This window comes from Sus scrofa, chromosome 1 (genome assembly GCF_000003025.6).
Source record: "Sus scrofa isolate TJ Tabasco breed Duroc chromosome 1, Sscrofa11.1, whole genome shotgun sequence".
NCBI classification, from domain to species: Eukaryota; Metazoa; Chordata; class Mammalia; order Artiodactyla; family Suidae; genus Sus; species Sus scrofa.
The window spans coordinates 7937505-8225862 of NC_010443.5; the positions used below are offsets into that span (position 1 = coordinate 7937505).

General features: G+C 48.2%; 2 protein-coding genes, 3 long non-coding RNA genes, 1 other non-coding gene and 1 pseudogene across 6 annotated transcripts; 3 read left to right on the plus strand and 4 right to left on the minus strand.

Moving 5' to 3' along the window:
* Positions 69816–169371, minus strand: FNDC1 (fibronectin type III domain containing 1). The gene is given in 28 exon segments (XM_005659118.3): positions 69816–70605; positions 72979–73101; positions 74558–74719; positions 75513–75542; positions 78899–78978; positions 83957–84065; positions 89293–89523; positions 91521–91679; positions 93690–93758; positions 101957–102040; positions 102043–102172; positions 102175–102222; positions 102224–102387; positions 103451–103562; positions 106971–107071; positions 108039–108300; positions 108303–110281; positions 110284–110682; positions 112565–112753; positions 115677–115784; positions 116494–116681; positions 117869–117986; positions 119462–119560; positions 123030–123236; positions 141004–141072; positions 141477–141563; positions 143887–144081; positions 169120–169371. Coding segments are annotated over 28 exon segments (5712 nt in total). The 5' UTR covers positions 169214–169371; the 3' UTR covers positions 69816–70489.
* Positions 96077–101323, minus strand: LOC110259896. Its single transcript, XR_002342321.1, has 2 exons — positions 100319–101323; positions 96077–96731 (listed from the first exon to the last, which is right to left on the minus strand). It is a non-coding gene; the product is annotated as an uncharacterized LOC110259896 (long non-coding RNA).
* Positions 182786–196421, minus strand: LOC102158235. The gene is made up of 2 exons (XR_001305860.2): positions 196076–196421; positions 182786–183154 (listed from the first exon to the last, which is right to left on the minus strand). It is a non-coding gene; the product is annotated as an uncharacterized LOC102158235 (long non-coding RNA).
* LOC106508799 lies at positions 225734–251099 on the plus strand. Its single transcript, XR_001305857.2, has 3 exons — positions 225734–225909; positions 226456–226626; positions 250453–251099. It is a non-coding gene; the product is annotated as an uncharacterized LOC106508799 (transcript).
* Positions 236080–240806, minus strand: LOC106508800. Its single transcript, XR_001305858.2, has 3 exons — positions 240549–240806; positions 239799–240043; positions 236080–239604 (listed from the first exon to the last, which is right to left on the minus strand). It is a non-coding gene; the product is annotated as an uncharacterized LOC106508800 (long non-coding RNA).
* On the plus strand, positions 271794–280489 carry TAGAP (T-cell activation RhoGTPase activating protein). The gene is given in 10 exon segments (NM_001243543.1): positions 271794–271904; positions 272505–272589; positions 272677–272730; positions 273037–273103; positions 274719–274885; positions 275544–275705; positions 276192–276301; positions 277700–277895; positions 278449–278563; positions 279201–280489. Coding segments are annotated over 9 exon segments (2103 nt in total). The 5' UTR covers positions 271794–271904; positions 272505–272562; the 3' UTR covers positions 280406–280489.
* Positions 283882–287833, plus strand: LOC102158869 (annotated as a pseudogene).

The following is a 288358-nucleotide window of genomic DNA, read 5'->3' on the forward strand; positions in this document are numbered from 1 at the left end:
TGACTCATTTTGGTATAGCAGGCAGCTTCTAAAACGGCCCACGGGAGTTCCCATTGTGGCTCGGTGGGTTAAGAACCTGACTAGTGATGTGAGTTTGATCCCTGGCCTTGCTCAGTAGGTTAAGGATCCTGAGTTGCTGTGGCTGTGGTGTAGGCCAGCAGCTATAGCTCCAATTCAACCCCTAGCCTAGGAACTTCTCTATGCCACAGGTAGGGCATAAAACTTTTTAAAAAATAAATAAATAAATAAAATGGCCCACAATGATGCTACTCCAGCATTTGCACCCATGTAATCAACCCCCTTGGGTGTAAGCAGAACCTGTGACTTGCTTCTAACCAAGAGAGTATGGCAAAGGTTAGGGTGTTTCTTCTTTGATCAGGTTACATGCGATTGTGACGTCTGTCTTGCTGGCAGACTCTCTTGCATTCTTGATTTGCCCTCAAGAAGCCATGCCGGAGAGCCCAGGAGGCAAGAAACTTAGGGTGGCCTCTGGCCAACAATCAGCAAGGGACTGAATCTTCCAGCAATCACTTGAACTTGAGTTTGGATCTTTCCCCAATGAAGATTTCAGATGCGACCCCAGCCCCTACAATTTAATTGCAGCCCATGGGAGACCCTGAAGCAGAGGACACAATTAAACCATGCTCAGATTCTGGACTCCTGGGAAACTGTAAACTAATGTGTGTCGTTTTAAGCCACTACTTTGTGATTATTTGTTATGCAACAAGGGATAACCAACGTAAGTAGTACCTTAAAAACCTGCTAAAAAATATCTGGGAAGACATACTTGGGGGATGCTATTACTGGCAATTAAGGCACTAAGGAATCTTTACTATAAAAATATTTTAAAAGGAAGACAAATTTATTTTAGAGTCACAGGTTGATGCGGTTAGAAAAGACTGGTTATTAGATCGGTCGCTTGTGAATTAATTATTTTCTAAAACTACGTCTCGCTTTAGTCTAGGGTTCTTTTACCAGGTGTGATCTTTGGTATCTGTTCACGACTGGTGGCAGCTCCAGGTGAGACTCTGGGGGAGTCTGGAGAAAGCTCAGGGGAACTCTGTCATCCAGGAAGTTACTACTTCCTGTCCCTCTACACGTCTCCTTTCTGTCCTGTCCCAGGAAGATTAAGACCTCATTTCTCATGTGTTTCACTGATCGGAACTCAGTTGAGGTGGAGAATTTGGAAATTTCAAAGTTCGAATTTGGACTTGTATCATCTTTATTCTTTATCAGCCTTTTAACTTAGCTTCTCAGACATGGTACCTGATGCGAAAGCCCATTTAAGTTGTTTTATTATTATTATTATTTTATTACAGTTGATTCACTATGGTGCGCCAATTTTGGCTGTACAGCAAAATGACCCATTCATAATACATACACATCCTTTTTCTCATAGTATCTTCCATCATGGTCTATCCCAAGAAATTGGCTATACTTCCCTGAGCTATACAGCAGGACCTCATCGCTTATCCATTCTAAATGTGATAGTTTCTATCCACTAACCCCAAACTCCCAGCCCCTCCCTCCTCCTTCCCCCTTGTTCTCTATGTCTGTGTGTCTGTTTTGTAGATAGAATCATTTGTGCCATATTTTAGATACCACATATAAGTGATATGTATGGTATTTGTCTTTCTGACTTACTTCACTTAGTATAAGAATCTCTATTTGCATCCATGTTGCTGCAAATGGCATTATTTTGTCTTTTTCATGGCAGAATAATATTCCATTGTATACTTGTACCATGTCTTCTTAATCCATTCATCTGTCGATGGACATTTAGGTGGTTTCCATGCCTTGGCTGTTGTGAATAGGGCTGCATGTATATTTTTGAGTGAGAGTTTTGTCTGGATATATGCCCAGGAGTGGGATCACTGGATCATATGGTAGTTCTATATTTAGTTTTCTGAGGAATCTCCACAGTTTTCCACAGTGGTTGTACAAATTTATATTCCCAGCATGATGTTGCAAGTTCTGCTCGCACACTTTCAAGGTCTGATGAAACCCTGGCACACATCTCTGCAATGAACAAAAGGCTGTGTTTGGGAAATTACCTACATTTTGTGGTTTAAATTTTCTACTTAATTTGCTTTATATCAAAGTGTCTGGATTAAGTTTGTTTTAAACATAAATTGTTTAGAAGGTTCTCTTTCCTACTCCAGTCATTTGTGCCTTCTCATTCTGAAAGCCCATGGAGATATGTCGCCACCAAGAAATGCAGAACAATGAAAGGATCCATGTGTGTGACCACATTTTCACACTTGACCTTCATACAGATGTTCCTAGACAAAACGAAAGTCAGATGGTGAGGCCTGCAGAGTGAATAATCTCTTGCAAGTTTGTACACGTGGCATTTTTGGTCTTGGGAAGCTGGTTGATTTTAGACCAGGAGGGAGCTTAGCTGGGTGAACCAGGGTTAACAAAACTGGATGCTACAGGGTGCTGGGGATGTCATAGCTTCAGGCTTAGCAATGGGCCTGATATCTCCCAACTCCTCTATCCTGACAAACGTGGCTGCCAAACCGTGTGGTCACACCACCAGTGGGAGGCAAGTCAGAGAAATTCCATGGAGTAGGGGCAAGAGCTTGGATGTGCTTATCTGGGGCCACATGAATGTTCAGACTGGAGGAAACAGCAAAACTGGACCATGTGTGCGCCACCTTCTTCCTTGGCAGGGGGCTCCAGGGATCTGGCCTTGGCCTGGGCTCTGGGAGCTGGTCAAGCATGGAAAAAAGATGGGGCTGGAGCCCCAGAGCCCCAGATCAACATTTTGAATCAAATAGATAGAGATGGACAACTATGAAGAGCCTGGGTAGAAAGTTTGCAGCAATGCAACTGCAGTCAGGGACCCCAACATGAGCACAGTCAAGGCACAGAGAAGCAAGAGGAGGCAGGGACCCAGGAGGGTCTGTGAGGTACAGGGACCTCCATAAGGCCCGTGATCTTGTTTCTGGGTGGAGAGGGAGCAGGAAGGCTGACTCTACACAGCAAAAGCAACTTCCCAAGCCAGGATTGGAGTCTGAAGAGACGCCAAGATGGAAGGGAGGCCAGGAGCTGATGTCAGAGCCACGGGCTAGAGTTAGCAGGGCAGGACTAAGTTCACACAAGGCCCAGTAGCAGGTGAGATGGGCCGGGGAGAGGGAACGCTTCGGCCTGGACAGGAAGCCCATTTCTCTTCTGCTTGCGTGATGGAATCAAATAGGCAAGAGTGACAGGTGGATCAGGTATGTTCTCGCCTGACCTGGGCTGGAAGAGATACTCTGTGCTTAACACGGACACAGCCACTGATGGAGAAGAAGGTCAAGGCTCAGGGCAATTTCATCCTCGTGGTGGGAAAAAGAAACACAAGTCACAAGGTCCCGAGACCTTGGGCCCCCACTTGGTCATGGAGGACAGTTCTGTCCAGGGGATGAACCATCTTTTGGGGGACTACAAGGCAGAGGCTGGGATTCATCATCTGGCCTGGCGATCCAGGGGTCTTCTTGCAAGGGGAGAAGGCAGGTTCCGAATTAGGACATTGATGGACATTTTCTAGAAGCCCATTTAGTGCCTGTCATCCAGGGTGGATCCTGAGGATGCCATTGATGCTAAAAGGAAAACTGCTGAGGACGAAGGATGCAGACCCAGAGGCTAGAGTATTCATTTTCCTTTGCTGAATTTTAGCCATTTTCAGATTTTCCTGCTTCAGTTATTTTGCTGTTAGGATTTTTTTTTTTACCTTATTTTTTTCCCCTTCTTTGCCAGTAGGAAAATGTGTGTCTCACATTTCTCTTGAATGTCATCCCCTCTTTCACCCAAGGGCAGGGGTGGATCTGGTTTTGTGGGGCCTGAAGCTTACACAATTTGGGAGTGGTCCTTTTAAAGAAGAAGAATATAAAAATTTTAACAGGAAATTAGATACAATAGTGAAAATATGAATTTGGAATGAGAAAATAGGCCATGATACAGTACAAATTTTAAAAAGCCGTCAAATAAAAGAAAGCACAAGAACTAGAAAAATATCACTATTTTTTATTAATCAGCTGCGTGACTGTAGTACCCATTTCTTACATTTTTGGCTGCATATTCTGATCACCTCTTCTTATGGCAACAATTTTATACTATTTTTTAGAGAAAATCCAAAGCTACTTCAATCTTCTTTTGAGCTCGGTTAGTCGCCTCACCATTTGATAGTTTAAAAGGTTTCCTTTAGGAGTTCCCATTGGGGCTCAGTGGGTTAAGAGCCCAATACAGTCTTCGTGAGAATGCAGGTTCTATCCCTGGTCTCACTCAGCGGGTTCAGGATCTGGCATTGCCACAAGCTGCAGTGTAGGTCACAGGTTTGGCCATTAAACAATGACAAAAATGTCTCCTTTAGCTTCTCAACTCGCTTTTTATTTTCTTTCTTTTTAGGGCTATACTTGCGACATATGGACGTTCCCAGGCTGGGGGTCAAATCGGAGCTGTAGCTGCCGTCCTACCCCACAGCTGCAGCAACGCAGGATCCGTGCTGCATCTGGAACCTACACCATAGTTCACGGCAACACCAGATCCTTAACCACGGAGCAAGGCCAGGGATCAAACTCACATCCTCATGGATACCAGCTGGATTCGTTTCCACTGCGCCACAGAGGGAACTCCTTCTGAATTCTTTTTTGATGATGTTGTGTAAAGTTTTTGGATCATGGGGAAATCTCCATTAATCATCCTTCTCCTAGGGGCTCTTAGGGACACACTCACCTTTTAGCCGCAAGGCCGTGCCCTCCAAACACGGGGATTCTGGTAAATTCTAGTCTGTGTTATTTCCAGCAAAGAAAAACAAAGCTGCGCAACACATATTTATAATTCCATACACTGCCTCATGGAGTATATTCCTGGGAGAAGTTTACTTTTGAGTAGGTACCAAAGAGAATGAAATCCTCTGTTTCCCATGTTTGTGCCTGATGCTGGAGGAACTTCCATGGAGTAACTTCTGATTCTATGTATTTGAATCTTGTTTCCTTTCCACCGCCCACAGGCGTCCAGGGTCAGGCGCTGGAGTGCATGTTCCTGCTGCAGGAATTCCTGAGTCCTGGTACCTCTGGGTCTGACCTGAGGAGTCAGCAGGTGGGAGAGAGGAGACTTCCTGGAAGCTGCTCCTGTATCAGTTGGCAATGACTTAACTCTGCGTGGAAATGGAACCACATGTGTGTGTGTGTGTGTGTGTGAGATACACATGTATGCATCCCTTAAGCGCAATTCAACTTCTCTTTGGACGGATCCCCCGAAGGCGTTCTGACTCTCCGGTGCCGCCTGACATGGGGGAGGTGTGACAAAGGGGAAGTTGAAGGGCAGAGAGACAGTGGTCTTGGCCACGAGCAGCCAAAACATCCTAGTTGCCTGCACTCAACCAAAAACGTGTGATCCTGTGACTGCCTTGCTGGGGTCCACCCAAAGTTTTCGAAGGAGCTTAATAAATGCAGAGCCAGGGTTGATGTCCTGGAAACTGGAAAATCAAATCTTTTCTCAAAGAGACTCCGATATCCTGTTTTCAAGTTCCTGGATTTCATTTTCATTCCTAGAGAGACTGTTTTTAATTCCTTCTCCTCTCTGCCCAATTTTTTTCTTCCTCCCTGGTTTTCATGGTAGGCGTTTTAGCTGGCTTCCCATTTGCTGCTGTAAAGGCCTTAGGATTTTTGATTTATGTTTATGGTGGTGGTTTGAAAAGGGCAGAGTCTTCAAATACAAAAATGGTTCCGATTAGCACAGTATGGAAACGCCAAGGAGCCAGTAGCTCAGGTTTGGGCGCGCAGCTTCCTCTCACGATTCGGGACGGTCTGTAAACGTGAAGGTGCTGCCGGGCTCAGAAAAGTTTAACTCTGGGACTTAACACTGCAGTCGTTACCTTGGAAATTACCAGATTGAAGGAAAAAACTGAAGAATTTAAAGCTCCAGTATTTCTAAAATATTGCATATGTTAAAAAAAAAAATTAGGATGCCAGCAAGCGTAGGCTTCTTAACTCCAGCTGTTCCCACCTGTATCCAGTGACTCAGGGTGCAGGTGGGCAGAAGTCTGCTTTGCACCACAGCCTTCAGAGCCTGGGTTCAAGCCCAGCCAAGCACTGCCTGGGGACACCTGGCCTCTTATGGACCATGACATGAAGTCACTTCCTCCACGATGCAGCCTGGCTGGGAGGCATGTCCTCCAGGTTGAGCGGGCCCCAGGTAAATGTCAGGCCTCATTTTAAAATTACGTTCCAAGGAGTTCCCCCTATGGCACAGTGGGTTAAGGAGCTCCTGTTGCAGCTGCAGCGAGGATTCAATCCTTCGCCCTGGTGTGGCCATAATAATAATAATAACAAAAATTTATGTTCCAGTATTTTAGTCTCAACTTGTTAAAAAACTTTTGGCACAAAATACACAAAGAAGCTTCGGGAACTCCTTTTGCTCCAAGAAAGGATGTGTCCTACAGCATTTGTCTGAAAGGAGACGGGTCTTGGGAGGCAAAGTAGCTGGTTCTTCACTCCCTTTCAGGGCAGGACCACAACTTAGACACCAGAAAAAATATTTCCCATTTAAGAACCCTCGAACAAGAAGGTTCTAGAACACGTTCATTCGTTTAGTCACTTAACAATCACCTCCTTAGCATCTTTGGTGCCTCGAATGAGAGTTGGGGGATGGGAAGATGTGGGGGCCGGTCTGGGCAGCCCCCTCCGCTGGTGAGGGAAAGCGGCTGGATTAGGCACAGTTCCATGGAAGACGGAGGGGGCAAGACGATGGCCCACGGGCGGTCTGCGCGCCAGCTCTGGCTCCCCACATGTTTTGTTTGGCTTGAACAGTGTTGTGCTAGCTTCGTTTTTAAAATTATGAAATAGTTGCCAACATTTAAGTTTTTGGAAAATTCATGCACATGCATGGACACTCACTCTCCACACACATTTTCAACCCAGATGTCCAAAGTCTTTTCACAAGCTCAGGACACCTAGAGAGGGTTGGCCCCAGGCTACTGCCTCACTATGGGCACCTACTTGGGTTCTGCATGGTCCCCACCACCGTCTTCTGACGCCCCAGAAGCGCCACCTGTGTTACCAGCCAGACCACCAGCTAGAGCTGCGCTAATAGAAAGAAAATGCATCCTCAGATGCAAACAATAGGTGCAATGTACATTTTCTAAGGGCTACATTTTTTTTAAAGGAGACTCAAACAGGTTAATTTTAGTAACATATTTAACCCAACTTGTCAAAAATGTGATGCCACCAACATAAAATTATTGCGACATTTACATGTTTTATTCATAGGCAATCTTCAAAATCTAGTGTTACTGTCACAATACACCGGATTCAGACTCGCTCCATCCCAGTGGGGCAGATGTGTGTAGACAGGACCTCAGAGGGTTCCAGCACGGTACATGGTGTCCGCCCAACGGTGGAAGGCTGGGTGGAGACAGAGCAGGACCTCAGATCATGAGTGGCCTTAAAGGGGTTGTTTTTGTGCTTCCTTTTATCCACAATTAGAAGCCACCGGAATTCTCTTTAGGGGCTTCAGCCCAAAGCTCTGAAGATCCTTTATTGTAGCTAATGTTCCTCTTCCCCCATTTTAAATCCACTTATTCTTGGACTGCCTTGAAAGTATATGGCCAACAGCTGTGCATGAGCTTCTAGAAGGTTCCATACTATTTCCTATATAAAGCTGGGGATTCCATGTTGGGGCCTCAGAAGGATGGGGGTTGGGAGAGCTGGATGTCAGGGGGCCCAGCCCGGCATCCAGGGGGAGGAGCTTCGACAGCTTCACACATTGCGGGCAGGTGCGAGATTTTATTTATAGGAAAAGCTCTACTGTTTTTGTTTTTTTTCTGTTCGAAAAACCCTCATTTCTGATATAATCTTCCAGAACATATAAAGTAGGCTCCTTCATGTTAGCTGTTTTAGGACTTGTGTTTCCCATTCCCTTCATATGTTTTTTATGGCTCCTTTATTCACTTTAAATCCCTTTATCCTGGCTATCCTAATATAAATCGGGTACCAGGAATGGTCTTATTACACAAAAAGAGACCTTTTTAAAAATATAGTCCTATAGAATGCCTAAAAAAAACCGTAACGGGGTTGTTTGGTTACCACGTACCTTCAAAAATCTCATGTAATGAGTAATTATGGATCTGACTGTATAATTCTAAGAGTTTTTAAAAATAACTGTTAAACGTCATGTTTTTATTAAATAAATCGGTAACATATTATCAGAAACAGAAACAGATTTCCTACAAAGACGAAGTGGGGTATAAAGAAAGAATTGGCTTCTAAACCTTCTAACCAAACTGACCAAGCTCGCCCACTCCCTTCCACCAAACCATCGTACGTTGATCTCTTAGCAAAAGAAAGAAAAAAGGCTTTCCATTTTTGTGACTTACAGGGCGTAAGAAACACGACCCGCCTCTAGACTGGGGCCATTGCTGACTTCACTGTGATCTGGGGCTCTTTCTCTCCGTGAGGAAGGAGCTGCTGGGTGGCCGGGGACCAGCTTCTTGGGAGAGTTTGTCCACCTCCATGGCTGACTTGTCTCTCTCCCTTCTTCCTCTTCTCATAGGTTTAAAAGATCATTCTTTACCTGAAACACTTTGTGATGGTCCCAAACACTCCTTCACAGTAGCAGGCTGATGAATCCGAGGTGTCCAAGCAAATCCTGTGGTTGAAACCTACCCAAACCCAAAAATGTTTGCAAAGGAGTCCCCTCAGATGTGTTCAGTTAAAGGGCTTCTCGTAACCTCCTTCATATCCCCACTGTCTTCTGAAATGGCACAAGAGACTGTAGTGGAATGGCTAATTACATTACAATGACTAATGGAACAAGGGCTGGGGTGGGGAAGGTGTGCTGGGAGCTTTAGGGGGACAGAGGCTGTGCCTTAACCTTCGGTCGTTCTTTCCACAAAGTGTATTGAGTAAAAAGCTCAGTAATCCAGTGATGGGCACACGAGGCTTCTTCCCAAAAGTGAATTCAAGGCTGGAGCGTCCATTCCAGGGAGAAGTCTGGGGCGGACACGAGACGGTGTTCTCCTGTGAGTCATACCCACGAGCAAGTCCCAGCTAGAGGCTCTCACTCCGCCCCCTCACTCTTGCACAAGCAAGTGTAGAATGAAAGAGAGTGATGCTATTATATGCATATATTTGAATCAGTTCTAACTTACATAAAAAAAAAAAAACAAATCAGGAGTTCCTGCTGTGGCTCAGAGGTAACGAACCTGACTAGGATCCATGAGCACATGGGTTTGATCCCTGGCCCCGCTCAGTGGGTTAAGGATCTGGTGTTGCCATGAGCTATGGCATAGGTTGCAGACATAGCTCAGATCCCACATTGCTGTGGCTGTGACATAGGCTGGTAGCTGCAGCTCCAGTTGGACCCCTAGCCTGACACCTTCTATATGCCACAGGTGCAGCCCTAAAAAGCAAACAAAACAAAACAAAACAAAACAAAACAAAACAAAACCCACCAACCAACCAAACAAAAAAAGTGAATCATTTGCAAACTTTAGTACTTGAATATGAACCTATCACATTCCTTAGAAATGATCACAGGATATCACTTATATGTGAAAATCTAATAAAAATGGTACCAATGAACTTATTTACAAAACAGAAACAGATGCACAAATCTTAAAATCAAACTTACGGTTGCCAAAGGGAAAATATGGGGGAGGGAATAAATTAGGAGTTTGGGATTAATACCTATATGCTACTATGTATAAAATAGATAATGAACTATATGGGAAAGAATCTGACAAAGAATGGAGATTTATATATATATATAAACTGGTTCACTTCGCTATACACTTGAAAGTAACACAACATTGTAAATCAACAATACTCTGCTAAAAATATGTATAAGAAAAAGAAACGACCCCAACAATCTATGTCTTTCAGCCACAAGTTCAAGGACAAAGCAGACTCCAAGCATCCCAGCAGGAAAAGATCACACTTTAAATGGGGATAATTAAGAAAGCTTAAGAAATCATCACAGAACAATGAAGCACAGCAGGACCAGCTCCAGCAAGGAGACTTTATCCCTCTGGTCCTGAAGGGGGAAGGGTAGAAATGCTTACCAGATTCCTGAGAGGGAACGAGCGTCCCCTGGTGGAAGGTACAGGCTTTGGGGAAGCCACTGACATTCGCTGAGCTCCTGCTTGTAAATGCCCCTGTAAGCAGAGGGCAAGGGAAAATGTTGAAGCAGCTCAAAGGGCCCAGCCTCCCTGGGCACAGAACAATTTGGATAGTAGTTCAGAAGATCGAACGACACACAAAAATTAATGTATTTAGCTGTACATTCCAGCCCCAGACTTGTGAGATTACTAAATGATGAGCGCCTTTATTACAAGAAACATTTTTTTTCTCATCACAAGAGGACATAAAAAAAGATCGCATCTTGTCTCTAAAGCTCTCTGTAAACACGAAGTGTCAAAGCAGCAGCTGTCTGGTCTGCCTCCGCATGGGGAGATTTCAGCTGTTTTGCTGATAAGAAGGCTGGCTCTGATGTAAAATCAATTATTCATGAGAATCTGTCAGCAAAAGAAAATTTATAGGAAACTGTGCTTTATCTCAGGAACAAGACTCCAGTTTCTAAAAGACACGCTGGCCCCCAGTTAAAGAAACCACCCTCCCTGGTAGTCAGGCTCTGTCTTCTCTCTGGTCCGTCTCCAAACCCAGCTTTGCCTCCTCCATCCCCCCAAACCATCTGCCCTCTGGGTGGCTCCTGGGGTGCAGTCCTCCTAGAAGACACCCATTCCCCCGCCAGCCTCCGTGCACTCCCTGCCACACTCAGGACAGGTGGCAGTTCTTTACAGGTGACCAGATCCACTTCAACTGTTGTGTGTGTGTTGGGTGTTGCCATTTCTTTGCAGAGGCTGGAGGTGCTGTGGGAGAACAGCACTGGCCTCCATCTACACTGTGGCTCCAGCTCTGGGACAAGACCCCGCTGCCGGGGGCCAGCTCCTCCCAGTCCCCAGCCGGGCCTCCAAGGCAGCTGCCTCCATCCCCAGACGTGAGTTCACGTGGTCCCTTCCATCCAAGGAGAAAAGGGGCTTGCTGAGGGGTCCGTGGGGTGGACATCAGAGGTGTGTCCCCTGGTAAGCACAAAACAGTGTATCTAGCAAACAATATGACACACACAGCTCCAGGCACCTCTTAACCATCCAAAAATGACCAGTTGCTTCTATGGCAAACTGCCAAGGACAGATTTGTACTTTAGCTGTTGTTTTACTTGTATTTTTGTTGGTTGGCTTATATATTACATTGACTGATGCAAATGTATATTCCTATCGTCTTTGAAGTTCCATAAAAGATATTGGCCTAAATGAGCGGTAATTACAAGGACCCAAAGGGGACCAGGAGCCACATGGGATGTCCTTCCAAGCTGTGTGGTCTCCCTGACTCCCAGTGCTTCCCAGCTGGGGATCGTAGGAAGCTCCTCGGAAAACCAGAGTTGCAGCTGAGGGTTCCTGGGAGACAGGGCAATAGTCCTAGGTGTGCATTAGGCCTCAGCCACACCAAGGAAGACGGTCTGAATGAGCTGCCTGGCCATCTCTCAGCTGCATCCAAAGCCACCTCGTGTCCTTCTTGAATCCTCATTGTCCTCGGCTTGTGCACCTGCAGGTACCCATGGCACTGTGTGACAAGAACCACCAGGCACAGATTCCCTGCTCGAGGGCTTTCCCCAGAAGGGAACGTGGTCTGGCAGCCACAGGCATTTAATGGGACCTTCCAGTCTAGGGCTTTACGTACTTTCGATTCCCTTCATTCTCACAGCAAACATAAAAGCCAAATATTATTATGGAAATTTTAAATATGAAAGAGCAGCAGCCTGCAGGATATCAGGTCAGTTGCAGGGCATCTGGGATTTGAACCTGCCTTGGGTTTGCCCCACAGCAGGGACGACGGCTCCTCAGGCTGGCCGGTGGCATCCTAGTTGTCCGCACACTGTCACTCAGTCTTGTAAATCCCCAAGGAGTGGACCAACTTGCTTTTGCCGTGCAGGAACTAATTTTCACAGTTGCAAGCCAGAGTGGGTAAAATTTAATGTAATTTTTCATAATTGGAGTAATTAAATAAATATCTGGCTCTGTGCCCTATTCGGTTAGAAACTAAACATATCCAGACAAGATTTTCTTTTAGTCCTGCCTGGGGAATTCAGTCCAATGTAGAGATTTCTTTGCAGTTGTGGGTGTAAAGCCCAGTCTTAGCCTCACTGTCTTTGTCCCTTTCCTCCTCTGGGTGACATCAGGGTGAGCCTGTAATGAAGCTAGTGCCGTGTGGGGGCTCCTAGGCACACAAGACTTTCTGTGTCCCACATTTCTTATTTTTAGGGAGTGAGCCTCAATCTCCATGACCTGCCCTGAGTTCCAAAGGGCAGTTGCTCATCAGGGAAGGGAGAGGATGCAGAGACCAGGGAGGAGCCGTCAAGAGACAAGAGTGCACCCTGGGGCAGGTCCTGGTTCCTCCTCCAGGAATATGCAGAGCAATAGCTTTGAGCTCTTCTGCAGAACTAAAACCCCCAGCAAATGGAAGAACTACTTGATGAAGCATTCTTCAGTCCTGGAAGAAGGAGGACCACCAGAACCAGACAATGCAAGCTTGCCTCTATCCTGAGCCTTCTCTGCAGCCCTATTTTCCACTCCCCAAACTATAAAACCACCTCTGAATCCCTTCCAAAGGAGGCACAGTCTTTAAGGCATTAGCCTGCTGTGGCCCCCTTTGCTTGGCAAAGCAATAAAGCTATCTTTTTTTTTTTTCTCCTTCACCCAAAACTCTGTCTCTGTTTTTGGCAACTGCAGACAGAGGCCGAGTTTTGGCAACAGCCCAGCAGGTGGGGGATGGGAACATCCCCCATCTCAGTCTCTGTCTGCTTCTGGGTGTGAGTGCAGATGTAGCCCACCCTGTCTGGACCTGTGGTCAGGATGGGCTCTGCCAGCTGTGGGGCTCCTTCCTGAGAGGACTGGGCGAGCTGTCAGCACAGACCCCTTTGCCGAGTCCCTTATGCTGCTGAGCTGCATCTCCTCATTCAGACCAGTGACCACGCGCTTGCTCACTTCCCTCTCTCCCTCTCTCCTCCCTCCCAACCATTCGATTCTCATGCTCCACTTGGGGCCATGGAAACTTTCAGATGCTCTTTTCCAACATCCTCTGGAGGCACAGACATCCCTGATTGTCTCTGGTCTCCGGAGCCTGCTGGAGCTGCTCTGACAAGGCTGGGATAGACATTGAGCTTGAAGGCTCTGAAGGCTGCCACTGGGGACACAGAACTGCTCCTTGACACCCCCAGTTTGGGTGCCCCAGTTTCAAGGAAGGATTCCATCAGGTGGTCCCCACCCCACATTCCTGCTCCTGCATGCCCACTGGAAGAGTACTTGGCCTGGACTCCCTGCTTTCATACTGTCACCCTGCTTCATCCTCCAGTCTCTGACCCCTCCCCCTTTCCATCTTAAGGAATTGTGAACAAATCTGGATGCCAGGAGGGAAGGCAGGGGACACAATCATGCCAGATTGATGCCAGAAGGATGTTACAGGAATCCGGGTTCTTGTTCATGGAGCCCAAGAATGGACTTGGTGAACACACAGGCAGCAAGCAAGCAAAGTCTTTATTACAGGAAAGCAAACAGCTCCCAGGACAGGCTGGGAGCGGGGAGAAGAGCCCCGACTCTCTATTGTCCTATAGGGGTTTTAACCCCTTAAGAATGGAGGGTACCAATGTGGGGTCCAGAAAGATGTGGTTTTCTGCCATTGGCCTCGCCCCGTTACCAGTATCAGTCCTTGTCCAATGGGGTCTCGGGGTGCAACTGCCCTGTTAGTCTCATGGTTTCTTTGCCCTTCTCTTCCTGTAGACTGAGTCCCATTCCTTTCTATCAGTTGAGATTAATGCCCACCTGGACATAAAACAGGTACCCTCCCGGTAGCAAACAAGGCCTGTGGGGGTGATATTCCTTGGAGAAATGTTCATCAATGGCCACATCAAAGAATGCATCGAATCCCACGCTCCTGCACCAACCACCTGAGTTATTATTCTGCCTCAAGCTGCTCTCCAATCCCTTTCTGTCCCATGCCTGGCTCGGTGGCTTTTAAAGTCCATGGTGAATCATGTTCCATTTTTGGTTTCTGGCCCCAGGAGCTGTGGGGCATCTTAAGCTGAGCTATGTGGGCTGTAGAATGAAGCAGAATGAGGCCATATTAGGAAACCCTAGGGTAGGGGCAGGGCAAGGGGCAGGAGGGCCAAACAGCCATGGCTTCTGTGTTTTCCTCGAGTTTCTGTTTACATGGCTGCTCATCAGAGCCTTACCTTGACTAACCCATTACAAAAACACATCACTGCCAACCATTGCACTTTTCCCTCGAGCACTAGTTTAGTTTATTTTTCTTCACAGCAGGTATGGGCCGCTCACGTAAACATTTATTTACCTGTTCATTATCTATATTCCACTAGCCCCTCCCCGCCACACATACTGAGATAGAATCTCCTTGAGGAATGGACTTTCTTCCTTCTTTTTTTTCCCTTTTTTAATTCTCTCTTTAACACAATATTACATCCACTTCAGGTGTATAACGAATCTGAACCACTTTTTTGTACACCTGAAATGAACATGAGAACATAATACCTTTTTGTCCACCTATATCTGTATAGCTATACAGATCATATCTATACAGCTATAGATAGACAAATAGATATTCTCTTTTCGTATTCTTTTCCATTATAGTTTATCACAGGATATGGATAAACTATGCTATCAGTGCTATCCTGCGAATCCTTGTTATTTACCTATTTTTATATACGGCAGAGTGCATCTGTTAATCCCATACACCCAGCTGAGGGGAAGACTTTCTTATGGTGACTGCTGAATCTCTAGCACCTAAAGCATACCAAGCATGATCTCAACTCTCAAAAAGTATTTATTTATTTATTTGTTTATTTATTTAGTCTTTTTGCCATCTCTTGGGCCGCTCCCGTGGCACATGGAGCTTCCCAGGCTAGGGGTCGAATCAGAGCTGTCGCCGCTGGCCTACGCCAGAGCCACAGCAATGCGGGATCTGAGCCTTGTCTGCGACCTACACCTCAGCTCATGGCAATGCCGGATCCTTAACCCACTGAGTGAGGCCAGGGATTGAACCTGCAACTTCATGGTTCCTAGTCGGATTCTTTAACCACTGAGCCATGACAGGAACTCCTCAAAAAGTATTTCTTGAATGAATTAATAACTCAAACTCCATAAACTCTCTCACTTAAATTGGGTTTCCTGTTACCATGTTAGAAATGTGATATTATATGCCTCATGGCCCCTGAATCCATGTGTTGTTTCCTGTACGGCATGTGAGCCGTCTGACATAAAGTCTTGGCAGTGAAAGGAGGTAAGCGTTTCCTTTCTTTTCCCCTCATGGCCCATCAGACTTCAGGGCCACCTTGCCTCTCCACCCCGTTGAAATAAAAGAAACAAACAGATATTGTGCAAATTGTAAGTTCATTTGAAACAGACTCATAGACTTTGAAAACAAACTTATGGTTACCAAAGGGGACGGTTGGGGGGAGGGATGAATGAGTGGGTTGGAACTGGCATATGCCCACTGTGGTATATGGAGTGATTGGCCAACAAAGACCTGCTGTATAGCACAGAGAACTCTACCCAACATTCTGTGATAATCTGTATGGGAAAAGAATCTGAAAAAGAATGGATGTGTGTGTGTATGCATAACTGAATCACTTTGCTATACAGCAGTAATTATCATAGCACTGTAAATCAACTATGTTTCAATGAAACTTTAAAAAATGGAAAAAAAGAGAAAAGAAACCAATGGATAAGGGCAGTCATGACCTACACATTTCCACGGACTTGCAGTATCTCGAGGACTTTATGGAGTCAGTGGCAGTGATTAAAGTTAGGATAAAGCATAGAAACTCCTGGAGGGGGGCTGGGAAATAGATAAAAATCTAGTTGGAAATTTGAACAAGGAGAGCAAGGTTCATTTCCCATTTGTTGGCCAAATGTTCTTTTCCATGATAGAAACCATATCTCCAAGCCGGTACTGGTGTCAACATGTTACCCAAGGATTGTCTATCCATCCATTTCCATGGTGAATACTGTAAATAGGGGAAAACAAAGCATTCCACTTTGAATAATAAGATTAACTTTGCTCTGTTGATAATATTTTGCATAGTTTTAAACATAATGGAATAAGGGATTGACCACACAAAACTGCAAACATTATGTAACCATAGTTGCCAAAGACCCAGTATTTCAGGTCTACAAGCACTGAAGAGTAGCTAGGTACAAATGGCCGTGTTTGCAACATCAAGAGCAGCATTTTACCAAAGACGTGCTCTCTGTTGGTGTTTGGTTGGACTGCATGGATTTCTGGTTACTTCCATTGATCCTTCCAGTTTTCAGCTTAGCACAGATTAACTGGATCTTCATATTTTCTTGGCTACTGGCTTCTACCATCCTGTCACTCAACAACTTGGCTTGTCCCCTTGACTCTTATAGTCAATTCTGCCTTTGACTTTCCACTGATGCTTCTCTGATTTGGATTTTATGATGCTCCATAACTAGTTATGGGCACTAACTAGTATCATCGAGTGAGGGGTCATCCATGCTCCCCTTGTCCTCAGTCTTTCATTTATTTATTTATTAAATACTCATGTATTTCGCTTTTTAGGGCCGCACCCACGGGATATGGAAGTTTCCAGGCTAGGGGTTGAATCGAAACTGCAGATGCTGGCCTATGCCGCAGCCATAGCCACAAGGGATCCGAGGTGGATCTGCAACCTACACCACAGCTCAGGGGAACACCGGGTCCCTGACCCACTGAGTGAGGCCAGGGAGCAAACCCAAATCATCATGGATATGAGGTTCATTTCCGCTGCGCCACAACGGGAACTCCAGACCTCATTCTTTTAAACTGTTCTAAACAAGTATAAGCCCTGTTATATTGGACAATACGTCTTTGGGGCTGTGTGGGAATAGCCATATAATGCAAGAAGCCAGCAGCATACTCAGCATCCATTAAGCGTTTCATTTTCAACCATTTAAAATTTTTACCAAAGAAAACATTGGAGACACGTGCAATTGCTTCCATGCCATCTTTACCTGACGTTAATGTTAACTCCAAGCTGGCGGTAAAATATTAGCAATGTCTTCATACTGTCAGCCGACAGAAAGAGTGAATCTGGGCAGAGGAGGTAATTCTAGTCTCTGGCAAATACGAGCTTCCTAAACAATGGGGGGGGGGTGCCTTCTCAGCAGGAGGGAGGAGAGGAGAGGGGAGGGAGGGAAGGGTCCAAAGACCAGAGCCCTTTGGACCTGGGTCGCTGACTTCTTAGGAAACAGGTGTGTTCTGAATGTGCTGCCCTCTGTTGGCGGTGAGACGAGATACGTTTCAGGGGATGAGATGGAAGGGGCTTAAAAATTGTGCAGTATTGAGAGGGAGGGAGTGGGAGGGATCGGAGCGTGGGGTTATCAGATGCAAACTATTGCTCTTGGAACGGATTTACAATGAGTTCCTGCTGGGTAGCGTTGATACCATGTCTAGATACATCACAACAGAACAAAGGGAGGAAAAAAGTGTATACATGTAAGTGTAACTTGGTCCCCATACTGTACAGTGGAAAAAATAAATAAAATAAAATAAATAATAAAAAATAAAAATAACCACTATTTTTATTTTGGGAGTTCTCGTTGTGGCACAGTGGAAATGAATCTGACTAGTATCCCTGAGGACGTAGGTTTGATTCCTGGCCTCGCTCACTGGGTTAAGGATCTGGCATAGCTGTGAGCTGCAGTGTAGTTTGCAGATGCAGCTCGGATCCCTCGTTCCTGCGGCTGTGGCACAGGCTGGCAGCTGTAGCTCTGATTTGACTCCTAGCCTGGGAACTTCCATACGCCTCAGGTGCAGCCTAAAAAGTTAAAAATAGGGAGTTCCTGGCATGGCTCAGTGGTTAACGAATCCGACTAGGAACCATGAGGTTGCGGGTTTGATCCCTGGCCTCACCCAATGGGTTAAGGACATGGCGTTGCAGTGAGCTGTGGTGTAGGTCGCAGAGGTGGCTCAGATCTGGCGTTTCTGTGGCTGTGGCGTAGGCTGGCATCTACAGCTCTGATTCGTTCCCTAGCCTGGGAGCCTCCATATGCTGTGGGTGCAGCCCTAGAAAAGAAAAAATAATAATAATAATAATAACCATTCCACACACAACTACTGTATATAAAATAGGTAAACAATAAGGACCTACTGTATAGCACAGGGAACTATATTCAATATCCTACAATAATCTATAATGGAAAAGAATCTGAAAAAGACTATGTATCTCTATATATGTATAACTGAATCACTTTGCTGAACAGCTGAAATGAATACAACATTGTAAATCAACTATACTTGAATTAAAAAAAAATACACCAAATCTTTGTTTTCAGAATGTGGAGCCCTGGATCAAACTTGCGTCCCTGCTTCCTCCATGATTCTGGAGGAAAGACGGAGCGTTGTTGCCCTTAGGTTCCCTTCAGGGGAGGGAGAACATCCACGCCCGTTTTCCAACATTGGCAGAAGCTGCTGCCACCTGAGAACAAGGGGGCCCTGACATCAGCTTCTGCCCCTCAAATCCTCAGTGCAGAAGGTGAGTGAAAAATGAGACGACAGGTGTCAGACATACCGATGCATGAACTTATCATATCTGAGTTCTCAGACTCAGACCTCTCAACACGCATGGCTTGTCTCCTGTTTCAAGAGGAGAAATAAAATTGTTACCTAATTAACTCATTAGACACCTGCTCCCTCAGGCAAGGTCTCTGGCGGTTATCCTTACGCCACAGGCATGGCTTGATTAGCTAATGGAATTGCAGCTGAATATAATTGTAATTTAATTTTGAGCTAAATTAAATATGTGCTTGGAACTGAGGCTACCAAAGAAAGTGAGAATTATCAGTAAAAGAAAACTTAGTGTGCATAAGCACGTCTGTGGCACTGGAGTGAAATCCAATCAACTTGAATGAACGCTAGTATAGACCTGCTCCACTTCATTCCTCTTGACTTTATAATCATCCCTTGTAAATCATGCTGACTGCTCCGGGAAGGATTTCTGCCCCCGGGTCCCACTGGGTGAAAAGCAAGGCTCCTCTTTAAGCGGCTGAAACAGACAGAATGCATCTCTCTCATGAGGTTACGCAGCAAAAGACAGCCTGGGATCAGAAGCCCTTCAACTCTCAAAGCAGCCGGAGGAGGAGACAAGGGCTCTTATGATGGGTTGAATTGTGTCCCCCTCCCCAAAAGTTATCTGGTGAAGTCCTAGCCTGTGGTACCTCAGAATGGACCTTACCTTGAAACAAGGTCATGGCAGGCGTCGTTCAGTTAAATTGAGGTCATACTGGAGCAGGTGGCCTCCTAGTCCAATGACTAGTGTCTTTATGAAAGGAACGCCATCCGTAGAGAATGAGGTGCACACAGGGGTGGGGAGAAGGTGTGAGGACACAGGGAGAACACCACCTACCAACCGAGGCACCCCGGAAGCTAGAAGGGAGGCATGGAACAAAGCTTCCCTCACAGCCCTCAGCGAGAACCCACCCTGCTGTGTCCCCTTGATCTTGGATGTCTGGCCTCCAAAACTCTGAGGCAATGCACTTCTGCTGTTTAAGCCACTCAGTCTGCGCTCCTTCATTACAGCAGCCCTGCAAATTGTACAAGGTCCATGAGAAAAGGCATTGAGGCAGCCACATCCTTCGTGGACTTGATCAGACTACTTTCCTGATCAGAGAGCATTCGGCCTGGGGTTAGAGTTTGAGTGAGTGCTGAAAGGAGCAAAAGCAGTTGGAAACAAGGGTATTTGAGGTGTTTCCTGAGATTCTTTCCTCTGTCATTCTTGGTACCCATGACTTTCCCCACCATTGATGGCATGGATGGCATCTTTCATACAGAAATCTCGGGGGAAGCGATGATTAGGGTAGCATCAAATTCTTGGCTGAGTTTCTGGAGCGGAGAGAGTGGTATTGAAAGCCAGGACTTTGAACCACGAGATCTGGAAGCTTGGAGGAGAAGTGTCACTCAAGGCTCACAAGCTTGACTTTGACTCTAAGGAGAAGGCTCTGGGCACAGGATCTGTGTAAGCAGAGCGGGGAAGAGCACGGAATGCCTTAGGGGTGGTTTTCCCACGTGAGAGAAGATAGGAACTTACCAGCGGTTGGAATCAAAGCACCAGATGTGGCTTGGTTTGAACTTAGATGCTAGTGTTCTGGAGGAGAGCTCTGCTCTGCTTCAGGTCAAGCCTCTGATGGTGGGAGAATGCAGGGACTCTCAGGTAGGTGGCGGGGAGGACGGAGAGGTGGGGCTCTGGCTTTGCCTCTGAGGGCTGGGTGGGCAGCAGCCCTGGGGGGGAAGACCCCTGCTCAACAAGGAGCTGCTTCAGAAGCAAAGAAAGAGCCGTGTGGAGCAGCGAGGTGCCCCCCAACCCCCGCCAAGTCTCCCATGCACCCACCATGGAGAGGACACAGCTCGCCCTGTCCCCTGAGAATGGTGCAGAGACGCCAGGTGAGAGGGGCCGGGGGGGGGGGGTGGGCATTTGCAACACACCTGCAGGGGTAGGTCTAGCATCGCCTGCGTGACCTGGAGAGGAGGGGAGGAGAGTGCAGGGCAGATGCTTTAATCAGGATGCAGCAAGAAAAGGGGACAATCGTGGCAAAAATCTCTGTTGGAAATTAGAGTGAAGGGGCGGCTGAGGTTGCCTTGTAATTGCCTTGTAGTGCCTGAGTATACTATTCTATGATTCAGCCTGTGAGTGTGAAAGAGACCCATGGATGTGGAGGGAAGGAGGGGAGACACGAAACGGAGAACCAGAGAGGGGACGTTTGAAGGGCCACTGCCCCCCTTCCTGGGCTGGGTGCCACAGGCCTCACTCCTCGTCTGGGTCCTCGCCCCCCCTCACGCGCAAGTCCATGTTCTGCTGGCCCAGGTCGGGTAAGGAGGTGAGCTGGGCCAGGGAGGCATCTCATCTGAGCTGGTTCTGCTGTGATGCTCACGAAGAACCAGGCCGCAGGCTCCATCAGGAACCGGGCTTGGAGCCACAGTGGACGCAGGCGTGAACAGCCTTCCCCTCTCTCCCTCTCTCTCTCCCTCCCTCCCTCCCTCCCTCTCTCTCTCTGGGGTCTGTGAATCGCCAACGAGGTCTCAAGAAAATAAATCTCTCTTTCTGCTTTCCCAAATTATGAAGGATTGTTTATTATGAACCTTCTTATGCTCAAGTAAATTCACAGGAACATAATAAGTGGCAAAATATCCTCTAAATTAAAAAAAAAAAGAAAAGAAATCCCTCTAGTCCATGGCTTGTGTACCTACCCTTTGTCCAAGATTCTCTTTTTCCTCTTATCACCAGGAATCACTGTGAGATATGTGTGCACATTTTTTTTTTTTCGGTCTTTTTGGGCCGCACCCATGGAACTTGGAAGTTCCCAGACTAGGGGTCAAATTGGAGCTGTAGCTGCCAGCCTACACCACAGCCACAATAAGGTGGGATCCGAACTGCACCTGTGACCTACACCACAGTTCACGGCAATGCTGGACCTTAACCCACTAAGCGGGGCCAGGGATCGAACCAGCATCATCATGGAGACGAGTCGGGTTCATTACCCCGGAGTCGCAACAGGAACCATTTGTGTGCTTTGAACATGAGATGCAGATCTTATACAGTTAAATATGCTTTGAAGATCCGGTTCACAGAAACTGGACTGGACACCAAATAAAATTGGTAGCTAATGAGTATTTAAGAGCTCACGAGGTTGTTCCTGCAGGTGTGCTGCAGATTCTTTTGTGTCTTGAAGTCTTGAAGTCTTGAAGTCTTTAATCACATGTGTTGGACATTATGGGCAGAACCATAAAGACTAAAGTAAGCATTTGTCTGGAAACGTGAGTACGTTTTCTTCGGCAAGGCCGTTCACATGAGTCCACCTAGTTAGGGACTAACTAGGGATGTTTTGGGGATTTTGTTGCTGTTGATAACTTCAGTCACAACTTTCTCTTGTGCTCAGGATGCAATGTTTAGGTTCTGTATCATTTTTCTCAGTGTCTGTGATTTGTCATCAGCTTTAAAACTATCCCTGTGTTGGAGTTCCCATCGTGGGTCAGTGGTTAATGACCCCGACTGGTAACCAGGAGGTGTTGGTTTGATCTCTGGCCTCACTCAGTGGGTTAAGGGTCCGGTGTTGCTGTGAGCTGTGGTGTAGGTCGCAGATGCAGCCTGGATCCTGTGTTGCTGTGGCTGTGGTGTAGGCAGGCAGCTGTAACTCCAATTCGACCCCTAGCCTGGGAACTTCCATACGCCACGGGTGAAGCCCTAAAAAGACAAAAGACAAAAAAACCCCACAACACCCTATCCCTGTACTACGCCATCCCTAGAGATGGAGAGTTCTTGCTTGTTATCCTGTGCTTGCTGCACTGCTGGGGGCAAGCAGTGTTCTCTGTTGCTGAGATTAGCCTCTGCCTTAGAAAGACACTGTGTTTCTGGACCTTGTGGTGACACTTTCCCAGTGTCCCTATCCCTCTCCCACTCATCTTGATAGCCAAACTTTGCCGTGTATCTGGGGCAGATATTGATCAAGAGTATCTTCTGACCTTCAGCCAGAAGCAGGGAACCTCCGACTCGATTGGTGTAGAATCCCAGGCCCTGAACTCTTTCCTCCCCATCCCCAGGGATAAAGGGTTTCGTTTTGCTTTGGTCTTGGTTCTAGCTTTCCCATATCAGCAATGACTCTTAACCTGTGCCCCGAGATGACAAGGTCGCTTTGCTTCTCTGAGATGCTCAAGATGTTTATTCTGTGAGAGAAAACCCCCAGGCACAGGGCAAGGCTTCAAGCCTTTTTCAGAGTGGCAGCTGCTCTACCTCCCAACATCGGCACCACTGGCGGGGGTGGGGGTGGGGTCTTTCTATCTCTTCTCCTGTCCCTTGAGCTTCCTTGTGAGCACCCAGTAGAAAAGTCTGTGGAGAAGATCCTGGGAGTCAGAGCAAACTCTCCTCAAGTCTGTGACTCCCATGCATTTTATATCATCATGTTATCCCGCTGCGGGCCTTTAGAAATTCTTTTAAAATCTAGCTCACTTCTTCTTACCCATTTAAGTGGCAGCTTCTCCTTCTTCCATGTTCTTTCACAGGGGAGCTGGTTTGTGCGTCCTGACTTTCCTGGGGAAGCCCAGCCCTCCTTGGATTTTGTGCTACTTGATGGTCCTGCGAGGTCAGTTCTTTGATGGATTCTTCTGTAATGTTACATTTTTTCTAGATTTTTCTTATTATTATCGTGGGTCAACACTCTTTCAGCTTTCTCCCTCCTAGGGCGAAGCAGAACCCCAAGGAGATTTTTAAAACTTAAAATGTTCTCATCAGAACTGTGCTTTTGAAGGTAGAGTATAAAGTTACGATTAATCATATAATTACATGGAAGGGATTTTTAAACCTATGACAAAAAGGAGTACCAGATAACAAGAAGAAGTAAGCCTTGGTTTCAACCAACCATCATATTTACAAATATAGCCCAAAGCTTTTGTACCTGTAACAAACAAAGCATATCTAAATTTTTACAATATTAGCATTCCAAGCTTCTGTTCCCCCCAAATTCCTATGTTAAAATCCTAACCCCCAAGAGTTCCCGTTGTGGCGCAGTGGTTAACGAATCCGACTAGGAACCATGAGGTTGCGGGTTCGATCCCTGCCCTTGCTTAGCGGGTTAAGGATCTGGTGTTGCCGTGAGCTGTGGTGTGGGTCGCGGACGCAGCTCGGATCCTGAGTTGCTGTGGCTCTGGCGTTGGCTGGTGGCTACAGCTCCGATCAGACCCCTAGCCTGGGAACCTCCATATGCCGCGGGAGAGGCCCAAGAAATAGCAAAAAGACAAACAAACAAAAAACCCTAACCCCCAAAGGGATAGTATTTGGAGACAAGGTGATAGGTCATGACGGTGGAGCTCTCCTGAATGGAATTAGCACCCTTATAAAAGGGATTACAGAAAATTCTTTCGCCCCTTCCGCTATGTAAGGACACAGCGAAAAGATGGCCTAGGATGTCTGGTGAAGAAGGAGCCCTTACTAGACACCAACTATGTCACCATCTTGTTGTTGGACTGCCATGCCTCCAGAATGTGAGAAATAACTGCAAGTTTAAACCACCCACTCTATGCTATTTTTGTTCTAGAGCCCAAACTGGCTCTAGAACAAAAGAGGAAGAAGAAGAGGCTCTAGAACAAAAGAAAAAGAAGAAAGAAGCCTTGTATGCCAAAATCTTCTAACACAGACTAATACTGTAAAGGTACATACACACCGATGTGTGAGCGTATAAACAATGACTGGTTGCTAATCTTTGGAAAGCACTATGTTTTTGTTCATTTTATTTTTAATCGATGTGTAATATCGACTTAGCAGTGCCCTCAAGTGTAAATCTCAACGAGACTATTTTGAAGCATCTCTAACTTCCAAATATATCCTTGTATTATTAGAAGTTGATCGTCATTTTCCATGTGAAAGACTCAGCTCCCACAACACTAAGTAACAAAAGAGAGTGGAAATAACCATTTTGTGAATTGAGCTGAATCTGTAGTTTTGTATGACATCTTCTATTTCTCAACATATTTTTCCAAGTCCCAAAACTTTTTGGGTCAAGCCAAAACTTCTTGAGTATCTTTTGCCAAAAACCGAATGAGACTAGGAGTTGCTATATTTAGATACAAGGGCTTGAATGAACTTCTCACAAACAGAAAAAAAATGCCCCTTTGGTTGGAACTGGGGGACATCGACTCATCTCCTGTCACCTGGCTGGTGAGTGGGTTATGGAAAATGAGGAATTCTGCTCCCCACTGGAGAGAAAAGAACCTCTTTGGACTGGCTCATCTTCTTCCTCTGGGAACCAAGTTCACCCTGGGAAGCCTCTTCTTTGGAAAAGGATATGGGATCTCCTGATGCTGGGAGAGGACTGGCTTTCTTTATGGAACCTGAGCTCCTCTGGCTGGCTTTGACCCTTCGGGTGTGCGGCTGATTTGGCTGAAATAAGAGCCCTCAGTCCCCATTCTTCGCTGAGCCACTACTCTCCTTAAGCACTTCCTGGGAATCTAAGTCCCCTGGAAACACACGACTGCCTGCTTCTAAGGTTTCATCTCTCAGATCCCTGAGCCTGTCCTGTCCTTTGTGATGTGATTCCCATCAGGCCATCAAGAAACATCAGCAGAAAGTTGGACTCGTTTTGTCCCTGCTCTCCAATAACAGCAGAAGAGTTTTTTGGATTCATATGGTCCTTCAGAGAATTAGTCTGTTTTTCTATTAATTCACTCTTGGTGGATCCATCCGGTATTTCACTTTCTCCTCTAACACCTTAAAGAAATTGTCCCTGGTTTTTGTTCTCCACCAGGGTACTCATTCCCAAATAGGTAAACCAAAGGAAAGATTTAAGGAGTTCCCCTTGTGGCTCAGCAGTTAACAAACCCCATTAGTATCCATGAGGATGTGGGTTTGATCCTTGATCTGGTGTTTCTGTGAGCTGTGGTATAGGTCACAGACAAGGTTCAGATCTGTCATTGCTGTGGCTGTGGTGTAGGCTGGCAGCTTCAGCTCCGATTGGATTTCTAGCCTGGGAACCTCTATATGCTGTGGGTGGGGCCCTAAAAAGACAAAAAAAAGAAAAAAGATTTGAGGTCAGCTTCATCCTGGGGTCTGGGATCTGGTTGTACTAGTAGGTAGAAAGGGCCAAGATCTGGTTTAACTGCTTGATTCTCCTGCTAGAAGCATCAAGCCAAACCATGCCTTGCCTCCCTGACGGAGTGGGTCTGGAAGACCTCGGATTCCTACTGCGGTTTTAGGTAGACTGAGTCAAGGATGAGGATTTCTGTATGTAGAGGTGACAGACAACTTGTCATGCACCTGATCTTCTTTAAGCCTGGAATCTGAACTCTCCAGGGAGAAGCAAGCCCAGGTATCTGGGCAGTTATCTGTGGGCTTTAGTAATTCTCTCTTCATGCACAGAAATTGAACATCTGATAATGAGAACTCACTCCTCTTGGGAGACCCAGCGTGGCCTTGACTGCCTTTGACAGGGTCAGCTCTCCAAGGAGGATCGAAGAGCCCCGACCGAAACCTTGGATCAAAGGCTCCACAATAAATCTGATCCCAACTAGGGATCTTTCTTAAGACAACTGTTCTTAAGACCCTGGGCTTCTCACTTTTGAGAGGCTTACTGTCCATACTCTGCCCCTTTGGTTGGTCAGGTTGGCATCTCTACCCCAGATCTATCAACCTTGCCTTCACACAGTGTCCTCTGTGGACAAGCTCAACCCAGGAATGCTCTGGCTGGTCTGATCTGCTCTTCCAGACACGTTCACACTGACAGCTTCCAAAGAGGGCTGAGCCCCGCTGAACTGGAAGTGTCATTGAATCCACCAAAATAAAGAGCTAAAAATTCATCTTTTTCTGTAAGATCACTCTTAAGGTTATGGACACTGGTTTTTCTATCAATTAAAATATTTTTGGGAGAAGTTCCTTCTGTGGCGCAGTAGGTCACTGCGTAGGCACAGATTCAATCCCCCACCCGGAGCAGTGGGTTAAGGATCCAGCATTGCCATGACGGTGGCATAGGTTGGAAATTATTGGGTAAAGATATGCCAAATTGGAAGGGTTTCCATAACTTCCTCTTCAATTCCTTCTCTGGGTAGCTTTGGACTCACTCTGCTGAAGCCCTGAGAGCTCAACCCCAAGAAAACACTTGCGCAGGGGCTGTTGATGTCTTTGAAAATGAAATTTATCTTGAGATTGTTCTTCTGCATAAGTACAGTCATCCATGGAGTACAGAACTTTCTTCTAACAAGTTTCCATTTAGCGAGTGAGGGAAGAAAAAAAAAAAAAGATTGGGCATTTGATAGTTGCTAATGTCATTCCCAGGACGTCTGAGCCCACAAACTAAGTGTCCTTTTGGGCTGACATGGTCTCTTCTGCAGTGTCATCCTAAAATAAAGATACATGTGAATGAACTTCCAATCCTGGGAAAGTTCCATGAATAATGGAACGTAGCTTGGCTTTGGCTCACATGTTCGTAAGTAACTCAGAAGCGCTCTTATTCGTGAAGCCCTGGGGTGATGCTGAGGAAGACAGCCCCCAGTTACCCCGTGAGGAGGTCTGATGACCCCTCTGCGACAGATGAGGAAGCTGAGAGGCTCAGAGGGATCACTAAATCCTCCATGGAAAGCTGAGACGTGGCTGCCAAGTCGGTGCCAGACCCCAAAGCTTCTGTCCTTATGTCTCTTCCAGGTTTCAGCCGTCACTCCTCGCAAGTAACCAAGAGGCACCCCTCCAAGCTCCCTAGCCTCCACTGTCACATGAACAGGGATTGGCCCTGAGGCTGAAGTTTGCCCGGCCCAATGGCCCAGCTCTCAAGAATGAATATTCCTGTTTGCAGCCCGATGTGGTTGACAGATGGGCCTGGTTATTCAGGCTGCTCCTGAGTTTACAGGTGGCACAGGTCCCTTCAATTGTGGCCGCAATTGAGGGGTTTGTCCCGTTCCAAACCCCTGTTAAGTGAAAAGTTTGTTCCCTCCCTCCCACCCCACCTACCCTCATCTCCACGGCCTCCCTTGCTTTTTGGCTCCTTGGCGGAGGACACCGCTGCAGGAACCCATGGCCTCCCAACAAAGCAGGGCATCTTGTGTGTGTTCAGCTGTGGAGAGAGGCCTGGGCCACACGAGAGCAGAATGGGGATGCGGGAACTTGCTCTGCTGAGTCTGTGACTCTGCTGGCTTCTCCACCCCGTTCCAGACCCTGACCTCTCTTTCCTGGGATGCTCAGTTTACACAAGGACTGCGTGTTGTTTAGCTTGAAATGTAAACATGAAAACAAAGTTGCTTTAAGCCAACTGGGCTCTGCTTTGTAGCTCAGTACGAAGAGAAAAATCTATTAGACTCCAGGTGAGAATGTTCCTGGAGGCTCAAGTGCACTTTCCCCAGGAGATGTTATAGGGATTTGCTTGTGCTTTTTTGTTTTTTTTGGCTAAACCTTGCTTTGCTTTAAATATTGTCCACTTTTTGAAATTTCAGACACACACACACAGAGCCCACCTCATTTTTTTCAAGGCTTAACTGTCACTTCCCCCAAATGCTGATTCCCATGCACGCTCCAGCTTAAACTTCTTTCATCTGAATTTGGGGTCCTTTTGAAACTGCTCTTTCCCTTATCGTGGTGCCCAAAACTGAGCACATCATGGCAGGCAGAGAAGAACCTGTATTAAAATTGTAAAAAGGAAAGACAATCTGACCTTTTCAAAATCTCAACTGTGGCTTTGCCTTTGTTTGTTTTTAAGAATATTCTTGTTACGGCTGTCAAGTTAAGGTCAAATCAAAATTGGTCCATTTCCTTATCCACTCCCTCAAGCATGTACTAAGCATGTCAATCTACATGCTGTGTTCCAAGGATAACACGGATACACGTGTCATGGGCTGGCACTGAGAAGGGAACACATATACACATAGATGAGGAAGGCGTGCAGAACAAACAAGTGTAATAAGCGCTGCAAAACTGCAAAAAGAGCACCGTGGTAAACTGTCTGCAGGACTGGTACTGTCCCCCTCCCGTGCCTCTGTGCAGCCCCTCGCATCAAGAGGTGGACTCATTTCCCTACTTTGAACCTGGGCTGCCAGAAGATGTGTTAGACCAACACGATGAGGCCAAAGTGGTGAGATGCTGCCGAGGAGCCTGGTCCTCAAAGGCCTCTGGGCTTCATCCTCTTTGAAACCAGCCGCCATGTTGGAAACTCAGGCTGGACCCCCGAATGAGGAGACGTCACGGGGAAGGAGAGAGGCCACGTGGGTGAGAACTGAGCCACCCACTGACCCTGTGTGAGCAAAGATGAACCATCTCTTCTAAGTCCCGCCCAATTCCTGAAGCACAGGCTCCCAGGCAGCAAGACGGCGGTGGTATGAAGCATCTAAGTTTGGGGTGGTCTGTTATAGAGCAATAGATAACTAGAGCAACTAGCAACAGATAACTAGAGCAACAGTGATGGCTACCTATACAATGTGGAATAAAAACAGTAGTTCTACCTGAACCAAATAGGAATGCGTCAAGAGGCCATAATGTAGATGAAAACAGAGAAACACTTTATCAAAAGTTACTGTTACTGAGCTTCCAACTCAGAACCTGATTCGCATGTAGCAGTGAAACATCGCGGTGATGCTTAGTCCATGGCTGGTGACGTGTGCTTCACGCTCATTAACTCATTCAGGCCTCACCACGAACTTCTGAGACAAGCATGCTGTTATCATGACCCTCATTTGACCAGTGGGAAAACGGAGGCTCAGAGAGGTAATGGAACCTGTCCAAAGTCACACAGGTAGTAAGTGATTTGCCGGGGGAGTCAGCGCCAGGCCCTGCAGTACCAGTGTAGGCTTTTAGCTTCCTTGTGTTATTCTGCCTGAAACCAGAGTTTGGGAAGGACCCCTTCAAACCCCCCATGCCCAAACACACAAACAGAGAGAGAGAGAGAGAAATTCCCTTGAAGGGAGGATTCTGTTGATGAAGCCCCGTTTGAGAGCCAGGGTCCTAAAAGCGCACCAAGGCTCTGGGATTCTACAATTTGATTGGCTGCACGTTCAGACCCGCCCACCTCACTGACCATTGGATAAGCAGTGCACGTGACCTCCCTTCTCTTCCGGGCCCTCTCACCCCGCGTGAGTCTGGTTCTTTCCGCAAGCTGCAAGGGCCTGTGACACAGGGTTTGTGTGTGAAACTCACTCAGGGCAGGAGTTCAGAGGAGGCGAGGATCCCTTCCAGCGATGAGGTCCTTACCTTCATGCACCAAACCAGAAAACAACTTTGTCTAGAATGTCGTCTGTAAGTTAGTATTTCGAAGTCTTACTGAGATTTTTCTAGGAAAAGGCACTTCTATATAAAATGTCATTTAAAATTGTGTGACATATTTAAAAGTTTATTATTTGGGAACCATATCAGTAATGATCTATCAAATATGATACAGTCTGAGGATCATACTGAGTCCGTGGAGTGAGGACTACCCCACCAAGTGTGTGTTATCTACACCTTATAGCCACTGGAGGCCCTGACTTAGCTTCAGTGCAATGGGCTTATAAAGCTGTAGTTTCCTCCTGCGGGCAGTTGCAAGCAGTCCTGCCCCCATGGTGACTAAGGGTTAGAGGCCCAGGCTTGTCTCACGCAGTGTCTGGGGTGGCGGAAACAGCCCTTATGGCTGCCCTGAGGTCAGGCCTGCTCTGGGGTCGCTGTCCCCTTCCTTTTCCACTCCATCCGTCCACCCTGATTCCCTCCTGGTCTCCATCCGTTACCCTGAGAGCCTCTGCCTTGGATCTTCGCAAACACCTGGATGGAGAATCAGAAAAAACCGACCTCTTGATGGATGCTGGCGTCACCACGTCTCTAGGCTTAACTCTGATTCACCGTTTGCTAAACGGCTGCCTTCCCTGGGGCAGGCAGGGGAGGGGGAGGAAGGTCAAGAGCCCGTCATGGTCACGTGTGCTGGGATGGCCTGAGGGAAGCCTGCCTCCCCGCAGGTAGATCCAATCCAGGACCAGACAGAGGTGAACCTGACTCCTTTTTGCGCTGAGACTCCATGGTCTTGTGGCTTTAGGCAGGTCTCTTTACAAGGCCAAGGGAATCCAACCTGCTCTGTTGACCTCACACAATAATTACCAGGATTAAATGAGAGGAGGCAGAAGTAAACACCGCGTATGTCGTGTACAATGTCATTGTCATCTTAAATGATAATCGTGTGTTACAGAGAGAATTCGCTTCTCTCGTGACGTCAGGGCCTCTTTTGTTTTCTGTTAGTGTTATATTTTGGGGAAGAGATGAAGCAGGAAGGTTTAAATGTTTTAATCTTACTCCAGCCTTTTATTTTTTCCCTAGTACACTCCTAATAAAAGCCAAGTTCAAAATTCGTTTGCGGCACAGATGGGAAGCAATATATTTGACATTGTCCTTTTAAAACAAAATTCAGTCTCTGTTGATTCTCCTCTTTTTTCAGCAAATCGCTGTTTGCCAGGTGTCAATCTCACCCGTTGGTGAGATATTCAAAGATCCAAAGGGATCCCAGAGAAAGCCCCCCAGCCCAGTGCAGGCGGCCGAGCAAGAGGCTGCTGTAGAGGGGACTGTGTTTTATGCAGAAAAAGGTGGCCTCCACCCCCCCACCCCCCGGGGAGGGGGTAGGGACAGGGCAACGCTGATTTAACAAGCAAGTCAGAAAGCTTCTGCCCTTCGCATCCTGCGTGATTTTGCTGGAGAAGGAGGAGCAGGATGGCGAGGCCTGCATCTGCAGATGCTCGTCTGGGAGAAGACAGAGCTGAGGAAGTTTGCGTTGGAAGCTGGAATCGGGACACGTGTTTCTTGGCTTCGAGACGCGCCGGCAGAAGGGCGGTTACCTTAACCACAGTCCTGTGGGAGCAGCAAAAGCTGGAACCAAAGCCTGCTGCTTTGAGCTTCACCCCCCCCCCCACAGAAACCTGGTTTCCTAGGGTGAGCAGAGCCTTCAAGGGTCCTGGGGTCGGCAGGAAGGTGGCTTACCTGCTCCCATCGCTGCTGTCTTGAGAGACCAGCAGCGGAGGAGGCCTGACCCTCTCCCCTGGATCCAGGGCAAGTTTCAGGAGAGGCTGGCAGGTAGCTGGGGGCCCAGGAGTGGAACCCAGAAGCCACGTGGCTTCCTTCAAAGGTAGACGTTTATTCTTCTCCCCCGCAGGGCAGATGGCAGAGCCCAGAGGTCTTCTAGAACAGTTTTAATCTTCCTGAGTTCCTGGATCCTGAAGCTTTTCTGTCTCTAGCCCGAGCTCTGACTTGCTTTGCCATTTTCCCAGGCGACGCCTATGGAAAGTTCAGGACAGCCCTCCCCTGTTCGCTTGGCTGCCTCTGGGCACCTGGTGGCCGCTCTGAGGGAGCTGCTGTCCTGGGAAGGAATGTCCCCAAGTGGGGCAGGGATGCAGAAACACAGTGTGGGGTCGGCATTCATAAAAGAGAACAGCCATGTTACCCTTTAATTCCTGCCTTTTTTTTGCCCATTTCCTCAACCCATCTTGGCATTTAAGAACTTTGTAAACGTTGCCTCAGATGGCACAACGCCCTTAATGAGAAGTTCTGGCTTGATGTTAAGTTGGGGGGTTGATTAGTTTAGAGGCTCTTCTCTCTAAAAAATGAAACAGATGCCGTCCACACAGCCGAATACCATTCCCGCTTGCAGCTGGCCGGCTTTTGGCCTGGTTGCCATGGGGGCAGTTTCCATGAGACATCATGAGTTTCCATAGGACTCATCAGCCCAGTGAGGCTTTGGAAGGGAGCCAGCCGCTGAGCGGCACCGGAGCCGCTGGGATGAAGAGGAAGCCCCTGCCCTGTGTTTGCTTCAAGGCAGCTGCTGGAAATGATGTGTTGTGGTCCACACACACTTCTGTGGCCTTACTGCGGGGCAGGCATTGCGGCTGAGGGCTTTCCGAAGACTCAGTTCTTAAAGCAACCCATGAGGCGGGTACTCTTGTTATCCCTATTTTATTTTTTTTTAATTTGAAAATTTTGTTGATTTATTTATTTATTTTTAGGTTTTTTTTTTTTTTTTTTGGCCAGCATGTGCAGCGGCTTGATGTGGGATCTCTGTTCTCAGACCAGGGATTGAGCCCAGGCCACGGCAGTGAAAGCACTGAGGCCTAACCACCAGACCACCAGGGAACTCCCTATCCCTATTTAATTAATTTAATTTAATGAATTTATTTATTTATTTTTGTCTTTTTAGGGCTGCACCAGCTGTTTGTGGAGGTTCCCAAGCTAGGGGTCCAATCAGAGCTGCACCCGCCAGCCTACACCACAGCCACAGCAACACAGAATGTGAGCTTCGTCTGTGAACTCAACCACAGCTCACGACAACACCGGATCCCTAACCCACTGAGTAAGGCCAGGGATTGAACCTGCATCCTCATGGATACTAGTCAGTTCCACTGAGCCATGATGGGAACTCCCACATCGCCCTTTTAGAGGAGGAAACCCAGACCAGCTGAGGCTGGAAATCTTGCCCAAGGCTATTATGTATCATTGTGTAATGTATCATTATTTAATGTATCAAATTATGTGTCATTAGCTATGACCTCCCAGTCACCGTCCCAGGGGCCACCATCCAGAGACAAGTGTCAGGTGACCAGCGAAGCCAGGAGTAGGGAGAGTAAATCTTTTGGGGAGAGCAGCCACAGGTCTCTAACTCTTTTTCAAGTAAAAGAAGGAAAGAGAATTGGCACAGCAGAGCCAGGGAAGGTTAGTCTTTTTAAATTTATGTTTTTTTCAATGAAATTAGAGTTGATTTATGATGATGGGCTAATTTCCGCTGTACAGCAAAGTGACCCACTCATACATACACATACATTCTTTTTCTCCTCTCTTCCATCACGGTCTATCCCAAGAGATTGGATAGAGTTCCCTGTGCTGTACAGTAGGACCTCATTGCTTATCCGTTGTAGGTGTAATTTTTTTTTTTAATCTTCTGAATCCTCTGTTGAAAGGGCTTCCACAGTTGCTTTTGCTGTCTCTTTGGCTGTTATTTTGTTGTTGTTATTTAGTTTTCCCTGGGGGACAAAAGCCTATACCTGGGGACTTGGTGTAAGCTCTAACTGCCCTTCTCATCTGGGCACCTTCCCCCCTGTCCCCCTTGTCCTGATGATCCCGGATGGTGACACTTCCTGGGCTTTTCCAAAGCGGAGATGTCCCTGGGAAACAGAGGGCTCTGGAGGGAGTCACCTGCAGGCGTGTCGGGAACCAGGGCATTCTGGCAACCAGGCACCTTCAGTGATGAACCCAGGGAAGTTCTGGGCAAAAACTGGGTGGGCTCTAGACTGTCCTCAGATGCAACAGAAAAGGATTTATAGCCATGAATAGCTCCTCTAACTCACCTGCAACAAATATGGTCTCTTTGCAAATCACCAGGTTGACCGCGAGGAAAAACCTATTGGAGGAACCCCCAGCCAATGCTGGGGTCAGCTCAGATCCAGCCAGGCTCCTGGTGACTTGAGGGAAAGTTCTGTGTTGAAATGGGGGCAGGTAGGGAGGGGCTCCTGCAGGGAAGGTTCTAGTCTACCTCCACCCCCACCCCCACATAGCACACCCTGCTCCGTAGCTGAACATGAGGCACCAGATAAATGAAGTGCTTTGAAAGAGCACCTTCACCTTTGGCTTCTGACCCCTGATACTAAGCTTCGCTAACTCTCTCCTCAGCCCAGTCATTCCCTCTGTGAGAGGGCACACTCGCCGCTCTGCTCTGCGAGTCCTGCGGGATAGAAACACTAGAAGTAACTTGGGCTAATATTCAAACAACTATTTATAAAATCATGGAATAGTGCAATGGCTATTATTATCACTAATGCTTTGGGCTGTTTTCTTTCTGAAATGTGTGCAAATATTTAGCAGACTTGGGGCAGCATCTTAGTACCAGTCTTTAGCCTTCTGCACAGTGTTCAATTTTTGAAGCAATTGTATTGAGGTCTACTTGACATGCAGTCAACTTAATTGTATTAAGTTGATTATATTAAATATGATTATATGAATATGATATAGAATTACATATTATAGGATTATATTGTCTATAAATATATACTCATTATAATATTAATATATCATATTAATTATATTACATATAATGCGGTGAGTTTTAACAGATGTCTAAACCCATGAAACCATTGCTGACTTTTAACTGCATGGAAAGTTAGCACCTCTGACCCCCATGTCATTCAATGGACCACTGTAATGTATTTGTGTCTTTACATGTAAAGTGCTTATCTTATGGGCAGTACATGGTCCAGCCTTGCTATTTTATCAGTGTGACAGCCTCTGCTTTTTAATGGAGGCAAGACTCTACCTGAAGCCCCAGAATAAGGGACTTTGCCAGTCTGGCTGGTATCTCAGGACCATTACTCATCCTGTGTCAACTCCAGTACTGTTTTCTTTTTTTTTTTTAACATGCTGTATTTTTTTTTTTTTTTCACGTGCTTGAGTTGACCTACTCTGCTGAGCCGTGGAGCAGGCTCTGCAGAGCACCCGGCTGCTCGCTGGGTGAGGCCGCCCCCTCTGTAGCCCTGGGAGCTCTCACCCGGTCTCTCTGGATTTTCGTTCCAACCTCTTTCCTCAGGCTGTTCGCCAAGCTCCACCTGGGTCTCCCCTCCGATCCTTCACCCTGAAAACTCCCAGGGCAGTAAGAATGGGGGCAAGCATGGGCCTTATGTCATTTGTTTCCTGTTTCTCAAGGATCACTGTCTTGCTTGGTGCCCCAGGCCTTGAAAACGATTGTTTCATATAGTTTGTCTGTTATTTTAGTTGTTTGAGCTGGGAGGGTAAATCCCTGTTACTCCATCTTTATTTATTTTTCTATTTTTGTTTGTTTTTGCTTTTCAGGTCCTCCCTGCACCTGGAGATTCCCAGGCTAGGAGTCAAATCAGAGCTATAGCCACCAGCCTATACCATAGCCACAGCAACATGGGATCCAAGCCACGTCTGGGACCTACACCACAGCTCACGGCAATGCTGGATCCCTAACCCACTGAGCAAGGCTGGGGATCCAACCCACATCCTCATGGATGCTAGTTGGGTTTGTAACCCATTGAGTCACAGCGGGAACTTCCTTGGTACTCCGTCTTGGTTGGAAACAGACATCATCAAGTTGGGAAGGGCCCACTACTCTGGGGTGAGCAGAGGCAGAGCCCAGAGGACAGAGGTTGAAACTCTGAGATGAAAGGAATTTGATGAGTTTCCCGCTATGAAGTTTTGAGGAACAGCATGCTATTATTTTTAAAGCAAGTCTAAAGTTTTTATACATTGAATTAGGCCACTTAGCTATAAGCTATTTCCATCTCTTCTTAAACTTTGCACCTTCTGTATTTCCTATGGATTTTTCCTTTGCACCCTATGTATTTTCTAGTTTTCTATGGAACTTAAAGAGGACATTGTAGAGGCCAGGTCTGGGCAGATATGGAGCAGAGTTCTGGAAGGAGGATTTACTTTTAAATCTTTTTTTAATCCAAGTCTAGTTGGTTAATGATGTTGTATTCATTTCGGGTGTACAACAGAGTGATTCAACTTTACACACACACACACACACACACACACACACACACACACACACACATATATAGATCTATTCTTTTCAGATTCTTTTCCATTGTAGGTTGTTACAAGATATTAAATATAGTTCCCGGCGCCATAGAGTACATCCTTGCTGGTTATATATTCTATGTATACGGTCGTGTGTATCTGTTAATCCCAAACTCCTGATTTATTCCTCCCCCTCCGTTCCCCTTTGGTAACCGTAAGTTTGTTTTCTATGTCTGTGAGTCTGTTTCTGTTTTGTAAATAAGTTCTTTTTGTAGCATTTTTGAAAAAGGACTCCACGTATAAGCAACATCATGTGATATTTGTCTTCCTCTTTCTGACTTCTTTGCTTAATACGATCATTTCCAGGTTGATGCAAATGGCATTATCTCATTCCTTGTTTTAGCTAAGTAATGTTTTTTTTGCGTATATTTACCCCATCCTCCTTATCCATTCATCTGTTGATGGACATTTTACCTTTAAATCTTAAAAAAAAAATGCATATGACGTTAACAAGGAATAAAAAAGGGTTTGTTTGGAGTAGAGTTTGGATGGCATTCACCTCCTAGAAAAGTCTATCTCCATATTGCCTGGAAGATAGACTGGGCCCAGCAGTGTGTGTTTCCCTTTGCCTCTGCTTTTGCAGCTGGTGACCTCGAGCTGCTCTACACCGTGACGCTGGGAAGCCTTCCAGACGCACCACGTCAGGGCTCAGCTCCCACCTCGTCTCCTCCATCCTGCTTTTGCTCCTGAAGGCCTATGTTTGCGAAAGTGGTCAACGCACAGGTTGAAGCATATCCAGCCCACAGTAGTGGCGCCACCAGAGGCTCCCAGCAGAAGTGGCTCTCCAGCACCTCGCGGTGAACTCTGGGCCAGTCATGTCTATCAGTTTAAATAATTTAGCTCATTTAATTGGGCAATGCTGAATGGGTATCACTAGGTGGAACCGTACTCTGAGATGCCTCATAACTCATTTTTTCCCCTGACACCAGTTCATAAGGCACGTCACCACCAACACAGCAGTTACTTCTTTGAAAAGCCCAGAGATTTCCTGAGGTGGTTGACAGGAGAAAGCATAAATCAGCATCCAGTAAAATCACACCTCGTAGAAAGGTCGTAAAAAGTCACCCTTGGGGTGAAACAGGAGACACATTGAGGTTTTGCGTATTTTCAAAAGTACCCTGAAAACAAGTAGGACCCAATTTGGGATACGTTCCCACTATAGTGAGTTATGCCAAAGGAGAGAATTCACAAGTTCTAATTTAGTAATAAACACCTAGAGGAGTGGGCAATTTGATTTAAAGACCTGAAGGAAAAGCTTTACCTGATGGGATTCCCAACGTTGCCACCTAAAACTTATTTCAGGAAAAAGCTTTCCTCCCCACATACTCCTTGATACAGTCTTGGTATCTGTTGAGTCAGAAATGGCCAAGTCAGAAAGCAACATTTTAAAACTACTTTATATTTACTCATTCTAACAGCATCTACACACATGGACAATATTGTACGCAGTATGTATTGCCCAGATGGGTTTATGGCTCTCTTGCCCTCTTCTCACTAAGGAGCCATTGCCCAGAGTTTGGGGACCCCTGCTCTATCTGATGCACAAACAATGGTACCACAAGATTGATTCCGGGAGGAAGTGAAGCCTTTGAGATTCACATAGCTATTGTTTCTGTAATCAGTGCTCTGCTGACTTAGGTTAATTTCAAGAGAAAATGACTCCTAGAGAGTCAGGCTATCTTGGTTGGTGTTGACCTGGGAGTCCTAAAAACATCCTTCCTCTTGAATCAAAGATGGCAAAGGCTCCTCTTTTCTTTGAGGTGTGAATAAGTAGCAACTTAGTTTCTGAACAAAATATGAGTGGAAGTTACATTTTTAGAAGGACTCTTCTTATTCCAAACCTGAGCAGTTCCAAGTCTCTATTTTCTAGGCCCTTTTATAAGGACTGCCATCCATATTTCTACATGTGAATTACTCTTATGAAATAGACTTTGACAATTATTTAAGTGTCCTTTTAAAGTTAAGACATTTGTTTCACCCGTAATATTTCAGAGTCTCATAGTTCAGTAAAAATATTTCACATAAAGTAGCATTATTCAGGAGTTCCCTTTGTGGCTCAGTGATTAAGGAATCTGACTAGCATCCATGAGGACGCAAGTTCCATCCCTGGCCTTGCTCAGCGGATTAAGGATCTGGCGTTGCCGTGAGCTGTGATGTAGGTCACAGACACAGCTTGGATCCTGTGTTGCTATGGCTGTGGTGTAGGCTGGCAGCTACAGCTCTGATTGGAGCTCTGGCCTGGGAGGCTCCTAATGCTGCGGGTGCGGCCCTAAAAAGCAAAAAAAAAAAAAAAAAAAAAAAAAAAAAAGCATTATTCAAAGGCCTGAACATAGATATTGACACAAAAGTCACAGCACATCTTTTGTCCCTTTATTTTGACTCTTAAAGAACCGACTAAAAATGGCTGGTGTTTGCAATAAATTTCTCCAGACGCTGTGGATAGATAAGATATTAGCAGCAGGAAACCTCCCTCAGAGCCCAGGGCAGGAGTTAGGGAGCTGCTGCATTTGATGGTAAAGCTGTATTCACACTGTCAGGCCACTGGGATTAAAGACTCCACTAAGGAGCTCCCGTTGTGGCTCAGTGGGTTAAAGACCTAATGTTGTCTCTGTGAGGATGTAGGCTGGATCCCTGGCCTCGCTCAGTGGGTTAAGGACCAAGTGTTGCCACCAGCAATGGTGCAGGTCAAAGACGCAGCTCCCATCCAGCGTTGCCAGGCCTGTGACCTAGGCCGAAGCTGCAGCTCCAATTTGACCCCAAGCTCGGGAGCCTCTATAGGCAGCAGGTGCAGCCCTAAGAAGAAAAAAAAAAAGAAAAGAAACGAGACCACCATAATAAACATTTTAAAAAAACTTTTAAATGAAAAGAAATTTTTAAAAAAGATAACAGGAGTTCCCATCGTGGTTCAGTGGTTAATGAATCTCACTAGGAACCAGGGGGTTGCAGGTTTGATCCCTGGCGTCGGTCCGTGGGTTAAGGATCTGGCGTTGCCATGAGCTGTGGGGTAGGTTGCAGACGTGGCTCAGATCCTGCATTGCTGTGGCTCTGGCGCAGGCCAGTGGCTGCAGCTCTGATTGGAGCCTTATGCCGCAGGTGTGGCCCTGGAAAAGACGAAAAGACCAAAAAAAAAAGATCTTTTTTTTTTTTCCTTCCAAATCACGGGATATGGTTTCCACCTCTTTTACATAAGGGGGCCCGGATCTGCTAGTCTGACAAAGCCTCTAGGCATGAATACTGCTCAGTCACCACATATGCGGACGGGAAAATCACAGGGCAGTGTTTTCTCTTTTCGGAGAAGACCCTAGCAGGGCTGCTTTATAAGTCTTTGGAGGTTCCCGGCAGTGCGGGGTTGCTGTTCTTCCACGCAGGAAAGCCGTTAGGGGAATGGATTTTCTTCTCTCCTCTGTGACCAGGCAGGAGATTGTCTCTGCTTACGAACCCATCTCTGCCACTTGGAAGCTCATCAGTGATTTAGGGCCTTCTTTCCTTCCCGTCCCCGTGTCGTGCACGTGTCTTCACCTTTCCTGGTGAAACGTCCTCCTCCGGTGGGTTTCCCAGCGGCCGGCTGAGCCGCAGCCTCCTGCATTTGGACTTGAGCTCTAGGCTTCCCTTCTCCGTGTCTCCGTCAGCCAGCAGCCAGCAAGGCAATCTAGCGAACCGGGCAATGGAAATTCAGCTGACGGGTGGAGGCGTTCCAGTATAAATTTCCCCTTTCTCACCACAATTTTATAGAACATTGCAAAGATGCACATCAGCACTTTTGCAAGTCCAGCTTTCCTCTGAAAAGAACCAAGCCCATCCAAGCTCTCAATGTTTACGCTGTTATTTTTAATGGTTTGATCAATTACCCAGCATGTGAGGTTGCATAACCCTATCCTGTGCCATCAGAAGTGGGTTCAAACACCAGGGTCTCAGGCAAGTCTGTGCCCCGTCAGCCAGCGTTTTATGTAACCCAGCTCCTGCTCAAGGATTGGCTGAGTACATTTTCTCTTGTATTCTCAGATACTGATCTCTTTCTTTTATCCTGACATCACATGACTTTTTTTTTTTTTTAAGGATATGGGGGAACATTTGAGTTCTGACATATACAAAGCAGCGTTTCCATAAAACATCTCTCTAGCTTCTGTGGACAAGTGATTGTCCAGCAGCGAAGGCTGGCTTGCTCCGACTGTCTTTAACCCTACGGGGTAAGACCGAAGCGGGAAAGAGATCTCCACAAAGTAACAGCCCTCAGCAAGTTCTAGCAGATTCCAAAGGTATTTTATAGGCTCTTGAGTTCATTACGCCCTCGTTGGTAAAGAAAGCTTACCCTACAGTTATTCAACTTTTCTATACTTCTTGGACGAAAACCCTGAGCTTTCAAGTGGGAAAATCAACGTCACAGGCTGGCCCTTAACCCTTCAAAGTGAGTGAAACGATGACAAATATCCAGAACACACTTCAGAGCTGATACTCTAAGTGTCCTTAATGTATAATGTTTTCTCACTTCTGGACCAAAACAAGAACCGCACAAGAGGAGCGATTTTGATTTCGAGGTATGACTAGTCTCATATAATAAGAGCTCTTTGAGGGCAAAACTGATGTGTAATTATCTTTTTTTTTTTTTCTGAAAACCTCCCAAAGCAGTTTTTATAGGAGTTCCCATGCGGCTCAGTGGGTTAAGAACCCAACATTGTCTCTCTGAGGATGTGGGTTTGATCCCTGGCCTCACTCAGTGGGTTAAGGACCTTGTTGCTAAAAGCCAAATCATAGGTCACAGATGCAGCCCAGATCCGGAGTTGCTGTGGCGGTGGTGTAGGCTGGCAGCTGCAGCTCTGATTCAATCCCTAGCCTGGGAACTTCCACGTGCTGCAGGTGTGGCCATAAAAGGGAAAAAAAAAAAAAAAAAAAAGGTAGTTTTAAATAACGGAATGGAACCCAAGCCCAAGAGCTGGACAGTCTCCCAGACCCTAGGAGGTCACAGCATTCCTTATCCTTGGTCCTGGCTTGTCCCCAGTCCTGGCTTGTCCCTGCACCTCCCACTCATCCGCCAGAACAAAACAACACACCTGCTTATCTTTCAAGACCCAGTTTGTCCAGGAAGGCTTCACTGAGCCCATTCCAATCCTCTCTCCCACCCCCCGCCCACCATGATAGAACTCGTTGTCCTGTCCATCAAACCCCCACTGTACCCTGTGCAAAGCTGAGGCCACTGCACACCCAACACCTTATTGCACTTACAGCTTTTTGAATGAAGCCACTGCCTTAATCGGGTTTCCTAGCCTCTGTGTTATTGACATTTGTGAGCCAGATCACATTTGCTGTGGGACTGTCCTGTGCATTGCAGCAGAATTAGCATCACTCCTGGCCTCAGCCCACTAGATGAAGCTACTAGCATCTCCCACCACTGCTCCAATAGAGACAACCAAAACTGTCATCAGACAAATGTCCCCTGGGAGGCAAAATCATCCTACTTGAGACCCACTGTTCTGGACTGTGAGATCAAGCGTGATGGCCACGTTTTGTTTACCTTTAAATTTCTAGCAGCTGGTATGTTCCCTGTGGTAGAGTGGGAATTTAGTAAATATTTATTGAATCTTGAGATTCCAGTGAATGAATACATGTTAACAAAGTATTAATATTCAATAAATTAAGTATTTCACTCTGATTATCTGCAACTATTGCCACATCTCTGCTGGAGGTACTGATGGTGATTCCCAGTTTCTAACTTTAGGGTGAAGATTAACTGTGGGGTATAGATACCCAGCATCTGTGCTGTGCACTATTTGTTTTTTTTTTTGGTTGTTGTTGTTGTTGTTATTATTGTTGTTGTTGTTGTTGTTGCTATTTCTTGGGCTGCTCCCGCGGCATATGGAGGTTCCCAGGCTAGGGGTTGAATCGGAGCTGTAGCTGCCAGCCTACACCAGGGCCACAGCAACATGGGATCCGAGCCGCATCTGCGACCTACACCACAGCTCACGGCAACACTGGATCCTTAACCCACTGAGCAAGGGCAGGGACCGAACCCGCAACCTCATGGTTCCTAGTCGGATTCGTTAACCACTGCGCCACGACGGGAACTCCGCACTATTTGTTGATTCTGAACTTGGGCCAGCCTCTGAGCTGGGTCATGACCACTGGAACTCTGGCTAAAACACTAGACTCCTGCCCACAGGTTCGTCCCAAGTCCCTGGTGGTCCTGGCTTCGGGACCCTGTCTTGGGTGTCAAGGTTAGCTGCTAGAGCTTCTTTCTGACTTTTGACTCACCCGTCCTGACTACCCTGACCTCTAGAGAGGATGCGCTCCTTACCTGCTGTCAACCTGAACCACAACCTGTTCCTTCCTGTCTCAGCCACATCTGTTGAGTTAGCCTACGTCCCAGAGGGACTGGCTTTGCCATTTTCTGGGCACTGGGATTAGGCTATTTGCCAATTGTGTAGACCCTGCAAGAACTTAAACCTTCATCCTGGTTCTGGGTGTACCATACCAAAGAGAGCCAGTTCTGTTCGACAGTTGAGTTTGGGGTGCAAAAGAACGTGGTATTTTTAGTTTCTGACTACTCCGGTGTTGTGTGAACATTGTTCACGACAGAGTTCAGTAAATAATAAATAATCAAAAACAGGTTTCCGCTGGGCCCAGGGTAACATCAGAAAGACAATGAGTTCGGCTTGCAGCTTGGGGCAAGAGCAGTCTCCTCAGGCCATCTGTTGCCCTGATGTCGTGGAAAGGCGACAAAATGATCCCTATGCAGAGGAATAAACATTGACAAAAGTTGATGTCATTTATATTTTTATCCGTCTTGCAAATTTCACTCCTAATTCTCATTTCCCCTTCCCCCAATAATCATAACCACATACACCCCATAATAAGGAGTGTGATGTTTGCAGAGATGAGAAAAGCTCACCTGTGAACAGGACTTTCACCCCAATAGCATTTCCCTTAACCCTTCCATTCATTCAGCCACCTAGTTACCTCTTCATTTATTTGTTCATTCAACACATGTTTATACAGTGGCTGTGATGTGCCTGCTAAGCTGTCTTGAGCTGCGCTAAGACCTGGCATTCAGTGGTGAGTGGGGATGACACAGTCTGTGCTCTCGAGTTTTGGTTGAGTCGGGAAGACAGAGAATAACAAATAATCTAACAAATAAATGTACAGCCAGCCCTGCAGCCAGTGTTACACCAAAGTCGGGGAAGGCTTCCTCGAGGAAGCAATGCTTAAGATTTGCTTTAAAAACCTAATGTATTTCTAGGAGCCACCTTCAGAAATTTTATCTCAGAGGTTTGAGGTGGGCCCAGAAGGTGTATTTCCTAAGAGCAGAATGAGAACTGGCCATGCTGGAAGCCCTTACAGGAAGGGAGGCCATGCCCTCTGAGGGCTTGGTCCCTTGAGAAGGTGATAAACAGGTGGCTGCGGAGACCAGGTGAAGAAGATGCAGGTGAGAACGAATCTGAAACCGCCTCCAGCTCCAAACCCCTCTTCCTAACACATTCTGATTCTTTTCCACACTCCCCCTTTTAAAGACAGTTCCATTTATAAAATCTTTCTGATGCTCATCTCCTCCAGCTCAAGGTTTGATGGCAGCTTCCAGTCCTGTTAAATGTTGCCCCAGCTTCTTTCTCCTTACGTTCTTTTTTGCTACTAGTGAGTGTCTGTGTGGGGCCCTGGGTCCCCTATGAGAGTGCCCATTTCTTCAGAACCCTAGAGCTTAGAATATTTGTCATAAAACTTTATCCCAGAAGAAATGTTCCAGCGTTCTCTTTGGTTACTAGTCAAAAAGCAAGATTGTGCTAAGTGGTTTCATTTAATTTATATTTGTCTTGTAGGATTCCAACTTCCAACTCAGCAGGACTGAATCCATGAATGGTCTGATGTTACCAACCTGTAAACCACCCATAACCACCTCTCCTGCCCTCCAGCCATCAAGGCCAAGGAAACTGTAGACCCCAGAATGCAAGAGCCAAGTTACCAGACACCTGGTAGAGAGCAAAGATTCTGCTTCTCGGTTATACCTTTCTTTCTTTCTTTTTTTAAAATACGCTTTTGTATACCCGATTTAAGGAAGTGGTAGCCAAACAGGAAATTTCAGAGGCTCTAATTCTGACCTTGTTGTCTCAGGGATATGTGGAATTCCATGAGTCTGTATTTATGATAAAGGCAGCCCTTGGAAAGGCTTTTCATGTGCTGTTGAACTGGTGTCAAGGGGAAAATGTCAAAATACTAAAAATAGACGAGCGTTGAAAGTCTGGCCTCCAAGTCCACTAGAAGTTTATTCCTGTGTCTCATTTTATATACACAGAGGTAATCGCACCCCGCCACGTGGTAGAGGGAACAAAGTCATAGGAAAACAATCAGATGGGCTGCCCAGCAGTTCCCAAACCAGGACCTGGTGAGGGAGGGGCCCTAAATGGCACAAAGGATCGGCTCCATCTGCTCAGATTTTTCCCTCGATACAAATGATTTCCAGAGTTGGTTCTCCGTAGCAAGGCCATCACAACTGTACTGAGTCAGATCTAGCTGATTAACACTCGTGAATATGTGTCGAGCGGGAAGAATATCTAAAGAAACTCTTGTCTAGGAGTCTTTAAATTGCATTCCTCAAATTGCCAGCCTTCCCTGCAGACACTTCGGGGGCTTGGTAAGTTTGAGGTGGAGACTAAAGGGCAAGATAACGGGGTGGGGGAGGGAGTCGGGGTGATCAGAACTCAGGCTCCAAGCCTCAGCTTCAACCAGGAATGTTGCCTTTTTACCTGTTATTTATCTTAGGATGCTGAATTCAGATCATGTTGGGGAAAAAAATGCTTTCAAAATGTTATGCTTCCCAACCTCATCATAAAGCTCAAATGTGCTGGACGGTTGATAATTCCCCAAGATCACACACTGGACTAGTGGCAAAGTACAGTGGAAACTTATTCTTCTGGGCCTCACTACAGTTTGCCGATTTTGAAATTTCCATCTCAATTTCAGATTTCAAAACCCTCTGATTAGTCCCTCAAAGGCTTCTTTGCGAATCTGTATAAATTCATGCTGTGAGTCGACTGGGAAAAATGCAGCAAAGACTCATGTTGTTTTAATTCATTCCTGCAAACCAATCCTTGTAATTACTGAGCTACTTTATTTTCTTAAGCAAAAAGCTTTCATGTACAAACCCAAATGAAATTCTCCAATTTGGAATTCAGCTAAGCATTTATATAATTTATTCCAGGGGTGGCTAAGAGGCTTAGTTAGCATACCAATATGGATCAATTGATAATGACTGACTGAGAAAAATCTTGAGGTCGCCCCTGGCCACAAAGATAACATGGCAATGATTAGCAATGTCTGCCATGGACAAGGGAGGAAAGTGTGGCATGACTGTTTCATTTCTGCCAGCCTTGGCTTCTCCTGATCACTATGCTTTGGCTTACAAATTATCTGGGATTAGTTCCCTTTCCTAATGACATAATGAATTTTCCAATTTAGGGACCATGGCTGAAATGCCTGGCAAATTGCTATACATGAATGTAGGTGCTGATAAATATTAATAAGAGCAATGGGATCAAGCTGAGTTGAACTGAATAAAATCAAGCCGAATTAAATGGTTCATTTCCAAAGGAACATCAAAGTAAATATTCAGCGGGGAGTGCCCATCTACTCAGAGGCCAAAAATATTTCCAGCAATACTTAAACATAAAAACATTCTAGATTTCACTGGAGACGAATTCTTCATGAGTTAATGTAAATTGACACTTGGTTTCCAAAAATTTGTTGTCTCTAGGGGATCAAAACGTAGGGTCTTAGAACCAAATTAAATCTGAGCACAATTAAATGTATTTTGTACTTGTGCTGTCCTTGCCTGCCGGGTTATCGGTCATCGGTCTCCATGCAGATAATAGAGCTCATGGAAAATTGGTTCATGACCATTTCTAGAAGGACCATTGGAAACAGGAATGGATTCGAGCACGGAAAGAATGCAGCTCCACGGACATCTGCAAACATCACGAGCCTGGAGGCTGTCTTTCCCTAAGGTTATTTCTGAGTGAACTGTTCCTTCCAGAGACCTTTGGTCTCAGCTCTCTCACCCATTCCCATTCTCAGCACAAAGCTGAAAATAGAGTAAAAGTGTCTGAATCACAGTGACAGAAACCATAGCCTGGGCGACATAAACACTAGACATTTCTGGAGGTTGAAGGTACCAGATCAGGGAGTTCCAGTTGTGGTGCAGCAGAAATGAATCAGACTAGTATCCATGAGGATGCGGGTTCGATCCCTGGCCTCACTCAGGGGGTTGGGGATCCGGCGTTGCCATGAGCTGTGATGTAGGTTGCGGACGCAGCTTGAATCCTTGGTTGCTGTGGCTGTGGTATAGGTTGGCAGCTACAGCTCCAATTTGACCCCTAGCCTGGGAACTTCCATATGTCATGGGTGTGGGCCTAAAAAGCAAAAAAAAGAAAGAAAGAAAGTACCGGATCAGGAGGCCTGCGTGTTTGGTTTCGAGTGAGCTCTTTCAGACGTCGGTCCTCCAGCAAGCTTGCTGGTTCTCTTCCTACATGGGCTCCACCTTCATGACCTAATCTCCTCCTGTCGCCACCATATGCTTGGGTTAGGGCTTCTGCATACAAATCCTGGGGAGACACAGTCATTCCACTGCAGGGTTGAGAAGAGAGGTGGGTGTGGGGCTGACCCTGGGGAAATCTGTCCTTTCCCGGCTTCTCTGAAGAGGGGACATCAGCGAGGACAGAAGAGGTGAGGCCACCGAGATGGAAGAGGGGCGAGGCATGATGTCACAGAGCAAAAGGGACACAGCACGTGCCCCTCCTCCCCGCAGTGGAGCTGACAGGCTGCGCTTTGATGGCTTCTTTTTACTTGCAGATGCGTTAACATTTGCTTTGCGGGTCTTCCGTATGGGTTTCGAGGACAGGCTGTCTCCAGGAAGAAATCTTATGTGTGCCTAATGGTTATAAATCTTCGTCCACTCTGTGACCAAAAATGTGCCTTTGATTTTGAGCCTCACTGCTCTGATCCCCCTGGGTGGCAAGAATGGAATCTCAGGTCACTGGCTGCCCCTCCCCTTGCTCTGGGGCTGTGCTTAGGTCTGCAGGGCAGGCATTGAACCAAGCCAAGTGCTCGTGGGAGGGAGCCAGGGGACAGCTTTGCTCAGTGTTGTCTGTCCAAGCAGGTATCTGCCGAGATCTCCCTCTGCCCGTAGAGCCTGTGGTTATCAACCTGTGCAGCTCCTGTCCATTGGCCTCTTGCAGACCTAGGGGCTCAGCCATTAACTTCTTTCTGTCCCACAACCTGGGGTACAGGGGTAGCTCCTGGCTTGGGAACCTTGATGAGATGTGCCCTGTCTGCCTGGGTTTGCTGTTTCCTCTACAAGGTCCAGCCACTTGGGCAGGGCTCTTGGGGGGGTCCCACATTCTTCTAGTCTTACCCAGGCTTTGCTGCCATGCCAGAATATGGGCTGCAGGGCCGCTGTCCGGGGGAAGGAGGAAGAAGAGCAGCTATATTCTTCTCAAGTCTCTGCCACCCAATAGTCTGTTGATACTTGAACTCCCCAAGTCCCAGGGGAGATGCTGGAGGTGCAAAGCCAGGAGGGAGCATGGACTCTGTCATTCCCAGCTGATCTTCACAACCGATCCATGCCAGGCATGAAGCTCCATAAGTAATTATGAAGTGAGTTAATACCTGAATAAATGAAGGAGTATCTGCTCTTCCCACCAGCAGAGACAACAAACAGAAGCACCAGCCCTGACTTGAAGGAGGGGAAGAGGGAAGAAAGAAATCTTATCTTTCCAAAATATGACCCCATCACATGTCCTTTGACCTGAATTTGTAAAGAATTCAAAGACAAACCTCTGCCATTTAAGATCTACGCTTTCAAAAGGGATTAAACTTCACCTAGAAAGTAGGTCTCCGTTGACTAGGCTTTACAGTTGGTTGAATGGGTGCAAACCCTCCACGAATTAAATGCGTTCAGTTTGGGGATTGCGTGAAAAGGCCTTTCCTCCTAAACAGCTCTGTGAGCTCGCTGGGCCCCAGATTCCTCATCTGTAAGTAAGAGAGTTGGACCCTTCCTTTGTCCATTCAACATCTGTTGGTTGACCCCTTCGAGGTCCAGGCACTGGGTTGGGTGCAGGGATTTTAGAAGTTAAACTAACCCCTACTTACGAAATAAGCTGGGTGTGATGATGTCCTGAGGACGATGAGGAAGTCGTTCCCTCTGGGCTCCAGCATCCCACGATTCCATAGTAATTTCTGTTGTTTCTGGCCCTGGGGCATCTGCGTTCTCACAGGGGGCTCTTTATAGGGAGCTATAGGCACCGCTAGAGGCATAAGAAGATACTGGGGCTAAGTGTCCTGCTGGGATTCCGTGAAAGGCACATCTAAGGAAGTCAGCTCGTCCAGTTCTTTCTCTCAGGAAAGGAAGAAGGAAGCCAGTTGCATTTCAGATACTTTTGGGCATGAGAATGCAGCATTTCTTAAAAGAACTTTTCACTACTAAATTCTTCCTTTGCTCTAGTCCAAATCTTTCTAGTTTCATCCTCAGCCCATCTGCTGCTCAAGATGGAGACAGCTGCCTGACAGCTGGTCACCACCCTCAAGGCGCTTAAGGCCAGTCTGTGTGTCACCCCGCCACCTTCTCCTGGGGAGAGAAACACCCATTTCCATGGAAGTCTCTTCATGGGTATTCCTGCCTCTTCTTTTAAACATTTCCCCACCTCCCAGGTCCCCCCAAGTCTCCTCCAAAGGGTGAGAACAGAACAAGACCCAATCCTTTGGAAAGGTTCTCACCAACGATAAAAAGAGCATTAACTCAACGTTTTCAACTTTGGGCCATAAGCATTTCTTGATGATACGAGACTTCAAATAAAATTTACTCTCGTTAGATTATCATTCATTCACTCACATGGAACCTCTTAAACCTGCGCAACACATTCCTGAACTTCAAAATAACCTATTATAACAGTAATAACCACAAGCCCATCAGCTGCAGTGGTGTTGGCCTGGTGAGCTTTGACCAGGCCTATGTTACATTTCTGAAGCGATCAGCCCATAGATCATGGCGTGTCTGTCCTACTAACTAAAATTTGGCCCCCAGTAATTCATCTCTATCAGTTAAGACAACAAAAAGCAAGGGACCTTTGTACAACATAGATAATGTCACCAAGTACAGCATTTAGTTTTTCCGAAAGGGGTCGCTGGATAAAACAGAATTGTTTTAAATTTGTCTTTAAAATAAAACTACACTCAAAACTTGAATATTTCCATAGTCTCATATTAGTCCTTTCCTAATACAACTTCATCGTTTTTCCAAGAATATCAATGCTGGGCAAAAAATAGACTTTGTAGGGATTTCCGAAGAATACTCACGTCAAAACAAATGTTATAAAGAGTGGAATTAAAATTGAGAGGAAGAAAATATTCCACTTTAAACAGCTGCACAAACTATCACCCAAACAAATGTGTAAACCTGGAGTCCTATATGGCCCAGAAACAGAGCCATATCAGGTTTAAGGAATTCAGTGTAAAAGACACATGCAATTAAAAAGGCCTCCCATTCTTTTTTTTTTTTTAATTTTTAAAAATTAAAAAAATTGAAGTATAGTTGATTTGCAATGTTAGGTTAGTTTCAGGTTATAGCAAAGCAATTCAGTTATACATATATATCTATTCTTTTTCAGATCCTTTTCCCTTATAGTTTTTTACAAAGTATTGAGTATAGTTTCCGGTGCTGTACGGTAGATCCTTGTTGGTTATCTATTTTATACACAGCAGGACTTCCATTCTTGTACATCTCTTGAAGGACATTAAAGATCTAAATATGGGGTCTTAAGACTCTAGAATCATCCACTAAATCTTCTGCCCTCTCTCAGTCACCTCCCTCTCCACTCAGCGGCCCCAGCACCTCTCCCTTAACTCACACAGCCCATGGTTGACTCATTCCAACCCCATGTCACTCAACTCTTCTTGTCGAAATCTGCTTAAGCTCTCTCAATTCTTAGGAATTACTTAGGCAGAGTCTGAGATGCGGAAGTCTGCAAATTACTATTCATCATTCATCTTCTTCCCGAGTGTATTAGGGTTGTTTCAGTTTCAAGTCTCTGAACCCCAATTCAAATTAATGTAGGTACAAAAGCTAACCTGTTGACTTCTTTAACTGTGACATTACAGAGTTTATTCTTTCAGGTGTAGCTGGATCCAGGTGCTCAAATCATGTCTCCAGGGAGCCATTTCTCTTATCTCTTGGCCCTGTGTTTTGTGTCAGCTTCAGTGTGTGTCAAGCTCTTTCCAGCTGGTGGTGAGATGGCCACTAGCAGCCTTAGACTCATGCCCTAGCAGCCTGACAACTCAAGTAGAGAGAAAACATCTCTTCACAAATGTCAAGGAGGAGTCCTGGTTTGATGTTCATCAACCTCCTGGAATCAGGGACATCCCAAATTTTTTTTTTTTTTTTTTTTTTTTTTTTTTTTTTGTCTATTTAGGGCTGCACCTGCAGCACATGGAAGTTCCCCGGCTAAGGGTTGAATTGGAGCTGCAGCTGCCGGCCTATGCCACAGCCACGCCAGATCCTTAACCCACTGAGTGAGGCCAGGGATCATGGATACTAGTTGGGTTCATTACCACTGAGCCATGCCGGCTACTCCCATCCTGAATTTTAAAGGGCGAAGCACTCATGTGTGCCAGGCTCTTCTCATTTATCCATCCCTGGAGCTGGAAGATGGGGCATGTCTGCCCCGATCACCCTGATGGAAAAGGGAGAAGCCAAAACAGCAGATGGCAGTCAGGATAAGCCAGGTTGGTCTATGGTAACAAATAACCCCCAGATCACAGAAGAAACACAGCAAGCTTTGATCCTTGGCTCTTGCTGCACGTACAGTAGGAGGTGACAGGAAGCCTTGCTCACTGTGGTCACCCAGAATTCGGGACGGTCAAAGACCCATGGCAGCACTTGCCTTCATGATCTTCAAATCGGGACAAGGGAGTGTCTCCCACAGGAAATGCAGTGTTTCTGCCTGGAGGTGATACACATCACTGCTGCTGGAAGCACAGGGAATTGCCGTCCTACCTCGTGCTTGGAAAAAGGAGAATAGAATATTCGGGAAGACCCGTAATGACAACCACTGCCCACTTCAATAAGGACAATAGTGTCCATAACAGGAAGAGCCTCGGACCCTATGGGCACCCTTCTGAGACGGTGACTCCAACCGTAACATCCTGCCCACTTGACCAGGTCAACTTCTACAGCCACAGACCCAACTCAGAGGAAACAAAAACATCTCAGCAGCCAGGACCCTCCTCCTCACCCTCTTTCCTCCCCTTTTTGTTTGTTTGTTTGTTTTAATCAGCAGCCTCCCATGTCTCTACAAACAATCTCAATGTTTTATGATATCTGAATTTTCCCGTTGCTCAGAGAGGGAAGAGACTTGGGAGTGGATGAGGGATTTTTCCTTGCATTGCCTCCCTTTGGAAGGTCCCATGCCCCACTTACCTCCGTGGCTGGCGGGGCCCTGGCCTGTGGTCAGCAGAAAAGACATAGCATATGGTGGTCCTGGGGCATTTGAGTAACTTGGTACATTAAATAAGCAAAGAACTTTGCATCTTCTCCTGTAAGTGGAAGTTAACAGATCAATTTCATTTCACATTTGGCAACAGGTTTTGATTATTTGAAATGTGGGGAAACTAAGAGAAAGCAGAGACTGAGTTCCTAAAAATCCTCTCTTTAAATAGGCCTTCCCACATTCTTGCTCAGTGTGCAGCCTATAGGTTGGTACATGTTTGATTATATGTCCATATGTTCTGCAACAGTTTTTACAGACACCCTAAGTGGGCATCATTAAGCATAAGAGCCCAGGAAATTCTCCCAGTGCCCAGACCTGGCTATGTCCTGGGTTTAAAGGCTGAAAAAGTTATACAAGCAGTACTGTACCTACAGAGGGCTTTCCTCCAAAAGATGCAACGAATAACTCGATTTTTCTGTAGAAGCAGATAGGCATAACTTCATAATTCCTATCTTATACATTTTATTTTCATGTTTAAGAAATTTAAGAACTCATTCTATGACAGTGGCAAAATTCAGGTGGTTTTCTTTAAGGAGGTTCTATTTACAATATTTGTAAGACACTGGAAAGACCTTAGAGGGTCTTAATGGCTTTGGGCTGGGAATGGATGTAGAGGTGTCTGCTTTACAGCAGACGCCAAGGAAGATGAACTCTAAGTGTGAATCTTTTATAAGCCGAGGGCTGCCCTCTCAGCCCAGATCAGAAGCCACTAAAAATTAGTGAGGTTAGGATTTCAGACTGAATTAAGATTTTTGTTATTTCCCACTTGCAAAAATGTGACTTTGGCTTTTTTCACAAGAAAAAGACAGTCTTCTCGGCTCCCACCAAATATAATTTTAATCGTGAGATATCCGTGGATTATCAATTTGGGGGTCCATCTGCTGTTACGAGGTGGATGGCATTCACAATTGCAGAAAGAGGCTGCGCAAATGCGTTTGGGGTTTTAATCCAACCAAAGCATATAACAGCGGTTCTGGGCAATTAATGAGCCCATAACAATTTTGGCGTTTCATCCATCAAAACATGGTAACAGGAGTTCCCTTCGTGGCTCAGCAGTAATGAACCGGACTAGTATCCATGAGGACACTGGTTCGATCCCTGGCCTCACTCAGTTGGTTAAGGATCTGGCATTGCCATGAGCTGTGGTGTAGGTTGCAGGCACGGCTCAGATCTGGTGTTGCTGTGGCTGTGATGGGCAGCTACAGCTCCTATTCAACCCCTAGCCTGGGAACTTCCATATGCTGTGGGAGTGGCCCTAAAAAGACAAAAACAAAACCCCAAAAAAGCACACACACATACAAAAAATCTGGTAACAGACACAGGAAACAGCATGCATTTAGGAGGTGTGTTTAGCTCTTAGAAAGCAGAGAACTAAGGGCAAACTGTTTATCAGAGAATAGTTGCACTTTTTTTTTTTTTTTTTTTTTTTTGTCTTTTTAGGGCCTCACCCGAGGCACATAGAGATTCCCAGGCTAGGGGTCCAATTGGAGTTGTAGCCGCTGGTCTACGCCACAGTCATAGCAACACGGGATCCGAGCCACATCTGCTACCTACACCATAGCTCATGGCAACGTCAGATCCTTAACCCACTGAGCGAGGCCTGGAATTGAACCCAAAACCTCATGGTTACTAGTCGGGTTCATTATCCACCGAGCCACGATGGGAACTCCTAGTTGCACTTTTTATTCTCTCTCATGAGCATAGCTGTAAGATGGCTCAAGAAAAACACTAGAAAATTGAAGTTAACAATATATTAAAATAAAATAATAATAATACATCATGGCCAAATGGGGTTTATGGCCAGAATGTAAGACTGGTTGTATATTTGCAAATCTACTGATATAATTCACTATATCAACAGAATAAATTATAAAAACTATCGCAGTAGATGACAGAAAATATTTTGACAAACTTCAACATCCATTAATGATGATAATTCAAAGGAAACTGGGGGTTGAAGGGAGTAAGCACAAGGTAAAAGGAATCTACAAGCTAACATCACACACTAAGTGTGATGGAGGAAGGCAGAGATGTCTTCTTTCACCATTCCTATTCCACATCAGAGTGGACGTCCTCGCTGGAGTGATGGGCAAGAAAAAGAAATAAGGGGCATCAATATTGGAAAGGGAGAAATAAACCTGTCTCCATTCACAAATGATACGGTTGCCTAGGCAGCAAGTCCCAAGACGTCAACGACAACAAAAAAATCCTGCAATTACTAAGGGAGTTTAGTACGATTGAGGTCATGGGGTCAACATGCAAAATAAGCTGTAATTCTATGTACTAGCAATAAGCAATTGGAAATAAAATTTTAAATAGTACTATTTACAGTAGCTCCCCCCAAAAAAGCCAACAACTTCAGCATAAGTCCAACACAGCATATGCGGGATTTGTGCCCTGGAAACTAAAAACACTGGTGATAGAAATCAAGTAAGAACTCCAAATGAAAAGGTAAACTCGTGGATTGGGAAACTCAATATTGTCATGACAGGAATGATTCCCACATTTATCATAGATTTAATGTAATGCCAATCAAAATCCCACAATAGATTTTTGGTAGGAGTTGACAAGCTGGTTCCAAAATTTCTGTGGAAAAACAAGGGGACTTGAATAGCTAAAATAATTTTGCAAAATAAGTGCAAAGTTGAATAACTGTATTACCTGATTTCAAGACTTATTACAAAGCTATTTATTTAACAGGTGTTTGTTTGTTTGTTTGTTTTCCTTCTCTTTAGGGCTGCACACGTGGCATATGGAGATCCCCAGGCTAGGGGTTGAATCAGAGCTGTAGCCACCACCCTATGCCACAGCCACAGCAACATGGGATCTGAGCCGTATCTGTGACCTACACCATAGCTCAGGGCAATGCCAGATCCCCGACCCACTGAGCAAGGCCAGGGATCAAACTTTCGTCCTCATGGATACTAGTCAGATTCGTTTCTGCTGAGCCATGACAGGAACTCCTACAAAGCAATTTTTAAAAAGACTATGGTATTGATGTAAAAATAAACCAGCGGAACAGAACATAGAGTCTATAAATAGTCTCACACGTATATGGTCAATGGATTTTCAACAAAGGCAATTGAATGGAGAAAAGCCAATCTTTTCAACACACAGTGTTGGAACATCACTGTATAATGCAGGAAAAAAAGAACTTCAGCCCATACCTCAAACTTTACACAAAAGTTAACTCACAATAAATTACAGACCTACAAGGAAGAGCTAAAAGTATAAACCTTCTAGAAGAAAACGTAGGAAGAAATCTTCACAATTTCTCAACTACTTCACTAGAATCACAGTTTATAAAAGCTATCCAGCCTTACAAAAGAAGGAAATCCTGCCATTTGTGCCAACATGGTTGACCCCAGAGGACATTATGTTATGTGAAATAAGCCAGTCAAGAAAGGGCATATTCTGACACGTCCACTTGGGTGAGGAATCTATAAAATAGTCAAACTTATAGACGCAGGGAGTAGAATGGTGGCTGCCAGGGGCTGGGGGAGAGTAAAGAGAAAAGCAGTAGTCAGAGAGTACAAAGTCTCGATTATATGCAGGAGGAACATCATGAGATCCACTCTCTATAATATGTCAGTATTACGTACCGAAATTTTTGCAAGAAGGGTAGATCTTGTGTTCGTCTCCCACACAAGAATAATAATAAATATAGAGAGAAGGAAGAAACTTTTGAAGGTGACAGCTATGTTGTCTGTATCGTAAACATAGACAGACATAGATTGTGACAAGTGGCATAGATTGTGGTGGTGGATTCATGAGTGTAATCTCCAAACCCATCAAGTTTTACATATTAATGATATACAGCTTTTTGTATGCTAACTATAACTCAATAAAAGGGTTGAAAGACAAAAAATAAAGACAAAGAATGACTCTGTAGTTGGAAAGGTCTCTGGAACTTATGAAGGACTTATTACAGTTGGCTATTACAGATGTATGGATGGATGCATGCATGCTATTCACTTTGTATTTGAACTATGAACCAGGTTGCAAGATATTTCTGAACTCAGTAATTACAGATTAACTCAGAAATAGCCTGACTACAGACAAAGCCCTACATTTATACCAAGAAGTTCTTCTGGACTGGTCAACAAGCTTTGTCCCTCTCAGACCACCATTTGTTTCTCATTGACTGGAGCATCCCCAAGGAGAGGCCACATTTTCCGACTCAGCACCAAGAACAGAATGGAACAATGGTCACTAAATAAATATTTCCTATAGTATGAGGCAGCCCAGAAATGTTGGAAATGGAACTTAAAGAGTCTCAAAGCAGCTGTGCTTCACACGGACATAGAACGACAGAGATGACAGCACACGGAGAAACAAAAAACAGCCATCACTTAGATGGCGTTTCCCCAAGCTTTTTTTAAAAAGTCCAGCTTTTCAGGTATTTTTTTAGGGTGGCCTGGGAACTCTGAGATGAGTATGAATTATATGTGTGTATCATTCATTCATAGCCCCTGGCACATGTTGTCATTGAAAGTTTGTTGAATTAAAGAAAGGATGGATAAATGCCAAAAAATGAGAAAAGCCTGACATTGTTTCTATTCATCACCATGTGCTGAGGACATGAGTCAGGCTGCACCCACTCTCCTGTCATGGCCCCAGGTCTGAAGTTGGGTCCCACAAGGTCCTGGGCCGAGGTGAGCACAGAGCACCTGCCACACGCATCCTTTCCTGAAGGAGCCTCAGTTTACTGGAGCAGGATCAGCTCTCACGCAGAGCTTTTCAGATCCATCCGTAAATTCCCCCACTTTTTCATCCTGAGGCAAATCCATAAATCTTCCAGCCTGCCAAGGAGGTGATAGTGGGTGGGGCTTATTCCGCTTGGTTAGGGTGGCAAGTGGTATGGAAGCCATGCCTCCATAGGGCCAGGTGGGACAGGTTCACCCTTCACAGGGACGGGGGAGAAAGCAGGGGGCTCCTGAGTGGTGGGTCACAGGAGGAGGCTGGGGGGAGTAACCCCAAGTCGGCCCAGCAGGAGGAAGAGGCATTTCCCTTGCATTTGACTAAACCTTTGAGGCAACAACCTCCCCTTAGCCTCAGCAGCTGCCAGCACAGGGTTGAGGACCTCAAGGGTTAACAAACCCTTATTAAGTTGAACTAAATGAGAAGCTAGTGCTGAAAGAAGCCAAACTTGTCAACTAAAGCAAAACCTGGGTCCGAAGGGGTCAAAACACTGATTTAATTCAAACTATTGTATCTCCTCAATTCTAATCACATAATGGGTTAACCCAATGTTGGGTTTTCGTCAGGAATCAAAACTAAGAGTCACTTACAGGCATGAGCCAGTGCAGCATGGGGTGGCGAGCAGGTTTGAACTTGCCTGCTGGCGCTGTTCAACAGAGAGCACTGCTGAGATGTCAGAGGCTTCTGTGCGAGAAACTCCTTGATTGATTAGCAATGTCTGCATGGGTCAGGGAACTAGGAGTGGTGGCCAGCCTCCTTGTCACCTGGCTTCCAGGTGGGTGTAGGTAACAGGACACTGGCAGGAAGTAGGAGGGAAGGGGAGGGGAAGGGGAAGGAGAAAAGAAGGGAGGAGAGTGAGAAGGAGGAAGCAGGGGTTTGCTCCTTGCAGTGTCACTTGGCCCCTCAAGTGAGGTATGGCTTCCGTGAAGCTGGACTTGACCGTCAGACTCTTCTGGCTTCTGCCAGGGCCCCTCCCTCCAGCCTTCAAGGCCTGGGGTAGTAACAGCCCGTGATGCCGCGTTCCTCACGGTCCCTACCTGCACCACAAAAACAGTCACTTTCTTACACCTTCTTTCATTATCCTAATTTGAAGGTGGCATCTGTTTACTTGGTGGGGTGCTGGTCCCTCATCGCAGGGTCTTCTACAAGTTGGTAAATAACAAATGTTTGCTTCGTTAACGAAATATGTGTAAAGTCTATATCTGCTCAGATGGCTGTATTGTCTTTGAGGAAATGGGACAGATGTTGCAGACAGCACGGGTAGAGAAGGGGCATGGAGCAGAAACCAAGGTTTTTGACTGAGAGCAAACACCTGGACCAAACAGAAGGATGCAGTGCCTGCAGAGCAGCGTGGCTCTTCTGGCCTCTCTCTTGCTCTCTAAGCCTCTCTCTTGGCATCACTGATGAAAATCTTGACAGTTTTATTCTCCCCTATCTATCTATCTATCTATCTATCTATCTATCTATCTATCATCTCTCATCTTTTTTCTTTCTATCTTTTTGTCATTCTTTCTATCTGTTACTCTTTCTTTTTTCTTTCTGTCTTTCCAACTATCTATCCATCCATCTTTGTTTCTGTCTGTCTGTTTCTTTCTTCCTATCTATCTCTTTCTATCAATCTATAGATATACCAATATACTTATCATCTTCCTAAGGGAATCTGATGGATGCATCTAAATGGTCCCTAGAGTCACCGTCTAGTGCCAGCACCATTCTTGTCTGATGAGGCTTGGACAGTGTAGCCAAATTTGCTCTTTCACATAGCAGATTTTCTCAGAAAGGGACAGTGGGTGGAAGCAAAACTTGCAGGTGCTTTGAGGGGCCCTGACCTGTCCAGTACTGAGTGGTTTGCAAAGACATGAAAGACAGACCAGGGAGGAGAAGGATGGCAAGAAACCAAGATAGAGATCCGTTTTAGAATCCTATCTCACAACCCCTTTCCTAGCCTGAGAGCCAGCTCCCTCCCAGGTGGGGAAGTGGATGGAGGGGAAATGGATGGAAAGGAGTGGATGGAGGGAGTGGATGGAGGGGAGTGGATGGAGGGGAAGTAGATGGAGGGGAAGTGGATGGAGGGAGTGGATGGAGGGAGTGGATGGAGGGAGTGGATGGAGGGAGTGGATGGAGGGGAGTGGATGGAGGGGAAGTGGATGGAGGGGAAGTGGATGGAAAGGAGTGGATGGAGGGGAGTGGAGGGAGGGAGTGGATGGAGGGGAGTGGAGGGAGGGAGTGGATGGAGGGGAGTGGATGGAGGGAGTGGATGGAGGGGAGTGGATGGAGGGAGTGGATGGAGGGAGTGGATGGAGGGAGTGGATGGAGGGAGTGGAGGGAGGGAGTGGATGGAGGGAGTGGAGGGAGGGAGTGGAGGGAGGGGAGTGGATGGAGGGAGTGGAGGGAGGGAGTGGAGGGAGGGAGTGGATGGAGGGGAGTGGATGGAGGGGAAGTAGATGGAGGGGAGTGGATGGAGGGAGTGGAGGGAGGGAGTGGATGGAGGGGAGTGGATGGAGGGGAAGTGGATGGAAAGGAGTGGATGGAGGGGAGTGGAGGGAGGGAGTAGATGGAGGGGAGTGGAGGGAGGGAGTGGATGGAGGGGAGTGGATGGAGGGAGTGGATGGAGGGAGTGGAGGGAGGGAGTGGATGGAGGGAGTGGATGGAGGGGAGTGGAGGGAGGGAGTGGATGGAGGGGAGTGGATGGAGGGGAGTGGATGGAGGGAGTGGATGGAGGGGAGTGGATGGAGGGAGTGGATGGAGGGAGTGGATGGAGGGAGTGGAGGGAGGGAGTGGAGGGAGGGAGTGGAGGGAGGGGAGTGGATGGAGGGAGTGGAGGGAGGGAGTGGAGGGAGGGAGTGGATGGAGGGGAGTGGATGGAGGGAGTGGATGGAGGGGAGTGGATGGAGGGAGTGGAGGGAGGGAGTGGAGGGAGGGAGTGGAGGGAGGGAGTGGAGGGAGGGGAGTGGAGGGAGGGAGTAGATGGAGGGGAAGTGGATGGAGGGAGTGGATGGAGGGAGTGGATGGAGGGAGTGGATGGAGGGAGTGGATGGAGGGAGTGGATGGAGGGGAAGTGGATGGAGGGGAAGTGGATGGAGGGGAAGTGGATGGAAAGGAGTGGATGGAGGGGAGTGGAGGGAGGGAGTGGATGGAGGGGAGTGGAGGGAGGGAGTGGATGGAGGGGAGTGGATGGAGGGAGTGGATGGAGGGGAGTGGATGGAGGGAGTGGATGGAGGGAGTGGATGGAGGGAGTGGAGGGAGGGAGTGGAGGGAGGGAGTGGAGGGAGGGGAGTGGATGGAGGGAGTGGAGGGAGGGAGTGGATGGAGGGAGTGGATGGAGGGGAGTGGATGGAGGGGAGTGGATGGAGGGGAGTGGAGGGAGGGGAGTGGATGGAGGGAGTGGAGGGAGGGAGTGGAGGGAGGGAGTGGATGGAGGGGAAGTAGATGGAGGGGAGTGGATGGAGGGAGTGGAGGGAGGGAGTGGATGGAGGGGAGTGGATGGAGGGGAGTGGATGGAGGGAGTGGAGGGAGGGAGTGGATGGAGGGAGTGGAGGGAGGGAGTGGAGGGAGGGAGTGGATGGAGGGAGTGGAGGAGGGAGTGGAGGGAGGGAGTGGATGGAGGGGAGTGGATGGAGGGAGTGGAGGGAGGGAGTGGAGGGAGGGAGTGGATGGAGGGAGTGGAGGGAGGGAGTGGAGGGAGGGAGTGGATGGAGGGAGTGGATGGAGGGGGAGTGGATGGAGGGGAAGTGGATGGAGGGGAAGTGGATGGAAAGGGAGTGGATGGAGGGGAGTGGAGGGAGGGAGTGGATGGAGGGGAGTGGAGGGAGGGAGTGGATGGAGGGGAGTGGATGGAGGGGAGTGGAGGGAGGGAGTGGAGGGAGGGAGTGGATGGAGGGAGTGGAGGGAGGGGAGTGGATGGAGGGAGTGGATGGAGGGGAGTGGAGGGAGGGAGTGGAGGGAGGGAGTGGAGGGAGGGAGTGGATGGAGGGGAGTGGATGGAGGGAGTGGATGGAGGGAGTGGAGGGAGGGAGTGGATGGAGGGAGTGGAGGGAGGGAGTGGAGGGAGGGAGTGGAGGGAGGGAGTGGAGGGGAGGGGAGTGGAGGGAGGGAGTGGAGGGAGGGAGTGGAGGGAGGGAGTGGAGGGAGGGGAGTGGATGGAGGGAGTGGATGGAGGGGAGTGGAGGGAGGGAGTGGAGGGAGGGAGTGGAGGGAGGGAGTGGAGGGAGGGAGTGGAGGGAGGGAGTGGATGGAGGGGAGTGGATGGAGGGGAGTGGAGGGAGGGAGTGGAGGAGGGGAGTGGATGGAGGGAGTGGAGGGAGGGAGTGGAGGGAGGGAGTGGATGGAGGGGAGTGGATGGAGGGGAAGTAGATGGAGGGGAGTGGATGGAGGGGAGTGGATGGAGGGAGTGGATGGAGGGAGTGGATGGAGGGAGTGGATGGAGGGAGTGGATGGAGGGAGTGGATGGAGGGAGTGGAGGGAGGGAGTGGATGGAGGGAGTGGAGGGAGGGAGTGGAGGGAGGGAGTGGAGGAGGGAGTGGAGGGAGGGAGTGGAGGGAGGGAGTGGGATGGAGGGGAGTGGATGGAGGGGAAGTAGATGGAGGGGAGTGGATGGAGGGAGTGGAGGGAGGGAGTGGAGGGAGGGAGTGGAGGGAGGGGAGTGGATGGAGGGAGTGGAGGGAGGGAGTGGAGGGAGGGAGTGGATGGAGGGGAGTGGATGGAGGGAGTGGATGGAGGGAGTGGATGGAGGGGAGTGGATGGAGGGAGTGGAGGGAGGGAGTGGAGGGAGGGAGTGGAGGGGAGGGAGTGGAGGGAGGGGAGTGGAGGGAGGGAGTGGAGGGAGGGAGTGGAGGGAGGGAGTGGAGGGAGGGAGTGGATGGAGGGAGTGGAGGGAGGGAGTGGATGGAGGGGAGTGGATGGAGGGAGTGGAGGGAGGGAGTGGATGGAGGGAGTGGAGGGAGGGAGTGGAGGGAGGGGAGTGGATGGAGGGAGTGGAGGGAGGGAGTGGAGGGAGGGAGTGGAGGGAGGGAGTGGAGGGAGGGAGTGGAGGGAGGGAGTGGAGGGAGGGGAGTGGATGGAGGGAGTGGAGGGAGGGAGTGGAGGGAGGGGGAGTGGATGGAGGGAGTGGAGGGAGGGAGTGGAGGGAGGGAGTGGATGGAGGGAGTGGAGGGAGGGAGTGGAGGGGAGGGAGTGGATGGAGGGAGTGGATGGAGGGAGTGGATGGAGGGGAGTGGAGGGAGGGGGAGTGGATGGAGGGAGTGGAGGGAGGGAGTGGAGGGAGGGGAGTGGATGGAGGGAGTGGAGGGAGGGAGTGGAGGGAGGGAGTGGAGGGAGGGAGTGGATGGAGGGAGTGGAGGGAGGGAGTGGGAGGGAGGGGAGTGGATGGAGGGAGTGGAGGGAGGGAGTGGAGGGAGGGGAGTGGATGGAGGGAGTGGAGGGAGGGAGTGGAGGGAGGGAGTGGAGGGAGGGAGTGGATGGAGGGAGTGGAGGGAGGGAGTGGATGGAGGGGAGTGGATGGAGGGGAGTGGAGGGAGGGAGTGGAGGGAGGGAGTGGATGGAGGGGAGTGGAGGGAGGGGAGTGGAGGGAGGGAGTGGAGGGAGGGAGTGGATGGAGGGGGAGTGGATGGAGGGAGTGGAGGGAGGGAGTGGAGGGAGGGGAGTGGATGGAGGGAGTGGAGGGAGGGAGTGGAGGGAGGGGAGTGGATGGAGGGAGTGGAGGGAGGGAGTGGAGGGAGGGAGTGGAGGGAGGGAGTGGATGGAGGGAGTGGAGGGAGGGAGTGGAGGGAGGGGAGTGGATGGAGGAGTGGAGGGAGGGAGTGGAGGGAGGGGAGTGGATGGAGGGAGTGGAGGGAGGGAGTGGAGGGAGGGAGTGGAGGGAGGGAGTGGATGGAGGGAGTGGAGGGGGAGGGAGTGGATGGAGGGGAGTGGAGGGAGGGAGTGGAGGGAGGGAGTGGATGGAGGGGAGTGGAGGGAGGGAGTGGAGGGAGGGAGTGGAGGGAGGGAGTGGAGGGAGGGAGTGGATGGAGGGGAGTGGATGGAGGGGAGTGGAGGGAGGGAGTGGAGGGAGGGAGTGGATGGAGGGAGTGGATGGAGGGGGAGTGGATGGAGGGAGTGGATGGAGGGGAGTGGATGGAGGGAGTGGATGGAGGGGAGTGGAGGGAGGGAGTGGAGGGAGGGAGTGGATGGAGGGAGTGGATGGAGGGGAGTGGATGGAGGGAGTGGATGGAGGGAGTGGAGGGAGGGAGTGGAGGGAGGGAGTGGATGGAGGGAGTGGATGGAGGGAGTGGATGGAGGGAGTGGATGGAGGGAGTGGATGGAGGGGAGTGGATGGAGGGAGTGGATGGAGGGGAGTGGAGGGAGGGAGTGGATGGAGGGGAGTGGATGGAGGGAGTGGATGGAGGGAGTGGAGGGAGGGGAGTGGAGGGAGGGGAGTGGAGGGAGGGAGTGGATGGAGGGGAGTGGATGGGAGGGGAGTGGATGGAGGGAGTGGATGGAGGGGAGTGGATGGAGGGAGTGGATGGAGGGGAGTGGAGGGAGGGAGTGGAGGGAGGGAGTGGATGGAGGGGAGTGGAGTGGAGGGGAGTGGATGGAGGGGAGTGGATGGAGGGGAGTGGAGGGAGGGAGTGGATGGAGGGGAGTGGATGGAGGGGAGTGGAGGGAGGGAGTGGATGGAGGGGAGTGGAGGAGGGGAGTGGAGGGAGGGAGTGGAGGGAGGGAGTGGATGGAGGGGAGTGGATGGAGGGAGTGGAGGGAGGGAGTGGAGGGAGGGGAGTGGATGGAGGGAGTGGAGGGAGGGAGTGGAGGGAGGGGAGTGGATGGAGGGAGTGGAGGGAGGGAGTGGAGGGAGGGAGTGGAGGGAGGGAGTGGATGGAGGGAGTGGGAGGGAGGGGAGTGGATGGAGGGAGTGGAGGGAGGGAGTGGAGGGAGGGGAGTGGATGGAGGGAGTGGAGGGAGGGAGTGGAGGGAGGGAGTGGAGGGAGGGAGTGGATGGAGGGAGTGGAGGGAGGGAGTGGATGGAGGGGAGTGGATGGAGGGGAGTGGAGGGAGGGAGTGGAGGGAGGGAGTGGATGGAGGGGAGTGGAGGGAGGGGAGTGGAGGGAGGGAGTGGAGGGAGGGAAGTGGAGGGAGGGAGTGGATGGAGGGGAGTGGATGGAGGGAGTGGATGGAGGGGAGTGGAGGGAGGGAGTGGAGGGAGGGAGTGGATGGAGGGAGTGGATGGAGGGGAGTGGATGGAGGGAGTGGATGGAGGGGAGTGGATGGAGGGAGTGGATGGAGGGAGTGGATGGAGGGGAGTGGAGGGAGGGAGTGGGAGGGAGGGAGTGGAGGGAGGGAGTGGATGGAGGGGAGTGGATGGAGGGAGTGGAGGGAGGGAGTGGAGGGAGGGAGTGGATGGAGGGAGTGGATGGAGGGAGTGGATGGAGGGAGTGGATGGAGGGGAGTGGATGGAGGGAGTGGATGGAGGGGAGTGGAGGGAGGGAGTGGATGGAGGGGAGTGGATGGAGGGAGTGGATGGAGGGGAGTGGAGGGAGGGGAGTGGAGGGAGGGAGTGGAGGGAGGGAGTGGATGGAGGGGAGTGGATGGAGGGGAGTGGATGGAGGGAGTGGATGGAGGGGAGTGGAGGGAGGGAGTGGATGGAGGGGAGTGGATGGAGGGGAGTGGAGGGAGGGAGTGGATGGAGGGAGTGGATGGAGGGGAGTGGATGGAGGGAGTGGATGGAGGGAGTGGAGGGAGGGAGTGGAGGGAGGGAGTGGAGGGAGGGAGTGGAGGGAGGGAGTGGATGGAGGGAGTGGATGGAGGGAGTGGATGGAGGGAGTGGATGGAGGGGGGAGGATGGCGGGGAGTGGAGTGAGGACCATGGGGACGGCTTATGAACTGTAATGAGGAACCTCAGGGAGCTGACAGGGAATCAGACAGCTTGGGGGGCTGGGGGATGGGAGTGGGGGGGCACATTTTTCTCGTTGATAATCTGAGATTGAAGGACATTCCTTCTTACATTCCTACCTAGATACTTAGCTGTACAGTTACCCACTTGACTAACACTTACTGTGGGCCTGCTCTGTGCGGCTCTGTGACAACCAGGAGCTGGTGGCAGGGATGCTAGTGTGTGTGCGTGTGTGTGCGTGTGTGTGTGTGTTGGGGTGGTGACCAGATCATGGAGGGGCTTGGAGACCACATGTCACCCTGAGGAACCTGGGCCCCTGGGAGCTCCCAAAGAATTGCATCCCCAGTTGCTCCAAAGACTTCCCTCCTCCCCACTGTGACATTCAGGGCCTGTCACTTGCCAGGGTTTCAAGAATTTTCCTTTGCTGCCTAGCCCATTGTATCTTAAGGAAGCTTATTCTAGTATTGGTTATTCATTTCAGAGACCTGTGGAAAGACTTTGTGTATTTGATCTGCTTTTTATTTCAGTTCAAAAATCAGAGCTTTCTTGGACCATCTCAGATGATAGAAAGGAATGCATTTTTCTTTAAAAAGAGGTGTGGTACTATTTTACCCATTTATTTTGAAGGCTGATTTGAAAAGATACTCCAGCCTGCTTTCTTGTTTCTATAATGATGTGTATTGTCTTTAGTTCATGTGTATTTTTGTCCTTCAAAGTTTTTAGGCTGTTAAGCTATTGAATTTTACATTCAACCTTCTGTTGCACTATATTTGTTCTTTGTAGAGTGTTTTGGGACTCTGAGCAGAAGAATGACATAAGACTGTAGGTACCTCGAAAAACAAAACACCATCAAACAGGTGAACAGGGCAAGAATGAATCTTGCCCATAATTTAATGATAAATATTTGGAAGAGTTCTTGAATTTTTCTTCATTTAAGAAGGACGCCTACTCCAATGGCGCTAGAAAGACTAGAGCATAGAAAATAGAAGACCCTGTGGTGAACAAACATGAAACCCACAGTATGTCCTAAGTGAAACCATATTAAAATTATCAGTCACCTAATAAAACGATTCATTTTCCTATTTTTGAAAAATTTTTATTATCATTTTCCTGTTTTATTTCTCCTCTGAGTATTATCCTAGAAATGCCAATCATTTCCTCCTTCTGAAAGGGAGCACGAACCTATGCTCTCTCCCCTCTCCATGTCCTCTGCCTGCATTTTGTCTGTAGAAAAACTCTGGGCAAAGAATAAGTTTAATCAGAGAAGTGAAAAAACACAGGAGCAAAGGAAAACAGTTAAATGAGACCAAATAGTAAGTTTAGTCATTAAGTAAAATCAAGAACCTTTGGTTCCTTCTCAGGGGCTATAGATAATATTCTGAGCCATATCCTGTGAGCTGTGTTACAGACACTGAAACTTCCAGCAGTCAACTACGTGATGACCAGACTGTGGCCATGCCATAAGCTGCCACGATTCCGAGAACTGGCCTCAAGGAAATGGGAATAAATCGCCCCGGTACTAAAGATGAACTGAACTTAACACAATCAAGATGATGCTGGTCAGACCACTGCTTGACCAATTTCAAGATGCCTGTCAGCGCTGACTGTGCTGTTTCTGCATGTAGCCCCTCCCTCTGCCTATAAAAGCTCTTTCCCACTGATTGTCAGTGTCCGTCTTTGGCTAGGAGTCCGCCCCATCCCCTTCCTTGGTTGCTGGCATCCAAAATAAAACAAACTTCCCTTTCCACCACCCTCATCTCTTTATGGCTTTAGAGCAGCAAGCAACCAGACCCCACCTTCAGAAACACTTCTACATGCAAACAGCCCCTGCTCATAGGGCCGGCATAGGTAGCCATGTTTCTACCAGGTAACACCCTCACGTAGGAACAGCTGATTGGCTCAAGGCATAGACACCTGACCCAAGGTATCCAATCAGAGCCGGGTCCCAGTTCCGTGGATCTGGATGCTGAGAGGCTTGGAGAGAAGCTGAGTTACAATATCTGGTAGACAGATAATTGCATACAGTTGTGCCGGCTGAACACTGCCCAGTTGTACACGGCAGCCCTTGTGGGAAGTCTAGGGGCTGGTGGCCATTCAGGCCACATGTGCTCAGAGAAAGCCAGCCTGCAAGGAGGAGGGTGGAGCCACGTACAGAGAGCAGGAGAAAGGGAAGGGGGAAGAGCATGGGGAAAGGGAGGCTAGAACAGCCGCTACTAAGGTCCAGACCCAGCAGTGCGTCCCGCAAGCAAGTTACCTCCTGTCCCGGGATCACGTGCTCCAACCTCCTGTAAACTCTTTCCAGAACGCTCCAAGGCCTTTCTACTCTTGGCCAACAAACAACCTCTGCTTGAGAGAGAAAACTGCTTTCCCAGTTTGGACCAAGAAATTTTTTGTGAGTTAATTTATCAGCACCCATTTCTATTTAATTTTATTTCACTTTTATCATAAATCCTTATGTGCTTGGCTCTCATTATGATCTTTTACATTTGTACACTGATAATTTTATAATTAATATTTGAAGCTAGATCACCATTCATGATAAGGACGCTTTGTGTTTTCACACAGATCTCCTGATTCAGCCTCATCTGAGAAGTGGGACATGGGATGAACGGGGACAGGTTTTGCTTTTTAAACTTGACTCTCATCATCAGTCGCACAGTAGTTACAACTTGGGAGCTGAATTTCAGGCATCTACAACTGTTGCAGACGTGGGCTGATTCTGTTGGTGGAACTGTTTTATAATTATGCGTAGCGACTAAGACCTGTGTTCCTGTGCGACTTGAAGAAGTCAAAAGCGGAAAGGAATAAGTCAAAACTCACCCAGTAAAGGCTGGGAAGTGTTATATTAAAAATGCATTAAGCCTCCTAAAGAGCCTAATACTTCCCAAGACAGCAGAACAGACAGACGGCTTGACCAGCAGGAACCCGGGGGACGTGGATCAACCGCTCAGTGCAGAGTTCAGGTTTGATAGTCAGACAATTAATATATCTCAAGTCAGAGAAAAGCCAAAGGACATCTCTTAAGTAGTGTGTGCTAGTTTGTAAAGTTGAACTCTGCTAAAACCTTCCCAAACCCATGAAAACTCTAATCCACGGCTACATAGACTTCATCTCAGAGGGTAAATATTTTAGGCCTTGAAACCATCTATGGTCTCTGTTGCACATTATTGATTATTGGTGGTTTTACTTGGTCCATTTGATGCTTTTGTTCATAACCCTTTACATGTGTAGAGAAGCCACTCTTGGCTCACAGGCTGAGGGCCTCGAATCCCGAGTTTAGACGTTTCCAGTTGTAATTAAGGTTTTTCAGGGATGAACTTCTCAGTATTTTCCAACAAGGCTCATTTGATAACTGCATTCCTCCAAAATTCTTCCAGAATTCTAAATATTGTTGAGCCAGCTTTTCTTTTCCTTTAATTCCCACTTGTGTCAAGTCTGACCTCCAGAATTGAGAAACTCTTTTCCCTCAGAACCTTGGGAATAGCTGAAGTCTTTAGGAAAACAGTCCCATGAATTTTACCCTAACTTGGGAGTTCCCATTGTGGCGCCTCGCAAATGAAACTGATTAGCATCCATGAGGATGCAGGTTTGATCCGTATCCCTGCTCAGCGGGTAAAGGACCCGGCATTGCCATGAGCTGTGGTGTAGCTCACAGATGCGGCTTGGATCCTGCATTGCTGTGGCTGTGGTGTCGGCCACAGGTGTGACCATAAAAAAAAAAAAAAAAAAAAAAAAAAAATTGTATCGTAACTTGACATGAAATGGTTTCCAGATGTTCTGCTATCTCGAATGCCCCCTTCTTGGCATCCCGCTGCCAATGGCGTTCCTAAAATGTCTCCTCCAGGACCACAAGGCACTAGGAACTTGCAGTGACTGCTGTGGACTCATTTGAACTGTTGTGTAACTTAAGTTGGAGAGAATATTAAGAATATATACCAGTGTATAAATTCAGTGTTTTTTTTCATTTTGGCTGCTCTATCCTCTGGGGTCCATCGTAATTGCAAGTGCCTCTTTGTAATAATTCAGATTTCTTTCTTTCTTTTTTTTTTTTAATGGCCACACCCAAGGCATATGGTCATTCTCGGGCCAGGGACTGAATCTGAGCCACAGTTGTGACAACACTGGATCCTTTTAACCCACTGCCCCGGGCTGGGAATGGAAGCCACACTTCCTCAGCCACCTGCGTCACTGTGGTTGGGATTCTTAACCCATTGTGCCACAGGGGGAACTCCAATAGTCCAGATTTCTATAATCGAACAGTCTTGAGTTTCCAGGTGGGGGTCAGGAACCATTGCATGAGCAAATGCCAGTGAACTGTTTGTGTTTATACGAAGTAAGCATAAATCCTTCGGAGGGGAACGTGTCCTGCTGTCCATGAAATGAACGTAACACCCTCTGAGGTGAGGCTGACAGGAAACACGCCTGCAGTGCATGAAAGTGTGAATCGCAAAGGAGGGGGCCTGTCTCTCTAGGTCGGCCCAATCCCCACCTCTTCCGCAGGAGGCTTACTGGGAAAATTCACTTATATTTAAAAGTCACATCTCTGGCTTGGCATTGTGGAGCATGTTTGAATGTGAGTGCAAAAAAGTGTTGCTTAGACTTCCTTTATGTTTGTTTGGGGTTTTTTTTTTTTGCCTTTTTTTTTAGAGCCACACCTGCGGCATACGGAGGTTCCCAGGCTAGGGGTCGAATCGGAGCGGTAGCCACTAGCCTACACCACAGCCACAGCAACGCCAGATCCGAGCCGCATCTGCGACCTACACCACAGCTCACAGCAATGCCAGGTCCTTAACCCACTGAGCGAGGCCAGGGACGGAACCTGAATCCTCAGAGACAACATGGGGTTCTTAACCCACTAGCCATAGTGGGAACTCTGAAATGAGCTTTTTTAAACTGGGTTTTAAAATCACCTGGGGATTTTATCTGGTGGCCTAGTGGTTAAGGATCTGGTATTGTCACTGCTGTCATGAGGGTTCAATCCCTGGCCCAGGAACTTCAGCATTTTGTGGGAGCAGCCAAAAAAATAGATAATGATAATAGAAATAGTAAAATAAAATAAAATAAAATAAAACAAAACAAAATAAATCTGGGACCTGAAATCCTAATTAATCTGGAAACATAATGGATATGCCCTCACAGAGACCACCAGCCCACGCGGGCACGGAGGCAGAAGTCACTCAGTTCGCCACTGGCTCTCGGCTAGGATCACAGCCTCCCAATCATTCCCACAGCTCAGCAGCATTTGCAGAAAGAACAAATGCCTTTCCACTCTTGTCGTGTTATGTAGAGCACATACTCTTTTTTTTTTTTTTTTTTTTTTTTTTTTTTTTTTTTTTTAATGGCTGCTCCTAGGGTGTGTGGAATTTCCCAGGCCAGGGATTGAATCTGAGCCACAGCTGCAACCTATGCCACAGCATCGGCCATGCCACATCCTTTCAACCACCTGCACCCGGCTGGGGATTGAACCTGTGCTTCCACAGTGACCTGAGCCACTGCAGTTGGACTCTTAACCCACTGCCTCACAGCAGGAACTCCCCTAAAGTACATAGTCTTTGGAACCTTCAAAAAAGATGTTAAGAGCAGCATCTCTGCTCCAAAAAGTCCCCCACACATTTATCTAGTGAACAAGTACAAATTCAGCAGTTTTAATCAACGTCCTTACAGACAAGTGTGGATATGTATATGCATATATACATATATATATATCAAAACTGAGAATTTACAAATGAGATTTGATACATTGGGCGCCTAGCCGTGGATAAATCCACAGAATAAATCTTAAGTAGGCTACATTTCCTTTGGTGGCATTTTTAGTAATTCAGTTCTACAGCATAGGAAGAGATCCAAAGCTTACATTTAGCTACGTTTGGAGGAGTTCAGCGAGGAAAAAGTTTTTTAAAAAGCAAGCAGGTGGCATCCCGTGAAGCAAGCCCAGCGTGTTTATGCTGATCCCGGGAGACAGCGAAGCATCTGAACTGTGTGCATAAAAAGTATGAAAATCGTATTGCATCGGTGGGCATCCGGGAGCCGTGCGTTCCTGGTGTCTCCGGGACGCGCCTTCGCAGGCAAGATGTGGAGAAGCAAAGGTACCAGCAACGCTGAATCCCGCGTGTGGTCCAGCCAAGAAGTAGGACTGAGCTCCAGACTGAGGATGCCTGAGGTGTCCCAGGTCCATGGACTGTCACCAGGGACAGTGGGCTCAGACACCGTCTCTCTCCCCTGCTCACAGCCCCTAGTGTAAGTCAGTCGAGGGGGCCGGGCAGGGCGAGCTCCTGGTGCCATCGTCCCGCAGTTACCACTTCCCTGGGATGGTGACCCCACACTCGTACCAGCCCACGTAGTAGTACGGGGTCCCAAAGCCGATGCTGCCAAAGCTGACTGGCTCCTGGCGATACTGGCGATAGTAGCCTGGATGGGATGGGAAAGGGAGGGAAGGAAAACGCATCTGAGATTCTGCGGTTTATCACAGGAGCCACCTCTTTGACCGTCAGCCCCTTTCCTGGCACGGAGCTCTTGGAACCCTTGGCACTTCCTAAGAGATAAGAGTACTCACTAAAGGTGTCTAGAAACGAACAATAAACCCTTCCAACCACGGTGACTTTATGTTGATGAGGTGACGTCTGGACAGCACTAGAATGAGGGCTGGTCGCCAAGGACACCAACCTGGTGATCAGAGAGCTGGCACTTTCAGTCCCGGCCCCAGCCTCCGGGGAGAAGAGAGAGGCTGGAAGGTGAGTTCAGTTACCAATGGCCAGAGAGTCCACCCACCCTGCCTGCGCCACACTGGCTTGAAGACCTTGCCGGTTGGTGAATACGTGGAGATGCAGGGAGAGCAGCGCCTGCAGAGGCGGGGAGGCCCCCCCGCCACATACCTTGCCCGATGCCTCTCCCACCTGGCTGTTCCTGAGTGATATCCTTTTATAATAAACCAGTAATCTTTTTTCTTTTTTTTTTTAAGAACAGCTACCATCCTATCCCTTAGAGGTGAGTCTCACATTTGAATGGATTCTCCTTACCTGCCTTAACCTCCCTCTACCCCTCTTTTTTTCCAAATTTTCGTTATTGAAGTAGAGTTGATGGACAATGTTGTATTAGTCTCAAGCAGACAACAAAGTGGTTCAGTTATACATATACAAAGATCCATTCTTTTCCAAATTCTTTTCCCATTTGGGTTATTACAGAATACTGAATGGAGGTCCCGCCATGGCACAGTGGAAATGAATCTGACTAGGAACCATGAGGTCATGGATTCCATCCCTGGCCTTGCTCAGAGGGCTGGGGATCCGGCGTTGCCGTGAGCTGTGGTGTAGGTCACAGACTCAGCTTGGATCTGATGTGGCCGCGGCTGTGGTATAGGCCGGCAGCTATAGCTCCGATTAGACCCCTAGCCTGGGAACCTCTACATGTGGCTTTTTAGGTGCGGCCCTAAAAAGCAATCAATCAATCAATTATTGAGTAAAGTTCCCTGTGCTATACAGTAGGTACTTGTTGCTTATTTTGCTAAGTGTTGGTGAAGTATGGTTAAGTTACAAGGCTGTGATCACTTCTGCTGTCCAACCAAGGGACCCAGCCATGCATACACACACACATCCATTCTCCCTCAGACGCTTTTCCCACTAGAACACTGGTCGAGTTCTCTCTGCTGTGCAGCAGGTCCCCGTTGGCCAATCTTTCCATGTCCCTCACGGGGCACGTGCCAGTCCCCAGACCCCAGCCCATCCCTCCCCATCCCCCACTCGTCCCCTTTGGTGGAAGTCTGCGAGTCCGTTTTCCGTTGTGCAAATAGGTTCATTTGTATCCTTTCTCTTCTCAGTCCCACATATAGGTGAGATCGTATGATGTCTTTCACTGTCTGACTCCCTTCCCTTGGGAGGACAGATAAACCAGTCATCTAGGGAAGGGGACACGGGCACCTGGGATTTACGGGTGACCACCTGGACCTGCGATGGCCATGTAAGGTGGATTTATTTTTATTTATTTTTTAATTTTTACTTGTTATTTCTTAGGACCACACCTGCGGTACATGGAAGTTGCCCAGCTAGGGGTCAAACTAGAGCCGCAGCTGCCAGCCTACACCGCAGCCACAGCCACAGCAGCACTGGATCCAAGCCACATCTGCAACCTACATGGCAGCTTGCGGCAATGCCAGAGCCTTGACCCATTGAGTGAGGCCAGGGATTGAACCCACATCCTCACAGACGCTAGTAGGGTTCCTAAGCCACTGAGCCACGACAGGGACTCTGTTTAGTTTTCCTTCCTCTGTACTTCTGTTCACACCATCTTCCACCCAGAAGGTCCTCCGATTTTGCATGTATTTTTATGACTCAGCCCGAGTCAGCCTCTTCTGAAAGCCCTCCCTGACGGCTTCAAGTGGTCCCCCCTCCCTTGAACTCAGACAGTGACTACAACCTGCACAATTGCCTGACCGTGGGACGATCATGTGACATACTCTTGCCGTCGTTTGTACTTTACGTTGGTTGCTCTTAGTTACCTTTCTCTCTGACCACACGCCCTGAGAGCAGGAGTAAGAGCTTACGTTCCTTTGTTATGCTGAGAGCCACGCGGGAAGCCCGGGGGCTTCTAGTCCTTTGTATCCCTACCTCCCAGGCCCATCCCAAGCCCAGGAGTATTGTGCCAATTCCTTATTTTTAGGATCCAAAATGCTGCAAACATCCACCTTCAAATGGTAAAGCACACTCAGAGCTAGAGTGAATCTTCTCCTTCGAATAGCCCTCCTCGCCCACTCCGCAGTGTAATACGCTGGGCCTTTGTTTGCCTTACCTTGAATGGTAGGGAGGGCTTCTATGTAGGACTGAGGCCCTGTTCTTCCATCGAGGTGCGAATCCACAAACTGACAGTGGTCTTCCCCTCGTCCCCAGCTGTCCCCGATGCTGTAGAATGTATCTGCACCAAGGAATAACCATGGGTCATTGACGGGTCAAAAAATAGCACAGCTGGTTTAGGCATTTGCACAGGCTTTAGACGTGGGCGCATTACCTAAACTCTTCGTGTTACATAAGTCTGAAAGATGGCGCTAGTGACGTCAATTTCCAACTGTTGTAAGGACTCAGCAAGATAATGTATGTTAAATATTTAAGTGTTCATTACAAGGCAAGTACTAATGTCATGAGCATTTTCAGTCTGTCCGTGATAGACCTTTCTACTCTTTGGTTTTAAAAAAGGAGGAAACTCTGATAGCCAGACAATACATTATGAAATAACCATGAAAAGCTTGAGTATCTGTAAAAATGTAAGACCCTGTTTTCATACATAACTAGAAGAAGTGGGTCTGGAGCATGAGGCGCTGTCCTTGGTCCTGAACCACAGAAGCACAGTAGGACAAACTTGTTTCTCTCAACCCTAGGAGACCAGACAGGGCTATGCAACCTCTCCCAGGAATTCTGAAGCAGGGGAGGAAAAGCGCAGTGTGGGAGAGGAAAAAAAAAAAAAAAAAAAAAAAAAGAGCAGAGAGAAACAAATACCCAATGGCTGCTGAGAGAGGCAGAAACACTGAGAAATTGCCAGAGTCGGAGATGGTTGGGGAGAGGTTGACATTATCTTGAAATGATGACCACTAGCAAGAAACAAACGAAACAAAACAAAACAAACCTAACCCGTGACAAAATACAAACCAGCTGAGGGAAGGGTTTTAGAAAATATAGGTACTAAAAAGTTAATAGGCAGGCAAATTTTGAAATAAAAAAACAATTTTGTGTAGGTGGATGAGTCAAAATCAGCTGAATAGAAATAGCATTTTGGAATGTTAGTAGTTCAAACGATTATGTTACTCTTTATTTTAATCCCCTACCATGATGAAAACAATGTAATTAATTTTGGTCACACCCTGGGCATGCAGAAGTTCCCGTGCCAGGGATTGAACCCTAGCCTCAGCAGTGACAACTCTGAACACTCAATCTCTAGGCCACCAAGGAACTCTGGTGTATTCAGACAGAAGAAATATTACTGCTCATGTGTTTCACTGCCTACATTTGTTTTTTCTCTGTCAAGTTGTGCCAATGGCAACAATGTAGAGGGTTCTTTTCCTCGATAACTCCAGCTTACACTCCTACCTACTCTTACAGAATTAACAACAAAGAAAAATGGCCTTTAAGTTACTAATAGAATTTTGGACATCATTCCTAAAAAGCAGTAGATTTAAAACATATGTATTTCTGGGTATCGATGGAAAAACCAGTCACTCTGAATTCAAGCCTGTAAACCTTGTTTGCATTTGAGCCAGAGTGAGAGATAGTAGGTCTATAGCTTAAATGCATTTTGATGCACCTGCCATGTCAAGTTAGTATCTGATAAAATAAAACCTTCCACACCTTCCCACAGCTCACCATCCCCAAAGACCTACCTTTCAGGTTGTCACTGAGGTAGATCTTATACCGCAGTGAATTGCAAAGAATCACTCCCACAAACTTTCTGTACCACGTCCGCTTCACATACTGCCGGCCGTGGCAGTCCGTGTAGCTAGGGTCATGTTTGAAAGCAAATGGGATCCAGATGGGCTCACCGCCTACACAACACAAAGCACCTCTTAAACATCTCCTGAGTCATGGCGTTTGGCAGTGTTTACTCTTGCACAAAGTACCAGACAATTCGACTTATTCGCTGGGCTTCCCTCTCCCCTCAGGGCCTCTCTGAGCCGTTTTCCCACCTCAGGGGGCACTCTTTCTCTCTTTTCTCTTCTTTCTTAGTTCTCAGGCACAACTGGGGAGTTCCCTGTACCTGAACGTAGCTAATGTGTTTGTGTTTCTATAAAGGATGCTCAGAGTAAGAAAAAGCCTTTAAGCCTCAAGAAATATAAGCAATAATGGCCAATTTGACCTTGTGGGGCAGCAGGCATTGGGGGGGGGGACTGCCACCCTACCTCCCCCACCAAAGTTCCTCAGCATAGGTGCCTACTGTTTTTGTCACTCATAAGCTCAGTCGTGACTTTAAGCAATAGGTCTTTCTCTGTTTATTTGAAAAATAAAGTAAAATTTTATTGAACACATAATGCATTTGCTATCTTTTCACCAACTGAAACTATTCAAAGGAGTTATGAGAATAAAATTATCTATTTTCATAGATATTGGCCACCCATAATGGTTTTTATAGATATTGGCTGCTATGGCCCTATTTAAAAATTTCCAGAGCAGTCTTTTCCCTAGATTAGGATGACAGGTGCAAAGATACCACAGAAGTTTCCAGAAAATTATAATACAAAAATGGTCTGGCATTTCTACCTGTGAGTAAGCATAACAAGCTCATGTTCAATAGTCAACTTGATTACTGGAGTGTCAAGTTTATCAAGAAGAGAAACGTACCTGGCGGCCTCACAACAAGCAGAGGATTGTCTGTAGAATGAAAAAGAAATAAGTGACTTCACTATTATGTTTCACAGCCATGCAATTGTTGAACATTTTTTATAACAGAAAGAATTAACCAAACTGAAATAGGAGTATAAGGTTCATTTGACAGTCACCAAGATTTTATTTGCTCAGCATTTCCTTTCGAGAAATAGTCTTTTCTATTTCTATTGCTTTGTTATTTACATAGAAGCCGAAGGTGCCTGAAGATAATATTTTCACGTTGGGCACTACACAGTAATTCCACACCGATTACGTTTTCAAGTGCCTTGGGAAAACACTTCGGTGGTTTCCTAAAAAGGTAAAAACATAGGGAACCACGCAATGCACCCATTCTGCGCGAAGATGTATCCAAGAGAAATTAAAGCGTATGTTCATATAAGCACTTGCACGTGAATGCTCATGGCATATTTATTTGCAACAGCCAAAAAACAGAAACAACCCAAGGTCTCGTAACAGGTGAATAGACAGATTGTGGCATAGACACACAATGGAATACTGCTAAGTAATAAAAAAAGAATGAACCACTGATAAATACGGCAATATGGATGGATTGCAAAAAAGATGCTGAGTGAAAGAAACCAGACAAAAGAACTCATACTGTATGACTCCGTTTACGCCAAATTCTAGAAAGTGCTAATGAATCTACAGAGGATAGAAAGCAGATGAGTGACTGTCTGAGAACAGGAGAGAAGCTGGGCACATGGGGAGGGCGGGGGGCCGGACTGAACAGCTGCAGGAGGAAATGCTGGGTGATGGGGTGTTTACCATCACGACCTGGGGATGGCTCCAAGGATATAAATATACCTCGAAACCTACTCAGGTGCACATTTTGAAGATGGACAGTTTACTGTACACTGTTTACTCCTCAAAAAAGCTTTTTTTTTTCCTTTTTAGGGCAACACCTGCAGCATATGGAAGTTCCCAGGCTAAGGGTTGAATCAGAGCTGCACCTGCTGGCCTACGCCACAGCCACAGCAATGTGGGATCTGAGCCGCATTTGCGACCTACACCTCAGCTCATGGTAACACCAGATCCTTAACCCACAGAGAGGCCAGGGATTGAACCTGCATCCTCATGGATACTGGTCAGGTTCTTAACCCACTGAGGCATGACAGGAACTGAAGCTGTTTTTAAAGCATGTCTTTATCTTAGCCCAAATAATGCCACTTAATAGGAAACTACCTTTTAAGGAATCCTGCTTTCAAAGAAGTTCATTTTTATAAAATACCACAGGCCAGGTAACCATGGGCTGTCCTTTTTTAAAAAAATTATTGTAGAGTCAAATTCCTTTTTTAAACATCCTATGAATTTTTCACACACGAATAGACTCATGGAGCTCCGCCACTACCACACAGAGCTTTCCATCCCCCCAAACGGCCTCTGAGCTGCCCCTCTGACCTCATCTACGATCCACAAAATAAAGTGACATACCTGCTCTTAAGTTTTAAAAGTGCGCTGAAAAACACTCAAATACTCCGAGGTGGCGTCCAGGGGAACAATTCAAAACAACGTCACAAACAACAAAAACGTATTTACCCCCAAGGTGCAGCCTGTGTTACACACACACATTTGTTGACTGTTACATTTGGCCAATATCATAATTGGCCAAGGTCATAATTCATTACTTGATAATTGTCCTGTTAATCCCCTAACAAGTTCCAGCAAGGAAGACAAATGGAGAGACCGGAACAGAATGAATAAAGTGGAGGTGGCCGGGCGAGATCACCGCCTGATCTCCTGGGGACTGTCTGAGAGTGAGGTACTGTGTCTTCCCCAAGCCAGTATTGTTCAGAAGTTGGGGTGAGCCCTAGATACCCCCCCAGGATAGGACAGGCTGGGAGCATGGTGGGACTTGTCTTGGGAAAGGGCTAGTGGAGTTTGACAAAGTTTTCCATAGTTGTTGTTTTTTTTTCTTTGTCTTTTTGCCTTTTCTAGGGCTGCTCCCGCAGCATATGGAGATTCCCAGGCTAGGGGTCGAATCGGAGCTGTAGTCACCAGCCTATGCCAGAGCCACAGCAACTCGGGATCCGAGCCGCGTCTGCAACCTACACCACAGCTCACGGCAATGCTGGATCCCTAACCCACTGAGCAAGGCCAGGGACCCAACCCGCAACCTATGGTTCCTAGTCGGATTCGTTAACCACTGAGCCAAGATGGGAACTCCGAAAGTTTTACAAAGTTTTACCCTGCAGTCTCAGAAATCACATTTAGATGTCTCTACTCTTCAATTTCAGACTTCAGTTTCTTGACAGCTGTTTAGATCTGAATTATCTGGGTTATTTTTCCCTACAGACCCTTTATCATGTTAATTCTGATAACTGCCAAAAGTTCATGTTATTTTTAGGAAACACAATCATCAACACAGACACAGTCCTTACTTTCGCAAGTTAATGGTTTTCTCTACTCTTAATTACTCCTGAGAAATACACTTAGATGAAACAGGTAAAAACACTTCTGTGAGGTCCCCTGCCTAAATGTTCAGTATAAGGTGCAATCTCACAAAAGGTTTTCTTTTTTTCCCCAAATGTTTTGATTCCATCGATCTAAAGCATCACACTTAAAAAAATATCCTCCAGTGGCAAATGTTCTGGGGTCAAGCTACCCCAGAAATAATCTAACCAAATGGAAGCTAGAGTCCCTCTCGTGCAGAGCTGACCCAGCTGGGCTTCTGGAGGTGCCTAGGTACCAACCCTCCTGCTCGTTCTCCTATACAGAAAGGCTGCCAACCCAGGAAGGGCCACCGTGGGCCAGCGCCGTGTGTGCTGCCTCTTCCCATGACCACAGGGATGTTTCACTGATGGGATGCTGCATACCAGCATCGCAAAGCAGAGACAGCCTCTGAGTGATATTCTTGCAAGATGACAGCCTCTTAATTAAACCGTCCACATTACGGAGAGATATCTCTGTCTCCTAGGACAGAGAGCATCTTAGAGATGTGACCAACCAAAAGAGTCCACTGCCCCTCAGGACACATGCCACTTCTCTTCAGCTGTTTGCAATTAAAAAATAATAATAAAAGGAATTATCTCTGCAACTAAGACTTTACAGATAGCGTCAAACTTATCTTTTCCACATGATTCAAAACTATATTTTTCCCCTTTTCATTGGAATTTGACCTTTTCACTTCCCAGGCTGTTCCAATAAGGACTACTTTGAATTTTATTATCCAAGTTTTAACTTCGCAGAAAGAAAAATCATGTTTATCTTAGAATGAACTGATTAAACAGGAAAGAATTTTGCTTCTTCTATTTTTTATTCTATTGCAGGCATTATTTCAGATTATTTGTTTTTAAGAAAAAAAAAAAAAAATCCCACCCACGAGAACATGAAGTCACCCGTACCTGATTCTGTAATGAATGAGACCGAAGGGCTGACAGGTCCATAGCCGTGAGGATTTTTGGCCTGAACTTTAAAATAATACCTGAAATTAGAAGAAAACATTTTTGAAAGAGAACCTTGTTTAATTTTCATGTAATGAGGCAAACACTCAAAGGGTCCTATATTCACAAACGATACACCATTTGTATGCCGCACCCTAAAAAAAGGTTCCCAGGCTGCACCTAAAAAAAAGTTCCCAGGCTAGGGGTCAAATCAGAGCTGCAGCTGCCATTCTACACCACAGCAATGCAGGATCCAAGCCCTATCTGCAACCAGCCTCACCGAAGCTCACAGCAACCCCAGATCTTAACCAACTGAGCGAGGCCAGGGATCGAACCCACATCCTCCTAGATACTAGTTGAGTTCGTAACCCGCTAAGCTACAATGAAAACTCCCACACTGCTATTTATTCATGCTATTTCTGAACTTTCTCATTTTCAGATAGTTTTCAAAATAATACAGTTAACAGCACAGACATGTGACCAAGGGGAACAGACGAGGCATCCTGGGCGTCTGAAGGCCCCTTAGATTTTGTGTTTTCCTTAGAGCATCAGGGGTCGGCCAGACCCCCAAAGGCCTGTCCCTGGATGGAATGATCATCTCTCATCCGGCTCTTGTCCCATCTTGAGTTCCGCCAACTGCTGAGAGGAAGGAGCTGGAGCAGTGAAACACCTACCAAGCAGAATTCCAGTTTTAACCTAATTCTAATCACTGGACTTTGTGTGAAAAAGCAGGATGTTTGACTGGTGACGACGATGCAACCCATTGCTGGCAGGGAGAGGGCGAACCAGGCCAGAGGCTGGCCTCCTGGCTGGAACTAATCTGACAACATTGTGCTGGGCGCAGGACAAGTGCTATGCTTGGCTCTGGAGCTTTAAAGCCACGGAGTTTCGAGCTTCTGTGCCTCAAGGCAAGAGAAGCGAGTCTGGGAAGGGAAAGTGGGAAAGGCCAGAAGAGGCTGTGCTGGGGATTCGTCTCGGGACAAAGAATGCGCTAGAAAGCACACTGTCGGAATCAGCCTGTTGCCTGTTGATCTAGAGGGGGACTATCAGCCAGGTGGGTTGGGAGTCCCAGAGCATCTCATTTTGTACTCGGATGAGCTACTGGACCACAGGTGGTGATAAGAAAATACTGGACACCAACCAGTTGAGACCCACTCTATCTGCTGTTGATCTGCCAGGGATCAAACCCGCAACCGCATAGTTCCTAGTCAGGTTCTTAACTGCTGAGCCATGAAGGGAACTCCCAAGGCATTACTTTTTAAAAGGAAAACTGTGTACATTCAGGGAGCAAAGACATGTGTTTGTTGCATCCTTGCCCTGACGCCAAGCCTTCTGGGCTTCGGAAATCCCAGCTGGAGCCTCTGGCCTCACAGTTGCGCAGAGATACCTGACTTTGGCTTTGGCTAAACAGAGAGCAGAGAGAAGCCCACTTGGTAGAATCAGTTTTCCTTTAAGCTTTTCAAGAAAGTCATTCACATCTCACTCAGGACAGAATCCCTCAAATTTCGTTTTTTTAAAAAGATATGCACCATGAAGGACAGATGAGTCTCCAAATCTCAATTCACTCGGCACGTTGTGTTTTCCCAGTCGTGCATACTTTTAACTCGCGGTTGTGGAGTCATTTACGGCAAACTCCACCACTGGCAGTGCAGGCCGTGGCTTCGGCGTACATCCGTGATCACGGTCAAACTTTACGGATACTTTTTTTTCCCTTAAAAAATAGGAATTCGAAACCCAGGGAGTGACATTTCTTTTCAGAGGCCAGAGGGGACTTTTCTGCTGAGTATTTTTCAAGCCACCCCTGGAGGCCTCCTGGTACCTCTGCCCCGGCTCCCCAGAGGGAAGGGCGGCTGAGGCTGACCACTGGCTGAGCAACACTATTCCAATTTCTGTGTTGTAGCCACTGCCTTTTACCCTGAAACACAAGTATTCTCCAAATCTACCCTCCTGTCCACACAGCCATTTCCGTCTTCCGCAAAGCCCCCAGGGCCCGATTCGAAAGGGGCTTTTCCATTTCAACAGCACCTAACTTGGGTCAAGATTCAGTTTAAATAGGCTGAGCTGAAAAGCAACACAGAGTTCCGGGAAAAAAAAAAAAAAAAAGTAAATTCCTCTCTTCAAAAACCACGTGAAACTTCTACAGGTTAAAATGTCTATCTTATACCCTGAATAGTTTTTGTCCTGCCCTAGTAACAAAAGCAATCCATGCCTTCCATTTTCCTTCCTCGTCTTCCCTTTTTTTTTTTTTTTTTTTTTTTTTGTCTTTTTAGAACTGCACCTGCAGCATATGGAGGTTCCCAGGGTCAAATCAGAGCTGCACCTGCTGGCCTGTGCCACCGCAAAGACCATAGCAACGCGTGGATCCGAGCCGTGTCTGCAACCTACACCACAGCTCATGGCAACACTGGATCCTTAACCCCCTGAGCAAGGCTGGGGATCAAATACGCATCCTCATGGATACTAGTTGGGTTCGTTACCACTGAGCCATGACGGGAACTCCACCTTGACTTCTGATTTAAGCTTTGGGCACCTTTTTCTGAATAGCCTCCATGGTGACAAATCTTTGTACTTTAGGTATGGACTTTTAAAATATGAAGATTCCAGAAAGTGATTTGGGGCTGAGTTGGGGGAAATAAGGTGTAGGTGGTTTATAAACGCATAAACCTCCCCGGCTGTGCTATGATGTATGATGAGGGAGCAGTGGAAATGACTCCGACTAGGATCCTTGAGGATGCGGCTTCAACCCTGGTTTCCCTCAGTGGGTTAAAGATCCGGTGTTGCCGTGAGCTGTGGTGTAGGCCACAGACAAGTCTTGGATCCCATGATTCGATCCCAGCTCCGATCCAACCCCTAGCCTGGCAATCTCTATAGGCTGTGGGTGCAATCCTAAAAAAAGCAAAAATAAAAATAAAAAATAAAAAAAATAAACCATTGGTCTCCACTAGGTTGTGAGCTTCTTGGGAGGCCATGGGGTATTTTACACACACACACCCCCCACTGCTCTATCCTCTGTGTAACCTGTCACCTGGCCCAGAGCACGCACCTCGTAAGCAATTACTGGATGCATCGCGGGGCCCCGCATTCATACCTATTGACAGAATGGATCAAGCACCGCCCTGCATACCCCTGTCCTGACATTATTCAAAACTCAGTATCACTTTGGTAGCAAAAGATGTCAAAAGAATACTGGACTGTGGGGGACAGTGGCAGGAGACTGGGATTTGCAAGTAGCTATGAGGCAAAACCGCTCTGAGGCCTCTCTCTGCTTCCTGAGACCGCTGTCACAGTGGTTACTCCGCACATGACAAAAGAGCGGAGTGTTGGCTTTGTTGGCATTGGTTTTGCTTTTGTTTTCATTAACCCACTTTCATCACCATCAGGCAAGAATTAAGCAAAGCACTTCTTCAGTTTCCTGTTTGGCTACTTGTTTTTTAGTTGCTGAATCCTGATGTTTATAATCATTTATGAAAGCTCTGTTCAAGTGAGCCCAGGACTTTAAGAGGCCCCGAGGAAAGTTCTCGGCTAGTTTAGAAGTTTCTCGGTGCCCAAGGCTATTGTCTAGTTCCTATCCCTTTCAACACATTTCTGTTTAAGGAGAGTATTTTGCTTCTCTCTCCTCTGTGTGCCTCTGGCTGTATAAGAAATGGGAGACCTCAGGCCTGGGTCACATCACACTCAGAAAACTTTGCTATGGAAATACGGTGGCTTGACAAGACAGTGGTTCAGAGAGCCAATGGTCAAATATTCGGAACTTTCACAGGCCCACGCTGGCTTGAAATTGGCCACAATGAGAGAAAAGAAACTAGCAGACTCCATAAACCAGTTGTTGTTTGGTTTTGTTCTCCCAGAGAGCCAGTCTACAAGCACGTCATGGCGAGCAAACCCAGACGGTATAAAAGAGGAAACACAGGGAGTTGCCGTCGTGGCTCAGTGGTTAACGAACCTGACTAGGAGCCATGAGGTTGCGGGTTCAATCCCTGGCCTCGCTCAGCAGGTTAAGGATCCAGTGTAGCTGTGAGCTGTGGTGTAGGTCACAGATGCGGCTCAGATCCTGCATTGTTGTGGCTGTGGTATAGGCCAGCAGCTACAGCTCTGATTAGACCCCTAGCCTGGAAACTTCCATATGCCGTGGAAGAGGCCCTAGAAAAGGCAAAAAGACAAAAAAAAAAGAGGAAACACACACACACACACACGCTTTTTGAACGTGTTTTGGGACCCTTGAAACAAGTGCTGCACGTTTCACACTAAGGGCTATAAACTCTCTCCCAGATGGCCCGCTGGCTAGAGAGCCACTGCCCCGTTAGGAAGACATGCTTCTTGTGACCGTTATTCACGTGTAAAATACGTCTTTTGCAGTATTCAATGATCTGAGCGTGCACAGCATAGAGTTTGAGCACCAGGGGTTAACATGCTTAGCAACTGCTGCTCTGCTAACATCACATTCGAAACTGGTGCTGCCTGAAGCCCCCACGTGGTGACTACAAATAGACTGATTCCTTTTCAACACAAAGAACTACCTTTCCTTCCCCAGGGATAGGTAGTTCTAGTCTCTGGAAAATAGGGAAAAAATATAAACACAATAACCTAACAATTACAGAGCATATAGTAATTTCTCCTAGGAAAAAGATTGGACAAGTGGTAAACACTCATTAATAGTCTATGAGAACTAAACAGCAAATTCAAAAGAAATCGTAAAAATATTTTTGGGAGTTCCCGTCATGGCTCAGCGGTAACGAACCTGACTAGTATCCATGAGGATAAGGGTTCGATCGCTGGCCTCGATCAGTGGGTTAAGGATCCAGCAGGCATTGCTGTGAGCTGTGGTGTAGGTTCCAGATGTGGCCGGCAGATGCAGCTCCAATTCGACTCCTAGCTTGGGAACTTTCATGTGCTGCGGGTGCAGTCCTAAAAAGACAAAAAAAATTTGTTTTGATTAATCCCTTCCTTTTCAACCTAAGGATATCTGCGACCATGCCCACAGGTCTCTCTCTCTTTTGATAAATGACAGACACATTGTACCTTGTGTTTGGCTTCAGGTTCTCAATGGGCAAGTGAGTTACTGACGAAGCTTGGGTGGACCACTTGTTCCTGATGAAGTCTTCATAGGATGCGCTGTAAACCAAGTAACCTGCGGGCGGAACGGAGGCAGGGACCAATGAGCATCAAGGCACCGCATCACCGGGAGGTTTAACCCAGGGGAGGGGGTGCGGAGGAGGCAGGGCTGAGGGAGAGGTACAAGATGGGGAGCAAGCAGTGTGTTGGCTCAGGAGCGGGGAGGACGCTGGTCCCCACTGGTGACTCCAGGTGCAGATAACAAAATTAGACACCTCCTGATGATGAGCTGGTTCCCCACTTTTCTTCCTTCTCCTTATTTCCCACTTCTCCTCGGAACTAATCCCACCCAACCACGAATGCACAGCAGAAGAAAAGAGCGGTGACACCCACACAAGTACTGATGACACTCCTAGTAGAGGTATGTAGAGTTGTCCTTCCATGAAATGAAGAAACCGTCAATGGCGAATTCTGTGTGTGGCCGAAAGACCCCAGCCTCACGGTGGGTGGTCTCCTCACCCACTGTGAAAGGTTCTCCTTGGTTTCTAGCTGGTGAACATTTGTGCCTGCCCTTGACCTCAACATCAAATGACAACAGAGGCAGCTCTTTTCTCTGCCTTATCTGCTATTAGTGGACCTCAGCAGGCACGTCCTCAGCCCTGACCCCTGCCCGGCCTTCGAGGCCACCTCAGGAGGCCAGGGGAAGTTCATGTCATGGCTTCACACATCCTTTTTATTTTTAATTTTTTAATTAATTTTTTTTCTTTTTTGGCTGCAATGGCAGCTTATGAAAGTTTCCGGGCCAGGGATCAAACTCAGGCTGCAGCGGTGACCTACTCCCTAGCTGTGGCCACACCTGATCCTTAACCTACTATGCCACGGTGGGAACTCCTCTGATCCCTGTATCCATCCAATCTTAGCACATGTGCTGCCGAAGTGACCACCTCATCCTTTACGTTGAGTCTCCTACCCTGGAAGCAAACACTTGTCAGGTACTCCCTCTGCGCCAAACATCCTGCCAAATACTGTGGATTAAGTTTTGCTTTAAGCCTCCTGATCCTGGTACACAGGTTTCACGGCCTCCACTGTGGACACACGAGGCGACTGAGTCCTAGCCAGGGCTTAAGTATCTGGTCCACGTTCACGTTCATTAATCTGTTCCACAACTACCTACTGCGTGCCTACTACTTGTCAGACACTAAGTGCTGGGGAACAAGCGGAGACACATTTCATTTGTAACTCCAGGAGCAGCCGGACAGGCAGACAGACAGAATGATGCTGCTGTGATATGAAGGAACAGTCCCTGAGCCGGGGGTGGGGGGGGTGTCTTGGAGTTCCGCCGGGGTGGGGAATGGGGCCGCTAACTGAAGGGTGGGAAGCAGTTACGGTGCGTGGCAGGGGGTGGGGAGGATTCTGGGTGAGGGCAAACCTGGGCAAAGATGCCGAAGAGGGAGGAACCAGGAGGAGGCGGAGACTCAGAGGGGCAGGGTGGGGATGCGGGCGGCAGGAAATGAAGCGGAAGAAGCACAGAGCGGAAAAAGCAGGCGAGGTTCTTTGGACAGGTGGGCTTTTGCTTTTCATTCTAGAAGAAAGAGAAGACATTTAGGGGGCGACTCTACAAGACTCTCGATGCTCCTCTCCGGGGCCAAGCAGAGAGCCCCGCGGGTGGGTGTGGGATGTGAACAGGGCGGTCTAGCTATGGTGACATCCAGGTGAGACAAGGTGACAGCTCAGGTCCTAGGGTAATGGATGGAGAAAAATGGATGAGTTCAGAAGAACTCTGAAAGGAAAAGGTGACAGGATTTAGTCATGAATATGGAGGAGAAATAAAAGGAGGAGACTTGAAGAGGACTCCATGCTTCAGGCTTGCAAAAATGGGTGCAAAGTGAGGGCTGCTCTGCGACAGAAAACCCAGCTGAGCAGGCATGGGGCTCAGAAGGGTCGTGAGTTTGATTTTGGACACGCTGGCTGAGTCTGAGATGCTTTGGAGACCTCTGGGTGACCATGCCAAGTGGACACGATTTTACTGTTTGAGGCTCAGAGGAGAGTTGGGCTGGGCCTGGAGCTCTAAACCAATGACTCATCTCCAAGATGAATTAAAATTATGTGCGCAGGTAAAACCCTGGAGGGAGAGAAGGGGACCTAGGACCAAGCTTCGAGCAACCTCAACTTTTAATGCTGTTGGGTCAAAGAGGGTGAGCCTGTGACGGAGGTTCAGGATGAAAGAACAGGGTCCCATGTCAAGAAGGAGACGACGAGAGCATCAAACCCACCTAAGAGGCAGGCGACTTCAGCAGCAAGCCGTTCTCACCCATCACCTCCAAAGGGCCATTGTGGTGAAGGAAAAACAGTGGATTTGAGTCACGTGGCCCACAGCAGGGAGCTGGAGCAGACCACGGGGCTCTGAAGCCTCTTCCTCACGACTTTCCAGAGGAATTCAGTCTCTTTTTGCGCCAGATGCTGCTTGGGACTCGGGAAGGGTTGCTGCTCCCTCAGCATTCCCGTGTCAAGGACAGCAACGCCAAGCCGCACGCGCTGATGGAGCCGCAGACAGGTTCTCACGTGCACCCAGGGGCCCTGGCTTGGATGGGCCGGCCGGGCTCATCCTCTTTGATCTCTGCTTCCATCAGAACCTGGGCCTCTCCCCATGCTTCTCGGCTTAACCTCACCTCTGGATTTTTACCACGTGCTTGCTGAACACGTGTAACTCCCGCTCTTTCTATTTTTCTCAAAACCGGTCCGGAGGGACGGCCAAGTTCACCCTGAAAAACCTGGACACCATCACGTGGGTGATTTCCCACCAAATCAGTTCTTTTTTTTTTTTTTTTTTTGCCTTTTCTAGGGCCGCTCCCATGGCATATGGAGGTCCCCAGGCTAGGGGTCTAATTGGAGCTGTTGCTGCCAGTCTACACCACAGCCACAACAACATGGGATCCGAGCCACCTCTGTGACCTATACCACAGCTCACAGCAACGCTGGATCCTTAGCTCACTGAGCGAGGCCAGGGATCGAACCCACAACCTCATGGTTCCTGGTCGGATTCATTAACCACTGCACCATGACGGGAACTCCCGAATCAGTTCTGATGGTGGCACTGCTTCATTCACAGGGTCCGACTGGGGAAGGCAACGGGTCACAGACAGATTTACTCGGCAGGGGTCTCCCCTGGTGCGGGTACCACCTGGCTTCTTCACTGCTTGTGCACGAGGGGATGGCTGGTGGAGGTCAGAGCGCTCCACACCTCAGGCGCTACCAGAGCCCGAATGCCCTGCCGTGAGCCCGGATGTGTGATGTTCCATTTGGCCTCAGGAGGCATCTGTGTATGCATTTCGCCTCGCTGTTCCACAGCTAAACGAGCTGGTCCTGGACTCATCTGCTGATGAAGAGCTCCCATTATTCTCTCTTTTGGCCTCTCGGGTCTAAGATGCTTTTGCTGCATATCGCAGGGCCGTGGTGCCCTGACAAGTTCCATGGGGATACTTTTTTCTCGGCAGGAGCTGGCACACCTTTCTAGTGGGAGTGCCCGAATCCCTATAAACACCTCATTCTTATTACCATTTATGCTAGTGGCATGAGTACTTGTGATTAGCACCCTGAGGTTTGCTTTGGGGTTAGGTATAGGGTGTGCAATGATGACATGACCCCAGAGTCTCCAGGGAGATCTGGGAAGCTTGGGATGCAAAGGTAACAAGAGCGTGTGTTCAGAAGCACGACCTCTACAGGCTGATACAGGAACTGCGTGGGAATTAAGTCCTGCCACGTGTTCTGGGTGTCTTCTGAAGGCTTCCGCCTTCAAGGCACGTCTAACGTGGCTGGCACTGTCACCCTGCATCCACCCTTCTGTTTCTCAGAAGCCACATGGCTCAGGGCACAGTGGTATGTTTATGTTAAGTAACATCTGTCATGCAAGAGATCAAAAGCTAAATAGATTTTTTCCACAATTTTTTTCTGTATGCTTGTTTGCTTTTCAAAACTGCCATTCATAAAACCGTATTCAGTTAATAAAAGGGTTTTCTGGCTGTTCTGACTACAAGCTTTCCTCCTTCCACTGATTTATTTGCTTTCTATTAGGAACAGGCTGGACTTCACCAAAGCCGGTTGCAGCAGCCCAAGCAGCTTGCAGGCTGGAGGGAGAGGCATTTTCAGTTCCACCAAGACTCTGGACTTCCCGTGTGGCTGGTGGCATAACTACTCAGTTATACCCAGACTCTGACCCCTTGATCTGCACCCTCGCTCTCCCCGGTCCTACCACCCCACCTGGCACAACACCCAGGCACCCTTTCCTGCGTCCCTTACCCTGGCTTTGGGGCTGCTGAGCAAACTCCATAGGAAAAGTATTTCTTTGGATGTTCCCAGATGCTATTTTCTTATTTTAAGAGATAATAACGGGGGCATAAAGCAAAAGCACTAAAAATGTTGAATTCGATGGTCTACACGAGCGCTGTAGTGACAGTTAACACACCAAACTCGGGCTTATCCCACCATCCACAGCCCCGAGACACACACGCATATGCCTTCCTCCAGCATCACTCACTGGCCCAGAAGGAATCATTTTGAAAAGAAGCATCTATCCAAAGAGAACACAGATTCTTTTCTGTAAGCACTTATCTCAGCAAATCCATCCTCGAATATTTCCTTGGCAGAATCAAATCATCTCATGAACACCTCACAGGCCAGGACCTAGGAGGCTCAAGATCCCCAGGTATTTTTCCATCACATCCAGTTCCCACCTGAGGAATTCAGGGGCACCCGGAAGGGCAGAGAAGCGCCCAGAAGACACAGAGGGAAGGGGGGAGGCTGAGTCACCATTCCGGGGCTGACTGTGACTCGGGGTGGCCCAAAGTAGGAGCTTTTCCAGCACGCATGCTGCAGGATCTAGCCTTCCAAGTGGCTCCGTGGGCTCCCCGGCTATTTGCAGGATTGGCATGTGTAAGAGAGGTAATGATTATTTTGTACAGGAGGAAACAAGGTCCAGGGAGATGAGGAAGGTAGTCCCGGGCCATGCAAACCCATCTGGAACTAGAATTCAGGGATTCTACTTTCCCTCTAATGCATTTCATACTACCCCACAAGGCTTCCCTTACTGCCTCTATTTCGTCCTTTTATAATAAGACATCTGCATTCATGCATCGGTTCATTTATGCCTCCATCTATTTGACCTATCCATCCATCCTTGCATCCGTCCATCATTCACTTATCCAGCCCATCCATCCTTGCATCCGTCCATCATCCATCCATCCTTTATCGTCTGTATCTCCCACCCACAGGTCCACAGGACCTCTAAGCATCTACCCGGGACACACCTGTTATCATATCTCCCGGGGCGGCTTTGTCCCAGTCCACAATGACGAATGAGTGGCAGCCTTCCACAGCGACCACGGTGATGTTGCGGGGGACATGTTGGGGAGGCAGGTCGCTCTTCTTCAGGTCATTTGGAATGATTTCGTCCAGGCTCTCCACTTGGAAGTGATCCAAAGCATCGGTCAGAGAGCACGGGGCGGAGGGGTCCTTATTTAGGTATGTCACGTAAGGAGCTGGAAAAGAACAGACGCCCAGTCGCACTGCTGAAGAGGTCTGCTCCATGGACTAGACCCACCATCCAGTCTCCTCCTGCTCATTTCCAGAGTACCATCAGCACTGATGCCTAACCCAGACACATCCCTGGCTCTTCTGAACGGACCCGTGTACTTACATCTTTCAATCTGCTGGTTTCGGAAGACCCTACTGCCCCCTCAGCATTGACCATGATGCCTCCATAGTGGTGCTGAACCCTCTCCCAAGTATAATTTAATGTACAGTCTGCAGCACCCTGCCATTCCTGTGTCCAAACACGCAGAAGACTGAATCAGCCCAACTGCATTCTCTCAACACGGTCCACTCCCTAGACTGCGCTGGGACCACAAAAACAACATACACCGATCAAGATGTACAGCCTCCAGGCTCAGTCCCAGGTGGCCTTTCCTGGGGACTTCAGGGACTCCCACAAGCGTCTGGAATATCCGCACAGGCCAGGCCCAAACAGCCAGAACAGCACCACTCAGCACAACAATAGTGGTTCACATTTACAGAGAGGATCCAGCTTTTTCTACATACGTGATCTCAAGAGGCACAAGGGCCCCGGGATTAAGGCAGGACAGGAACTGATAAGCCATGTCCCAGCTGAGCCTACAGATGCTCAGCCTGGTCAAACAGGAGCCTCCCCTCCAGCCCACAGCTCTTCCTCCTACGTACGCGCTCTCGGTCCAGAAAGCCAAGGAACTGGGTTTCAGCTTTATACTGGGCTCAAGACCGTCGAGTGCTCCCACGTGGCAACTTCTAGCACTTTCTAAACGTTCCATTGTATCTTTTCACTCGGATGCTCAGAATTCTCAGTGTGTGAGGACTGAAGGCAGTTTCTAGTCCCTCCATTTTCCAATAATCTGTATAAAAGGAGGCCTTTCAAGCTTGTTTACAGATCTTATCAGGAAGTTAGGGGAGTGGTCTACTATGCTTTAGAGACTTACAGGCAGTTGAAAATAGCTAGACAACAGTAAGCCTTTCGGACTTAGAAGAGTGCTTTGGAACAGCTAATAATAGCTCTGAAAGTATTTCAATTTCTGTCATGGAACTTCAGAGAGAAAGATCAGAACATTTGGTGAACGGAGCCAAGCTGCTGCATATGCCATGGGCCCGCGTTCGCATCTGCCTCAGGAATCCTTCCACTGAATATCCTGGGGCTGCAAGTACGTGTGGTTCAGACACTCAACACTACAGCTTGGCTGGAAAGTGCTGTTCTCTGCTTATGGCAGAACATTTGTTTTGGAAACAGAAAGTGTGATATTAGTTTAAGCTGTTGCCTGTCTCCACTCAGTAATATATTTTTTTTCCACTTAGTAATATGTTAATGTCTCGTTAGCAAAGTTCATGAAGGGCATGGGAAAAGAAGCCTCCCAAAGGGAATGAAACACAGTTTAGTGAAAGAGAATTTCCTCCTGAAATTGTTTTCATGACCAAGAAAGAAGGATAGACTCAATTTCTAGACCCCAAGCCCTTGAGGCGCATGAAACCTACGGGAAATAAATGGAAGGAAAAGAGCTTCAACTCTTTGAAACTCGAAGATGAACTAGTAGCTCAGTTCAGTAAACTGTGCATCTTTTAGGAAGAATTTAACAAACAACGTGCAGGCAAGGTCTAGTGGAAGTCTCAGTTCAGGAAGGTTGGCTGCAATAAAATATACTCATATTTCCTGGACATAAGGATCATTAAGAGTGATGCTGACTCTGCCTCTGCACAAGGCAGCCTCTCTAAACTCTGCTCTGCCAGATACCCAAGGTTTTCCTGCACGCACCCCTCCCCCGACGTCTGCAGAAAGCAAGCTCGTGTGCATTGAAACAGGACCGACTCCCTGGATCACCCCAGATGGAAACTTCACTCTGGGAAAGCCTCTGCTCCAAATGTGCTGCCGAGGCCAAGCCAAGAGATTAGTTCTGCTCTTCTTCAAAACACCGACGTCTAAAACTCATGTTTCCCTGATTAAGGACGTTCAATTTACCAACAAAGCGTTTCTTTCCAGCCAGATCGAATTCTTCTTCGGGATAGGAACTGATAGAGCCTTCTGGGGGGATGACGGCGGGCGTGGTAGCAGTGGTGGCCGGCCTGGTGGTGGAGGGCTGGGTGGTGGCTGGTGGCTTGGAGGTCTCAAATTCATAATCTGAAAGGATACGAGGGTTTTGTAACCGGGCGCTTCCAGAAAAGGGGCAACTGTTGGCCATCAAAAGACACCTCCTTGAGACTGAGCTCTGCACTAAGACGTGCTCATGCATGCCCCCTGGAATAAACGCTCTGCCTCGACTGGCATAGGCACACTGAGGTCTATGCAATGACTGGCCCACGGGGACCTGCTGTCTAGCACAGAGAACTCCACCCAGTATTCGGTGCTAATCTATGTGGGAGAAGAATCTGAAAGAGAATGGATGTGTGCACGTGTGTAACTGAATCACTCTGAGGTACAGCAGAAAAGACTGCTAGCTTGTAAATCAACTGTACTCACTACAACTTTTAAAAGATTAAAAAATAAATAAATGCTACGCCTAAATGGATTTCGTTGCAAACAAAACAGTATTTCCCCCCATGTCAGTCCTTTCAGAGAAGCAGCTGCAGGTAAAAGAAAGGAAGGGGAAAAAAAAGGAAACACCAACGACCAGAAAAATGAGAACTTAGAATCAATGCTAGACAGAACCTTACGACTTATCTAGTTTAACATGCTCTTGTTACTGGCCCGAGATCATTTTCTGCCTCAATAATGTTCCCTTTTAGAGCCATAAAAGATTCACATGAGAAAATCAACTTGGTTTTTAAAAAATGAGGGGGCTTTTTTTCTGGGGAGGGGGTGAGATTCATCCTATTCAGAGAACGAACCCGGCAACAAAAAAGAAAACTCCGCTCCCTTTTCAACAGCCCAAAAGCATAAAAAAGGGGTTCAGAATGGTCAAAGGTGTGAAGCAAACGTCCTTTGTTTTCTCACGTCTTCTGTATTGCTGCTAAGTCCGTTTTTGTTTGAAAATGGTAGGATTGGACCACTGCTTGAACGCTCGTGATTCCCGCATTCAGGATTTAAGAGCCCTGGAACTGCAGACAGACAGCAGGCAGGCGAAGCACAAGTGGAGAGAGACATCTGGGGGTCAAAGGTCAGCACAGAGAGTGGGACAGGATCTCCAGGGAATCTCTTCAATTGTGGAGGCAACTCATAAAACACGCAGACCAGTTACAGGGTCGGCGGTCTCATTCCAGCGTTGGTTGTGATGCAGCATCTGTTCCAGGTGCCGTTCAGGGCGTGCGAATTCTCCATCTTAGAAACTTACCTTCACCTGAAAACATTCTATGATGAAAAAAAAATCAGCGCATCTACAGTATGGCCTTTCATGTAATTAGAAAAGCAGAGAAAGGAAAGATGAGAAGTCAAAGGGCCGAGAAGGGGAAGCTGACACTTGGCTAAACCAAGACATCTCACTAATAGTGGGGATGGTGGGGGGGGGGCAGAGGAGGAAGGGAGGTCCCAACTGAAGAATCTACAGAATTTCTAGAAGAAGGAGGGGGTGAGAGGGAGGGAAAGGGGGACTCAGGGGACTTGTCTGAGAGCTTCATCTTCGTATCAAGCCCACTGTTTTCCTCCGGGTCCAGTCTGTATCGGGGGGGCTAACTTGGAAACGGGGGGTGCTACAACCCCCCCCGTCCCTAAATGTTGCCACCTAGCACTGGGTTCTGAAAGCAATGGAAATTGAGAGCATCCACTTCGTATATCACTTACGTGCGGAATCTAAAATGTGGCACAAATGAACCTATCTACGAAACAGGAACAGACTCGCAGACATAGAGAACAGATGCACAGACACAGAGACATCACAGACCTCTGATTGCCAAGGGGGAGGGGGAGGGAGAGGGATGGACTGGGAGTTTGGGGTGAGTAGATGCAAACTATTAGATTTCGAAGGAATAAGCAAGGAGGTCCTGCTGGACAGCACAGGCAACCACGTCCAATCTCCTGAGATAAACTATAATGGAAAGGAACATGAAAAAGATGATGCGTCTCCGTGGATAACTACGTCACTTTACTACACAACTGCACAATCAGCTCCACATTGTAAATCACCTACACTTTTACTTTAAAAACATTTTTTAAATAAGAACGGGGTCCAAATGATGCACTGAAAATCCCCGGTACCTTCATCGTAGATAACGTAGGCTTCCTCCGTGGGCACTTCGGTGTCCGTCTCCAATCCCGAGAACTCATCTAGTGAGGGAGGCGGGGAGAAAGGGTCATCAAAGCCCCCCGGGCTGCGTCTCAGCATCGTTCCCAGGGCACAGAGATCCCGCCCACCCCACAACAGTTTCAATGGGAATGAGCCTCCCCTGCCAGGGCCTCCTCAGCGGCCTCAGAAGGAAGCGCGTTAGAAGAAGGGGAAGGGACCCCGATCAGGAACAGGCACCGGGGAGGCCCTCGGATCAGAACAGCCTCAGCAGCGTTCCCCACCCTCAGGCCTGGGCGGCCCGTCCTGAGCTCCCTGCCGCCTGCCCAGGCAGCTCTCAGCTCCAGCCCTGGCCCGCAGGTCGCATGTCTGAGAATAGGCATGCCCGGAGAGTGGCGGCTGGTACCCAGGATGGAGACAAAAATCCTTCCGGGAGCTCCCTTGTACACGGCATTCTCATGCTCTCCATCCCCTGGATCTGGTGGCTCACGTGTCCTGGAGGACTTCCTGCGGCTCCTCCTTTCAGTCTGGCCAGCCTCCCCTCAGAGTTCTCAGGCTCCCGCCCTCTCTCACCGACTCTGGAGATTAGCCCATGCTAATCAGACCTCTTAACTGGCATTTGAAATTTCAAAATCGTGTTCCAATGATGACAAACTGGTCTTTATACATGGGCTGGGTTTTACTTACAAAAACCACTAAGTCTATCACGACCACAGAACTACCCTTTGTAGACTTTCACGTGTGATTTCTTGATGTCTTCCAGGAACCTCAGCAGAAGAACTGTTGTCACAACGACTACTGCTAATGACTGAACTGATACGAGTGTGGATGACAATCCGGGTAAGAAAAGTGAGTGACTTAAAACACAAAACTCATTTTCGCTTCCACGACTGGGGCACTTCAAGCAGAAGCTTTTTTTGAGAAGATGCCAGGAAACCAATATATTTTTTTCTCTCCTTGGGGGACCGAGATGCAGCTGAAAAAAGCAGAATGTTTCTCTGCAGTGGAGAAGATCTCGAGACAAAGGATTTCCTAACTTGAAAAAATTCAGAGAAATTCCTTCCCTCCTTTTGACCTGAAGCCACAGCAATTACAAAGAACTGGATGAGGAGCCCTTAAAAGGGGGGTGGGGGTGACTGGCTGGGAGAGGAGGAAACTAGCTGGTAAAGAGGGTTTCCCTCTGGGCATCAGGCATTGTCATGTATATACTGTTTGAGTTAATCCTCTGATAAAACTAGATGGGGTTTATTATACCCATGTCTCAGCTAAGGACACCAAGGATTTAGAACACACCTGGAGGCACATGCTGCAAAAGGACAGAGGGAAAACAGAATTGACCCTTTCCTAACGTTCCTAAAAACGCGGCCCTCTTCCACTGGTTTTATAAGAAAGCGCCTGGACTAGCCAGTCGTATCACTAGCAAACCTTAAGGTGATTTGTAAGAATTGGCATTTGACAGCAAGATGAAGGGGGAAATGAAGTAGAAAGTATATAAACCTTCACTAAAACAAAAAAAAAATCAGATGCCCCGATTTTGAATCTTTTACCCTTAGGAAATCGCTGATCTTTCCCCAGAAATATGCCAATATCATCATTCCGCTAGCCTTTTTCTGAGCCTGCTTTAAATAGCCTCATGAACGTGACGCTGCCAAAACCAACTGGGCCAGTGGAGGACAACGGCAGCCTCGCCTTGCCTGTCTGGCCCTTCTGTGATGGTGGTAAAAGGCCTGAGACACCAGAGGGCTGGGGGGATGCCCCCCACCTGCCTCATCATGGAGGTGGTGACGCCAGGTGTCTTCCTGGTGACACCAGGTGTGTTCTGATGGGGCCAACAAACGTCAACAAGAGAGAAGCTGTGAACTGTCCACCCTTCGGGATGGGCATTTCAAGGAAAACAATGAGACCTCATTCTTTTGAGGTCATTGTAACGTCAGTATGTCTGGGTCAAGAGGAATTACTTCTGAGCTGGTTCAAAGCAGATCCTTTTCAAGTCCACACCACCTGACGTTTGGGGTTATCTTGCTGTTGTTTCCCAAAATAACATTTTCTCTCCCTTGTCAATTTAACTTTTGCGTTTTTCCTTCTAATCAGCTCAGATTCGTCTCTTTTCAACATTATTTTTGGTCGGGTCCAAATAACTAAACGGTACAATTTTACATCCTAGACAAAAAGGACAAAGGACAGGGCTTCCTTCGCGGAGCCCTGGTAAGAAGTGCAATTCCTTGAGGAGCTGGAACATTCTGGTCCAGGACCAGGCCACAGAAACGATGCCTTTAACCTTGCAAACCTGGATCACTTGTCAAGATGAGTGACAGTCGTTAAACCTCTGGCAAAAGAAACATCCTCCTGAATGATTTAGTGCTTTTTTTTTTTTTTTTTTTTTTCTGTTGTTTTAGGACCAAATAAAGTCAGGCATGATTTTTTGCTAAAATAGCGCCACCTGATTCCAAGGAAAAGAACCTTCCAGACGTCATGAAATGGACTTATACTTGTTTTGGAAAAGCTGACCCTCAGGGTTCGCTTTGTCCGAGTGCCACTCTGAAGCACCTGGAACTACATACAACGGGGCGTTTCATGCGTCAGCCCAGCACCAACATCAAAAACTTCCACCTCTTCAGCTGCCAGCCACCAAGCATGTGATTCAGTTTATCTTCTTGAGTGGTTTCTCCAAATGAAAAAATGAGTGTAAAATGTTTGGGCCTTAGCTCCAGAGATATTTTTTTAAACTATAGAAAAGATTCTCATTAGACGCTTAGAGAGAAGGTAAATTATAGCCATTTGAAACCCCAGGATATCTGCAAATTATCTGGTTGGTCCAGCTCAAGTGAGTTTTCAATTATTCCCTTTGCATCTTCTGTCTTGCGAGTGAGCTGTGCCTGGATGGAACTGTTTTCCATAATGACTGATGTTCTTCTAAAGCACAGCCCAAGGTCATGTTACAAACTGCAGGAGATGTTCAGCTGGCTGGTAACATTTCCAGACACATGATATCATCAGACCCACTGCCGCAATGGAACCTGAAAAACAAGGATCACTGGTAAAAGACGTCTCAGTTAGAAAACGGAGCATGCCTATGGCTCAGGGAATGGTTTAGATACCCTCAAATGCATAATGAAGTACGATGAGGACTCCGAGGTGAAGCCAAAGACATTATCTCTGTCCTGAGGAGTTTATTATTTAATACAGCAGTCACAGCAAGCAAAAAAGTGTGTGTGTGTGTGTGTGTGTGTGTGTGTGCGTGTGTGCGTAAAGAGATACAAAGAACACCAACACACTGCCAAGTATATAATATATAATAAGCATCTACGCTTACAGGAATCTGCCTACCATGTGGCATCTATAACAAATGAGGAAGGACATAAACACTGCTTAATTTAGTGGAATGATTTAGTGACACAAGGTTTTTCCCAGAACACAGCTGTAAAGCAGTGTTTCAAAGGAAAAGAGGGCATGATGTAACCAGGGGAGCCCAGACTAAGAGATCTGACAAAATGGTTTTAAAAGGGGAGGGCCAGAAACAAAATTTGAGGACGTTGCCAATGGAAGGTAATGACAAATGGTTGGCTGGATCGGGGTCGGAGAGGGGAGTCTGGGAAGGGCCGGTATCCCCGCGATCACCGCACGGCTCCTAAACCATAATCACCGCAATAACAGCTTTAGGTTACTAGGCTGCCGAGGGCCATGGCCAAAATTTGCTTGGTAAACAAATACTGGTTGTGCACACATGGACCGCCGGCATCTGTGCGTGTACATTATAGACTAAACCACAGCTGTCCCTCAATATACACAGGGAACTGGCCCAGGAGCCCCCTCGAATACCAAAATCTTGGATGCTCAAGTCCTTATATGAAATAGTGTAGTACAAGGAATACCGCAGGCCCTCCCTCAGGTTTTACATCTGCAAATTCAATCATCTCAGTTTGACTGAACCCGAGGATGCAAAACCGGTAAGGAGGGCCCACTGTATATACTTCCTGCAGCAACAAGAAGGACTTGAGAGAAAACACAAACAGGAGAGCAGAGCAAGAGGCAGGGAGAGGTGGTTCGTATGGGTGGCTCGGCAGGTTAGGTGTGAGGAGAAGTGGGACATCAGCTTCTCCTCTAAGCGTCATCACTGCATTTACAGAACGCGCTCTTGCATGTCAAGCCCACCGCAACGTGTGCAGCCACGAAACGGCAAACGCTACCTGTATTTAAAAGACAACGCGTCGGATTTTCATGAACAATCTTGACTGTGATTTTGGAGCTAGAAGCTGTCTTTAGAAGCTAAGTGCTCACTAAGATGCTCGCTTTGACCGATCCCTGTCTTTAGGACTGGGCCTGCCAGTCGCACTCCAGTGATGGATGAAGCGGGAACGATGCTTGGTGTTCCCACGGCAAGCCAGTGCCTGGGGTCAGAGCAACGCTGAAGGAACAGGTGTCGAGGTGGCCTCTGGGTAGGAAGCTGGTGCAAGGATGTGCACTGAGGAGGACGGATTTGAGGGCTGAGCCAATAGGACCAGCCTCCCAAGGGAGGCATGAAGTCTAAGAAATGGGAGGGGGGTAGAATCGGAACTGACCTGCCCACAGAGATGAAAGAACAAAAGAAGACAGGCGGAAGCTTCGGGCCTGGGAAAAGGATTTTTGTCTCGTCTTGCTCTATCATAAAGAACAACAGTTTGGTTTTTTAACAAGAGGGAGCTGTTTCTAGCAACGTCATCTCAGGTAGATCGTGAGTGAGACGGTGAAGGTTCAGAGGCACAGCCATGTCACCTGCTTCTCTGTGTCTCCCAGAACCTGATGCGTGTGGAGCAGGTGCTTTGTGATCGTTTGCTGATCATATTTTCTAAAAGGATGAATGAAACCAGGAAGGTGAAAACAAGCGCTTAGTCCAGCCTCTTTGAATTACCATGTGGGTTTTCTCATAGTGAAATTACTGGCGCAATGATAAAGAAACACTTATCAAATAAATTCACTACATCAGGGTTTATCTAGACACAAAAGTCATGCTCACTTCCAATTTCAGAACCTATGAACAGAAAGTATTAAAAATAGCTACGTCAACATCTTTCGTTATTAAGGAACTGTGATCTAAACCACGAGATGTCGCCTCACACTCACCGCGACCGCTAAAAGATAGTAACAAGCGTTGGTGAAGAAGGGGAGAAATTGGAAGTCTCACGTATTACTGATGAGAAGGAAAATGTGCAGCTGCTACAGGAAACAGTCTGATTGGTCCCTCAAAAAGTAAAACACAGAGTCACCACTCGACACAGCAAGTCTACACAAGAGAGCTCAGAAACAAGGATTCAAAAGAAAAAAGAACAAACCTTTGACAGTTCTCAGAGGCACGAGTCATAACAGACAAAAGGTGGAAACAACCCAAACGTCCATCAGCTGATGCGTGGATAACATGCGGTCTCTGACACTGTGGAATGTTCCTCCGCAATCAAAGGAATGAAGAACAGAGATATCCTACAACGGGGATGAAACGGGAGAACGAACTACGCCAAGTGGAAGAAGCCAGCGGCAAAAGGACCCATTTCCTCGGATGCCGTTTACAGGAAATGTCCCAAGAGGCAAAAAGGAAGGGACAGAACGTGGATCTGAGTTGGGAGGAGCAGGGAGCGTAGACTGACTACTCGACTGACTACTCAGGAGTACGGGGTTTCTTCTGGGGCGGATGAAAATGTTCTGGAATCTGATAGCGGGGACGGCTGCACAACTAAAAATGGTACACTGGAAAAGTGAACTCTATGGCATGTTATTTTTATCTCGCTACAGCTGTGATTTTAAATGTTTTAAATAAAAATAGCTATGACTGGAAATAATACTGGGAAGAAAAGGTTTAGTGACGTTTTTAAGGGAGCAGAAAAGGTACTCTATTACATTTAGAATGGATAAGCCATGGGGTCCTGCTGTACAGCACAGGCAACGATGTCCTGTCTCCTGGGTTAGGACATGATGGAAGAAGGTATGAGAAAAAGAATGTATATATATGCATGACTGCTCACTACGCGGTCCAGCAGAAATTGACACAACACTGCAAATCAACTCTGCTCCACTAAAAAAAATAAAGGAAGGTCTGCCATACCGAAGTATTTTTTAAATAATAAATGAGAGGACATTATAATATTGTTTGAGGATGATATGTTGCTTTCCCCAGATTTAATTTGTTTTCCAAGACTCAGTCCTTATTTTCAAATTATTACTACACTAATTTGGCTTGGGTTAGTCCATCAGATAAATGCACAGGAGCGAAGTAAAAAAATATACGGCCCTATCATGATTTGCAAAGAAAAGAAGAAACAAAAACACCAAGAAAAATATGGGCTTTCGTGGCAAATAAAAGTCCGCAATTACAAAGTAAATGAAAAGAAATGCAATAAGGGCTACATAAAAGCAGACTCAAGAAAATGTAGAGTATAAATAATAGCAGCAGATTAGAACCAAATCCAAAATGCCCCTCTTTTGTTTACAATCAATTATTAAGTAAATATCTGTTCTAACTATACTTATATATATTAAAAAAACCACATGAATGTATATGCAGAAGTAAGGGGTCAAGGAAAGAACGCAACATTTTCACACTGCAAATCCAAAGGTAAATTCAGTTCGTACTCACGGGTAAACTGAGTGCGTGAGACTCTTTTTCCACCACGGTCCTCTTCCTCTTGGGTAGCTTCCTTGCTCTTCGGGGTGAATTTTTCAGATACGTCTCATGTTGATTTGGAATTTTCCCACGGAATGATTGACTTCAAGCAGAATTCCCAACTTGGAGACAGCAGCCACGTTCACAGGGATTGGGTTTAGCGGGTCAACGATTGGGTAAGAATTCAGGGCAATCAATTGATTCCTGAAACGAGGGGCCTCCACTCTGCGTTAGCTTAAAACCACAGAAGCTTTCCAGCCTGCCCTGAGATTCACTTCAACCTGAGGGAGAGAAGATGCATCTGCCGTCTCCAAGCCTGAAGCAAAGACAGGATGGCCCCTTCCGAAGCCGCTCGACCGGGGGCTGAGCAGAGAAGACGATGGCGTCTCAGCTCCCATGTGATGCGACCGAAAGTGCCCCAGCTCCCGTTCTTCAGGGAGAAGCGCTGGAGGGAGGGGGCTGGCAGGGGGAAGACAGGGCAGGTGGCAGGACAGCCCTGCCGGGGTCCAGGCTCAGTCTGACCCAGTGGACTGACCCCACTGGGTTAGCCTTTCCCAAAGGGAGAGCTGAGCAAAGCTGCTTGGGAAATACTACTTTTCTTGGAAATTCCAGATAAGACTCTTTCATGATGCTAGTCCAACAGTAGGAAATGCATTTCACCTAGTCTCAATCACAGAGCGAATCACAGAATCCATATATATATAAAACTAATCTGCTTTATATATACATATCTGCTTTATATATATATAAAACTAATCTGCTAACAGCCAGTGGGACATACTTTGGGAAACGCTAGTCCAAACTAATCATGTCTCATGTTTCAGCTAAATTTTTTTTTTTTTGTCTTTTTGTCTTTTTAGGGCCGCACCTGCAGCATATGGAGGTTCCCAGGCTAGGGGTCCAATGGGAGCTGTTGCTGCCGGCCTACACCACAGCCACAGCAATGCCAGATCCGAGCCACATCTGCGACCTACACCACAGCTCATGGCAATGCCAGATCCTTAACCCACTGAGCAAAGCCAGGGATTGAACCTGCAATCTCATGGTTCCTAGTCAGATTCGCTTCTGCTGCGCGCCACGACGGGAACTCCTCAGCTAAATATTTGATTTGAGTTGTGACAAGTGTTGCCAGATAAAACACAGGTCACCCACTGAGATCTGGATTTAGATAATTTTTCATATATGTGTGTCCCACGTGTGTGTTCTCTCTCTCTATACACACACACACACACACACATATATATTTTTCATTTTTGACCACCCCCTGGCATATGCAGTCCCCAGGCCAGGGCTCACATCTGAGCCTCAGTTTCAACCTACAGCAGCTCTGGATCCTTCATCCACTGCGCATGGCCGGGAATGGAACCTGTGAACCAGTGCTCCCCAGATGCTGCCGATCCTGTTGCACCCCAGCGGGAACTCCCCATGGGATATTTTTACTTGCCAAATTGGACCACCTTAGTTGGGACATGACACTCTCAACAAACCTTGTCAGTTAGAAACGCCCCGAGCTGCTGCTCCTCTGTGCACCCCGCTCGCCCTGCCTGAAGCCTCTGTGCTCCTGCTCCGAAGTGCAGTCCCGGGAGTTACCGTTAGAACGAAGATGGTTACCTTCCTCGGGGTCGCACTCCGGGACCCCGCTTGAGCCCATCACGAGGTTGCCGTCTTCATCATGCCGTTCCAGGGTCCCCGGGGGCAGGTGGGGGCGGGGGTGGTGGGCTCTGGGGTCGTGGTTGTGGTGGGTCGCGTGGTGGACTGCGTAGTGGTTCTGGTGGTCGTTGGGCGCGAGGTGGGCCGAGGGGTGGTGGTGGGCCGGGGGGTCGTGGTGTGGTGGGCCGCGTGGTGGTGGTGGTGGTGGGGGTGGTGGTGGGGTGGTGGGGTGGGGGCCTGGGTGGTGGTTTTGATGACCTCCAAGCCCACCAGCGGCTTCCCTCCGAGACTCAAAATGGGCTTATCCTGGGCACTGGCCAAGGGTTTGCTATGTCGCCCCTGCCCGAAGAGGGGGAGGCCGTCAGGGCTCACGACTGGGGTCCCTCCCAGATCTGAAACAAAAGCAAAAGAAAGCTGTGTAACAGGGGAAGTGAAAAAGCACGTGGAAAGTGCGCTGTCAAAGTGATGGAGGCTTATATTTCAATCAGTAACAGGCAAAGGGATAATTAAGAGGCTATCTGCTGAGGAAACAGTATCTGCTGCTTTCCAGAAATTTCTGTTTTTTTCTAATGTCCATTACTACCTTATATACATGCATAAATATTGCTCTGATGTGTCTCATTACATGCAATAACTCTAGGCCTGTACTAAAGAAAATAAACCATTCCTCCCCCTAAGGATTTAAATGTTACTTTGGACCCGTGATGGCAACGTATTCTGTAAAGGGCCAGAGAGGAAATATTTTATGCTTTATGTCGCCCCTACTCAACTTTGCCCTTGCAGGGCAAAAAAGCCATAGACCGTCTGCCAACAGATGCACGCGTCTCTGCTCCAGAACACTGTGAGTGGATAGTGAACTGTGACTTTAATGTAACAGTCACATCAGAGGCGTGATTTTTCTATGAGTTTTTGCAATCATTCAAAATGTAACAACCATTTATGGTATAGCTCACAGGCTATACCATAACAGGAGCAGACCGGGTTTGGTTTCAGAAGCTGCTGTGCTGACTCCTGCTCTCAGCTGCCCAATCTCAAGAACGACAGCAAGGGCCACCTTTTCTGGACCAGGGGAAGAGCTGAGTTCTGCCTTTCCTTGAGGCCCTTCTTTCCACACGGCCAAAAGTACCTGGACCAGGGACCTCCAACAACGAGGAGGGAGTTCCCATCGTGGTGCAGCAGAAATGAATCCGACTGGGAACCATGAGGCTGCGGGTTCGACCCCTGGCCTCGCTCAGGGGGTTAAGGATCTGGCGTTGCTGTGAGCTGCAGTGTAGGTCGCAGACGCGGCTCGGATTAGACCCCTAGCCTGGGAACCTCCATATGCCGCGGGTGGGGCCCTAAAAGGAAAAACAAACAAAAAAAACCAAACAAAAATGAGGAGGAGGAAGGAAAGAGAAGCGGTTCCTTTACCGCTAACTGAGGACAGGGCTGTTCTTAAAAATCACTCTCGCTTACCCACAATGGTTCGACCGTCTCCTCCTAGTTTAATCCGAAGAGGATTTCCTTGTGAATCTTGGAGGTATCTTCCTTCGGCGTTCAAGACTAGCCCACGATCCAGATCCACGACCTACAGCAGATTACAGGGCGTACTGGACATTTCACAGTGTTCACATTAATCCAACAACATGAACACATGGGAGTAGGAACCGCGTTATTCAGAAGGTTTATTCTCAAGAGTAAAGTACAAGACTGTCGTATTTCACATTATACTTGTTTTAACATATAAAGGGCTTTAAATTTCTCGAACATTCCAAGATGTTCAAAACACTTTGACCATTTAGCATGTTGTGTGTAATATGCTAAAAAGCAGGGAACGACCCAAGAGTTCATCCAGGGAGGAAGGAGATTAGATAAATTATGGCCCATCCAATAGTGAAATACTCTGCAGCCAATGTAGAGGATTTAGAAATTCTGTTCTTACTAACGTATCCTGATGCAGACTTAGATTATAGGGCTGATTTTTTTTTTTTTTTTTTTTTTTTTTTTTGTCTTTTTGCTATTTCTTGGGCCGCTCCCGAGGCATATGGAGGTTCCCAGGCCAGGGGTTGAATCGGAGCTGTAGCCACCGGCCTACGCCAGAGCCACAGCAACCGGATCCGAGCCGCCTCTGCAACCTACACTACAGCTCACGGCAACGCCGGTTCGTTAACCCACTGAGCAAGGGCAGGGACCGAACCCACAACCTCATGGTTCCTAGTCAGATTTGTTAACCACTGCGCCACGACCGGAACTCCATAGAGCTGATTATTAATAATCAGCAATATTAAAATAATATTAATATTTGCAATATTAAAATATATTATTTGTGTACATAGGCTTAAAATTGCAAAGAAAAAAATCTGGACATATATATTCCAAGCTGTTAACAGTGGTTTTTTCTTTCTTTAAAAAAAAAAAAACAGGAGTTCCCATCATGGCGCAGTGGTTAACGAATCCGACTAGGAACCATGAGGTTGCAGGTTCGGTCCCTGCCCTTGCTCAGTGGATTAAGGATCCAGCGTTGCCGTGAGCTGTGGTGTAGGTCGCAGACGCGGCTTGGATCCCGCGTTGCTGTGGCTCTGGCATAGGCCGGAGGTTACAGCTCCGATTCGACCCCTTGCCTGGGAACCTCCATATGCCGCGAGAGCGGCCCAAGAAATGGCAAAAAAAAAGACAAAAAAAAAAAAAAAAAAACAGCCTTGGAGCTCCCGCTGTGGCACAATGGTACTGGCAGCATCTTGGGAGCTCTGGGACAGGAGCTCTAGAATGTAGGTTCGATCCCTGGCCCTGCACAGTAGGTTAAGGATCTGGCATTGATACAGCAGTTTCAGCTTAGCTCATGACTGGGGCTTGGATCTGATCCCTGGCCTAGGAGTTCCATATGCCATGGGGTGGACAAAAACGAAAATAAAAAACAGACTTTATTTGTGTATTTATTTATTTATTCCTTTTTATGGCCACACCTGTGGCATATGGAAATTCTTGGGCTAGGGGTTGAATTGGAGCTGCAGCTGCCCGCCTATGCCACAGCCACAGCAACACTGGATCTGAGCCACATCTTCGACCTCTGCCACAGCTTGCAGCAACACTAGCTCCTTAACCCATGGAGCAGGGCCAAGGATTGAACCCACATCCTCACCAAGACTATGTCAGGTTCTTAACCTGCTGAGCCACAATGGGAACTCCCAACAGTGGTTATTTCTGAGAAATGGTTTGGGATGCTTGTTATCTTTCTCATACATTTCTGAATTTTTTTAACTTCTTGCCTTGAACACGGTATGTTTCCATTCTGCCATTAATGTTAAAAAACAAAGCTGTTACACCCCAAACAACTTAATTTGTAATGCCAATGCCTAATGTAGCATGCATGCAAAATTTTCATATTCTAAGGAATTACAGAACTTGAAAAAAAGGTATTACTATCTTTGTTAAGAAGCCACTCATGCTGTTATACTGGTCGTTCTTGAAGTGTGGTCCTGGACCAGTTGCTTCAACCTGAGAATTTATCAGATGTGAGAATTACTTGGCCCTACCCAGACTGTACTGGCAAGCACCCCAGTGATTCTGATGCTCCAGAATGTTTGAAAACCATGCCTCTGCCCAATTGGGCCACTGGAGGAATCCCTGTAAGCAGGCCACCTCGTTGGGTGCAGTCTCAGTAATTAAAATAAAACTTATTTCTATAAACCCTGCTTTTGAAGTCTATTCCATATCATTTTAATTCAAAATTGTTTACACTTTGCTTCAATATGCGGTCTTCCTTCAATATATGTCTGTTCCTTTGAGAAATGATAAAATATACCTTTAGATCATCTGAGACTGAAAATTCTTTGAAATTCTTCAATGTGTTGTCCTAAACCTTACTGTTATAAATGGGAAGTTTGGACCAGGAATTCGACTCTGAATACTTTTTTGATTATTTGAAAAAATATTTTAAAACTCTGAGCACCGTAGTGTTCTGACCATCTTCCTAAACCTCTCAAAAACTCCTAAGCATTTATCTTAACCCCGGGAATTCAACGTCAGCTAGCTTAAACACACATAAAGTAATAATACTTATTTTTTTATTTTAGTCAAACAATAATTGTTAGAGGAGTCAAAAGGTGATCTGATACAAACTGCCTATTTGATTCAGGGATCTTTTTGTTTGTTTGATGTTTTGTTTTGTTTTTTCCCCGCTTCCTTTTACAAAGGATTTGAGATAATTTACAGAAAATATGTATGCTATTTCACTGTACAATAGACAAAAAATAAAATAAAGCTATCTGGAGTGGGAAAATGGAAGTTCACTCTCTATAAAAATGGGATCATACATTTGTGTGATCTTCCTAACTAGTCGTGGCCAAGGGGAACAGAGACCACTGTCTGATCTTACGATCTAGGAGAAGAGAGCAAACTAATTATGCAGGAGAGTCAAAGATTTTTCTGAGCACAGGAAGAAACAATATAGGATATTGACATAAAAGTGGTTAAAACCTAGAGACTCTTACACTGAGTGAAGTAAGTCAGAAAGAGAAAGACAAATACCATATGATATCACTTATATCTGGGATCTAATGTAAGGCACAAATGAACTTTTCCGCAGAAAAGAAACTCATGGACTCGGAGAACAGACTGTGGTTGCCAAGGAGGAGGGGGAGGGAGTGGGATGGACTGGGAGCTTGGGGTTAATAGATGCAAACCACAGCCTCTGGAATGGATGAGCAATGAGATCCTGCTGTGCAGCAGTGGGAACTATGTCTAGTCACTTACGATGGCGCATGATCATGTGTGAAAATAGACTGTGTACATGTATGTGTAACTGGGTTACCGTGCTGCACAGTAGGAAAAAAATGCATTGGGGAAATGACTATTAAAAAAATTAAAATGAAAAAAAAAAGTGGTTAAAAAGATGGGGGAAAAAAAAAGCCGCTTCATTTACTGTTACACAAGGTCCATTATTCTTCTCTTCCCAAGAGCATGAAAACACGAGTACGTGTAAAGAAGGTTACCCTACCCACTTTGTTCCTTGAGGGCCATTGATAATTCTTTGTCCACTCGGATGCCCGTTACTACCAGGAAGTACTTTCCCTTCTCCGTTCGATCTGCCGTTGTAACCTACACAGTGCAGAAAACAACAGAACCTGCTAAATTCGACTGTCCTTGAAGGCGGGCTTCACATCAAACTCTACGTAGTAAGGCATCATTTCAAGCAGAAACACTCAACAGAATTCTAAACGAATAGCTCAAATATGTTAGATAATGAGAGTTTTAAAAAATTGTGACTTCTCCAGGGCAAGGTTCAGCATAAGCAAGTTTTCCAGATAAAGCTCCAGACAGTAGCAGCTGTAGTTTTACGTTAGCCAGTGGGGGTGGGGAGGGGGGAGTTGGAAGGACGGAGAAAATTCTCTCCAAAGTGTACTAGTGTCACACATCCTCTGTGTGGCAACTGTCTTCAACGTGCCTTTCTGGAGGTTTTCAACAGCATTCACTGATTGCAATGTCCAAGCGATTCGCATCTAAGACATGAGCGTTTGTCCTGCGGTGTGTTCAGTTGAAGGGTTTTTATAGGAGGAATCACACACGGGCTACACAAGTAGCTAATGCCTTCCTGTGGATTCCTCAATACACCCTGGCCCAGGAACAATTACAAATAACCTAGAGTATAGGAACTGGAGCTTGGCATCATGGCGGTGACACATTTGCACAGATTTAGAGCGGATGCTAAGGAACTCAGAGAGGCAGTAGGGGGTGGTGGAATGGCAGAGGGCTGTGGAATTAATTTTGGGCACTGGAATTATAGCTCAGCAACCCCCCCCCCTTTTTTTTACAGCTCAGCCACTTTCTATCTAACCTCCAACAAACCACTCAGATCCCCAAGCCTCCTTCCTCGTCTCAAAACCAGGAGAGGCGAGGCAAACGCTAGGAAACGGTCAAGAGGAAGAGATGATGGTCCATCCGCCAAGCTCCTAACACAACCCCCTGCACAGAGCAGATGCTGGATAAAAAGGATTAAAGCCTCTTGGGAACTGCGGCCAACACTGCTGAGCAGCGCATGAAAGATGCTAAGTTAAACACAAATTACCTTGTCTGGAAGGGGGTCTCACCGGCGCTCGAGAGAGAGGGTTCCGGAATCTGGCGTTCATCATGCGCTGGCGCAGGGAGAGCATAGGGGTGGTAGAGGAGTAGGTGGCAGGGGCGCGCGTGGTGAACCGCGGCGGGGCGGGGGTGCCCACCGTGGGACTTGGGGTGGCAGGGCTGCGAGGCGGCTGTCTGGGCGGGAGGTGCGAGGCTCTCGGGGAGCTGCCAGGACGTGGAGGAGGAGGAGGACGCTTCACCGGGGTGGCGTTCTCGTCCCACGGGAGCTCGCTCTGGGGGCCGCCGGCACGACGACGGCGGGTTCTGCGTCTCCCTTCGCGATGCTCCTGTCCGCATGTTTGCTGCCCCTGGGGATGAAGGAGGAGGGCCACTTTGGGGCCGAGGAAGAGAGAGAGTCCTTGTCCTTTCCTCCTTTAAAAAACATCACGTCTTCATCCTCCTCCTCGGCCGAGACCGACTGCTGCGATTTAGCCCGCAGGGGTTCCCTTTTGGATGCTGCGGCCGGAGACGCAACGTCCTTCTTCCCCACCGTCTGGGTCCCTGCTCTTCCGGGGACCCTGGTGCGGGCGTAGGGATGGGGGCTGCCGGCCCTGGCTGGGGGTCTGCGGAGGTGACCGTCGCCCGGAGCCCCCACCTGGCGGTGCTTGGGAAGGGCCGGGGAGGCGTCCTTGGCACCCGCCGCCCGGGGTGCTGCTTCTGCGCTGTCGTCGTGGTTTCCGCTTTCAGAATCCTCGTTCGGATTCTGGGGCGACTTGGAGAGCACCTCCCGGGAGCTCGCCGTGAGGGAGGGCTGTTTCCCTCTGGACGAGTAAGGATCCGAGAAGGAGGCGCTTTCCTGCGACGTGGGCTGGCGATCCCCCGTCTGGGGGAGCGCATGCTGGGACTTGGAAGGCAGACGCCCCACGTCCTTGCTGCGAGGGCCGTGCGTCTGTGGATGGGACGGAGAGACCGCGGAAGAAGGCTGCTTTTCGGGACCGGCGGACCCGGCACCCAGCCTTTTGGTCACGCTGGACGCCGGGTGGTGCTGTGACCTTGCTGTGGGTGGCCGAGCGGGGACCATTTGCGTTTTGGGAGAACCGCCCTCCGCGCCCGCGTCTGTGCTCTGGTGAGCATCCTGCGCCTTAGAGGATGGGGATTTGGCCTGAGGATGCGCCCCTGCCCAAGTCCCGGCGGATTTGGGGTTCTCTGCGAGGGGCTCCTTCCGCTGCAGGCTCTGCCCTCTCTGAGGACCTCTTCTCAGGTGGTCCGCCACGCGGGAGGTGGGCTGCCTGGAGGAGGAAGGCATGGGCTCATTCACCACGGTGGAGGGAAGTGGCTTCTCATCTTCGGCCTCCCTCTCTTCGCTGTCCTCATGGACAGTGGAGCCTGGCCTACGGTCGGAAGCTGGATGAGAACTCACCCTCGAGTGCCCGCGGGGAGACAGGGTGGACGGCGGGGAGCTGGAGGGCTGTAACCGGGGTCCTCGGCCGCTGCCAAATCCGTGTGGGTATCTCCCGTGGGCGGCAAAGGGCCTGCTTCTGAGCAAACTAAAGTGTCCAGAGACAGGTGAGCCTGCGGGCAGCCGGGCCCGAAATGTTGGGGCCGTGGCCTCCGCCTGCCTCCCTTTTTCCTCTGCCTCATTGTCACCGTCCTCATCAGAGTCTTCTGCTTCCTCAGTGACCTGTGTCCTGGAGGTGAGACGAGAAGACGCCGAGGAAGGCTTAGTAGACCGGGATGGCGCGTTGGACTTGACGGCCGGGGCCTCGTGACCATCCTTCCAGCCCCAGGAGAGCGGAGGAGACCCCGGGTGGGGTTGGGTGGGCAGCAGCCGAGACGACCCCCCATGGGCTGGAGAAAGTCTCGAGGATGGGGCTGAAGCCCTCGAATTTCCCTCCCCAGCCTCAGAATGGGGCGCCCTCCGAGCAGGCAAGGCTGGTTTTGCGCCCTCGCGCAGGGCGTTCCAGGGGGGCTGGCGGCTGGGCGACACCGCGGGCCGGGCGACGGCTGCGCTCTTGGGCGGTGGCTGCTGGGAGGCTGCGTCCTTGGGATGGGGGGAGCCTGCGGCTGGCTCTTCCTCCCCCTGGCCCACTGAGTCATTGTCAGTAGAGCTGGAAGGCACGTTGGAAGAGGGACGCCCAAAAAGGCGGTGAGCGCTTCCCTGGGAGGGTGTGGCGGGGGCAGACGCTGTCGAGGGGGGCGGCCCTGGACGGGGGTGGGAGGCCGGCGGGGAGCCACGCCTGTCCGTGCCTCCCTTCGAGGCAGTACTGGTGTTCGGGCTCTCAGCGGAGTCCTGCCAGGAGCGAGGACCGGATGGAGAGACCTACTTGGCGGTCTCTGCTGGGGCTTCTGTTCTTGGGTCTCTGAGGGCGACGTGGGTGGGTCCCCTCGGGAATCCAGCTCTTCCTCATCGGTGATTTCTGTCGACTGAAGATCCAAGCCCTCGGTCTTTCTAGGGGGAAGCTGGGGTTTTCTGGGCAGCCCACCATTAGCCAATATTTTGTTCTTCAGGTCAAGAAGGGCATTCTTGACATTTCTCCCTTGGGGAGAAACAGACAAGAGAGTGTCTTTCGAGGAGGAAGGCTCAGGCTTTTCAGGTTTCTCATCGTCTTCTGCGTCTTCTTTCTGCGAAACATCAGGCTCGCTGGTAGGACCTGTCATAGATTTTAAAGAATTTGGCGTCAAAGAAGAAATGTGAAAATGCACAGCAGAAAATTGAGAATTTCAGATGCAGTACGAAAGTTTAACATTAGTAATTATAACTGATAAGTTCTCCTTCTTAAGACATTGGACCCTTACTTTCCCAATGGTAGCAATCTCTTTTAAATTCCATTTTGCTTTCTGTAATACAGTCCTAAAAAATACATGTGCATTGAATTTCTGTAAGTTGAATCAGGCTATGTCACAGCTTATTGAAGGATTTCTGAAATGAGGACCTTGAAGAAATCCATTAATTCTGTAAGTATAAAATCTTATGTAGGACTTTCTTAATATAACTGTCAAGATAGTACAAATAACTTACGACTGTTCTTTAGAGCAGAGGCAAGAAATACATATCAGCCTGGCACATTATGTTGAATGATCTATGCTCAAAACTCCATGGAGATGTGCTGTGTGTAATTTGCAAATGACTGGGGTGAGCTAGAAATTTGTAATTTTTGAGGCATTACAAAGTGTTCCCTCTTCTGCCTAAGATGTATTTACTTGCTTTTTTTCTTCTGGCTTAAAATCCCTTTAATAATAGTTACATTTGTAATCCCACAATAAAGCCTAAAATTAAAAGATCCCTGGGGTAGGCAAAACATTATATTATGTATATCCTACAATTCTCCCTTTCTTTTCTTTTTCTTTCCTTTTTTTTTTTTTTTTTTTTTTTTTTTTTGTCTTTTTGTCTTTTATTGCCACCCCCGTGGCATATGGAAGTTCCCAGGCTAGGGGTCGAATCGGAGCTATAGATCCAAGCTGTGTCTGCGACCTACACCACAGCTCACGGTAACACCAGATCCTTAACCCACTGAGTAAGGCCAGGGATCAAACCCGCATCCTCATGGATGCTAGTTGGATTCACTAACCACTAAGCCATGATGGGAACTCCAAATTCTCCCTTTCTTGAAAGCAGGGGCCAGTGTGGGAAGGGATGCTACAAGAGAAGGATTTATGTAGCAGTAGGTGATGCAGAGGGGCAAACTCCATCTATTTCAGTTGTTCTAGGGCAGAAGTGTTAAATATTGCGCTATACTGTGGATCTTCACAGAATATGATGGAGGCGAGAGCTACCAATATCTGGTGTAAATACAGGAAAGCAGGAAAGAAAACACAGTCCAGAAACACCCCATTCCAACTGTGGACTTTATTAACCTGCTGGCTTTTGAAACTGAGCAGATAAACATGGTAACTGAAATCTTTCTGAGTAAAGCTGCATTCACAAATAAGGGACTACAAACTATAAAAAGTTTATGTGCTATTTAGTCTCTGAAACGAGCTAACAACTAAAAATGTCACGTTACACCTGTAAAAAATATTCTTTCCCCAACTAGTCATAAAGTAGATAAATAACAAGACTCTACTGTATAGCATAGAACTGTGCAATATTTTGTGATAATCTGTATGGGAAAATAATCTGAAAACTATATATATGTAATTACATATATATATAAAACTATATGTATATATCTGAATCACTTTGCTGTACACCTGAAACTAATGCAACATTGTAAATCAATTACACTGCAATTGTTAAAAAAGCCAAGAAATAAATTATTCCCTGTCATCATAAACCCCAACTAACACAAACAGATTAATCATTCATGTTATTGTAATACTGTAATAGCAATGAATGTTATTAGCAACCAATAACATTTTCGTGTGTGGGGAGACCAATCTTTAACAGGAGCAGAAAAATCTTTCAGAAATCAATTAACCCCCACATTCACCAGCAGAGCAGTTCTAACCCCAAGAGCATGATTCAAAGTAACAGGGCACAGTGAGCAGTAATGAAGAGGGAGGGAAAGACAGCCACGAACACACAATGCTTACTTGCTGGCATGGCGACAACGAAGGCTTTGGAATGAGGCCCCAGTCCTCTTCTGTTTGCGGCCCGGATTTTGAAAAGATAGCGTTCCCCAGGCTGCAGACCATCCACGAGGGCAGAGGTTGTCTCTCCAGGATAGGTGAGGGACTTTGCTCCGAAGGGTTTGAGAGCCGGGGCGTATGAAAGAATGTATTCTGAAATGATTTGGCAGATTGTTGGAAGGAGGAAACTGAAAACAGTCCTGAGTCCAGCAGACAGACTGTATGGGCAGGATGAATTAGAACGTGCATTACTAAAATTCATACTCTAGCGATGCCCGCCAAGTCAGCAGCTGGAGCATAAAGACACAGCAGGAGGTGAGCGAGCAGCTCGGGCTACCAGACAGGCCTGCGGAGTTGATTCGCTGGCAAGTTTCCATTCACAGCGAACGAAGCATATGGACCCCAGGAGGCCAGGCTTGATATAATTTACCAAAAATATTTACACTGTGTTTGGGTTTTTTCTTCCTTCTGCTTACTTACTAATTTACGACGACAGACTATATCCAGAAGAGAAGAAACCACAGGATACGAGAATGGCAGCTTCTAGGAACAGATGCTGTAGAGCTGCCGACACCTGTGTGAGTTTCATTTTAATTATCTGGATTATTGGTATCTGTACATGAAGCCAGATCAATTCCATATGGGGAACACACTTTCACTTCTGGAGGAATTATAGAAGTTCTAGAGATATTCAGAGGAGGATTTTTCACAGCACTTAAAACTGGGAGAAAAAGTTGCTGAGTCGTAGATTAATGTGATGTCTGAGGTTCCCATCCATGATTGGCTAGAGCTACACACAGAGAATGCCCTGGACCTTTGAAAATCACAGCAAATTCAGTCCGACGAACGAATATATCTCTATGCTAGAAATACTGCAACAGAAGGAAGCCACATTTTAAAGCAAACCTTCACCCTCAACTAAAAACCATCATGCCAATTTTCCTGCCAGTGAACTCAAGATTTGCAAAACTTATCAAATTAATATCAGTAGGCATTAACCAAAAAAAAATAAGCTGAATGACAGAAGGACCAAGTAATTATCATATTTCCTAGGGGAGCATGGTTCTTTTCCCTAAGATCCCAATCTTTTGTTTGGGTTTGGTTTGTTTCTCCTAAGAGCTAATCTTTAAAAAGCACATTAATTAAAAAACTTTCAACCAAAAATGCTTTTGCAGCATTTTCTGAAGAAAAAACAAAAAAAACCCTAACCCCAGCATTCTTTTCCTGTTGCAAATGAACAAACTAGTCATTTGTGGTGGTCAAAAGTAAGAATTAGAAGAACCCACTTTCTATAAAATTTGGTAATGCAGATTTTTTTTTATGGATTCGATGCATCTGGAAAAAATTTAACCATGTCAAAGTATATTCTTCTATAATGTTTTATATTTCTCAGACGTAAAAAGATGCCCCAGGAGATCTGTGAATTTGCAATCCCACTGTGACAGCTTTAGGTTAGTGAGGAATGTGAGTTCTTCCAGACGTAAAAGCTCAGTAGCTGTTACTACCTCTGGCAACATGTAACTGACTACCAGGAGTTTCTTTTGCCCAAAAATTATAAATAGAAACAAAGATGTGAGAGAGGAAAAGAAAAAGTAGCATAGTTACAAGGTCACTAAAGGAGCAATAATTGACTTTTTTATATAACTAAAAAGATAGTCAGCTAAAACATCTTTATTCAATTTTCAGAAGCCTTTTCAGCATCATGACAATAAAAGAGAAGCCAATGTTCAAACTGTCATAGGAAGAAGGACTAAAAGGGGCCAACTATTTCTTCTCTTCATTTGTTTCTGATTTATTCCCCTGAAAAAAATCAGCAAGGATAGTACAGGATATTCTTTTAAAATCTGGGGAATGAGAAAGCATTACATTTAGCAAATATTATAAGTTCTACTGTTCCGTGAAAAGAGATTCTTATAGGTCAGCAAATATGACTTCCACGGTTGAACACAAAAGAGAACCATTCCATTTTTTTCACTTAAGAAATTCTCAAGGGAGATTAGTCATAATTTTCTGAATTTCCTTAAGCTTACACAAACTTTTCATATTAAGCTTAAAGTTTTCTTCCAAAAGTCAAGCACCAATAAAAAAAAAGTGTCCTTAGAATACATATGGAAGTTCCCAGGCTAGGGGATGAATCAGAGACGTAGCTGAAGGCCTGCACCACAGCCACAGCAACGCTGGCTCCAAGCCTCATCTGTGACCTATGCAACAGCTTGCAACAAAGCTGGATCCTTATCCCTCTGAGTGAGGCCAGGGATTGAACCTGCGTCCTCACAGAGACTATGTTAGGTTCTTAACCTGCTGAGCCACAACAGGAACTCCTAGAATACAGCTGTGTAGGCAATGTTGAGAGAAAAACAACACCATCCTTTTCAATATCTCCAAATAGACTTCTGAAAGGTTCTTGAATATTTTTGCATTAAAGAGAACTTACTTGTGCTTTTATTTTATATCCTCAACAGACTATTTTAAAATGTGACTAGTTGTGAATAGTTTATTCTATTTAGATTTTTTTTAATCTACACTGTTTTTTCTATTTAAAGGTCATATTTTCCTCAACCCCCAAAAAAAAAATTTAATTGTTCAAAATGCTGACACATGGGAAAAAAACCTATTTAAAATTTGATTTTTATTACTTGACTTTCAAGCCTATTAAATATGTATAGTTCCCCATTCAAGACATTTACAGTCTCATGGGGTTCCCGCTCACTCCTACCGGCCCAATGAAAAGACCCATAGCATGAAAAACAAGGTGTCATTTAGGTGGGTTGGCGGCTATTATCTCACACCCATCCGATGAAAAACATTCCTCCTGCCAGCAGCAGCAAAATCCCCGCATGCAAGCAAGATGAAAAAAAGTCATCTTCATGACTGCCTGGATCTGACAATGAAAACCCTGCATGAAATATGCTACTCCGTTGGGTTAGCACCCCTTATACGTATGTTGCTTCCCTGTTGCTTTTACAGTGACCAAGCCTGTGATGAGAACTGGAGTGTATCAGGGTCAATGTCCACGGCTCTCTTTGGGGTATTTCACTCCCACACGCACCTTATCTTTACGTAACAAGGTTCCTACCTTTCACTTTCCCCTCGGTCTCAGGCAGTGCATCCCAAGCTACAGTGACAGCTGTCGGTTTGCCATTGACTGGCCAGACCTTTAAGTTTTCAGGAGCTGTGGTGGGAGCTACAAAGGACAAGGATCCAAGGTTTAAAAATGCCCTTATGGATATTCTAAAAGCAAACAACATATGGTCCCCCATGCACATTTTTCACGGAAGAGCTACTGTATTCCTTTTTATCACACACGAGAGAATCTTCCCCACTTGTTCTCTGGGTATAGAGTGATTTCTGTCAGTTTTACCAACTCACAGAGTGAGGTTGGACATATCTAGGCACAGGCTTTTAGGAATTCAGACTCTCGCTTGTTGCTGAATAGTGAAATGTACAAAGGAGGTTAGAATCCAGTTGCAACTCCTTTGGAACAAAGTTTTAAAAGACACAGTTTAAAAGAAAACAACTGCAGCCTTGCATATCGTCCCTGTTTCTCCTCCAGACTCAAATACAACCTCAGCCTTGAGAAAGAAGGGTCTCTCCTGTGCAAGGGAGCCATGGACATGCACAGCGGGAGATTATGGAGGTGCCCCATGGTTTTAATGTGCTCCGCATGTCAGAATAACATGCTCACAAAAACAGCCAGTGGGGGATAGAACATGGACCCAAGGAAACTTCTTTGTGTTCATACACAGAAGAATACTTCTGAGATGTAGGGTTAACATTGCTTTAAAAAATGCCTCTGCTGGCCTTTACCACTACTGGCTTCTTAAACGGTCTTTAAATCTTCTTCTAGGGCTAATTCCCAGGGTGAAAGTCCAAAGGCCATTTGGAATACAGACCAGATTCGGGTGTTCTCTGGAAGACAGATGTACTCCATTTGCCATCCCTTTCGCCCTGCGAAATGCGCACTGCAAACTCATACATGGTGTCCGGGATCAGGCTCTCGACCAGCACGCGTCTGTTGGAGATCTGCTTGTAGTCCCACCGCGCCGACTCCCCCTTCTCTCGGTAGCGCACTGTGTACTGTCTGGAAGAAAAACACAAGGCCACAACACACCTCGCTGACCGACCACTTCTCTGCGGCCGGACGCTGGATTCCTTGGTGCTTTCCCCTTCCCCGTGATGACTTTCGGGGCTAAGAGGAGAAAATTCCAGGCTTTGGATTTCGTTATTGGTTCAAAGAATCTACTTAAGTTCCAAGAAGAGGGACCTAAAGTAGCCCAGAAAAGATGGAGCTTGGTATCTTGTCGACACCAAAAGGTTTTCTTGTTTAAAAGATCAAGCAAAGATGAAAAGGAAGGGCTAGAAGGGAGACCGTTGCCTTATTTTGTTTTGTTTTTGTCTTTTTAGGGCCACATCCGTGGCATATGGAGGATCCCAGGCTAGAGGTCGAACTGGATCTGTAGCTGCCAGCTGACACCACAGCCACAGCAATGCCAGATCCGATCACTTTCTAAAATATATTCACTTCTCCTGGTTGCAAATAGATTCAAAAATTAACACGCAATGACTAGACCACCCAATCTTTGGCTTCCTCTTGGCTGTATACACTACTTAGTCGTTTAACACACAACATTTTTATGACTGTATTAATCTCCCTCTAACTAGAAAGGGCATCCGCCAGTGGCCTTTTTAGCACAAAAATTACTTTAACCTTAGGACTGGTTTTTCTTTTGTTGCTGTTGCAAATGAATGCAGAAACCAAACTGGCATAAAGTCACAGCTCCTTAAAATACAGCACCTGTTGTTCTGCACAGATGAGCTGGACAGGAAGCAATTCAGTGTTTGAAGACTGTGTGCAGGGCCTTAGACAAACGCCCGCCCCTCTCTATAGGCCCCTCCTGCTGCCACTTGTCCCAGGTAACAGGAAGATACTAAGACTCCCCCCAGGAGTGAACACATCCTCTGGGAATGAACAGAACATTCGTTCGATAAAGCAAAACAGAAATGGGGGCAAAAAAAAAAGATAACACAATCCAGGAAAATTCCAGGCACAAGACAAGACTTCAGACCAATGAGACGTGTGTCTCGCACGAGAGGCCAATGTGTGGGCAACAGGCAGCGAGGTGGTCACAGAGTGGTCTACGCATCAGCTGCAAAACCACTCACATACGTCGGCAAACGCAATCATGCAAATAAATACACGGCTCTTCGGGGCCAGGAAAACTACATCTCTCATACATAAAATAAAGCCAAAGAAGGAAGGAAAAGTACCTGGATGCAACAACTTTCTTTTGTTTTTCCAAAGCAGGGTCCACCCAGGCCACCAGCACAGACTGTGACGACATAACTCGGACGTTGATGTCCTCGGGCACGCCCAGGTCATCCTCTTCTGCAATGACAAGAGTGCACGTGGCAACACCCTCCCCAACCACAGGCTCTGCCCTGGGACCCACTGGTCCCCAGAGTTTATGTTTTAAATTGCTTGTGCTCGATGTAGATGAAATGAAGTGAACAGAAAGTCCAGTGGTTATCTGATTGGTCAATGCAGAAAAACACAAATCTCTACTCTTCCTCTTCTTAAGCACGCTCTAAGCGGCCCAACCCAGTCGATCTAAGCACAGTAGCACAAAAGGAGGTGATGTGCCTTGGTCAGAGATACTCCAAATCTTTCAGCATTTTCTTAATGTACACTGCAAGTTTCTGGAAAGTGATACAATTTTTACAGGAAGCAAAAGTTTAGGGGAAGCAAAGCTCAATTCAGAGCATTTTCTAGGCAATTCGGGCATGAAATAAGAATTCTGGTTCAACAACTGCACAAGTCACATGGAGTCCTATGTCCTCCCAACTTAGAATATGTGATTCCAAGAATAAAATTAATATTCAGATAGAAAAGAGAATTTAGTTTGTCAGTTTCCAATGGAACACATGAAAGTCACAAAGCTTAGAGTTTTTGTGCAGCCCCTAACACTGAGAGTCACAAGATGTCTTCAGTTTTGCTTTTTAGTCTCCTAGAGGTTTTTGCTTTTTGTTTTGTTGTTGTTGTTGTTGTTGTTTTTCTTTTCACCTATCAGGGACGATGTTTCAAAAGCAAGTGGCTTTCACTACAAGCAGGAGAAGGTAGAAATATGAAGCCTGTTAGGAAAATGATACAAGGACTTTTGGAGCAGCAATTAATGAATAATAAGAGAAACATCATAGATGTGGGACTTATAATAATAATTATCAATGTAAAAGTATCATATAGGTAAATGTATATAATAACATAAATAATATATAATTCGAATTGTGAATTCATGAAAATAACTATGCTATAGGTTGCCTCTTTAAATTAAGGCACCTGATCCAGAGAAGGTATATGTCTTTGTCACTGTAGGATTGATATAAAACATATCTGTGAATGGATGTGGAAAAAAGTATCCCTTAGGAAGTGGCCAATGATGAGGCTATCAGCAAGCCACTATTACATCTTTTCTCGCTCTTCTCAATGCCATTTTTAGGCAATTTTAGTAAAGTTTGCCTGCATACCCTGTCTGCTGCCCCCTCCATACCTACCCTTCTTTGTCTCTCCTTGTTCCCAGTCTATCACCAAGGACAACGTACATCTGCATCACACGGTGCCTTTAAATGGATTAAGCGCTTGGCACTGCTGTCATGGCACATCTGAAGCCATTTAAAATAGGCAGAGATAGATTTCATCCCAAGAACACTGCTAGCCTCTGAGTATAACAGAAAGACACATGCCAATTCAGCCCTGCTGTTTCCTTTCCTACTCCGTAAAAGTCACGTACTTCGTCGCCCAGGTAGCATCATTGGGAAACAAGGCATTTGACTGTGGCTGGACCAGACGCATCCTCAAAGACATACCTGAAATCTTCCGCTTCGTCAGGGCAGCCCTGTAGACGGGCTGACTCTGCCCCCGGGAGTTCATGGACTGCAGGGAGACCACGTACACCGACTCAGAGGCTGCGGACCAACGAGCAGGGGATGAGATTCTGCAGCTGGTTTTCTGGACAGCACATCCCTGCTTGTCGGTGTGCCCGCCCCTCACCTCCTTCCCCTCTCCCTCTCTTGGGCTTCCCAGGTTACTCAAGACAACCTAAGGTGAGACCAAGAACTGTAGAACGAAACTCAAGAAGAACACTATGATGTTGGGAAATGTGGAAGTGATTTTTACCTACAATTCCTGGGGGGGGGGATGGGTTTTTCTCTCATTAGCATCAAAGAAAGATGAACCATGTTTACAAAAGAAAAGAATAATATATTTGCCCACATTAATTCCCCCACTTTTTACCTCCAAAATAGAGAGAAGGGGGTGCCTCTGGTTTTATGTGTCATCAAAAAGGAGAGAGGCAAGAACAGCCAGTGTCCCAGGCCAGCAACCCCGGGCGGGATGCTGTGCTCTTTGAACTAGGATCTTCAGAACGGGATCTCTGAAGATTAGCTAAGAGCAAGTGGAGGAATTTCAGCTTATCCTTTATTTCTGGATTGTTCTTTCAGATAATCACCTCCACCCCCCAAATTGTGTATGGGGCCCCTGAATACCCAACTTAAACTAAGCTTGAAACAACACTTGGGAACAAATTACAACAATGAACTAGAACATCTCTCAAGTACTAGGGAATCACAGAGTCTGAGCCCCGGGCGAAACCTTGGCTATCTTCCAATCTGACTTCCTTATTTTACAAATAAGGACAGAAAGCCATAAAAATGGATGGACTTGGCCAAGGTCACACCCCTAAGATGGGCTCATAATTTCCCCTAAATCTAAGGTTGGTGATGCCTAACTCCAGGCTCTATCAGCCTAGTTTCCTATAGTAGCCTTGAGCAATTCAAAAATAAAAGCGAGGTAACCTGACATACTTCTAAGGCAGAGTTATGTCATCAAGTAATACCTGAGCACATTAATAAGGCAGCACTAAAATCCTAAAGGAAACTTCTAACACTGGTGTCCTGTCTGGAGGAATTGCAAACTGCCATAGGACAATGGGAAAATAAACCTGTTGGTTTTACAAACAGCATGTCAAGTTAAACATAAAAGGAGACCTGTGTTCAAGAAACTCATACAGAGAGCCCTGTTTATGTAAAGTGAACTTCTCTAGACCAATCAGCTTTCACGGGAAGGGATAACACCTGACAACCTGTGCGCGCGCACGCACGCGCTCTCTCTCTCTCTCTCTCCATAGCTAGCTAGCTAGCTAGATCTATAAATAGATAGATAGATCTATAGAAAAGTATATAGATCTATAGCTACGTAGATAGATCTATACAGACAGACACATCGATCTATAGGTAGATAGATCTATAGATAGGTAGATAGATGGATAGATCTATATGTCGATAGATAGACAGACAGACACATAGGGCAGGTGAAATTCACACTGGGACATGAGTCCATTTTTTAGCTAAGGCTCTCGCATCTTATCCCATCAGAGAATTTTGAAATGTATGTTTTATAAAAGGGAAGAATCAAGCTTGTAACACTTGGATTCACAGAACACGAGACAAACCTTCTCAACATCAGAGCCCCTTCAGATCTGCTCATTTCTTAGTGCTTCTGACAAGCACCCCAAACATCAACAATCACAACAAGAAAAACCCTCTGTCATTCAGCCTCGCAATGCAGGAACATATATAAACAACTAAATGTGAAAAGCAGTGGCTCCTCATTTATCAAGAACCACCAAGAAAAGAATGATTTCCCACAACTGACTCATTTGCAATGTGTTTCTTAAAGTTCTTGGGTTTTCCGAATGCCCAGCTTCTTGATTTGCTCTACTTTCCAAGTCACCATGGCCCAAGGTGAACTTGAAGGGACCGTATGTGCTGCAGTAAGACAGCATCCCAGCCCTGGCACCCTGCATCCTGGCTGCCTCCTGAGCATCCTGGCTGCTGAGACCCTGGCAACTCTCCTCTGGTTCTCTCCTCCCTTCCTCTGCCTCCTCCATCACATCTCTCGTCTCAGTTCTCATCACCTGCCCATCCCTCTCGTGTCTGAGAGAAGATCTTACCTTTCATAACCAAGCAGGCACCTGGGCCCCTCTGGCTGCTCATCTGCGACCTGTGCACGTCGCTCAGACCTCCTCCCGCTCTCCGCCCTCCTCTGTGCTTCGCCTGTGGCCTGCCCCTCTTCTCCATCTGCAGCCCACATCACGTGTGCTGGGAGCCAGGCCACGCCTGACCACCACACACAGGAGTCCCGGGGGGACCGGCAAATCACACCCTCTTCCCAGCCTGAACACTAGCCCATTCAGGAAGCAACACAAGAAGAAGCTGTGGGGCCCAAAATATCTACTGTGGCTACAGACTAAACTGGAGAACACAGGGCAAGAGGTCAGGCCTCAAACCAAGCAACCAGGCACATCATCTAAGACTGACCCCAGAGTCAGGCAGACCCCGCTGCCCCAGCAGCCCAGGCCCTCACCACTCAGGCACAGAGGAGCAGAGCAGGATGCGTTCTCTGCAGCCCAGCATCCCCCAGAGGCCAGAGCAATGGGCTACACCACGCTTCCCCAGTGCCTCCTGCCAAACTCATCAAGCAGAGGAGGGGTTACATGAAGGGAGAGAGGCAGGAGTGTGGCAGCTGCTGGCAGACTCTCCACCCCCAGGGATCATTGCTGTCCGCCTGGAGCATGGCCCATGTCCACTGTTCCTGCCTGTAGATGAGCAAGACCAGCAGAGGTCAGGCATCAAGCCAAGCAACCAAGCTCATCATCTCTCCTGGTCACAGCTAATGTCCCCTCGCCCTCCACAGCTGCCTCCTTCACCCACTGTGGGTTTGCAAAGAGGAGGGAGGGGAGGCTTGACCAGCTGCCCCCACATTTCATCTCAAGAGGACCAGTGTCCTAGGATCTAGGATGAAGCTTCAAGAGCAAAAGGATGGGAGTTCCCATAGTGGCGCAGCAGTAAACCAACCCAACTAGGATCCAGGAGGATGTGAGTTCCATCCCTGGCTTTGCTCCGTGGGTCAAGGATCCAGCATTGACATGAGCTGTAGTGTAGGTGGCAGAAGCGGCTCAGATCTAGTTGCTGTGGCTGTGGTATAGGCAGGCAGCTGTAGCTCCGACTGGACCCCTAGCCTGGGAACTTCCATGTGCTCAGGTGCGGCCCTAAAAAGAAAAAAAAAAAAAAAAAAAAAGAGGAAAAGGATGAATGCAGAGCCAGGATGGGAAAAACATCAGCTGCCACCACCCCATCCCCCCACATTCAGAAGCAGCAGCTGGGTCAAGGGATCAGCCATTGGATCCAGAAGCCGCTGATGGGCACTGGGGCGCGAACGGAGGGCGGGACGAAAAGTAAATCGCTGATTAATTTTAATGCCCAGAAAATGAACAATACAGCTGAAATACAATGTTCCGTCACCGAAGAGCTTCGATTCACTGAACTGATCGCGGAGAGCATTCAAACATCGAACAGCGATGAACATGAAACTCACCCAGCTTTTTAATTTCGTGTGTTCGCTCATCTCTTGTCAGCGGAACGTAGTTCATCCTCCGGCCACTCTCCCCGTAGCCCAGAAGGAACCCCCGCGACCTGCGTGGACTCTTGGCTCCAGACATGCGCGGCGCCTTCCACGCCACGGACAGCCGGTCGTCGGAGGATCGGACTCGGACCCGCAAGGGCTTGTTGGGCACGTCCTTTTCTTAAAGAGGACACGACACAGAAAGCGTGAAACAGCACAGCCCCGAGCTCACCATCGAGGACGGAAAGCGGGTCCCAGACGGAACCGCAACCATTAGCAGCTGGGCTGAAACTGCTATCTTTAGTCACCAGTTCTAGAAAGAACATTTCCCCCCGTGGGTATCACCCCTCCGGGTACCCATTCTTCCCCGCATTTCAGACCGAGGGCCCAAGGACCTAAAGTGAAAACATACCGTGTTTCTTAGAAACCGCCAGAAATCTTAGATGCTGTACAAGGTTCCTTTTCATCTATTTCCTCTTGCGCCCTTAAAGCCACAACTGTATATCCTCTGGTGGAACTGAAAGGTCAGTGTAAACCATAGCAAAGACACTTACATGCTATTTTTAACTGTCCCTGGAAGCTTTTCCAGTATGAGTTGGGAAAAAAAGAAAAGAAAAGAAAAGAAAAAGAAAAGAAAAAAAAAAAAGAAAAGAAAAGAAAAGAAAAGAAAAGGACTTTCCTTGTCTTTATGTTGAATCACTGAGAGCTAAATACCATCTTCTGCTTTTGATCTTAAATTTTCTTTTCTTTTCTTTTTTTTTTTTTTTTTTTTGTCTTTTTGCCATTTCTTGGGCCGCTCCCGCGGCATATGGAGGTTCCCAGGCTAGGGGTCGAATCGGAGCTGTAGCTGCCAACCTATGTCAGAGCCACAGCAACGCGGGATCCGAGCCGCATCTGCGACCTACACCACAGCTCTTGGCAACACCGGATCCCCAACCCTCTGAGCAAGGGCAGGGATGGAACCCGCAACCTCATGGTTCCTAGTCAGATTCGTTAACCACTGCGGCACGACGGGAACTCCCTGATCTTAAATTTTCTTATGTGTCCTTCAGACAAGCCCTGCTGCTACCTCCAGGGTCTGCTGTTGCCTTCCTGCTAAGCTAATCTGTTTCAAGAAATCCCCTTAGTAAATTCATCAATCTCTAGAGTCACTCTCACTGTCAACATTCTCGAACCAAGCCATGAGCGTGGTCAATACTCAGTGTTCCAAGTTCTGCTTTTACATCAGGGGCTGATAAGTTTGGGAATAGAGCTATAAACTGTGATGACGCCACTACCTGGTCTGGACAGTGGGCCACATCCAGCCCTCTTTGAGGATCCAGTTACCTGGATGTGCGTCTCCAGGTGTGTGTCTCCCGTGTTGTGTAAGCCAAGTACTTCCCAGGCACGCTTCCTCCACCATCCACCAACCACATCATCAATTCAGACTAATTTTATTAGACTGGAAAATTCCCACGTAAGCTAATATTTCAACACTATATAGCACAATAAATAATTAATCACTGGAGATAGTTATTCCAAAAAGCCTGGCTCCAAGGAATCAAACTAAAAGGAATGTCTTGTATCTTAGCTGGCATTACCCACTTAGTCATTGGGCACCTGCATTCCTAAAGGCTGATAAGAGAAGAGCACATAATGGCTCAACAAATATTTTCCCCAATCCAAAAGTAGTGATTTTATTGAGATTTTCTGTGTTTTATCCAATAGGGTAGTAAATGAACTAATTATATAAAAACCTTTGTTATAAAAAAACTTTGTTGTGCATTCTAGTAATGTGAGTATAGCCACTTCCATTGAGGTTATACTAAACTGATTTCAGTTTTATTCCAAGTTTGGAGGTGGGCTCTTATGCCAACATCTAGCCTCTATAAAAATTAGAGGAATTATGCAAATGAAAAATAGGCTCATCTCTACGTTTCAGAAGAAAATAATCTGCCCACCTCACATCTGTCAGAATGGCCATCATTAAAAAGGCTATAAATAGTAAATGCTGGAGAGGATGTGGAGAAAAGCAACCCCCCCCCCCGTTGGTGGGAACGCCATTGGGGCAGCCACTACGGAGAATAGGATGGAGGTTTCTTAAAAACTAAAAACAGAGTTGCCGTAAGATCTACCAATCACACTCCTGGGCATATATCTGGAGAAAACTCTAATTCATAAAGATACATACACCCCAAGTTTCACTGCAGCACTACTTAGAATGGCCAAGACAGGGAATCGACCCAAACGTCCATCAACAGATGAATGGATAAAGAAGATGTGGTACATACACATACACATACAATGGAACATGACTCAGCCATAAAAAAGGAAGGAAATAATGCCATTCGGCAACACGAATGGGCCTAAAGATTATCATACTCAGCGAAGGCAGTCAGAGGAAGACAAATATCACATGGTATCACTGATATGCGGAACCTTAAAAACCGATGCCAATGAACTGGTTTATAAAACAGAAATAGACTCTCAGAGAAAACAAACTTATGGTTACTGAAGAGGATGGTGGGTTGGGGGTGGGAACTAAGTGAGGGGTTTGGAATTAAGAGATACGCACTACTTTATATAAAACAGATAAACAACAAGGTATAGCAGAGAGGGAACTCTATCCAATATCTTGTAATAACATATAATGGAAAAGAACCTGAAAAGGATAGATTACACACACACACGTGGGTGAGTATATACACAAATACACATAAAACTGAATCACTTTGCTGTACATCTGAAACTAACCCAACATTGTAAATTAACTATACCTCAATTAAAAAAAAAAAGAATTTACCAAAAGTGTTCATTACTAATAGCCCAACTCATTAATGGTACAGCATTGATTAAGCATCAACTGAGTTCCTGTATTAATCCATGAGTTGATAAATTCCATGAGTTCCTACATTAATCCTATGAGTTGACTTTTCTCTCGAGTTCCCAAGGGGAGGGGGTCTCTTGCTTCATACTCATAACGATGTGACACGATGTTTCTAGAAAGATCCAGGCTGCCAAATCTTGTTTAGTGTGTCAGTTACCTGTGGGTGACTGGCAACATGAATTTTTTTTTTTTTTTTTGTCTTTTTGCCATTTCTTGAGCTGCTCCCGTGGCATACGGAGGTTCCCAGGCTAGGGGTCGAATTGGAGCTGTAGCTGCCGGCCTATGCCAGAGCCACAGCAACTCGGGATCTGAGCCGCATCTGCAACCTACACCACAGCTCACGGCAACGCCGGATCGTTAACCCACTGAGCAAGGGCAGGGACCGAACCCGCAACCTCACGGTTCCTCGTCGGATTCGTTAACCACTGCGCCACGACGGGAACTCCGCCACATGAATTTCTTCAACAGCCTGTGTCACTGCTGAACAGGCTTTGTGTGGGGCTAGGGTAAGAATATTTTTTTTAATAAATGAGGGAAATATTCTTGCAAAAAACGACTTATGAAAAGCAAAATCTGGATAAGGAGCTGCATGTTTAGTCTCGATGAAGCTCTGGTTGGGTGTTTAAAGTCAGCACATTTTTGGAGGACTTCATCAGAACAAAACACATAATCAAGTTTACCTTTTCAGGAACAGTGTTGGTGTCATTTCCGGATTGATGCAAAGTTATGAAATAAACTTTACCTGAGCCATAAGCGGGGGAACAGGGGTCGAGAGAGGACACTTTAAAGGGAGCCAGAAACTTGGCTTCAGCCTCTTTCCATCCTTTAAGTCATAAGTTTACTCTACGGGCCTCCAATACAAACCTTCCCCATCCAAAAAACCCGCTTTTACGGAAGCCCCTCTCATGAGCGATGCCACGGCCTCTCGGAGGCGCACCCCCTGAGGCTGGTGTGTGGTTTCGGGTGTCCAGCTTTGGGAAGGGCCAGGGATATGTTTGAAAAAGCCTATAGGTGCAGATGGTCTCTGCTGTCAAAACACGAGGCTTATTTTACGTTAGGGAAAAGCTCAAACCTCCTCAAGGGAACCTTAGCACTGAGAGGCTGAGAAAGGACTTCTGTTCAAGCTGCCACAGGCCATTTGCACCGCTTCTCCTCCCGGGTGAGACGGGCAGGTGTCCCCCCACCCACGCGCCGGCCGCAGTCTGTCTGTCTGTTCCCCCGGGGCAGTAGTGTGCGAGCCGGGTGTCCGCCCGCTCTCATCCCCTTGCATGGCCTCAGGACTGCCCTCCACAGCTCCTGGTCTACAGCCCCGCATGACACCACTGCGGAAAGCCACACATCAGCACAGGAGTTCTAGAAAGACCTCCCGCAAGACGGGCAAACCCACCGAACACATGCACAAACATCTCACAGGAGTCAGCTCAAAAGCAGATTACGCCACAGAAATGGCCTTCCCCTCTCTGTGGTTCTGCCTCGGTCCTGGGACCCGCCCAGCCGCCTTCTCACAGTGGAAACAGAGTTTGTGGGGAGCGCTGGTACCGCAGGACCATGGGGAGGCCTGGAGGGCTGTGCTCCAGGACAAACAGCCCCTGACACTCAATAGCACACTTGTGAAAACAACACTCACAAGGAAAAGACCACTGGAATTTCCTCAAGTGACAGGAAGAAGAAGGGGTGGGTTCCAAGGACAAGGAGCTCGGTCTCGGATGGCAGACGTTTTTGCCTGCGGTCCTGACCCATGCCAGGCCAGGCCAAGCCACCAAACGTCCCCCAGCCTGTATGAGCTTTCCCCCAGGGCTCCAGGCGGCTGTCTAACCCTCCGCACCAGGGGTCGAGAACGAGGCCAGGCCTGCTACACAAGCTTCGGGAACAGGCTGAGGCTAGTCCTTAGCACCAACCACGCTGCCTGCACCATGCAGACTGTACAGGTTGTCACACGCTCTCAAGGGTCTATTTTAACGGTCCTTCCAACATTTCCCAGGTAAGCAGGAGCCACGTCATAGTGCCCTGAGAAAAGTAACCTTCAAAAGGTGAAATAACTGACCGTAGGCCCACAGCAAAGTGCCAAGAAGTGACCTGAACTCAGCCACTCTGAGGCCAAGTTCTGTTCTCGTCCAACCAGCAATCCTCCATGTACGCCCGCCCCTCTCCATCTGCATCCCACCAACCACCCAACCTCTTCTGCGAATGAGAGTGAAACCAGGCTTCTGAGCTGGACAGGCCCCCTTCCAGCTGAGCATAACGCCTTGCACAGCAGGCATGACAGTGGCATGGCTGGGGCGGGGGGCAGTGTTAATGGACCGGATGGAATACTGGGCAGGCAGCTGATGAACCAGAGAAGGCCTCTCCCCCACATCTGTCCTGGACAACTGTCCCCAGACAGCACGGAAGCCGCTGACTCTGAAACCAGAGTGAAACGGGAATGGCATCCCCTCTACCTTTTAAATCTCCAAGTTTACGAAAGCCAGCCAAAATACAAAATAAAATGTAAAAGTAAGCTTTGATTTTAGAATAGCGTTAGATTTACTGAAAAATAGCGCAGAGAGGTCCCCTGTACCCCACAGCCAGTTTTCCCTGGTGCATTAATGTGGTACATTTGTTACAATGAATAAATCAACATTGCTACATCCATATCAAGGCCCAGATGGGGTCCTGCTGTACAGCACAGGGAACTATGGCCAATCTCTTGGAATAGAACATATGGAAGATAATATGAAAAAAGCATGCATATGTATATATACATATATGACTGGGTCACTGCTGTGTAGCAGAAGTTGGCACAACACTGTAAATCGACTATAATTTTAAAAACAGAAAATCCAAACACAATTTTTTCTAAGTATTTTGCACATTTACTTTCTTGAAAAAGTTCCCATTGTGGCTCATCGGGTTAAGAACCCAACAGTCTCTGTGAGGATGCGTGTTCGATCCCTGGCCTCGTTCAGGGGTTAAGGATCCACTGTTGCCATGAGCTGTGGTGTAGGGTGCAGATGAGGCTCGATCTGGCGTTGCGGTGGCTGTGGCGCAGACCTCAGCTGATTCGACCCCTAGCCTGGGAACTTCCATATGCTGCAGGTGTGTCCATTTAAAAAACAAAACAAAACAAAACAAAAAAAACAGCTTTTATAGATTTTTTTATAGACCATGGGAGAGTCCCTGTGTAAGTGGAAGTGCACATGAAGAAAATCTATTCATATGGTTCAAATTCACTTGCAATGAAATTATCTGTTTTCTCTAAGCTGTGTGCGATAGCCTCACGGAAGCCTTCTGAAAATTTTCCAATAAATCCCTATAAATCTTTTATCTTGAAAACAGGAAGCCCCGATTGCCAAAAGCAGTCATGTTCACATCCGCCAGGGCCGCTGTATTTTACACTTGGCAGGACACCCTCCCCCCATCGCTCTGAGTACAGCGTCATCCGTAGGTTGTGTGCAGAGGTGGTGGGTCACAGGAGACCTGCAGTGCTTCCTTACACACCGTCCACTCGGCCGGCCAGCTGGGTGAGACAATTACCACGAGGACCACAGCAAGCATCCGAAAGCCAGGCAGAGTCAGAACGCCTCTCCTGACATGGAGCCAGCTATGCAAATGGCAGGTATTCTGAAATCGTAAGGAGTTAAAATCTGCTCTTTTCACAAAGGAAAAAAAAAAAAAAAAAAAAAGCCTAAGTTTCACATGCTGCTTTGCCCTCTTACAGCTGAGTGCTAGTTAGACGTGCAGGTTCTGAACCTGCAACTGAATCTGTGTCTGCCTCCCAGTGCCTGTGTCAATTTGAGAATCCTCCCTGAAGCTCCATGTCCTCCGCTGTAACGTAATGTCTGGCACACTGGACACTAAGTAGAATCTAACCCACACAAAGCCCCTCACACCGTACGGGCATCTGTCAAGCGTGCAGTAAGTGTCTGCTGGGTCTGTGGTCATAACAAAAACGAAATCCCTCGTCTATCAGATTCACTGGATGGGTGGGCGGCTCTCACCCAGAAAAGTGAGCAGTGGTCACGCCACAGAGCTTTCTGTGATGCCTGACACACAGTGGGCCCTGAAAATATGTGTTTCAGGGAGTTCCCGTGTGGCTCGGTGGGTTAAGGATCTGGCATTGTCACTGCTGCCGCATGGGTGCAATCCCTGGCCTGGGAACTTCCGCACACCAAGGGTGAAGCCAAAAGAGAAAATAAAATGTATTTCAAAGAACCAGATGTGGGCAAAAGAGATGGACTTACTGCCAAAGATCCTACATTGAAAACCTTCTCAAATATGAGGCTGTCTATATCCAGGTGACTTTTTCTTTCTTTCTTTTTTTTTTTTTTTTGCATGATAAGCTGAGAGTGCTTCTTCCACCCCCCAGTATTTGAAATACTCTAAAGTCCTCCTTTAATGGCCCATTTTCCTCTCTAATAAAGGACCCCGGTATGTTTAACTACAGGCTGAGTTTCTGTGTGATTGGCTGGGCCCAGCTCTTTAATGATAAAGAGAAAGGAAATCTCATGCCTTCATTTTGGAAGAGGATCTGTCGGAGCATCACTAAGCTTCACAGTCTACTGGACCCCTACCAGGTAAGGCTTTTGACAATAACCCATAGTACCCCATTTACAGATGGTGAAAGCGGGTTTCGGGAAGATGAAGGGAGCATCTCGAGGCCAGATAGCAGCAGGCACCGGCCTGGAACCCAAGCCTGTGGAGCCATAGCCCTGCTTCTCTCTGCCTTGTTCAGAAGCTCGCAGTGGCTGCAGAGTTGGTGTCACCAGCAGCCAGGCTGTGCCTGCAGCATGGAACCTGTCTGGGAGAAGGGCCTTTGGGAACCTCACGGTCATCCCCAGTGAAGGAGGATTTGCGGTGCCAGGAATCACCATCTGAGACTCCTGCCCCGAGAACGCCGACGTCAGAAGATGCCAGCTAAGTCCCGAGGGCCTGGCTGCTCTCAGGGGAGGTGTGTCCATTCACTCCCCCCAGACCCACTCCTCACACAACCCCCCTTACATCGACCCGAGTTTCAGGGCCCCAGTATGGGATTAACAGATTATAAACTAATACAAGTAAAATAGATACGCAACAAGGGTTTACTGTATAGCACAAGGAACTAAACTCAATATCTTGTAATAACCTGTAGTGGAAAATAATCTGAAAAAATACACACACATACATATAAAACTGAATCACTTTGCTATACACCCAAAACTAACACAATATCATAAATCAACTACACTTCAATTAAAAAAAAGATTATCCGAAGAGCCGAGTCTCCCCACAGCCTGGCGGCCTGACTCACCCCGGGAAGCAGTGTGGACAGCAAGGGGAGCATGAATGTGACAAGCAACATCTCATCATCCTTCAGAGACACCAGAACACAACCCCTCAGCTGTCGCCTGGATTAGTCTATTGTTGCTGCTTCTCCACGGGTTGAGAGAAGAGAGAAGGTTTTAAAAGAAAAGGAGAAAAAAAAAAAAAAAAAAAAAAAAAGAACAAGAACAAGAAACTTGATCTCCCCCGAGCCAATCAATGCCCATTACTAATAATGTTAACGATTGGGGGAGCCTTCTAGTAAGCATTTAAAATTAACTTTGCTATTTTTTTTTTCTTTTCTGGCCTCCCCACGGCATAGAGATTTCTCCGGCCAGATCTGAGCCGCAGGTGCAACTTAGCAGGGGCAACATGGGAGACTTTAACCCACTATGCCCAGCCGGGGATCCAACCTGCATCCTGGCGCTGCAGAGGCGCCGCCAATCTCACTGTGCCCACAGCGGGGTCCCCAAAACTAACTCGGAAAGCAAACAATCCTAAGTGCCCTCAGTTTCAGATTTCTGCTGTCCCCTGTCCAGTTCTTCACAGGAACTCCTCTTTCTTGCTTTCCAGGATTCTGCAGGGACATTCAGGCTGCCACCAGATGAGAAGCCAACTCCACATGGGGTGTAGAAAGGGGCGATGTACTTAGAGGCCAGCCCCGCAGGCTGGCACCAGGCTGCCAGCGTCTGTGCCCCCAGACATAGTCCTCAAAATCCAGCAGGACTGTCTCAGAAACAAAGCAAATATGTCTCAACCATCCTGGGACCGCTCCCTTCCTGTTTCGTTTGGCTGTTTGTGGCACAAAAATGCTGGATCACTTTACCCCTCAACGGAGCTCCTCAAACTCTTCATCCAAATTGGTGTAACAGCAAAGAAAATGAACTTGGACCCCAGAAGCCTGGGGGCATGGCCATTTATCCATGATCTTGATTTTATTTAAAAAATTGCATTTGAATTTTGTAGATTACTCTATAACATTTGATGTTTGTTTTAAAGTCAAAAATAACATTTTAAGTGACTGGCCATCAAGCAAACACTTCCCATCGGATCTGCCTAGTTGATCTCCTGCCTCCTGGACACCTGGCAGTGCCACGTTCTCCGAGTTCTGAGAACCTAGTTTGAGAAGCCCCAAGAATGACCGGTATGTCAGCAGCTTCAGGACATCATCCAAAATGTCAATCACTGGCTCACTTTGGCCCCGGTGGTGCTGTGAGTGTCAGTGAAAACTACACCATCCATGTCCCTGCACGGACAGAGGCGACACAGGCCAGGTCGCCCCCAGACAGAGGCCAGTGGGACATAAAGGACACAGGCAACGTCTGCACAAGTTGGCAATGAAGCCCTGCTTTGCTACAGGAGCAAGAATTCAGCGGTCCTACAACTGCATGGACCTGTCCCTTAGTACATAAGCCCTTTGAGGGATGTCTCTCCCAACGCTAAGCCAATGATCTTTCTCCACCACTGCGCAGGCAGCAAGATCTCTGCATCCTACTCAAGGCAGGCGCTCAGCTATAAGCCTGGAACAGCAATGCAGGTTGCTCAGCTGCCTGCACCAGCGCCTAGGGTGCGCCTTGCCTGGGTCAGCTCACTGGCTCCCATCCCTGGCCCAGGCCCACTGATTCCTCCAGCGGAGGAAGGGTGGGGGGCTCCCACAGGGGGCCAACTGTAAAGGGTCCACCAGGAGGGATGCGAAAGCGTGTCTTTAGAAGCATCTGCTCTGGATCCATCTGGTGGTGCTTTTATTTTCAGCGGCACTTCCTGAGGATGCATGAGGCCCAGAGAAAGCAAAGGAAGTGATAATCCTTTTCTGATCTCCTCTTCGGCTGAAACGCAGACAGCTGGCGTTTCCTTGCCAACAGCAGAGCACAGAGACAGCCTCGCGGTCGGTCAGTAGAAGCTAGGAAGAAGGGGTGCTAAATATTCTAAGGAAAATGATGCAAAGGTTTTTTTTTTTTTCGGTTGGGTTTATTTTCATCTAAAGCTCTTCTGCATTCGCTTCATTCGGGAGTAGAAGGGTCAGCCGATGCAGTTTTTTCTGGTAATGAAAAACCTGGTTTTGCAGCTCAGCTATGGATTATTTCAGTTTTTTAGGGCTATCCAGCATGCCATTTGCAAACGAAAGATCCAGTTACTCTTAGCGCATAGGTCAACAGCAGAGGCAAGGAAGTGCTCTCAGGGCTGGTCTCTGCATTGGCACTACGGCCACCACTCTGCCTCTCCCTCTCTACCCGCACCCCATCCTGCCCTCATTGTCACTCAGACAACAAGAGAAGCCGGTGACAGATACGCAGTCAGAAAGCAGCATCCAGCCCCCAAGAAGAGACGCTGGCCCCATCGAGGTGTTTGGTTTGTCTGCAGGTCCCCCTAGGACGTGAAGGCCAGGTGAGCTGACATTTCATTCAAGGCCACACGTGGGGACCGTTCCTCTCTCCAGCTTTCCACAGCCCCTGCCCCGCCCCCTTGAAGCTGCCACTCAGCACGTCATCCAAAATGTCAATCACCGGCTCACTTTGCAATAAGCACCCATCTGAGGAAAGGCCTTGCTCCTGGTCACCTGCTTCCTAAGAGGTCACTGAAGGGAGAAATCCATGCGCAGAGATTCACACTCATCCGCGTGGATACGGAGATGAATTCTGCAAAATGTGGACGTCAGTCCTGGCGTCCGCGAAGGCTGCTCCCCGCCGCTGCCGCTTCCCCTCGGCTCGCCCCCGCTGAGTCCTCCCCACAGCACCCTCTGGCCCCCGCTGAGTCCTCCCCACGGCACCCTCGTTTGGGCTGGAACTCCTGAGTTCTTCGAGCCCACCAGAGAACTGCTGGGCTAAACGCAGTTAAACAGCTTTGCACACAAGCCCGCCTGGCCCACTTGTTATGATTAAAGAATGGGCTCTAAAGTTGGTGAAGTCTAGCGACATCCTAACGTGACAGTGGCTTTGAAACAGGCCCTCAGATCAAGGATTGGAGCCCAGGATGAATGTGGAGGGAGGGCCCTCACAGCAGGTGGATCTGACTGTGTGTTTGCAGAGCAGCCCGCCTTGAAGAAGTCCAGTCACCAGAGGCATCCACGCCATTCTTCACCCAGGTCCCTTCAAGAATTCGGATCTCTGATTAAAGACAGCCCACTCTGCGGCCGCCAAAGGGGCTGGCCCAGGCCCATCCCCAGAGGCAGTGGCTGAACAAGACCACTCATCTTGCAGAGCCCAGGCAAGGAGCCGAAGCAGGCTCCCAGTGCATTTCGCCCAACTTCCCGAGCACCTACTATGTGCCTGTCCCAGACTCTGGAGATATAAAGATGAGCAAATCTCAATGCCCTCCCCCCCGGAGCTCACCACCCAGGCCAGGAGCCAGAACTGGTTCTGCCCTGCAAATTGCACACTTAAGAAAAAAACCTAATTGGAATTCCCGTCATGGCGCATCAGAAACGAATCCGACAAGGAATGATGAGCTTGCGGGTTCGATCCCTGGCCTTGCAGGATCGAGGATGGGGTTAAGGATCCAGCGTTGCCGTGAGCTGTGGTGTGGGTCACAGACGAGGCTCGGATCTAGTGTTGCTGTGGCTGTGGTGTAGGCAGGCAGCTGTAGCTCCGATTAGACCCCTAGCCTGGGAACCTCCATATGCCACGGGTGTGGCCCTAAAAAGACAAAAAGGCGGAAAAAAAAAAAAAAAAAAAAAAACCTAATTAATTGCATGAGACAGCTACTGAGAAAATAATGTCACAGGCATGATTAATTCCTTGTGGGCCAGAGACTTTTTAAGTTGAAACAGTATGTGAAAAGAGGACAGGCTTTGATTCATAATTAGTTGAAACTTTGAACTGGGCTGCACTTGAAGCTCCAGCCTGGCAGCCCTCGGACCCAGTCCCAGGATGACCTGAGCTGACGGTGCCCCCGAGCGGCCGTGCCGTATGTGGTTTGTCTGCGGCTGTCCTGCGCTGGCTCCTGCACCCAGAGTCATGTTGATGCCGTGCTTCAGTTTTATGACGTTAACGCGGCCGTCTCCTTGGCTCATTTGGCAGAACTGCTGTCGTCGCACAAAGAGAAGGGGAGGGTGACGCTTCCAGCATATCGGTGGAGACAGTCCTTTCTTCTGGGCACTTGTGTGTATTCAGGCACAGCCCCAACACCCAGGCTCTACAATTCAGTGTTTCTTCCTTTACAAATATGCTCTTTGGATTTGCTGACCCAAGACACTCCAAGTAGGGTGGAGATAGATGAAGGCAAATGGCCATTTTTCAGGAACCATTCCCAAGTGCTTGCCAAACTTAGGATCCCTCATTCGAAACGCCTTCGTGTCATCAATTTGTGACATGTCAAAGCTGAAAGGAACCCCGGAACCTTAGAAGGAATCTTAGAACTCGAGAAGGTTCTAAGGAGCCCAGAGCCTTCTTGGGAAGCCTCATCATTGTACAGCTGGGAAGTCAGAGGGGCTGAGAAAAATCAGCTCTCACTGGCGGCTGAGCCTGAGCCAGGGGTGCAAGCGTGAGCAGTGACATGATGATGGTTTGAGGGATTAATGATGCTCTCAAGTCAAGAGGTTTGGGAAGACCCGGGGTCCGAAGCTTCAAGTTCCATGTCAGAAACCTTTAAAGGAACTGGCAAGAAGATGCAGCTGAAGATGGGTGCTCGTTTTGAGGATGTGCTGATGGAAAAGACCAAAAGGCAGGCTTGGGGCATCCTTCCTCGTGTCTGCAGGCATTCCCCGTGAAAGGAGTGTAGGTGAGAAGGGGAAGAGGCCGTGCTTTGGTTTTCACGGTTTCATAGTTTGTCTCGGTGTTGAATAATTTGACACCTGTTCAAATCAGCGTTTGAACCAGGTACTCTGGGGGAGGGGAGGTTCCAAGATGAACCCAACCTGAGAATGGCCTTGGGGGTCTAACCCGGCTCGTAAAGAACTTTACACGTATGAAGTGGGCCTTACAGAGATGGGGTGACAAGAACAAAGAGCTGGAGCCAGGAGAAGGGAAAGGAGCCACGAAGGCCTTGAAGTCAAGGCAGGGAGGACCCGGGAGGTCAACCCTGCTGACCTTTACCCCCAGGGGGCAGGAGGCAAGGTCACTGCCGGAAGGCAGGAGGAGGAAGACGTCTGAAGAAAGTGGCCACATTTTGTGGGAGAAAGAAAGGAGACAGGAAAGACAAGGAGAGTAATTGCCAAGCAGAGCCCAGGGCCCAGATGGAGATGGAAGAGCAGCTCTAAGAAGCTGTCACCGTGCAGATCAGCTCAGCTCTGTATTTGACACCCAGGAGGCTCAGCAATGAGCATGCAGGTGGGGACACCAGACAGCAGGATGGAGGGACCTGGCGTGGCTGTGCAGACACCAGGGTGCTTGACATGCCGGCCCCGATGAAATAAGCAAGAAATGAGCCAGAAGGAGGTGGCTTCTGGACCCTGGACCTGGGGAGGGTCCACAGCCCCACAGCCCCACTGCGTCTGAAACAAGCTTCTGGCAAATGCGGGCGCTGATGGAGCCCGAAGCCGGGGAGTCCCGCAATTCCAGACGTCAGAGGGGAGCAGCTCTTTCCTAAATGACAACAGATGACGGTGGGAAACCACTGGTGAGGCTCTCGAATGTGCCACTGTCACGGAGGATGTCACACGCTGCCAAGGACGCAGGTGTGGACCAAGTGCCTTCAAGCTCTTTGGATTCAGGGAGCAAGCTGGGGGTCAGAGGTCACTGTGATAGGACAGGGATGGCTGGACTGCAGGGGTCATGCCAGTGTTGGTTGAAAATGGCCTAGGAGGGCTATGAACTCTAAGCTGAACTTTAGCCTGAGCTGTAATTTAACCGTCAAAAAAAAAAAAAAAAAAAAGTAAGCTTCATGTAAGCAACATTAAAATATAATGTAAAGCTACATTACATTAAAAGATAAGAGTAAGCTACATTAAAATATAATGTAAAGAAAGTATGAAGGAGTTCCCCCAGTGGCTCAGCGGTAATGAGGATGCGGGTTTGATCCCTGGCCTCACTCAGTGGGTTAAGGATCTGGCGTTGCCATGAGCTGTGGTGTAGGTCGCAGACACAGCTCGGATCTGGTGTTGCTGTGACTGTGGTGTAGGCAGGCAGCTATAGCTCTGATTCAACCCTGGCCTGGGAACCTCCCTATACCACAGGTGCAGCCCTAAAAAGAAAAAAAAAAAGAAAGGATAAGGCATAAATCAGACTTGTATTTCAGCGCTATGTCTAGTTTGGGTTTCATAGCTTAAGGAAAAAAGCACAAAGGACTAGATTTCTTAGGAAACCACAGCTTCATTAAAAATACATGTGATTCCTACTGAGAGCTAACATTTCCCAGATGAAGAGCTCCGTGAAAGCAGGTTAGCGCCCCTCTGCATCCCTGAGAGGCTGGAAGGAGAGGTGGCGGTGGTCCTGATCCCCGGGCCTGGTCTGCAGATCGAGTCCCAGAAAAAAAACTAAAACAACTTCAGAAAAGTCTGCAGAGAAGCTAAAGAATAGGATTCCAATATATGAAGGGACCTGAGACATCCCTTCCCTGGGGACCAAAAAAAAAAAAAAGGAGCGGGGAGGGAGGAAGGGGGAAGAGAAATACGGGTTTACATCGCAACAGGAGAGATTTTACATTTAAATACTATGTTAGCTTTTTCTAACAAAAAGCTGTGAGAGGAGCTGCCCAAAGAGGAAGCCAAAGCATCCACCCTAGAGCTGCACTTCTGCTTGGCTCTACCATTTCCTGAGTCCTCGGAGCGCTCACATCTGCAGGAGGGACCCGTCTGAGAATCACTCCAGTCCTGTCCGCCCCCAGGACTTCCTGCATGTCCCCCGCCTCGTGTGGCTGCACGGACTGTCCCCATGGGGCCTTAGGCTGCTGCCCCCATCCTAGCAGCACCTCGCCGGCTCCCGGACCCTGCCTCTTCCATATCGCAGGGCTCTTTGCTTTTCTGAGGATTTAGGATTATGTTACAGGCTAAATGGCTCAATTCTGTGTCTCCCCACACAAATTTGTATGTTGCAGACCCCCTCCCCGCCCCCGTTATCTCAGAATGTGACTGTGGGCTGGAGATGGTGCCTGTGGAGAGGTGATTCAGTTAAAATGAGGTTCCTAAGGTGGCCCTGACCCCTTCTGATGGTGTCCTTAGAAGAACCGGGCATCTGGAGGCCCAAAGACACAGAGGAGGCCCCAGAGGAAAGGTGAGCCGAAGAGAAAGAGCCCGGGAGAAATCAGACCTCCTGAAGCCCCAGTCCTGGACTTCTAGCCCTGGACCTGGGAGGAAATACATTCCTCTTCTTGAAGGGAACCCGTCAGTAAGAGTTGGTTACCGCCTTTCTTCCTAAGTTACGGACACAGGTCACATGCATGGCGTTTTGACACGTTTACTGCCTTTTGTTCGCCTTAGAATACAGCCTTCGAGAAGGCACGTCCTTGTCTACCTTATTCACTACCGTGTCTTTGGCACCCAGAATTGTGCCTGGAAAACCACAGCTACCAAATGAATAAATTAAAAAACTCAAGTCCTATTTTTTGGCCAAGACAAGGAGGTCAGCATGGACTTCAGACAGCCACGGAGGTCTGAAATGCCAACTGAAACCACTGCTTCCAGCAGAAGCAAAGACTGAATTTTCCTCCCCTTTCAAATAAATAGGCAAAGATGGTGCGGTATTACCAGGTCAAAGCACTAGAGCCAACCCTGGGGCCTCACACCAGGTGCAGATGCTAATGTCTGCGTTTCTAGGTCAAGGCCCTTCCTCTGAATGAAGACGCCTAGAATTCACAGTAGTACTTCTTTTGCTGAACAGGATCAGCATATATTAACCATTCCTCAGAACAATGGCATGGCACATCTTCCAGACCTTATTTGAAAAGGTACAGACGCCCAGAGTTCCCGTGGTGATGCAGCGGAAATGAATCTGACTAGGAACCAGGAGGTTGTGGGTTCGATCCCTGGCCTCGCTCAGTGGAATCCCGCATTGCTGTGGCTGTGGTATAGGGCGGTACCTATACCACACCTCTGTGGTATACACCTCTGATGCAACCCCTAGCCTGAGAACCTCCATATGCTACGGGGGGTCGGGGGGAAGGGGAGAAGGTACAGATGCAGGTGATCACTTATTGATAATTTCTCTTCAAGCAGTTTTACTATTTGCATTAAGAATGAAATGCAGTTTTCCTGGAGCACTGTGACCCATGCACTCCGGATGTGCATTTTTGAAAGTCCTGTTTTACACCATATGCTGCAAAAGGTCTCAGCTAGCAGTTTCTTCCAGGATTTTTTAACATGATTTCTGACGAGTACCATGTTATATGTATCATAGCAGAGCTTTCTTTGGCAACTAGAGCCCACAGAGGCTCCTGCAGAGAGAAGTTAAAGGATTTCACAGTCCAGAAAGCCAATAGAGAGCTGGGCATGACTGTGATTCCCAATTCCCAGAGTTTCTGTAACATGTGCTTACTCAGAAAGGACACACACACACACACACATACACACACGCATGTGCACACACATTCCAATTCACGAAGGCATGGCAAATTAACTACTTAAAAAATTACTTGTTCTGAAACTATCACTCAGAAAACTTTACCAGGAAGATGATAAAAAACAACATGGTTATTTAAAACACAAAGTATAAGATTCAGACACGAGGCGCGGTCCATCTGGCAGGAAGAGGTTTACGTGTGCCTGCGAACGTTAACATGTTTGTCTTTCCGGGCAGACAACCTCCGAAATAAACATCCTTCCCTTTTTCGCACGTTTTCTAGGTGTACTACCTTCTTGACTGTTTTACTGTCAATGATTTCACTGTCCTTGGCTTCTGCCCTTGTCTCTCCTAAGGCTCACCCACTGGCCGCTCTCCTGACCTCAGCTCTCGCTCTGTAGCGTGATGTCTAAACCCGTGTCCACCTCTCGCTTCTCTCCTCCAACTCCCCAGGCCCTCATCCCCAACCACCTAGAAGACGTTTCCACCACATCCCCTCCAAGCCAACGTATTTGAACAAGGACACCTCCCCTTTCCAAGAAATCCCGTTTCTTTTCCTGCTGGTTCTGCTCTTCCGCTCCTTTTCCATATCCAGGGGACTTCGGAACCTGCCTACACGCAGCAACTCTAACCTGAGAAGGAGTCGATGGCCGTGGCTTTCCATATACTCACCTTGCTCCCGACAATAACACCAGGCGGGTGTACTTAAAAGCCTTGCTCCTTGCCCCACCGCCTGTGGACTATCACCCACCCACGCTCTAAAATAACAGCTTCCGCTTTGCATTATTTTTAACCAGGAATCAAATATATTCAAGAAACCCACAAGAAATGTCAACACTTTTCTCAACACGTAAAACACATGACCAGACAACATGAGCATCCAAATGAGGAAACACGTAAGATACAAATATGGAGCAGAGATGGAAGGCAGGTTATCTAAGAACGTATCACAAAATACCCCACGGATAAGAAAAGAGAGAGGCCTTGATGCCGCATATTAGCCAATAAAAGCCACGGTTTGGGGGGCCCCATGCGTCCCTGCCTCCACGGGTAGGAGAGCCGCACATCCCCTCCTCGGGCCAGGTCTGCCATCTCCACCACCATATTTGCCTGTTAACAGTGCAACGGCACCCCCAGATGTAGACGCGGACACCCCCCCACAACCAGCACATGAAAGAGCGGTGAGAAATGAGAAACACCGGCTACAGTCTGGCCCATCAGGTGCAGTGCAGATGGACCAACACTGTGCGGCACGTGGGTTAGTGCAGCGATGGGAACTACATGAAGGTTTGTGAGCGCATGTGTGTGACAGAAGCACAGCCCTCTTTCGAGACGGTGCTTCAGTGGAGACATGAACCCGATGAGCACAAAGTACCTGGGACGGTTTCATTAAATGGTCCTGGACCCTTAATGGGAAAACCATCCATCTTGATCCATTCACCTCCTAAATTAGGAAAATGCAACCTGATAGTTAGAAGGGGGGACTATTTCAGTGCATCCCTAACGTTATTTCAATGATCCTCTCGACAGTCATCGCAAAGATGTGCTCCGTGACGAGGCACCTCGACTGTAGGAACCACACGTATCGCTGGGCTTTTACACATGGTTTACTCCAGCGACTACGCCACAATTTAAGACAAAATACTAAGAAGCTACACCACCATTACTTTAAAAGCAGGCATACATCTTTCCTAGTTTTCAACCTTTCAGCTGGCTCTACGAGCCTTGAAAATTTCTCCTTCAGGAGCTCTTTAATAATGCTAAATTTTAATTGACCTGAAGAAGCAAAGAGAAGATGCTCCCAGTCTAAGTAACAAAATAAAGCCTCCAATTCTAGAGACGACTTACCAGGCAGGCTTTCAGCTCTGTACACTGGACGGCTCACTCCTTTGCTGTTTTCTGCAGTAACCAGCACAAAGTACACTACCCCCGGCTCTGAAACATACGGTTTACATCAAGCCACCATTTCAAATCTCCAAGAAGGACAGTTTAAGTCACTGTCTTCTTACACCAGTTATGACCAAAGATAAAAATCCGAATTAAGGGACATGTCTAACGATAGCTGGTCTGTCATTTCTTTCATCAAAATCACTAACGTTCCTCTCGGGCAACTCAAACACCCCTGACCCAAAGAACACAAAATTTATTTAGTACAAAGTACATGAGATGTGTACTAAACCTGGATTTCTGAGCAGTCAACAAAAAAAGGCTTTGGAGTTTTTTCATGGGAAGTCAGTGCAGGAAACAGAAATGCACTCTCTACCAAACAGCTGTTTTAACCTATAGGGTTGAGAACTACAAACATTTCCCAATGGAAATTCCAAGTGGAAACCTCCAAAAGGTAGTCAGAAAATTTCAATGTGTCTCAGAAAATTTAGCACAGGAGAAATCTTCAGGCAAGAAATCAAGCTTCACGTAATTTTCTTCTTTTCGCAAGAAAGGTTTCCATTGTGCTCATTGCTTTTGACTCTTTCGTTCAACAAAAACCTAGAAAGACACTTCCTGTAATCTTGGAAATGCTTATCTCAAAAAAAAAAAAAAAAACAAAAACAAAAACAAAAAAAACCTGGGCTTCACTTTTTGACTTGCCCCTAGGGGTCAAGGTCAAATTGCAAAGGTCGATTTGGCTGAGATCTGGAATTGGTTGGGTTGCAAAAGGAAACCCAGTTGCCACATTACCAAGGGGGTGTGCCCTGAACCCATAGCTTTGCAAAGCAAAACTCTCGCAGGGCTGCTTTTCCTCAACATGCATTATGATCCTGTGAAAGGATGCGAAGGTGCCAATTCCTTGAAGAGATGAAAGCTGGTGGGCATTTGAGGGGCCGAAGGTTGGAGAGGTAAGAGCGCTGTCAAAGGCAATAATGAATGATTGCATGTCTCAAAATGAGGAGCGTCCTTGGACAAAACTTCAGTTCTCAAGCCAGAGGTCCAGGAAGAGTGACACATCTGGGACCCCTGCTGTGCTCAAGCCTGGTCTGCCTCCTGTCCGACTATGGCAGGGCCTGGTGGCGTATAGGGTTTGGCACAACCTGCTGGACTAACTGGGGAATGTTCTAGGTTCAGACCAAAAGCAAAACGATGCTTCTCTGGGTACTTTCTCTCTTTATTCCAGATGTATCCACATTTCAAACAAATGCAATCCACATGTCTCTGCTTCTGTTCGGTCAACTCATCAGAAACTTGCTTGGGAGACTCTGTTTTCCGTGAATTCTAGGCCTCTCTTTTTGCATGTTTTTATTCTCTGCAGCAATTGCAGCAACCCCAGGTTTGAGCAAGCCAATGCGACCCTGCTCGTGCCTTTGGTCCGATAGAACCCCCATTTAACCTCACGGTAGGTTCTGCGGGGCCCTAGGGACGTGGAGGAGATTCAGGGAAGCATATGTTTAGCTGGAATCATGAGGAAGAGATTCTGTCTCCCTTCTGTGCACCCTCTCCTCTGAGACCCAGAGAGCCTAACAGCTCAGTGCAGGAGGTGGACAAGGAGTGAGTCTGGTGGACAGTGGCCAGGAAACTGAGGAGTCATGAGTTGGTTTTGACCCATTAAAGGAAGGCAGCAGAATGCCAACGTGGCCAGAGCAGACCCGGCTGTCCCAGAGGCTGACTGCTGCTACTTCCTTATCATCCATCTTAAGGTTGGACCATGAGATGATTGTAGAGTAAATGGGGTTTCGGGCCACTGAGGCCATTAAAAACAAAAACAAAAAACAAAAAAAAAACAGACAATAGAGGATCCACTGGAGGCAGCTCAAAGCCTAAGTTCAAAACCACCTACACCTGCACTTACAAACAATAATTGAGGCAAAATTTTAAATACCCCCAAACTTCCAGAACTGGGAGAAATGTTACATCTTTGAACCAGATGTGGCAAAGCATGACACAGCACACACCCCTACAGGGACACAGTACTTGAGTAATCCCTAATTAGGTTACAAACTTGTCCAACAGTCAAGTTTCTAGGAGCTAAAAAAGGTTCCATGTATTTTCCAAAAGCACATCCAGAAACTAAAAATCGCTTCCTACATCAATTTGGAGAGAGATCCAGGAATAGTGGAGTTCAAACGCAGGATGGGGAAGCCCATGGGTGAGAGGAAAGCTGCTGCTTAACAGCCTCTTGACCTTGGCTACCCATCCCCAAAGACCCACCGGGTACCTTGAGCCTGGCTACATTCTGTCTCACACACGGGCACCCTGAGAATGGCAGGAGAATGGAAGGGTACCCTTAGTTCTCCCGGGGGAACAAGATCAGAGTGTCACTTACCCACATCCTCAATAAGGAAGGAGTGTGTCTCCGCATTCACCTTGATGTATTTAAGACTTTTCAGTGACTTCCCATAGGCAATGTTGTAATGCTCCACGGGTCTACTGGTAGCATCTTTGGGTGGGTCCCACGTGACTTTCAGGCCCATTTTAGTGGACAGCAGTTTCACGTGCCTTGGCTTCAGTGGGTGATCAGCTATGTAAACAGCGCAACTATCAACTTAACGGGAATGGCAGGTCGGGAAGACGAATTGTTTTTCCAACGTTCTCTGATATTGTTAGCAAAAGAGCAAACGACTTTTAGTCTGTCTGGTCCTAAAGACTTTAAGTACCATCATGTTTGGACATCATCCCAGTGACAGCAAAACAAACACACCAAACCCACAAGCTTTGATGTCTCTCGGATAACTAGGGGCGGCCAATTTAAACCAACAGGGAAGCAAATCCAAACAAAGTCTAGGCCTTCTCTGACTTGATCACGTTGCTATGCTAGTGCAAGATCAACAACGTGGTAATCGACATACTCTCCAGAAGCATATTCATGTATTAAATCAATGCTTAGTATTGTGCATTGCTACAGCTAGACAATCTTTAAAACAATTCCGAGACGAGTGACATAAAACTCTCATGATAAGGAGACTATCCAGTGTATCCAATGTGAAATAACAGAAGCATTCGTTTCCACAAAGAAAACAAACCAAGACTGTCAACATTTTGAAAAGGGGGCAAAGAAGGCATCTGCAGGTAGCTAACTGAAATGCTTCCGTATTTGCCCCAGAAGAAGAGAGACAAATTATTAAGACGCACAATTGCATTTTTACCTGCAGTTAGGAAGTTCCAAAAGAGTATTCCTGATGTTCAAAAAATAATCGAAAGGAAACATAACATTTTGCCAAACAAATTGTCTCAGCTCATGGTATAACTTCGATTGCAATGCAACATAATATAAATACGTGCCAAATATTCACACGACAGTCAGTCTGGGGACAAACTGGATCTGAAACTGATTATTCAAAGATGCAAGGCATTCTTGGGGGCAAAACAGGAATCTAAAAAAATCCAGAACCCTTTAAACTTAGTAATATTAAGAAAAAAGAATTTGAAGTCTTACAGAGGAAGAAAGCGAAGGGGGGGTGTTTCGTGATAACACATAGATTGGTTAGTACGTGAATTTAACACTGAAGACTCTGAACAAAATAAGGCAGGCTAATTCTAACATACAGCTTGTATTCCTTCCCCAACTGCCCTGCTGCCTCAGGAGTAAAATGACAAGAAAACGAGAGCACTCCTGGGCGGACCCCACTAAAGACGGTCGAGGAGGAGGTCCCTGGTGGCCTAGCGGGTAAGGATCCGGCGCCGTCACTGCTGTGGCATGGGTTTGATCCCTGGTTTGGGAACTTCCACATGCTGCAAGTGTGGCAAAAAAGAAAAGAAAAGAAATTCAAGGAATGAAAATAGAGTATGAACAAAACAATTTGGAAGGCACAGAGAAAGAATGTCCACTTTGGGGACAAAGACACAGTGTCGGTCAGAGGATGAGCGCAGGCCAAACCCCACAAAGCATTCCCTCCCCAGGCGCAGAGGTGAGGGCCTATAAACCCACGGTGGGTGGAATCACAGACGAGAATCCAACGCCATCTGGGAAGCGCTGAGTTGAGGAGACCATAAAGGCGGCAGGATGGCGAGCTTCTGGATATTGAAGGTTAGCAGTCGTGGCGCCCCTTCCCTAATTCTCACTGACCACCCCCCCATCCACCCCACCCCCCGCCTCTGAGAAACTTCCCAGGATGCTCTTTGCTGGAGGACTGGGGTTTCCATCCCTCGGTCTCCTTTATCCCTCCCAAGGCTTCCCTCCAGAAGCCTCCCGTCCTTCTCTGCCACATGTCTGATTGTCCTTTTCTAGCTCTGCTCCCCATTTCCCGCAACAGCAGCAGTCACTCCCAGGGATCCACGAGGTCATCCTGACCAAAAAAAGGTGGGTGGACACAAAGCGAGGGTTCCGAGACCCCGTCCAGACGGCCACGCCGGGTGATTCTCCCGGGGAAGGACGCACACCAGGGAGCATGTGAATTACCCTTTTCTTTCCAGCTCAATTCCAAGTCCCGATTCAGGAAAGCTCGACCCTGTGAGACGCATGAAGCCCAAACACCCGCCCTTTTCTGCTGGGCACACGTGATTCAATCCATCCACAGCCGTCTAGGCCTGAAGATGCTTTATGCTCACTACGGACATCCAAAAAGAGGATCAATTTATCAATAATGTGCTCGTGGCCTTTCTCTGCTGTGCCTTACGTCTGTCCTGGGACACAGTGTGGAATAATTTCTAAGTCACGTGGGAACTGCTCTCAAATGGTTGCATCGGGCCAGCAAAAGCAGGGACATACAAAACCCCAGACAGCTGCAGTAAGAGGAGGAAAATGAAGGGTGGGAGGCAGACCCCAAGGGTCCCCCAGACCTAACGCACGGCCTTGCAGCCTGCTTACTTCATCAGCGTCCAAGTGTGTCTACACAGGAGTGTGTGTTCGCCTCTTGCCAATGATCAAGCACCACTAGTGTGTCTCAACGTGATAACTATTTGCACGCTAAGAAAAAGGCCATATGGTGCAAAACCACCCTAAAGCATGAAAACTGGGAGAGGGAAATGGACAGGAAGAGGGGCCTTACTGGGCTCCTAGCACCTGCCCCCCTCTGCCCTTCACCTTGAGCTTAACGCTATGTGAGGTGCTCTTCACACACACAAGCCTGAGAGGTTATTTCCTCCTCCATGCTGCAGAAGAAGAAAGCAAGGCCTGGAACAGAGAGGTTAGGAGAACTGCCCAGAGTCACACAGCTGTACCCCAGGGGAAATGAATGCACCTCCTGCTGAGTCCAACTCCAAAGCCTGGCTCTTCCCACAGCTCACAGACCCTCGGAATCTGTCCCTGCTCATAAATGACCAGTGACCATATCCAGGGAAAGTTCATTTCGGAGGCCAGGAGTATCCTAAAGCCAATCGCGAAGCCTCCGTAGCTGCGTTCACTTTCCCACCTTCCTGTTCCATTTCCCCCTCTAGGGGGTGCTCTTCAGCCACGAGAGGCCGCCTCAGGGGCTGCCTGCCCCACCCTCTCCTTTCTCTGGAAGGAACCGAGTAAGTGAATGACATCTGCATTCTTATAACAAGATCTTATTAGGCCAAAGGAACCACTTTCTTCTTCTTTTTTCTTTTTCTTTTTTTCTTGTTTTTTCTTTTTGCCTTTTCTAGGGCTGCTTCTGCAGTACATGGAGGTTCCCAGGCTAGGGGTCCAATCAGAGCTATGGCCACCGGCTGAGGCCAGAACCACAGCAACGCCAGACGCGAGCCTCGTCTGCAACTTACACCACAGCTCTTGGCAACGCCAGATCCTTAACTCACTGAGCAAGGCCAGGGATCGAACCCGCAACCTCATGATTCCTAGTCGGATTCGTTAACCACTGCGCCATGATGGGAACTCCATGGAACCCCTTTCTATTAGTAACAGTTTAGGCCTTGGAGAGTTACCTAACGAAGGTCATTTTTGAGCATAAATGCCTTCTGGGGGACCCTGAATCAGCCCTTCCGGGCGCCTACGATCACTCTCCTTGAAGGTCGGGTTCTCCACGGGGCTTAAACTGTGACCCCCCTGCCCACCCAACTCCCCAGGGCACACACATCGGGCCAGGTGAACAAAATATCGCGGTGACTTAATTAAGAGATCTTTTCATTCCCTAGGTTCTCATCCACTTTGACGTTTAAGATGGATGGCATTACGGAGGCTGCCTGGCGACCCTCACCAACGCCTGGCTCAGAAAGAACTGGAGGAAGAGGACAGGAAGTCTGCATGAACTTGAATTCCTGGACAGAAGACTTATTCTGGGGGCTACAAACACGGCAGCGTGGTTCTATTCCTGATCATCATCTTGCGGGCTTATAAGTCCGTCACTTAAGGGGGAAGTCAAGGCAGCAAGCGGGTGAAACTGGTTTCAGGGTCTGCAGACTGCCCTCGGGGCTCTGTGCTTCAGGATGTGCATTCTGGTAGCGTAACGTTGAAAGATGACATAGCGGTTCCTTACTTATTTTTAGGGGCTCTTAGAACAGATCATTCTTGGCTGGGTAAGTGAAGCCCAGAACCCTTCTCTAAGAGCCTTCAGTGTTCTCATCAACGAAGATGACACGGGATACAGTGTCTAAAGCTGTGCATCCCATGAATGGCTTCTCCAAAGAGAAGAAAGACAACCCCAAAGTCGATATCACAGGAATTACACGGTCGGGTACCAGGGATGGTGGGGAGGGACCTCACAGAGCATGCGCGACAGGCTGGGGCTGGGACAAGCCCTCTTCTCATCTCCGCAGAAGGCAAAGTGAAGACGATGCGAGCTCCAGCGGCAGCCTGAGGGATTTTAGATTAAGTGGAAAGAATTTCCTGTCCGTGTCCTTCCCCTCTCCCCCCACTCAAGGCTGCCTTTGAATGGAGACACATGGGAAGGTGCTTCAGACAGAAGAAGCCGCCAGCGGCATCTGCTATGACTCAGGCGACTTCATACCACGACAGAGTCTTTGCCACGGTTCAGACCAGTGAACCTCATCCAGACTCAAGAATATTTTACCAGCTACTGAGGGACAAAATGGTACTTTGATGACATTTCAGATGCCTGATAATGAATCGCCAAGCTAGACATTTCCCTGCTGTGGCTCCCACGAGACCTCGATTGGTCTGTTTGCAAATGAAAAATAAGGCACCGTCAGCCCACGGTGTTCTGACTCGGGTCTGAGGGCCAAACTCCAGGTCTGTCTCAAGAGGCCCCCAGGACGCCAGGGTGGTTGAAGGATCCAGGTGCACAGCTGCATCCGCTCAAGGATAGATTCCAAGATCCCAATGGCTCGGCAGTGTCTGTCTCTGGAGCGTCTGCAGAGTGGCCTCCAGGGATCCTTCAGGCTGATAGACGCCCTTGGGAAGCTGAGCCCAGAGCTACACCCCCGGGTCAGCCCAGCCTGACCAGCACCTGCAGGGCTCACTTGCCCTAGTGGACAGGGCACAAAACCTCACTGTGCCTTCCCCACCTTCCCCCCCTGGCACCGCTCTGGGCAGGGGTCCTGACCACATGCTCGGTACTCGCTTCGATGGCTGGTGGACTGAAGGGAAAGACGGTCGGATGGTTCAGCCTAATGAGGTCGACTGGGGGTCTCACCTCCCAGGAGCGGGAGGCTTAGGCCCATAACGAAGCCAGAGTAAGGGGTGTACACTCTGTCCAAAAGTTTGGTTCCAGGCGCTTGTCGACAACTGGAATTCTGGACCTAGATGCTCGGATATTCAGGGGCGGTAGGAAGGGTTTCTAGGAAGCCAGAAATCTGATTTGTGTGTGTGTGTGAGATCTCCCAATTTTGTACTAATTCACTTAAGCTTTTTAAGACACTTCATGAAGAAACACACAAACACACACACACACACACACACACACACACACACACACACACACACACACACACACACACACACACACACACACACACCAGCTGGCCAGACTCAGTCCGCTGGCAGCCACCTGGTCACTTTACTTTTACTCCAGGAGAAACCATTTAGTTGCTGATCCTGCCAACTCCCAATGTCCTCTTTCAGCTCTGAGATGCCGGTGGGAAGAGCTTGAGATGAACGCTAGAGTCCAGAGAAGAACTCACACTCCCCCAGCCCCTGAAGGCCTGGGGCACAGGTCTGGGCAAGGACTCATCGCCTGCCTCGAGAACCCCTCTCTCCGAGAGACCCAAAGGCTATGAAAAAACTGGCCTGGAGGAGTTCCCGTCGTGGCTCAGTGGTTAACAAATCCAACTAGGAACTATGAGGTTGCAGGTTCGATCCCTGGCCTCACTCCCCAGTGCATTAGGAATACAGCGTTGCTGTGAGCTGTGGTGTAGGTTGCAGACGGGGCTCGGATCCCGTGTTGCTGTGGCTGTGGCATAGGCCGGTGGCTACAGCTCCGATTAGACCCCTAGCCTGGGAACCTCCATATGCCATGACTACAGTCCTAGAAAAGACAAAAAAAATCCCAAAAAACTGGCCTGGGCTCCAAAGAAGTAAGATTGACCCTCCCCAGGTCGGCTCTGGGGAAGGGAGGGTGAGGTGAGCGACGCCTCACCTACCAGTACAATCGGTGGCTTCTACAGGCACAGCTGTGGCCTAACCACCCCAGACCCACGTCCCTACTCCGGTGTGACAGAGGCATGTGAGTTCCCCACTGAACTGTTCAGGACACAACTCACTATCTAGGTTCAGACTCATCAACCATCCCTAATGATTCGGGCCACGCGCAGCGGCCAAACGTTCCTGGAGAGGGAGCTCTGCCAAGGGGCACTTCTCAGACCAAGAGAAGGAAAGTTCAGGACCCATGAACACCATGAATCGATGGGAAAAGTGATCCCCAAACGACACAGTCCCCATGGAGAACTCAAGCTTAAGACTGTGATTCAGAAGAATGGATCCCAGGTGGTGTTTATATTTTCTTTTGATTTGTTTTCTTTTCCAACAAAGAGGAGTTCCCGCTGTGGCTCAGTGGGTTATGCACCCAACTAGTATCCATGACGAGGCGGGTTCAATCCCTGGCCCCGTTCGGCAGGTTAAGGATCTGGCTTGGCCATGGCTATGGCGTTGTTGCTGCAGCTCCAATTCGACCCCTAGCCTGGGAACGTCCATATGTTATGAATACGACCATAAAAAGCAAAAAATAAAAATAAAAGAAAGTACAGTGACTTCATGACATTCTCCAGCCAGGAAAAGACAAAGGATGGGAAACGGATGGTAGATGAGAGAGAGGGGAGAGAGAGAAGTTGTGAGAATGCCATCAACCCGTCTTCCTTTGTAGTTGCTCCATCACAATTTTCCAAGGTCAAGGTGACTGACTTTAGCCAGATACCCTTCACCAAAGTGCTGGCACACAGAGCTCAACACATGTCAGAGGAATGAACAAATACTTTAATCTGGATGTACAGCCAACCTCCCATCTAGAAACCAAACAGCATCTGACAAGCAGGTTCAAATCCTTTAATTCCTATAATTGCTCGGAACGGAGCTACCCCTCATGTAATCATTATAGACAATAAGGCCACACCCCACACCTGAGGTAGGGAATCCACTGATAAAATGTTCAGTGGGTAGAATCCAGTATTTTCTGGGGCCATAACTGATGCAATCATTGTAAGAAAAACAAGTATTGCTTCTCTGAGTTTTCTATGGCAAACTTACTGAGGAAAATTACTCAAACAATAGTCGCTTGATTTGACTTGAAAGTTAAATCTGAAAAAGAGATGTGGATCTCAAACCTCAGGGTCACATTGTACTACACAATTTACAGATTTTTGTTAAATAGCAAAGGGGTCTATTGGGCAACAATGAAAGGGGCCTGGATGTTTCTCCTGAGCCAATAAGTAGCAAATCACATTTGTTTTTATCTCATCTGACTAAATGCGTGAGGTAGCTTTTCCTGGATTTGAAATCCAGGGCCCAAAAGTGGTCCTTATGAGCATCTGAGCTCAAAACCAAATTGAGAAAAAAAGTCAGAAATCAGACTCTCGGGTTTACTGCTGCCGAGGCTGCACTGGAGCAGCTGGATCTCAGGAGTGACCGCCATCCTGCCCCTGCCCCTCCCTCCTCCAGGTCTGGACCTTTGGGTGGACACAGCTGAGTCTGCAGAACAGACCAGCTCAGGACCCCTGCCTCACAGATGGGGCCGGAGCAGCAGGCTTGGGCCTCTACCCAGCGCCCCCTACGTGCAAGCAGCCTTCCTGCAGGAAGGCAGACTCCCAAAAGGAGACCCCACGCCTGCCTCTTCTCATCTGTGAATGCCACTGGGTGGAGGCAGGAGACCAACGGAGCCTGGCTCTCATCACCACCGCCCCCCAGGAGGCCGCTGGGAGGGGAGGGCAGAGGCCAGAAGCAAACATGAGAACAATGGAGGCCCCCGACCCTCCCCAGGGCTTGTTCCCGCATCCTACTAGGCATGACCCTCAACCCGTAGTCAAGAGTGGCTGCTCTTCAGAGTGAGGGTCAGGACCCCTTCCCCCACCATGCATCCTCCTGGGTCGTAGGTCAGCATCCCCCCTCCCCGGGTCCCCCAAAAGTTCTGGCCTGAGGAAGACTCATTCTTCGACCAGCTCCAAAGCCAAGCCGACCTCTAAGCTGAAAGTCCCCTTCTGGCCTTTCCTATTCCCATCCCAGATTTTGCCCAGTTCATGGCGTCCAAAATCACCTACAGGGTGTTTCCGTCGTGGCTCAGAAACGAATCTGACTAGCATCCACGAGGACGCAGGTTCGATCCTTGGCCTCGCTCAGTGGGTTAAGGATCCGGCATTGCTGTGACTGTGGCGTAGGCCAGTGGCTACAGCTCTGATTCGACGCTGAGCCTGGGAACCTCCAATATGCCACGGGTGTGGCCCTAAAACAACAACAACAACAAAAAGACAAACGAGCGCACAGGGTTCAAGCAATGAGGTGAAATGACAGCATACAGATACTCTGAAAATCCAACAGCAACAGCATGAAAATGTCCCCATTTCAACAAAAGTCCCTCCCGTTACAAAATGGGAACATGGACAGTCCAAGAGTGAAGCCTTCCGGGCCTTAGAGCTTAAATAAAATTTCGAGATCCGAGTCCACGTTTCCTTCCTCCTGCACGTCCCATCCCGTTTGGCCTCAGCGGGAAGACAGCCATTCAAACGCCCAGATGGGGTCAGGCTCGCTCAGAACCGCCCTGTGGGCCATCTTGCACCAGAGCTGGTGCCGAGTCTCCCTGAGGTTAAAAGAATTGACTGCCATGCCAGAGCATCCAGGTCCCTAACAGCCCTACGAGGTGGCTGATCCACAACTTGCCGTGTGAAGGACTCACGGAAGTTTTCCCTGCCCACTGAAACCTCCCCGATTCTTCTCTGACCAGACCTCTGCCTGGCAGACTTTGCAGGAATGGTTCTCACGGACCTGGGCCCTGGATGCTGCCTGGGCTTTCCAGTCATGAGGCTGTGAGGCTGTGGAGCAGCCGGTCCCCAGCTCCTGCTCGGAGGAGAGAGCAGAGATGCAGACAGGGCTGCAGCCTTGGCTCTAGGCATCCCTAAGCCCAGCTCAGCCCAGCCCTGCCCAGGGCACAGCTCCGCAGGCCGGGGACTCCTGGGATTTACATCAGCGCAAGCTGAGTTTTCACCACTTGCACTTCAGAACCTAATAGATTGGGAGACCATCAATCAAGAGCTTTTGTGGAAGTCAAAAATAACTTTTTGAAGCTCCCCCAGCAGCCAGTATATTCAGTCACAAAAACCTGCCAGGACCGACACGCCCAAAGCCATGAAGGCAAATGCAGCCCAGGTGGCTCTTGCAGGCCACCCAGTCTGGCAGAAGAGGCCCGGGAAGAGGAGAGGATTTACCTTGGATAAGAGGAACCCCCCCCCCACGAGGAATGGGAAGAGCTTCTGAAATGAACGAGTCCCTGAAAACCCCCAAAGGCTAAAATGACTTCTTAAGGATTGCTCTTTAATGCACCAAAACCTTCATGTTTATGTAAGTCTCCTACTGCTTCTTCGTTTGAAATTCAAGTTTTACTTTCCACTGAAAAACCGCCAAATACGTCCCAGACTCTGAGATGAAGAAAACACGGATCTGGGCGTAACCACGGATGGTTGGCCAAACACCCAGCAGAGCAGCCACCAGAGGCCAGCGGAGCTTGGCGGAGGGAGCGACATGCTCCACGACTCTGTGACTAAGACCCCGAGGAAAGCTGGAAAAGTTCGACTCTTAACCACAGGACCCCCGTCGGCAGAGGAATATCCAGAGATGGAGAAACAGCCAGACGATTGGCAACGTGTGGGCAGAACACTCACGTGATGGAGTTTTAAATAATTGTTCAAATGGATGTTGGAAGTATGTTTGCCAAAGAGTTATGACCCTTCCCTTCAAGAAAGAGAAAGGAAAGTACGTGGTGTTTTGCAACCGTGCAAAGTAAATCTGATACTAGCAGTTTACAGATGGTGCCCTGAGTTTTCCACCTGGAACGCTGGGGTTGGGTCAGCAGGGCCCAGGTATTAAAATAACAGCCTGGCTCCTCTTCTGACTTTCCGTGACAGGCATGAGGTTCAATACCAGGGCTCTCCACAGTTGGCATGGTCCTGGAGGGGTAATGGCGTTAAAAGATGAAACCAAACCCTAGGTCTTCAGAGTCTTCAAAACCTAAAAAAGACGCCAGGGCGCAGAGAGAGCTTTGCAAGCAGAACCTCGGACCCCACCCAGTGGAGGCACAGGGCTGGCCCCACGCGGAGAGAAACACCAAGGCGGGCAGAGGTCCCGTGTCCCTTGGGAGATCGGGGGGCAGCCAGGGCTCCGCACACGTTAACCCCCGTCCACATTCCTCGGGGCCCAGTCAGTTTCTCCAGGTCACGATGACTTAACCGGACGCCACCCCCAGGCCCCCCAAATATAGCAAATACGCCCTGTCCTGTTTAGCCATAAGTGTGCACGTGGCTAGAGGGAGAAGCTAGAAGATTCCAAATGCCCTGGAGGCTCTCCTGCGTGGCTGAAGCACCCCGCTGGGCCCTGGGCTCACTCCCCCTCAGCCCAGCCCCTGCTAAACCTGAGTTCCTGCGAGGCCCCTGGCCCCCCCGGCATCTTCCAGTATTATGATGACAACAGAGCATCATTTTATTCAGGCCAAAAGGCCAGCTATGCGTGCATACAGGCCAGCATGCTCCCCAGGCCACTAGATGGTCACCAAATACAACTTTGAATTGCATTTTTCCCTCCATCAGTTCTAAGAAGCCAAAAGGTGAAGGTCCCTCCAAATCTCTAAATTCCAGCCACTGGCTTGTCTTTAAGGAGCGTGTGCCGAGTCCATCCCCTGGACTGTCAGCATCACCACACCTTCCTCCGTCTCCGTCATCCTCCACCTTGGGCCGGTTTCAGGCAGCCTCGTGCCACGGACAGAGCTAAGCCTCACACTTGGCTTCAGGAAACTGCACGCAAGCTGGGCACGCCCGAGGCTGCCAGGCACTCCTGCAGGCACTTGGGGACCCCCTAAGGAAGAGCCCAACGCCACACGGGCGGTGTTTTCTCCTTTGTCCCTTCTCCATAGGGGTTGACCCCCAGTCCCCCTCCCAAGGCCACTGGCCCTCCAACACAGTCCCACAATGCTGGTAAACAAACGCTCTCGTTCCAACGGTCTCTCATCTCTAACCTGGAGTGTTAATGGCTGGTAGTGGACAAAGGTTGCCCAGAGTGTTCCAGATCCTAGGTTGTTTGTTTGTGTTTGGGGGGAAACTGGGGTGAAGCAAGAAAGCCAGAATATTTGGAATATAGTTTACCTCATTTTATTCCCCTTCATTATCTTCTTTCTTTCTGCTCCCTCACCCCCCCCCCCACCAATTTAGGGAAGCTCTGCAAAGCAGAAAATCACAAAAAGGGACAATAAAATGAAGCAACAAGGGATTCTGTTTCAAAACAAACAGCAAGTGGCAAAGCTAACATCCAACTCGCAAGCCCAAAGGGTACGCTGCCTTTTCCCTCACGGTGTTTTCTGAGATGTTTTAAGTTGGAGTTTTATTAGTCAAGTTGCATGCATTAAGCCAAGTTTCCCAACTAATTAAGAGTTTAGCCGCTTGCATGGAATTCAGAAACTGCCTCGGTAGACACTGCGGGGTGGGTACCCAAGAGCCCAGCTTCTTCCACCTTTGCCATCGTCAACAACAGAGGCTGGGATGCTAAAGATGCAGCTTCCCCCGTGGTTGGGGATGGTCATGTGGTCAATTCCAACCAATGACACAGATGAGGAAGTTACTGCTGCCAGGAAAGCATTAGATAAGGGTCGGGATCTGCTGTCCTGTGCTGTTGACTTTTGTATCTTCCTCCATGTCCCCCACCCTGGGATGTCTGTGTGATACCTGGAGACACAGCAGCCATCGTGGAACACCAAGTGACAAGCCAGAGAATGATGACCTGGACGGCAACGGCAGAGTGGACATATGGAAAGATCCTGGGTCCCTGAGAACTTCTGCTCCCAAGTTTATTGGCAAGTAAGATAATTCCCTTACCTGTTTAACCACTGCTCATCAGATAGTGTGTGATCAGCAGCCCAGTCCATTGCCACCTGATTTCATCAAGTCTGATGCATAAAAACAAGTCTCTTTTTCCTTGGTTTCTAATGAGAGCTGCTTTGGTTTAGCTTTAACTTCTGTCTGTTTGTTGTTTATAAGGGATCCCCTCTGGGAATTTAATTTTGACAGTGTCAGTGCTTTATTTGTCAGTATGCCCTGGACTTGAGTTCATCTGCCCACATCGGATGCAGCCAGAAATCAGAGGGAACTCAGCCAGCAGTGCTGGCAGAATTTGATCATTAGGAGTTAAGGTTTTGAAACTCCTGGCCATTTTATTCAGGAACCAATATAAGCAAAAGCTACTGTTCCGGAGTGGGGGGGGAGACAACAAGAATTTTTCCCCATCTCAACCACTAGCTGTCCAGATGGCCCAGGGAACTGTAACTGGAGGAATTCCACAGATCTATTTATCTACGACAGTGGCCAGAAAACAAGGACCCCAAAAAGAAAACGGGAGATGGGAATACAGGACTTTCACCTGCTATTGACCCACATTAGAGACCCTACGAGAAACCAGGTTTTTGTGGGATCTTTTGCACATTCTTCAAATTCAATGCGCAACTGAGAAATAGTTTCGTAAAGAATTACCATTGTTTGCTGGCCCAGCCTAAGCGCAGCCTACTATAAACTACTTGACATGCCAGCAGCCAAAAAAAAAACTCCCTGAAAAGTCATTCCTTTTCCCAAAATGTGAAAGTCATTGTCTAACTATGTTAAACACTTGGGCATAACTGTCGCTAAAATCACCACTCATCCTACTCAGAAAAGCTCCCTGAAAAACACCCTTGGAAGCGAGTCCGGGCAAATGTGGTGGAGAAGAAGGCACAGAACAGAGTAAATGAGGCAGACGTGACCCCACACGGAGCCCGTGACAAGCCCGATCGCTAAGGATCTTCCCTTTTTAAAATACGTTTCAATATTTAAAGTTCTAAAACATTTCACATAACTGAGGGCAGCACCACAGTGGCATCTAAAGAAAGGGCAAGGGCATCAGATATTAAACATCAGCCGAGCGCCACGAGCCATAAACGTTATCAGGGCTCAGAATGGTGGGGGAAGGACGTCTTCCTCGGGCCTGAACCATCCGAGGACAAAGCCTGGCATCCGCGGGATCTGAGGAGGGCCTTTGCTAGAGATTTCGCCCAGGAATGGGCGCCCTGGCCACTGCTTTCCACGACCTGAACTCCAAGAGGACAGTTAATCAGGCCCTCTCTACAACCGTCATCCGCCTCCCTCTACCCTCAGGATGCGCTGACCTGCTCCCCACAATGAAAACTCATCACCATGTCAGAGCATCTGCAGACCCTACAGAACTCCTTCCGGGGACCCCAATTCAAACCCCTCGTGTTCCACAAGAGGGACACGCCATCCGCCCAGACAACAGCCTGTGTCGCATCTCCCAGACCTCCCTCCATGGCGGTCAGAGCCACGATGTCATCATGACACAGCCGTAAAAGAAGGTCAGCCCGGGTCTCAGGGACATCAAGGCACTTGGAATTCGCTGGCCCTCGTTTCTCTTCCCTTTGGCTGTGGTTTGCTTGGATGTACGTAGGTGGATTCTGAGAGTTGGTCAACATAAGAAGATGCTTCGACCCTCCCCGTCCATCAGAAAATAATAGAAGGAAATGGTCGGTGGGGGATAGAAAATGGTCTCAAAACAGCGAGGCCAGGGCACGTGTTACAGCAGGAGAAGGGGTGGCCGTCCATGACATGAAGAGCGTCCGGGAGTCGGACACTCGTGAAGAGCTGGGCTGCCACACCGCGCCACCTAGAAGTCTCCGCCAGTGAGCACAACCTGGACAAAAGAAAGCCAGGGACACATCCCAAAGTTTACCAAAGAGGAAAACGATGTGGCTCATCCTCCAGGCCAAGTCCTGGATCAAATTTGCTGATTTCTCCTGCCGATCTTAACAATTTCTGGGTATCGGTGTGAACGTATTCAGAACGTAACACTCTCTCTGGTGGGTAGGAGTTGATTAGAAAGTCCTAGATGACCCTAGACGCTACGCTTATCCCAAGCAATGCCACTGGGGTTTGCTACCTCAATCCCTCAGAACTTAGTAGAGCCTGGAGCTGTCTATTTAATTCTTTACCTGATGAATGGAGGTTCCAGCCAGGCTCAATTTATGAATTAGGCGTGAGTGTGTGGAGCTCGGGGGTGACAGTTCAGCACACATAGTGCAATGCAGTGACTCACATGTCCCCACGTCTCAACTACGACCCCATGCAGGACGCTGCTGCGGGAATTCTTTCACTGCAAAGGAATTGTGTTGGTATGTAGGCATACTGCGTTGTGGGTTCAGTTGTGTCCCCTAAAAAGTTATGCTGAGTCCTAAAGCTAGGTGCCAGTGAATGTGATTTAGAAACAAGATTTTTGGGGTTCTCATTGGGGCTCAGCAGGTTAAGAACCCGACATAGTGTCCACGAGGACATGGGTTCAATCCCTGACCTCACTCAGTGGGTTAAGAATCCCATGTTGCTATAAGTTGCACTGTAGATCACAGATGTGACTCAGATCTGGTGTTGCCATGGCTGTGGTGTAGGCCAGCAGCTGCAGCTCTGATTTGACCCCTAGCCTGGGAACCTCCATATGCCACAGGTGTGGCCCTAAAAAGAAAAAGAGAGAAGAAAAGAAAGAGGGGTTTTGCAGATGAAATCAAGGTATGATGAGATCGTGCTTGACAAGGGTTGGCCTGAATCCAGTATGACCAGCATCCTTTATAAGACGACACATAGGGAGAAAGAACCCTGTGTGACAATGGAGACAGAGATTGGAGTGACAGAAACACCAGAGATGGCTGGAAACCACCAGACGCTAAGAAAAGGAAGGGTTCTTCCCAGAACTTTCAGAAAGACCATGACCCTGGCCTACAGAGTTCAGATTTCCAGCCTCCAGAGCTACAAGAAAATGCATTTCTGCTGCTTAAAGCCGCCCAGTTTGTGGCCCTTTGTTCTGGCAGCCTCAGGAGACTCACACAGCATGTCAATAAAACGCTCACTCCCGCCCCAGACGGGAGTCTAACATCAGCCTTTGAAAGTCATGTGCCGACGCCACAGCTTAGGGTGAGAGGGGTTAGGGGTTTGAGTCCACACCCGCCAGCCCCACATGACCTGCTGGCATCAGGTCAACAGGCATACATCGATTTACTGTACATCAGATGCCACTTACTGTATGTCAGATGCCATTAGCCAAAGAAAGCACATCCCACCACTCAGTACATATTTGCTAAGCATCCACTATTTGCACACAGGGTTCAAGGCAATGGGGAGACTTCAGCAAACAAAACTAGCAAATACTGTGCAGTCACCGAGCTTCCGTTCCAGACGAGGAGGACAGGCAATTACTGGCACACATGCGAAATACACAAACCCTCCAGCAGCGACAGAGGTTGCGCAGAAAAATACAGCTGGGATAAGCAGTGCTGAGGAAAGGAGGGAAACTGCACTGTTACACAGTGGGGCGTCAGGCGAGGCCTCCTGTGATGACGATGTGGCACAAAGTCCCTGAGCACCGTGAGGGACACCCCATAGAGGTTTATGGAAAGCTGTTCAAGCAAGGGACAGCAAGTGCAAAGGCACTGTGGCTGGCAGGTGCCTAGCACATCGGAGAACCAGCAAGGAGGCCCAGGGCCTGAAGCTGAGAGGAAGGGGGGGCCTGGTGTAGAAAAGAACCACATAGCCTGGAAAATGTGCCAGGACTTTTGGTTTTGATCTGAGAGAGGAAGAAGGTTCTGTGCCTTCATGCATCACGAGAATCACCGTGGCTACTGTTCTGAAGAGCACGGAGGGGGAGAGGGGGAGAGGGCAGGAGCAGAGGGACCAGGGAGAAGGTCTTCAGGGTAAGCCAGGTGAGGAGGCGCGGACCGCGGTGGGTGCGGCGCTTCCCTGCTGCACCGAATCACAGCCATCACATCTCAGCAGGTGCCAAAGGACTTGCGAGCCAGCTGTAGTGCTCTCCAGCACAACGACTGAAAACACATGCCCCTCTCAGAGGTTATCTGTTGTAGGAGTCCGTGGCCAGGACCCTCTTGAAATGACAAAATCACAGGGACGGAGAACAGATCCGTGGTTGCCAAGGAGGAGGGGGAACAGGGAGGTGAATGTGGCTTTAAAAGCGGGGCAGGAGGGGTCTTCTGATGGAATGTTCTTGACTCCGGGGGTCGCACCATCTACACGTGTGATAAAATTACATAGAAACACACATACACACAAAAACACGTGCAACTGGTGTTTCTGAATAAAGGCCACGACTTGCGCCAGCGGCTGCTCTCGTCCTGGGACAGCCCTGCGGTTACAGAAGATGTTACCTTCGGGAGACACTGGGTGACAGGCACACACTCCCTGCATTATTTCTTCCAATTGTAAGGCAATCTGCAACTCTCTGAAAATAAAAGCTTCCAAAAACCATTACAGAAATAATATTTCACACCCATGATGTGGTCCAGACCCCTGACCCTCGTGCCTGGGGAAAACGATCACGTAAAGCTTCCTTTACACTGACCCACAAGAAGCACAAGAAGCCCCGCCCGCTTCGGTGTGACAGGCTTTCTAAGTGGAAGCATCATCGTGATAGTTATACAGCTGGGCCATCACTGGCCTGGAGAGCCTTCTCTGCAAAGGATGAGGTGGTGTTGGCCTCATGAGGTCCTGCGGGCAGCGTCCCCTCCATCACCCCGAGGATCCCCAGCATCCTTGGGCGCCCTGGCCTGCTTCTCCAGACTGCAGTTCACAGGGATGCACCCACCCGGCGCCTCGCTGCCAGCTTGCTTCTCTGAGCTCCTGCGAGGCCACCCCTGACCGCCCAGGTCTCCGGCCCCTTTGGCCCTGCCCAGCCCGGGGGTTCAAGCTGCAGGCGCCTGTGGGTGGGATTGTATCTGCAGACAGACGTGGTGTCACCTGAAATCAGGAGTCTGGGCTGCACACGGCTCAGATCATTTATTATGACGCTAACTGGTTCCATCATGATAAATGATTATTAAGTAACCTTGAGAGTGCAGGTTTAGCCTTTGTACCTAAGCCATATCCATCGATTTCCTCTTTAACCTGTGTTACTTACCAGCCTCCCCCACCCTGACAAACCCCTAAAATTACAAAGACCCACTCCTGACCCTGAAGCCACTGCACAACCATCACGCGCTCTCACCCTAACTATACCGTCTACCCGCCTGCCCCCCGCCTGGGACTGCATGAGTCTTGGTGCCCTGGGACCCTCCCCACAATGGACTGCTTGCGAACATAAGAGCCATTTCAGAAAACATGGGACAAAAAGGATTCTTCAAATGAGACAGGGCTGAAGGTGAAGACACCAGGTCAGTCTATCCTGTAGTGAAGAAACCTCCCAAGCCCCAAATAAAGAAGCAGATGTCCAAGAACCCCAAAAGGCCAAGAACAGAATGGTCAGCTGCCCCCCAGCTGCCCAAGGGACCTCCCACCACCCGCACTGTGGATGGACCCTCCTTCAGGGGCCACAGCTGCTTTGGATGATGGTCCATCTCCAGGCCCTCTTGAGCTGGCTGCTGCCAAGCCCTGCAACCCCGAATACCACCGTTTCCCCAGGAGCCACCCTGCAGCAGCCGCCCAGAATACTCATGTAGCCTCTGGGCCGTCACGCGTGCGTCCAGATTGGTTCCACCACCTGAACTGTCCTTCCTCGCCTTCCTGCTCTAAGACCCATCCCTTCTTCAAAGCCCAGCTCAGATACGGCAGTCCTGGACCTTCCAGTCCGACCCCCCGGGACGGTGCTAAGTCACATTACAGTGTCTGTAGCCGCCCCTCCCCTCCCCTCCCCCGCCTGTGCTCTCACTGGGGTCTGTGCCTCTCCGACCTGCTATCCCTGTGCTTGCTGAACAAGTGAATGAATGAATGAATGAATGAAACCTTCCAGTGGAGACTCACACAAAGTTAGGGCTGGAAGGGGCCCTTGGCCAGGTCCCCAGACAAATCCCCTCATTCTGCAGATGAGAAAAAATGAGGCCTGAAGAGTTATGACCAACCCAAGATCACACTGCAAATGAGCAGCTGGGTCAGGACTAATGAAATGGACGAAGAGAGGTGACCCCAGAAAATAATCCCTAGGAAACAAATCCAGCATTTCAACGACACGTCTCTTCTGAGAAGCACAAAACACTTGACCACTGTTGTGTCACAGTCTCACCAGCTCTGGGGGAGGACGGGGGTCTGTCAACCCCATGGATTAGCAGCTCACGTTTCTCAGCATTGACCCTCGATTTAAGCATCCGCTGTAAACAAGCTTGAATTCTGGGAGACTTCTGGTTAAAATACAAGGCCCACGGTCCAGGGTCGTGAATTCCATCATATGGGTCAACATTCACAGAGAACAACTGCATTAAAGGTTAAAGGGTTTACGTAACAAACGAGACACCAGCCCTGGCCCCACAGGCAAGTTTTAACAGGACCCACTGAGTAAAGGGCACATCCCACAGTGAGGATACGGCGCACATCCAAATGCCACATCTCTTCTGTAACAGGGAATAGAGGTCACCGCAGCCTCGTCTTAGGGTAAGCGCTACTGGATTCAACCTGCTTCCATGTATAACAGAATCCTTTCTCAACAGCAGTGTGACAAAAGCACCGACTTGGAAGGACAAACAGGGCAAATCAGAAATGGCACTGCCAGCCTAACAAAGAGAAAAAAAGGGGGATATGGGAAATGGCCACGCCAGCGGGAGCTGGGGCGTCTGCAGGAAAGGCATGGAGTCTGGGTCCAGAAGATTGGGGTCCTGCTCCTGGAATGACCACGTAACTAGATCGCCAACTTTGGGAAAACCAGTGAACCTTGACCCCGTTCCCTCGGAGCAAAATGAAATGTCACCAGTTTTACAAGGTTGTGAAAATTAAATGTGACAACATATGGGGCAATGGAAAACCATGGCACCTCAAATTTCCAGTTCACAGGAAAAAGAAATGAAATGCACACCTGAGAACTCCTCCTAAAGATGAACATAGGCTTTTGAAGACGGTACTTTACGGATGAGGATGATAGGATTTTAACCCTTGCCTCCACACATTCAAGGCCACGAGAGAAAAATCAACATTAGCAGCTCTCCAGTTATATCTGAACCCTTGCAAACCTGTCTTAGGATTTGCATTACTCTCTCTGGATACACAAAGAGAATCGAGTCAGCGTGGAAGGGAGGTACTGAGAGAGACAGATGAATCCAAACACTCAAAACTAACTTCCAGGGCTTCCGAGGCAGGGACCACCCCTCGAGGTCCCTTGTCCCTGTCCATCCTCCAGCGGCTGCCGCTTTGACCTAGAACCTGTAGAGAAACCAGGGCTACCCCAGCAGCGAGAGGGCCTGTGACCCCAGCTTTAGGTTTGGGCTTCACACTCTTTCTGAAGACTGATCAGGGGAAAATTGCTAACTTGCAGGCATTTCCATTCTCAACAAGGGTTGTGTCCTTCCTAGAGCAGTATCTGAAGAAAGCTCCAAAGAGCTTCAATTTTTTTTTAAAGTTAAACACTAAGGAAAAAACGAAGCAGATAATTGAAAGTGTCTAAGTTTCTTGGGAAAGCCCCCCGCCCCCCACACGTTGTTACTGCGGCTGGAACTCGGAGGCCAGCGGGCGGCGGCGACGCTGCGGGAAGGCCCGGAGCGCCCTCTAAGGGCCGTGGAGGGTAAGCGCCGCCGTCCGTCGGGCGGGGAGCCGAAAAAGGAAGGAACCAGAATCCAGATGTGTCTTCCATATGACGTCGCCTATTACTCAGGGGCACAAAAATGCCCTATTCAAAATTTCTAAATTTTAACCAGCTGATCCATACTGGGTAATTTTCCTTAATAATAACAACAGCACAATTCCCCCAAATTAAATTCATCTTTGTGACTAAGACAAGGATAAGGTCTAGAAGGATGAAAAAAAAGGATGTTCTCGCATGTCTATAATCAATACCTCCCCGATTCCAAAGGCTCTGATATATGTCTCCTAAAATCCGTAAAAGAAATAAGGAAGTAATATCCATCCCCACCCCCAGCTCCCCACTTCTCCCCAAGGCATCCAAGATTTCAATTTCGAATGTACCCCAACATAAATATTCTATAGACAAGTAAATACATATATATATTCTTTTATCTCTTTTATATTTATGCCTTTAAATACTCACCTCCATATCTTCTACCTGAAATAGAAGCTTCTGATAAGAAGTTTTATGATCAATCAAGAAAGTCCTAAATTCCACAAGGACCAATGACAAGAGGTCTGCTCCTTAACTGTCAAACTGGGATGGGGCCTTTCCTGAAATGTTTGTATCTAGGTTCCCCCTACTCCTACCTCCCCCTTGTGGGAGCAGAATAATGCCCCCTCCCCAAAGACGTGCATGCCCTCATCCCCAGCACCTGTGACTATGTGACCTCACACAGACTGTCCAGATGTGATTAAGTGAAGGCTCTGGATGGAGGTGGGGGGTTGTCCAGTGTTATCACAGGGGTCCTTATAAGTGAAAGAGGGGGCAGGAAGGTCAGAGTCAGCGAAGGTGATGCCATTGCTGGAAGGGGCGCCCGCCGAGGAACTCGGGCACCTCTAGGAGCTGGAGAAGGTGAGCACCGGATTCTCCCTCGAGCCCCCAGAAGGAACACGACCCTAGATTTCAGCCCCGTGAGACCCATTTCCGACTTCCAGCCTCCAGAACTATACGATCAATTATTTGTTTTAAGCCACTGTTTTCGTCCTTTGTTGTAACAGCCACAGGAAACTAACCCACCCCTTGGCTCCTCACCCTCTCCCAGGCTGGTTTTCAGGGAATGGGCCTTTATGTCTTCAAGAAAGCCGTGAATGGTCTTGGTAGAACAGATTAGTCGAGCTCTGGAACCATGCAGTGCTAACGTGCAGGACATGAGCTGTCACTCTGCAACTATTACAACCTCTAATTCCTACTAGTGAACTGTGTGCTCCGGTGAGGACTACAACAGTTCTTTTACCCAGGTGGGCTTCACTGTATTTTCTTCGCCCCCCCCCCTTTTCAAAGAGGATGGAAGTAGGAGGGAAGCCCTACAGAAAGCATTCGGGTTGTGCCACAGAAAAGTCCTTGAGGGCCTCTGAAGGCAGAAGGAATCTTCCATTTGCTTGGTCTGGTGGGGACTGGTGAACTGGCCAAGGCCACACAGCAGGTGAGTGGCAGGGCCGAGACTCAAACTCAGGCCCCTTGATAATGAGCCTACTGCCTTTCTCTCTGTCTGTGATTATCGAACTTTCTGTTCTCAGATTCCCTGCTACCCTTCCACTGATGAGGCTCTCACAGAAGTTATGTTTATGTGGGTTTTATCTATCCATATCTACATGGCCAGAAATTGAATCTCAAAAGAGGTTAAACTATGTCCTTATTAAGTCATGTTGAAATAGCAATAGCAAACTATTACAGCTGATATCACAAACTGCTTTATGAAAAAGAACTGTTTTCCCAAACAAAAAGGAATCATGAGAAGAATGGCATTTTTCTGGGCATTTTGGCAACTCTTTCACAGAAGACAGCAGGATCTCCTCTCCAATTACACCTTCAACCTTCCGCTCCATGTTGAAGGACCTGAAGCAAACCTGGCCTCACAAAGATACTGGGATAATAGCCTTAGGGATAATTTTGGAAAATCTTTGATACTACACCAAAACTCATCAAGTAGCAGTTTCTGGAAGATTGGTTGCTATGAACAACCTGAAACCATGTAGAGAATTTTTCATGTATTGTTATATTAAAAATGCTTTGGGCAGTTTTGTGCTTTGCATGGATCTCTGAGCCAGGCCAGATTTGTCACATGTGCTTCGGTCACTTGGATATACCAATTCACTTGGTTGTGCCGATCAGCTAAATGTTGACACATTTTACGACACGATAGTTCAAAATCATATGCATTTATGTCACCGCCGATCCTATAAGAAAAGTTTCAAGTTTGGGGACACTTTCAAGCCTAGGATGCCGGAGGTGACTTGGCAACATTCTAATTTTCACTTGAAAGCTCAAATTTTCGCACTGGCAAGACATACTAGCAGTTATTTCACCAGAAGTGGCCAGACCGCCTTTGTTCATTTTTGGAGATGTCTGCCAAATACCCAAGTCAGAATAACTAGTTTCTCTGCGGTCGTTCTTTCTGGTAAATGTGGTGTTCCATGAACAAAGCAGCTAAGTTCAGCTCAACTCCAACCATCACACAAGTGCGGTTCCTCAGGATTACCCATGAACTTGGGCAGTCAGCAGAAGTGCTTTACATGTGTTTCCCATTTCCTCACCCTGAATATTAAAAAGACAGGCATACAAGGGTAGAGATTTGGTAAAAATTAATCATTTTTACTGTTGCACCAAGGACATTCGTCACTGAAACTGACGTATCCTTCAAAAGCCTAAGAAATGCAATGACAACCAGCTCGTGACAGCGCCAGTGAGTCACGCTAAAGCACCAGTGCTTCTCCCCACTAAGCTTCTGTACCCTCGCTACAAACACCAGCACTGTGAAAAAGGCACTTTCTTAGTATTACTTTGAAAATAGTTTTGACCTTGCAGAGTCCCTGAAAGGGCCTTCAAGCTTTCAAGGAAAAACATCTTATTTATTTATTTATTTGTCTTTTTAGGGCTGCACCAGAGGCACATGGAAGTTCCCAGGCTAGGGGTCAAATCGGAGCTGTAGCCGCCGGCCTACACCACAGCCACAGCCACACCAGATCCGAGCCGCATCTGTGGCCTACACCACAGCTCATGGCAACACCGGATCCCTAACCCGCTGAGCGAGGCCAGGGATCGAACCTGCGTCCTCATGGATGCTAGTCAGATTCATTTCTGCTGACCCATGATGGGAAGTCCAAGAAAAAACATTTTAGGTCGTCCATAACCCACCCTAAGATAACTACTCTAAGTGTATGGGAGTGTTTCTAGAAAAATGTATCTCAGACTGGCAAGCACAGTCATAATTGTAATGGTTGCACAGTATTTTATCACAGGGATGAAGGCCAGGAAGATGCATAACTTGCTTGTTTTGTTTCACACTTTCACCGACCACCAAGTTGAAAAGGGTTTGTTTAGAGCTTCGGCATGCCTAGCAAGTCACCTCTGTTTAAGGACAGCTCCTCTGCGCTGTGGGCTCTGCCACTCTGAACGCGGTTCTGGGTGACTTCATTGCAGGGATGCTGGCCCCAAAGATTTGGGGGATAGGAAGGGGTCTGACTCAAGCAGCTTGCTAAGTCCATGCATCAATTCAACCAGAGAGGAAGCACTGGGTCCACGCCCTACTCTCAGACCCAGAGTACAAGTCTGGAGCAGTGACTGTATCTATTACAGTAAGAGAGACAGGAAGCTTTCCAGAGAAGCAGATGAAAGAAATTATGTGCCCCCTGATTTTTTTTCCATGGCACGGGGAGCTGTCTGCAGGTTAAGTCTGTTCCTCTCCTATTATGTCAATGCAGGAAGTATGCATTGCAAATGCCCCTGTCCTCCTGCGTCCGCTTCTAGTCTGGCCATCATTTTCCTGCAAATCCCACGTCAACACAGTAGAGAGAAGGGCCAGCAAACGTTCCAGCTCCAACATTCCACAGCTCCATGATTTACAGAGCAGAAGGCGAGAGAAGGAGCCGCGGGCGCGCGCGCACAACACAGCAGGACTCGGAGCTTCCACAAGCCACCCTGACTTCAGACCCACGCAAATGTAACCCATCGGGCAGGTGGCAGTGGAATCTAACAGGTAGAAGGCTGGGAAATGCACTGGTTCCCGTTTCAGTCTGTTTTCTGAAACAAAAACTCTTTCAGCATTCTGAGGATTTCAATTTAGAATTTTTAAAAAGCCACAGGTTGTAGGTGGGGAAGTTGAAAGGCTTTAAAATAGTTTTATTTTTGATAAGTACTATAAAGATATTCAGCGAATGCTTTCCTAGAAGTACCTAACAGAGAGAAAAACTACCTACCATTTTTTCCTTAAAAAAAAAAAAAAAGGCTTTTAGGAAAAAGTGGCATTTACCATTCCAGCACTTGGCATAACCCTGAAACAAGCGTCATGTGGGATGCACCCATCAAAAAAGAGCCCCAAGGACCCCCAACTCTCCCCCCTTTCCCTGGTAGTAAGAGGGCAAGCGAGACACTAAATAGCAGCATAAAGCAAGTAGCTCTCCTTGGAAGCGCATCTGAATTTTTCTAACCCAGCTGGGAGTGAACAGTATCAACAAAAATGTTGACTTCTTGGATTCCTACAAACCGATCACATAAATAAAAGCCACACAGTGTCAAGTGTGAAAATGCCTGCACCGGAGGTGAAAACAAGGGCCTTCAAAGGCTAAGGGAAGAAAAACTGGTCTTTCTCTGCGGGAAACGAACACGAAATCTGAAAACAGCCCGCTGGCATTTTCTGGAAAGCATCGCTCACATTTCAGCCTCCCCCAAAGAAAGCATCCACGCGTCTCCCGTCTCAGCCTTCGGGGACGGGAGCGTCTCCCGAACCGACTCCCCCACTTCCCTCGCTCTCTCCTCTCAAAACAAGCGTCGCCTCCCAGCTCCAAAGCGCCCACCGAGATGCTCCGCTCGAGCACGGCTTCACCTTGGGCACCGGAGTACCCGCCCGCCCCGCGGCAGGTCCCAGCTTTCCGGGTGCGCTTCTAGAACAGTCCTGCCTCTCTGCTTCCCTTCTGGTCTCCGAGTGCATCCTGCCTCGGGCAGGTGAACGGGAGGAAAAATGGATGCCCAGGGGAAAATTCTGGGCCAAGGAAAGCATCTCACCTCCAACCCTCCCGCAACGCTGAGAGGGTGCTTTGCTTTGCTTTGCTTTCCTTTAATTTATTTTTTCTTTCTTTCTTTTTTTTTTTTTTTCCTTTGCCTGAAACGTCCCCAGGACGGTGGACAGCTGAGACTCCCCACTCCCGACAGTTCGACGGCAAAGTGGAAACCGAGGGCCCTGAGGTCCGCTGCCGCCGACGTGTCCCCGCGCCCCCCTCCCGCGCGCGAGGCCGCAAGCGCCGGGCCCCCGCGTCCCCGGCCGCCCCTTGGCGCCCCGACCCGCGATCGAGGAGGACGCCCAGGTTAGTGGCGGGACACGCAGCCAGTCCAGGGCAGGGCGGCGGTCCCCGCAGCGCCAGGCGGGTGAGTGGGGGCGTGGAGGACGGACGGAGGAGCGGCGCGGAGGCTGGGGACAGCGCGTACCTGGAGCCGCCGCCGCGGAGACGACGGGCAGCAGCGCGGCCACGAGTAGCAGCGCCGCCCAGGGCAGCGGGCGCCGCGCACGCGGGGGCGCCATGGGAACCCGGGCTGCGCGGCGGGCTGCGCGCTGGGCGGGAGTCGCGGGGCGCGGAGGGCCGGCCGTCGGGTCCCCGTCGTCGGTGTGCGTCTGAGCGCTCCGCGCCGTGCCCGCGCGCCCCGGCCCCGCGCCGACCGCTCACCAGCCGCCGCGCTCCGCACTGAGGCCGCCCGCCGCCTGCCGCGCCTTTTAGCCGCGCGCGGGCGCCCCCTGCCGGCAGCCGGTCGGCGGGGGTGGCGGGGGTGGCGGGGGTGGTGGCCCCAGGCGGGCGGGGCGCTGGGCCAGCGCTCCTAGAGCCCAAGCACCTCGGAAGCCCGCTGATCCGATCTGAAAGCTTAGTGACTGCTGTGCGGGGCTGTGCTCCCCGTGTCTAACCTCTCGCTTTCTGGCTTGGGAAATGGCCCATCACGTCCAGTCCTTGCCAAGCCCCGGGATGCCCTCTGTCCCCTTAAATAAGCCCCCTCTGGCTTCCACGTTGGGGACCCGCGCCAGGCCCCTTCACCTCTACCTGCGGATTGCGTTGGTTCCTGCGGCTCACCCAGGCCCTCCCCACATCCTGCGCCCAGGAGAGGGTTTTAATGTCTTAGACACTGCTGCTTCCCGGCTGTGGAGCTCATGAACTGGGGTTCTGAGGAAGCGTCCTGTAAGCACGCGAACAGCCCAGAACGAGCGCTTGCTGGCTTCACTTCCTCCGATTTCTATGGTTAACACCTGCTTAGGGCTCCACATCCCGATTCCCACCTGTCGGTGCTCAGCTCCCCGCCTTGGAAGCCTTACTGCCTCTTCGAGCGGACTGGGAGCGCCCCTAGCGGCGATAAGGTCGCTTGCACCCTGCAGGCCGCCGATCTGGGCACAGCATCTTCGCAGACCTGCCCCCAGCCCAGCGCACAACCTAACGTTGAGTCAGCTCTCGATCGTGACGGCCCACAATTGAACCAGATTTGGGTCCTTCTTCAGAAAGGTAAAGATTGCGAGGAGAAGTCCAGACCGATGAAAAAAGAGAAACCCAGCATGTCTCTTGCCCAGTGAGCCCCCAGGAAAGGCAGCCGCCTGTGGCCTTCCTTTCAGGAAACCGTCCCCCTGGGTCCCTGTGAGGGTTGGTTCTTCATTTATCCTGCAGGGTCAGCGAGCCCCCAGAACTCTTATTGGAGTTTGCCACCATTTTCATGTTCAGTTACTGCCTCGGTTTTGCAGTGTTTCCACACCGCCAGTTAATGGAGCTACGGCTTTGGTCAGCCGGGCAGCCTTCCTTCCCTGCTCTTATTTGGGGAATAGTAGCTCCTTCCTCTACTCCAACCAAGATGCTCCTGTGGGGCCTGTCCCCTCCCAACCACACACTTCCCCACCGCAGTTGGTCCAAGAATGTCCAGTGGCCCAAGCCAGGTCAGTCAGAGTCAGAACTTTTCTAGTTAGAGCTGGTGAAAAAGTCTTTCTTCCTGTCATTCATGAATGCAGAAGGAGGGCAGTTGAGGTCGCCGAAATATATGCACCCCCCCCCAAACACACACAAAGATGTCCGTGTCTTAATCCCTGGAACCTGTGGATGTTACCTTATATGGAGAGGAAAAAAAACTATTTGCATATGTGATGAAGTTAAGTACTTGAAATGGACAGGTGATCCTGGATTGTCTGGTGGGCTCTAAATACCTTCACATGTGTCCCTATGAGAAGGAGAAGGAGATTTGAGATTCACAGGAGAGGAGACAAGGTGTACACAGAGGTAGAGATAGGAGTGACGCAGCCATGAGCCAAGGCACGCTGACAGCCAAGAGAGGCTGTGAGAGGCAAGCACCAGATTCTCCCCTGCTGCTTCTGCAGGGAGCACAGCCCTGCCAGCGCCTTGATTTCAGCCCAGTGGAACTAATTACAGACTTATGGCTTCCACAACGGTGAGAGGATAAAGTTTGGTTGGTTTAAGCCCACAAACTGGTCATTGTTACAGTAGCCACAGGAAACTGATACAGTATCCAAGAGGGACCCCAGTCTGTGGTCCAGCCTGAGGGGCACCATCCAGGGAGACTGAAGCCAACACACGGAGCACAAGCCAACAGGAAGAAAGAGCCATGCGGGTGGGCAAGGCCTGGGCTCCAGCCCCAGCTCAGCACTTCCTGAAGATTGCTTCCGGGAGACGGCTTCCCTTTGGCTAAGTTGGAGTGGGATTTCTGTCCCACGTAACCTAGGAGTCCTGACCAGTACCTTCTCCTGTCCTTAGAAAGAAGAGAATCAAGATTTCCCTTTACGTCCTTTCTGCCACCCAGAAAGGCCATCACAGTCCCAAGAACACAGCAACTTCTGGGTACTGCTGATAGGTCAGTCGCCATTCATTTGTTCATTCAACCAGCACTTTATTTTATTTTATTTTATTTTGTCTTTTTGCCTTTTTAGGGCCGCACCTGCAGCATATGGAGGTTCCCAGGCTAGGGGTTGAATCGGAGCTGTAGCTGCCGACCTACACCACAGCCACAGCAATGCCAGATCCAAGCCGCGTCTGTGAGCTACACCACAGCTCACAGCCACACGGGATCCTTAATCCACTGAGCAAGGCCAGGGATCGAACCCACAACCTCATGGTTCCTAGTCGGGTTCGTTAACCACTGAGCCACAACAGGAACTCCCTCAACCAGCACTTATGGTGCATCTACTTCATGTCCGACGGTGCTCTAGGCACTGCGGGTCTACACTAAAAACAGCATCGAGTAAGAATTAGCAGGAGATATGTTTCAAAAGATGAGGACCGCCATGGTAAGGACCTTGCGGGCCACAGTGAGGACTTAGGCTTTCATTCTGGGAGGCTGTGGGAGCACTGGAGGATCCTGATCAGAAGAATATGACAACATTGCCATGGAAGCGGGAAACCAGTAAGCAGGCCCTTATAATCCAGGCAGAAGAAGACGGCGCTTGGACCAGGAGGCGACTCGATACAGCCTGAAGGTCCAGGCAGGATCGTTTCCTGACTAAGTGGATAGGAGGAACAGAGACGGAGAACTGGTGAGACGCAAAGTCATTCTGTTCTTACCGTGGTCCCTAGCTCTCCATAAAGTGCAAAATTTTAGGATTTCACTCTTCAGTTTAAGAAAATGATCACATTACGTAGTGTGCGGAAGCTCACAGAGAAGGCTGCTCAAGGGCGGTTTCTCTCCTTCCTCGTGAAATGCCTTCCCCTACCTCCCCAGCCTATGAGAGCTACTTTCGTGTGTGGACATTTCAGAGGAAAGTCAAGGGCAAAGTCATCTCCACCTTTAGAGACTTGATGACGAGATCAGAACAATCCGCCACGGGCTGGTGGTAAATGGAATAACTAATATCAGTGCGTCTGGATTCCAATTTGATTACCCACGTGAGTATGTGTTTAAAAGTCCCAAGAGAGGAGTTCCCGTCATGGCGCAGTGGTTAACAAATCCGACTAGGAACCATGAGGTTGCGGGTTCGGTCCCTGCCCTTGCTCAGTGGGTTAAGGATCCGGCGTTGCCGTGAGCTGTGGTGTAGGTTGCAGACGTGGCTCAGATCCTGCGTTGCTGTGGCTCTGGTGTAGGCCAGTGGCTACAGCTCTGATTCGACCCCTAGCCTGGAAACCTCCATATGCCTGTGGGAGTGGCCCAAGAAATAGCAAAAAGCCAAAAAAAAAAAAAAAAAAGTCCCAAGAGAAACTTCAAGGATTTTTAAAACCTTGTAAAAGACCTCAAAACACCCAAGAGCCATAGTCATCTGTCCTGAATGTGGTCCTCTCAAAAAGAGAAGCTCTCTGAAGTTGCCTTCCTTCTGGTCCTTTCTTAGTCCACTCTATTTGCAATTGTCCTGATAGACTTTATTGTTTTTCCACATAATTTCTTAAGCTCCTGGTTGTCGCTTCTATTTTGTTTCTCAAAACAGAGCGACAGCACTCTTGGGTCAGGCGGACATCAGCTGTTTAATTGTGACACTTTCCTAGCTGCCTCCAAGTTATTTCTGTGGTTTATTTCCAGCTTTACACTATCTCTATGGTCTGCTTATTTTTGAAATAACCATACATTCAAAGAGCTCAGCACGCTCCGTACACATTGTCATGGCTTCCTATGCGGTAAAGTAGATTAAAATGCTTTTCTCCTGTTTCATGTGGAGACACAGAAACCACGTTCAAATGGCCATCCAGCCCCAACTCCAACAGAGTGCTGAACGTGTGTGTCTCAGATCAAGATCCCACATCAAATCATGTTCAGGCTTTGGTTTGGCTCCTGGCTCTTTAATTCCTTTGTAAGCACTGCATTTGCACACATCTCTGCACCCTGCCAGCAACAAGGTACTGTACAATACCAAAGACACAACAGGATGTGCACACGACTTGGTGGTGGTGGTCATGACATGCAGCAGCTTGATGTGAGATCTCAGTTTCCAGACCAGGAACTGCACCCAGGACACAGTGATGAAAGTGCTAAATCCTAACCACTAGACCGCCAGGGAACTCCCTTTCTTTTGTTTTTTGTTTTGTTTTCTTAAGACTCTACATAGAAGCAGAGTGAAAGAAGGGGCACAGCGGCAGTGCTTGGAGTGATGGGGGAAGAGCATCAGTTGAGGCAGAGCAGACCTGGAGGAAACATCAGTCTCCGGGATTCCATAAACAGAGGGGAAAGGGAAAGGAAGATAGAGCTGGGCAAGCAGATTCTGCCATGACATGGGAGAAAAAAGAGAGAGATTGCTTCCAGCTGGCATTCGAATAAAATAATGCTTCACCCCATTTTCTTTCATTCTTTCTTTTTTTCTTTCTAGAACCACATGGTTCTCAAGCTAGGGGTTGCATCGGAGCTACAGCTGCCAGCCTACGCCACAGCCGCAGCAACACAGGATCTGAGCCGCTTCTGTCTGCAACCCGCATCACAGTTCACAGCAACGCCAGATCCTTAACCCACTGATCAAGGCCAGAGACCGAACCCACATCCCAGTCGGGTTCCTAGTCAGGTGTGTGAACCGCTGAGCCACGAAGGGAATGCCCTGCCCCATTTTCTGGAGCAGTAACCAATTTGTCCCACATGCCACAACGACCTCAGAGACATCACCCTGATCTTACAGAGCAAAAAACAAGGCTCCGAGGGACCGTGTCTCTTTTCCACCCCATGCTGGTGACCCTCGAGGGCGGCGGTCCCACCCACGCTGTCTGGCCCCAGGGGCGCATCTTTGCAGTGGCACCGCGGCACCTCCAAGTGCTCCTGTCTATCAGATTTTCAATAAAGGCCTCAGGGTCAAAGCAGAGAGTGCAGATAAAAACATGTTTTGCAGGCTCCGTGTCCACTACGGATTTATCAGAGACACTTCCTTATCATCCAGGTGGTGGGCGATCCTTCTGAGCAAACAGTTACCAAAACCTCAATATGACACCATTTGTCTTAGGGTTTGGAAGGTGCAGGAAAGAAACGGTGCTCTTTTAAAAAAGAAAGAAGGAAGAGTTCCCGTCGTGGCTCAGAATCCAACTAGGAACCATGAGGTTGCGGGTTCGATCCCTGCCCTTGCTCAGTGGGTTAAGGATCCGGCGTTGCCATGAGCTGTGGTGTAGGTTGCAGACGCGGCTCAGATCCCAAGTTGCTGTGGCTCTGGCATAGGCTGGTGGCTACAGCTCCGATTCGACCCCTAGCCTGGGAACCTCCATATGCCACGGGAGTAGCCAAAAAAAAAAAAAAAAAGGCAAAAAGACAAAAAAGAAAAAAGAAAAGAAACTGCTGTAAATGCATCACTGCCTGAAACAAGCTTCCTCTGCACAGAAGTCCTGACTCGTTCGCGCGGCAAGGCAGTGCTGGGGCGAGTTCTCTTCTGTACGTCTACACCGGGAATGAGTGAAATGTCGAGGATTGAGACGTCAGGCGCCCAGCCTGGCACCTGAACTGTTAAGGATTCTACCTGAGAATGTGTCTCTTGCCATGAGGTACCAGCCCACAGACCTGTGTCCTGGATCGTCAGTCCCACACGGAAGCAGCCAGGTATGCCAGTTCTCTCAGCTACCACCTGTCAGTGGGCTTCGGACTTGGGCTAAATTGAGGGAAACGATTCCTTGATCTGTTCCTTTGTAGGACCTTTGTTGACACAGCTATTTTTGTGTGAAGGTTTGTGTTAGGATCTGGGGTACAATTGGGCTGAAACTCAGGCGGCCCCTGCTTCAACAAGCTCACACTCCACATAGGAGAGAAACCAGTTACAATCCAGAGGAAGCTGCCAGGAATTGTTCTAAATATTTCCTCTCTCTTCCCTCCCTTTATTTTCTTCTGCTTTCCCCAAAGAGGTTTAACCCGAGGTGTCCTTGCCATAGACACGTCAGGTGCATCCGCTCTAATCCTACGGGAATGAAAGAGCCCAGCTGGGGAGGAGGCGGTCATCCCGGGTTGGGAAGGGAACAAGAGCTCGAAGTGTGCAGTCTGCAAGCCGCAGTTGGCAGTGTTAGAAGTTGGCCCAGGCCCTGAGCTAAGAAAATGCATGTCTGGCCTCGGTGCAGCCTGCCTCGGCCTGACCGTGCCTCCCGTCAGGAGCAGAATAGGCCGCTGGTCCGTGGGGCCACAGGGCCACGGGGCACAGGGCTGCTGTGCACGGAGCGCGTCACGCCAGCCACACCCGCCTCAGACCCCACGGGCACGGACAGGCACTCACACCTGAAATGGGGAAACTAAGTCTTTGTTCCCTAAGCTTCTACTGAGCTCCTACTGCCTACCTGGCCTCTGTTCAGGGGCGTGGACCTGTGGTCACCTATGAAATGACATCTGGACCAGCTGACAGCTGACAGGGGCTTTGCCACCGGAAAGCCGCAGGAAGTCCAGTGCGGTCCCAGGACCCAGCAGGACCCTCGTCTCCCAAAGAGCACCCACCTCTGGTTGGCAGCCGAAGGCGGCCCGGCATGACCAGCCCTGGAGAAGGTGATGAGAAGACAGTTGGTTGGCAGTGCCCCCTTTCCTCCTGGGTGGCGTCCCCTCTCTTACCACCTCCCCAGACACTGGGTACCTCTGGCACTCTCCCCCTCCCCACCCTCCCCCGGCCCACCAGTCAGACCTTCTCACCTCCTTCTGGCTGAAAGGTGAGTGACTGCTGAGACGTCAGGGACTCTTACCTGTACACCTGCGGTTCCCAAAGCATGACGTCCTGCATCCTCACGAACCGAGACGGAGGAAGACACGTCATTATGCGCATTTTACAGATGAGAAGCTGAGGGTGTGTGCCCAGCCCAGGTAGTGCCACAGCCAGGAGGCAAATCCTGATACTCCGCTTGCAAACTCGGTGCTCTGTGCATCACGGGCCGGTGGGAGGAATGACTCTGCGATGAATTAGCAGAGACAACGTGTCCGCAGGGAGGCCCTGAGGATCAGGGCCTCTTTTTTTTACATTCAGATTTTCATGATTTTCGAGAAGCCACCATCTTCTGCATCAGAATTATAACCAACTCTCTCAGGCCACATTTGAGAAGGAAACTATGTCAGGAAAAGCTGTACTTGAGCTGTGGAATTGGTCACCTCCATTCTGTCCCTGCTTTAGCCGTGCTCGGTGACACTCAGCAGCATTCGGCTCCACGATCTCTCCCTCGTTCCTTCTAGAAGTGCTCTTTCCTTTGCTGCTGACTCTAAATGCTGTCCTGGCTTCTCTTCTGCTTCTGCCACCACGCCTGCTCCGCCTCCTCCTCCGTCTCCTTTGCGGTGGGAGCCCTTTTCTCCCCTCTTTCTCATCTCTCAGGAGATCCCATCCACATTCCTGGCTGCAATAACCGTGTGCCCCTCCCGCCTGGCCCGCTTTTGGTCCCAAGTCGCCGTGCTGCTTCTTCCCACAGGGCTTTTTGCACCTGTTCCTCTCTTCCTTCTTTCCCATCCGTCATGGCTCAGCCCTGGGCTCTGTGAGCTGCGAGAGCCTTCCTCTGTACCCACCAAAGGCCTTGCACCACCTTCCTCTACAGTCCTTCTGCGGTTGCACTGTTGCATTGGGCTCTACTCATTCATCATGATAACCACAGCTTGACTTCAAGCTCCCCAGGCGCAGAGACCATGTCTGTTTGGTGCACCCTGTAGCCCAGGACCCAGCGTAGGACCTGACTCCTGCAGGTGCACAGCAGATGTTTGCCGAGCATATCTAGGCATGCGTGAGAGGCCGATGGATGCTCTAGACTCAGGAGCACAAGCTTGGTAGAGTTGGCTTCCACAAGAAGAAAATGCAAGCTTGGACCTCTTCCCTGCTGCTGCTCCACACCCACCCAAATCCTGGCTGCACTGAACCCACTCCAGGCATAACCAGCAACTCAATGACCCAGCCGGTAGACTCCTCAGACCGAGAGACACTCCAGCAAACACAATCTAGAAAAGCTAGGCTTCCCATTCTGGACACTGGCCCAGTAAGTCTCTTCACCTGCCAGAGGCTACTCATTTATTGCTTTCAAGCTTGGGAGGGGGTGAGTGGCAGGTGGTTCTGTAACAAGTTCGGTGTTTTTGTCATTCATTGGCGACCCTGTTTGTTGTTTCTTTCATTCATTCAACAGACGGTTATCGAGGGCCTTGGGATGTGCAAACAATGTCATTTCTCGAATCAGATGGTGCAGCTGGTTTGGTAAATGCAGAATTAACCTTGACCCACACGGTCCTGTTGGCCAGGCACAGACCGAAGGCCACTCTCCAGATGACCCCCTTCTCTTCTGGTCCAGGACTGAGCAGTTACCTGGAGATATCACAGGTTTGCGTTTTCCTTGTTTTTGTCTGTTTCCAGAAGGACTGTGGTCCAGTCATTCCGAATATTAGTGGCTTAAAGCAACACTCGGCGACCATGCTCCAGAGTGTCTGTGGGTCAGGAGTCCAGAAGCAGCTTGGCTGGGCTGCTGGAGCTCTCTTGTGAGTTGCAGTCAGCATGTCAGCTGGGCTGCCATCATCTGAAGGCGTGACTGGGCTGGAGAACCCACTTCCGAGGGGTCTCGCTCATGTGGCTGGCAAGTCGGTGCTGGCTGTTGGCTGGGAGGCCTCAGTGCCTCTCGTTCTGGGCCTCCCACAGGGCTGAGTGTCTGCAGACGGTTTCGCTGGAGCCACGGGAGAAGTAGCAATCCTATTACCACCAGCCCTGCAAGCCCCCCACAGCCACTTCCGACACATTCTGTCCGCAGTACAGACCGACCCTGATTTAATGTGGAAGGGATGTGAATACCAGGGGATGTGAATACCAAGAGATGCACATCACCAAGGGCTGCCGATTGGAGCCCGGCTACCACAGGCTGAGGCTTCAGCGCCCCACCTGCTTTTGTCCAGACCCCAGGTTCGCTGGGAGTTCCCACTGTGGCTCAGTGGGTTAAGGGCCTGACATCTTTTCTATGATGATGTGGGTTCCATCCCTGGCCTGGCTCAGTGGGTTAAGGATCCGGTGTTGCTGTAAGCTGTGGCATAGGTTGCAGATGAGGCCTGGGTCTGGTGTTGCTATGGCTGTGGTGTAGGCTGCAGCTGCAGCTCCAATTCGACCCCTGGCTCGGGAATTTCTGTATGACACATGTGCAGCCCTAGAAAGAAAAAAAAAAAAACAACATTCCAATGACACTTTCACGTGAGGCTCCACAAACCAAGATAGCAAAAGCCTAAAGAGAATATCCAGGTTGATTCATTAGCCTGTTCAGGAGTTTGCCCACTATCACAATATAAAGCTACATTTCGCTTATTCAATTATGCTTTAAAGTAACTGCCTCACAACTGGACCATTCAAGACTGTTCCTCTGAGGTTTTTCTTTTCTTCTTCTTCGTATAAAACAAAATCAGTAGAAATATCTTTAGCTTTTTGGCTCTTCAGAAGTAGGTCCCCTGGAATCATCCACAGAATACACCCCACTTCCAATCCCACCCTCCATCAGGAAAGCCTTCATGGAGCGGTGGGTGTAACTTCGCAGTTACGCCCCCCACAGGCTCTTTGGGATGGCTCCACCGTGCTCTGTGGGCTACATGCCACCCTTATGCTGAAGAATTCATCAAGATGGGGTTGGAGTGAATGAAACAGGGCATGGGCTATAATGATGACACGGAACCTGACCCAATAAAGCAGCCGGGAGGAAGGAACTCTGAGGCAAAGCACAAAGTGATTCATTCCCAAAGGAAGCCTAAATGTGAGTGTGCGTGTCCGTGTCTCTCCCCGTCTTTGTATCTGTGTGTCTGTCTGTGTGTGTCTGTCTGTGCACTGCTTACTGCACAGAAGTGATGGAGCCTGTTCAGCTGATGAGGCGAAGGTCAAGTGTCTTGGAAGAGTCCGCCTTTGACCCAGATCTCGAAGGAAAAATGATGCCAGTGGAAAGAGCAAGGATAGGATGGCGCCGCTGATGTGAAGAACGAAGAGAAGAGCTTTGAGAAGTTCAGGTTGTCTGGACTGTCGGATGTGTCTAAGGAACGAGCACGTGATACAGCTGCAAAGGCAGGACAGAGGTGGCAATAGAAGGATGTAAAGGCAGGTCTGGGAGTTTGGATTTACTCTGAAGGCAAGAGGAAGCCACTGAACAGAAAAGTGCATCAGTTGTTTTCCGCAAAGTTACTGTGACATGCAGGTTAGATAACCTAATGGCACTATTTTCTTTTTTCTTTTGTTTTTCAGGGCTGTACCTGTCGCATATGGAGGGTTCCCACACTAGGGGTTGAATTGGAGCTGCAGCTGCTGGGCACAGCCACAGCAAAGCCAGATCCGAGCCACGTCTGTGACCTACACCGCAGCTTGTAGTAACACCGGTTCCTTAACCCACTGAGCGAGGCCAGGGATCAAACCCATTTCCTCATGAATACTAGTCAGATCTTAACACACTGAGCTATAACAGGAACTCCCACAGTATTTTCAAAAAAGGAGACAAGCTATGCAAACTTAAGGAATTTACACTATAAAATCAGAAGTGCACTCTAGAAAGATTCATCAGGCAGCTGGCTGCAGAACTGATTAGATGAGAAAGGAATCAATGTAGGGAGGCAATTAGGAGACTACTGACCAAGTCCCTGAAAGAGAACATAAGGCCTGAATGAGGGCTTCAGCAGAGAGGTAGATTCGTAGAGAGGATACTGTTGGAATTAACAGATCGCCGTACATAGGAGACAGGAAGGAGGTATTGACGGGGCCCCATGATTACCCTTTGGGCTTCCCACGAGGCAGAGACTGAAGCTAAGTGCCCCCAGTCTCTGCAGCAGCCTGATGTCCTCAGTGTCTGAAGTTTGAGATGTCAGTCCCTGCAGGACAGAAACAAAACCTCTCCAGGAAAAAGTGCATCCCCAACTTAAGCCCTCAAGACTTCTACAGTTTGAAGACCCACCAAACATGAGATCATGGTCCCCAAAGAAACACAGAAGAGTCAGCAGAAATAAGAATTGTGCTCCCAAGTACTTTAGGTATTAGAATTAGTAGATTCAAAACATAAAGTAATTTGTAGTTCCCATCATGGCTCAGTGGAAACGAATCTGACTAGCATCCACAAGAACGCAGGTTTGATCCGTGGCCTCCTCGCTCAGTGGGTTAAGGATCCGGCGTTGCCGTGAGCTGTGGTGTAGGTTGCAGTTGCAGCTCAGATCTGGCATTGCTGTGGCTGTGGTGTAGGCAGGCAGCTGCTAATTGGACTCCTAGCCTGGGAACCTCCATGTGCCGTGGGTACGGCCCTAAAAGACAAAAAAAAAAAAAAAAAAAAAAAGGCAAAAATAAAAGCAGCCAGAAATACATGAGAGAACACCTATAAAAGGACAAGGTTGAAAAGCAATCTTCTCAACAAAAATCTTCCTAAGAAAGAAAATAGCAGGCCCAGCCAATTTTATGAACAAATTCTATATAACTTTTTTTTTTTAGAAAAGTAGAAACCACTTTAATATATGTAACTGGAGTTCTATTTTCATTTATAGCTGTGAATAACTTTCAAAGAAAAGTTGATCATTTATCTTTCAGAAGATGGAAAATGAGGAAGTACCCCCGCAGGAGGATTCCATAAGGTTAATATAACCTTGACAAAACTAGACAAAAATGATACGACGAGAGAAAATCACAGACACTCAAATGGGTAAACATTGATGCAAAAATCCTAAACAATGTTAACAAACCAAATCCAGTCCAGTATAAAAACAAAGATATATCTTGCCCAAATTTACCCTACCCACAAACTCGGGGGAGATTTAACATGAGAATAAATTTAACTCACCACATTAATAGATTAGAGGAGAAAAATCATACGCTCTTCTTAGTTGACTCAGAAAAAGTATTAGGTAAAATTTAACATCCCTTCATGTTAAAAAAGTCTTAAACTCATAACCCAAGATAGAGTCCATAAACTGATGAATAGTATCTATAAAGAAACCCCAGGAATTTTTCTGTTTTCTTGGGTCTCTCCCATGTATACAGACTATTAAACTTTTGTTTGATTTTCTCTTGTTTGAAAAAAAGACCCTCCAAACAGCAGACACCTTTCTTAGTTGTGAAACTTGAGAAACATGGGGTCCCCCTGCTCATCAGCCCACTTTACCGGAAGCCTTGGCAATTAGCCTTTATCTATTTCAGGCACTTGGCAATTTCTCCACTGTCAGTCGTACTGCTTGGCATGTGAAAGGCAATCTTTTCCACGTACCTTAGTAACTAAACAACACAACTTTATTGACTCACGTGATCTTCCTTTGTCAGAGCCTATAAAACACGTGGTAGGCATTGATTGAGTTTTTGTCTTCTGTATCAATTTACATTACCATACTGGTTGTCAAACATTTTGAATAGCGCTGCAGCTCTGGGGCAAAACCTTGCAAAGCCCCTGTGCCCTGAGCATCAGAATTCTCTCTCCTCTGGACATGTTCCATCCTTCTCTTAATTTCAACAAAAGTAGATGGAGAGAGGAGAGGAGATAAAATCATTTGCGTATGTTTTGCTCCCTTATTCAAGCTCCAGGAAATGTTTCAAGAAGTTGGTGGGAGGCATGATTTCATGTCTCCATACGCTTGCTGGTACATACAATTCTTGGTGATTGAGTGTTTGCTATTATTCTCCATTTACGGCTCCCACAGTCCATAAATCGCCTGGACATCTCTCTTCCCACAGAGCAGTGAGTCCTGCCTGTATTGCTCTCAGTGTCAGCGTTTACCCAGTTGGAAGATCTGATTAGGTTCAAATTAGCCTACTTCTACAGCTGGTTTTCTTAATCTACAATTAGAGTAAGAATAAAGTCATTGGCAAACATGGTGTTCATTAAGGGAACTTTCTGTACAGTACGTGCCTGTTCCTTTCGCTGATGTTTGACCATTATGTCATTGTTTACAGTTGCTAAGGTGACCATGTGAGAATACTCAGTTTGGGAATCCTTGGAGTCCAAGTTTGTGGCTCATATCCTTATGAATCACTCCACTTCAAAATAAAATTAATTTGACACTGGGCCATTTCATCAACTATACTTTTGGCAAGATAATACAAGCCTGTCGCATTCTAGGAATGAGGTAAGTTATTTAGTGGCCTACCCACTGGAGAAAATGACATTTCACCCATTTAGAAATAGAATCACTCTATCAGGAAATCAAAGTGGTAATGTATTAGAAGAATTGAATAAAAGGATACTTTCTGTGCATAACATCACACAACAGTTTAAAGCAAATCAGAATGAAACGAAGCCCAAACGTTCCCAACGGTTGGTGGAAGTTTAATCGGCTACCTCTGATGGGAGGGCAACTAGAGGCATCTGCCAAAATATTAGACACACATATTCTTTACATCGTTGAAAAACAATAGAGACATGCCCAGGCTAGATTGCAATTTTTAAAACCCACAGAGTTGGAGGAATAAGGATGAATAACAGGGTCTCAGGGAAACTAGAACTCAGTAGAGCCTTAGGGTAAACCTTTCGGGACAAATCATCCCCAACTGGTTTCCATTTTTGTGTTCTCAGGAGGTAGCTTCTGATTGGCTTAGCTGGGTCACATGACTCCACTTCCCTTCAGGAGGGTGGATGCCAAGATTCCTCCCCAGGCACAGCAAGCACTGCCCCCGCTGTATCTGATTTAAAAAAAAAAAAAAAGCAGAAGACAAAAATTTGAGATGTTTTCCTGTTACCTCTCCATTCCCCCAAAAGAAAACAGGGATGCTCTTATCAGAAAGAAGGAGAATGGAAGGTAGGAAGATAAAAGCACCCCGGGATCCACCTGCTTTTTGCGGCTCCACGCCAGCGAGCCAGCCAGAGAATCTCTTCATGGGTGTCATATAAGTGGTAAAAGGTACTTTTGCAATGTTATTCTTAATGGCAAGTAAAAATAATAGCAATCACAACAATAAAGGAGTAAAGTATTGTACACCCAGACCTGAGAATTCTAGGCAGCCAGGAAAATCAATGGAGCGAAGCTGCGCTAACCTGGGATAATGTCTAATACATGTAAGTGAACAGAGTAAGTTTCAGAGGAGTGTGTAAAGTATAATAATGGTCCTGTAATAATTTTAAAGGTGTATATGGAACGGAAAGTCTCGCAAGATCTCATAAGAAAACGTCTTTATTTTTGTCTTCCACTGTCCCTTTAAACAATCTGCAATGGGAAGTTCCTCCTCTGCCTCAGGGAGAAAACTCAGGCAGCGGCATGACTTCTGCAAACTTACAGGTAGAAAAGGAATCCTATGGTTACTCTAAGTTGTAAACACCGTGTCACTTCCATAACTAAAAATGTCTAAACCTGGATGATAATAAAAATTCCAAACTTGAATTAGATTTTCTCCCCAGCTTCTCCCCTGCAGAAGCCTGCAGACACGGCAGCTGCTGCCCTTTGCCCTCCTGAGGTTTTTACAGCCCTCAGCTCAGGGGTCCTGGCCCCTCCAGGACCGAGAGTATGGAGGGGAGTGAGAAGGGGTGCGGGAGAGTTCTTGCCCAGCTGAGGCTCCCATAGGCTGGCAGCACTCTCTCCATCTCAAAGGCACCTGTGGTCACTTCAGAGGCCTCCTCAGGAAACATTCAGTAGCACTTTCCACGGCAGCTGATCCCTGTTTCTTTGGGAGTCAGAGCCGCAAGGATTCTCTCCGTTCACATCCATCACCCTTGGACGGGACTGAAGAAGCCACTCTCCCTCCCGATGGTCCACGGCGGGCCTACGAGAACCACGCGTGGCCCGCCTCCCACCACCATCTCTGCCCACGTGACCAGCTCCAGGGGTCCAGGTTCACCCCACTCAGCTGCCTCAGGCTGAGGGAAAAAGCCTCTTCCTAGCGTCCTGAGCTGTGTGCCAGATACTGGTCCCCTCCTCCCGGCCCCTGACTGGGAGCAGCCCATCCAGGTTCCTGCGGACTTGAGATAACGGAAATGGCTTCCACACTCCAACTCTGAGGAGGTAGGGTAGCCGCTCAGAGCAAGTGAAGTTACACGTATGTCTTTTCAAAGTCATCCTCCTGACAAATACCCTCTGGTCTGAAATGACCCAACCCCATCCATCACACCTTCTATCTATCCACTCATCCGTCACACCTTCTGTGCATCCATCCATCACACCTTCTATCTATCCATCTATCACACCTTCTGTCTATCCATCCATCACACCTTCTATCTATCCATCTATCACACCTTCTGTCCATCCACCCATCACACCTTCTATCTATCCATCTATCACACCTTCTATCCATCCATCCATCACACCTTCTATCTATCACACCTTCTGTCTATCCATCCATCCATCACACCTTCTTTCCATCCATCCATCACACCTTCTGTCTATCCATCCATCACACCTTCTATCTATCCACTCATCCATCACACCTTCTATCCATCCATCCATCACACCTTCTGTGCATCCATCCATCACATCTTCTATTTATCCATCCATCCATCACACCTTCTATCTATCCATCCATCACACCTTCTGTCTATCCATCCATCCATCACACCTTCTGTCCATCCATCCATCACACCTTCTATCCATCCATCCATCACACCTCTGTCTATCCATCCATCTATCACACCTTCTGTCTATCCATCTATCACACCTTCTGTCTATCCATCCATCACACCTTCTGTCCATCCATCCATCACACCTTCTGTCTATCCATCCATCCATCATCACACCTTCTCTCTATCCATCCATCTATCATACCTTCACGGAAGCGAGTCAGTCACTCAGCCAGTTCTTGACCTCATACTTCAAAGTGTCCGCATGGGGTACACCTCAAATCTCTCTGTGTCTGCCTGTCTGGTTGGCTGTCTGTCTCTAACACACACACCCTTAATCAAAGCATCCAGCCTACCATCTTATTTTTTTAAATACTCCATACATGTTATGTATTTATATAGTTATGTATTTTTTTATTTTTGGCTGCACCTGCAGCATGTAAAAGTTCCCAGGCCCATGATCAAACCCATGCCCCAGCAGTGACCTGAGCCACAGCAGTGACAAGGACACATCCTTAACCTTCTGAGCTACCAGAGAACTCCACTTACTGTCTTATTATTTGTGCGTGTGTGTGTGTGTGTGTAAAGTCATAAAAAATATGTGGAAGGACATACTCTGTATCCAGCAGGGTCCTGACATTAGAGCTGGATAACTTGAAGAGAATTTGGTAAAGGGGCTACTTACAAAAGCATGCCAAGAATTTGGGGGAAGAACCAGGTTTAATGCAGTAACCAAGACCAGTGAGAGCGGGGAGCCACTACAACCACCAAGGCTGAGGGAATCAGGAGGTGGCTTTTTGAAAGGGGTCTGACTAGGGACCCTGGCCTGGCTCAGTGGGTTAAGGATCCAGCGTTGCCATGAGCTGTGGCATAGGTCGCATATGCAGCTTGGATCCGGCGTTGCTGGTGGCTGTGGCGTAGGCCGGCAGCTACAGCTCTGATTCGACCCCTAGCCTGGGAACCTCCATATGCCGCAGGTGTGGCCCTAAAATAAAAAAAAAAAGGAAAAGGGTCACCTATTGGCCTTTGGTGGAGATGCAACCAACTCAGTGACCCGACAGGGAGAGAACAAGGGAAGTAAAAACCCGCCTCACTCCCCTCCTACCCTCCAAGCTTCTCACGCCTCCCATTGGGCGAGTCCCATCAGGGGCCAACCGTGAAGGACCTTATTCGCGCAGGCCCATACGGGTCAGCCTCGCAGGGGCGGGGGCGGGAGGATGGAGACGGTGGGGAGGATCAGAAGAGGCCCGTGCACATTCCCGAAAGCCCCCTCTATCTACCGAGACAGAGGCTGACCGATGGCTTTTGTCCTTTAGTCTTTATGGTTCTGTATTTTTCATGTTGAATTTTCTTACAACAAGCATATCTTTATGGGTGGTTTTTGTAATTTAAAGAAAAGGTAAAAATACATTGAGTAATTATAGGTGCAACTACATGATTCTAGGATATAGATGGGACTGTGTGCAGCATAGGAGGGTCTCCTCTGTGAGTCCAGTGGTTTCCAGTGACCTGGGGCGTGATTCAGGCCTCGTACCTGGCATTACTCCATAAGTGCTCACCAGCCTCTGGAGCTAAGTGACTCCAGCCACATCCAGACGAAGGCACAGGCCCTTTCAGAGCGCTCCAAGGGACGGTGGCAAAGACAGCTGGGACGCACTCCGTGCAGTGGCAGAACCATGGCCCAAAAGATGCCCTCAGTTCCAGAACTTGTGACTGTGTTCCCTGGCCCTGGCCAGAGACCTTGCAGGTGCGGTTAATTAAGGATCTTGTGGTGGAGAAATTATTCTGGATTAGCGGGTTGGGCCCCATGTAATCAAAAGATCCTTAAAAGATGGAAGGAGGAGGCAGGAGAGTCAGAGAACGACATGGGACAGTGGAAGCAGAGGCCAGAGTGATGTGACCACAGACAGTCTCTAGATGCTGAGAAAGACTAGGAAGATTGTCCTCTTTAGGCTCCAGAAGGACCTGACCCCTGCCCTCACCCTGAATTAGCCCTGTTTGGCCTGTTTTGAACTTCTGACCTCCAGACTTGTCAGATAATCAATTTGTACTGTTTTCAGCCATGAGATTGTGGTAATTTGTAACAGCAGCTGTAGGAAACCCACACATACAGATTTGTGTGGTCCTGTATTTCTTGGACCCCTTGCAGTTAAAGCGGGGCCGTTAAAGTGACACAGTTCTGCCCAACACAGTGTAGATGGAAGTGACCCGCATGTCCTGACCCACGGACTGCAGGATGGAGGGGGTCCCGCAGAGGACAGGAAGCTCCATTGAAGTTAGCTCTCGTGTGGTTTAAAGTGTATAGTCAAGATTAGCCCAAAGTTCACTAAAGAGGCCGTTGCCCTTCTGAGACATCAGATGACTGGCCCCATCAATTCCCACTGGTCACAGTCCACTCCATCTGTGTTGTTCCTTGACAGAGAGAAAATGCCACTTAAGGGAAATATCCCAAATGAAAAGCAGAAGCAAAGGTGCAACATGATTGTAGCACAATGGTCAGATGCCCCGAAGGCTCTTCGTACCTACTGACTTCAAAACCCACCTTTAAAGCACTTTAGCTGGAAGTTCCTGTTGTGACACAGTGGAAACAAATCCGACTAGGGTGCAGGTTCAACCCCTGGACTCACTCAGTGGGTCAGGGATCTGGTGTTGCCATGAGCTGTGGTGTAGGTCACAGATGCGGCTCAGATCCTGTGTTGCTGTGGCTGTGATGTAGGCTGGCAGCTCAATTCAGCCGCTAACCTGGGAACTTCCATAAGCCACAGAGGCGACCCTAAAAAACAAAATAAAGAAACAAATAAATAAAGCAAGTAAGCAGCTGAGCACAGCTGCCAAGGCTGCTCAGGGGGTATCATGCCAGGCACATACAGTGGACACTGATTTCAGTTAAATAAAAATCGTCCAGTCTTTCAGTCTGCTCTCCTACGGATTCCCATGGACAAGAAGAGCATTTCACCGTCTTCGAGTCCTCAGTCTGTGAAAGAGTTTTCCCACAATTTGTAGGCATTTGATAAAGTGTTTTGGTATAAACAAAATCTCAAAATGTATGAGATGCAGTCAACTCTGTCCTGAGCCATAAAGCCAAAGGCGTCTATGCGTTTGTGATTAAAAAGAAAAACTGAAAGAAAATAAATGAACATAAACCTAATAATTTTAAAAAGTTATAAGAATGTAATGTAAATTATTAAAATTTATAGTTTTATCATATATTGAGCAATAATCTATTACACATCAAAATATAAAAGATTCCATTTATAAAAACATCGGTTGATGGGGTCCTGCTGTACAGCACAGGGAACTGTATCTTACTCTTGGGTAAGACCCTGATGGAGGAGTTCCCGTCGTGGCTCAGCGGAAATGAATCTGACTAACGTCCATGAGGAAGCAGGTTCGAGCCCTGGGCCTTGCTCCGTGGGTTAAGGATCCTGCGTAGCCAGGAGCTGTGGTGTAAGTCACAGATGAGGCTAGGACCCTGAGTTGCAGTGGCTCTGGTGTAGGCTGGCAGCTGCAGCTCTGATTTGACCCTTAGCCTGGGAACCTCTATATGCTGTGGGTGAAGCCTTAAAGAGACAAAAAAAAGAACCTGATGGAAAATGGATAAAGGCAGGGGAGTGTATATGGGTGGGTGGGTCACTTTGCTGTACAGCAGAAATTGAAGGAACATTGTAACTCAACTATACTTTAAAGAGCAATCAAATCATACATTACCTAAGAATAACTTTAATGAGACCTACATATAGAAAACTATAATCTTTATTTAGAATTTTTGTTTTGTTTTGTTTTTTGTTTTTTGCCATTTCTTGGGCCGTGCCAGCGGCATATGGAGGTTCCCAGACTAGGGGTCGAATCAGAGCTGTAGCCGCCGGCCTATGCCAGAGCCACAGCAACACGGGATCCGAGCCAAGTCTGCGACCGTGTAGGCAATGCCAGATCCTTAACCCACTGAGCAAGGGCAGGGACCGAACCCGCAACCTCATGGTTCCTAGTCGGATTCGGTAACCACTGCGCCATGACGGGAACTCCTATTTAGAACTTTAAAAAAAAGAATTGACTCATGCAGATACTCTATTCATTAGACAAAAAATTGCTATGAAGTGTTAGATTTACCATTATTTAATGTATCACTAAAAAAAGAAAAGAAAAAAACCACTGTCAGAGTTCCCGTGGTGGTGCAGCAGAAACAAATCTGACTAGGAACCATGAGGGTGCGGGTTCGATCCCCAGCCTCAATCAGTGGATTAAGGATCCAGCGTTGCCGTGAGCTGCGGTGTAGGTTGCAGACACGGCTCAGATCTGGTGTTGCTGTGGCTGTGGTGTAGGCCAACAGCTGTAGCTCTGATTAGACCCCTAGCCTGGGAACCTCTATATGCCGTGTGTGCAGGCCTAAAAAGCAAAAAAAAAAAAAAAAAAAAAAAAAAAAAACTGCCAATTTAACTATGAAACACTATCTGCTGAAAATAATTCCTGATTTCAGAAAGGTTATAATAGGGAAAAAGGGGCTTTGGCACCAATGAAATGTATTATGTTCTAAGATATGAAGACTGAGTATGGTACATATATTGATTCTTCCCAAACTAAGGTATGGATGGAATGTGCTTCTGATGGAAGTTTAAATGGTTGTAACCTATCTAAATATTCTAAATATATGTCTAAATATTAATAGCATATAATAAAAGATTTAAGGAGTTCCCTTGTGGCTCAGCGGGTTAAGGATCTAGCATTGTCACTGCTGTGGCTTTGCTATGGCAAGGGCTTGATCCCTGGCCCAGGAACTTCCACATGGCATGAGTATGGCAAAAAAAAAAATAATAATAATAGTTAAGAAACTTAAAATGTTTACCATTACTCAGTTTCTATGAATCTATTTTAGGAAATAATCAGATTTATGTAAAAAGATGTCCACCCCATCATTATGTCCATCATTTGCAATAATGGAAATTAGAAACTACGCAAAAATCCAATAATAGGGAGATGATAGTATACAATTTGGTACGTACACACAATTAAATATTTAGCTATTAAAACTCAGTTTACAAATAATTTTTAAAAGATAAAAACATGCCTAAATATAAGGATATGAAATTGTATCTAAGCATATGAGATTGTCTATGCAGTATAACTGCATCCATCTTAAAATGTACATAAAAACAAATGGAAATATATATACTAAAACATTATCTACGAAATGTATTTGCCAAAAGACATCCCCAGACATGCCATTGGAACAAAATGAAAGTTAATTTTGAAAGACCTTGAAAGCGTCTCAAGGAGTATGAAGTCCTGCGACAAAAGCGTTATGCCGAGGCATGGTGACTTGGTAGGGGTTGCCTGGAGGTTTCTGGGTAGGCTGTGAGAGATCTGGGGGAGGAAGTGAAACAGCTGCCATTGTGCAGCTCAGACACTGTCGCTGGAAGGCAGGCTCCCCTCACTGGTGTGAGGCAGCAGCCAGGCTCCCAAAGGCTCCTCTTTCCTGGATCGGCTCCAGCTTCTCTGACTCCTGGGCTGAGTGACTAATGAGTGATGAAAGGCCTCAGCTCCTGCAGAGCCCCCACATTATCAAGGTCAAAGGCAGTCAACATGGATACAGGTTCCAGTGTCACGCTCTTGGCTTCTAGCTTGCTCTTAGGTTCCAAGATTGCATCTATCTTTGCTTTCCCACTGCCTGACTTTCAGACTTTGAGCTCCAGCATCACACAGAGGCAGCAGCTCCCAAAATTGCCTGTGGTCAGATCTCTGTAACCGAGCCCTTAAGATTGATGTATCTCTATATACACCTGTATCTATCTGTATGTATGTGTGTGTCTATATCTATAGGTAGGCGACAGACAAACAGACAGTTAGATGATGGACAGGGAGCTAGAGTCCTCTCTCCTAGCGGCTCTCTTCTCTGATCAAACCCTGGCCGATACAACCTGCTTGTCAATGCATCGTTGTCAACATCTCCGTTCACATTATCTATCATAAAAAGCATTGGTTTTCTCAGGTCATATGCTGTACCAGCCACAGTTTAAAAGGATTCATCTCTTTTCTATTCTCAATAATTAGCAAGGCAAATAACGGCCTCCTACTACAAATAGAAAAACCAATTGATACTGGGAGCCAGGGTCTGACACATCCATCTTTCATTCCAAGAGTTACCTTGAAGGAAAGACAAGGAGTGACTAGCCAGGCAGACAAGTCCCTCACCCGTGTTTGCCTTGAAGAGGCTCCGGGCCAGATTAGGGACTCAATAAATAGGATGCCTTTATGTGCATAAAAATGAAATCCATTGAATATTTTGCTTTTAAAAGGCTGATCTCCCTCTGTTTTGTTAAATAAAACTCTTCTGATTAGTTCTAACCAAGCTTGAACTTGGGGATTACTTGGCCTTGGACAAGCTTAAAAGGGAAGCAAGTCAAAGCAGAGCATAACAGGAGGGTGTGATTTTTGCATAGGATTTTTCTCACTTATTGGTTTAACCACTCTTTGGCTTCCCTGAGCACTAATATATAAAGACTTGACACAAGAAGGCACAGCAGAGCCTCCCCAAACCCATAAAAGTGGCATATGCTCAATGCCACAGGACTGCCTCCTGTGCCACCAGTTTGGCACGTGCCCCCGTGTTGGTGGCGGGTATGGATCTCAGTGTTCATTTTTCTGTACCTCAACCAGATTTCTATCTTGATGCCTCATCCTGCCCAGGTGAACAGACTGTAATCTCAGTCCGTTCAAGGTCGCCCTCCTTTCCTGGCAGTTGCATCTAAGTTTAGGCAGGTCAAGGGGTGCCCAGCCTTGGAGAAGGTGCCACCTGGCCATTTCATCTGACCACACGAGGCCCCCCAAGACATCACTGGTTCCTGACCACACCGTCCTTCGGCTGGCAGGTCTTGCGACTTCTGTGCCACACTTAGGACACAGGGACCATGTGGCTCCCACAGTCTTCCACAGGTGGGCGGGAGGATGGCAAAGAAGGATTTAAAGATGAAAACGGGCGAATATGTCTCAAATAATACCCTGCCCCTGTGTATTACTGAACTTTGCTCTAGGTTTTACACTCCCCAACAAGATTTTGATTCCAAGCCATCCGCTGTGCCTCTTAACTCTATGTTCTTGCCCATGCATGTTTATTGTTGATCAGGATCCTGTGTAGCTGATAGACATTTAGGTAGGTCTGACATAGAACCCATGACTAGGTCCGAAATCCCCAGACTTGGACCCCATGATGAGGATTCACGTGTAGGTGGGATGTGCTGATGATGAAAAGGGTGCTCCCAGGGCCGAATGGGAAGTGAGGAAGGCAAGGCAGGGTGGAGGTGGGGCAGGCAGCAAAGGCTCAGTGCCCCGCAGAGGGTCGCTGCGGCTGATCCCACAGAAGACCCTTGGAGGATAAGTCACACCTCAGGGTGGTCCCCACAGGAGTCAGGGAGCTGGGTCTGTGGGTGCTGGGGTTGAGCTGCTCCCGTAGCCAAGGGCAGTCCTTGAAAAGGGTCAAGGGATTCAAATAAGCACACTACTGTATATAAAAGAGTTAAGCAACAAGGACCTACGGTATAGCCCAGGGAACGCTACGCAATATCTTGTAATAAACTCTCATGAAAAAGAATGTAAAAAAGAGTATATATATTCCTATATATATGTATAACTGAGTCACTTTACTGTATACCTGAAACTAACACGACATTGTAAATCCACTATATTACAGTAAACAATTAAAAATAAAATAAAAAAGACAAAGGCTCAGGGAGCCCACAGATATCGTGGGAACGGGGCTGAGAGGCTGTGAGCAGAGCCTGGGCACTGACCAGCGCCCCCCTCTGGCAGGTGGGGCAAGAACTTCTGAAGGCAGGCAACAGGCCCTGACGCGGGTCCACGCCAAGATTCAGTGGCTGTGCATGTCAGACAAACAGAGAGAAGAGAAGAAAATGCCTAAAAATCCTTCAGCCAAGGGTGTGCACCCCTCTGGTTCACTGAGATTCTTTCATGCATAATGTCAGCAATACTGTGACTTTTTGAGCCATGGCTTCCAGCCAAGAATTTATCAACTAGAACTGCAAAACATCACACGATGCAAATAGTGGCTGTCAACATAACACAAATGTTGGCTGGCAGGTACTAGAACACACAGTTGAGAATGGATTTTATCTGAAATTCAATTTATATGTATTTGGAGGTAGTATGTAAATAATATTTATCCATGCAGATGTGTTAGGTAGTTTTCAGAAAAAAAAAAAGTCTCATAAAAATTCTTAATTCTTTAATTTTGTTTGTTTATTATTTATTTTTAGGGCCACAACCGTGGCATTCATATGGAGGTTCCCAGGCTAGGGGTCGAATCAGAGCTGCTGGCCTAACCACAGCCACAGCAACGCCAGATCCGAGCCGCATCTGCCACCTACACCACAGCTCGAGGCAACGCAGGATCCTTAACCCCCTGAACGAGGCCAGGGATCAAACGCACATCCTCATGGATACTACATGGGTTCATCTCCACTGAGCCACAATGGAATCTCCTTTTGTACATCGTATTTTAAAGGAGTACTTATTTCAGAAAATGCGGGAAAGTTGGAGAGAAGATTATTACTTCTAACTTTGAAGCACCTTTTTCCTCATTTAGAACGGTTCTCAAAGTGATAAAAAGGTGGGTCTGGGTCAGTAGCATCCGCCCACCTGGGAGCTTGTTAGAAATTCAAGTTCAGGCACCACCAGGGACAGGACCCACTGGGTGAGAAAGCCTGGGGGCAGGGAAGACCTGTAGGGGAGCTGCACACCCACTGGAATTTTCAACTACTGCCATATTAGTGAATATACAAGCTGTTTTCAACATTTCATTGTCATAAACATGCTGTAGTGAACATCCCTGTACTGGAAGCTTTGTACAATTAGTTGAGTAGATATTTTACAAATTTCCTCTCTCTGAGTCTCTCTCTCTCTCTCAGCCCTCTTTGCCTCTCTCAAAAGGAAGCTTAAATAATGAGGAACCTGCCTTGCCTCAGCTGTTTCTATCCCTCTCACTCATGCTATGCTAAACCCCAGAATACACACGGCGAGTAGGGTGGGAGAAGAACACAAAAAGTAAAAAAGACTGTATCAAAAACCCTAGTTTTGGATCCATCTGCTTGTATTTTATTTTTACCTCCTGGGGAAAAATCCTGCCTGCCCCTCTGGAAAAGTAACCCATGATTTTTCCCATCCCATCTGAACTGCAAGGTGGATCTTGTCACTTTGCTGTTCAAGCTTTATGGATGGGACTCGCAAGGGGCAGAACTGGCTACTTCCTCTATTAGAGAGAAGCAAGAAAGAAGAGGGGGAAGGAACAGAGAGGGAAACTGAAGAGCGAGGAGGAGAAGAGAGTGAAAGGGGTGGATGAGAAGTGGGAATTTTTCAAGGTTCGTGTCGTTAGGTGCAGAGAGCAAACTACAGCGGCCGTCTGGTGCCCTCATCACTGGAGCACCCGTTATACTCAACACCCCTTTGTGTGGAGATACCCAGGCAATCTGTGCTTCCATAAATCCTCCAGACTTTTCTTCTTTCTTTAAACCTCAAACCAAATTCCATTTCTGTTCTGGTGGCTGCAGGCCATCATAAATACATCTCTGGCAATTTCAGCTGCTAATGTTGGCAGAGTCCTGGTGCCAAATGGAATCTGAAAAGCCAAAGTGGCAACCTCCTTGGCTACAAAATTTTAAATGTGTTTTCCCTTTAACCATACAATTGAGATAAGAAAGGTCACTCCTGCAGAAATATCAACATGACTCTGAAATTGAAAAGGATTTAAATAAATCATCCTTAGGCTAGCAATATAAATGCATCCACACATCTTCCATTCCACTGTGTCACTTGCACCAATAAATGCCAACTGCACAGCTTGCCAGCAAACTTGCTGGGGCTCTTATACATAAAATTTCAAGAGTCACCTGAGCAAGAATGTGAGACTGACTGAAAATAATAATAATATGGCACCACACTTTCTATAATGACGCCAATTAGCTGAAACCGGTGGCTTCATCTGCCACCTCTCCTCCTTGCCACCCACCAGGCTCCTGCAGTCGCCCCCCCATCCCCACCCCAGACACCTCACTGCACCCCCAGCCTGCTCTCCCGCCACTGGCTCTGCCTCCCAGAGTCACCTTCCTGTGCTGCCTGCTGGCACCCCCACCCATAGCGATGGGGGCCACCGTTGGGTTTACCCACGTTGACACTGGGTCATGGGGCGCATATATTCCCCTGCCTGCTCCCACCCCGCCACTGAGGAGGCTCTTTGGATGTGGGGGCGATTCTCCAAAAGCCCTCAGTCCCTGGACCTTATAGGGGAACACCGACACTGCCCTCCTTGGCCAAGCATGACAATAGCGGCTTGCGTGCATTGTCTCACAGGAGGAGGCCGCGCAAGGAACACAGTGCGCCCTAAGACCACATGGGAGGATGGGGGGGGGCGCGTAGGAGGAGGAGTCCGCCAACCTCCCAGGACCCTTGGTGCTGGAATCCATCTTGGCTGATGGGTGCTGGCGCCACCAAGAAGGAGCCTGAACCAGACCAAGTACTGACCGAGCAAGACGACTGGCCAGAGACAACCCAGAAACTAACCTCAGTCCCATAAAACCCGAGACTGCGAGCCCCGTGGCAGAGCCGTTCTCTGGGGTTCCCTCACCTTTTTCTCCACCCAGGACCCCTTCCCAAAACAGTCTCTTGCTGTGTCAGCATGTGTGTCTCCTCAGACCATCCATTTCCAAGGGTTAGACAGACAAGAGCCCACTCTCCGGGCCCTGGAAGCGGTCCCCTTGCTGCAACAGACCCACGCCCTTCGCGCAGTGAGTCTGCAGTCCCCACCCCCCACCCCAGGCGGAGTCCGTTTCCCACCCGCTTGGGCTTGGCCACGTGACCCGCCTGGGCCAATGGGACATCAGCAGAAGTGACAGGTGCCACGCGAGGAAGCCCAGGCCGGTCTGATGGAGGTCGAGGGATGACCGTGTTCAAAGAGTGACCCAGGAGGAGAGCCACCTAACCCGCCAGCCAGGCCCCGCTAGAAGGGGGTGAGAAATCAGAAACTGCCCCCCTGGGGGGACCAGTGGATAACTTACACATGGAAGGGACGGGGGCGTCCTAGTTTTCACACGGTCTGCAACCTCCGCTCACACTCTTCCTGACGTTGCAGGTAAAGCACCCACGTCTGCAGGCCCTGGAAGGAGAGGCGTTCAAAGGCCGCTCACTGGCTTTACAGCCAATTAGCCCGGAACTGGGAAACACCACATGCCTGTGTTTGGGGATTCGAGCTGGAGTCACTTAACCTCTGGGGTCAGGAATGCCCTAGTTGGGACTCAGGGTCCCCAACGGAGCTTCTCCCATGCTTGAAAAACCCAGCCTCTGCGGGGGCCTGTGCTCTGCCCCATGAAGGCTGGAAGCGTCTTCCCGCAGAAGAACCGGCCACGGGCCACGCCTCCCATGAGCTGGCCACGCCTCTCACGTACTGGCCACGCCCCCCACCAGCCAGCGCCTGCCTGTGCACAGGGCACATGGCACACCTGCGCCAGCACGCTCACACTGGGGTCAAGGGCCACTGGCCAACCTCGGTGGGAGCTCGCTGCTTTCCTAGCTGGTCAGACTGGGTCCTGTGGTGACAAAGACAGAGCTCATAGGAGGCCCCGACCATGGGGACTTGGATTCTCTCTGAGCAACCAGGGACCTGATCAGATCTGGTGTGTAGTAAGTTCATCAGACCCTGAGCTCCCCCTGGAGGCCAGTCTGCCGTCTTCCTGCAGCAGGGCCTGAGGACGGCTCCTGGGCTACTTCTGGACAAGAGCGAAGTCCCAGAGCCCTCAGCAGATGCATCTGAGCTCCTCCGGCGGTGAGGGGAAAGAGATGGGGGGGGGCATTTCTTTCTTGACTTCCCTGGAGTCTTTACAGAAAGGGTACTGCTGGGATGCAAGGAAGGAAGCAGTGTCAAGGGCCACCTGGCAGGTAGGACCAAGAGTACAGGGTACCACTCCTTGGCTGTCTTACCTTGCTGCACTGTCATTAAGTATTTCAAAATCCCACTCATGTCTTTCCTCCAGATTTAGTTATCAGTTGTTCTTGGACAGGAATCCCATGTCATACTTTTTTTTTTTTTTTTTTTTTTTTTTTGTCTTTTCTAGGGCTGCACCCTCGCATATGGATTTTCCCAGGCTAGGGGTCTAATTGGAGCTGTAGCCACTGGCTTAGGCCAGAGCCACAGCAATGTGGATCCAAGCCGCATCTGCAACCTACACCACAGCTCACAGCATCGCCGGATCCTTAACCCCTGAGGACACCAGGGATCGAACCCACAACCTCATGGTTCCTAGTCAGATTTGTTAACCACTGTGCCACGATGGTAACTCCCCATGTCATACTTTTTAAGGTGCTAAGAAAAGTGCTCTGAACCATATGAAATACGTTTTGACTTGAGATAACATGAAAAGGAGGAACACACCACCAATGTCTCATTTTTAAATGAATAGAGATCATATCTGAACTGACAACTGAAGTAAAGGGCAGAGTTTATCCATAGCAAAGTAGATTTTTAAAATCCAGATAATTCAGGTGAGCGGTGGAGCGCACACAGGGCTGGGGGTCTGAAAGCCTCAGCCCTTCTGGGCATTTCTGGTTCAGCCCCCGACTAACTGCTTGATGCTGGGAGCACGACATCATTCACCTGGGCCCCAGTATGCACCATTTGGACCACTTTTAAAGGAAAAATTTGCCTCACCCAAGTTGGATTACTTCATTTTCTGTAATAACACATAAATACACACAATTATAAAATATGATGTAAACCACGAAAGCTTATAGCTCTTAGGTACCACCAAAGCACATTTAAAAAACATTTTAAATATTAAGGATAGCAGGAGTTCCCGTTGTGGTGCAGTGGAAACGAATCCAACTAGGAACCATGAGGTTGCGGGTTCAATCCCTGGCCTTACTCAGTGGGTTAAGGATCCGGCGTTGCCGTGAGCTGGTTGAAGACGCAGCTAGGATCTGGCATTGCTGAAGCTCTGGCCTAGGCTGGCAGCTATAGCTCCAATTAGATCCCTAGCCTGGGAACCTCCATATGTCAAGTGTGGGGCCCTACAAAGATAAAAAAGACCAAAAAAAAAAATGATAGCAACACCGCAGGTCGATAGAACTCAATCGGCAAATGTGACATGAGACAGAAAGTCATGTTTCTGAAAGACACTGCCTCCCATCCCCCAAGTGCTGTATTGACAGCGTGAGCCTTTTGCACAGGGCTTGTGCCACTGTAGTGGCTCTGGGCAAAATCTGTATGAGTACCGGGAGCCCGAGCCTCACTGGACCTCCCTAGTACAATTGAAGTAGTACTAGGTGGCTCCAGCCCAACCATAAGCACAAACACGGATGAGAAAGCAGAGTAGCAGGGCAGCCCTTAGAAGGGGCCAATCACGTAAGCCAGAATATGCCCTTGTTTGAGATTATCCCCAAAATCCAAACAAAGTTTTAATCTTATAGAGAACTCAGAGGATTTCCAGAATCTGTCTCAATACTCCAAGTGAAGAAATACTGGAAACAAAAACGTTTAAAAATCCTTCAAACTTCAACAGTCCATTCTCTTCAAATCTAACCTCACCAGAGCATCAATTGCAATGCACAGATCTGCCAGCAGAGGGAAATAGAGAGCCATCACGGTAAAGACGCAGGGGCCTGGAGCCACCTTTGCTTCCCTGAGCAAAGATTGGGGGCAAACTGTTTCTGGTTCTCTTCCCGTGGGTCCCAAAGATAAAGCAGCACAACCCAGCTAAGCATGATAGGGTACAAATAAAATGAAGTCATTATTTTACTCAAATAATAAGAGGTTTTTCCTTGTATTAGTTCCTCTTTATTTGTACCTGTTGAAAAAATGTTCATTAAAAGCCTACCATGTGCAAGAAAAAGACATATGAAAAGAAAAGGTTGTTCACAGAATTCTAAATACGCTTCTAGATGTGGTCTATATACACAATGGAATACTACTCTGCCATTAAAATAATAATAATAATAAAGCCATTTGTAGCAACATGGATGGAACTAGAGACTCTCATACTAAGTGAAGTCAAAGAGAAAGACAAATAGCACATGACATCGCTTATATCTGGAATCTACTATACGGCACAAATGAACCTTTCCACAGAAAAGAAAATCATGGACTCGTGGTTGCCAAGGAGGAAGGGGAGGGAGTGGGGTGGGACTGGGAGTCTGGGGTTAGTAGGTGCAAACTATTGCCTGTGGAATGGATAAGCAATGAGATGCTGCTGTATAGGACAGGGAACTATATCTAGTCACTTATGATAAATGATAAAGTGAGAAAAGGGAATGTATTTATGTATGTGTGACTGGGTCACTTTGCTGTACGGTGGAAAATGGACAGAACACTGTAAACCAGGTATAATGGAAAAAAAATAAAAAATCATTCTAAAAATAAATACATATATACGCTTCTAGCCTAAGCTGAGTCCACAGTTCTCAGAGACTCTCTTTCCAAAATTCACTAGTCAGGATCTTCACAGAGCTGTGAAGCTGTGAACAGTAGGCAAAAAGGATGCATTGTTTGAAAACAGCAGAGGGAGCTCGGGTGGCTGCTGGGATAGAAGGAAATATACTGCTTTACTCCCTCCAGGGCTCGTCTCTGTAGAAAATCCCTCTGTTTTCAGGCCATTCATGTACCAGGCAATTCTGAAATGTCAACTGTGTACTCAAAATATGGTAGATGTTTGGGGTATTGAAAAAAAAAGTGAGACCAAGTTCCCATCCTCCAAGGTCTCCCTATAACTTAGATGGGTAAATAAAACTAATATGTGAGACAAGAGAAATAAGTACTAAACAGAGTGGTGGGAAATTAAATGAAATAAGCGTTGGGAGGAAGGGAAAGACACCGCCATTCATCGGGAGAGAAGGGGACCCCCGGGGGGGGGGCAAGGGGACCATCGCACTCGGAACGCACTCATCTCATGACTGTGTGAGGTCAGGTGGTCTCATCAGACGTGTCTCTGTGACTACCTGACCTTCACTGGGCTGAAGTGAAGAGCGTGGCTCACGGGCATCAGGACCCAGGCTTCAGGACACACCCCTCCCCAAAGTCTGTCCTGCCCGCAAGGCATCATCACGGCAGCCACCTTCCACATCCTGTGCCCTGTGCTTCCTGCTGCTGAGCTGGGCACCAGGCAGGAAGGGAAGGGAATGGCCCCCCTAATTCTTTGGAGGATTGTTCTTCTGTGCCTCCAAGACCTCATCAGCTAGGCTGCAGCTCTCAGGAAGCAGCTGCTCCAACTCACCAGTATCACCTGTGGTGTCTCTCTCTAGAATGGTCCCCAGAGCCATCCTGCTGCTGCCTGCCTCCCCTCTGCTCCCAGACTTGTCTGCCCAAACCTCTCTCCTCTCTTCAGCCACTGGATAAAACCTCATCTCCTTTTAACACGGGAGAGGTCACAAACTCTCCTGTTCTCCCATGTGACCCCAGGGGAACCGGCCAATCCTGGATACTGCAAATGCATCTGACCTTGACAGGAGTGTGCGCCCTGTGAAAGGAGCCAAGCAAAGAGACTGAGACAAAGAATCAAAATCCGTGTGTAGAGTAAGCCTGCACCAAGAATGACTTCAAATCCAGATTATTCATTTGCATCAAGAGATAAATCCTGGAGCTCCCGCTGTGGCGCAAGAGGATGGGCAGCATCTTAGGAGCACTGGGATATTTGTTCCATCTCTTGCCAGCATGGTGGGTTAAGGAGCCAGCGCTGCTGCTGCTGTGGCTTAGGCCGAGATTGCTGTTCAGATCTGATCCCTGGCCAGGGAGCTCCATATACTGCAGGGCAGCCAAAAATGGAAAAGAGAGAGAGAGAGAGAAATCCTGCCCTTTGGTAAAGGAAAGTTTGGTAATGTTTAAATTGTCAGATTTTGCTTCTATAAACTTGGAATTTCCATTCCCTCGTGAGCTTACATCCATTCATTCTTTCGAAAGAAAGAAAGAAAGAAAGAAAGAAAGAAAGAAAGAAAGAAAGAAAGAAAGAAAGAAAGGTGCCTCGACAAAATACCAAGCATCCTGCTAAGCGGAGAGCTACAGAGAGAAACACACGACACGGTCCCGTCCTGGAAACTGCATCGCACCATGGGGTGGCAGCAAGTACACCCGCAAATCACAACTCAGCCAAAGGCTTCACGGGCGTCGATCCATGTGTGGCCACGTGGGTGTGTGTGCATATAAAATAAACCACAGTCAGAGACTCAAGGCTCGGTTTTCACAGTACTGGCTAGTTTTATTTCACAGCACAAGAGGAGAGACAGCTAGGGACCATTAGAGATGGCAGTGCCTCCCAGTGGGCTCGGATAAGAAATGTTCAAGGCCAGAGTTCCCATTGCGGCTCAGAGGTAATGAACCCAACTACTATCCATGAGGATGTAGGTTTGATTCCTGGCCTCACTCAGTGAGTTAAGGATCCAGCATTGCCATGAGCTGTGGTGTAGGTGACAGATGTGGCTCAGATTTGGCATTGCTGTGGCTGTGGCATAGGCTTGCAGCTACAGTTCCAATTCCACCCCTAGCCTGGGAACCTCCATAAGCCAAAGGTGGAGCCCTAAAAAACAAAAAAATAAAAATAATTTTAAAAAAAGAAAGAAATGTTCAAAGCCAAGAAAGAGACGGACCCCACACATATGAGTCCTGAATGACGGCTGTGGTGGCCGAGGAAAGCCCAGCAGGGACGGAGGGGAAGGGCGCCAGGGTGGCTGTCAAACCTACCACACACCAGCACATTTGTTTGGTATGTAGGGGAAGCGGAAAGTCATGCTTATCCAAACACAAAGGCTGTTGAAGAGTAGGTGACATCAATACCACTGAAAACGAGGCTCACAAATCACGCCCGGGGATAAGCAAGGCAAGCAGAAACCAGAAAAGCCCTCAGCCCGGCGCCCTGTGGAAAGACGGCCCAGGAAGCAGATCAGATGGGACAGCAGGTTCGTCTGCCCGGCTGCCACAACAAAGTGCCCCGGACGGGGTGGCTTAAACCACAGACGTTTGTTCTCTTGTGATTCTGGAGGCTTCAAGTCCAAGATCAAGGGGTCCACCTCCTGGTTTCTCATGACGACCTCTCTCCTTGAGGGGCCACCTTCTCTCCCTGTGACCTCACGTGGTCATCCCTCTGTGTCTGGCTGTGCCTGGATCTCCCCTTATAAGGACAGATGACACCTGTCGTATTGGAGTAGGGCTCACGTCAGTGGCCTCCCTCTAACTTAACCTTGAAAGACGCTGTCTCCAAATACATTCTGAGGGGCTGGGGGTTGGGGTTCAACATATGAATTTGAAAGAGGACACAATTCCACCCATAACAGGTGGCCCCCAGGACAAGCCCCTTTTCCTAGTAAACAAACAGGAATTCACTTGATAACTGGAAAAGCCCAGATAAAGCCGAGTGATCTGACCTGCGGACCCCAGGCCCCAGCAGGGCACACAGTATGGCAGGGAATTCCAGATTAAGCCATGATTTAGTTGTCCAGACTAACTAAATGATACCCTTCTTCTATCGTCTTCCACATTTGAACAGAATACAGGAACTATTACAATGAAGAAAATGCAAGTATAAAGGTTGTTTTTGCTCATATAGTGTTATATGAGGTGCTTTTCATGCCCCGTAAGCAGTTAAATGCATTTGAATTATCATTCCTGATTTACAACTTTCGAAACATAATGAAGAATTTGGTTTTAAAGGATACTATGTTTTTTATCAACAGCATCAGAAGAATTACTAGGCAGACCTCAGAGATGGCGGGTTCCATTCCAGACCACAGCAATAAAGCAAATACAAAAAGCTCACGAGTTTTTTGGTTTCCCACTGTGCATATAAGTTGACACTGTACTAAGGTCTATCAAGCGTATAATAGCATTATGCCTAAAACACAATGTACACACTTTAATTATAAGATATGTTATTGCTTAAAAACGCTAACCCTCATCTGAGCCTTCAGCAAGTCACCTCAAAGATCACTGATCCTAGGTCACCATAACAAATACAATAATGATGAAAATGTCTGAAATACTGAAAGACTTACCATGACACAGAGACCTGAAGTGAGCAAATATTGCTGGAAAGCAGTGCCTGTAGACTTGGTCAACACAGGATTGCCCACAGACCTGCGATTTGTCCTTAAAAAAAAAAAAAAAAGCAATATCCGTGAAACACAATAAAGTAAAATCTGTTTATAGAGATCTACCTTTACCAGTGCGATGTATATTTTCATATGATTTCATTTACTAATTATCATTCTTTCATTTCAACTTGACTTTCAGTGTTTCTTTCTTTTTTCTTTTTCTTTTTTTTCTTTTTAGGGCCACACCTGCGGCATATGGAGGTTCTCAGGCTAGGGGTCCAATTGGAGCTACAGCTGCCAGCCTACACCACAGCCACAGCAATGCAAGATCCCAGCCGTGTCTGCCATCTACACCACAGCTCACAGCAACGCTGGATCCTTAACCCACTGAGTGAAGCCAGGGATCGAACCCTCATCCTTATGGATACTAGTCGGGTTCATTTCCACTGAGCCACTGCAGGAACTCCAACGTTCAGGGCATCTTATATAGCAGGTCTGGGGGTGATGAATTCCTTCAGCTTTTGTAGTCTGAGAAAGTCTTTAATTCTCCTTTCTTTCTGAAAGACAACCTTGCTGGGTAGATACTCGGTTGGCAGGAGGTTTTGTTTTTTGTGTTTTTCCAGCGCTGTTTTATACCATCCCACCCGCTTCTCACCTGCAAGTTTCTGCCAAGAAATCCCCTGGTTGCCTGCCCGAAGGGGATTCCCTTACAGGGGAGAGCTTATTTTCTCTTGCTGCCTTTAAGATTCTCTCTTTCTTTTATTTTTGACAGTTTCATTGTAATGGGGCTTGGAGATCTTTTTGAGTTGACTTTGTCTGAGGATCTATGAACTCCGTGAATTTGGATGCCAAAACTCTCCCCAGATTTGGGACATTCTCTGCCGTTTATTTCCTCCAATAAGTTGCCTGCCCTCTTCCTCTCTCCTGCTGGGACTCCAGTAATTCTCAGATTGCTTCTTTTGATGGTGTCCTGGAGTTCACGTAGCTTGCTTTCTTCACTCCTTTCCATTTCTCTTTTTTTTTTGTTCCATGAACTGGATAGTTTCAAAGGTCCTAGTGTCACTTCCTGAATTGCTTAATTGCAACTACTCTACTTGTTGATGAAGAGGCTGAAAAGAGAAGAGATTTCACTGCTCTCTCCCAAACTCTGCACCCTTATACAAAAGTTACAAAAAGTGATTAACTGCTGAGTAGCCATCTGCAGGTTATACCCGGTTTTGTTTAAACTTAGAAAGAAAGGTTGTGGTGTGTTTGTCGCCCAGATCTCCTCTAGCAGAAAATTACTCACACAAACTCCATGAATGAGAACCTTCGGGGTCACTTGATAGACATCAGCCCTGACTGCTCCACTTACAATGAATTGATTCTGAGGTGTTAGAGATGGAAATTCACCAGGAAGATTCTGGAGAGACTCACAAAACACAAAATCAGAAACCACGTGGCCACAGGACCCAGTGGCTGCCCTGAGGGTCCCCCACCCTCCCCATCAGCTTCCCTCAACCTCCCCTTTGCAGACTGGCTCTCTCCTCTTCCCCAGAACACGTGCGGATAAGTGGTCCCTTTAGGCAGCCGCAAGGAGCTTTCCTCTCACCATCCCGGGGCCCAAGAGATGGTTTCTCTTCTTCATCCCACTTGCAAAATTCCTGGGAAACAACTCTGTCCTATTTTAGGTCCTGGCGGTTATTCCTGGAGCAAGAATTGACTGTGGCCAGGAACAGTGTGGAAAACTATTGGCCCAGCCAGATGCAACCAGCCACAGCGGCAGCCAGGTCGTAGCACAGCTGCTCCCCCACCTGGACGTCAGGCCCCCCAAGAAAGGGGTGGACATCCTATAACGGAATACACTCCTACACCGACAAAGTGGCCAAAGGCTGCACTTCTTTCAGATGACCTCACCCATCAATTGATAAACCCATAAATACTGCCGTGCAGGAAAAGTCTGGAATAAAAGCATTTAACTCTCAGGCCTGAGAACCTGTCTCAGTTCACTTCAGTTTCTCTTTTCCTGCCCTGAAACCGCTTGTTTCCTTCCAAATTATTTAAATAAAGTTAGAGGTGAATAGGCATGGTTTTCAGAACATGCAATCTGAAGACAAAGGCTTCATTTTTTTAATATTTAACAGAGTCTCTGGATTTGGAAACTGCTATAAGAAATGTAAGTCTACACAGAGATAAACACAGCGGTTTCTGTTTGGGCTCCATGCCTGTGCTTCTGTGCAGCATGCCAACCACAGGCTTCTAGAACATGCACCTTGGCGTGGAAGGCTGTCTTTTACCAAATGCAAATGCTAAATCCAGTAGCAGAGGCTATAGTGTAATCTGCTGGCAGATGATGGCAGCCGAAACCAAATCAGGCAGCTTGGAGATTCTGAAGATATGACTGATTTTAAATCTCAGTTTCTTTATTTAGAAAATCAGGAATTAGGGCCAGATTATCTTTCAAGTTGCAGCTAAGTCTCAAATTCCAAAGGGTCTTCTGAATGACTATATCAGTGACTGAGAGAAAATTCTTGAGACATTTATCTTTTCTGTGGATTACCACTTAATTGATTCAGTGAAAAAGCTGAGAGTCACCAAGGAAAACATGCTTAATAGGCATGCTCTCCAGTTCCCAGAAGAACACAAGTTATTTATTTCAGCTTCTCTTCTCTCTGAAAAGGTTTCTCCCTTCAGGAGAGGGGCAGTGGTGCAGTCACCTGCACAGGCTGTAAAAAGCAATCTCTCGGGGGCCACTTTCTATTCCACATTAAGGAGAACCATGCACACAGCTTTTCAAGCACTGGCCCACACCGTTCTTTGGGGTGAGAGTGTGCAACAGTTGATCCAAGCTTCTGCAAGGAGACGTGCTTGGCGACGCGTCTTATGCAAGGATCACCCTGTAAGTCACATTTGCTGATGACCTGTTTTCTGCAAGGGTCACCCTATATGTCACGTTTGCTACAATCAGACCCTTGTGGCATGAAGGTCTTTAGAATTTGCCAGGTCAATGCAAGTTTAGGGTGAAAGAGACAAAAAGGCAGAAAGTAGGGGTGAGAACTTGCTACTTTCTAGCCAGTTGGCAGATAGAGAGCCCGAGGGGGAGGGCGCATGAGCGTAGAGCCTGGGCCGTGGTCTTGGAACAGCGCGTTCCCACCGCACCTCTGCCTGCAGCAGCCAGCCTGTGTCCTGGCTCTTCAGGTCCAGTTGGGTCACGAGGCTCTAAACTCAGCTCCTGGCTGTCCCAAAGCAGCACCAGCATGCCTGGTCCCCAGTCTCCAAGAGCACCCCCAAGGGAGAGCTGGGCCCGTGTCCCTGCTCCCGAGAGCGTGGTGAGTAGGGGGACTTCAGGCTGAAGTCCGCTGGGGGATCGGGGGGTGGCAAATCTCCCCGCAGAGGGGCCTAAAAATAGGCTCTGACCTAAAGTCCATTATTCAAAAGAGGGAATATTGATTGACCCAGTATTGGCTTGTGTGGCTGTCTAGAAGGACACGTTCATATGAAGATCTGAAATAATCTTTACTAGCTTGTTAGCCATGATGAGCTTAGATGTAGGAATGTCTGTCGATCGTGCATCTTCACTGTGTAGGTATTACCCATATTTTATATTTTTCTACAATAAGCATGTATTTCTTCTTTTATTTTTTATGGCTTTAAAAATGTTTATTTAGAAATCTCAGACTAAAGCCATAGGGGGAGGAGAGGAAACTTTGATGAGCCTGAGTAGTTAGTATGGCATATCCGAACCAAGAATCTAAGTCTCCGCTCTCCCCCCACCCCTGCCCCCACGTGGGTTCCCTCTGCCCTTTCCGTGTGTATGGTTTTCACAGCTTCCTCTAAGTCCTGGGGGTAGATTACGCAGGCTACTGCTGATAAGGTGCCCTCAAAGTCTTTTTTTTTTTTTTTTTGTCTTTTTTGCCATTTCTTGGGCGGCTCCCGTGGCATATGAAGGTTCCCAGGCTAGGGGTCAAATTAGAGCTGTAGCTGCCGGCCTACACCAGAGCCACAGCAACTCGGGATCCGAGTCGCATCTGCAACCTACACCACAGCTCACGGCAACGCCGGATCCTTAACCCACTGAGCAAGGCCAGGGATCAAACCTGCAACTTCATGGTTCCTAGTCGGATTTGTTAACCACTGAGCCACGACGGGAACTCCCCTCAAAGTCATTTTTAAAGTTCATTAAAAAGAAACACTTAGGAGTTCCCGTGGTGGCTCATCGGAAACGAACCCTACTAGTATCCATGAGGACATGGGTTGGATCCCTGGCCTCGCTCAGTGGGTTAAGGATCCAGCACTGAAGTGAGCTGTGGTGTAGGTCGCAGACGTGACTCGATCCAGTGTTGCTGTCGCTGTGGTGGAGGCCGACAGCTGCAGCGCTCATTGGACCCCTAGCCTGGGAACCTTCATCTGCCTTGGGTGCAGCCCTAAAAAGACAAAGAAAGAAAAGAAAGAAGGAAGGAAGGGAAAGGAAGAGAGAGAGAAAGAAAGAAAGGGGGGAAAAAAGAAACATTTAGCAATTTAGCATTGAAGAGAAAACAACCAGTCTTCATATTTTCAGGAGCCTAAATCTCTGAGTTTAGCGTCCCGTGAGGAAGGATGACAGTTTTGCAAAGGGATCGCCAGCGCAGGCCGTGTGTGGGTGAGGCTAAGTGACGGCGATTTATTAATTCATTTACAAAGGATGTCAAGTTGAAATCAACAGTGCTTGCTGATGTTAAATTTAAGACTCGCTAAGCGAAATGAAACTTCATTGAAGAAGTGGCTTTTGTTCTTGAAGACAACCCTGTGCTGTTTTGGGTGACAGCTATGTCTTGGAGCAAAGGGAAGGACAAGGGGCGGGGATGATGGGTTTAAATTATTTAGAACACCTCAGCCAGATTTAAAGGGGCCACAGGAGCCTTTGATCTTGGCCCAGATTCAGGGCAGGAGTCATCAGAGAGAACTCAATCGCCCTGCAGGAGCCGAGGCCAAGGGTTCGCGCGGCCACTCGGGAGACCAAGAGCTTAACACGGACTGAAGGAGACCCCCCTGGGACGCTTCCATCTCAGCTGGTCCATGTTGCAGGAAATAGAAGCTTTAGGGGTTGTTTCTTCTGCGTAATTGCATTTAGCAGCTGCCCTAGCCATTTAGACACTTGTTCATGTGACAAACTTTGATCAAATGTATGCACACGGAGGACCACTGTGGCCCAAACAGAGGGGTCCATGGCTGGTGGAGGAGCCCAGCACAGAACCCGGGCAGGTGCAGTGAGGTTGGCGCCAGTGTGGAAGGTGCCCAGGTGTAAGGGGAGGAGGCTCCCACCTGTAGAACCAGGGAGCTTCTAGAAGAGATGGCCAGGTTTTAGAGGGTGCACAGGAGCTTGCAGGCAGAGAAGGGACTTGCAGACAGGCGAGCATCCAGTCACAGACCTGGGCCTTGGAAAGGAGCCCTGGATGGGCAGTTGGGAGCAAGGGCCTGTGTGTGCTCCAGGGGACAACAAACTGCTCTCCCGCAGGAAAGTGACACGAAGGGATCTGTGTGTTTAATGACAATCTGCAATAACCGAGAGTGTGCGTGGGATGGAGGAGGCAGAGAGCAAAGGCAGGAGCGCCCACGGGTCTCGACGTTCCCACAGTAAGAGGGGCAGGAAAGACGAGGGTCTGGATGGCGGCCCAGAGGATGGGGCCCTTTGTGAGGTATTTTGGAGGCAGAAATCAGCAGAGCGTGGTGTCAGGTTAGAAAAAAGAGGGAGGGAAATGCACTGGGATACATGCACAAGGCTCTCGGGGTCGGGGGAAACGGTAGATAAACCGATTACTAACTAATGACTAACCACTCATTTGCAAAAAGAAAAAACTGTTGGTTGGACTTCAGCTTTTACATCATCTGATAAAAGTTCAAGTCTGTGGCCTATAATTTCAGCAGCCTTCCGTTCCGATGGGTGTCTTTTAAGAATCCTCCAGGCTACTCTGTTTCCAGTATTTGAGGAGAAGTGAAAGTGACTTAAAATTTTGCTTGTCCTTCTTTGTCTCTTGAAACAATTCCTATCCTGAGGATGAGAAATCCTCAAAATCGCAAAAGTATCAGATTCCGGAAGCAAAGGTACATGGGAGCAGGAGGCACATGGACGCCTGTTTGGTTTGAAAGAAAGAGCTCGTTCAGCTGGAGAACCTGCAGCAAGGGCTTCATGAACCGACCCCCCCCCCCAGGCCCCCTTCTCTGCGTGGGGGTGGGGTGGGGGAGAGGCTTGCTCCTGGATATGTCTCTGGAATGATAAACTCTTATCTCTGGCTTTTCCCTTTAGTGGTTACATTTCTTTCCATTGTGTGTAGCCTAGAACGCTTATAACAGCAAACAAAAGCCCCTGGCCGCCACCAAGAGAAAGGCCTGAGGCTCTGTGGCCACCTGAGCCACAGAAGACCCAAGGGGGCTCTTGGGTGCTCTGACGAGGTGGGGGAAGACACCAAGGAAGTGGCGCAGAACGGGGAGGGGGCTCCAGACGCTAAAAGTACATCTCCGTCTCCACTCCGCAGAATTAGTCTGCTGTGAGTTCTCTCTTTTTTTTTTTTTTTTTTTCTTTTTTTGATGCTGATGAAAGAAAATAAGGGTTGTGTGGGGATCAAGTGGGCAGAGCCTGCTAAGAAGGAAAGCCCTCCCTTCCCAAGGATGCCCTCGGGATGTTGTGTCCACTTATGCTGTGGGTGGGATTGGGAAGGGGAAGATGGAGATCAGGAATGGGTTGTTCTAGATCCTCTGTGCCGTCTGTCCCCCTCCCCCCGCCCCCAGGGAGATTTCTGGAGAAGTGGACACGGCTCCCTCTGGAGGAAGGAGATGACCACAGGGTTTGCTTGTGAGGCTGGACCTGGTTGGTTGAGAGGGTACAAGGGCCTGACGGGGCGGGGTGAGGAGTGGGCCACATACCCTTCCTGGGAGGGGCGGGCAAGCGGGCCAGGCTGCTCGAGGTGGGGGAAGGGGCACTTCAAGGAGTAGGCGGGGCAGTGATAAGGGTCTGGTCAGTCCTGTCTTGGCCCGAGGTGTTGTTCTATCTCCTGAGGATGCCTTGAAGCCCAACAATTTGGGCTATTTCCGTTTTTAGTGACAGTGAATAATGTTTCTGTGAACATGCACGTACAAGTTTTTGGGTGGACGTAAATTTTCATTTCATGCTCTTGGATGCACACCGAGGAGTAGAACTGCTGGATCGTGTGTAATGGATGTGGTATTTAAAATGGGAATTGACTGCCTGCAGCCGTCCCGCCGCTTACAGCAGTGTGACCTCATGCAAACCAAGTGACCTCTCTTCCGGTTGTGGGGTTTTCTGGTGTCATAGCTGTTTTCTGTGTTAAATGTCTTAGGTGAAAGCAGTTGCCTCTCAGTTGAGCAGATGAACTCGGATAACGTGCAAAGAAGTGTTTGCAAACACGCAGTGTGTGCTTCCTGGGCTGTGGCCCTTGCATCCCGTGTCAGCAGCATGGCCATTCCTGTGGACCCTCCCAAATGCTCCTGTTGGGGCTCGGGGCGGGCACCCCAGAATGTGCCTCAGTGGCACATTGGCTATTTTGAATTAAAGTTACTTAAGAAATGGCCAGCACAAGGGGGACCCTCTGACCCTCCTTTTTCTATCTCCCTGAAAATAGGAAATAAATCTTTCATGTGAAAGGTAGCCCCCCCCAATGCGGAGATAGAAAGACACGCTTATCACCAAAGACAGGGCGTTGGGGCCGAGATGCCTGTGGAAACAAGCCTTCCCTGAGTTTCTACCCTAAACCCAAACTCCTCACATTCTCTGCTAATCGGGCACCAAACCTAAGTTTCTTTGTCCTGTCAATTCCTCACAGTTTTATTATTTCTTTTCCTAAAAAGTATAAAAGCTGCCTGTTTTGACCACTTCTTTTTTTTTCTCTCTCTCTTTTTAGGGCTGCTCCTGCGGCATATGGAGGTTCCCAGGCTAGGGGTTGAATCGGAGCTGTAGCTGCTGTAGCCGCCAGCCTATACCACTGCTCACGGCAACACCGGATCCTTGACCCACTGAACAAGGCCAGGGATCGAACCTGAAACCTCATGGTTCCTAGTCAGATTCGTTAACCACTGAGCCACGACAGGAGCTCCTGTTTTGACCACTTCTTAATTGTCATTTCTATGAGAACTCCGTGCCCATGAATGAAAAATGTAGGTTTGTTTGGGTTTTTTTCTCCTGCTAACCTGTTTTGTGGCGATTTTACTATTAGTCCAACCACAAGAACTGACAAGGAGGGAGGGGGAAATGTCCCCTCCCCAACTGTGGGGCCACCACCCCTGCCCCCGCACAGCCCAGGCTCTGCCAAGAGAGCCCATTTCTCCCCAGTCAGTGGCCCTGCTAAAAAAATAAAATAAAATAAAATAAAATAAAATAAAAAAGTAAAATAAAAATAAAATAGAATGCCTTGTGAAAGGCTCTAAGTGTAATGATGCCTTAATGAGTTAGCTCAGGAGGTGATCAGGCAGAGAAAGAAATTTTTCCTGTGGGAACTTGGAGCACAGACAGAAGCCAGAATGGGTGATGGGTTTTGCCAGAGCCCTTCCTATGCCCCTATCCCACTCAGATGACCGGCCACCCTGGCTGGACGTAGAATGAAGCCTACACATCATGTCACCGAAGATGACACTTCTCCGGAGGAAATGCCCCCTTAGAGCCGCTCACTGATGAGTTCAAGAGGCCACTGTCTTGTTTCATGTTGACGTGAATGCTGGCTCATCGGACTCCCAAAGTGTTTACTCATAGATTTGCTGTCCATTAACTGAACGAATGAGACCTTTAAAAGGAAAGAAAAAAAAATGTGCCCCTGCCAGGTAGGTTTTTAAGAAAAAATATCATTTCAAATTGAGCCAGACCAAATCAAATTTTAATTCAAGACCTTCCCATCCGAGCAAGACACTGAGACCTCAGCAAGGACCCTCTGGGGCTCATAGTCCGGGGCGTGTGACCTTGGTCTAAGATTACACAGCGCACACTGTCCACACAAGTTCACGAACACTCACCACAAGTTCATCCAGGACCAGACCACCCAGGTTCCAACCGCTCTCTCTGCAGGACCTTCTCTCCCTTCAAAGAGCCTCTCCACTCCAGACTTTGCGTCCCTGTCCTTTCAAAATGTGGCCGTCTGTGCTGCTCACCTTGGCCCTGCTTTCACTGCTGGCCTCTAGTCAGAGCCGAGGTTTCTGCTAAACCCATGCGGAGGTGACACCTGCGGGACGCGGGAGGATGGACTCCAGCTCTACCACCTACTGGCTATGTGGACCCTCTGGGCGGCAGTTTCCTCCTGGGGACAATGGGGACAAGACTAGTACCTCCAGCAAAGGCTTATGGTGAAGCTGCCGTGGGCTCTGTAACACGCTGAGCCCACGGCCCCGCACAGAGGAAGTGCTGAACTCAGCTTGGCTGGTAGTATCGTTATCAGCATTATGAATGCGTTTGTGGCTTCTGACTTGTCAACCTTCCAAAGCTAAATTGAGGCTTTCCTGATAGTCAAACCTTTGTCTCACCAAGTTGGCAAGGCTGAGATCCCAGCCATGGAGTCAGGTTGGCGCTGGAGACTGGGAGACAGGGGTGCCAGTGAGCACATGGCACACAGGTGGATGTCTTCTCGATAGTGCCCTTTGAGGGTCTTTGCAAATGTTATCTGCTATCTCAGTACATTCTGCCTTTGCCTAACACTGGTCTTCTTGCTCACAAGTTTTGCACCAAGAAACATATTCATTGCTTTCCTCCCTCTCCTGATGCAAGACTTTCCATATTTGTAACATAATTTGAAATCCTTGCTCCTATCCTTACTTTCCAATTGTACCTACTTCCTCTCAAGCTCCAGGCAGCCTCACTTGCCCACTGGCCTCCAGAACACCCTCTGCTCTCCTGCCCCACTGCCTTTGCTAGAACTTCTCTCACCATCACCACGTGAAGGCGTTCTGCTCCACACCTGCCACCCGCTCCACCATCCACCCCATCATCAGCACGGCTCAGAGGTCACCCTTCCAGCAAGTTCTATCAGATCTGCTCCCACCAGCCCGCAGCTCTGTGCCAGAAATCACATTCCCCCACTGGGTTCCCATAGCATTCGTAGCATTCTTCCAGAACATTCTTTCTGTATTATGATTATTTGAAGACATCTTCTTGCAGAGTTATTGTAACTTTGTTACTATAACATTGTCCTTGACTAGGTAGCATTGCCAGGGCTTTGCAGATAGTAGGTATTTAAAATTTGACTCAAACAGTTTGCACCCTTCAGAACAATGGAGTTGTAAACAGTGCGTCCTTAGAGAACTAGGGTCACCATGGCACACATTTGCATCAATAGGAACAGTAAGTCCTGCATTCTGTTGTTAAGAGGCAGCTCCGTGTTGGCAAAAACACCTTGGTTGATTCTTGTTGTGCAAATGGGCACATTCTGAATTCTGGCATTTCAGTATCTCCATGGATAAAACAATGATAATAAGAGTACCAACCTCGGGGAGTTCCCTTCCAGCTCAGTGGTTAATGAACCCAACTAGTATCCATGAGGACACGGGTTCAGTCCCTGTCTTCGATCAGTGGGTTAAGGATCCCACGTTGCTGTGGCTGTGGCGTAGGTCAGCAGCTGCAGCTCCAATTCGACCCGTAGCCTGAGAACTTCAATATGCCGTGGGTCTGACCCTTAAAAAAAAGACACACACACACACACACACACGCACAAAAAAGAATACCAACTTCAGGGATTGGTATGAGGATAAAACGAGACAGTCTGTATAATGGCACACAGGTAGCCTGCAGTAAGTACCAACAGGTTACTGACCTCCCGGGCAATTTCCACCGGCTCTTCCCCTGGAGACCGTTCTGGAAAGCGGCCGTTCAGGTGCTGTAGTTACCAACTCTCACCAGAAGGAGGCGCCTAGGCCCGTGATGACCTCGCTGCCAGATGCTGCGCGGAATAGAGAATTCAGTTTGGGGGCGAGGGCAGAGGTGCGTTTATAAACAAGAAAACCTCAAGTCTTAAAGGTCACCACAAGGACATTCCACTGCGCCTCCTCTGCCCATCACCTGTTAAAGGGCAGCGGTGCGGAGGCGTAGGATGAGAGAACCGGAGGGCGGGCCCAGGGACAAGCGAGGGCAGAAGCTGGGTTTGAAGCTGGTGACCCGTACATTGACGTCCATACTGTGATTTCCTCCAGGGTTAACTCAAATGCGTCCCCCTCGCGCGTGGGGTCACCCCCTGAACGTACGAAACGGCCCACGCCGAATCACCTTCCCATCAGCTGGTTCCTCCAGCAGCCGCAGCCAGAATGTTCATCTAGTCCCTGGGCCCTTCCCATTCCCAAGCCCCATGTGGCCTGGCCTGGCCTGCCTCAGTCCTGCTGGTATTTCTGGGTCCAGCTCATAAGCCACCCCCTCCAGGAAGCCTGCCCTGACTGCCCTGGTTCAACAAACTCCTCTTGCACGGAGCATCTCTCATCTGCCTTCCCACAGTCAGGCACTTTCCCCTGTCGCATATTGCCTTTGTATGTAGCTCCCGAAGAGGACAGGCCTCATTTGTCCCCCACCAGTAGTCAGCACAGTCGCCTGCATGGAGCACCACAGGGGTTGACTGGAATGGCTGGAGAAGAAATGGGTGTTTTGCAGGTGTGCGGACTGCATGGATGATTGCTTCATCTCCACCATAAGCAGAGAAAAAATCCCATTTTCCCCCTCTGACACTGTCATCAAAATAAGTCACTTGAAAGCCGTTACGGTTCTGTCTTACCTGGATATTGTACATTATCTGCATCCCATATTTCCTCCCGCCCCCAGGTCGGTAGCAGTATGTATTTAGGTTTTTTCACTTGTGGTTGGTCTGCTGCACTGAGCATCTGGTGAGTAAACCCTTTACAAGTTACACTGCTGGCCAGCAGCTCTGGCCGGGGCCCTGTGCTGGAGAGACAGTAAGGGGAGCAGACGAGCCCCTGCCCCAGCGGCTTATGGTCCAGCTGCATTTGGCTCCTCTGCTCACTCAGCAACTTCTCACACTTACACAGGCCTGGCCCCGGGCTGGGAAGTCTTCAGGGAGGGAACACGGAATCAGAAACACATTTTCCCGTGGGGGACACAGCTAAGCCACATTCAAGTCGGGTCAGGTCATCACCCTCCTTCTCAGAGCTCTGATGACGGTGTGAGAGAACAGACTTTCTGAAATACTCTTCCTGACACAAGACTACATCTTATTTATTTACTTACTTATTTCCTTCTCTCTTTTTTTTTTTTTTTTTTTTTTTTTTTGTGGCCTATGGAAGTTCCCGGGCCAGGGATCAAATCTGAGCCACAGCTGCAACCTGCACCACAGCGGCAGCAATGCTGGATCCTTCACCCACTGTGCTGGGCTGGGGATCAAACCCGCACCTCAGCAGCAACCCGAGCCGCTGCAGTCAGATCCTTAACCCACTGTCCCTCAGCAGGAACTCTTTACATTTTAAAGAGCAAAGTAATAGACACATCCATTCTCCCTCAGATTCTTTTCCCACGTAGGTGATCACGGAACACTGGGTAGAGTTCTCTGTGCTATGGTTATGTGTATATGTACGGCTGGGTCATTTTGTTGTACAGCAGAAATTATCACAACCTTGTGAGTTAACTATACTGCAATAAAACTTTACAAAGTGAGAAGAAAAGATCAAAGTAATAGGAATATTTTGAAGGCAAAGAAGCCTACAATCACCCTTCACCCCCACCCCCATCTCCCAGTATGTCCCAGCTGATCTGATATTTTCATTTCCTTTCATAGGAAAATTAGGTATTTCATCTCACAAGAGATGAGGCTTAGAAAACTGACTTAAATGAATATCCTGTTCCTGATGGAAGGAAGGAAAAGCAGGGGAAAACATGCGGTGTGCCCCTTTTCCAGATGAGGAGACTGAGGCTCCATACTGAATTCTTGGCAGGTTGGCCAGGCTCACAGGGCAAGTCCGGGCAGGTGGCCATGCTCCAGCCCGGACTTCCCGGCTCAGGCATCTCTCCCCCCCTCTTCTCCAGCTCACTCTGCGTGCCAACCCAGGGCACCAGTTACAGGGCATTTGGGGCCTCTGATGCATCACGGGATCCCAGCAGGATGAATTGTCATGAGGCCGGGTGGAGAAAGGCTGAGGCGGAGAACTGTTGTGAGGCCACCCCACACAGGTGCCCAGGGCCCAGCCAGCCCTGCAGACACAGCTGGAAGCCACCGTGTCTGGAGCCAGGAAGCTCAGCCAGCACTCCAGGGGAGCCATGCGAGTGAGACAAAGAATGTGATATTTATCTGGGCGATGACAGAAGGCAGTGTCGCCTGCAGAGGACAGTGGCTGCCAAGGCTGCCAGATGTCCTGGGGGGGATGGCACAGATCCTGGCGGGCCCTGCCTGAGGGCATTTCTCATGCTCACAGCTCCGCTAACAAAGCTGTGTGTCCTCCCCGCCAGCCCCGCACCCCCCACTACTGCTTTGACTTTTTGGCAAGGGCAGCAGGAAAAGAACGATGCGAGTTTGGTGAATCTTCCCCAAAAAACCCCACCTGAACCCCAGAGCTGGACTGACCACACAGAGATGTGAATTTGGACCTTCTTGGGTTTCAGAGAGCATTCCCAGCATCCTCAAATTCACCCCCTTTCTTCTGAAAAACTCCTTCTAGGAAAGGAATGAATCAACTCATAGCCTGGAGATATAAATGAATAAGAGCACCTTGAAATACTATTTGTCTTTGATCAGGAATCAGGGGAGGAATTACTCTCTAAAGGTGACATTTATGCATAGCTGGGACACAGACAGGGCACCTTAGAGAAGAGAGGTTCATTCCTCATTCCCAGTATCAGGCTGCCTAGAGGCCACTTCCTTTGTCCTTTTTCTGGTTCCATCACACGGGTTCTTCATGCACCCGGCACACCGTGCTCTAAGCCCACCAGCACATCCTCCCTAGGGACCATTTGTCCCAGTTTTGCCATCTGCTTCCTTTTGTTCATATACATCCTAACTCCTCTTTTCCCGGCATTGCCACAAGCTGCCGCAGAGGTCACAGATGTGGCTCAGATTCCATGTAGCTGTGGCTGTGGCATAGGCCAGCAGCTGCAGCTCTGATTCCACCCCGAGCCTGGGAGTTTCCTTAGGCCACGGGGTGTGGCCTTAAAAAAGAAGGGAGGAGGGAAGGGAGGGAGGGAGGAAGAGACAAGGAAAGGAAAGGAAAGGAAAGGAAAGGAAAGGAAAGGAAAGGAAAAAGACAAGAAAACAGGCTGTGAGATGTCAACAGCACAGTGGAGCAGAATAGATTCCCCCTCCCTATTAAAGCAGAACCTACAGCAGAGGTCTGTGGCCTTTCTCAATAAAATGCAAAACAAGACATTAATAAGTACACACAGCTGGACACTGTTGAGAAAACACTGATGATCCGTTTTGGGGGGAAATAAAGCCAAAGTGCTGCTTCTCATGTTGTGGAATTGCCACACGTGAAAGAGGCTGGAAGTACAACTTCAGTCCGGCGTTGGAGTAGCTAAATAGGGCTCAGAAATCCAAGCTCCAGACTCTACCGAGGGGGCCAGGAGATGTCTGGTGAGCGCATCGTGGGCTGAGCCCGGCAGGGACGCAGGGACCCCGACCCAGCTGCACTGCAGGGATCAGGGGACGCAGAAGCAGCCCCCTCGCCCTGCTCTGCCTCATGAGAGGGCACTAAGGCCAGCTCGGCCTGATGGTCCTGCGTCAGGTGCGTCTCCCTGATGCTGGGCCTGCTCCTGGGGGACTTGGTGTTTCCTGAGGAATGGCGCTTGCCCTGCAAAGGGACAGACTGCGACAGCCCGGCTCTGCTTTGTTTCCGCAGCTCGGGAGCCTGGCTCAGCACGGCCCCTCCGCACCCACCGCGGGACTGGGCAAGATTTTCCGGAGGGCGTGGCCACGCGCCAGGTAGGTGAAGACCCCCCCCCGGCCCCGCCCCGCAGCATCAGCCCAGCGCCGCCCAGGTCTCTTCCCATTTCATTGCCCACCGCTCGCGGATCCGTGTCTCCAGCGCACCTTCCCTCGAGCAGCCCAGCAGGTGGTGCCCAGATGAGCCGAGCAGAGAGAGCCTCAGCTTACTCCCGGCCCGGGCGCCACCCCGCAAAGCGGCAGGCCGCTCAAGGGCTAGCGCCAGGGGTTTTGGCATCCTGTCGGTGCGCCAACACAACAACCAGAGGGCAGGAAAACAGTTCACACAGTGAAGAGTGGTCAATCTAAGTCTGATGTTTAGGTTTCATCTTGGCTGACTTGGCCCGCAAGGATGAGCACAGGGTCCCTTCCTGGGGGTTCGCTCGCGACAGGAGGTACGGGGGCTGAACAAAAGTCTGGAACAGCTACCCGGTCGCGGGCGTTTCCCATATGATGCCGCTTCCCGCACTGCACTATTTACCCTCAAACCTGCCTTGGAAGTGGGCTCAATTATTATCCCAACAAGACCGGGGAGGCTGGGTCACAAGCTTGTCACAAGACGGCAAAAACTGGCATCCCAGTTCAGACTAGGTGATGCCAACGTCGCTAGGCTTATCCTAAAACTCTTTGCACAAAGTGGGGTTAAGGGACCTAAAGCAGCATGGCCAAGGATGACCAGAGGCCACACCAGGCAGTGGCATGTGGCAAAGCCAGAGTGGCCTCCAGGAGAGGAGGCACCCCTGTGATTACACGGTGGTCCCTCCCTTACTCCCAGAGGCCATCGCTTGGGTGCAGAGCCCCCATTCCAGGCTGCCATGGACACACAGAGCTCATGTCTGCTCAGACGCATGAAGAGGGTCCCCAACTCATGCTGGAGGCCAGGTGCAGTGCGAGCGCCCACGGGCTCCCTGGGGAGTCCTCCCTCTCTCCTCGGAGCTGGCACACTGCCCTCCTGAATGTGAAAGCTCAGCTCCTGCAGACAGGTGGTTTCTCCTCTTACTCACCGGCTGGAAGCCTTTCCAGGGAAGGCACCGCAGTTGATGACAGACAGGATTTTCCCTCCCTCTCTCCTGTCACTTGAGAACAAAAGTCATAGAGCCATTATCCTGCTGAAGAGAGACTTCCAGTCATTGGTTTGATGTCCTGTGAAAGGCTGGGGAGAGGGCAGGAAATGCCTTGGGGAAGGTGACTTTCCCAAGCTCTCCAAACACAGGGAAGGGTGACTGAATGCATAGGTAATGCACTGGCACAGGAGGGCAAGCAGGCCTGGGGGCCACTCCTCACCCCTCCACTCTGGAAAAGACGCCCCGGCGTCACAGGGTGGATGGAGGTCAGTGGAAGCCCTTTGAGATTTAGGTTGGAAGTGGACATGGAGAACAGACTTGTGGCTGCCCAGAGGGAGGAGGAGGGAATCGGGGGTTAATAGATGCACACTATGGCCTTTGGAGTGGATAAGCAATGGGATCCTGCTGTAATAGCACAGGGAACTACGTCTGGTCACTTGTGACGGAGCATGATAACGGGAGAAAGAAGATTGTATACATGTAGGTGTGACTGGGTCACCTTCCTGTGTAGCAGAAAATTGACAGAACACTGTAAATCAGCAATAATGGACAAAATAAAAATCATTATTAAAAAGCGGTTAAAATGTGCTACCAGGGAGCCAAATACCTGAATCCACATGCCATGATTTTGACCATCATCTTTAGTGGTTAAAACTTCGGATGAAGGTTTCCAAAATAAAACAGGACACTGATCTGTCACAAGCTAATCACCACAGCAGGGAAGGATGAGAAAAATCAGGAGTGAAAATCCTGTCTGTAGTAGAGTCTCACCTGATGGTCGGTCCTGAGTAAAACCGCTGCGTGGTTAACAATATTCCCGACGGTAAATGACAGCACAGTGTGTGTGACTGCCGGCTACGCAGATCGATCTCACACCTTTGCCTCCGTGTTTGTGCCTGGTTTAGCCAGTGCTTTCAACAAACTGGCTCATTCAATCCACTTGCCCTCTTTCCAGTGACATATGACAGAACCCTGGTTGTCTTGCCAGTTGGTCCTGTGACCAGATGTTTAAAAGATGCCGGTACTGAGGTGAGCATCTAGGCACGAGCTCGCTGGGTGGTCTGGCTGTGGGGGCCGAAGCGCCAGACCTCAAACTTCGTCTGCGCTTGGCCGAATCAAACAGAATTTACACATCCTCTCAGAGGGGAATGCAGCAGAGTGTTTTGCATACAGTAGGTGCTCAATAGTGGCTGAAACAGCTGTCCTATTAGTCAGGGTGACCAAACCATTCAAATGTAAGTGACACTTTTCATATGACATTTGAAGAGTTCTGTGTGAATCACGCTAACCGCATCTTTTGACCTGATTGAGCTCAGAATTGGTTTCCTATCTGCTCTTAACAGTCTAACTTCCAGGCTGTCAAACAGAGATCTACTGAGCACCTTCTGTGTGCCTGACACACAGCTGGATGCTAGGGATGCAAAGACGGGTACAACTAAGGACCTGCTCTCTTGGTGTTCCCCGCATAGCGACAAGTAGTGACAGGTGACAAGTAACCACAGGACATCAAGAGAGCTGTTAGAGCCAGAGCAAGGCGCTGGGAGAGGAAGTGACCACCTGCGCCCCTGGAGAATTGGAGCTCCTTGAGGGTGGAAGTGACCTGGATTCTGATAGACAAGTGGGAGTTGGCCAGGCTGGCTGGGGCCACTGCCCATACAGGATGGCACGTCCCACAGGGCAGCCGGAGACGCCATCTGATTTCATGAACACAATGTATAATCACACAACCCGGGAGCCCTGTGTGCTGGAGGTAGTGGTCATGTACCTGCTTATAAAATTCCGATAGAACAGCGACACTTAAACAATCAGGAGACAGGAAGCCCTTTGAGAACCTGATTTTTTTTTAATGGCGTCCCCCTCCCCCCATGAAGCCACCCTCCAACGACGGCTTAGGAAATCCTCCCGCATAATAGGAAATCCTCCTGGACAACGCGCTTGGAAGCCAGCTAAGACCACAGGGACCCACAGCTACAGCAGAGGTTCACCTGGGCTAGCCATCCTGCTTCTGCCTCTGCAGGGCCACCCAAGTCTCTTTACACACTCACCCCAAGAAAAGTGTTAGGGTGATGAGACCTGGCAGCTGGAGCCCGCTGTCGTGGCAGAGCGATGCCGCGAAGCTGCAGCGGGAGGCCCTGGACCAGCTGACCTGCAGAGCGCATGCCTGCTTCCTGCCCCATGTGCGCATGTGCGGCGGCGCCAGGCTGCCCTCGGTGGGTGTTTGCGCTGAGCCCACAGCCGACCCCCGGGCTTACAGTGTGGACGGCTGAACACTCCGGCCACCGTCTTCAGGGAGGCTCTCTGGATGATTAGTCTAGGAGGAGATCCCCCAAATAAGCAAAGCCGAAAAGGCCAAAGCTCACATAGGCTAGAGTCTGAAGTCTGGTTTTCTCTCCTTCTGGTCGACGTGAATCTCTTCTGTTCCTCACGTCCCAGACCCATCTGTAAATACAGCTCGAGGATTCTGGCCCGATTCACGAGGCAGATGAGAATTTAAATCAAGTGAGGCAATGCAGGTGAAAGTACTCGGAATGCTAAACCCTCTGAAAGCCATGGGTTAATTTTAGAGAAAATATTAGAGAGCAAATGAGAATATTACAGAAAAAAGGGGGGGCATTTTACTATTACCCCCAAACAATATTTCAATATTAAAAAAAGCCAGACCCCCAGTAGAGAAAGAATAAATAGTAATCGTCATTTCCTATAGGATATCATAAATACACCTATTTTATATGTTTATTATACAATTTTTTGGGGGGGGAAGAGAAGGACCCTTGATATAATTACAGGTGAGAGTTAAGACATTTTTGCTTTGGTGGATCAGGTTCTCCTAGAACCCTGGCTGGCACATGTAGGTGTTAAATAAAGATGTTTTTATTATAAAAGAGTGCGCTGGCCTTGGAGAGGATGGGGGGAGAGGCTGCCTGCAAGGATCCTGGCCAGAGTGCGCTGGAACCGTGCTTAGTGTGGTTTTCTGCACCCACATGTGTCTGCTGAGAGCCAAGCCCACGATGGATTCTGGCTTCTCTGTGGTCCCACCCCCTGCTGCCTTCTCCCATCACTCCACAGCTCCCCACCGCCCACCCCTTGCTACAAGCTGGCTATGGGTGAGAAGCCAGTAAAGGGTAAGATAAATCCAGTGACCTCAGTGGAAAGCAAACCAAGCAAAGCAGTTCACATGTAGTCAACACCATCTTTGCTTCATTCATTCATTTGTTCATCCTGCAATTTCCACATCCAGGCACTATGCTGAAGGTGTAGATGAATCTGCACTGCAAGAGAGAAGACAGACAAGCAGGGAATTAGATGACAGAAGCTTGCAGGAGCCACCCAATCCAGACGACAGGTGGTCCCTGGAGTGAATGTGGAGGGGGCGTCTCAGAGAACAGCAGAAAGGCCAGGGCCAACCACCCAGAGCCCTGAGACTCTCAAAGGCACTGCAGGATTCTAAGGCTGGAAGTGGTTCAAACTTATACACTGACAAAATTCCCCAGATAGTTATATGGAAGATAGAGGGGTTCAGAGAGTCAGGGAAATTAAGATCTGAGGCAAGGAAACCGTGAGAAACTATTGAGTCATGCCAGCAACGTGCCACCAGCCCTTGAACTTCAGCAGTGGCAGCTAAGATGAAAAGGAAGGGGGTGAATGAGAAATACTTTGGCGGTGGAATTGGATACGTGGTGGAGAAAGAAAAGTCCTGATTCCAGCTTACATCCCAGTACTTGTCAACTATGCGATCTGCAGGTTACACCACTGAGCTTCAGTTTCCTCATCTGTAAAATGGGTCTAATTATGTAGGCCTGTTTTGAGGCTTGAAAAAGAATGAGAGTAAGAGATTAACCTGGCACTTAGCAGGTGTTGAATAAATGCCAGCCCCGTGGAAAGAGGATAACTCCTGCCATAGGTAGGAGTCAAATTTGAAAATAAATAGCAAGAAAACAGGAAGGAGCAGAGATGAGCTGCCTGGAACCCTGGAGTCTGGGGACTGGGCTTACACTTAGACTTCAGGAGAAACAACACTGAAACAGTGAAACTAGAGAGAGAGGTTTGCCCATGCCTCACTCAGAGCAGTTACCAAAAGCAGTTACCTTTTGGTAACTCCTCACTCAGAGCAGTTACCAAAAGCAGTTACCTTTTGGTAACTCCTCACTCAGAGCAGTTACAGTTACCTAACTCCTCAGAGCAGTTACCAAAAGCAGTTACCTTTTGGTAACTCCTCACTCAGAGCAGTTACCAAAAGCAGTTACCTTTTGGTAACTCCTCACTCAGAGCAGTTACCAAAAGCAGTTACCTTTTGGTAACTCCTCACTCAGAGCAGTTACCAAAAGTAGGTAACCTGGGGTTGTGAGGAATAGAAGCCTCAGGGCTCTGCTGCCTGTACACCCCGACCCTCCCTGGAAAAGGCGCTGCAGTTTTCAAGCTCAGGCTCCCTGCTGCTGAAATCAGTCTTAAAGCCCTCTGTTCCTTTGGGAAAGTCACCAGTCATTCGGAGAACCCCCAGATGCTTCATCAAGCTCCATTCCTTCTATCAAACCTAGAGACACAACGAAGGGAGTTCAGGTCAGAGGGTAGGACTAGAGTAGCCAGGCAGCCGCCCCTTCGGGTGAGCGGCACCTTTGAGCAAGCTCACTCCGCTGCCGCGCTACACTCACCGCTTTCTTCCCACCTTTCAAGCGTGCTCCCCAAGCTTGCTCAGGCCAGCCCTGACCCGGAACGCAGTGGGGCGCTCAGTATACCAGATCGTTTCCCAGGTCAGGTTCTGGGTAACGGATCTGGTCTCATCAATCGCGGGCAACCAGCACTTTCACTGTGAGAAGCCGCCATCCGGCCGGGCTCGGCCCCACTCTCCTCCGTTGGAAACTGATCAGCACATGGAAAGGCAGAGGGCAACGTTATTTCCACTCACCGTGTATTTGCTACATCACTGGTTTCCTATTTCAGTGCGTTTAAAAAATTTCCCCTGGGGTGAGAGCGCTGAGGCGCCTTTGTTGTGAAATATGGTTAACACGAGGTGCTTTTTTTTTTTTTTTTTTGCATGACGTCACTCAGACTGGGTCTCTGTGTAGGAAAATTAAAAAGCCCCGGTGAGCCTCCGGTCCTCTGGGATCTCAAAGAAATGCAAAAAAGAGGGAGGAGGCGGTTAAGGGGAAGAGCAATGAAAGGAAGGGTAAAAGAAAAGAAAACAGTGTCTAGACCAAGATTAAAATGTGGAAAAGCACTCAGCAGAGCAGCATTCTAAAAAAACCTTAGCTACTTCCTTTTATTAGTCATAGATTATCTATGTGTCCATAGTTTGTAAAGTTCAAATGGATAATTACTGGACAGATTTAGATGTTACCCTTATTATGCTTTATAAAATCATATTTAAAATATTCAAATATGTAGTTCAAATCTTCAGAAGCTCTTTATCATGTGAATGTTTTCATGTGCACTAAATCTGTAGGATGAATTGAGCCAGAGGTCAGAGTATTGCCCTTCTATTGTGTTTAAATAAGTAAATTCTTAAAATCAGTTGACATTGAATAAAATTTTGGCTTCCTCGTTTTTTAAATAATTGGCAGTAACACTGGGCCCACATTCTTACTTGGTGCCAGTGAGCCTACCCTTTGAACAGAGCATGACTTCTGCCATTTTCACAGTCCCCACTGCTCCCTATTTCTTTTCTGCCTGGCCCCTCAGGCATTTGAGGGTGCAGCCTCTGAGTCAGGCAGTGAAGCAGGCTCTGACGGTGTGACCAGACAGATAAAGTTGTGCTTTGTACTAGTGAGTCATTCTCTCTCAGTTATATGGAAATAATCAGGCATTTTTCTAAATAAACTCAAAGAAAACCAAGACATTTATTTTTAAACGATATATGTGTTTTTTTTTTAATGTAACCATAGTTGATTTACAATATTGTGTTAGTTTCGGATATACAGCTTCAGATTCTTTGTCATTATAGGTTATTACGAGATATTGAATCTAGTTCCCCATGCTATACAGTTAAGTCCTTGTTTATTTATCTATGTGGTGTGTGTCTGTTTATAGACAGAGTAGGGAGTTCTAGTTCCCAGTTCCTATGGTTTGAGTCCCAATTTCTCTACCCTCTTTCCTTTCCTTTCCTAAATAGTTAATTAGCCGTCAGCAAGTGTTGGAAATGTTCTACCTCTTAACGCCTCCCTCCTCCGCCCCATTTACTTGGGGCCGTATCATCGCTGGACACCAGCCCATGTTGCGAGAAACTCAAAGCAAAGGCAGTGGGAGGTGTGTGGTGGGTGAAAAGGTCAGGAGGCAAAGCGGTATTAACCAGGGGGAACTTTTCATCAAGGAGCGCAGTCAAAGTTTCATCACCGATTTGTGGAAAATACTGAGTATTGAAATTTTTTTCGTGTTGGCTTCAAATTAACAGCAACGTCCTTAAGCCCCAGCACAGCTTTTATTCGAACACCACCTCTGAATTAAACAGAAGGTTCCCCGTACAAAAGAGCTGCCTCGGAGAGGAAATAGTGCCGCCTTTAAGGTGGAAGGAGGTAGGTGTGAGCAAAATTTAAAGCGACTGGAAAACAGGCCAAGCAAAGGGCCACCTTTGCGGGCTAATAGCAGCGCTGCAGGAAAGGGCTGCGCGCCTCGCCCGCCCTCCTTCTGCGCATGCGCATGCAGGTAAGCACGCACGCACGCACGTTCATACGTATGTGCGTACGTACGCACGCATGCTGATGTCATCCATCCCCGCCAGCAACTGGGTGAATGACCTGGACGTCAACAGGCTGAAAACGTGCAAGAGGACCGGAGTGGGCCCAGCCTTGTGAGACTCACAAGGAGAAGATGCTGCAGTCACGTCATGAATTCCGACTGCCTGCGCCTGGCGGATGGTGTTTACCTCGCCCTGCTTCGAATTCACCATGTGGAGGAAAAGCGTTAGTTGAGGTGTCTCAGCAGACTAAACCTGACCCTTTCAACCTTAGGGACAACTTCTCCTAGTTGATTAAATGACTAAGCCAGAGCTTCCCAACCGTGTGCCACAAATGAGTGACAGCGAGGACTGCCCCCCTCGGCTCCGGGTGTGGCTGCGCCAGGCCTGGGGGCACCGGCTAGCCTTTGCAGCCACTGTTCGCCTTCTGGGCCGATGTGTTAGTAGGTACTGTGTGTGCTGTGACTCAGTGTTTCGGAAGCATTGCCTTCGTGTAAAACGATCACAGAAATCCTTAGCAGTTAGTTACAGTATAAGCGTTTATTCGCTATTCACTGAAGCAGGACCAACAATACTTGATTAACCGTGCTTCATTGTAAACCCAGTGTTAAAGTTCCGCTCGTAAAAGAACAACCCGAAATGAGCCTCTTCAGTTTTCCCTCCTAACTTCCACCCCACTTAGGCCAAACTGGTGACGTGCTGTTCTGAGCCATAATTCCTCACATTTTATCTGCCTGTCAATCATTCCTCCCTGGAGACTGATTCCTACTCTTCCCGTGCAGGAAAAGCCTGGCTCCGGCAGCATCTCTCCGACAGCTGCATGTGCAGCTGAACCTGCCCAACCAGCAGAGTGAGCCTATCCTCCACAGCCCAGTGGTGCTGACCCAGGGCCCCAAGACCAAGGAGAGGCACCTCCTCCTCTTCAGGGACTGGCTAGTCATTGCTAAAGAGAGGTAAGTCACAAGACTGTCGCTGTCTTCCTCTTTGTTTAAAGGCGCTTTGTTTTCAAATCCCCTCTGCCTGACAACACCACAAGGAGAGCTTCATTTGACAAATGCTACCTCAGCAGCATCACACATGGAGCAGTAGCAAACTAGGACAATAATAAGAGTATAGGAGAACCATCATTTAAAAGGAAATCTAACATGAACTTGATCTTTTGGGTTGCTAAAAAGTGTATACTGTGTTCACAGCAACAACTTTGAAATCAGCAGTTTAGAAACTCAGTAATTGAGTTAACGTTAACTACCATGATAATCATTTTTTCTCTTTAGGAAAATAGGCAATTGCACTTCTTCAACATTTGCATTGGGGAGGCAATGTCCAAAGAAGTACACTAATCGTTTTCTGGCTTGTAGAACAGCTCTACGCTTGCAGTGTCTCTGGATTTCTCTCCCAGTCCCTAGAACATACACTGCCCTAGGCAGAGAGGGAAGGAGAAAGACCAGGTGGCCTCTACCCTGCTCCCCAGGTGACGCCCTCTCCCTCCACCCTCCCCCTTGCAACAACAGATATATTAGCTGTGCCCAAATGAGAAATGGGACCAAGGGTCACCCACCAATGAGGTAAATCCCTTCATCTTCTCTGGGAAGTGGGGGAGGGGTGCCCAAGAGGCCGTGAGTGTGTGAAGATGACCCCCAGCAGAGGGGAAGATGATCGCTGGGCCAGTGCGGGGTAGGCCACCTAGCAGGCAGCATCTCACCCCTTGTCACCTCCCTGCCCCACACTCCTCTCCTTTCATTTTTTTTTTTTAAGGGGGAGGGGTGGAGGTCCTCTCCTCCTTCCAGAGAACCAGCTTAAAGGGAATAAAAAACAGTCTCTTCTCAGGAGAGGGGTCCCTGGCCTCATGCAGTTTCCAAGGCTGCCGCTCAAACAAGGAGCAGTGACAGGAGACACTTGGCCAGGCCACCAGTTGGCTTTGGCTACCAAAGAATGTGTGATTTTGGGAGTTCCCGTCATGGCTCGGTGGTTAATGAATCCGACTACGAACCTTGAGGTTGTGGGTTCGATCCCTGGCCTTGCTCAGGGGGTTAAGGATCTGGCGTTGCCGTGAGCCATGGTGTAGGTTGCAGACTTGGCTCAGATCCCGTGTTGCTGTGGCTCTGTTGTAGGCCAGTGGCTATAGCTCTGATTCAGCCTCTAGCCTGGGAACCTCCATATGCCGCAGGAACAGCTCAAGAAATAGCAAAAAGAAAAAAAAAAAAAAAAAAAAAAAAGAAAGTCTGATTCTGAATGAAGGGCACAGTGCCCCAGAGGACAGGACACAGAGCAGCAGGGAGTGTGAGCCCCTGACCACGAACACACCTGAGTTCCGGTTAGAATCCCAGGGCAGTGACTAGATGGAAGAGTCCCGTTGGGAGCTGGTTAGGGCTGGTCTTCTGCAAATGAGCTGAGCCAAGTCGGCTTCTGAGTTCTTTATTGCCACAGCAAGATTCCGAGCACACTAGACCAGAGTGTGTCACTAAGCCTGGGTGCCTGGGGAACACCCGTCCCACTCTGCACACTTTCCTGATGGAGCACCTCCCGAGCACGCCACACACATCAGCTTGCTTAGGCCTCACAACCCATTTCACAGATGAGGAAGGTAAAGCTCGGAGAGGTTGAATGCTTGCTCCAAGTTCACCAAGAGGAAGCGGCAGAAGCAGTTTTAAAACTTGCAGCCTGTTTCTCCAAGGGCAGCCCTCTTCCCACTCCCCCCACCCCGGGGGGTGCCCTCTGACCCTGAGGGAAGCTCTCGGACCTAAGCCACACTCCCCAGGGGCATGTCGTGCACAGCAAACAGGATTCTGTGTATTTTTCAGGGAATAAACGGGCACGGGAAATGTGTGACAGGCTTCCACAAATTTCACACTGGCCAAGAAAAGCTGGGGTGGGGTGGTAAACACGGACACCAGAGGCGTGTGGGATTCGTCAGGGAAACGGTCGGGCCCTCTGGGGCAAAGTTCTGATGTCTCTGGTCAGCAGCCAGGTCTTGGTGGAAACGATTTAAGGAAAGACACAGGGCAGTGGCTACAGCAGTGGGGAGAAGGCCCTCCTTTGCATGGATGATGATTGAGGGGGTGGGGGCTTGTGCCTCTGTTTTCTAGAAAGAAAAACATTTACAATTTTTTTTGATATATTTTCACTTAATTTCCCTTGAAAAGGTCTATTTTAAGCTTTGGGGGGAAAATGTGCCCCGTTTTAAAGAACTTCTGACACCTACCCACCATGATTAATTTTTTTAGATGCTTCGAGATTTCAAAGAATTCAGAACACATCTGGCATCCTCCCCCCGGATTCCTCCCGGCCAGGGATGTGTTGTTTTTAGAGCCCTGAGAAATCCCCCGAGACACAAACAGCAGCAGGGGAAATCCTGCCCAGCACATCCCGAGAAAGTGAACTGGCCCCTTCCTGCCGGGTCTGCGCAGAGCGCTCTGCTGGTGGTGCTGAATCACCGGCCCTTTCAGTTAGCAAACACCCTGAGTCCTTCCTCAAAAGGCTGGTGCCCTCCTCACCGCAGTCAGGGATGCAACGCGAGGATGGGCATAGGCTGGGGCCTCTGCGGAAGGGCACGGCCGCGCGCCCAGGGGGCGCTGTGGCTCGGCTGCAGGCATCCCCTATACCTGACCAGTCCCAGCCACGTGGCATCCCTGGATGCAGGGCTCCCGTGGAGCCCAGAACTGAGCCTTCACCCCTCCGCTTAAACAGGATAACATAACAGGAATCGTCTTCCTTTTCCCAAAGGAGAGGCAGGGGGACAGCACTTTCCGAGTGGGTGTGTTGGACGTGCACACACTTCCGTGGCCCAGTGCTCGGGCGCGCCTTCATTCCCTCGAATGGACCCGGTGCTTCTGTTCCTGCTGCTTCCGCTACGCGGGCAGCCACACCCCTCTTCCTGTAGCCGGCCAGCCGTCACCCATGCTTAGGGACACGACTCAGTGCACAATCAGAGCACACACCTGAACCTGTGCTGCTCTAGGTGCTTCCGTTTCCTCCTCTGTAAAGTGGGGATAAAAATGATACCGACCTCAGAGGATGGATCGGGTGGGGAGAGAGAGAATGGCTGCATGGTCAGAGCTTAGGGTGGGCCTGGCAAATGCTGCATTTGCTGTGAAGAGGAGTCATTTTCTGAAGGACCTTGCAGGAAGCACTTTGAGGCCCCACCCTTGCTCCAAAAAGTGGAGAGAATGGAAGAAATAGCAATCGCCCTCACTAGCCTGAAAGTTCATTGTTAAGAATTCGGTTTTTAATTGTTAATAATTCATTAGTTAATTGCCTGCCTCTCCCAAGGCATTCTGCTGTGGCCTGGGGCTGCTGGAGTCCAAGGTCTCAGGCTGTCTAGAATGGAGCAGGAAAGGTTATAATCCATCCGTCTTGATGGGCAGAAGGGAAGGAGTGATGACCAACTCTTGAGTTTACTTTAGTTTGGGGTTTTGTTTGTCATTGAATTCCAGGAATGAAGTGCCTGTGTATTTGGGAAATGCATTCAGTTTATCCAAGAGTAGAATATTCTTCTATATGGTTTTGGAATATGCATGATGAACTCTTTTAAAGAAGTGTTGCTGTACCTTTGCAGGATCTGATAGCTGATGTCTGAAGCTTTATGGAACTAGGAGCCACATGGTTGTTTTAAGTTTTGTGTGATTAGCCGCAGTGAGTGAAAATCTGTGACGGCCTCAGCAGCCTGATGACGACAACGCACCCTTTGCCTCCACAGCCAAAGGGAAATGTTTTTGGTTGCGCTTTACTATAAATAGTGTGAGACATAAAGAAGTTAGGGGTATTTCGTAACATGCCCACATGGTTTTGAAATGTCCTTTTCCCCTTGAGGCAATAGCCGTTCACAGTTGATAATAACCCCTCACCACCCCACCCTGGGACTGGCTGCAGAGCCTGGGGTGAAATGAAAATCTGGGGTGCCTTGTTCAAAAGAGCGGAAAATGAAGCCCAGCACAGGGGCCTTCTGAGCATGGGGCGTATGTGACAGCACAGATCACATGTCTGTGAGGCTGCTTCTGGCTTATGGATGTAATGTGTGTCCATTAATGGATTAACGTACTTAAGTAACTCTCAAGCCGGAGGCCTTTACTTGACACATTTACCAACCTTGGCTGATATTTAACAATATTCATTTTGTTCTGCAAAGAAAAATCTTATTTCTTTTCCAAAAATCACGTTTTAGAATAAAATAGACACAGCCTTGATGTTTTTTTTTTTTTTTTAAATAAAAGTTATGTGGGAGTTCCTTGGTGGCTCAGTGAGTTAAGGAACCATTGTCACTGCTGTGGTTCAGGTTGCTGCTATGGCAAGAGTTCGATTCCTGGCCCAGGAACTTCCACATGCTGCAGGTGTAACCAAAAAATAAAATTTAAATAAATAAATTAACAGTCAAATTATGTAAGTGCATTTTTCACATTTTCTGTGAATTCAGTGAACAGTTTTAATCGTTTTACACTGAAATGTGAATTCAGTGTAGATTTCACTATGTGCTCTCGTTCCCAAGTTGCTATAGCCTTTCCTGGCACTCATTTTACAAAGGTTGCACTGTTAAACAACAGGATTTATTCCCCACCTCTTGGGTACATTCCCTCATCGAAACTTACCCAATGCAGCCAATTTGGAGAGAAATTTTAGGGCTGTTGCAGAGAGAAAACCTGCCGGATATTGCAAACATCACAACATATGCTTATTTTGTGCCAGCTGCCGTCCGTGCACTTCACATCTAGTAACTCACTTTGTTCTTGAAAAATTCCTGTCAGGTAGGAAATGACATCCTGTTACTTGTGCCAGATTCCGTTCTGAGAAGCAAATCAACAAGTCCAGCCTGCACTCAAAGGGGGGGTGGGATTAAGCTTCGCCCTTTGGGTGAAGATATGCCAAAGGGTTCAGGAACATGTGTTTAAACCCATCATAGGGACATTCTCATTATATTTAAAGCCGTGAGACTGGAGAAGATCACCAGATTACATTTAATGCCCCGAGCTTGGATGAGCTCTCCAAGGACTGAGCCCTAGGATGCATCAGTGTTCAAAGTTGGGGAGAAGATGCAGAACCATCAAAGGAGGTCAGGAATGAGAGGCTTGTGAAGTGGGAAAAAACCGAGAGTGTGGTGTTTGGGGATTAAGTGGAGGCAGTGTATCGAGGAGGAGAGGGTGGTCAGCTCTGTCACATGTCGCCAGAAGTAGCGTAGCCATTATCCTGTTTGCCCAGAACGGTCCCCACTCCCTCCTGGGTCTGTCCTGGTGGTGTGACTAATAGTCACCCCCTCTCACCCTTAAAAGCTGCCCAGTTTGACAGTGAATTATATGGGCATCCTATACATGGGTCAACTAATAGGAACAAGGAGATTTGAAAATTGGATCCGGAAGCAGAGAGATCATGGGTGACCGGGGGAGATACCTCATCTGTGATGTACTGTGACACAGGCGTCAGCGTCCATTTCATGCAAATTATTAAAGAGTAAGCAAAATATTAACTAGCATTGGCATAAATATAACATGAAATAACATACCAGATTAAAGCAAGATATTTTGTAACCATTTTTTAAATTGGAGTAGAGTTGATTTACAATGTTGTGACAGTTTCAGGTGTACAGCAAAGTGATTCGGTTATATACATATATATATATACACACTCTTTTCCTTTAGAGGTTATCACAAGATATTGGATATAGTTCCCTGTGTTATACAGTGGGTTCTTGTTAGTTATCTATTTTTATGTAATACTGTAAATATGTTAATCCCAAACTCCTAATGAATCCCTCTTCCTGCCTTTCCCCTCAGTAACCATAAGGTTTTTTTTCTATGTCTGTGAGTCTATTTCTGTTTTGTAAATCAATTCATTTGTATCATTTTTTTGGATATCACCTATAAGCGATATCATGTGATATTCCTCTTTGGCTGGCCGACTTCACCTATGATAATCTCTGGGACTATCTGTGTTGCTGTAAACGACATTATTTCATTCTTGGCTGAGAAATGTTCCGTTGTGTGCATCTGTATCACATCATCCTTATCCACTCATTTGTCGATGGACATTTAGGGTGTTTCCATGTCTTGGCTGTTGTAAATAGTGCTGCCGTGAACACTGGGGAGCCTGTATCATTTCAAGTTATAGTCTTTTCTAGATAGGTGCTCAGAAGGGAGACTGCAGGATCATATGGTAACTCTATTTTTCGTCTTTAAAGGAACCTCCATACTGTTTTCCACAGTGGCTGTACTAGTTTACATCCCCACCAACAGTGTAGGAGGGTTCCCTTTTCTCCACACCCTCTCCAGCATTTATTATTTGTCCACTTTTTGATGATGGCTATTCTGATCCAGGTGAGCTGATACATCCCTGCAGTTTTGATTTGCATTTCTCTAATTAGTACTGGTGTGGAGCATCTTTTCGTGTGCCTGTTGGCCGTCCGTATGTCTTCTTTGGAGAAAGGTCAGTTTAGATCTTCTGCCCGTTTTTTGGATAGGTTGTTTGTTTTTTGTTGTTGTTGAGTTGTATGAGCTGTGTGTATATTTTGGAAATTAATCCCTTGTTGGTGGCATCATCTGCAAGTATTTTTTTCCCATTCTGTAGGTTTTTTTTTTATTTTTGCCATGCAAAAGCTTTTAAGTTTAATTATGTCCCATTTATTTATTTTTGTTTTCATTTCCATTACTCTAGAAGATAGATCCAAAAAAATTATTGCTGAGATTTTTGTTAAGCGTGTTCTGCCTATGTTTTCTTCTAGGAGTTTAATAGTATCTGGTCTTACATTTAGGTCTTTAATCCATTTTGAGTTTATTTTTGAATATGGTGTTAGAGAATGTTTTAATTACATTCTTTTGCAGGTAGTGTCCAGTTTTCCCAGCACCACTTATTGAAGAGACTGTCTTCTCCTTTGTATATTGTTACTTCTTTGTCATAAATTAATTATCCGTAAGTGCATAGGTTTACTTATGGGCATGCAGTAAGATTGTAAAAATCACAAATGCAGAGTTCTCATCGTGGCTCAGCGGAAACTAATCCAACTAGTATCCATGAGGATGTGGGGTTCAGTCCCTGGGCTTGTTCAGTGGGTTAAGGATCTAGCATTGCTGTGAGCCGTGGTGTAGGTCGCAGATGGGGCTCAGATCTGGCATTGCTGTGGCTGTGGTGTAGGCTGGCAGCTGCAGCTCTGATTCAACCCCTAGCCTGGGAACTTCTGAATGCTGTGGGTGCAGCCCTTTAAAAAAAAAAAAAAAAAAAAGAATCACAAATGCAGTTAGTTCACTAAATTTTGACTCTTCTCAATCATTATCTGATGTAATCACAGATTACACTAAAGTTTGAAGACGGCTTTAATCCCAACTTCCTTTGTAAATTAGTGATCTTGAAAAAATTGTGATGCTATAGAACTGACAGCCTCTTCTTGTTGAAACAAAATAATCTGACCAGCTGGCAAATAGAGCACCTTCAATGTGATCCAAGTAGACAAATAGAAACAGACACCCCAGGATTTACATTTATTCATAACTATTCATGAAATGCTTTTTTCTGAGGAAATGTGTCAAGGCTCTAGTTGTGGCTTGGTCCCCAAGTCCCAGACTGCCCTGCTCTTACCTTTCCTGCTGGCTACTTCTGAAGGGATGCCCCTGGCCCCAAACCGCACCCCTCTCCACTTAGCCTGTGCCATAGTTAATTATCATCTGTCATTTACTTGGCCCTTGCGTGGCCCAGGCACCTGTTTTTGTTTTAATCACTTTTCACGTCTTGGTATATTCAGTCGCCTACCAGCGCTCTGGGCATATGTGTGGCCCAGGCCCGCCCTTTCAGAGCCGCTCAGTCAGAGAGCTAGAACACTCCCTCGTGGTGAGCGCTTGTCTAGTGACAGATGACTCAGGTGAATTGTTCACCTTGTGAAAAAATAAACTCTGGCTCATTTTGACACTTGTAGGAAGTGGAAAGCTGCCATTAAGCTTTATTTTCCCGCCTTGGGTTTAATGATTTTCTCGGGGTCATTGCCTTCACTGAAAAAGGGTTCTCCCTCCACCAGAAGAGGAGACTGTCCTGACTGCTCAGGTAATGCGGGTGACAGAAGAGGTGGGAGAAATGAAAAGACTTATAAAATCTTCCTAGGTGTTTCCAGTAGAGATCCTGCTCTCATTTCTAATGACCAGAAACTCTGAAACGATGGTCTCCATAGAAGATCCTACCCCATAGTCTCCACCTCTGACTGTGGGGCTCTATCTGCGGGATCAGCCTGGGTTCATTCATTCCCAAGAGTCCCAAGCTGAAAAAGTCAGCCCACTGGGAGGAGGCAGTTAGGGGCAGAGAGCGAGACACAGAGGGCTGCAAACAGTCCCCAAACCCCACACTCGCTGAGCAGGTACTGGGTGATAAACTCCGCAGCCCTTACTCACGGTACCTAGTTTTATCTTTACAATCACCCTATACATCAGGTACTATTTTAGTCAGCAAGTGTCACAAAAATGACACAGAGCAGATCACCTCAAAATATGGGAGCAATACCGTATTAGTCAGCTAGTGTCACAAAAACGACACAGAACAGATCATCGCAAAATAGTTACAGAAACAAGCCGTGACTTCTTGTACATACCTATACATATCTAGCGTCTGACTGTTGCAGCCGGGCTCAGCTGGGCACGGGTGCCCCCACAGGTTACGTTCCTGCATCCTCCAGGGTCGCTTACTCATCCAGGACACTGCGGGCGGTGCTTCTAACAGTGATCAGAGGTGCAAGAGGGCACACCCAAGCTCACGAGCAGGCCTTTGCCTCCTGCGTGTATGCTAACCACCCAGCCGAACAATTCTAATGGCCAAGCCCAAAGTCAGGAGTCAGGGACAGACACTGTGCCCACCAGGAGGCCACGTCAAGTGTGTGAATGTGTAATACTACTGCAGGAGTGTGAAGACTGGGCCAGTAACTAAACCCGGCACAGGTGCTCTTACTGCTCTCATCCTGGAGATGAGGACGTCAGGAGGGCTTGGAAGACTTGCCCAGTGTCCCTCTAATCTTGACTGGAGATGCTGACATTTAAACCCAAGCAGTCAGGCCCAGAACCCAAACTGTTATGCAGGACAGCTCACCGGGCACCAGGCAAAATCTCCTATGAGCCAGGATGGACAGGTTAACAGTCAGATACAGAGTGGGAAAGGGCCAGGGGAAGGAGCAGGCTAGGATCAGCCCAAGAGGAAGCCTGCTCCTGCTGATCTTGTACCTCTCAGACCACTGAACCCCAGACTTGCAAAGGGCATCTCCTCTAGGCCAAGGGTGGAATCAGAAATTGTCAAGGTCATACCCGCAAGGAGGGAAGTTACTCCCCAGATCTTTTCAGAATTCAGGAGTTATCCAAAAGTTGCTGCTCTTTATATTTTTCTGTCATTTCAAATTGTATGTAATGAGTAAAACAAAAGCACAACTTTACAAATAAATAAATAAAAGTGTTAAAATATAGCTGTAGTATCTTCCCACTGTTTGAGAATTAGTTCATAGGAAGTTTTTCTCTTATACTTCAAATGTGTTTAAATTACTTTTAATTAGGGAATTCCAAAAATATTTCCTGTTCCAAATACTGAATTTTTGTTTTAAGAATTTTTCATCAGGACCCCGCTCTCATGTCTAAGATAGGAATAAATTTCAGTTACTTCAAAGATTATTTTCTGCTGTTGTAACTAATTTTATATGTGATGGATAAAAAGGCCGTAATAATTTAATTCATTTTTAATGTTTAATAGCTGTGTATTAAATAAGTGCTTTTAACAAAAATAAGTATAAAGACTGATGAGAAGAGTCTGTCAAAACATTTTTTAATTTAAAAATTTTAACATTTTGATTTTCTGCTATACTAAAATGCTTTCAATTTGGGTGATATTTCTTAAAATTTCGGTGAAAGGTAATCAGTGTTCTTCTCTCAGTTGGTTTCTTATTTCTGACCAAATTAAATCATAAGAGGTTGACAGATTATGAAACAGTGATTCAAAGAAAGTACCATCTAAGGAGAAATGACCATCTTGTTTTAACCCCAAAATAGATCAAGGCGTAATTACTTCATATGTAGTGATGCAACATGACTGCTTTCATGGAAACAAAAGGGACTGGTGCCATTGCATAGCTGGTCTGTGCCACCCTGCTTCATGGTGAAACTTCTGCCCTGCTGTCTCTTCAGCTACAGATAATTGCATGTATGCACTTTGTCTTTGCTTTTGGAATCTTTAAATACAACTGTAGTAAAACTTCCAACCATACTATTAAAATTAATTTATTATTTAAAAAATGGGATTTCTTATTTCAGTATTAGATGTAAAATTTTAAAACTAGCCTATGCTATATAATATTTTACATCTTAAATGCAATTCTTAGAACATAGCAGTCACAACACATTCAATCATTTAACTCAGGAATACAGAAAAGCAGAATTTAAATACATCCAAAGGAGTAGATCAAGTACAAAGAAATTTAAAAGTTAGAAATAAGCAGAAGGTTTTAAATAGAAAAATAAAAATAAAATATCCAGTTTGCAACAGCAAACAAAAGTCATTGAAATATAGGAATAAATCTAGGAAAAATGCTCAAGATCCTTAGAGTTGTAATTAAATTGGCAAGTTGTTTATACCCCCAAATAGAAAAGTTATTCCCAAGATCTTTTTGAAATTCCACTAGTAATCCAAAAGTTAATTTTCTTTATCTTTTCTGTCATTTCAAATAATGACAATAATTTGAAATAAAAGAAAACTTGAATACATTATTTACTGATGGGAAGACTCAGTTGTGAAGCTGTCATTTCTCCCCCAAATTACTGTATAATTGTACTCGTCAAAAATCCACAGAGAATTTTTTAATAGAACTCGTCCTTAAATTCTTAAATATGCAAAAACAGTTAAGACAAGTTTGTCAAGAAAAAGAAAGAAGACAAGGTCTACCATCTACCAGAAAAAAAAAAAAAAAAAAAAGCCTTAGAAATTAGAACAGATGGCTTTGAAAAGTTTCATTGTGGAAAAGAAAATATGCAAAGTAAGCATATCCCTCGGCGGCAGGGACAAAGCAGAGGTGGAAGAGGCCCTGGGGACATTTTAGGTGATTTTCAGACATCCTTAGAAACATCTGCACTGTGGGGAGCTGCCAGGCCCACCTGGTGACATGACTGGGCAAGCTGAATTGGCGCTTCTCCAGCTGCAGGTTACCTAGCAGCGCCCAGCATCCTCACGGACTGTGGGGCCACGTGTAGATATATATGCGTCAGTTTGCTCTCAGTAGATTCGAATTTTACCATTTTCACAGAAATAAAATCTTGCTAAACTGTGCTGGTTATAGTAAGTCCAAATGACACTTTACCAAAAATCCTATCCTCTAAAACTTGCATTTTTTAGTGTTGATTGGATGTCAAAACCCATTTTGTAAAGCATACAGCTAGTACAGGAGACATGGCATTTCCTTTTCTTTTCTTCTTCTTTCATAGATCCTTTTTTATGGTTTGTATGGTATTTTCTCTTCTGCCACTTCGCAGTGGCGTTTCTTCGGTGTGCCGACACCTGCCGGAGCCCTGTCCTCTTCCAGCCTGGCCTTTGGAGCTCGTGGTCCCAAGCGGTTGGCTTGGCCTCTTTTCTCGGGAGATGAGTGCTGGATTGTCTCCCTGGGTTGAGACCGTTTGGCCTGGTGATGGGCAGCGCGGGGTTGTGACGGGCGCGCCAGCTTTGGAGACATTTGCAGTCTCTCCGCAGGCATTTCTGGGCTCTGCCCCAGCGCGTGTTCCCTCACCTGAAAGATGACGTCATCAGGGTCCCTTGTCGACTCTTACTGATGATGTCACGTTAACCTGTCAGGTCCGTGGTGCTCCCCAGATAATTAGTTATTTTCCTTAAATATTGATTTAAAAATAAAAATGGGATGATTTTTAGAATAGTGTGGAGGGTTTAAGAACTTCCAAATTCCTGTGAGTCCTTTTTTTTTGAGCCGTAGATTCCCTTGCTCCAGGCCTGCTTTTTACAGGACCTTCCGAATGTCAGGATGAGGGAAGGGTGAGTGGAGGGTGGTCGGCCGAGCCTCGGTGTGTGGACCGGGCCAGGGAGGGGCAGGGGCAGCCCTGAGGACCCCCCGACCCCTTCTCGAGTCTCCGTGGAGCTGCTGACAGCACACCCAGAGAGCACTGGCAGGAAGGAGTCAGGTTTTTCAAAGAAAGAAAAAGACCCGTGAGACTGTTTCGTTTTGGACAGAGCTTGTTAGGCTGTTCAAGCGGGCAGAGAGGGAGGGAGGGAGGCCGGCGTTCCCAGTGCGGGAGCCCCGCAGCCCCCTGTGCACAGGGGACTCCCCTGCGACCGGGCCCGGCCAGCCCCCCTTCCCACCTGCGGATGTGGCCAGCTACGGAGGCCACCGTCAGCACAGGCCCGCCTCCTGCCGGCGCGCAGGGTGGAGATGGAGTGGGAGGTGAGGACGGGGTACGGGGTAGTTGAAGTGTCTTCAAGGCGTGGTGTCCCTTGAATGTACTCTTAAGGCATGGCCTGGATGGCCCCTGCTAGGTTGCCTTGACCTTGGTCCAGTCTCTGTGTCATCGTCACCATGCACACTCCCTGCCCACCTCTCTCTCCAGAGGGAAACTAAAACAGAGAAACTCTTTCTCCAGAGAGAAATCTCTGCTGGGCCATGAGTGTGGGCGCCGGGGGTCAAATGATGCAGTAGGAGCTAACGTTTTCTTCTCTTTTTCTTATGCGCCAGGCACTGCGCTCACCTTTTTTACATTCTTCATATAATTGATACACATAGCAGCCCACCACTGGTATGTTAGTCTCACTTTGAAGATGGGGAACCACTGCTTGGGGGACTTCCTTACCTAGGATCACAGCACAGGTAAGCGGTGGAGTCGGAATTTGGGTCTGCCTCACCCCCCAGCCTACGCTTTGGACAGCTACATGGGGGCTCCCAGGTCCGGGATATTCGTTGATGTGGTGTTAGTTGATTCAGACCAGGCTTTCTTGATACACTAGTGAAAAAATTGCAAAACAGATTTTAAGGGAAAATTACAAGCATTTGGTCACAGGAGACTCTAACCCAGTTTTCCCGAGAGGATCTGACTGAGGAGGCCGCTTCGGTTTGCCTTCCCTCCCCTCCGCGTCTTCGAGCCCACGTGTTCTCTCATAACATCCCCGAATTCAAACGCCCTAGAAGAGCTTTTACCTTGAGGTGTCCTGGGTTAATATTTCCTCACTGCAGGTCCTTTTTATTTTTACTAAGTGCCATGAAATTTTTTTTTTGGCCAAACTCTGCGCCCCAGAATGCTGTCCTCTGTCACCCAGAGCAGACCCAGTGCAAGGCGGGAGCGCGTGAAGGACAAACAGAAGGGCGATGCCGTCTTGACCAGTTGAACCCCATTGTCTCTCCAGCGACCTCCGACCTCCTCCACGCAGTTCCCCCTCGCACGTCTGTACCGGAGAGACAGACGAGAAATGAGCCAGGGAAACAGAGCGACTTGAAGCCCTTGGTCTTCCACTTAGAGCGCTCCTCTCCGGAAAAGTCACGTAAGGCGTGTGTACACACACGCAAGGTGGAGACAGAGGGCCCTTCTGGGTGACGGATGAACAGTCTGGCTCAGGCGGGAGCCAGAAGGGCCTCCTTCCCGTCTTTGCCCCCAAACCCACTGTGATGGGAACCGGGTAACTGACCCCTGCCGGGTCTCCCCGCCTGCCCAGCCCCCTTTGATCTTCCAGACCTGCGCTTTAAGGCCGATCAGCAAGCCTCCCCGCCTCCCTCTCTTCCATCCCTTCCAACCTCAGCGTCACACAGCAGCTCAGACACATGCCTCCTGCAGGAAGCCCAGCAACCTTGCGTGGCCTCGAGGACACGCTGCTCTCAGGTCTGACACGCATCACCTGCCCACCCCGTCCCCACTTTCCAAACGTCCTACAGCTCCGACTCCCAGACTCCCACCTCTGGGCCTTCTTCCTCGCTGGCTCCTGCCCCCGGGAGTTCCCTTGTCTTCCTGTAATGGCACTAGAGCACAGGCACCTCCCGGACTGCTGGTAAATGGAGAAGTGCTGGCCTAGTCAGCGTTCTTGGTTCCCAGGAAATCTCTGTTTCAGCCAAAACATTGCAAAAGGTGGTGCTGGGCGGGGCCGTGGTAAAGGGCCGAAGCTAGACCCTAGTTTGGCCCCATCTCTGCCCGGAGCCTCCGTTTTCTGCTCTGACGATGTGAGGATGGCAGATCTGCCGCAGAGGGCGGTGGGCGGGTTAGGCGAGGTGGTGGCGGGAAAGTGGGGTTCTAGGCTCTTTTCTTTCTTTTTTCCTGATCGCTCACAAGTGGAGATCCTTCTGGAGAAGGATGCCCACGTCCCCGGTGAAAAGGCCGGTGATGGAGGGACCTGCCTTTGGTCAGGGCTGGAGGGTGGGCGGCTGCAGCGTGGTGGGCCCTGGATGCTGAAGGCCTGGAAAACCCATAGGTTACCACAGAAACCATGACAGGCCCATCAGGTTAACACCCAGTCCTCTCTCCCTCCCCCGGGCCTCCCGAGCCCCCTCGAGTGAAAGGACAGAGGCCGCAGCTAAGAAGGCCGCCCTGTGGTTTGACTTTTCCTGTCCTCCCACTCTCTGCAGAGTGGGCTGCGCTGCTATTACTCAGGTACCACTTCCCACGAAGCGTGGAGGCAGCAGAGTGCACAGCCCCCAGCACCCCTGATGGGCCCCCTGAGGCTCTGCAGGAGCCTTAACTGGGGGCCCGAGTGTTTCCCCTTTGCTGCCAGCTCTGCTCCCCTCTCTTGTGAACCCAGGGATCTTGCCTGCAGTTGCCTTGGAGGAAAAAGTCCCCAGGGCAGAATCATTTCCCCAACAACCACATCTTTTAAGAAGCTGTTGTCCTTGTCCTATTTTGAGGAGCTTCTCAAAGCCTTCTGAGAGCTGGAGAGCTGGGGAATGCTTCCTCTGGCACAGGCCTTAAAACTGCATCTCTGCTGTGCAGTGATTCCTGACCAGTTTCGGCATCAGAATCCTGTTCATTTACGGCCCTCGGCTCTTCTGGCAATCAGCTCCTCACACCACTCGCTCATCTCGAGCCCTGCCCAGAGGCCAGAGGAGCTCCACAGACCAGACAGGATTTTATTTGACTTAAGCTGGAGGCATAAAGTACTTAACTTCACTTCCAAAGCAAGAAACTTGGCTTTCTCCATTGGAAGTGATTGCAATGGATTAATGTTTTTTTATTATCAACAAGCTTTTGTTAAGCTTGACCCTGTGCTAGACGCTGTGCTGATCCCTGGGTGTGCACTGAGGGGCTTTCCGCCTAATTAGAGAAATGAGAACCACCGCTTACCCACTTGTCTTCCTGGGAATAGCGGTCCAGGTCCCAGCAGGTGCTTCAGACTCTCTAGTAGTTGAGAGAGTATCTGCCACTGAGACAGGAAAAGCAGCATACCTGGCCCGCATCTTGGAAGTTCACACAGAGCACCAGTGTTTTAGAGGCTATGAGAAGTCTTGTGATAAAGAATTTATTACACTTTTTGTATCAGTCAGGATAGGCTTGCTTATGCTGTAGGTAACAACCAACTCAAAAAGCTCAGTGGCTTAGGACCACAGAGGTTGATTTCTTGCCCCTGCTGTGTGTCCATGGTGGGTGCGCTGCCACTCAGCTCCTGTGCCTTCGTCCCAGGACACAGGCTCCATCACGAACGGTGCAGGACATCACGTGGAGGGAGAGGAGATGCTGTGAATACACATGCGGTGTGGCTCGCAAAGCTCAGGCTGATGGTGATCTGCGCTTCAGGGCAGCCTAGGAGCAGAGGGGCCCTTTCACCTGGATGCGAGCAGCCCACAGGGCAGAGCTGGTGTGGAGTGGCAGACACAGGACTTCCCCACCCAGGAAGGGCCTGCATCGAGACCAGACCAGGGGCAGCAGTTTTTGTTTTTGTTTGTTGTTGTTGTTGTTGTTTTAGGAAGGGGTGGGTAGGTACCATTGGTCCAGAATAAAAACAAGTCTAGTTCTTTTCACAGTAGGGAGGAGGAAACAGGTGCAGTGGGTCCAGGTCAAAACCAGAGGCAGGAAAGTTTGGCTGAGTTAGCGGCGAAGCACAGCCCTGCATCAGTAATGTGAAAGGAGCTTTCCCTTTCCTCAAATGACTTTGAACCCTTCAGAGGATCACAGTGTACTCAGAGATTAATTGAAACTAAAGGTGATTTCCAGAAGACTCTGCTAGGAATTTGGGAGTCCTTAAGCATAGGGTCTGGGGGACTCTGATCTCAACAAGGAGAATGGAATCGGGTTTTATGCTTATACAAGCAGTGAATTCTCCCAGCACTTATGAGAGAAGCCTATACAGCTAGGGAGAGGGCATGTCCTGTGGCCCCAGTGGGATAGTTTCTGGTTTATCCCACGGGAAGGTGGAAATCCTCATCATATCCCAGCCCCACACCCGGACCTGTTAGTCTGATGGAGCAGGGGCCCTCTTGGCAGACACCACCAGAGGTGATTCCATGTGAAGGCAGCTTTGGCTTCCCCAGGGGAGGCTCACGGGGTGGATTCGGTGTTGGCATAGCCAGTTGTCCCTGATGACCCAGAAGTCCCAGCACACATACGTGGGGAACCCTGTCCTTTTCAGTTCAGATGGCTTGAAGGATATTCCTGTGAACTCTAGAAAGAGGTGTGATAGCCAGGCCCGTCTAACCAGAATGTCCTAAGGCTTCTTCAACCCTGATTTTAAAATAATTAGCAAGCTAAAAAATAGAATGTTGAATGAATTTTAGTGTTTTAGCACCTACTGCCATGATCAGCATTGCTTTCACTTTCCAACAAAGTGGCAAATATCTCCATGAATAATGATGAATTCAAATACCCATAGATTTAAAAAACATATGATGTCCGATACAATATTTTTATCTCCAGTAAGCTCCAATGAAGGTAGAGATTTTGTTTCCCAGCATAGTTCCTGATGCAGAGGAGACACCCATCAAAAATTGATTGAACAGAGCAAAGTAGACCAATCTTGGTAAAACCTCATAGAGCTTTGGCCTCCCTCGGTTGCTTCTGTACTGTGGTCCTAGATTTGCCTGACCAATCACAGCAGAGTTGATGCCAAAGTGTGTGGCCGGTCATGGTGGTGGAACCCGGAGCCAGACACTCTGCTCCCTATCATGTTACCTAACTACCATGTGTGACCAGCGGCCAAGCACAGCCCTGCATCAATAATGTGAATAGAGCTTTTCCTTTCTTCAAAGGATCACAGTGTACTCACAGATCAATTAAAATTATTATTAATACTAAATTTTGTTTTATCATCTGAATTTTAGAGACCATTTTATTTACATTTTTATGTTGAATTGTTTTTACTCCTTTTTTTCCTTTTTGTAAATAGAAGGAAAAAAGATGAAGTAAAAGCACAAGATGAAACGTTAGAACCGTCCATACCTGGCAACAAAAACCAAATTTGCATCTCATAAAAATGCAAGGCATTTCTGGGGAAGGTAATAAATGATACTCCACCAAAATGTCTCCCCACGATTTGCCCTTACCATGTTTGTTTTTGTTTTTAATTATTCTTTCTCTTCCCCTTCCACAACGCTTGAGAAATTCTCTGCTGGATGCTCAACTCTTAAGCGTTTGAAAATCTGCAGTCTCTGGGAGCGTTACAATAAGTGTACACATTCCATTTCTTCCTTTCTCCCAGCACCTGAGCCTGTTCAGGAGTCCTCTCCTCCCACTCAGCCCTTGTTTCTAAGAGGAAGCTGAACCACCCTCAGTTTGCCTGAGGTGGACTTGATTGATCTAAAGGTATGCTGTCCTTTTTGCAGTTGATTGGCCCTGGAATGGACATATAGACATGTGACTCCATTCTGGTTAATGAGATGCCAGATGAGGCATCTTGTTAAAGATGCCTCTAGATGCTTTATCAGAAGCTTCCGGGAAATCCCAAAATGCTCCGAAGGAATACTCCCATAAGCAATACCATCGCGTGGAAAGCAGCCCTTCCTAAAGCTGAATTCAGAGTCCAAATCGCCAAAAGGGACAGTTAGCAAATATACATAGGAATAGTTTCACATCAAAAACTAAAATAAAACACTTTGAGGAGTTCTCATCATGGCTCAGTGGTTAATGAACCCGACTAGTATCCATGAGGATGTGGGTTTGATTCTTGGCCTCACTCAGTGGGTTAAGGATCCTGCATGGCTGTGAGCTGTGGTGTAGGTCGCAGTGGTGGCTTGGATCCTGTGTTCCTGGGGCTGTGGCATAAGCCAGCAGCTGCAGCTCTGATTCAACCCCTAGCCTGGAAACATCCATATGCCAGGGGTGCAGGCCTAAAAAGACAAAAGACAAAAATTTTTTTTGAGGAGAGTCTAAATATATTTAAAGCATAAGGGAAGAGGGTGGAGGGAAAAGATAGATTAACCTCTCCCAAAAAACTGAAACAGAAATTAGACAAAGAAAAAGCATGGAAGTGAAGTCTCAAAAGGTGGGCTTAACAGAAAGTTACATACAGTTGAAGAGAAAATTAGTGAATTAGAATATAGAACTAAAGAAATGACTTAGAACGTAATTCAGAAAGATAAAGTAGGAAGTATAAAAGACACAAGGCTAGAATGGGAAAGGCTAACCTGTGACAAATCAGAGTTCTAGAACAAGAAGATAAAAGAGAAAGACAGTATTGAAGAGATGTCTGAAATTTTTCCAGAAGAGAGGAAAAACATGGGTCTTCAAATGGTATAAGTAGACTGAATCTAGGGTAGTATTATTAAACACGGGACACATGGTAGTAAAACTGCAGAGTATCAAAGAGAAAGAGAAACACCAGAAACTTACAGGAGAACAAAAGAGATGAGCGACAAAGGAATAATAATTAAACTGAATGGAGTTCTAAGAAGCAATGAGATGCCAGGGCCCATGAATAACACCTTTTAATACTCAGGGGAAAACAGAGGTCATCACAAGAAGTCTCATTTCTAGCTAAATTATCATTCAAAATTAAAAGCTAAATAAAGATAATTTCAGACATACAAAGACTAAGAGTTGAGTGACCATAGAGTCTTGCTGGCAAAAATTACTGAAAGGTGTCCTGTAGCCAAAGGAAGGAATACTGAATCCAAAGGAAAGATGAAGATCCCAGGAAAGAACCGGGACCAGAGAAATCAGTAAGTGTGCTGTTGAATCCAAGTAATTATTGACTGGTCAGACCACAGCTAATCGAGTATATAGAACTGAAATCAGGATGAGTCCATATAATAGATGACGTATCATAAGAGATGAGAGTAGTTCAGAAGTTAAAGCATTCTTGTTCAAGAAGAGAAGAGCAATGCTGAAGGGTACAGACAAGAGGCGCGCTCCTCACCACGTCTGCCACCTACACCACGGCTCACGGCAACGCCGGATCCGTAACCCACTGAGTGGGGCAGGGATCGAACCCGCGTCCTCATGGAGATGCTTTGGGTTCCTTACCGCTGAGCCACAATGGGAACTCCTAAAGATTAAATTTTAAGTTGGTTTCCAACAATACCACTCAAAGTCTTAAAGAGAAGGAGGACAGAGGAGAGATACGTTAACAAATGCACACACGCATGCACATACTGAGAGCGCGCAAGGAAATATACCAGCTTCTGCGGCCCTCCTCTGACTGGTTGGTGCGTGGAATTTCCTCCCCGACTCGTTCCATGCTTCCTTTGTCCTCAGCCAGGCCCTCAGCTTGTTGAATTCTCTGTCCGATGCAGTGACCCAACACTTGGTTCCACAGAGGTCTGAATCCTGAATCTTCAGGGGCCCAACCACCCCTTTTTTTTGAGTTGCTATAGTTTTCTGTTGGACATGGAAATGGGGGCGACGGCAGAGGAGATTCTGAGTTTCTCCTCTGCTCTCACTCTGCTCCTCCACGATACTTGTGACATCGGGTGTGTGGACGGTCCAAACCAATCTCCTAACACCAGCTGGGCACCTGCGGTTCATGTTAATCCTGACACTGACTGGAGTTAGGGTGGGCGCCACAGCTGAAGGGCCCCATCGCACAAGACGGCCTCCACTGTAGATGCCAAGCACAAGCCCCAGGTTGTCACCTGTGCTTCACATCAGGGCCAGTCGTTGGCTCATGGAACTCAGGGAAATACATTCATCAGTTTATTATATAATAAGGGATATGAGAAATGATGCAGATGAAGAGGTACCAGGAGTGAGGTCCAGAGGGTCTTGAGCGCAGATGCTCTGTCTCTGTGGAGCTGGGGGTGCACCAGCCTCCCAGCTTGTGGGTGTGGCCACCAACCCATAACCTGTCCAAACCCAGTATTTGTGAGATTTTTGTGGAGGCTTCATTGTATCAGCATGATCAGTCGTTAACTCAAGCTCCACCTCCCTCTTCCCAGAGGGTGAGTGAGCCTGACAGTTCCAGTTTCTAATTACGGCTTGCCCTCTCTCGTGATCAGCCCCATTTCGAAGCCATCCCAAAGTCCACCAAGAGTCACTTAGAACAAAAGACAGTCCTGTCACCCAGGAAATTCCAGGAAACTCTGGGTCAGGAGCCAGGATCAGAGACCAAAAATTCAGATAAAATACTCGCTTAAGTGCGCTAATCACAGGAAATTACAAAGATTTTAGGGGCTCTGTGCCAGGAATTAGGGCAGAGACTAAGCTATGTGTTTTCTATTATTTCTCAGGTAATCCTCTTCTTTTCTTTCTGGTTCTGAGGCATGTGGAGCCCCAGCTGGTCAGGTGGCAGTCTCAGCTGCCAAATCAGTGGAACCACTGTCGGGTCCCCTGGGAAAGCATCCCTCCGCTAAATAAAACAAAATCTCCTAGAAGACCTGAAGTTTGGGGCAACAGGCAGAAGCAAAAAGGTCTCGAAGTGCGTGATTGGATGTAATTGTGAGATTCCTGACCCATGAATACTGGCTAAGGCAGAAACAGCACTATTTGATGAAACCCAGTGGACTAGCACGGCCACGGCCGTTGCCTGGGAAGGTGAATCCAGTTCACTTCTTATCTGTTTTTCTCCCCCGATGCATAGGCATTCCCCAAGTTATTAATCAGCCTCGCCTAGGGAAGGCTTGCAAGGAATTATATCCCCCTAGCCTGAGGACTGCTAGCCTTGGCCTCTCTAATCTCTTAACCTTTTCCAAGACAGCAGAGCCATCCAGCTGCCATCTTGTCTTGGCAGCGAGAAGGCCTTCCCTCTGACGGCTCCCTGCTCCTGGGAATGAGACGCCCTCCCTCAGAATAGCAACACAGGGCTTTCCAGGAGCACGTGCTTTCTGAAGCTCTGAGCCGCCCTCAGTTGACGAGGCAGCGTATGGAGTCACCTCAACTTGGTTTCGTAACCCTCTGGGGCTGAGGCAGGATGTCAGGCCTGCAGAGCCTTCCCCACCCCAGCCGTCTCGTGGAACCCCCTCCCCAGGAAAGGCCCGGTCCTGCCCTCGCCCTGTCCTCGCCCACCGTGTTCCTCCCATTTGAGCCCTCGCCTCAGTCACCGAATGTGAGGTGTAGCCACAAACATGAAGGCAGTTTCTAACGTTGTTTCTGGTGTCTGTGTCACCACTTCGTAATTACATGTCACAGCTTACGTTTTCATCTTCTGTCTTGTCAAAGATAAAACCAAAGTCCCAAGCAAAGCCAAGTGCTGACTTGGGAGGATTAAACACCCTATTTCTTTCCCCAGGAGAAGAAACAAGCACTGACCATTTCTTGATTTTTCTTCTTCCTTTACATGAGCAGAGACCGTGACATCTTGCTGGGTTAAAGTATCCTTTGGCCCTGCTGTCAGCTGAGTGTGTAGAAAAGGGAGAATTCATGTATTTGGCTTGTAGTTTGCATAGCTACCCGGAGGTGAGCCAAAATAGTGTCAACAAACACAAAATAACCCAGGCTGCTGCTCCCTCGAGAAGGAGGTGGATAAAGATCTGTCCTGACAGAGATCAGCAAACATGGGTGGGGTCGGCAGGGGCTGAAGCAGGAGAGAGGAGAACAACCCAGCACCACCAGCTTGGCTTTAAACTTTTCAAATTGTAGGACAAGGCTGTCTCTGGCATTTGAGTTAAAATCCCAGTGTCTCTAATTGCTGTTGCAGGCCCCAGACAGTGAGGGAGGTATGTGTTCCTTGCAAAGAGTGGACCAAAATACATCTCCCAGGCAACAAAAACGTGCTGGGGGAGCAGTTGCTGAAGACGGCGTTATAGCCACGCCTGGTCCCTGATGGGCTCCAGCCCTCACAAAAATAGGTTTTGGAGGAAGACTTTGATGTCTGTAAACTTCCAAAAATCAGTCTGCGATCTCACAGTGGCGGTGACATCTTTAAGGAGAATGAATTTACATGATGGTGAGAACCATAGAAAATGCCTGGCAGCATCTTCACAGGTGCCTGTGCTGAGGAGGCTCCAGCCTCCCCGCCCTAAATCTCTGCTTCCACATAACCTGAGGTGCCCTGGTGGCCGTGTGGGAGGGAAAACTAAATGCAGCCCAGAGCCATGATTATTTTTTCAAGCAGAAGTTTGTTGCAAATCCATATATTTCAGATTGGCAGGTCAGCCTGCCCTGCAGAATAACTGGACTTTGTCCAGATGGCCAGCACAACACCTTTTGTGAATCTTGGGGGAAACGGGAAGACCGCTACAGTGACCTCATCCCCACCCTCTCTGCCGCCCTCAGCCTCTCCCTCCCCACTAACCAGAAGTCCTCTAGATGCCCGGCTATCATCAAAGTTTGCTGTTAAGTGTTAGAGCTGCCATGTGCTTCTGGGATGGTTGAAATGCTTTGAAAAGATGCTAAGGCTAAATGATATTTATGGGTCCGTGTTTTGCTCTTGCTGTTGATTCCATTCTTCTTATTCAGTTCAGATCTGCTCGTCAAGATAATGTGATCCTCCGCTCCTAAATCAGGGGACGAGGAGGACAAACCCCCCCCGCCCCCCGCCCTTGGCTCTCAGCCTCGTCGCTCCCTGCCAAGGCCGTGGTTGTTTTCTGCCCACAATTCTTGTAGTGAAATGAAGTAAAGAGATTCATAGGAAAAAGAGCTTGATAAGAGTCCAGAAGTCAAGGAATAGCTTGCTGTCAGGGTGAATATTTCCCACGTGTTCAGGATTTGTTTTTTCCCCTGCCTTTTACAATAATTATGTTATGGTACCAGTGGTGGCCGCTAAGATTGAAAGAGAAACTTTCAAGTTTGTCCTTGTCAAGAAAGAACGTCCTCATGCGACTTTATTCATCCTTCAAAGTGCCTGCTAGATTCCAATTCTGCGTTTTTTTCTTTTCATTATTAAGTGCCTACTCTCTGCCTGGCCCGATGCTTTTCTTTTGATCTGCCATATCATGCTTGTTATTTATACCTACAGCAAAGTGGGGCATCTCCTAACGTGAGGCGGGAGGAGAAGTCCTTTTGCTGACTTTTGATGCTTTCAACAAACAGTAATGGGGAGACAAAAACCCTCATCTCTTATCCCTGCTTTCACTGTCAAAACACCTGGCCACTGAGGATGTCCTTGCATAAGCTGGGGGCTGGGTGGGAACAGAACCCATTCAGCTCTATTACAGATGCCACATCACGGGTGCAGTGGCAGACCTCACCTTCAGGTCCATCCTCCGCTTGGAACTGGGGACCCGGAGAACTCTTGAGGTCCCTGTGCCGGTAGCCGCCTGCTCAGGTGCCTCCCACCTGCAGATGCAGAAATGTTTGCTAGTGCTCGTTCTTTCTTTCCAAACACTGTCTGGACCCGGGGTGGATGGCTAACCATCTTCTGGGTAGAAAAGAAGGCAAGAGGCCCACGCCTGTAAACGGGGCTGCCCAGCTCTCACGAGGCGGCTGGCTGAACTCAGAGCGTTTCCACAGGAGCACGGCAGAGTCTAACGGCGAATACAAACCAAATTCTCATTTTCTTTGATCCAGGACTTCCAAGAGCTACACGTTCAAACAGAAGCTGCCTCTCTCTGACTTAAAGGTGGTCTCCTGTGACAAGGACGAGGACGGTGATTTCATCATCAGTCAAGGAAGCGCTGTCTTGTGCATGATGGCCTCTAACCCTTGTGTCTCCGGGTTTCCGTGAGTGCCACCACATTCACTTGCAGGTTTATAGCACAGTATCCTCAGGAAGGCCCCAGCCCTTCATTAACTCACTGCTCTTGCCACAAACAGAACGTGACAATGTCTCTTGCAGAATCAACAAGGGAGGTTCTGCAGTATTAGCAGAGAGCGACCTCAGAGTCTCCTGTTGCTTTTTCCTGCATTTCATCCAAATTAGTTGCTTTTAAAGAATAAGAATGTTGTGACTAAAGATAAGAGGAAGAGAAACAGCTGATTTTGGTAAGTCACTACCAATGCTAGGACTCTGACTACCTAGTTGTTTTATTTCCCTCTAAGGGGCTTATTACACAAATACTAGTATTTCTTTTCCTTCGGCACGTTTGTGAGCCTGTAACCCATGAGTAAGTGTGTCACGTAGGAGGTTTAGCACAGAAACCGTCACAGTCATCGTCCTGATCTCTCAGGAGAAGATCCGGAGCAGCCTGGGGCTTCTGCCAACAAGAGGGGGATGGGGGTTTCTTTCCTGATCACACGTCAAGCCTCTAGAAAGCCCTTTGCGGACCCGGGAGGCTTAGGTATATACAAGTGCTGGGAGGCCGACGATGCCGCCTCGAGCGCTGTCATCATTAGGCCTTTTGCTTTAGGAATCAGTGTCCATGGCCGTCGTGTCAGATGGACAAGAGCCTCAGAAAGGGGCTTTGTTCCTCCTTGTGGGACAAGAAGGTCATGTCCAAAGCCCATTTTGTCTCCCACATTCTTTGTCCCGTCGACCCTCATAATCCACGCACGGTGCTGGCTGCCCTTCCTGCTCCCGCTGGTGCAGAGCCGGGCAGCTCCACCCCATGACGTGCTGTGGGCCGAGCCTGGCACACGAAGTGTGCGAAAACGTGTTGTGTTGAAGCAAATCGATTCTTCCAGCTCTTTCAAGGCGATTCCTCTGACGCCTCCTTCAGTCCCCTCACCATCCAAACGCACTGTGCTCTCTGTCGCCTGGCAGGAGCCATCTGACATAGACACCCAGGGGGACAGCGCTCGGCCTCCTGCATCAGGTGCCTGACACCTCAAGGTCACCCTTTTAGGCGCCTTCTCCACAGGAGGGGTGCCGGCAGGGACCCTGGCACTGCTGGAGAGAGCGGGTGGAGGGGACGGCTGGGTGCAGCCCGCCTGCCAGGTCCCTCCCTGAGGGGACGTGGACGCGGCCTGGCAGCTGAAGCCCATGAGACGTCCTTAGAATCCCGGGTCTGTTTTCCTGCCTCTTTTCCATGGGCAGCTTCCCCCCGGTTCCCACCTGGTGAGGAAATAGCTCGTCCCTGCTGTCCAGAGTGGTGAGGGGGGTCAGGGGGTTCCTGCCGCACGTACTTGTGAGGACTGAGCAGTGAGGCAGCTCAAATGAAATTCCAAGCCCTCAGCAGAGGCCGTGCAAATGCCGGCTGGTTTCTGTGTGTTCTCGGTGGGAAGAGCCAGGTCAGTGTAGACGGGCTCATGGCCAAGGTGATCGATAAGATTAGAGTTGGCCCCTCAGAGTTCCTGTTGCGGCTCAGCGGTAATGAACCTGCCAAGCATCCATGAGGACGCAGGTTCAATCCCCAGCCTCGCTCGGCGGGTTAAGGATCTGGCGTTGCCGGGAACTGTGATGCGGAATTGGCCCTCACAGCGCCCACCTCAGTCTCTTGGGTGTGACTTCGGCAACTTCCCAACAACCCCCGACTTGCTTCAGCTTGTCCTGGCCGCCACTTAGTGGCAAAGTGTGGAGAGCGGTTTTGTGGTGCAGAGCAGTGACACATGCCTGCAGAGGGGGCCAGGAAGAGGGTGCCCTTTGCGTCCACGAAGGGACCATTTACCCCTGAGAAGTTCAGATCCCACATAAGGACTGAGATGGTCCCTGGGCATCACGGTGAGGAAAGAGCGACCAAGTTTGTAGCCTCAGGCTTGGGGCTCAGGCAGGAAAGGGCTGGTGTTGTGTCACCTTCCTTTCCTGGCTGCAATACTCTAGAAAAAAAAATGGTGTGTATTTTATCCTTGTAGTAGATAGCCATGGTCCTATAAACTTCACAGGATCCGCTCACGTATACAAGCTAGGAGCTGGGGTTCGTGTTTGTGACACACTCCCTGGGAGGCGTCTTAGAATAATACTAATAGCCACAGCCAACGGTTACACGGCGCTTACTCCATGCCCAGTGCCCTTCTAAGCACTTGCTACGCAATAAACACTACTCTTCCCTCTGACACAGATGCCCCTCTCACGTGAGCTAAGAGTCTTTCCAGCTAGGCGTCACAAACGGATTTTCTTTTTCCAGAATAGTTTCCACACACACACACACACACACACACACGATGACTTCTCTTACTAATATTGGAAGTCCCATCCCATCAGTGTCAGGTGACCAAGTGCCCTCTGTGTCGTGCTGGACTGGGGGTGGTGCCTGAGGGTAGCTGTGCCCTTTGACCAGTATCCCAGCGTGGTCACTGGGATATTATGAAATCTTAAATTGCTCTTTTTGGTTCACCCAGATGAATTCCATGTATATTACCAGCATGGGCCAGCCAGCATATGCAGCGCTTCTGTTCATGAAAAGGAACTTCTGGACACCACGTCGTTAGGAGAATTAAATGAGTTAATGCATGTAAACCTCCTAGCACCGAGCCTGCTGCGTGGTTGTGCTCAACAAAAGTGGAGTTTTTCACATCAGTGATAGGGAAGGACATTCCAGCCCAAGGAACAGCATATGCGAAGGCCTGAAGGAGAGGTTGGGTGGTCTGCAAACAACGAGGGTGTGTTGGTCAGCTTGGGCTGCGTAACAAAGTACCACAGGCTGGGGGATCACACAGCAGAGACTTATTCTCTCACAGTTCTGGAGACTTGAAGTCCAAGATCAAGGTATTGGCAGGGAGGGTCCTTCTGAGGGCTGAGGGAAGACCTGGTCCAGGCCTCTCTCCAAAAGAGAGAGAGGTCTGTCTGTGGGTGGCCATCTTCCCCGGGTCCTCACAGCCCCTTCCATCGCTGTGTAGCTCTGTGTCCAAATATCCCCCTTTTTTATAAGAACATCAGGCATATTGGATTACGGCCCTTTTTAACTTGATCACCCCGTAAAGACATTATCTTCCAAAAAAGGCCACAATCTGAGGTACTAGGGATTAAGTCACCAGCATATGAATTTGATGGAGTGGGGGGTGGTGGGGGGAGCCGTTCAACCTGTAACCAAGAGGTAGGGATCCCTGGGGGACAGTGGGAGAGCCGCTGGGGGGAGGGGCAGGCCCAGTGGGCAAATGAGACAAAATAACCCTGAAAAGGTGGTGGGAGATCACATCCTTCAGTGAACATCGACCTGCCACCAGCACTGGGCTAAGGAAAGTCAGAGGTAGACAAGGCGGCCCCGGGAGCCGCGAGCCTGGCGAAGACCACCCGAGTGGTGGGCTGCGTGGGCCAGTGGAGGCGGGGGAAGCGCCGCGAAGGGAGCCTCTCAGCCAGGGCTGCCTGGCGTGGACCAGAGGGGTTGGGCGAGGATACCCCCAAGTCCCGAAACTGGGCTGGAGGAGAGGAGCAGCCCCAAGGCCAGGCTGTCCTCCGTGCTGTGCTGGTCACTTCAGGAGCAGAACTGCTCTGTGCTCCAGCCCCTGCGTGCGGCACCAGCTCTGCAGCAGGCACCACTGGACCTCTGAGGGATAATGGAACTGGATCCAGTAGGAGAAGACAGACGTGGATGTGAGACGTAGAACGTGGAGCCCCAGTTGGCAGGTCTCAAGAGGATGGGCGGATGGGCAAGTCCCAAGAAGGGCAGCGCGTTGGCTTCCTGAGGCTGCGCTACCGAATCATCACAAACTTGGTGGCTTTGAAACAACAGATCTGTATTCTCTCACCCTTCTGGAGGCCAGAAGTCCAAAATGACCATGTGGGCAAGGTCAGTGGCTCCTGCAGGCTCTGAGGAAGACCTGTGCCTGCGGCTACTTCGGTCCTTGGTGCGCCGGCTCTGGAGGCATCGATTTCAGCCTCCGCCTCCGTCCTCCCGTGGCCTCCCCTCTGTGGCTGTGTGTCAGCTGTCTCTTGTAAGAACCCCCTTCTCTGGATTTAGGGCCCACGCTCAGCAGGAAGGATCTCATCTCAAAAGCCTTACCGTAATTACATTTGCAAAGACTATTTCCAAATGAGGTGGTGAGGTCACCTTCACCAGTCCAGGGGGTCAGGACACAGTGGGGAGCAGGGGAGAGACAGGTCAACCCACTACAGGCAGTTCACCTCCGTTTGGGAGGATTTGGGGTTGGGGAGCGAATAGCATCTGAGCTGGGCCTCGCAGGGAGAGGGAGGCTGGCCCTTAGCATTTCAGCAGAGGCCCAAGAGGAGTGAGGGCTCAGAGGCACAAAAGCACTGTGCCACACAGAGGACCAGCCGCATCAGAGGGACTGGACGTTCCGTGTGACTGTCCCTTCCTTGCTCTTCCACAAGTTACCTCCATCACGACCACTGCCACTGCAGTGACGCAACACTGAGTTCAGCCACATGACAGAAATGCTGAGCCGGGAACGCCCTGCTGCATTCCCACAGCTGGGCCTGGCCCTGAATTGCTTTGCTCCGGTTCCTTTACAAACGTGTGTGCTCCAAGCATCCAGAGAAACCGGGGTGACCGGTCCCTGTACCTCAACTTTGTGTGGCACCTTGAGCGTGAAAAGGGATTGTTTTTCTTATGGAAATAAACCCTGGTATCCGAAGTGGGAGACTGCAACACTTCCTGAGATTTTAAGGGAAAAGAGAATAATAATTCCCACATGGTAATTGTGGTAAAGAGCTCATTGGACAGTTAGTGATAAAATGCTTAGCCTATAGGAAGACCGGGCAACAGTAGAAAAGCAACAACCAGAAGAGTCTGGAAGACTGTCCTGGACTCTCGTTTGTCCCTGGGTCTGCTCACTGTTCAAAGTTAGGAGCACTGGCCAGGTAATGGGCAGAGTGGAGCAACAGGCGGAAAGGTACCATGTGACCTCAGCATGAAGGGGCTACGTGTCAGCCTGAGGACGCCACCTTATCCTCCAGCTAAGGGGAAGCCGGTGCCCTAAAAATCAGTGAGGTCAACATTTTGTGCCAGATGAAAGCAAAGCAAAGGGTTAACAATGCGGGATGCACTCAGGTGGGATCAACTATGGAGACCCCTCTTTTGTACACCTTTCAGAGTCGTTTGGGATGCTGCCGAATGTAGTATTGCCTAACTAATTGGAGACATACTTCTCTTGCCAACAAAAAATAGGCCTGACACAGTCTTTAGAAAGTTGTGTTTGCAAGATGAGCCATTAGTCCTAGCTGTCAGGATAATCTTGTTCAACTAGTCATTTAGCTGCTAGTCATTTTGTTACCCGCTTGTGCTCTTACTGTTAAAAATCTGTTAATTTCTTCTTTAAAACCCACACTGAGTCAGACCGGGTTCACTGTGCCCTGGGCCTTTCCATCACTTGACACTGAGCTTCTTAGCAAGAGCCGGAGGTGGGACTTTTTGGCACATGCTGTTTATCCATCTTTGAAATAAGACCTTCATCGCAAGTCGAGTTAAAAGGAAATTCCTGTAAAAGCATTTTCAGTGATAGTCTTTGCTTGTTTTTTCACTTGCCCAGAACTTTCTGGAAATTTCTACTTTGGGCTGAATTTTCTCATTATTGTTTTCAGTATAAATTTGTTTTGTTTTTTATTAATGGAAAGTTTGGGGGGGAAAAATCCCTTCAGTAGCTTTTAAGTTATGAGAATATGAAAACATATACTTTTTCCAATTGAAAGAAATCTTTGGACTTAATCAGAACCTTTGAGGACTGCGGTAGACTGTCAGCACTGATTGATTCAACCCCGGCTTCACATGGGAACTACCTGCGGGGCTTTTAAAAGTACAGACACCTGAGTCTGAAGAGTCTGGAGACGCTGACGTGGGTCCCACCAAGGCCTGGGATCAGGTGGCTCTAACCTCGCAGGCAGTGTGGAGCTCTGCTGTCCTGGGAACAACCACCCTGATGGCCAGCCTTGAGAAGAGGCAGGAGTCTAGCGATTTCAGAAAGGAAAATCACTTCTTACTGGGGATCATTTTCTTCCCCTTCAGAAAAAAAAAAAAAAAAAATTCTGCCCCGTGAAACACACAGCTCTCAGAAAGATGCGAAGGAACTTAAACTCGAAAGCCCTTCCATCCGCCCGCAAGTATCGCTCGTAATCACAGGCACCGCGCGGCGCTTCCTGTTCTCAGGAGAGATGGGCTCCCCGCCGCACTAGCGAGGAATCCCCTGCGTAGCTTCAGGCAGGGGATTTCTCTCCGGGCCTGTGGGCACCGACCAACGAGGGGGGCTCTGGGGACCCGCCAAAAGTTTTCCTGGCTGTGTGGCCACCTGCTCCGGTGGTTCGGGTCTTCGCCTGCGCTCCGTAGGTGCTTTCCCTGCAGTCCCTCCTGCGGCAGCTGGGACGGGCTTCTCTCCACTGGTCACACAATTAGTGTGACTTCCAAGGCAGACCACAGAGAAAACCAGACCCAGACCACGAAGGAAGTCCCTTCTTCTCTGCCATAAAGCCCCCCAGGCGGAAGCGTCACCCCGCTTCCTCCTCCCTCCGCCTCTGGGCCAGCACTCGGTGAGCCCACCTAATGATTCTGCTGCTCCCCCCACCCCGCCCCCAGTAGGACGCTGCACAAGCCTGACGCCGCATGGCCTTACGGGGACGCTCTTCACTGGCTGCCCCTGCATGCCAGGCAGTGCGGTGAGGGATTGGTTTTAATGGGACCCAACCCCTGGCCTCCCAGAGAGATGGGCCCAAGTCACTGCATGAGGTCTCCCACCCCCAGGCCTCATCATCAGCCTCGATGAAGTGTCAGCATGCCTGACATGCATAAGAAAAGGTTTAGATCACCATGAAGTGCTGATATCATATGAGTAACTGCATAATTTTGTACCAAATCAAACCGTAAATTAACAATGTAGACAAGTGTTAGCGGCCCGTTCCCAATAAATACGGTGGGCCCACTGAAAACCAAGGCAATCGTATCTCTCTGCTTAAAGCCTGCGCCTCAGGAAGAACCACGGTCCTGTTTAGCCGCAGACCGCCGGAGGCCAGCTGAGGAACACCCGGCAGGCTCCCTGGGAAGGCACTTGGGGCCCCTCTGCTGTCTGGCAGTCATGCCCAGGCCACACAGGTCCTGGCACTGCCTCGGGGGAGGCTCGGGGCTCATATGTGGCTCTGTGTCCCAGATATGGCTCCTTTTTCAGGGAAAAAAAGTGGTTCCTTTATTGAGAAGAAGCAGTACAGGAAATATTTACATCTTTTCCTCCTTTAATGAGCTCCGAGTGAAGTGGATAAATCTCTGTGTGCAGCAATCATCGCTGAAGCAGGGTGCGAGCTCTCCGAGCCTTCCTCTTTCAGTGCGGTTCAGCCCCACCGTGACTAAAAACAACCAGCCAACAAGCACAAGTATTCAGGAAGGGAAACTAACTACAGAATTAAACCACAGGAGAGAGATGTCCCCTTCGGGACTCTTGAGGGACGAGGGCAGCCTCCGCCCTTCACTCGGGCTCCTCGAGTGGGTTCCTGCCTGTAGGATCTCATGTCTGCAGGATTTGATACTTCCATCTGGCCATTTTTGTTGACAATTCAAGTCTTAGGATTTCGCTATAACATTGTCCCACGTTTGTTCCCGGGTAGGCCTTTCGTATTTCCTTCTTGAAACCCTGTCCCCGCTCCTCGCACGCAGCCAGCAGGAGGGGAGCACGCCCTGCTGTGATGGCTCCAGCCTTTCTTGGGGGGGGCTGTGGGGTACCCCCACACACACACCCCGGCAGGCTTCAAAAGCACTCCGCCGTGGAAGACCAGCAAAGGCCTGCTCAGTGAACTTGGGAGAAAGCCTCTCAGACATGAGTGTTGAATAGATCTGTAACACAGCCAGTTGAGCTGGTAAATTAATACACATTGTTGGACTTAGGCAGACATCCTCCATCCTGCTCTCAGATCCCCCAGTTATCTGCAGAATTCCCCTTCGGTTAGAAATGGTGAACATATCTATCTTACAACCTGGCTTTTTATGTGAAATGTCTCCAGTTAGAGAAAATGGGAACTAGGTGGCTATCATTTAAGGAAGTTCTCTCTGCCTATCACATGAAACAGAGTTTAAAAATGAGAAGGAAGAAAAAAGCCGCCAAAAAAATGTAATTTCCTCTTTGACAATTTTTTCTGAATAGGAACTTAAGTAATCCCACTCAGGAAGGAGGGGTTTTTTTCTCCCAGTCAACTGACACCCCTCCCAAGAGCCAGGCCCAGCTTGGATAAGCCCACCACAGGCCCTCTAGGCTTCCCGCAGATTCAGACGGAGCATCTGCTGCTTCAGAATCACCTGCTTTCCTCTCCCCTTTATCTGTAGGTTTTACTGTAAGGCTGAGAGCTGATACTAACCCCATGACAGAGAAACAAATGCAGGCATACTTCCTATCAATGAAAAATATACATATATACACATATATATATACTGAATGTATGTCCCACACACATTCACAAGTTGAAAGCCTAACTCTAATGAGTACCCTAGACTGTGTCTGTATCTTGAGAGGTCTTGTATGAGGAGGTTAAGAGGAGGCCATTAGGATGGGTTATAATCCAGAAAGGACCGGTGTCCTTGTAAGAAGAGGAGATGAGCGCAGAGGCCCTGGGATGTGCACACACAGAGGAAAGACCATGTGACCTTGAGAAGGTGGCCGTCTGCAAGCCAGGAAGAGAGGCCTCAGGAGAAACCAAACCTGCTGACACCTTGATCTTGGACTTCTAGCTTCTAGAACTGTGAAAAACAAATTTCCATTGTTTCAGCAGCCCAGTCTAGGGTATTTTGTTGTGGTGGCCCTAGCAGCCTAACGTGTGCACACGTGTGTACGCGTGCACACTTATGCCTTTGCCATGAGGAGGTAAAAAAATCTGAGTGGTGAGTTGCAAGGCAAAGCCTTCTCATTGAATTAATTCTAAATGCTGAGTCACATGAACATGTTGCCCAGTAGACGCCCCTTTCAGGCTTGCTGGATGGGGGTCCCACTCCTCCTGCCTCCATCCTCCCACCCGCGGAAGCCTCTTGGAACATCGGCTCCCCTTCTTTGCACTGAAGAACCACAGGGTGTTCCCACAAGAGCAGAGCTGAATTCCAGCCATCAGGATTGAGATATGTGTGCTGTCAGCAGCTAATAACTCGGAAGACTCAAATGACGGCATGGGGTGCAGTCCATGCTTCTGAAGTTTGGGGCCCTGTCCTTCTCCCCGTCTTCTCAATACCCAGTAAAGCACTTTTCCCACTGGAGGGACTCAAAAACTATTCATTGACTGAGTGAATACAAGTCACATCAGAACTAAATGGACAGAAGTAGCCTAGTTCAGAGTTCCTGTTGTGGCTCAGCAAAAACAAATCCGACTGGCATCCATGAGGACGAAGGTTCGATCCCTGGCCTCGCTCGGTGGGTTGAGGGTCCAGCATTGCTGTGAGCTATGGTTTAGGTCGAAGACACAGCTTAGATCCTACATTGCTGTGGCTTGAGTGTAGGCCGGTGACTATAGCTTCTATTAGACCCTTAACCTGGGAACCTCCATATGCCTTGGGTGTGGCCCTAAGAAGACAAAGAAAAGAAGAAGAAGAAGCCCAGTTCAAATCCTTAAGCCCTGAGAGAAAGTCATTCTTTTCTGGAATTGGTAAATGCGTTATTCAAAGTTTTGGATATCTAGCCTTCAGTTTTGCATCCGTAAGCTTCTTCATTATAATTTTTTTTTGTCTTTTGTCTTTTTAGGGCTGCACCCATGGCATATGGAGCTTCCCAGGCTAGGAGTCTAAATCGGAGCTGTAGCTACCAGCCTACACCACAGCCACAGCCATTCGGGATCCAAGCCATGTCTGCAACCTATGCCATAGCTCAAAGCAATGCTGGATCCTTAGCCCACTGAGTGAGGCCAGGGATCGAACCCGTGTCCTCATGGATAATAGTCGGGTTCATTAACCACTGAGCCATGATGGGAACTCCCCTTATTATAATTTTTATCCATAGGTATTGACCTTTTTTTAGCATCCTCTGCTGATCGGTTTTTATCTTATATCTCTACAGTCTAAACTTGATTATCGTGAAAAATGCATCAGATGTTCACTATGAGAAGTACTATATCAATAGCTCATGAAGCTGCTTTAAAATGCTCTCACTGAGAAAGAGATTAAATCAGTGCTTTTTCATAGCAGTACTTGCAATGCAGCGCAAAGCTGTCTTTGTGGCACTTGTGCAGAAGTCACGAGAGCAGTTGATGGAGTCACTGTTTAAGGCATCTATTCCAGAGTAACAACCACCTGAAAACAGGCTCTTAAGCAACAGCAATTTCTGGTCTTCCTGGTTCTATTGGCTGGGCAGCTCCTCCACTGGTGTCCCGTGGTCTCACTCAGATGACAGCTTTCAGCTGGAGAGTCCCTGAAGTCTGCGAGTGGGTGCTGGCTGGGCAGGGTGCGTGGTCACTCAGGCTCTGGGAGGTTGCCGTCTCGGAGCTGCACACAAGAGAGCAAAGGTGGAAGCTTCCAGAACTCACATGACAAGCCTTTTGCTACATTCTCCTGGCCAAAGCAAGTCATGAAACCAGCCCAGCTTCAAGGAGTGGGGAAGTAGATTCCATCACTTGATGGGAGCAGCTGCAAAGAATTTGTGGCTGTGTTTAATCAACCACAAGATTGCAGCAGATCCTCAGTCACCCCAACTCTCTCTGTGAGCAAAAGGGGGTGACTCAGGAAAGTGGTTCTCTGAGCTGGTGTTCTTCTGAGGAGGGAAACCAGACCCGGCCTCTCCGCCCAGCGTGGAAGTGCACCTGCTGCTTTGAAGCCTCTCCTGCGGCCGTAGGAAAGGACCCCCTTAGAGAGTTAACAGATCAGTTTATCCAGAAAGCTCTTGCTGAGGTCACTGGTTCTCGAGTTTGGCTGCATGTCACAATTCTCCATAGAGTTTTGCTTTTCTTTCTTTTTTTTTAATACTGCTGTCTGGATCTCAGCTTCAGAAATTACAATTTCACTGGTGTGTGTGGCCTCGGTGTTGGGGATTTTTCACAGCCCTCCAGGGGATTCTAATTGCAGCTCAATGTGCAGAGGACTGCTGTTTAAACTTGAAACTGCCTTTTCTCATTTGGCAAGAAAGATTCAACTAACACTTATTGTGTGTGTGTGTGTTTGCCTTTTCTAGGGCCGCTCCTGTGGCATATGGAGGTTCCCAGGCTAGGGGTCCAATCAGAGCTGTAGCTGCTGGCCTACACCACAGCCACAGCAACACCAGATCCGAGCTGCGTCTGTGACCTATACCACAGCTCATGGCAATGCCGGATCCTTAACCCACTGACCAAGGCCAGGGATCGAACCCGCAACCTCATGGTTCCTAGTCAGATTCATTAACCACTGAGCCACGAAGGGAACTCCCAACTAACTCTTATTTATTGTACCTGGTCATTTTCGATGCATAAGCGAAAGGATAATGTCATACACACACACACACACACACACACACACACACACACGCACGCACGCACGCACGCACGCACACACACACACAGACGTGCGCAGCATGCTCTGGGAGTTGACAGTAAAGGAAGTTTGCCTTCAGGTGTTTCAGGATTTGCCGAAGGGCAAAATTCTGAACAAGCTAGTGTAACTTGTGGTCCATTTGGTTTCCTTAGCCCAGGGCCACTGGAATTGAGTCACCAACAGGTGATTACCACGTTTATTTGAAAAAGAAAAAGAAAAGAAAATTAGCAAAACTTCGTTCCGTTAGATCCTGGGACTCTAAGTGAATCAAGCAGTGCCTGCCTTATCTCTCTGGCTGCCTATCAAAGATTCTTGGGATTACTCTGAACATGGAAGTTTGCACAATTCCTTTGGAGTAGCCTCCAGGTTTTTATCTGGAAAAGTAGTGTTGATATAGCAACCAGGAGCAGAGATGCATTGAGATATCTGATAAAAGCAGAAGCATAACTTCTGACTAGGGAAGCCGTCATTTTACTCATTCTTATAAATGAACATTTGTGAACTTCCTTCTGGGCCCCAGGACTGTCTCAGGGTATTGGAATGAATTCTCCGTTGTGAGGGCCTGCAGGTTCATTTCAGGGTCAAGGCAGATGCGCAGAAGCCAGGAAAATGCTGGAATTGAGGCATAAGCTAGTGATTATAAAAATGTCATTATGGGAGTTCCCATTGTGGCTCAGCAGTTTAAGAACCTGGTGTAGCATCCATGAGGACGCGGGTTCCGTCCTTGGCTTCTCTCAGTGGGTTAAGGATCCAGCATTGCTGTGGCTGTGGCCTAGGTCGGCAGCTGCAGCTCCAGTTGAACCCCCAGCCTAGCAACTTCCATATGCCTCTGGTGTGGCCCTAAAAAAATCTATGTCATCATGCAAACCACCCCAGTGCCCGGGAAGCAGGAGTAAATGCGTTTACTTGTGACTTTTTCTTGGGGCTTCACCAGGAGGCTCTCCAAGTGCAGTCCCCGGCCCAGCTGCCTCAGCATCGCCTGGGAACCAGTGAGGACCGCACAGAGCCAGGCCTCTCCCCAGACCTGCTGACTCGCAGGCTCCGGGGTGAGACCCACAGCCTGGGTTTCAGTGAGCCCTCCAGGTGGTGCAGACACATGCTCAAGTCTGAGCATCACTCCCAGGCAGACTTGAGAAACGATGTGCTGAGCTTCTCACAGAGGATACAGCCCAGAGAGGAATGGCGTTCAGGCTCAGTTTCACAGTCAGCATATGCAAAATTTAGGAAAGATAGAATTTTTTTAAAATATGCCTTGTGGTTCCTGGCATTTTATATAACGTTTCATGGCCCAAAGGCAAGAGGCAAAACCTTGTGGGGTTTTTCTCTGTAGGAAGAGCCCAGGCGTCATGGGCTACAAAGAACACAGCAGAGCCCTGGTCCCTTCCGTCCACTCTCAGAAGGGCAGAGCTGAGCCGTTCTGAACATCAGCAGTGTGTACAGACAACCCGCCCTTCTCCTGTGGCCTGGCGTCAGTTTGTTCTCATCTCTGAGTCCATTTCTCTATGGGAGGTTGTGTCAGGATTACCAGAATCATCGTGGATTCACCTTGACCCTTCTGTCCAGAGGCTTCACGTCAGAGATCACACAGTCTCTACACAATACCTCGGGATCTGAATCAGAACCAATCTGGACCAGAGCATCAGAAAGGCTCCCATTTGCAGGAAAAGGCGGCACTCAGCAGTTCCAAGCATCGGGGGGTGAGGGGCCTCATGCTGGGGGGTTGGTCGCAGAACCTGCAAACGAGAAGACCAAGCCACGCACACCCACTGAACACAGGACTCTAATCGCGGACAGGCTCACTCAGGCCAGGCTGGAGTTCGCGTGGAGACCCCCTGCCCCTCCTTCGGGGTGGGAGCCACGTGGATGTGGGCCACGTGGCCCCAGCTTCGGCTGCACCGCCCTAGACGCCACCCCTGGTCCCCATGCCACTTTGAGAGGCCATTCCCAGGTGACTTTCTCAGGAGACACCAAATAAGGCATAGTATCTGAGAAAGGGACCACACACATTCAAAATGACAAATACTTCTCTTTTTAAACATTTAAACAGGGAGGTAAAAAGCCCTGGATAATTTTTTTAACATGACAAATGAAAAAAGCATTAAGTTTTAAAAAAAAAATCAAAGTAAATTAGAGTAAATATCTCTTTAAAAGGCATTTTGGAAACATGGGCTAACTAAATATTTGTCCATAGTTTCTACTTTTTTTGTTCAGATTTTTTACAAATGCCACACAGGAATTTCGTAGACTGCGAACAACCTCAATTTTCGTAATTTTTGTTTTTCTTCCAAAAATTCTGCTGAATTATGCCGTCGTTAATGATGCTCAGGGTTGCTGACATACCCTTTTCTGACATCGAGTTTTCTTTGTGCAATTTTTGGGGCCAAAATACGATCAGAAAAGAAGGATTCTTTAGTTCTTAAAGTGATATATGCAAATAAATGGGAGCATCGCCTTGCCTCTGACATTGCAGTAGTTATATCATCCGCATTCACAGATTCTAATCTCCTCATCTCAGGATATTTTATTTCAAATTCCTTATCTTGATCTCAATAAGTGGGGAAGGCAGCTTAAAAAGAACATTTTGTTCTAGCCTTTCTTATTTTCAAGCCAGCTTTCTGAAAACACAGGGTTCTTCACATTTTATGCTAAGGCTATTTTATAGTCCAATGTGAAGATAAATGAATTATCACAGAGCTCTTCGAGGCAGATTTAAAATGCACGTGTCCCCCACAGAAATGCAGGCATTCGTGGGCACAGGGGGTAATTCTGCAAGACCCAACCCTCTGTGGTATTTAGGGACACTGTGGTCCCAGCAAACCTCGGGGACGTGCAGGTAACCCCTGTGCAGTAGCGTGAGTTAAAATTTGGCTGGAGAACAGCCCTTTTCCTGCCAGGAAAAAAAAAAAATGACCTTAAAGGACGTGGACTGGATTTCCTCTAGCCCAGACCAGGTCCCCACCTGCCCACCGCCCCCCCCCCCCCCGAGAGACCTGGAGCAGGCCGCGGTTGGGACGCCTCTTCCAGCCCCATCCCGCTCACAGACTTTCCTCCAGGTGTCTTGGGGAGAGGGAGGCAAGGAGTTTTACTGCTCATCCACTCTGACCTCAGTCACTGAATAAAGAGAATTTAGCAGAGCTGGGTGAAGCCCTCACCCTCACTTAAAGGTGAGAACTGAGCCCGGTCTGGCTGGAGGATTCAGGACAGCAGTGAGGTCACAACAGAGAGAGAGGCCAAGCCGTGGGCCGCAGGGAATTCCACTGCCCCCTGGTCCCTGATTCTTAGCCCTGCTGTCCAAGCCACCTTGGCCCACAGAGTGTGGGACATGACCCCGGGCAGGTGAAGCTGGAGGATCCGGGATGAGACAGCGGGATTCCCTGCTCTGGGGCTGGTGGGGGCAGGAGGTGAGGAGCCGGTCACTGAGGGGGCCAGCACCCAGGACTCACAATACCAGCCCTGTTGTCGCAGGCCTCGCTTAGGTGAGGGGAACCTGGAAAGTCCATGGCGTGAGTCTGACGGGCTGGCATCAGCGTAAGGCTGCCATTGCCGCAGCCAGGCTGGGCAGAAGGGCCTCGGGGTCAGTGGCATCCCCACAGATGGCAAGGCCACATCCTGACAGACAGAAGGTCCTTCTGGATGAAGCAGGGACAGAGAGGCTGAGTGACATTTCAGCACTGGTAAACGTAGAGTGAGGGACCAGTGCTTTCATTTACTCGGAGAATGTTACTGCGGAAAGCGAGGAAGCAGAGGCGGTGCCTGCTCTGTGCCTGCTCTGAGCAGGGCACAGGCAAGGGCAGAAGGGGAAGACTGGCCCCGGCTTTCCGGAGACACAGACTGAGCTGCTACTGCAGAACCAACGAAGGGAGCTTGATTCATTCTGGAAGAGTCTGCGCTGCTCAGAGGAGACGGGACTCGAGCAGGACTCGGAGGGAGGGGAGGGTTGCCAAAGGCGATGTTCTGATGAGCAGCTTTCCGGGGGGAACAGCCTCGTCACGAGCCTGGAGACGCGGGGTGCACTTTCAGAGAGAGACAGTGGACTGTGGCTAAAACATGACGGGTGGGGAGGGGGCCGTGATCAGAGAAAAGGCTAGATTCTTTTTAAATATTATTTATTGGTAGCTTGAAGACCTTTCTAGAAGATCAATGTATCGATCAGTCATGAGGTAGCCAGACCCTGGGCTGATGGAGAAGCCCTCAAGGAAACCGTGAGCCCTTTGGGAAGATAAGCCTCTAGGCAGAAATAGTTGATATGACTAATTCAGGAACTTGGGGCTCTGAGTCACTGATCCGACCAAGGGAGAGAAAGGAAGCGTGAGCTCAGAATGGAAAGGCTGGCTCTCCAGTGGGTGTTCCCACGGCACGAGGGGCAAGCCTGCCTCGCCCGCCTGGGGAAGATGGGTGAACGACTCATGAGACCTGCTCACAAGTAGCAGCCTTCGTGAAGCGGGATCCTGAGCCAGCAGGAGGTGCAGGAAGAAATCCAGGTGCTCTCAGGAAAGCCACGAAAACCCCACTCAGCACAGAAAGCACAGACCCTGGCTTGGAGTTTATTGTCTTTAGACAGTTGCCACAGTACAAACAAAGCCAGTTTGCAGCCAGGAGCGAAGTGATGAATGTCCTAGCGTGAGAGTCGTCTTTACAAGTGTGTTTCTTCAACCCGGCCGCCTGTCCATTTCTGCTTTGCTAGCAAAAGCCATTACGTTCCTTTCCATGTTACGAAAACTCTTGTCATGCGGGGTAAGAGCTTGCTTTTCAAGAGAAATTGTGAGTGAAGACAACAGAGCGAGTCAAACTGATCTTTCCATTTTGTGTTTGTTTTTTATATGGTAGCTTCCAGATTTCACCCTGTATTTACTAATGTTTCTACTATTGGTCAGAAAACTGCTGTCAAACTGACATTGAGATTGTCTGAATCAGGGGTGCAGGACCTGTCCCCTTCCTACTGTGCTTCCACAGTGAAGACCACATGGCAAGCAGGCAGCACTAATGGGGGACGCCTCCCGGCTCAGCCACTGGGACCACCTGCTGTTGGTGGCCTTCCACCTGTCACAAAACTTACCTGTTAGTTAACCATGACTGTTAATCCCCCAGGGGCATCAAAAAATAGTGCTCCCATCAGTGGTCCAGCCACAAGAAGAGCCAACAGGTATTACTGCTTTAAAAACTGCCAGGGCCCTGACTTCCTCTTCTCTGTTGCCATACTTACTGCTAACTTCGCTGAAGTAGGGCATGGTAGGTTGATGGAAGTATTGTTGACAAGTGCAAAATGCTAATCTGTTTGTAAAATAGTCTCTGCAGGTCAATGAACCTTTGGTGCCATGTATTTTTTAAGGATGGTATAAATTGTATTCTATTTATTATTATTCATGAAACTGACAAAAGGAGATTTTGAAGTTTCGGGGGACGATGCCCTAGGGCTGGCTCTCTGTGCTAGGGGAGAGCTCCCCATCAGGACCCACCTGCACTCATCTGGCTGTACAGGTCCACTGGGTCAGGACATCTTGTGTCCATTTGTAAATGAATCACATGAAGGATTATTCTCAAGAGAAATCATGTCCAAAGAGCAATGGACTTAGTATCAAAAGACCTGGGTTTGAACCCAGCGGAGTGATGTTAGGTGAATTCACTGACACTTGGAGCCCCGGTTGTCTCATCTATAAGACTGGGAGAGTGATGGATTCGGTGCTATTTTAGTGCTGACCTGGGATGAGGTATTTGAAAATGCCCAAGACAGTGGAGAGCACACAGTAGGTGTTACGTCCATCTCCCCACCCTCTCTTTGGCCTTGAAATCTTCAAATGCAGAGCCAATGCTGGATGCCAAGGATGGAGATGGCATTTAAAAGAATGTTGCCTACTGAGAAGTGGTTTTGTTTTGGGTGGGAGGAGTGGGAGCGGCAGGGATTGAGCAGGAGAAACTGAAAGCTGTATCTCCCAGAATAGAAGAGGATTTGAAACAGCTAAGTTTTTCAAGACAGGCTTCACTGTGACCTAACCAGGAGCCTTCTGCTGCCTTAGGGAACAGCTTACTCAGCAGTAGCAATGCCCTCAGAAGAAAGACAGAACTTCAAGAACAATCTTAAAGAGAGAATTCCATGAGGGGTGCTGCAGAGATGAAAACATCAGGATGTGGATAAGACGTTAAATTAATTGCGCCCTTAAAACCCATTCGGCCCTGAAATTCAAAGTCAATGAATGTCTAGTCCCATAATTCAGTCTCAAAAAAAGAAGAGGAAAAAGAAGAAGGAGGAGGAGAGAAGAACATAAATGAGATCAGAGAGAATTTTTTATTCAGTATAATTTATAGCATTTGCATTTTAATGATTTCTTCCTCCGAAAAAAGTCCAGTTATCGCAACACAATTAACAGACATATTGCCCATTATTCAGCCTTTCAAAAGCATTGCTACCAAAATGCACATGTTTATATATGTCTATTTCATATTTCATAATACATTTAAAGACATGATCCTCTACATGAAAAAAATACATAACTGCCCAGCAACAATCAAATCTCACTTAAAAATTCAAAGAGTTTTAGGGTGACACATCCAAAGGGAAGTAGCCTTCTCCTTAAATCCAGCTAACTTCCCCATTTTCCCACGGCCGTTGATGTCCGAGTTGATGGTGATGCCGAGAGGGACCGTTGTGTCATTGGGACTAAAAAGTGTAGTGACGTCACCACCGTAAAGAGCGTGAGACTCGGAAGCAGGGGAAGGGGAGGAGGACCAGGTGGGCAGCTCTTGGCACAGAGCCGTCGAGGAAGACAGGGGCAGGCACCGTGTGGTGGCTGTAAATGAGTAGGAAAGAGTCCTTCTGTCTAAGACCTGTCAGAGCGATTCATACACAGTGTCCGTGCAGACGGAGGGACTGCCAGACAAAGCATTTTGGCCGTGATTTCCGTGGCAAGTGGCCGTGGCTATAAATAGAGTGAAGATAGAGGTAAATGGTGCAGTCTTAATGAGCCGTTCTCAAGCTTTTGGGGTCTCAGGAACTCATTACAAAATTACGCCTCTAGAGTGCTTGAATTTACCTAGTTTATATCTGCCAGGATGTATCTTAGGAGAAATTAAAACTGAGAAAAACGCAAAACACAAGAAAACGCAAGCCTGCATTCCCGCAGCTAGGAAAACATTCCGCATCGTGTGGCCTCCGGAAAACTCCACTACCTTCTCTCGAGAGAATAGAGTCAAAAAGGCAAATAGGGAGTTCCCATTGTGGCTCAGTGGTAACAAATCCAACTCGTATCCATGAGGATGCGGGTTCTATCCCTGGCCTCGCTCAGTGGGTTAACTATCCCGCCTTGCTGTGGCTGTGGTGCAGCTCCGATTCTACCCCTAGCCTGGGAACTTCCATATGCTGCAGGTGCGGCCCTAAAAAAAAAGGCAGATAGCACCTCAGTACTGTTATTAAATAGTTTGACCTCGTGAACCCTCCTGAAAGGGCTCCGGGGGCCCCCAGGGATCCCTGAACGCACTTTAAGAGCTGCTGCTATAGACCAAGTCTAGGAGTTTTTGAATTTCCTCAGGGGCCCCCTGGCTCAGGCTTGTGAAGAGAAGAGGCGAGGTGGACCAGCCCGTGATTTCCCCACTCTTCTCCCCCTTGAATCAACATACTTAAAAAAAAATTTTTTTTTCATTTCATGTGTCAGGATTCTAGACTCATCTTCCTTTGAATATAGAACTCCATGGCAAAAAAAAAAAAGGTTTTTAAATCACTGGTAGAATTGTGTCGTGTGCTGTAGGGGATGACATAAGAAACCCTAAGGATTAGAAAAGATGTAGTCTTCATTTTTAAAAAGAGGGAACTATGCCCGTGAGGATGGATGCTTTAGTTTTCAGAGCAGTGCAAATATTAAGTTTCTCAGAAGAACCTGAAAACTTAAGTATTCCATGAAAAACGTCGTCACATACATATTGGCAAAGAATATGTATTGTTATATTCTACCGTGACTGTTTCATAAATAAATGTATTTATTCAGAAATTATCCATTGGGTACCTAGCACACGCCTGGCTCTAGGCTAGAACAGTATAAATGCCCTTTTTGTAATAATAATAAAAATCAGTGCGTTCGCGTTGGAGGTTTGTAAGGGGAGAAGGGTGAAAGAGCACTAGTACCATCTTCAGAGGACCCTGGCAGTTTCGAGGGCGGGCACCTCCAACTGGAAGCCTGAACGCCAGATCCGTCCTGAGGTCACCCGCTGAGGCAGCAGGCTAGCGGCTCCCCGCCTCAGTTTCCCAGAGTCTGCCTGTCCAGACCTCCTCTTCGGGGTAAAGACGTAGCTCTGTCAAAGTGCAAACGGCTCCAGATTACAAGTGCTAAGAATAAAAAGGGTTTGGGAAGCCTTTCTTGAAGAATAAGCTACACACAGAAATGAGCCCCCGAGACTTACCGCACCCACATGGAGAGATGGGCTATCACAGAGCCCCTCTCTGACCCCTTGGAGTCACTACCCACCCCCAGGAAATGATTTTCTGGCTTCTAGTAGGTGAGTATAGGTGAACTTGGTCTTTGGGGGCTTTGCGTACAAGATACACTCTTAGGTCTGGCCTCTTTTACTCTGTTTTTGGGGTTTTTTTGTTTGTTTGTTTGTTTGTTTGTGAGCCCCAACCATGTCACTGAGTGCAGTTACAGACTGTTCATTCTCCTGAGACTCCACTGTGAGAATGTGTCCCAGTCCAGGTATCTGTTCTGCTGTGTCTGAGTCATTTCACCTGCAGCCTCAGGCCATAGCAAAGACCAAGGATTTGCTCTGATCCAGAAGGAGTGTCCGCAGGTGAAACTCACCATCTCCTTCCTACTTTCAAATGGTCTGACCACAGGAGTGTTTGCTTTTCTGCCCGTGTCAGGACTGGGGCTGACCTGACTACGACTTAAGGATGGGGTTGGAGAAAGCAGAGGTTCGCATGGTGACGGCTCCTCATTCCAGAGGAAGCAGACCTGGCTTTTTTTTTTTTTTTTTTGGTCTTTTTAGGGCTGCACCTGCAGCTTATGGAGGTTCCCAGCCTAGGGGTCCAATTAGAGCTGCGTCTTCGACCTACACCACAGCCACAGCAACACGGGATCCTTAACCCACTGAGCGAGGCCAGCGATCGAACCTGTGTCCTCATGGATGCTAGTCAGATTCGTTTCCACTGAGCCACGATGGGAACTCCAGACCTGGCTTTTGACGGTGGCTGTTTTTCAAAAGAGGCAGCGGGTGTCCTGGGCTTCTTGAAGGGACAACATCCCACACCCAGAGGGTGGTTATCAATGTCTGGTGACTAATGAGCAGGGGAGATGGTGAGTGGGAGGGGAGACGGCGCCCAAATAGAAGACGAGGAACAGGGGGGGCACCTGAAATTACCACTTCAGAAAACAAAGCGATGTTTACGTACAGAATAACACAATTTCTTATTCACACATCCCACCCATGACATTGATCAGACCCTTCACTTTATGGCCATATGTCATTTTTTCCACCCCTGGTAGTTCGCAGATGTTTTACTTTGAAGTGGAAGAAGCAAAAAAAAAAAAAAAAGGACCAGGGCTGCCCTAAAAGGAATGAGGAAGTGAGAGCTCTCCAGCGTCTGGCTGGCCGGGTCCGGGTCTGGGTGACAGCCCGTGATGTTCTTTCCGGTCTCAGTAAGATTCTGAATTTCCACCTGCCCGCCCCCTCGCCTTATAATGCAGAACACGTGAAGTTAGAGCCGTTCCGTCTCCTCTCTGACAGTGGATTAGTAGGAGCAGAGTGTCATGCTGTTTCTCCCATTTTCCTCAGTTCACGGGAGGTGAAAGAACTCTGGCTGGAGGCCCTCCGAGGGTGAGTACCGTAAATTAACGTGACGAGACCGTAAGCTGCCTAGCGGGTCCCTGAGCTGTAAGACTGTATCTAACAGAAAACGGCTCTACCGGCTCTACCGTGGAATATGCAACAAATACTTTTATAAAGAATAAACTCAGAAAGCTTGGCTTTAATGGGCAGCCTGCCCTTTGGGGGTACAGGGAATCTGTACATGTTAATCTTTGCTCTATGTCTAGTTTAAGTAGCATCCTAGGAATACGTTTTTTCCTTTTCTGATGAGACGAGAAAATCTGTGCCGAGCAATTAAAACAGCACCCTGACACAGAGTGAGCGCTCCAGGAAAAAAAAAAAAAATGTCAGTTGGTATTACAACTGTAATGCAGTTATCTCCTGATGAGAATGTAATAAATGAATAACAAAGTTTGGCAGGATGAAGGTATCAGGTTTAAAACATTGAGAAATTAGTGTGTTCAGATGCTGTGTTTAAATAACATAAGACATCTGGGAAAATTTTTCTACCTGATAGTTTCAAACTTCGTGTTTTGTCAGAGTGCCGCTGAAATTGGCCAACACATTCTGTGTAACCCTCCTAACTCTTTCCTGTATGACTTCTCGTAGACAGAGCCAAGGCCACACGGGAGCAAAATTCATCACTGGACAGTCAGCCCAAACTCTAATGAAGTTGACCAGCAGCTGCCATGCTGTATGTGCCCTTCTTACGTTTCTTAATTCATGTTTTTTCAAGGCAAGAGTCAAAGATGTTTCCCTAATTTAAGTTTTTCTCTTTTAGTCAAAAACACTAAATGCCAGTAATATGGAGACATTAATTGAATGCCAATCAGAGGTAAGAAAGCAGTTTTTAAAACTTTTTATCTGCACTGTGGGAAGATGAAAAGCTTTGTATTAATGGAATGTCATTTGTATTATTTAGTTATCAGGATGGAAAATCAATAGAATAAGTGTAGTGAATTAAGCACTAATATTAATTGAGATCTTATAGGATGACAAACAAGACTTTAATATGGATTCGAGAAGCTAGAAAAAAATTAGACTATTGACTAATTTTTGTTATGAATAAGATGTTGATTTGCGTGGAAAGACTGGGCAGATGTCTTCAATCATTATTTTAACTAAGATAAATATGTTTTAGGGTGATATCAAGGCACATCCTCTGTTGGCATCATGTGAGAGTGAAGATAGCATTTGCCAGCTAATCGGTGAGTTTTGAAAATATACTGATCTTTTATGTAAATGATAACAACAAAGGTTCTTGGTTTGCAAAACCACAGCGCTTTACTAGGAATTTTTTTTTTTGACATGTTCTTTTAAAGACCACAGAACATTAACCCTTAAGCGGCAGGAAGGCTCCAGCTCCCCAGAGAGCAGGTCAGGTGCTCTGGTGGGTGAGACCCTCCCGAGGCCACCCCCAGCTCTCCTGAGGGGTCCGAGTGTGGTTACAGATTCCTGGCCATTAAGGTTTGACAGTTGGAGCGTGCATACTTGTGGAACATACACAGTTGCCTTTTCCATGCTCTTCCTTCTCATATGGAGAGTGATTCTTTTAATTTGTCAGTTGCAGTTGATGTACAGTGTTTTGTCAGTTTCTGCTGTACAGCAAAGGGACCCTGTTATACACACACACATTCTTTTTTTCACATTATCCTCCATCCTGTTCCATCACAAGTGATGAGATATAGCTCCTTGGGCTAGACAGCAGGATCTCGCTGCTTATCCACTCCAAATGCAATAGTTTGCATCTGCTAACGCCCACCTCCGAGCCCCTCCCACTCCCTCTCCCTCTCCTGGAGAATGATTCTAAGAGCACAGGAAGCAATTGTTGCCCATCTCAAATCCCAAAGGACCCACCGTTCACTCTTACTTTTGCCACAATTCATTGTAACCCTGACCCAGTTCTCCTGAACTCTGAGGACAAGCCAGGTCTGTATCCATTCTCTTCCGTTTGCCAGTATAAAAAGTGTAGAAATATGTGCCAAGGCATTTGCAATATAGCTTTTACCACTGGCAAAAAAGGAGAAGGAAGGAGAGCGAGAAGAGAAGGAAGGAAACTTGGGAGATGTTGCACCCACTGAATATCCCTTCAGTGGAAGGGCCCTTGAGGCACAGAATCGTGAGAATATCCTAAAGGAAAGAAATAGGAAACGGTATTTTGAAAGGATGGAATATCTTGATCAAGTTTTACCGAGAATTCACAGTTTCCAGGTCTAAGTTCAAACCTTCCCGCCTGCCCGGCCTTGGAGCACCCCGCCCGCCACCCCTCGGGCGAAACCCTGGAAGCGCCTGCGGGTGACTTCGTGACGTAGCTCCCTCTAGTGGAGGGTGCCGGCATGGCCACTGAGGTCAGTGGCCCGCGGGCGAAGGGCCTTCAAACCGGCCTTGAGCAAATCGCTTCCTCTTCCTCTAAGTTTCGTTTTCTTCACTCCTCAAAGGAGCAAAGTGAAACAATCTGTTTCACCTCAGAAATATCCACCGTGGTTATTAAGGGCAATATGTTAAAACGGTTGTTTATGACCTATTTAATTAGGTTTTGCCCATTTTCTGCAGCAAAGAGCTGATGAAGAGTAAAAACAGGAAAGGTGGAGACTTTGAGGAACCTTGGTGTTGATGTTTAGGGGCTGGTTGCCCTGGTAACAGGGTGGTGGTTTTTCGGGTTGATTTCTCTAGATTAAGATTCACACCCTTCGCTTCCTCCGTTCTTCAAAAACGATTCCCCCACATGGCAAACCTTAGTGGACTGTATCTGTTGTCTTATCTGGATCCCTGTGTATCAGTATTTGAATCTGATTTCTCTTTGCCTTGTTTTTGTGGCTGTAGAAATTAAGAAGAGAAAGAAGGTGCTGTCCTGGCTCTTTCTCCTGAGAAGGCTTTCTCCCTCCTCAGACTTTTCTGGAGCTTCAGAGACGGAGTTGAAGACGTCACTGTTTGCTCAGCCCTTGTCGGCTCTCTGCAGCGACGAGGACACGCTCCCCAGACCCATTCAGGTAGGCGCACGCTCACTCCTGACACTGCTTCAGAAAAATCCTGTGGAACCTGAGTGTCATTGTCAGGCTAAACCTGTGTGGGCCAGTCTTTCATTTTTCCCATTTTGGAAAATGGTGTTTCCGCCTCTGAGTGCGGTTAGGAAGATACCTGGCCACTCCCATTCTAGAAATGAGCTGCGTTCGCCCCTGTGCTTGGGTAGGCAGTCCCTCCCTCCTTCTGCCCTCGTGGAGTTAGGAATGCTGAAAGTGTGTACCTTCCGAAAAATCAGCGACCAGGGGTTTATAGAGTTTATGGTCAGAAATCCAGCGTTCACGTGGAATGACTTGAGAGGCGGGAGGCCTGGAGTGCTCTTAGAAGGTGCGGATTTGCGCCTTCCCGGTTTACCTCCTCTTAGAAGAAGGCAGGGTCGAGGGAGACAGCTGATAACAGCTGGACTGGAAGGAAAAAACTGGCATAAGGAGTCACTTGTTAGGACTTTCTCAGATCCTGGAGGAGGAACTTTCATGGAGAGAACCTTTTATAACAGGTAGTTGGCCACTGTTCCTGTCCACGGTTTTCATTCTCTTTCTCCAACCTAAACACAGACTGTTTCTGTATTAGCCACAGCAGAGTGTGTCTTCAAACCGAGGGTAACCGCTTCCTATTTCTTTCCTTTAGGATATTCTCACTATTCTGTGCCTTAAAGGCCCTTCCACTGAAGGGATATTCAGGAAAGCGGCCAACGAGAAGGCCCGAAAAGAGCTCAAGGAGGAGCTCAACTCCGGAGGCCTCGTGGATCTGAAAAGTCTCCCTGTGCACCTGCTGGCCGTGGTCTTTAAGGTGAGTTCATAGCATTGGTGCCAAACCACCTGCCCGTGGGCTCCGACACCGCTAACTCCCAGGAAATAAGAAACGGACTCTTCACCCTGCAAAGTGAAGGACACTGATCCTGAAGTTTAATTTCTTTTTTCAGTTAAGCCTTTATTTATTTATTTACATAAGCATCTCTATTTCTGTGATCCCAGATTCCAACAGAGAGTGATGCCTTAAATTTCCCCCGAATTTTGATGAGCAAAGGCACTTGGATGGTCAGGTCCATCGCCCTGAGTCTGGTGGCCCCTCGAGTGATGGCCTTGCTGTGCCCGTAGCTAGGAAGTTGCTGAGAGAGGGCTCAGGGCAGAGATTTCCCCAGAATAATCAGCTGCAGGAGGGAGAGGGGGCACCGCGTGTGGCGGGGCGAACGGAGTCCCTGAGAGGCAACACGAGTGAGAGGTGACAGGTCGCCAGCACATTGTGTAACGTTGAGCCGCCCCTTCTGTCCTCCAGGACTTCCTCCGAAGTATCCCCCTGAAGCTCCTTTCGTGCAGCCTGTTTGAGGAGTGGATGGGCGCCCTGGAGAAGCAGAGCGAGGACGACAGGATCGAGGCCCTGAAGCAGTAAGTTGCCGGAGTCACTCCCGGAGGCACCGTCTCCATCCTTCCATTCCCCACATAGCTGTCAGAGAGCATGACAGATACTGCGGCATTTCGGGAATTCCAGAGGAATTGTCCATCTGCTCCCAGAATAAAAGGCAAGAGGTACCCTGGAAATTTTCAAAAAGTAGTTTTAGCCAAATGAGAGGAAGCACCTCCTCAAAAGGTAGAAAGCAACCTTTCCAACTCCCAAGTCCCAAGAGGTGGGGAAGCCTAGGGGTGTCCTTTACCTGTCCACGTTGCTGTCGTGCAAAGCAACAATTTTCCCATAAAACATCCCTTAAAGCAGAGTAACCATCTGGAAGGGCTTGTCCATCAAACCCCACAGCATCGTCCATATTCTTATAATTAAACACAATGAAAGTTATATAAAACAAATTCCAGTGACAGCAAAAGCAAGTACATACGCAAATGAGAGCATGCCCTCTTAGTGACTAGAATCTTAGACAGCTAACCTGACCATAGCAGCACTTTGGCCAAATCCTATGAAAAGCAGTCTGTATATTATGATTAGCTCACAGGGCCAAGTATTTTCAATGAAATATTTATTGAATTGAAGGCATCAGAGTGTCTGTCTCAAATCGAGAATCCTAAGATTATCCTAAAGTAGAAACAGAGCCCTTTTTAACAGTGTCTTCTTAGGAGAAATGCATGATCCCTACGTGAGAGCCACATTTTCATTTTTTGCAAATGGGAGGCTTTACAAGTCTAATTTATTGTAACTAGTACCAATGTTGCTGTTGAAGTGCTGCCTGGACCATATGTACAAACATGCTCTTATAAACTGATTTATTCTCCATAAGGATTTCTCAGGACATATAAAAATGTACCCTCTTCATTTGATGAGCACAGTTTTTAAAAAAGCAAAATGGCTGTACTCAAAAAAAACACAAAAACAAAACACAGTCTTGCAGTGTTAGAAGCAGAAAGACATTCTGCATGGCTAAACGATAAGTCATTTGTTAAATGATTTTTAAGATATATTAAGTTATGGGGTTTAGTGCCGGAGTTAATTCTCCTAACCCTAACCCTAACCCTCTAACCCCAACCCTAACCCTCTAACCCCAACCCTAACCCTCTAACCCCAACCCTAACCCTAACCCGTGTTAAAGGGCCATGTTATTGGTGCCCTGATCACAAAGCCCCGTTTCTCAGGGCTTCGGGATTTTGTGGTTAACGGATTCATTCCATGTTAGTTACCACTGGAAGTGTCTGAATGAACCTTTCACAATGTTTCTTGTGGAAATGCACCTTCCTCATTTTAAAGGAAGTCTGGGTTGGGCAGAAACTTTCAACTGGCTGTCCTCCAGCCAGACAGGACATGAGCCTGCCCTAAAACCAGCCTCCCCGCCTCCCTTCCAGGGTGGCAGATAAGCTCCCCCGGCCCAACCTCCTGCTGCTCAAGCACCTGGTCTCCGTGCTCTACCTGATCAGCAAGAACTCCGAGGTCAGCAGGATGGATGCCAGCAATCTCGCCATCTGCATCGGGCCCAACGTGCTGAGCCCAGAGAACGAGCACGACCTGTCGTTCGAAGCCCGGAGGGACTTGAACCATAAGGTTTGTTCCCATGTGTTTCTGAGAGACTCACGGTCTGTTTGCAAAAGCCACGCAATACGGTGCCTCTCAATGTCCCTGACGCTCGCAAGACCACGGTGAAAATCCGACACGCGAGCGCTGTGACGGAGTCCCGCTGTCTTAGCCGCGTGCCTGGGAGGGGCTGAGTAAGGCTGGGCCCGGGTCCTCGGCCGTCCCGCGAGGCAGGGGACCAGGGCCGCCCTCTTTACATGACTTCCCCGGGACGGACCGGGCCTCTCCCGCGTCTCTCGTTCGTGCAGCGCACTCGGTCTGTCCGACTGCCAATGCGGGAACGTCCTTACCAAGGTGAAAACCTCAGGGACTCTAACGTAATAGGGTTTTTTAAAATTCTCAAATTAGGAATGCATATCTCAAAAATAATCGCAGCAGAGAGGATTTGTTACCGACTTTCTGGATGCTCCTTTCAGACCCATAAGGATCTCTGCAGCTCATTTGGGCGCCTCCCTGATGCCCGCTGTGTCCCCATCCACCCCCCCTTCCTTGCAGCTGACCACCTGTTCACTTCTCCTCACAGGTTAAGACGCTGGTGGAATTCCTCATCGATAACTGCTTCGAAATATTTGGGGAGAACATTCCGGCACATTCCAGCGTTGCCTCTGATGACTCCCTGGAACACACGGACAGCTCAGGTACGGAATGTGCTCTCAGGCGACTCCACCTGAGGGGGAGGTTCACGCCCGGCTGCCCGCCCAGGCCGGTCATGGGAAGCATCTCTGGCATCTGAAAGCAGAAGTGACTTCCACAAAGCCCCGAATCCGAGGAGACTCCTGTCTGTAGGGAAGTCATTAAATACGGAAGCTCTTCTCTGACTTCCTGCAGCATGGCCTCGGGCAGCCGCAGCCTGGCCCTTCCCCTCGCTGCGTGCTCCTTCAGGAAGAGCCGCTCGCTTGGCCGAGGCAGCTTTCGCCGCAGCTGGAGTGAGGAGCCTTCGTGGCCACCCAGTGGGCCCCTGCAGTGGAGACGAGTCGGGAGGGGTGCCGTCCGAAGGTCCGTTTCTAAGTCCAAGAGCAGGACCTTTTCGGGACGTGCCGTTTTCTCTTTTCTCAGTTCCTCTCTCCTGTCACGTGCCTGCTTCTCCTCTCCACCTCAGAATAGCAGACACGCACAGAAACAAAACCCTGTGTGGCCACTTTCTTCCACATCAAGCCCCAGTGTAGGGCCACCCAGTTCCCCAGGGCCATACGCACTCCAAGCAGGGTGACCTGCACGGAGGTCCATTTCCAAAAGGGACAGAACAAAACTCAGCTGCCCCATCACTTTCCCCAGATGTGTCGACCCTGCAGAACGACTCGGCCTACGACAGCAACGATCCCGACCCCGACGTGGATGCCAGCAGCGCCATGGGCTCCCCGGGCAGGCAGCCCCCAGTGCCCTCGGACCCGGCCGCCGGCTCGGAGCCCCGAGGCCCACGGCACACCTGGGAGCCGATCGTCAGCTCCGTGGCCAGACTGAGAGGCTCGCTCGGTCAGGCCGACAGGAGGTACTCGGACCCCAGCGTGGCATCCTCGCGGGGGTGCCTGGACGGCTGGAGAGCAGAGCCGACGCTCGCGCGGAGTGAGGATGACGTCACCGGGTCCCGGGCCGCCTCCCTTCATGCCGCTGAGGACGCCGAGGACCCGTTTTCAGAGGAGGTGTTTCCTGCAGCTGAAGGCAGAGGCCTGAGGCCACCGGACCTGGGGCTGCAGAACCTGGCTCAGGGTTTGGTGGCCCCCAGGGGGCCAGCCCGCCAGGCCGCCTCCACTGGCTCCCTGGAGGCCTACTCCGACAGCTCGCCCCTGGCCTCCCCATCCGGGCCCAAAAGGAACTTCTTCGCCAGACATCAGTCTTTCACAAGGGCCGAGAAAAGTAAGCCCAACCGAGAAATTAAAAAGCACTCCATGTCGTTCTCCTTCGCGGCGCACAAGAAAGCGCTGTCCAAAACCCCCAGCTCTGTGGCCGCCAAGTGCAAGGGCCTCCCCAGAGACCACGCCAAGAACGGCTTTCAAAAAGAAAGCCAGCTCGCCGGCCGGATCGTCCAGGAAGACTTGACCGACATCCACAGCCAGACTGCTCTGGCCTTGAACTCCGGGTCCTCCGCCCTCTCAGGGGAGGCGGTGGGTCAGAGGGGCCCTGGCAGCCCCCCCTCTTACGAGGAGGCCCTGCGGCACCAGGCCTGGGACCTCGCAGCCCCCGGGGGCCAGACAGTGGGCAGCATGCGGGCCAGGATGCTGAGCCTGGACGCCGGGCTGCCACCTCCTCCCCGTTCCCAGGCCCAGCCGTGGCCCGGGAGGGAGGCGTGGGAGCAGAGCAGGACTGTCTGTGCTTCCGTGGCGACGGTAGGACAGGTGACTGTCACCGGGAGACCGGAGTTGCAGCGGCTGAGGCTTCTGTCCGAGTCTCGCCAGAACAAGCAGGAGCTCGTGGCACAGCGGTGTAGTCAGCCCGTCTTTGAGGCCGACCAGCTCCGCTTGGCAAAAGAATCCTACGTCTAGGGGGACAGGCCCGCCGCCAAGACGCGGCGCGGGGCATCTCTGCAGACGGCCGGCTGTGTCGGCTCTGTCGAGCACCGCTGTCAGACTCTCTTGTCCCAAAAGTCATGAATAAGCTCCTTTGGAAAGGTGTGTGGCCCCCGCCTCAGAGCGGACGGCTGCACAGCTGCGCCGGGCACGCGGGCGGTGTCTGCGCGCCCGCACTTGTGCAACATGTAGCAAGCGGATAAAGCGCAGTCCAGACCGGGTGTTCGATGCAAAGCTGTCTGTCTCTGCGCACACGTGTACATATTTGTGTGTGAGCGTGCGGTCCACTGTCGCTGTTCTCCGCCTCCTGGGGCACGTTTCTAGCCGGTAGTGTTTGCAAAGAATCTCTCCCTTTGGAGGTTGCGGAGCGGCGTGCCGGTTCTGCTGTTCTCCACAAACTCCGTGTAGGGAAACGATGGCGTCTTCTGTTCGACGTTTACTCTCCTAGGCGGCTCTGCCATAACCCCGGCCCACGGTAAGACGAGAGTTGAGTGTTTGGCGTTACAGACTCCGGGAAAAGAAAACGCTGCCGTTCGGCGGTAGGAAGAATACTTGCATGTGTGCTTGCATCGTCTGACTTTCCGTCTGGGCGGTGAAGATGCGGTGCAGGCGGCGTGGTGAACTGATGTGCAGCACTTTGAGCCTCTTGGTCGTCGGCGTGGCTTCTCCAGCGGCGGAGGGCAAGTTACCTTACCCGCATCGGGGGTCACGTATAAAACTTCGGTACAATCTCACTACAATAAATTGCCTTCCTTGCTTCCGAGTAAACCGTTCGTGCTTTACCAGTATGTTGCCCCCTCCCTCTGTTCATAGGCACCCCCAAGAAAGTCACTCACCCCAGGGGTTCCTCCGCAGACCTTTACTGAGCGTATATGCGTAATTCTAGGTTAATACACAAGCCAAGGTGGGGCTCTGGGGCTTAGGAAAAAGAGACAATCCCTGTTCTCAAAAAATGTGCAAAACCATCAAAATATACCCTCTTTAAGCCATTTTTGGGGCAAATGGTCACTCAGAGGCCAAAAAAAATTAGTATGCAAATGTAAGATTTCCTGGTTTCAGTAAAGTTTTCAGCACTTGAAAAAAATCTTTTTATGATGCTCAGTTTGCTTGATTATTAGCAAACATAGTGCCGAAATATTTGTCATATATTAGAACTTTAATGTTCAATGGTTAAGATAGTTATTCTCAGAGTTCCCACTGTGGCTCAGTGGGTTAAGAACACAATATAGTGTCTGTGAGGATGCAGGTTCCATTCCTGGCTTCATGTAGTGGGTTGCAGATCCGGGGTTGCTGAGACTGTGGCTTGGTTGCTAATGTGGCTCAGATCCTATGTGGCTGTGGCTGTGGTGTAGGCCGGCAGCTGCAGCTCCAATTTGACCCTTAGCCTGGGAACTTTCATTATACCATAGGTGTGGCTCTAAAAAAAAATTTTTTTAAGATTTTTATCCAGTATCTTGGCGATGTTGGACTCTTATTTTCCTTACTTTTCCAACCTCTTTCATGAAATATTGCACGTTTTTGACTTGTTAAAGCAGTGTTTTTGTGTTGGCTAGCTACCTAGGTAGCGTGTGTTGGAGATCGAGTCTTTTCAGAGGTGATTTATCAGCAATGTGGTATAAAGTTTAAACTGTTGTAATTCAGATTACTCAAGGCAGCATGTTCAGACCCATTACTATCATTAAACCGCTTTATTAAGCATCACCCCAATGCATACATTTCAAGGGCAGACGCTCCCCCTCCGACTGCTAACTTTTTTTTTTCATTTATTATGGTTTTTATTTTTTTCCATTATAGCTGTGACTGCTAACTTAAGAAAAGCAGTCCTTTTCCAGAGCGGGACACTACTGGTGATAGCTACAGTTTTTAGCATCTATCAGTGCCATGCACTGGGCTCTTTCAAGACTGAAAAGAAAGAAATCCTTCATCGTGTTTTCAGCAGCTTCTCATGAGAATCAGAGTTCTCATCAATAGATGCCTAACATGATAAGCTGGGAAGCCTCCAGTTTCGTGCACCTTACCACTGACTGACCTCCGTGTGACCCAACTCAGATCACGAAAACTCTGCCCCCAGTTTCCGTATTTTACCAAAGGAGGAGCGAGGCTGAAGGTCTTCTGATGCATGGAAGGAGTGCCGTTTGTTGACATTTACGAGCTCCTTACAGTCAAGCAAACATCGTCTTTGCCACTGAATCTGAACAGTGGAGAAAAAGGCACACTGATGATTTCAAATGTGCAGTATTCCTGCTTCTAACCACGGAGTCCACCAGCCTTTTTTTTTTTTTTTTTTTTTTTGTCTTTTTGCTATTTCTTGGGCCGCTCACGCGGCATATGGAGGTTCCCAGGCTAGGGGTCCAATCGGAGCTGTAGCCACCGGCCTACGCCAGAGCCACAGCAACGCAGGATCCGAGCCGCACCTGCAACCTACACCACAGCTCACGGCAACGCCGGATCGTCAACCCACCGAGCAAGCGCAGGGACCGAACCCGCAACCTCATGGTTCCTAGTCGGATTTGTTAACCACTGCGCCACGACGGGAACTCCCCCACCAGCCTTTTAAAATGAGAGCCCAGCCTGGGTCTCAAGCATATTTATTAGTCTGCTAGGGCTGCCATCAACAGTATCAGAAACGAGCAGCTTAAATAACAGAAATGTCCAATCTTACGATTCTAGAGCCTAGATATGAAATCAAGGTGTCGGCAGAGGGTCCCAGTTTGTGGTGGGATTTGGGTAATGTTAAATAAACGATACCATAGGAATTCCTGTTGTGGCTCACCAGGTTAAGAACCCGACTAGTATCCATGAGGATTTGGGCTTGATCCCTGGCCTCACTCGGTGGGTTAAGGATCTGGCGTTGCTGTGAGCTGTGCTGTAGGTTGCAGACACAGCTTGGATCTGGTTTTAGCATCTGTCAATGCCATGCACTGGGCTATTTCAGGACTGAAAGAAAAAAAAATGACTTTGGTGACGGTGGTGTAGGCCAGCAGCTGCAGCTCCAATTCGATCCCTATCCTGGAAACGTCTATATGCCCCGGGTATGGCCCTAAAAAGAAAAAAAAAAAAAAAATGATACTGCAGACAAGGACTCTGACCGCCAGGCTGTTGTCCTCGGTGGACCTTCTAAGGGCCACGCTCACAAATGGGACAATCACAAGTGGGCGTGACACTCCAATGCAAGGAAAAACAAATTTGGAAGCCAAGGCCAAAGGAGGGGCTTCAACCTAAATCTGGGTCTGATCCCCAGCCCCCCAGCCCCAGGCCCTCCGAGCACCCTGCCTGGCCTTGCCTGGGAGGGTCCCGACCCTCTTACCAAGGGAAGAGGCTGGGAAGCACATAGAGTTAATGTGTCTGTTGGTAAACACCCAGCATTCACAGTCCCAGAATCTGACTGAACAGACTGGAATTTCTTCTTCTTGGAGAAGGGAAGAGGTTTTCTCCCCCCTCCCCCCGCCAAGATGGGGAGGCGTGGGCTTCCTGAAGCCATTGCCAGCATCCCTCAAGGTAGGTACACTGATTCCCTGCGGTCGTGCCTTGGGCCCATCTCCACCCCAGCACCACCCAGGCCTTGGTTCAGAACCTGTGGGTGTCGACCAAGCTGGGCGCTGGCGCTGGAACTGAGCCAACCTGCCATGGCCCTGGAGCTCACACCCAGCAGATATAATGCCAGCGTTACCCTGGGGTCCCGAAGCATTGACGTGGCAGCCATGGCTTAGGTGCTAATAAAACAGATAATAGCTAAGGGCCGCAGTGCTTCCCATGGCTGAGCACGATCTAAAGGGCCATCAGCACTGCTTATCCTAACGCACTGTTAAGGGAATACATTCTAGCTGAATTTTCCTGATTGCGATCTCAGTGGAAGGCCGCCAGTACGTGCTTTCCTCCTGAAGGGTCAAGTAGACGGAACCCCACATCAGATGGGATCTCACATATTTTGAGTTTCTTTTTTAATTGAATTATGTAAGATCTTATCTATCTACAAAGGGAGAGTTATTGAGCAATCGGAGTATAAACATTTTGCTAGAGACAAAAGTGAATCACCTTTAGGCCATATTTTAAACGTGGACTGAGGCCCTGCATCTTGTCCACCAAGAACAAATTAGATGTGAAAGAGGAACCACAGTGGGGTGAAGTGCCACCCTCCCAGTACAGGCCACACAGACGGACGGTTGGGAGACCAGCAAACCTGCAGAAGGCCACAGCTTGCCACAGGAAGGAAACACGAAAGGATCGCATCTCTGCAGGCAAAGAAAGACCAAGTGTTGGCACAAGAAAGAACACGTAACCCAAATTCCCAGGGCCTGAGTCCACACCCCCGATTCCTGACCATGGATCAGGTACCAAACCATCTGAGCATCAGTTTCTCCAGCAGTAAAGTGAAGATAATGGCAGCACTGCATTGGCTGCAGAATGCACGTCACAGAAAATCCAGTCACAGAGGCTTAAATAAGAAGGGGGTTGTGCACTCTCTCTATTAAGAGAAGAACAGGCAGGGCATCCAGGGCTGGCATGGCAGCTCCACGTCATCCTCAGGCCCCAGTTCCTTCCCACCAAGGCCAGCTGCAAGGACATGTGACCCAAGCAGTCAGTCACACAGAGCCCCACATTTCGCAGGGCCCAGTGTCACAGGTGATGCTCTGCTGAAGGTGTTTTCCTTCTGTGCTGCCCCCGTGCAAATTACGTAGCTGGTCTTGTTCCCACTTTCGAGCTTTTCTAGGCCACCATCCTTGCTGTGAGCATGATCCCCCTCCAGGCCTGCCCTCCAAATTCCAGGCAGAAACGTTCTGGCTCAGTAATTTCCACCTACATCCAAGTGGCCAGAATTTAATCACATGGCTACTTTTGCCTGGAGAGGAGTCTAGGAAATACAGTTTTCCGTAGGTAATTTGCTCCTCCAACAAAATCAGTAAGAGAGAACGATGGACATTGAATAGGAATAATGAACCCTTGACACAAAAATCGAATACAAGAGATTGTGGACAATACGTACTATCTACTAGTTAGGTTGCTCTAATAATAGAAAACAGGATAGTGCAGATTGTTTGGTACAAAAAGACAACTGAAAATGTTGCATATGATGAGGGATAAAGATAAGACAGGTCACAACCTCAGAGTATTTCAACTACTCGTATGTATATTGCAAGAATTTTAGATTCATATAAGAGTAGTTTGCAGCAAGATAATAAAATATGAATTGACCTCGTAACTATAAAAGATGCTGTACTTATATGAAAAGTTTATAACCTACTACTAGAGAAATGAGACGCCTTTGAAGACAAAGATCAGTTCCAAGTGAGTGATAACAACATGAAGTGCTAGAGTAGAAATGAATGCTTGCTTCATAGTCCCATTAGGTTTTGGATATACTTCTCTTTGTTCCTGTAGGAAATTCTAAAGTCATTAATGAAAGAATTCAACCAAATGTACAACGGTCAAGACAATCCTGAGCGGTTCCAGCTCAGCCAGCATTTATGGGATTGGACCGTCATCTTTGAGAAGGAAAGAGATAATAAGGCTTCTTTGTCCCCTCGTTGCTGAAAAGGGCGTTTCCAGTCCAAAACCGCTTTGGAAAAGACCGGGTTCTAGATGAGATAATGCTCATGTGTGGGACGATCGTCACTTCAAAACGACATTTATGTCACGTTGCTTTTCCAAGGCTCTCCAGTGGCTTCTTGATACTATTTCTATCAAGTCTAAAATCCTCTGCCCAACACATACCTCTCAAGGCCCACCTTAATCTAGCCCCATTCTAGCAAACCAAACTTATTTTTTTCATTCACCAGTGGCTTTCCACCATAAAGAATAATAATAGCAACATCTAATATGAAATCTACATGTATACACTACCTTTCAGAACTTGAGAGATAGCTAAAGTGGTGTTCAGATGAAAATTCATGTCCTTCTAAAATTATAGGGAGTTCCGTCATGGGGCAGTGGTTAACAAACCCGGCTAACATCCAGGAGGACGCGGGTTCGATCCGCCATCTTTCCATGCCACCGTAACAGTGTGCACGAATGTCCTGGCTGCTGCCTTTAAAACCATCAAAAATGCCGAAGAGAGAGGCAAATGCCAGGTTCTTATTAGGCCGCACTCCAAAGTCGTCATCAGGTTTCTAACTGTGATGATGAAGCACGGTTACAATGGAGAATTTGAAATCATCCATGATCACAGAGCTGGGGAAATTGTTGTGCACCTGACAGGCAGGCTCGATGAGTGTGGCGTTATCAGCCCCAGGTTTGATGTGCAGCTCAGAGATCTAGAAAAAAGGCAGAATAACTTGCTCCCATCCAGGTCAGCTGGCATCATGGACTGTGAAGGAGCAAGACAAAAACGCTCAGGAGGGAAAATCTTTGGATTCCTTTTCTAGGGCTGTAATACATACCAAAAAAAATGGCTCCATGGGGAAAAAAAAGAAACAGAAATTTACAGATCAGTCTTATGAATATTGATGCAAAAATGTCAAGTAAGATATGGGCAGATGGAATGTATGAGACAAGAGAAGTTAGTACAGGAATGCAAGTGTGATTCAGCGTCGGAAATTTACTAATGTAACTCACCATTTTAGTAAGTTATAGGGAAAATATTATCAGCTCCATGGGTACCAAAAAGGCACCTTTAAAATTTAATCTCCTTTATTGAATTTTTTTAAACCCTTAATGAAATAGAAATCAATGAATATGATTTTTGTAAAAGATGTCGATCTTCTCATAAAAGGATGTAGCTCAGGAACAGCCACATGGAAGAGATGCAGAGGGCAAGGAAAGAAGACAGGGCTTGAGCTTCCGTGCCCACTGCGCATGCCACCTGCCCAGCACCTCCGCATGCTCAACCTGGAAGCTCTCCGAACCGCTCCCTTAGGGTTTTTGTGGCGGCTTTGTTACATAGGCGTGGTAAATTAAATCATTGGCCAATGGCAATTGATTTGACCTCCAGCCCTCCCTGCAGTCACTCCGTAGCTTCTCAGACCAACCAGCCCCATCCTTAGATGGGGTCCAAAAGTCACCTCATTAACATAACAAAAAGCACTTTTTATGCCGTGGTTTGACACTTTGGAACTTGCAAAGTTTTTGGGAGCTGTGAGCCAGGAACTGTAGATGAGAACCAAATATGTATGAGAAATATATTTCAGTCATCTAACTGTCCAAATATATATTTCTCATAAATCACAATATCACATAATGAGCTTATTTTAAGCCCAAGAAAACTGTAGAAAAAATTAAATGTAAAATATCACATTTAATGTAATTTAATATTTGTAATATATTCCTATTATAATAATTAGCTGAAAAGTAATGTTGACAAATTTACACGCTAATTCCAAAACGCATTAGCTCATGGCCAAAAAACTCATGAAAAGATGCCCAACATTGCTAATTATTAGAGAAATGCAAATCAAAACTATTACCTTGCACGGGTCAGAATGGCCATCATTGAAAAGTCTACAAACGATAAATGCTAGAGAGGGCGTGGAGAAAAGGGACCCCTTCTACCGTCTTGGCCAGAATATAAAATGGTACAACCACTATGGAAAACAGTACAGAGGTTCCTGAAAAAACTAAAAATGGAACAATCCTATGATCCAGCAACCCCACTCCTGAGCATATATCCCCAAAAAACCATAATTCGAAAAGATACATGCACTCCATTGTTCACTGCAGCACAATTTACAATAACCAAGACATGGAAGCCACCTAAATGTCCATCAACAGAGAAGTGGATAAAGAGGATATGGTACATACATACAATGGAATATTGTTCAGCCATAAAAATGAATGAAATAATGCCATTTGCGGCAGCATGGATGGACCTGGAGATTATCATACTAAGTAAATTAAGTCAGACAGAGAAAAACAAACATCAAATGATATCACGTATATGTGGAATCTAAAAAAAGGATACAAATGAACTTGGTTGCAAAACAGAAACAGACTCAT